The following is a 242,807-nucleotide window of genomic DNA, read 5'->3' as shown; positions in this document are numbered from 1 at the left end:
ATATTATGTCTGTGTTATCATTGTTAATATTATCATGCATACATGTACACAAATTATGTCTATAAATAACACCAGACTGGATGATAATACTTTTCAGTTTAGTTTCAGTTTTCAGTTCCCCTCCAATCCATCAATTGATGATTTCAAGTGGGTATGTTCCCTGAGGAGTAGTACATTTGAATTGTATAGCTGAAACTGCAGTTGAGTCATGCTGTGCTGCAATGATGAGCTATGCTGTGACAAGCTACAGTGCTACCTGCTCTCCTTCCAGCAAAGCAGTTGACAGTTGTTTGGAGTAAGGTGAAGGGACAGTGAGGTGGCTAGCAGCTAATTTATCGTTTGTGGTCTGATAAACAGAGAGAGAGAGAGAAAGCATGGCAAGGAAGGACTCAGCAAATGTGTTGCATGCAACTCTTAAATTTGTAATTTGCTCTTTTTGTTAAAATACTTTATTTAAACCCTTTGTGCTCTGATGCTGCTCAGCTTCATATCTTGGCTAGGCATGCCATATAGACCTATTGTTATTTATAGATAAGTTGGGCGTAAATGGAATGAATAGTCTTAGTCTCTCTGTATGTGTGCCTGATGTGCAAACATGGACAGATAGCTAAGTCTAGCAGGCTTGACTGATGACTCAGGAGAAAAAGTAAAGTTGATCTCTCTTTACTTGCATGTATTGAGACGTCACATTTCTCTTAGTACAGACTATTTTTGTAATCTTAAATGACAGTTATATATATATATATATATATATATATATATAAATAACATGATTTATACATCAGTAATGTCCCCTGGTGTAAATGATAAAGTTCACTTACAAACTAGGCTTCTCCAAGGCTTTACACAAACAGGTGGAGGTTGATTCTAAAGGCCACAGAACTTTGTCAGCACATATTAAAAAAAAATATGGCCAAAATGAACCATGACCTAGGTCACATGTTTGTTTTAACTAATTACAGTAAAACAAAGAAGAGACAGTTTCTAAAGTGCCTTTACTTGAAAGTCATACCAGAAATAGTCAGCAGGGGTGCTAAATTTAAAACCAGCGAATGGTACATGACAATTCTGGACAGTTTGTATGGAAAAAAAGAATGTTAGAACCATTTGAACTCTGCACCAGTTCCTACATTTGTATTTTTGCTTATTGTGATGTCAATCCCTGGGGTATCTTCAAATGCTTCATATCCCTCAAATCTGCACTAATCTAAAAAGTTCCGTTAGTCAATAAACTGTAATAATTGAAAAATGTGTTGAAACTGTATAATTAAAAAAATCATAAATATTTTTTCATCAGATTTTACAAAATAGAAACACAAAACATATTGATCCAAAAAAAATTCAAAAACTTAGAAACATAAACAAAATACTTCTGAGCACTTATTAGGTGATTTATACTATGTACAGCATTTAGTTGTTAAGATTTGCTTATTTGCATGTGCAGAGTGCAAAGGCAGTATGATGGATTCATCACTGATTCCTCACCACTGCGTGCTTTTATACCACACATAAAAAAAAGTATTATTATTTTTATTTATTTAACCCTTATTTAGCCAGGGAAACCCATTGAGACCAAGGTTATAATTTGAAGAAAAATGAAAAAACAGCAAGAAGAAGACAGTAAAACATCAGTACTTAAAACATTCACATACCTCAACATCAAGCTCATGAAACAGATTTCTGAATAAGCTCAAGGAGACAAGGGCATTTAGTTTAGCAGTCTCCTGGAACTTATTCCAGGCATTAGGCACACAATAGCTAAAGGCAGTTTTTCCCAGTTCAGATTTGACTTGTGGCACCTCAAGGACTAACCAATCCTGAGATCTTGTCTGATAGAGATTAGAACGCCATGCAGTGAGCGATGTCAAGTAATTGGGCAGCATTAAAATAATAGCTTTATACACTAACAAAGCAAATGCTTCCTTCTCCTAGCAGCCATGGCCAACCCACTGCCTGGTGAAGGTTACAGTGATGTGTTCTGAAGTGATCACCAGTAATAAAATGGAGTACTGAATGATATACAGTATCAAGTTGTATCAAGGTGGTAGAAGCGGTGTGTATATAAATAATATCACCATAATCAAGTACAGGCAGGAAGGTAGATTGTACTAACAGCTTTCCATTTTCAGACGAAAAACAGTCTGTTTTTATAAAGGAACCCAAGTTTCATCCTTAAGCTTTTTGCTAGCTCATTAACATGAGGTTTAAAGGAGAGCTTTTCATCAAAAAAAACTCCAAGATAGGCTACTTATAGGAGGATACCCTTTCTATTTCAGAGTCGTCCAAAGTGCTAATTTCGAAATGAACTTCCTCCATAAAGCAGGATCTAGAGAATGGAATAAATTTTGTTAAAACATAGCAATGACATCATAACGAGCTACAGTCTTATGACATTGAAAACAAAAGCCTTACACTTCTGCTTCAAAAAGAATGAATGCTATAGCTATCATAATTATTTTTTTCCAGTCTATCTAAACAGAATAATGCAACTTACAGCCTTTTAAACAATTTGAAATTGTATTTTGTTATTATAAATTATAAATAAGGAGAGTATTTTCAGTGCCTTAGTACTGTCAAATTACTGACAAAAAAATGAAAATATATGCTAGTAGTTCCTGTTCTGTTACCATGGACAGTTACCATAGTAACGGACACAACAGGTAAGTTTTCATTTTTTTGTTATAAAGATCACCTTTTATATGATATGTCGATGTATTTATGTAGCTACATTTATCCACAACAGACATTGTAGGAACATTATTGGTAAGAGTATGTCAATCTGAATCACCGGTAACCTACTTGTATAAACTGTGTCAGTTTAAAACTGGACAGAAGGGGTGCCATTGTTTACACTTCATTATTAATTAGGCAGGGCTGTGTGTGTGTGTGTGTGTGTGTGTGTGTGTGTGTGTGTGTGTGTGTGTGTTTCCGTGCTTGTCGCACATTATTTACAGAGCAAACATGAATAATAATCAGTAAAACAGTTAGGGCTGAGAGTGTGCGGTGGGGGTGGCCTGGAAGGTGCTGCTTGGGGCTTCCAAAAAGGCTCTGTCCGGCCCTGCAGAGAGCCACAGGCATGCACATCGAATGCTGCATGTAGCCTTATAAAGCATAACACCAGGGGCCGGATAACCGAGATAAAAGAAGGCTGGCGAGAGGTCAAAGGAAAATGTCGACTTCAGGATATTGCGATAAAATCCGCAGGAGCGTACGATCCTCACAGCGCTGCTCCGAACACTGAACCTGCACTGATCCTGTAACAGCTGGGAGCAGCGCGGGATGTTAGGATGGGTATGATGAACGTGTGTGGATGATGTGCACACATCAAGGATTAATCCATCTCTGCTAGGAGCGGAGAGATTTCGGGATAAAAATCACCATAACATCTCTTCAACGATCTGTTCTGAATATTCCGGAAAAAGAAGCGGACGGGAGGGAGGCAGAGGAGAGGAGAGGAGAGGAGAGGAGGAGGAGGTGGGGAGCTCCAGGAGTGAAGGACGCCACCATCGTATCTCTACATGGCTGCACTACTCTCCTGATTGACCGGCCCGCTGAAGGACCGACAAGCCAAACCCACCGGTGTGAGGACTGACAGTGCCTATATAAAGCCCTGCAGCAGCAGCCTTACAGCGGGTGTCTGTCATCAGATCATCATCATCCTCCTCCTCATCTTCCTCCTTCTCCTCTTTACGACCTGCAGACTGACTTGGATTAATCATTCTTTTGTGTTATCAGGATAGCATACAGCAGGAGCAGCCATGTCTCACGGATGGGGATACGGATCAACTAACGGTGAGGATCGGACAGCATGTAGCCTGCAGGATGTTCAGGTTAACAGGTTGAAAACATGCTGCCCCACTCTGAACTCACAGACAATGCCATTACTTCAGTAACTACTTCACCATGGTAGTCTGCTTTGTTACAACTTCAGGATAGGGTTGGTACTGACCTATTTAATACCAAACTTAATGCACTGTTTAAAAATTAAAACACTGTTATTTTATATTCATACATTTACAAAATCTGTTGGTCAGTCAGTAGGCCTAGCTATGGTGCAAGTTCTGAAAATCATATGACCAATTTTGAAAAGTGAGCTATTATTAGAGTTAAACTACTCCACCTGCACCTGAACTGGCCACAACATTCACGTTAATACATAAGTAATTTTGATCATTGATCATTTTAATGCTAAAAAAAACTATCACTGAATTATGGATCATAATTATTATATTGAGGTATCTAAAAAGGATCTGAAAATATCTTCCAATAAAGCATCAGAACTGATATACTGTACTTTGTCAGGTACTTTCATTTTACTTTCTATTTTTAATGCTGCTTTAACAGTAATGCAGTAGTAATAATGTAACAGTGTTATCATGCTGAAATAGGCAATTCTGCATATTCAATACTTTTGCTTTTGATATTTTGAGTACATTTTTCCGATAATACTTTTCTACTTTATATTACTTTTTGTGAGTGTTTTGCACTACTGTATTGTTACTTTAAGTAAATGATGAGAATGTGACAAAGCTGCAGAGTAAACCTGAGTGGATTTTTAAATGTGGAACTCTTTATTACTCCTTATTTTTGTTGTCATAAATCTGGAATTAGATTGAGAGGTTGGTTTTAAAGTGCTCCAGGCACAAAACAAATTAGAACAGGAAAAAATGCAGTGTGATATACTTGTTTAACGTTTATATTTTGCATTTATTTAATAAATGTATCTGTAGGACCTGACACGTGGGGAGTAGAATATCCTGTAGCTAATGGGCCCAGACAGTCTCCCATCAACATTGTCCCTAAGGAGGCCAAGTATGACCCCACTCTGAAGGCTCTGAAACTCAAGTATGATCCCTCCAACGCCAGTGGAATTCTCAACAACGGACACTCCTTCCAAGTGGACTTTGTGGACGACACAGACAGTTCCAGTAAGTGTGTGTGTGTGTGTGTGTGTGTGTGTGTGTGTGTGTGTGTGTGTACAGTATATATTCACCATTTAAAAGTTTGGAAATAGTTTTTTTGCCCCAGAGTAAGAGATCTGAAATAATCCAAATTTCCATTTGGTCTATTACTCCACACTGTTGCTGTTGCATGACAGGGAAGAAATCATTATCCAATCAGTCTCTAAATATGGAGTTTTTTCGAGTTTGTCTGTTTGTCTTTACCTATCCAGTTTCAGCAGAGCTAACCCTAGTCTAGCCTACTGCCACTTTGAATGTTGAAGAACAGCTTTGCTATAGCAACATATTGCCTGTTAATTCCAGCTTGTTACAGGCATTATTATGCGCTTGACACTGGAACAGGAACCTGTTCCTATTTTAGTCTGCACACATTTTCAGGCAAACCCCAAAACGTACCAAGCAGCAACAAAGTGCAGACTGCTGTGAGACTTCTTCTGTTCTTATTTAACTGTTGCTCAGGTATCTTTGTCTCTTTGAGTTGTCAGTCTGGTTTAACTATTATACAGCGTTTCTTTCTCCATGCACAAAACAAACCCTTCATTCAAAATAACATGTAATGAAGACTTTCAAAAACCTAAGAGCATCAGATAACTCTAATCTGACAAGACTCAGTGAAGCTTTTGTTGCAGGAGATTCCAAACTTGTGAACAATTAGTAACAGTAGTAGTAACCAATAAGTTTTAGTATTAGTAAACATTATCTGTCCGTCTTGTTTATGTCTCCACCCCTGCTGTACTGTGGCAGATAAGAGTGTTTGATGATACTTGTTCAGTATCTGGAGGTCAGCAGGACATCAGCACCACCTCCCCCTGCTGCACTCACACTGTTTAACATTGGCAACATTCATCCAACAGTGCAAATCATGACAAGCATATCAGTATGAATTAAATACATTGCATTATGATAAAATCATTATCATTTATGAAACCTGAAGAAACAATATAGTATTTCCCCTTCTTAGTTTTTATGGTCTTTTTCACATTTTGACTTAGTTTTTTTTTTTTTTTTTTTTTTTTACAGTTTTAGAAAAAGTAGCATATTTAATAAGCATACGTATAATAATATAACACTATGAAAGACTAAGGCCAAATGTCAGAAAGAATATATAGCTTTTTATTTTGGGATCGGTTTGCATTAGTGGAAACATAAAGAAGTATGTCACTGTGGAAAGATAGTCTTTTTTTATAAAACTATGCTGTCTATATGGTGTAAAGATGCAAATACTTCGAAAATTGGTGCTATATAACCAGAGCAAATGATGGAAAAAGGGCTGTGGCATTTGCTTTTGCTCAAAAAGTAGAAAATATACTGCAACCAGATTGCACTGTGCCGCACCAGATTAATAAATGCTCCCACTGGTGAGTGACGCAATGCAAGTTCATTTTGACTGGCTCGTCCACGGCAAATGATCCTATATTAAAGTCAAGAAGTGCATTAAAATATGTTTCTGAAAACATTTTAGACGCAAAAAAAGACAATGCCCAATGGCATCACGTGATGGACCTAGATGATGTAATTCCACTTTTGGGCAGTATGTAAAACAGGCTTCAGAGCCTGTCACTGTCCCAGGGGGCTTAGTGGCGACGGGCACACAAAAATAAGAAAGTACAATCTGCACTTTGAGCAGCGGCCCTAGAGCCAGTAAAAAGATGATGCCAGATGACACAAAACAAATAAGCATGTAAACTGGGCGCTAGAGAGATGGAGGGAAGTTTAGCACAGTGCATTTACATATACTACCTACATTGTTATGCAACAGAGCTGGTTGAAAATCAGCAAAGTATCCTTTTAATACGGCATTTTATTTTCTGCGAATGAGGCCCTCATTTGACAATAGATAGTGACTTAACAGACATTTATTGAAATGAAAATCTTCTTTATTACTTTAAACCTTGTTTTCCTGAGAATGTCTCTAATGATTCTGTTGTTTTGTTCTAACCAGCCCTGACAGGAGGTCCTATTTCTGGAACGTACCGTTTGAAGCAGTTTCATTTCCACTGGGGAGCCAGTGATGACAGAGGCTCCGAACACACTGTCAACGGCATCAAGTTCCCCTGTGAGGTACTGAAGCTACTGGAGCTTCTGCTTACAACTACCACATACAGTAACAGAGCCTCAGTTCATGTTATGAAATGCATAGCTTGGTTGTGTGGTGGTAATTGTGGTTTTATCCTGTCTTTGTCAATTGTGACAGGAACAGATCTGTTCATAAAGGAATTTCTGGGGTTTACATTTTACAGTAAAAAAAAATACTGGTTGATTTCAGTATCTAGCCCCAATATATTCAAATGTAACTATTTAGTGCTATACCCAACTTAGAGTTATGTCAGTCCAATCAGATTTGGCTGATTAATACAAATATTCAACGATTCTTTTATATATACATATATATATATATATATATATATATATATATATATATATGTATATATAAATTAAAGTTTGTTAAAGTTAGAAAGGACTCAGAGGGACATTCAGTGTGACAGTGGCATTAATGTAACATAGTAAACAAGCTAAATGCGCTAATGACAGATCGGTAATTTTTTGCCAATACTAGATATCAAACAAAAGCCAGAGACTGTGTCGTGTTAGACCTCAATCACACAGAAGGGATTTTAGAAGCTCGAGGTAGCTTTTGGATTGTGTTTAATGAGAATGAAGCATTGTGTTTAATGAGAATGAAGCTTTTTGCGTGCTGTTTTTGCGTTGTTACGCACCTCGCGTTTCTGTGCTCTAGGCGCCTGGCGTTTTTGCCGGACTGATCTGAACTCCTCGAGTTGAAAAAACTTCAACTCAGAGTGGAAAAGAACCCCATGTCATCTCCACTTTTTTTCCCATCATAAGAAGTGGGCCTTCTGTGGTGGTCACAACCTCAGTTGCAACAGTAAAAAGGCGCAGCAAGCGTTCTTTTTTTTCTCTTTTCTTTTTAACTAGTGACATTCCATTTAAAAAAAAAAAGCCAGCGCAGTGCGTCTCATGTTTTGCAACCTGCAAAATGATTTCTGTGTGATCGGGGCCTTAAGCTATTGTGAGCTGCAAATTCACCACTTCTAAGCAGAAGAGAGAAGATAATGTTATTGCGACGCCTTACAATGCAGAGTCTCTCCTCCTCTGCGCCGCTGCATCACGTCAGCAGCTGTCTGTACCTAAGCGTGGCATTAAAGTCAAGAGCACATACTCTGCATTAATATCTGGGGACCAGAACATCCCCAGTGTGTCCACAGCACACTGAAAAAAAATACGAATGAAAATCAGTCCACTGAAGGGTCTTTGACTGATAATTTGAATATCTGACTTTCAAGGGGCAGCCCTACAATTGTTAGGGCAATAGATAAAAAAATGAATAATTGATTCAGTATTCCTCCATCAGAATTTAAGTCCTTGCAGTTCGAAGAGGCCTTTACCAGCATTAAGATCATCATGAAGAGACATAGTATTTACATATAAACACGAACTTGGACTCATGACATCAGTATGTCTAAAATTCTGACTGACCATGAGGTGAGTAAGAAAGAGTGAATCAGTCATATAAAGTCCTACATTATCAGGCCTTTCATAATTGTGCTTGAAAGACTTGAAAACACTTGCAACTGGTCTCCTCGGCCCACTGTCTCATTCTTTGTTAAATATCCACATTATCGTTTATGTTAGGTTTTGAATAAAATTACATATTGTCTGTTGCTCATGTCTTAGACTTCTAACTTTGCCTCTTTTTCTTGTTAGCTTCACCTGGTGCACTGGAACACAAAGTACCCAAGCTTTAAAGATGCAGCCGGCGAGCCTGATGGACTCGCAGTGGTTGGGGTCTTTCTCAAGGTGAGTCATCGATGAGTCACTGACAAGCCATCAGACTGTGACAGCACTACAGACTGGGGGTGGGAAGCTGCCCTGCAAGGGGCTATGTAAGCTTACGAGAAGAGCAAAATAATGAACACTGTATTTGAGTATTGTAAAATTGACTGTGTATGTATCTGTTTTGTGTTCCAGATTGGTTCTGCCAATCCCAGGCTTCAGAAAGTTCTGGATGGCTTGGATGCTATCCAGACCAAGGTAAATGCAATGATTGTAGAACTCCTAAAACTGTTGGGAAACAAATAACTCTGCAGTCATGGTTAACAATGAGTAACAATTTCTTCTCTTCTCTCCTTCCTCATTCCTTCTTTTCCATCCCTCCTTCCTTGACTCCTGCAGGGAAAGCAGACCGTCTTTGCTAACTTTGACGCAAAGACTCTTCTTCCTGGTTCTCTGGATTATTGGACCTATGATGGCTCTCTGACGACGCCTCCCCTGTTGGAGAGTGTTACCTGGATTGTCCTCAAGGAGCCAATCAGTGTCAGCCCGGCACAGGTACCTAACTCGCTTTACCGACATAAAATCAGAATGAGTACTCCACCTGTACAATGCCACATTTTGAGTACTGATATACTTGTGATTTTGCTAGACACGTGTCCTGTGTCTCTCTCTGATGTTTTAAAATCTGAAAGGACGCAGTAAACTCACTATCAACCTGCAGACCTAGTTGACATTATAGAGTGATGTGTTGTTCACTGTAGCTAACATCAACCCAGTTGCTGAAAACACCTGCACAGCTGGATGGATGTCCTGCGGGCGAACAACACTGTCACTCTGACTTTATCTGTCCATTTACTGCCAAGTGATTTTGTTAAAAGCATGTGTAATTAGAGTTCTGCTGTCTGACACTCAGCTCTCAGCCTGTATTAACCGAACACTTACTTCAACATGTTAGTTTAGCATTAGCATGAGCCTCAGCCTCCAACTCCATGAAATTTGATCACAACTTGATGCTCCAGAGTTGTGACTATCCTATCATGACCATATCACATCAAACACGAGTTTAGCATTACAGTTTGCCAAAAACACAAATTTTATTGGGGACCCACTCAAATGACCACCTGTGAGTCTTGGGGACTCCCTAAATTGAAAACCCAATCAACATCATTGTACTTGCTTTTGACTGATTGTACATTTTGGCTGTCCTGTGTACCCTATGATCCTTTTGAGCATTATCAGTATATGTTCTCCAAATCAATGCTAATCATCTGCAGGATACAGCTAAGCCTAGCGGTGTTACAGTTCAGAAAATTCACGGTTAGGTACGTTTGCGGTACAGCAAAAAGGCAAAAATACTAGAGAATTTTCCTTGATTTTTAAAATTTGAATGTATGAAAAATAACATAATTTGGGCTTTTGTTTTTTGTACAAAGAGGAATTACAGTCTGGCTGAAATGGGACTGTTAAATTCTGGGTAAAGCAAAATCTGTAATTTCTCTCTGAACACCATCCAGCCATCTTCTAACCGCTTCATCTAACTGCTGACACATAGAGACAGACAACCATTCACGCTCACATTCACACCTACGGACAATTTAGAGTTATCAATTATCCTAATCCCCAATCTGCATGTCTTTGGACTGTGGGAGGAAGCCGGAGTGCCCGGAGAGAACCCACGCTGACACGGGGAGAACATGCAAACTCCGCACAGAAGGGCTCCCACACCCGGGATCGAACCGGGAACCCTCTTGCTGTGAGGCGACAGTGCTAACTACCACATCACCGTGCCGCCCCTCTCTGAACACATTATACATATTGGAAAATATTTGTTGAAAACATGTGAGAAGACTGGGAACTGTGTACAGTAGTACTGAACTGTGGAGTTAAAACATTCAGTTGTTTGCCAACATTTCTTTATCCAGGATTTTACAAACTCAAATTTTCCACACTTCACCTCTAACATAACCCCTTGTCTTCTTTATAAAACTATTTTACTATTGATATCAGAGTCCACAGTATCAGTGTTGTTTCTTTCACCTACTGTGTCAGTGGCGAGTTTGCTCTCTGAGCTCTCTGAGTCTAATAAATGAATAAACACCTCTGTTAAATGTCAGTCATATACACACAAGTTAAACAGCCATCACTAACGCACCTTTCAGTCTTTCAGCCCTAATAACCTACCCGGCCACCAGCAGTTACTGCTCACTGCTGTGGGTGTATGCTTAGCTAACAGTAGTAACATGCAGTAGCTAACATTAGCTACTGAACGAGAGACTAGCCCCGCAGCAGCTCTCATTCCCTTGTTTGGGGGTGCTAACCATGTGTGTTCTACTGGGATAGCTGCAAGGAGAATCTGTAGCTGTGTGGTGGCTCGTTCTTTGGCTTGCTGTGTTTTTATCCACTGCTCTCTCTCACTATCGCCCTCATAATTTACAGCAAAACCAAAGTGGCCCCAAACACCAGAGCTGCAGGTTATCGGAAGATCTTCTATTTCTGATCTCGTAATGGCATTACTGACCCTCTTGCAACAAGCTACCTCAGTGTAGCTGCCTCCAAATGTGTCTCAGTGGTTTGGGGGTGGACAATGATCTTTGCTCTGATCTGCCAACTAGTGGATATATTCTTTAATCCTCATGAATATCACAAACTGTGAAAATGATGTTAATATAACATCGGGATATAAACGTGCTCTTTAAAGGTGTTGGAAAAAAAACTGTGTACTTAAAGTTGCATAGTTGCAAATCTGTTGCTGAGCAATTTCTGTTCTTGACTTGCAGATGAATTATAGCTTGTTGTTATAGTTTTGTTGTTAATTAACTTTCATATGAAACAGGACAACCTCTTGTATAAGCTAATAAGTCAAAGGCTACAATAGTATATTTTAAACATGGTCAAAGAAAGAAGCCCTTGGACTAGTTGGGGTCACAGTGTCATTTGTTTGAGCTGTTTTTGAGATTGGATGTTTGTTCTGCACTGTATAACTGTATAAAGTAACAAATACATGCAGGATTGAACTTAAAACAACTAAACTGAAGCCACAGCTGGATTATACACTAGATATAATGTAAATATAGCATGGAAGGTTGTGTGGTTTTGAGTGTTACAGTGCAAGTACATGTGTCTATGTGTGTGAACGTGCACTCAGTAGCCGGTGTGTATTTGTAGCAGTCCTAAATACAGACATATTTCTTGGCAGCCCACCTGCTGGTATGTGGGCTGGACATGCCACTTCAGCACAGCGTTTCAATCATGTAGTCTGGAGAGACTGCTGCTGAATTCTCCAATGAAAGCTGAGTGTTCAACTTAATTTCGAGAAAATAAGAGGCGTGAAGTGCTCAGCCTTAGGCAGTCTCAGGAATCAAAAGAAGCAGCCAGTCAGTTACTGCAGAGTTAAGATAACTGCTTATTTCCTCATGTCTCCTTTTTAAGTCTTTTCAAAAAGCCTAATACACATTTTATACTTTGATTTGGTAATCACCTCATCGAGTGTGTGTGCATGGTTTAAGGAGCTTGAGAGTTGGTCAGAAAATTGTCAAGGTCAAGAGCATCAGAAGCCTTATCATTCTGTGGAGCAGGGTGGGTCTGTGCCTTGAGTGCCTCGTGTTTCACTTAGATTACACTAACTGCCTGTATCTCCACTGGACAGTTTGCACTCTATCTCTTTACATAATTAACACCGCCGCCCTGTACCATCACGTGACACAAACCCACATTCCTGTTAAAGGTTGAATGCTCAGTATTACCTCTCTCTAAATAAACAATAGATGTATAACTAGCAGCTGTGCTAGTACAGAGAATTATATCCTTTCTTCAATGTAGAAATGAATACACACACTATAATAGCAGTTCAACACACACTGTGTTGTGACAAAGAAGTGCAGGCATTGCTGAGTGAGCCTGCTGAGGCAAATTAAATCCAAGCTCACCTGGTAGCTAAAGGCTAAACGGCTCCCAGAGGAGCTGCTGTTTATGCCACACGGCTGCCTTTGTCATTTCACACAAACAGGCACACGAACACACAGCCAGGTCTTTTACACTCACTCTCCCTCCTAACGTGCTCACTTGGTTCTAGTAGTTCAGTGTTCAGAGATTGTGCTTGTATTGTAGGGACATAAAGGCTGTTTCAACTGTTGGACAATTTCCTGATACATCTTAATGCTAGTATGTGCAGTATAGGACTAGTGTCAGTGTCTGCATGGCTGTGTTTTGCACTGCCATGTGCAAATGGGAGATAACCACCACAGCAGGAGGGTGTGAGGTGGCTGCCCTGGTACACACTGGGTTGGAGACATATTGGAAGATGTGAGGCAGCTGCAAGAACTTCTACATTTCCTTGATTTACCATGATCCAGGTGATGCTTCCTTCGGTCCCAGGAACTGTGCAGTAGTAGAGCTGTAGTGCTGTCCCGTTTGGTCCTGCATAAATTAAAGTGCGCTTTGATTTGGCCAACTGAAGATAGAACAGCTCATGGGAATGTTTCATCATTCTGGTCTGGACCCATTTGCATTTGAGAAATGACTGTATTGCCACAGACAATATTTGCTCCTAATTAGATGACAGGTGTTGGATACCAAACAGATTGCTGGGGAGTTGCCATAGCCTATTATACATATAAAGTTATATAAAATATATAAGTATAAAAAGCAGAACACTGGCTTATGGTAGGAACAATGCTCTGTGATGCCTTTTTTCTTCAAGTGAGGAATAAAATATATGCAGTTCACATATTCCTGTCAAAATTGATATATATTTTTAAACGATTCAGATCCACACATTAATAAAAGTGTATGTCATCCAAGAGAGACAATAAAAACTGAATGGTCAAAGTTGTCATATTGAAATTTAAGGTGTGTTAATGGATTCACAATATCAGCTCATTAGAGATGCAAATCTTGCAGATATATCCGCGACATCCGCAGATATATCTGCAATCTGTGGGTGGGTAGGCCACTAAAAATTAACACTGTAATTAATTTCGGGTGGATTGCCGGTGGATTTGTCAGTTACCCGTATGAAAACGGGAGGGGACCGCACACTCTGTAAAAACAGGGCACAAGAGGACTTGACTTACTTCAAAGACTTATATTATTGCAACAAAGCAAACAATATTAGGCTAGAGTAATTTTTACATTAGAAATGTGACCACATTCAAAAGTAGCCTTTAATCTTTTAATTGTTTAAGTCAAGAAAATGTGCCTATATGAAAAGCGAATGAGCACGAACGGCTGGACATAATTTAAATGTGAATACAATAACTTAATGTTTGGAGCGGGTTGGGTGCGGGTGCAGGTCTCTAAATTTTAGAAGATAATTACGTGGGGTGGGTGGCGGGTGGATGATTGATGAGTGCACGAGGATTGGATGCCTCGAGTTACATTGTAAGTTAACGTTCCCCCTCCAACCCAGTGGATTAAATTAATTTTTTTTCTCAGTCTACACCTGCTGCTAGAGGCAGCAAAATATCTTTCATTTGATATGTTAAATGCTATATCACAGGCAACTGGACTTGCTTGTGTTTTTTGAAGATGTTTCACCTCTTATCCAAGAGGCTTCTTCAGTTATGACTCATTTCCTTTCATAGTCATAGTTTACAAATATATGTAAGACTTGTCACGGTATGAACATTGGTTACATAAGCTTTAAAACCAGCCACAACTTAACCCTGAGCAAGAGTGACTGTCTGCTATTGGCCAGTCAACAGACCGCAGTGTTTCTAGCTCCACCTTTTAGTACCAGATCTGTGTTAGGTATCCCAACAGAGGAGTGACCAAAACTGGGGACAGTTGGGAATGGTTCCAATGGTACCATCCACAACTTTTCACAGTGGATATGGAAAAAATACACAACAAACTGAACTGAGCCATACTGGACTTCTTGGTGGAAACAGGGCTTATCTGTAAACAGCCTGTAAGGGCATAACTTGAGACAAGGCATCAAAGCAGCAAGGCTGCCAGATGCAACTGATGTAGACAGATCCACTGTGCTGTCAAATAGATTGTTGCAAGAGCTGGATCTTAGTGGAATACGAATCACATTCCACTGTGCTCCCAGTGATGATGAGTTATACATGGTGGAACATGATATTTCAGTTAACACAAATGCATTACACATCAGCTACTGTAATGTACTGCCTAATTATCTTTTTCTCTCTCTCCTTGTCTCTCCTTCCTCATTAGATGTGTAAGTTCCGCAGCCTCCTCTTTACAGGAGAAGGAGAACCTCCATGCTGCATGGTCGACAACTACCGGCCTCCTCAACCTCTGAAGGGCCGTCAAGTCCGTGCTTCCTTCAGATAAACCCTGCTTCGTCTTTATTGCTCCCTTGCCCTCGTTTATCCTTCCTTCCTTACCCAAACCCTTTCACTCCTATTTTTCTCCACATGCAGTCTTTAGATTGCTTATATTAGCCCTATTAACATCAACTTGAAAAGTAGAATGCTATGATGTAGACTACCTGGATATATCTTGAATAATAGAACTTAGAACTTTGACACGCTTAAGACATAGGCTCCATTTACACTTGTCATTTTAAGGGTCTCATAATCAGACAAAATCCAGATGAAAGACACTCTCATTTACATATAGTCACATACTGTAAATGCATCTGTTATTCAAATCCCAAATCTTATTATAATCCTTCTTTGTTTTCTCGGCTACATGCAACTCAGGGTCAGCCCTCTTCCGGTCCAAAAGCAGGTGGTGCACCTGAAGCTGTTTGGTAACTGCCAATTACACCAGAAGAATAACTTCTAGACTTTTTTAGTGCACTGTTTAGTTCATGGATGTTTAAAGAGAACTGGATACAGTGTTACATGCCCTGTGAATTTGTGAATCCTAGGGTAGCGAATGAACGACCTGCCTTACTCTGCCTCTGATTGGCTTACCCTGACATTTTTACACTAACCCTTACCAATCCCACTCCTCTTGTCTAAACCCAACCAATCCGCCCAACGATGGCAACGAGTACTAGCCAATCAAAGGTAGCATAGGACAGGTCATTCCTTCAAAATCCTAGGATTCACAAAATTGCACCTTGTTCATTCCTATTAATGTTGCTCAGTGGCGCATTAAGGCAAAAAAGTAAAAAATTACCCAGATCTTCCATATTGTTGGGCCCACAAAGCAGGTCCTCTGGAGACTTTTGCTAGCCAAGCAGCTAACTTCTAGCCCTCTGCTAACTTAATAGCGATAAAATTAATTTAACGTGTGACTCTTCCAGACCTTAGAAATGTAAGCAGACTGAATAGATCAAATCCCGAGTACCATCACAGGAGTAGTGACGCTCAAAAAAATGTATCCTCTGATTTAGAGATGTTTCTTTCACGATGTAATTTTGGGAACTGCCCATTGGTTCGACAGCCCATTGGTTCGACATCCCATTGTTCCGACCATATTAAACTCATTGTTCCTAAGTCCGTTCCGAAATCATCATGATGCCCTGTGGTTAAGGTCTGGTTAGGTTTAGGCACAAAAACCACTTGGTTAGGGTCAGGAAAAGATCATGGTGTGGGTTAAAATGAAAAAGAAAGTGACAAACACAAGCTGTGAGCCTGCTCCGCCTCAAGCCGGTCGCGGCCCACCATACGCCCGCCACGAGCCGTTCAGCACCACGGACAGTCAGACTAATGGGATGTCGAACCAATGGGGTGTCGAACCAATGACATGGACCCTTAATTTTATGAGAAAAGGTCTTTTTGGGTCCAGTGGCATCACTCATAAGTTGTAGTCACACGGTTTGCCCACAATGTCAAATAGGCTTCAAAGTCCGGTGCTGGTTCTGGGGGCTTGGTTTAGTTACAACACTTAATCTGCTTAGCTAGTGTTAGCTAATAGCTATCCATAAGCCAAACAAGAACATGAATGAATTGTATTTACGAAGAGCAAGCGAGACAAAAATTTTATAGTTATTTTTCACTGCTCTAAGTCACACTACTCCCTCACTCATACAGCTCAATGCTCTCTCATCTCTACAGGTCAATGCTCTGGCTGGAGCTATTTTTTTCCCTGATTGCTTTAATGAGACGGAGAACAACGGCTAATTTCAGTGTTATTTTAGTATAACTTTAGGTGCTGTTATCAAAAGGACAGAGGAGACAGAACATGGATATAATAAGAAAATCAAACAGTGTGTGGCTATTTCAGCAGACTGCTTACTGCTTATCTAGCTAGAATGCATCTCAAACTTGGAGAGGGTGGACGCATGAAATGATTGAATGTAAATGTGGTCATAGATTGTGCATGCATGTGCTCAAAGAATATTACATTGCCTCCACGTTTTTCACTTGGTTAGAGACTGCGCTATTACTGACAAAGGTAGCTTAAGAATTTTAGTCTATCAGTGTACACAGGCCAGGGGACTAGTGATCTACTTACAGTGTCATATATACTAACAATGGGACAAGAATTCTAGCCCCTAATCTACTCATTTTGTTTGTGACATGTTATGCAACCCATTTTCTCTGGCAACTCTATAACTAATAATCTATATTATTGGTGTGTGCCAGTTTTTTCAATAAATATAATAATTAAAATCAACAGTAATATACTTGGCGGCACGGTGGTGTGGTGGCCCTTCTGTGCGGAGTTTGCATGTTCTCCCCGTGTTAGCGTGGGTTCTCTCCGGGCACTCCGGCTTCCTCCCACAGTCCAAAGACATGCAGATTGGGGACCAGGTTAATTGGTAACTCTAAATTGTCCATAGGTGTGAATGTGAGCGTGAATGGTTGTCTGTCTCTATGTGTCAGCCCTGCGATAGTCTGGCGACCTGTCCAGGGTGTACCCTGCCTCTCGCCCGATGTCAGCTGGGATAGGCTCCAGCCCCCCCGCGACTGGAGGATGAAGCGGTTAGAAGATGAATGAATGAATGAATGAATGAGTAATATACTTTTTCTGAGCATTAATGCATTTAAGTAACAAATGAAGACATAGTTCTTAGGCAGCTTTGTTATGTGAGCTATATCCAACAATTATGGGCAAAAGCACACCTAGCTTATTATTAGAAACAATAATCCCTCCATGATTTTTGATATGAATTTGCCTTGTTTGAAAATGAAAGCCTTTATCAACTTCTGGAAGCTTCTTTCTATGCATTTCAGTGTGTTGTGAATTGTGCTGCAGACAGCTACCCAGATTGTTAAAGCTAATGTTTTCATTGATGCCTCATCTAAGTCAGTTTGTGACAAAGTGATCACATGGAGTTTGGGACTATAATTTTCCAGCAGTGACTGTACAGTTGTGCACTGTGGCTGCCACCCATCAATTGACACTTGTATACACGAAGGTCTTTAGACTGGTAAAACTATGGAATACTCCGGTATATTGTGAAAGACATACCAGAGTATTGGCTGATGGTACAGCCTGAGGCCATGTCCACAAAAATGCAAGTAAAAAGATATTTTTTTTGTCTGTGTTGGGCTTCCATCCATTCTCGGTAAACATAGCCCTTTTTTCTTTCTTTCTTTCTTTTTTTTTTGTTTTTCCAACATGTGCATTACTGTGGTTATGGCTCAACGCATTCTATCAGTGGCAGTACAAGTGTAACTCCATGTTGTGTTAAAAAAAGAAAAGAAAACTATTACAACTTAACTACCTATCACCACAGTGCATTAAACATTGCCTTTAAGGCTAAAGTTAGACAGCTGTTAAGTTGAAAATACTTGAAAGAATCAGTTTATGACTATACGTAAATACGTAAATAAAAGCTACAGTATCAACAAAGGTCACAGAATCTTTAATTAAATTGTTTTAGATTGTCAGCAGTGTCTACAGTCACTACTGTTATAGTCATTTAACTAATCTGAGATAGATGGCAGATATTCATAATAGACCAGAGCAATGTTACTTTTTCATTTCAATATTAATATAATAAAACAATCAGTTTTCAGAGTGTGGCTACAGTGAAACAGTAATAACCCTTTAAAGTGTGTCACTTAAAATTGCTGTTACACATTGCAGATGAAAAAATGTTTTTGTGTGTGAATCTGCCATGTCATAATGGAACGGAATTTTATCAATAAAAATGTATAACTTGCCAGATGTCTCACATTGACCTTCTTTCTCACAACTCCTAATGACTTATTAGTATTAATTTGGTATTCAAGTACAGGATATAATACATGATTACTCAAAAGAGCTTGGTATCCACAAATATTGTACTGTGCTATATAGAAATGTTGGCCTGTGTGTTGGTCCAACATTTTGGTCCAAACTGAAATATGTCACCAGTGAATGGATTGCTGTGGAATTTTGTACAGACATTTATGGCCTCCAGAGGAGGAATCCTAATGACTTCAGTTATCTTTTGACTTCCTCTAGCGCCACAATGAGGTTGATACTTGAGGTTTTGCATCCAGGTCTCACTCAGAACTGACGCTTGGTCAGTGACTTCCAGCATCAGACACCAGCAATAAAAGCTGTTCTTTCACAATGGCATGGCTGCGCAAGGGGGAAATACAATGGGACAACAACAAAAGTTAAGGTGGCGGAAGTCCAAGTAAGGTGGGCGGGAGGGGTGGTGGATGGTTCCATCAACCACTGACATTCACCCAGGACACTGGTGTTCACCTTCCGTAAGATTGTACAGCCAAACCCTGTTCTTTTTCCTTAAATCCAACCATGTGGTTTGTTGGCTAAACCCACTTACGTGCATTTCTTGCTTAAGGAAAAAAAAAAGTGGCGTTGTACTGATGTTGTGTCTTTATTTTTGAAAGACACTTTATGCAAACTGTACATTTCCTGTGTATTTTCTGTTTTGAAAACAGAAAATGCATGCAATAGGCTGAAGTTGACATGTTGTCCCAGAATGTCAACAAGCAAAGCTCCCAGGGTACCCCTCACATCTCGACGTGGAATGTCTATGACTAAATGTTGATATGTGACGAGGTTGGAATGAGAATGTATTGGTGTTTTGAGTTACACGTCTCAATAACTGTTTAATGGATTGCCATGTAATTTGGTACAAGTATGGTTCCCACTGGTGATCTTCTAAATTTTCATCTCATGCCATCAGCCAAATGTTAAAACTAAGGTGGCGACCATGTTAAACATTATCTGCTAAATATCAGCACGTTAAGATTGTCATTGTGAATATGTCAGCATGTGATGCTCACATTTTGCTCAGAGCATGGTACAAAAGTAAAACTTTATGCTGGTGGAGTTTCATCACTTTCTGTGAGAGAAATATTCTATTATAAATAAATTGTGCCATGGCCCTTGGAAGGGGGATGAATTGTAGGCCTACTGGCTAGTGATGGCCTTATGTAACAATGTTTGGCTGTTTGCTGGTGTCGCTTCCAACACTCCTTTGTTTGTGTCCTCATCATTACAAACCATTAGCCGGATGCTCTTCGTTGAACGTCGGGCCATTTACCAGTCTCTGACAGTCTTTTTCAGTGTCTCAGCTGCGGTGATGGACGAGAGGGGAGATGATGACTGAGACTGAGAAAAGAGACAAAATCACAAACATAAAAATGTGTGATAAAAAATGACAAAATTTAGTTTTACTTATGTACAGTAATTTTGTATAATATGGCAATACATCAAAAGATGTTTTGTAACAAAGCTCAATGATTCAGAACTGTCTAAGATGGTCATAGAATGTTACATATGTAAGGCTGTATACAACAGCTCTGAAATACAAACAAATTACTTGATTATGATGAGCAACATAGATGCTGAGAAAATAGTGAAACTAACTTAACATTTCAACAACACTTTGGTTAATGTGTGGTTATATTCAGGCACAAAAACCACTTGGCTTTAATTAGGAAAAGATCATGTTTTGGCTTAAAATACCCAAATGAGGAGCGCAATATGAATGAAAAGCAACAATGTCACGGTAAAAAATAACCACTTAAGCCCCAAAACAAATGTTTGGGGGTTGAAAACCAAGTGGAAACACAATGATTTCCCAAAAAACAGCCGGTTTTGCTGTTTGTTGGTCTTGGACAGTGATCTGCATCTTGGCATATGTCTTGCCTATGTGTCACATCATCACCTCCATCTCCTGATGTCGTAATCAGCTCACATATTATACCACTTAAAAAAGGTTGATATGATTAGTATGACACAAGCAATTGTAACATATTTGTGATTTTCAGAATACCAACATGTTCTTCTGGTGGCTGAGCTGGATAAAACTGATGGGCACAGTTACAAAAATTATTAAACTGGAATTATCCTTTAACTGTTGTATTTGGTCCTGTTAATGGTTCATTGTCTCTACAGTGTCTTCTTGTCCTTGTCAGGTCCTGTCTGATAAATCTGGATAGGATATTAATGACAAGACAGATGACCCAGAATTGGCAGCAGTACCAAAAATGGCCATGTCCACTTCAAAGGCAAACTGAAGAGGTTTACTGTGTGTGTGTGACTGTGTGCATGCATGTGTGTGTAGTGTGGCTGTCAGGATATGAAAGGGGCTTTGATGAATTTGAATGGGCTCTATGCTTCACAGACTGGTCCACTGTTTTAGAGTGAGACAATGGCAGACAGAGAGACAAGAGAGATACTGAACTGTCACTGAAGATGGTTTGGAATTTATGAATATGCGGATTGTGTTGTGATTGTAAACATGATTTTTGTTAATCCGCTGTTCCAAAGATTCTGTGCTGCTTTGACAGAGAGATGCATGACTAATCCTCTGTGTTAACTCCAAATATTATGTAATGAAAGGATTCCCTCACCAACTTCCTCTCTCTGGCACTTCATCCACCCCTCCCCCGTCCCATAGTAACATACAATAACACTTTCTCCACGGCTGAGTGACAACAGTAACCATGGAAACTGCATGATCATATCATAAAATATAGAAAAGCAGGGGAGTGGGAACAGCTTTTCATTGCAGCAGTTTGCAGGCTGACCTGTGTGATGTGTTCATCTGTAAACAGAGCTTGTCCTCATGGGGCTGCACCTTGATCATTGTGCTGGGGTTCATGACCCTAGATGTATTTCTCTGTGTAAATTATACTATAAAATATTGGGTGAGCACAGATACACACTAAAGTTAGCTATAGTTAAGCAATATCACACAAGAGGGAGTGATGTTGTACTGTGATATCGTCACGGCTGTGATTCGGTCATAGGCACAAGGCCGCAGGCCTAATCAACAAGGCTGATTAAGAAATGTTGAAAAATGAGGAGAAAATAGATCATTTAAGCATTTTATTTGTCTTCCGCCAACAAAAATAGTTCCCTCAGAACTCCGCTGTCACCGTTGCTATGTAACGCAGACATGGTGCATGAGGCACTTACTCTTTATACATATTTATCTGCACGTTTCCATTAATTGTGCAGCCAGTGAAATAAGTCTCTGGTGACTGCATGGTGGACTGTCGCTTCACAGGCACAGCCGACTCTGCCTTCTGATCTGACAGTATGTTGCTTTTCTCCAAGTCATTGAGCTCCGCTGATGAAACACTGACAAACCTGGATGTGTGCTCAGATGGATTCAGCTTCTCCTCTCCCTCATCTTCCTCTGATGACCATTCATAGTTCAATTCAAAACTTATTTTAGAAAATAAATCCATATTTTTGGCTGTTTGACAGTGGATGAATTAATTAGCCTACAACACAACTGCTGACCTAACTAACACTAAGGGTCAGTTTTGATTTGATTGTTGATTGCAATCAGCTGTGAGGCGGAGTGACACATACACAGTGAAATAACCGTGATGTTGTACTCCAATATCATCACGGTTTTACTGTCTCTCGACCAATCAGATTGCAGGGCCGGAACTAACTGTTGTATAATGGGAAATATGGAATGAGGATCATCCAAAGCTCGGTGGAAGATATGTATAACTCAGTTACTTGTTATATAAAAAAGCAGGCTGACAAGAAAGCTATTATTTGGGAAGAACAAATTATTGGCTGTTGGTCAAAAATTGTGTTCACATTGTTCTACAATTGTGGGTTTGGTGATGTGTTTTTTAAAATGAAAAGCTCAGCATTCATCTGTTGTTTACAACTGTGTTTAGTCAGAGTAAATAGCAGTGTACCGATGAGGATAAACCAAACTGTGTAGATTTAGGATGATATGAATATGGTACTGAGAACTGTGTTTTGTAAAACTGTAAGCAAAGATTGTTATGTGCCCAGCTGTGATCTGGTATTTCACGACTTACTGTTGAAACTTGACTTTGCGTCAGTCTGGAAGAGCAAATAGTTCTTCCAGACTGACACAATGTGCAATGTGCTGTCTGAATGAGAAAATGAGTTCCATTTTGTTTTCTAATGTACTTTGTACTTTGTGTAGTAAATTTAATTGCACTCAAAACTTATGTCAGACTCAAAAGAGGGTCCATAAATATAAAAGAATATATAACATACAAGATAGAAACCACCACAATTCATCATTCAATTAAAAAAACAAAAACAAAACAAAAAAAAGTCATATGCAAGCTATCAAATAATACTATCTGGCTGGCCTATTATGCTCTCTTCTTATCATACTAAAAGGAACACATGCATCCCCCCAGAGCACTTACAGGTTCACATTCAAGACCATTCACACCTGTCCCTGAACAATGCAGTGGGCATTGGATCGTTAAATTCATGGTCTAAAGAGATACTGTTGGTCCACTGATCCCAATTAAGGTGATAAAAACCTTTGGATGATGGCAAATACATTCAGTTTCTTATTTTCATTTTCAAGACCATATCACATTACATACAATAACAGAAGGATGGCACACGGCATGGCCAAAGTACAGCCAATGTTACTCAAACAGAGGAAGAACGTCCTTTAGACAAAACACCCAGTTAACAGATGACTTTAGATGGACGGTTCAAATAATACTTTGGCTAATACCCTTCTCTGGAAGTCATTAAGCTTCATTCTGACATTCAAACTGAATATGAAACTCATGTCCCACACCATCACCATCATCATCATTGTCATCACCATCACAGAGGTTACAGATCCTCTGGTTTCTGTCCAGCCCGTCACATCTTCACTGACTTCAGGACTTCTGGTGTTATTTACTCCAAAGTTACAAACAGCCTTTTTTGTTTTCATGCCACAGATCCTTCTCCAGTTTAAACTCTTGTTTAAATATATATTATATACCACATGATGTCACACTGCTGAGCTCACTTTACCACTTTTGTATTAGCCTCTGTTCATCAGTTAGTTTGAACCAGCTGATGTTGTTACACTTTGGTGAAGCGATTGGCAAAGCAGTTCTTTAGATGTTACTGAATCACTAAAGGAACACATGCATCCCCCCCAGAGCACTTACAGGTTCACATTCAAGACCATTCGCACCTGTCCCTGAACAATGCAACAGGCATCCCCCCCAACAAATCCAGAACATTCAGAACCTGTTTTTCTATCTCCTAATGCTACAAACTGCTGCAAACAAAAAACTACAAAGATACAGGGAGTTTCAAATACCCCATACAATTCATTCATGTGTTTAATTATGGTCTAAGCTAAACCAAGTAAAAAATTAACATAAAAGCTCATTTAGAGCTTCGTTACAATGAATCATCTAATACTTTAAATTTCTACATTTTTTTTTCAGTTTGTGACCATGTGAGAAGTGCAGTGACCTTATGTAATGTGTAAGGAAGCACAGGCTGTTTTGACTACCACACTGACCCAACGTTGTGGAATTACAACATAGACATAACAAGCTATAAATCAAATTTGATGAATGTTTTCCAAAATAACTAAATATGTACATGTTCTAGTCATTGTAATAAACACAAAAAAAAAATATTTAAGGAATTTTACTTACTTTAATCCTGACAAATCAAGTCATGAAAAAAAAAGGCTGTTAGCCGCTGTTAGCGCTGTCAGTGCTGTTTGCGGCGTTGGTCGCTAACAGCTGTTACCTAGTACAAATTAAACTTAGGGGCATTACCAGTCGGTCCCCTATTATAGGGGACCGACTGGTAATGCACAGGTTGTGCTCCATGCAGAATCTCCTGACGCTCACTATGGAACACTGCGTGGCCCCTTCACGCTGCAAAATGTCACTGATTTCTGCAAAATGTCACTGATTTCTGCATGTGTCTTGCCACTCTCAAAAAGTTCACAGATCAGGTCTGCATAAGGCTGTAGTGCAACCATTTCTAGGCTACAACTAGTTGAGAATAGAGCGCTCCTCTGCAGAGTTCAAAAGTTCCTCCTCAGATCTCCAAGCATTCCCTGATTTTATCCAAATATCACAATAACAAAACAATGAAATTAAAAACTTCATTTTCACGTTCTTCTGTTTTGATTTTAAAACAAAAAAACAACAACTACAAAACGTGTGATTTCTGTTGTTCTGTTTTCCCGTTTTTCAGATCTATTTTGACCTCACTCAGACAGTCACCACAGTCTTCACCTTGAATGATGTCAGTCACGTGACTGACCTTAGGAGGCTTGACTCGTAGTCTGTAAGAGTATCCGAGTGACACTGCCTCCTCCTCTTTGCCTTACTCACCTCATCCGAGACCGTGAGTATTCTCGCATTCAGGACCACACTATTCTCAATCCATCACTATGGCGCAGGTGCCTGGTGTCCCTGTGGATTGTGTGTGGGTCGGTAAGTTTAATGCATGTTCATTGTTGATTTCTGCTCATCCTCATAGGTGCCTTTCCAGGTGAGGATTGCTCCTGAGTGAGCTTGGTAGCGGCTAGCAACAGCGCTGGTAAGTTAAGTTTGTTTGTGCCCTGACAACTCGCTGTTTGCAGGGGGAGGGGCGTTTGTTTGGCCTACCTTCGTGCGTTCACGCACAGTGAGTGGAAGCCATATAGCCTCATTTTCTTCAACTGAGGTCTCTTTTTGTTGGTATTTGGTTATTGGAGTGAACACTATTGTTCAGATTATTACAAGTAAGTGAATAAGTGAACTAATTTGAGTTATATTATTCTCATACACCGGTCGGTGTTATTTTGCTTTGTTTGTTCACAATACTATTAAATGCATTGATGAACTGATTTGAGTTGTATTATTCTCATACACCCGACGGTGGTATTTTGATTTGTTTGTTTGTTTGTTTGTTTAATTGGTCCCCTGCTCGCAGTGGGTACACAAGTGTGACACAAGCCTCCGCTGTTTGCAGCGGCTGTGTTTGGGAATGGCCTCCCAGTGGTGTAGATATTGCCGGGTGGCCATGGATCCCCGTGATGGCCATAGAGAGCGCCTCCACTGTTTGGGAGTGGCACATCTGGTGGAGGACAGTGAGATTCCATGCCCTGCAGCTGCAGAGCTCTCTCTGGAGGAGCGTAGGCGCAAGGCAAGGCTGGTGGAGGAGACAACGCAAAATAAGATGGCGGCTCACCCTCCTCCAAGTAAACCAAAAGAAGGCAGACATGCCTCTAAGTGGAGCAAGAGTCTCAAGCGGGACCACAGTCCCGATCACGATCACTCGGGGAAGTCTGCACATAAGAGGCAGCTTAGCCCTGAAAAGCGGGGACAGCAGGAGGACACACAAATTCAAATCCTGGCTGCAATTCAGAGCCTATCGGATCAGCTGACTAGGATCGCAGCTCAACGTCCAGTCGCTGGCTCATCCTCAGGGGTTCAGGAGCCCCTGAGGAGCCACCACATCAGTCAGAGAGGCAAGGTTCACCTGATGTCCTCTCACTGTATGCTCACAGTTCCTTTGGGGGGAGCGCCGGACTGTCTGGAAATGCTGAGGAGGATCTGGGAAGTATGCCGGACAATGAGACCCCAGCTCAGGATGAGCAGAGGCTCCGAGTTCAGTAGAGGGAGTGTGGGCAGGTATTTCTCAGCCCCAGCCCTCAGTGACTGTTCCAGCGGCGGCAGACTATCTACAGATTCTTAGAAAAGCATGGAACAACCCGGCAGCTGCGCCACAATTTAACGCAGGGTCTTGCAGGCTGACAAGACCCCAGTACGCCTCTGAGACCGGCCTGGTGGACATGCCGCCTGTGGAAAGGGAGATGGCGGCCCTGACGTCGCTCAGCCCAGAGCGAGTAACTGCCAACCCTCATTGCCCAGTTAAGGAGTGTCACAAGACAGTCTTGTGTGCCATACATATAATGCAGCCACAAGAGCAGCACGCTCAGGTAATGCATTGGCTATTCTGCTGTCTGTCAGCCAAGTGGATCAGGACACTATGAGCCTGATTGAGGGGGCTCTGGTTACTCATGCCCAACTCACGAGAGATATAGGGGTAGCCATGTCATCTGTTCAAGGTCCTCCCCTTCGGCCTGTCACTTTCCCCCAGAGTGTTTACCAGGGTGGTGGCAGCCGCGTTGTCTCCGTTGCAGATAGCTGGTCTGAAAATCTTGCCCTATCTGGACGACTGGCTAGTCTGTGCTCCAAGTCGCAGTCAGGTGCTCCAGGACACAAGGAGGGTCATGGACCATGTGCAAGACTTGGGCCTCAAGGTAAATTTGGGGAAAAGCAATCTCGAACCAACACAGCATGCAGTGTTTGTGGGGTTATGTTTCAACTCTCTCACTGTGTCGGCCTCCCTCACTCCTCTGAGGGTTGCAAAGCTGGTAGCCCTGGCAGAGCAGTTTCAGCTTGGCAGGCAGATGGAGGTAGCTCAGATTCAGAGACTGCTAGGGATGATCTCAGCAGCAGTGTCAGTGGTTCCCTTGGGCCTGCTCAGAGCTCGGCCTTTGCAGAGGTGGCTAAATGCTTTCCGTCTTCATCCAAAACGGGACAGACGGGTAAAGCTCAGGATAACACGGCGGTTTATACAAGCCCTCCGCCCTTGGAGGGACAAATCCCTCTTGACTGGTGGGGGTTCCAATGGGGGATGTTCCGTCGCGGCGAGCGGTGGTGTCCACAGATGATCTCCCTGACAGGCTGGGGTGCAGTCTGGGAAGGCAGGACAGTGAGGGGTGTGTGGAGTCCCCAACAGAGGGGCCAATACATCAACCTGTTGGAATTGAGGGCAGTCCACCTGGCGTTGATGGGACTTCTCCCCTTTATCAGGGGCAAGCATGTCTTGGTGAAGTCAGACAACTCTTCCACTGTCTACCACATCAATCATCAAGGGGGCACCAGGTCTCTCTGTCTACAGGCGACCAGGGAACTTTTGCTGTGAGCATTTCCCCGTCTAGCATCCCTCAGGGCCATTTTCATCCCAGGGGTTCACAATCAGGCAGCCAATCTCGGGACCCCGAGATTGGCTGGGCAACTGGAGGTTGCACCCAGAGGTAATGGCATGGCTCTGGTCCCGATTCAGCAGGGCGCAGATCGATCTCTGTGTCGGTGAGGACGACACACTGCGAGGAGTGGTTCTCTCTGGAGCCTCAAGGAGCTTCCCTGGGAATAGATGCGCTGCCGCAAGAGTAGCAGACAGGCTTGTTGTACGCTTTTCCCCTGTTACCTCTGATTCCCCATGTTGTCCACAGGGTGGCGACAGGACATTACAGGGTTCTACTGACTGCTGTCGCAAGTGGACGGTCAGATCTGGCACCCCAGACCAGCAACTCTGCAGTTGTGGGCGTGGCCGATCTGCAGCCCCAGCCTGAGGAGTTAGATGAGGCAGTTATACAGACAATACGTAGTGCTAGAGCTTTTTCCACTTGGGCTAGCTACAGTCAGAAATGGACGGTGTTCTCTGACTGGTGTTACAGGCAGCAGGTAGACCCGGCCACTTGTTCTGTTCACCTGGTGTTGCACTTCCTGCAGTCTCTTTTGGATTCAGGAAAGGCGTCTAGTACGACGTGTGTTTATGTGTGTGTATTCAGTTGCAATTTCTTGCTTTCATGAGCCAGTGGGAGGAGTCTAAGTGGGGAGACACCCCTTGGTCTCTGAGTTTGTTAAGGGCACGTATCTGACCTGTCATGTCCCATGTATGGCACTGTATGTTCATCAACTTTTCATCAACACACCATGGCTGCTGACACCTGTTCTGAGACAGGATCATCAGATGAGAAGAGAAGGGCACCACACTGTAAGAAAGTTGTATGAAATTATCTTCTGTGATGAATACTGCTTCTTTTATGCCACTCATTCCTGTAGGCTTCAGTATTTACTGACATACCCCCAGTCAACTGCTTGAAACCAGGGTGCAATGGATATGTAACTACAGATGATCTTAGCAACAATATGGCTCATACCAAAAAATTAACCCCTCCACCTCCTTATAACAAAGTCAGCTCACATAGTACGTCACTTTGAAAATGTTGACATGATATGTATGAATACAAATGTAAAGTACCTGTGGTTTGCAGAAATGTACAATGCCAATATTTTCTTCTGGTGATTGGACTGATCAAGGATTACGCTAAGCGGAAAAAACGGATCCTTTGGGGAAGATTGATATGTTCTGCAAGCAGCAATCTGCCCTATAGGTACACTGTTCATAGACACTATAGCCCATTTCCCACTGCACAAAACATCCACTAACATCTGTTAACATCTGGCTTTTTAATGCAGTGGGAAAGGTTTTAATTGGCACTCACACCTGGGTCCATTGACTCAGTAATCACGGGTATTTATCACCTCTAACTTCGATTGGCATTGATGGAAACACAACACCCAGGTGAACACGCTAATTTTAGCTCCTATGACACATCATCTCAAAACACCGTCCATCTTCACCCAAGCAGCGCTTAAAAATTGATCTAAATTAGTCTGCACTGAGTTTGAAAGAGAGACTGAGTCAGTAAGAGATAAAAATAAGTAACCACTGTAAATTTTCTTTCCTCCGTGCTGCTGTCTTATAGTGCTTTCTACTGTTTACCTGTTCTCCAGCCTATATGTGACATTGAATACGAAAGGAGTCGACAGCCTATTTTTAGCGGATTTATCTATATTTTGAAAACCAACGTACGTAAGCTAATTTTGGTGGAAGCAGAGTATATTTTTGTGTACAAAAGGAAAGGTTTCCTTTCTTTAGAATCATTTGGATTTATCCTCAGGAGATAATAAATATTCACAACAAAGTCCATGGAAATCTTGCCATTACATTTTTATGGTAGCCTACCTTGTCATAGAGAAGTATCATGTTGCCCAAATGGAAATTTTGTCTTGATGGATACATTAAAGGAAATGGGGCTAGTAGTTATATATTTATTTTTTGATCAAAGGGTTGTGCCTGTGTCTATTGCCTGTGTGGCTACAGAAAACATTATCTTCTAACATCAGAAAAGCAGCAGGAACATTTATATGTGAACACATATGTGAAATATACTGATATTCTGTCTGTGTTTGCTGTTTTATGGCATTTTGTATTCATATCTCATGAAGACACAATCAGAAAAGCTGTCCTAAAATGAACAGGATCAGGTAGGGAGCAGTGCAATATAGTCACACTATAGTGTTAGTCCTTAAAGTGATAAATCAAAAAAAAAAAAAAAAAAAGAATAAAAAATAAATAAATAATCCAAATAATGACCTATTGTCTTACTCCCAGTTCCACAGAGATATAAACCTGACAGCTCAGCTGAGTTGGTAAAGGTGTCATGCTGTTTGCTGTGTTTACTGCATGTTTATCATCACAGCTTAGGTCCTGTTAACTCTCAAAGCCATACAGAATTCCTGTGGGAACCACATAAAGAGGTCTGGAACTATATTACACTTATCAATGCCTCACCAATTAAGATCAAATTCATTTTATCACCAGAGACTTTTAGAAACTATTACAAGAAAGAATACATCACTGATGTTGATCACTGAAACTATTCTTTAACATAGTGGACAGCTATTTGGTTTGGTTTCTGTCTTGGCTCACACACATAACCAAAGGTCAGACTGAAGGTATAATGTTTTTCCTTCTGAATATGTTTACAGTGCCAACATTGACACTTAGATAATACAACAAACACAAGCACAAACAGACATAACAAGACCTCTAGACTGTACTGTAAATCTTGCACATTAGATACAGAGGCCCTGAAAAGGAAGGTGGAAATATTGTTAAGTAGTTTTGATATCTATTATCTTGCCTGGACAACATTACTAATGGAAAAAAAATTCTGGGGCAAACCAAAGTTTGTGGTTAACATGTGGTTAGGTTTAGGCACAAAATGTGGTTACAGTTAGGAAAAAATCATGTTTTAGCTTAAAATGACTGCTTTTTGTGCCACAATCCCCCGTGTGAAAACAGTGACAGGTCAATGCACCCATATTTGTTGGCTAAAAAGCAGCAGTGATTCATTAAAACACAATTACTTTCATTATTTGTTGGCCCTCTATCCCCCAATGACAAAGTCAGCTCATCAGCTTTAGAAGAGTTGGTATGAAATGTATGAAATATGGAAATGTAAAATTTCCATGGTTTGCAGAAACCTACAATGCCTATATTTTCCTCTGGCGACGGGGCTCTCCAAAATTAAGGATGTAGAATAGGAGCCAGAGCCTTCAGCTATCAGGCTACTCTTCTGTGGGAACATCTTCCTAAGAGTAGATTGTGGACTTTTCTCTTTGATAAAGCTTATAGTTAGGGCTGGCTCAGGCTTGCCTTGGATCAGCCCTGAGTTATATACCTAGTCTGCCGAGGGGCCTCCTATGATACACTGAGCCCTTTCTCTCCTCTCTCTCTCTCCCTCTCTCTCTTGCTTTCAGATTCTGAAAAGTTGGTTTTTCATCTGCTAACATTCATGTCCTATTGCAGCAGGTCACTATCTCGGCTTCTTCTCTAAAGTCTTTGTGCTCCAGTGTCTCACAGGTTCCCTCAAATCACAACTGCCCCTGGATTGTGTGGTTGTGCTGCTGCCGTGGTCCTGCCTGATGCCTCCTACTACTTCTGTTATTATTCATCATGCTTCTACTATTATTATACACCTATGATTATTACTGTCACATACATATACAAACATATATTAAAATATACTCATAATATATATCAAAATACTATTATTACAATATTATTTCTTAAATAAATGTTATTGTAGCTATTGTCAGTACTGTTTCCCATGAATCTCTGTCTCATATCCTCTCTCTGTCTCTCCCTCTCTTGTCATATGGATTATTGCTCTTCCTGAGGTTTCTACCGTTTTTTCCCTGTTAAAGAGTTTTTGGGGAGTTTTTCCTTATCAGCTGTGAGGGTCCTAAGGACAGAGGGATGTCGTGCACTGTAAAGTCCTCTGAGGCAAATTGTGGTTCTTTTTTTTTCTTTTTTTTTTAAAGAATATGTTAATTGCATTTTTTACATAAAACAGAACAGAACAGCTAGGGTAGTAGTTGAAAATAAGAGAGTAAAATAAGAGCAATGAAAAAGAAATTAGTTGGAAAAAAAAAATTAAATAAAAAATGCGCCCCACCCCCCCAACGGCCCAGCCTGTGTTGTGTTCAGATGTTGTCCCGTAAATAACAAATTCCAGCACTTGAATAGGCCATAGCAGAGATGTTAACTGAGCACAACCCTCTATTGTACAAATGGATCTCCAGGCCTTCACGGTACATAAGGTTATAGAATTAGTAAAGAGGTCCTTGGAGCGACGGTAGCATAGTGGATAGTGCTGGCGCCCCATATATAAAGGCGATTCTTTGATACCACAGCGGTCGCAGGTTCGACTCTGGCTTGCTACCCTATCTGCATGTCATTCCCCATATACCCTGTCTCTGTTCATTAAAAGCAAAAAGCCCTGAAAAATTAAATTAATAAAAAAAAGTAAAGAGGTCCTTGACAGACTTAAAGTTGTTGAGAAACAACAGATTCCACAAAGGGCATCTGGACTGAGAGGACTCAAAATCAAGCCAGATTGAGGCTGGGTCATATTTGAGCCAATCTGCTAACACACAAAGATGTACTGCCAACTGATAAAGTGTCACATTAGGTAAATCTAAGCCCCCATCAGAGCTGACTATTTGGAGTTTCGACATTTTAAGTCGGGGCTTGCTTTTTGGTCTAGGCAGGATGTTCATTTTGATAAGAGCAATCCTGCCCAGCCAGGATAAGGGGGGAGAGGGGGGAAATTGTTCTTATACATCTGATCATAAGTAGGTGTTATGTACACACCCAAGTAGTTTTGTGCTCTCTCTCATAAAAGCATTCTGCCTTATTGCTTGAGCCAGTGGTTCAATAGCAATATCAAAGAGTAATGGGCTGAGAGGGTCACCCTGTCTGTTCCTGCAGTGAAGGGGAAAATTATGAGACTTCAGACCACTTGTCAGAACTGCCGCTGTTGGATTGTGGTAAACCCTGACCCAGCTGACAAATTTGTCTCTCAGGCCAAATTCTTTCAACACATAAAACAATTAAGACCACTGAACCCAGTCAAATGCCTTCTCAGCATCCAGAGAAACCACAAGGGCAGGGTCTGTGAAGTCCTGGCAAAACTGAATAATATTAAGAAGCCCTCTCACATTATCGCAGGAGTTCTGGCCCTAATAAAGCCAGTCTGGTCCTCCTCAATGATGTGAGGTTGTACTTTTTTCAAGACGCATGGCTGGTATTCTGGAGAGCAGTTTTTGGTCAGCATTGAGAAGGGCTATTGGCCTGTGAGAGATGCACTTGTCCGGCCATTTTTCCCTTCTTGAGGATAAGAGAGATATTATCCCATTATCCCATTAGGATCCCATTTTCAAATGAATGGTTGAACATATCCAGCATGGGGTCGAAGAGAATATTGCAGAACTCTTTATAAAACTCACATCCAAATCCATCTGGCCCTGGAGCCTTTCCAGATGGCATAGATTTCAAAGCCATTAATGCTTCATCATGCTTCTTCAGAAAAATAAATGCATTAGTGCTGAAGCATTGTCAGGCTGTTCTGACTTATACAAATTAGAATAAAACAATGCAAACCCTTTAGTAATAGAATTGGTATCAAATAATCTAACACCATTAGAGTCTGCAATTGAGACAATGAGTTGAAAGTCTATACCCTCTTTTAACAAGTTTGGCAAGATATCTACCAGGTTTATCCTCATGCTCATACAGCCTCTGTCTGGCAACTTTAAGGGAGTACTCAGAATTCTGAATTAGTAGAGTATTTAGTACAGCACATGTGGCCATCAATTTCTTGAGTGAATCTGAGCTTGGACTTGATATATAGTGTTTATCCAAGTCAGCTAATCTAGATTCGAGAAGCTTATGTTGTTCATTCTTCTGACATCTTTTAGATGTTACAAAGGTCATTATCAAACCCCTGGAGAAAGCTTTACATGTCTCCCAAAGGAGAAAGGGATTGCCACTAGATAGCAAATGAATTGAATAAAATATCTTGAATTCTGGGGCAAAATAAGAAATAAAATGATTGTCTTTGAGAAGAGATGGCTGAAGTCTCCAGCACCTTGATTTATTTGTATACAAAGCCCTGAATGGAGTGGCCCCCTCCTACATGACAAAACTTTTAACCCCTTACTCCACCTCCAGACCCCTCAGGTTGGCTGACCTAGGGCTTTTAACTGTTTCATGCACTAATTTTAAACTCAGGGGTGACCGTGCCTTTGCAGTCGCAGCCCCCAGACTCTGGAACAGTATTCCCCCCTCTGTCAGACTTGCCCCCTTCATTGACTCTCTTGTTCCTTTTTACAAAAGCTTTTGATTCCTCCTGATGTTGCCTTTGTGTTTATTTGTGCCTTGATCTATGTTGATTGCTGTTTTTGTTCTGTTTATTATTTTACTTCTCTTGTATCTCTTTTATTCATTTTTTAACTGTACAGCACTTTGGTCAGCTTGGGTTGTTTTTAAATGTGCTTTATAAATAAATTTGACTTGACTTGACTTCTTCTCTCCTCAGAGAGAGAATAGACCATGTATAGGGGGGCATGGTCAGATAAAATAATGCTGCCTATGGTACATGGTAAAACCAAAAATATTTTAGATGAGGGAATAAAAAAGTAATCAATTCTAGAGCAACTTTTATAAGGGGCAGAAAAAGGTAAACAGTAATCAGTGGGATGAATACCCAGTGTCAGGTTGAGCAAATAATTAGAGCCGAGTGGCACGGAGCTCTAAACAAAACGGTGCAGACACCTCGTCCCCATCAATTGACCCCTGCACATTGTGATTTGTGATATTGGGCTTTACAAATAAAACTGAAATTAAAATTGAACTGACATGAAAAGAGTGAAAATATGGATCTATATTTTCCATTTATATATACAATATCTGATGGCTGATGAAATGAGTGCTTAAAATATTACTAATAGATTGATTATGAACTCCAAAATCAAACAGATGTTTGCAAAACAAGAACAGTATGCATTAACTGCTATTTTTTTTTACAGTAATTATCATTATTTGATTATATATTGAAGTTGAATGAGGCTTGGGAGTCTTGGGAACATGTTGGTTTATTGTATGAGGTAATCCAGGCAAATGTCTTAAATCTACAGCAGCTCTAAATGCAGCTTATTGTCTGGGTTTGGCTCCATCTAGTGTTCTGATGGCACACTGACATGACATGACAGGAGGCCTCAGTCCTGCTGAGTGGCTTCAATAATCCAAATGAGCTGATGGCGCACATGCTTGACTGATCAGCAGCTACTTAAGCTCAGCTGTGTCTGCTGCTCGCATTTAATCACTTTGTGTGTTGCTCTGTTTTTCCTATATCCAAGTTCTCAACAAGGTAAAGTGACTCTACTTTGTTTTCATCACAACATACAACACAGAAAATTCATATGAAAGATTTAGAAGCATGAGTTTTGGGTGGCAGCAAATGCCTTATGAGCTTTTTAAAGGCAATTGTTAAAATATTTTCCCTCTTTAATAATTCAGATCAGAATTTTTTTGTTGAATTTTGTCTCACGCTTTGTTCCTCGTATTGGGTTTTAATTTTATTTGGTTTACTGTTATAATACACCACAAATCACCACCACATATACGTGATTTTAAACTGTGTCATGGGTAGAGTGTGAACATTTCACCTGCTTCCTACAGCAAAATCAGTTGACTTGTTACTTGTAATGAACAAAACTGAAATGTAATATTTAACAATCTAAATCAGTTTCATGTATAGATAGGTCACAAGCCACTACAACATAATAAGAAACACAACTTTCATAGTGAGGACTTTTTGACTTGTCATAGCAGGTAAATCACAGGGATAGGGCTCTTTTTGTTGAAGTTTGCTTCTGGGAAAATTATCTCAATACTAGAACCCTTGAAGTGAAAATGTCAAATGCAGATATAATCGATTTTCCTGCCACCACCTGTCTGCAGTGAGAAGGTCTGCATGAGTGGTTGTTAGCTGCAAATGTCTCATCTTCACTACAGTGGGTTTTTTCCCTCTCAAGTTACAAGTAACTGATAACATACTCAAAAATACATATTTTTCCTCTTACCTGTAGTGCTATTTATCAGTCTAGATACTTTTGGTGTGAGCTGGCGAGTGTTAGAGATATTGGTAGTAGAAATGGCTGCCTTCTCTCCAGTATAATAACAGTTCAAACCAGGGATATTTTGTGGCTTCTGGGGTAGCGTGTAGGGTGCACCTATGCTTTATGTTCTTAAACCAGACACTGGCGATTTGATTTGTTGAGTTGCAGCTGGGTTGAGTTGAACTCAGACCAGCCAGTTCACACCATTGCAACTTTTCTCTGCAATGTTCTAAAATGGTTTTGTCTCTTTCTGAATTGTTGGTCTGAACTGGGCTTAATGGAATTAGATACTCGGCTTGTGGTGCTCTAAGCAACAAAAAAATACATCTGAAAAACTCAGCAGCAATGTCTCTTTCAGGACTATTGTCTTTCTACCAAACTACACCTGCAAACAGAATCACTGCGCAGAAGGAAGCGTGCATCTGCTCATGAATGAGAAGCTTGTGCTTATGACAGCGTGACATGTAAACGTTACTGGTGTTTCCTCAGCTGAGCTGTAGCATTAGCTAGCTCAGTGGTGCTAGGTGAGCTAGCAGTAGATGCACCACAATGATACGTTTGGAGAGTGTAGTTTGGTAATAAAGAAAATGGTATCTACATGAAGCCGCTCACAATAAGGTCTGTGGATTATCTAACCAAGTCATGATTTCTGGAAAGAGACGTTGTTGAGTTTTTCAAATGTATTTGCCAATGTATTTTGGCACTTGAGCCCTACAAGCTGAGTGCCGTCTAGTTCCATTATATTGGAGAGAAGGCAGACATCTCTATGGCTGGTATCTCCAACACTCAGCAACTCAGACTAAAAACTATCTGGATTGATAAATAACGCTACAGGTAAGAGGGAATCCAGATACTCACTATCACCAAATGTGACTAAATGATTGCTAAAAATAGTTCCAAAAACTCTATTTTACTAAAATCAGATGTCTAACAGTCCTTCTTCTTAACGCTGCTGTAGGTTGATTATGGCAGCTGTTAACAGACCTCCACCAGCTCATCCAGGACCAACTGGAGGAAACCTACACACTCACATTCACAGTGGTGTACCAGCCTCTGAGCAGCAAGATCCAGGAGTGCACAGTGCCAGCCACGACCCAGCACCTTCATCCCACACTCATCCACACATCTCTGCCCGGCCTGTCGTCTATGTCCATGCTCCACCTCCACCCCCTTTCCTCCATTACCAGTGGTCCATGCCCTTCCCCTATAACCCCTTTGCTGGATTTCCAGGCATGGGTGAGTCCAACACGTTATCATCCCAAGTTGTCACATATCGCCGGTTTGGAAGTGGACTTTGATGTCTACATATTATGCGCTAGGTATTCTCCTGCATTTGCTGTTGATGTTCTGGGACACTGCAACCAATGCTGAGAATCAACCAAAGCATGTGATTCAGTTTAGGCAAAAAAGCATGTGGTTAGGTTTAAAAAAACAAACAATCATGGCTCGTCATTCATACATGAAGTGAACACCAGGGCTCCAGGTGAAAGTCTGGGATTTTTGCACCCATCCGCTGCCCATCCAACCCACTCTGTAGGGACTCTCCAGCTACTCATATTACATTGTTACCGTTAGCGTTTCAAACTGACGCCATCCTGTGGCGTATCATACCATTGCAACAGGTGCCATCTGCCTGCGTTATGAACTGATGCCACATGTCCTGGTATCATACTGCCACAACAGGTGCCGTCTAGCCGACTAGCAACTTATCATACCATCGTGAAAGGTGGCTTTCGGTGTATATGTCTAACACTGAAATCACTGACAAAGCAGCATTACCTGATGACTTCATAATGACAATGGGCTGGTGGGTCTTATGGGGTTTTTGTTGTTTGTTTTAAATTATGGTGAAAAAAAATTCAAATTCAGGTATTATACATTCCATTGATTCCCCTTTTTCTTTTACCGTATTTGAGGTGAAAGATAAAAGGACTCTTACTACTGGGTACAGTTTGTTTTTTAATACAAGAGTTGGCCACAATAACACGAACACCTGTACTAACCTTTTGTCCTCCAAAACAATAGTCCTGAAACATGCAAAGTATGAAACTTTTCTAAACTTGGTCTACAAAAGACATAAACTCAGGTACTGTTATTGTGAGATAGTACTTAACTGTACTTGAAGCATCATTGACCAATACTTTTTTTCTACCTCTCAGGCTATGGTATGGTCATGCCCCCATTCCCTCCTCCATACATGGATGCTCCAGCCTACATTCTGCCCCACCCTCACATTCAACCAGTCGACTACAGACGTTTGCTCCATCCCCCGGTCCATGGTCCCAGTGCACTCTACCAGAATCCAAATCAGACCCGCAGAACTCGCCTGCCTCACACTGTCCCTGTTAGAGAAACTGTGAACTCTGAGGTCCAAACTGAACCCACACAGAGAGGCAGAGGTGGTTACAGTGAGGGAAGCCCACTTGTCAGCTCAGAATCTGGGCATGGAACCGCTTCAAGCTCTCCAACCTCCTCAAGCTCCAGCTCCCAAAAACAATGCCCTGCCCAGGCAGAGAATAACACATCACCCAGCAGTAAAACAAAAGACATCCAGGTTAAAAGGAGTAGCACAAGTAGCACAGTCAAACATGTCCTACATCCTTCAGGAACAAATACTGTCCAGTCATGTATCAGAGAAACTCTGGAGAGAGAATACAGGAGAACACAGAGGAGCTGTAAAGACAGTGTTGGTCGGGAGAATGCCGCTCCTTGCAGAACCAGTCACTGCAATGTGTGGTCAGTGAGTTCTCAAGATAGTATGGTTCCTGTATGTAGCTCTTCCCAAAAAGAGGATGAGGTTATGAAAGAGAGACGCATCTCTGTTCCTGACATTCTAATGAGTTGGAGAGGTAGCACGCCACAGGAGACGATGCTGAAGGTGGCAGACAAGCTGCCTCAGAGTGACCACCAGCTGCAGTCTTATGAAACTGAAGTAGAATGTGAGAAGTCTGTTTGCCGGAGTCCAACCAAAAATGGTCCAGTGGTGGCTGGAGGTGTTAATGCTAATGATGATACTGAGGTTAATTTAAGCCCTAAAGAGAGTCTGTCCCTATTCAAGGTCCTCAAACTGAGAGAAGCTCATGAAGAGCCAGAGGCAGAATCCAGGAGAGAAAAAGAGCCTGTGGCATTGGTTGGCTCTGTGAGGCGCTGTCTGCCCTACAGAGATGAACCCCAAGATTCACCAAACAAATCCCAGAAGCTTCCTGATAATGAGCAAGAAGATGACAGTGAGACAAATCCACATCAAGACACATCAGAGATCATTCCCTATCAAATGTATGTAAATAACTTTCAGCTGAAGAGAAAAATGAATGAGTCTGTTTGGTCTGTGGAATCTCTGGCTCCCTTTATCCCCACTAAGGAGTGGCTGCTGCAGAACAGCATTTTTGAGCCTAAGGTCATTGTTGAGATGACGGAGGAGGATGAAAATGGTAGACCGTCAGCCAAAAATGACAACCTAATTGTCAAATCTGGTAAAGACAGGAGGCAGACTCGCAGATGTTCCTCCTCTGACTCTGTCCCGATGTCAGACAGCTGGCTTCTTTTCAGTACCCCTGCTGAGAAGCTCGGTCCATCAGAGAAGCCAGAAATGGAGAGTGAAATTGACGCCTCTGAAATGAGGACACCAAAGCAAGGCCAGAGTATGGCTCCTTCAGAAAAGGATCCCTCGATATCCCTGACTCACCTGCAGAGTAAATTAATTTTGTCTACCCCCACTGAAAAAGATGTGGACAAAGATAGGTCTTCTGAACCTGAGGCTAATCAAAGCCCAAACCAGAAATCTTTCATTGTAAATGAGCAGCAGGAGAAAAGCAGCTCTCCCCAGCAGGAAGAAACTCTCCTCTTGAACTCTGCGGCAGGGGAGAACATGTCACCTACTGGCCAAAACAGAGTGGATGTGGAGGTAGAGGAGGAAGCATGTAGGAATGAAGTAGTCAGTCAGATGACGGAGCAACTGTGTGTCCTGATGGCTGACCAGAAGATGGATGAAGTGTCTCCATCGAAGGGAAAATTAGTGGATTGTGGTGTCCAGTGTAGTGAATTACAAGAGAAGTGTTCATGTGAGGAGATGAAGAGCAGCATGGGACCAAATAGAGGGCATCATTTGAAGTATTCAGGTGATCTTTTTCTTCATTTAACAGCGAACATGTGTCCCTTTGACTCTTGTTAAAATGTGTGTCGTACTTTACTGGTTATTTTTCACAGATATGAAGAAAGCAAACAACGGCCAGGCTGAAGGATTCTGTATGAAGGGAAATGGGCAGAGAAACCAGAAGAGGAATGGTCACTGGAGGAACAGGGGTCAAGGTAGAGCATGTAGTTGAATGGATGTAGCCAATAGAGTGCCCAAGAAATGAGTCATAAAACCCGGAAATGAGTTTGCACTTTTGCACTTGAGCTCGGTGATTTAAGGACATAATAGCCTGAGCTATTAATTGAAGTTCTATGGTAAAATACGTTAATAACTACCTCACCCATTAACTTATAGTTTCTACATATCTTTAAAAAAGCAGTTGCTAACAAGTGGCTAAATGAGACTACAGAGTGTCATCACGCCAAACAACTTTACAGTCTTGTTATGGTGCTTGCATTGCTAACATTAGCTTTTTACTTCTAGTGATTGCATTTAGTCTTCAGAAATCATAAAACTTGTGTTCATTTGTGAGGAAAATTCTACTGAACACCTCCATAAATGTTTGTTTGCCACTGAGCTTATTTTCTGCAATAATCCAAAATCCAATAGAAAAATTCCATAGGCTTTTGAAAAGGAAACCAGGGGGACGCTTAGCTCTGCCTCAGCCGATAGAAAAACATCCTCCCCAGGGCACTTTATACAGCACAGTATCATCAGGTCAGAATTTCGAGAGGAAAAAAAAAATCAGTGTAATTCTAAATGCTCGCCATTTTAGGAAATCCCCCTTTCCATCCTAGAATGTGGTGTGACATAAATCACCTTAGAAAACAGAATAACATTGAAAATGAAGCTAAAATACATTAGATATATCATGGTTTAATAATCCTTCCCATGAAAAAGTAAGAAGGCTTAAAAAATTGATGAGTGTGCTTATAAAGTATTCTTAAAAATTGGACATTCTGTTACAAAGCCAGAAAATCTGCCACCTAAAACATAATTTTCATATTTCATAATGAACTTCAGGACTCTGTGGTTTGATGGTGACTAAACATCTGATTTTGATTCAAATGTTACTGAATTCTGATTATGTCTTTTGTGGCACTATTTGGTGCAACGATGACTCATTAAATCACAACCAGCTTTGAAGATTGTTGGTCTTGAACAGTGGTCTACACATGGGCGATACACCTGCTAAGCTGCAGTCCACTGTTTGAGACCAACAAACGACAAAAGCGGTTGTGATTTAATCAGTCCTCGCTGTGTCTCCAGCAGAGATAGTGCCACGAAAAAACTGAAATTTTAAGTCAAAACTTGATTACTAACCATAACCAAGTGTTTTTTATTGCCTAAACCTAACCACACCTACATCACAGCATTATTAAAATACGAAGTGTCAGCGTATTTATTAAATGATATGCAAGTGCAACTTATCTGTGTTTTGCAGAAATATACGCTGACAACAATTTTTCTAGGAATAAACCAGTAAGAAGAGCATAGACACATTTAGTCTTTGATAAAAACAATGTAATCACGCAGGACACCATGCTAAATGAGAACTAACTTTCAGGGACTTAATAGGATATTCTCTCTGTTTACAGAAAAGCACAGCAACCAGCAGGATATCTACAATGGATACTGTGGCAAACCTGGGAAATCACAAGGTATGAGCTGCAGCTTCATCCCTGCTTGTGTCAGGGTGAGTGACGGTAATCATGGATTGAATGGATGAACAAATTTGACAACAGGACACATCAGGACTGGTTTAATTCTACAAGTAGCTGCACATTGCACATTTGCAGTCTGGACTTTCGGCCGTATCCCAATATTTCCCAACAGAAAGCACAAATTTAGCCTCTATGAGCAGTTTACTTGACTTGGTGTGAGTCACCTGTATAATTTTTTTTAACAGAGGCTCATGTTACTGTCTTTTAAAACAAACAAAAAAAAATCTTAATCAGATGACTTCATACACTACTATGCATTTCATTGCATTGGATAAAGGTTTCTACTGTCCACTCTCTGACCTTCATAATGCATAACTGACTGAAGCCAAGATTGTTGTGTCTTCCAGGTGGAAATGGAAGGAACCCACGGTACTGAGCATTGACTACACTCTACAAGACGACTCTTGGTTTTAAAGTATCAGTTTAATATTAACATGAATTTCAAATTAAGAATGTAATAAACTTATTTTTCAATAAATGTTTTGTCTATGTCTTCAATATTCAGATTTTTAAACATGGTTTAAGATCTTAAGAGAAAAGGCCACTGTTATGCTGCAGGATATGATTTAAAATGATCCAAAAACTACTGTTAAGCAGAGGCTGCGGAGCACAGCTTGAAGTAACAGTCAAATGCCTGCACACTAACGTTTGACTGTGTACCTTGGGTGGATACAATTTAGGTTAATGCCACAGTAAATAATGGTGTCCTAGTTGGATACACTCATTTCCTTTTAAAAATGTCATGAAGTGGGGTGAGACCGAACAATCCTTTCAGATTTCATAGGTCATCACCCAGCCGGGTGATCTCGTCCAGCAGGAAGTCAATGTCCTCTGGCTGTGTGGCAGGATTGGAGAACACACACCGGAAGAAATTCACTTTGTCTCCTAAAGGCTGATAGCCAATCAGAACAGAGCCCTTCTCCATCATCCTGCCTTTGATCCTAGGAGCCACCTGCAGAGACAGAGTGAAGATCACCATCAGTATCAGCCACTTCTTTGCCAGTCTCCTTGAAACTCCCCACATATTTTCAATATAAAATGAAGCAGTGGCCCTGAGCATCAATGAATGAGTCCAGGGGAGACACTGATGTTCTGTACTGACCTGATGGAGTCTTGTATCTCTGTCAGGTCCAGGTGGTAGGCCTCTTAGACTGGGAGGGATGTACCAGAAACATACGTTACTATGCTCCGGCTGTGTGAGAGGTACAGGACAAATAAGGACTGGATTTAGAAGGACAGTGAAACAACTAAAATTAAATTAAAAATAAATACTTTTTTTTGCATCTGTCTTGGTTTTTGTTTGGACATCCAGTTTACAGCAAACTAAACTATACAACAGCCCTGGTGCTTGGTGCACTGCAAGTTAAGGAAAGTTATGCAAATAGACCCAGACAAGCAAATGAAACATCCAACTTGACAACACATACAGAGCACTTAGTAAAAGCACTGCAAGAAGCTCACAACACTACAGTGTAAGTTCAATCAGGAAGACATCCTTCATGCTTCACTGATTCACAACTCTCCATCCTACTCTACTAGTTATCCACTCAAACTTCACCATGATCTATATCAGCAAATCAAGATGCTACTGTCAACTTTTCGATCTGCTCTCTCCTCTGCTGTTGTCAGCTGTCATTTTAGGGAGAACCATCACGCTTCCCTCACCCCATGCACCTACAGATATCATATCTAGAGTTCAGGACTCTCCCAAAAGCTCGCCAAAAGCCCATTCCTCTTCTCCTCCAGATCATCAAGCACTCTCTTCATCTCATCTCATCTTCACCATCTCTACCACCATCAGCGTCAATACCCTGGGGGGGTTCCCTATTCTACTACGGCTCAAGTAAATAAATATTCTTTTCATTTAGAATGAGATTCAAATTGTTTGAAGGGTATAATAAAAAGTGACGCACATGGCTGGCACGCTGACATGTTTGTTAACACTAACACTAGATTAATAGCAGGTAACTGCAATAATATATGAATCATGTGACTACCATATTAAAACAAGCAAAAAAAAAAAGATACATTTCAAGCCATTTTCCAACATCACTGACACAGAGACAACTTCGAGTTCATAATCCACAAAACAAGCACTTGTGTGTCCCAGCTGTGTGCACCACTTCCATGTCCCCTGGAGAAAACTTCTGTTGTGTTGTGAGCTTCTTGCAGTGCTTTTTCTAAATGCTGTGCATTTGCTGACAACGCAGTCTTTTTGTGTGTTGTCAAGTTGGTGAAGATGTTTTTAAATGCTGCAGATTGCCAAGTTCATCAGGGTGTTTTCTAAATGCTGCAGATGTGTGGCAAAGCTGATGAAGAGGTTTTTCATTGACATGCTGTTTCTTACTTTGCAGTGCGTTGAGCTCTCAGAATTGGGTTCAAAAGTGAAAGCTTTGTAGATGACTACATGAAAGAGTTGTTTTAAGAGAATTACAGTGATGAAATGTAGTCATTGAAAACGGGGGCATAGCACCAAATTCTAGGCCTGATGCGTAAGCACTTTCTGTGGGCCCCCAACCTTTCCTGTCTTGATCTATGTCTCTCTCATACACCTTTAATTTTGTTGTTGTTTTTAAGTCAGTTTGGTGTCTTTTCATTTTCTTTCTTTCTTTTTTTAAATTTGAAACCCTGATTTCCCTGTCTTGGGTCACACCCACTCAAACACAGTTGCAGACAGGGTACCCCCCCTCATGGCAACAGTGCTCCCCAATGTCAGTAGGCCCCCAGCAGGATAATGCACCATGCCAAACTGCAAACATTGCTCAGGAATGGCCCAAGGAATGTGATAAAGACCTCAAAATGTCAACCTGGCCTCCAAATTCCTGCAACGGTATTTGAGTGGGTGGAACATGTCAGGTGGTATCCACGTGAATGCCAGAACCAAAGGTTTCCCAGCAGAACAATGTATTGGAACAAAATAATCAGAGTTATTCACTTCACCTGTCAGTGGTTTTAATGTTTTGGCTGATCTGTATAATTGGGACACTGTGTCAAGATAAAACTAGAATTACCACCCCGCGGTTGTGTGCTTCCGCGCACCAGTTAATTTCTCTTACAGGTCACATCCGTGTCAGTGAAAACATGGATACTTCAAACACATTTACCCCCCGGCAACACAGAAGATCTATACAGTTAGCACAGTTTCAAGATGGGCACCCAAGATAAGTATCTGACCAAATATTTAAATGACACTGAAAAATGGCCAGAAAAGTGTTTGATGCAGAATATTATGATGTCACAGCAAAGCTGGCCTTTGACCTTTTGGATGTAAAATGTTATCACTTCATTATTTTATCCTATTAGACATTTGTGTGAAGTTATGTCATAATTTGCATATGAATTCTTGAGTTATGGCCAAAAACATGTTTTGTGATGTCACACTGACCTTGACCTTGGACCACAAAGTTCCAATCAGTTTATTCTTCAGTCCAAGTGGATGTTTGGTTGGATGTAAAGAAATTCCTTTGAGGTGTTATTGAGATATCGTGTTCATGAGAATGAGATAGATGCAAAGTCACACTGACCTGGACCTTTGACCACAGAAATTCAATCAGTTGATTGTTGAGTCCAAGTGGACATTTGTGCCAAAATCCCTTGAGGTATTTCTGAGATATTGTGTTCACAATGATGGGACATATGTAGGGACAGATGGACAACCCGAAAACATAATGTCTCCAGCCATGGCTGTCACCAGTGCGGAGGCATTAGAAATGATTTCAACATGGCACACAAGACAAATAAAATGTATTTATCTCATTTATAAACAGCCTTACTTTGTGTTTAAAGACCAGTTCAAAGTCTGTTCTCCTCTGCAGTTGATCGTGCAGATACTCTGCGTTCTCTAAGCATTTGTTGACCTGAAATCCAAAGCCCTCTAAACCCTGAGACAGTGAGTGACAGAGACAAAGACAGACAGAGACACACACAGTTAAACAGGCAAACAGACATCTCATCACACATCACAAATACAAAGGGGTTGAACTGAGACTTACTAAGGAAAAAAAAGAAGAAACTGTAACCAATCAGCACCCAGTAAGGTACCTTCCCCCAGTAGACACACTTTCACACCAAACTGTATTTCTCAGTATCACACATGCTCACAGGTGGATAATCTTCATTTAAAAACTTTTTTGAGCAGTTAGTTTTGTGTCAACAACTACAGAGTCATCCACTCAAAATATATAAAATGGTCAGTGGTCTGGCGGATTCCTTTTAATTGATACTATAATATAATAGTTTAATAAACAGTCAGCTGTAGTTCTCCATGAGTTAATATTTTGCAGCCCAGTCGTCAGAGGGAAATGTTGGCATTGTGTGTTTCTGCAAACCATGAATATGTTACATTTGTAATGTATGAGTGTTTCTACAGTGTCATGGTATATGAGGTGACATTGTCACCTCATATACTATATCACTGTAGAAACACAGTATATGAGGTGACATTGTCATTTGGAGGTGGAGGGCATGGTGGATGGTATGTCACCGAGGCGAGATGCCTGCCAAGCTGAAGACCACTGCAGACTACCAAACAATGAAATGGCTGTAGTGAGTCATTTCTGTGTTTCCACCGCATTTCAGGCACCAAACATGGGTGTTTTGTAGTGATCTGTTGATGCTTTTCCAGTGGGGGTGGTGCACCCAACTGGGTAACTTCAGCCAACACATGATCTTTTTTCCTTACAATAACCTAGTGTTTTTATAAGATATTTTCTAGGGCTTTTTGCCTTAATTTGATAGGACATATATGGCATGAAGGGGGCAGGGAGAGGGTGGATGACATGCAGCAAAGGGCTGTGGGTTGGAATAAAAACCCATGGCTACTGCGGCAAAGACACACCACATATACATGAGGCACCTGTGCGACCAGGTGAGCTAGTGTGCGCCCCACCAAGCACATGTTAACCACTGTGTTGTTGAGATGTTAAGTTTCAACGTATCTGCTACATGATAACTTGCTAATGTAACACATCTGTGGTTTGCAGAAACGTTCTTTTAGCTTTTTGCAAACTAAAAACACAGACAATCAACACACTGAATTCTGTGCTCTCTATTCATGTTTGTCTGTGTGTGTGGACTGTGCACCTGCCAGAAGATGTCAGTCATGAACAGAGGTGTTAAACTCAAAAACAGTAAGAACAGCCGAGTCATTTGACCACCACTGAAACCAACCTCAACTTCACCCAATAACTGATTTTCCTGGTGAAAATGTATTCAGCCTGCTTCAGCCTTTTCCAGATTGCATGTAACTATGCTGGGATGGGGCTTATGCAACTGGTCATCCAAATCCAAAATAAGTTGGTTACATCCTGTTATTAGTTTTGATCTTACATTAATGCATGATTCATGTTAACTGAAAATGAAACCTTCAACTCAGTCTGTAAATGAGTTGATGTGAAGGTGGATAAAGAGTGACAATGAATAAATTTAGTGAACGTGAAGGAAAGTTCCCAACATTAAAATACAATCAAATTCAGTTTGGCACTTTGACACAGCACCTGCTGTGTCAGAATGAGAGGGAAGATACTGTACACACATACCTTCGCCTTCCACATCAGCCACAGTTTAAAGACGTCGACATGTCGGCCACACTGGATGCTCTTATCTCCGTTATCATAGCTCACATCATAGGGTTTGTCTGTCTGGAAAAGGTACTCAGCCCCCAACTCATTACACTCCTGTAAGAGACCCTGTAGAGAAAAGAGACACGCGACGTTCATACAAGATCCAGCTGGAGATCATATGCCAGCAAACCTTAGGAGATCTATGGAAGGATGGAGTGATGACTGAAAGAACGACTAGAAACGCAGAGAGGTTTAGATTGTGAGATGGGAATCCCTCTCCTCTGCTGCCTGACCTGCTGCTGTCTTACAATTTCAGCTCATTTACACCGAAAAGAGAGTGTCACACTTTTGGCTCCCAGGACTAGCTGCTGGCTAAATGTATAGGTGGCTCAGCAGAGTGAAAGACAGACCTGATGCATTATTTAGATAAATACTTCATGGTTATGTTTGTTTACACCTCTAAATACCTGCTTTTTAGCTAGCAATAGGCTGTCCGAGTGGAGTCACTCAAGACCATGTGATGATTTGAGCAAGAGTGCCAAAAAGAAAATTGTTCTTTATGTCATTCTTAAAGCCACTGGTTCCCAGCCTGGGGGTCCTGACCCCCAATAGGGGCAAATTTTTCATGGCCGCAACCCACATACTCAGCTCTGCTGCTCATCCCACAAATGCATGTTCCTTACAAATGTGACACCATTTAAAAGGGAAATAAACAGGCTCCAACCGTATAAGATTTATTGCCAAGAAGCACTGTATATACATAAATATATATTAATATATTATTTTTTATTATACAAACAAACAAGACCCCCACACCCCCCACCCCCAAATGACCATATTCTGTTTAGCATAGATAAACTCATATTAAATAATGTCGCAATTAAGAAAAACATTCACAGGGGTAATTAAAACAACATCAGTACAGTCTTTTAAAGTGTTCAAATGAAATAAGAGAAAGTAACTTCAGATTTTTTGAAGCTCATTCCATTTGTGTGCAGCATAGTACTTGAACCTGTATCTGCCAAGTTCAGAGTGAACAGGAGGTACAACTAACATTACAATATCCTGCGACCTGACATTATAACTACTGTGTTTAAATTCAACCAGAGAGCAGATGTAACTCGGTGGTTTTTGTAAAAGAGCCTTAAGGATAAACAATATGCAATGCTGCTCCCTTCTGTTTGTTAAGGAGGGTCACCCCCGTTTTCATATAAAGTGCAGTGGTGAGTGAGGAATGTATCAATTGTGATGAAGCGCAATACACTGTGATACACAGCGTCAAGAAGCTTTAAAGTAGAGGGAGAAGCATGCATATACAACTAGTCCATACCCACTGGTAGCTTTGTCACCTTCTACCTATGCCAATCCTCAATGCCTATGTGCAGTTTCACACAGATTGACCACATCAGTGAGTAGAAAAACGTGGGACAAACAGAATGACTGACTGACCGTTTCCATGATTATGTACAGCATACCATACCATGACTTTAAGCATTTTTCTGTTTTTATAGTGCTACCCAGTTGCCATTTCCAGTTAAATTTATCCATTCACCTGGAGGCGTCCTGTTCTACATACCAAGTGTAGTAAAAATTCATATGGTGGTTAGGCCTAGATAAGAAATTAGCTCTCTAGCGCCCCCATTTTGTTTGATTGGGTCTATAATGGAGGAGTCCCCTCAGATTATGTGTGGTCATATGCCTACAAAGTTGCATAGTAATCAGTGAAACCCTTGAGATGTTATACACCTTTATGTGATGAGCCACACCCTCAGCAATATTCATTGCCTCATAGAAGCTCAGTTTTAGTAAGTTTTCCAACTTTTGCCAAGAGGGAACTTTAGATATTGGTCCCTAGATTATGTTCACCGAGTTTCATACAAATCGGTCAAACTTTCGAGGAAGAGATCAATTTTAAGTGTTTTTAAAAAAATTCAAAATGGCGGAAAATCTGTATAACCTGAACTTAATTTGTTCCTCATGAGGAAAGGCATCTCTGTGCAAAATTTCATGTCTCTACGACATACAGGGCATGAGATATGCCCATTCAAAGTTTGCAATTTCAATCGGTTGCTATAGCGCCCCCTTCTGGCCAATTGATGTAATATTGCTTCATTTGCATCCTCCCATGACCCTCAACCACTGTGCCAAATATCACATGGGTTGTCCAAATTCAGTGAAGAGAAAAACGTGGAACAGACACACAGACAGACACACCCACAGACAGAGTTTTCGTCATTATATAGTAAGATATCACCATAATCAAGGGTAGACAGAATTATCAATTGCACAATGGTCTTTCGATAAGCTGAAAAAAAACAGGATTTGTTTTTATACAAAAAGCTAATTTTGACCTTCAGTTTGCTCGGTAGGTGTTCCACATCAGTTTTAAAAGTGAGTCTGGTATCCAGCCACAGTCCCAAGTATTTATAACGTTCAACAGTTTCAATTTAAAAACCTTGAAATGTTCGGATATGGGTAGTATGTTGAATACTGTTTAGTGATCTAGAGAATAGTATACATTTGGTTTTGGCTGAATTTAGAACAAGCTTATGTTTGATGAGAGATATCTGAAATTTATCAAAAGCAGACTGTAGATTTTCAGTGGCCAGAGTAAGAGAAGAGCCAGTGGCATATAAAATAGTGTTGCATAAAAATGTACATTACAGTTTGGGGTGGCACGGATTATATTATTTATGTATATTAGTAAAAGAGGACCAAGAATGGATCCTTGTGGTACACCTAATGAGACATTAAGGGAGCTTGACTACATACAGTATATTGTATTGTATGCATATTTGTTTTGCCTCAGCCAACATGTGCGTGTGTGTGTGTGTGTGTGTGTGTGTGTGTGTGTGTGTGTGTGTGTGTGTGTGTGTGAACGTGCGTGTGTGGGCTGGGTGGCCTGGTTAAATGTGTGACTCCCGGCCAACATTCAGTGAATAGCCTCCAAGAAAAGTTATGTTTTTTGTAATGGACACATTAGTTTGAGGAGTAGAAGACTGTGTCTTACTCTCTTCTTGACTAGTATGACAGAGCACTGCAGAGGGACGCCCATCATCTTGTGAGGATTCCATGTCACAGACCAGGCTCTGGAAATAAAATATGATAAAATAGGATAAAATTTAACAGTTCCACACTACCTGAGTCAAACTGGCAACCTTTGATGTGCTGCAAAAACAGCAACTGGCCAGGGTCATAGATAAGGCAGCTTTTTGTCTCATAATAAAACACAATAAGATGGATTTGGTGGGGAAAAACAGGCCAAGATTTGTGGAAAGGAGATCAGGTCAGGTGGCTGCTGTGTTATATCACAGGGGCATTTGTATTTAGTCGGACCAACCAGTTGATTGTTTGCTAATAGCGTCGGTTGTCAGCATGCTTTGCTTCATAATTCAAGCTGACTTCGCCGTGAGTTGTAAGCTCACAGAACCTTTGTAGTGGTGTCCCACAGAAAAAAACAAAGACATGCTGCTGTGAGAAGTGGTTGGGTTGTGTGTTGATGCAGTTACCGTTCAATGGCCTGTAGTTTCATCCTGTGCCTGTCCGACATCAGCAGGCCTCCACCCCACGCTGCCTGGACAGACAGAGGAGATTCCAAAATCAAACACAAAACATATTGTGTCATTTAAGTTCTACACATTTTGCCTGTGTCAGATTATGCATCTTATGTGTGTGTGTTACATGATCTTATCATGTGTTTCTCTGATGTCCATACAGTGTAGTGCATAATGTGTCTGCAATAAATACTAATTATGATGCTGTATTTGTGTGACTGAGTGAGCTGATTATTACCAACAAAAGTGTTTGAAGTTTGAGGCCTTTGCAGAATGTAGACAAGAGGACACGCTATAGACACGATCCAACACTGGGTTCCCATCCAATTCTGTTTATTTGGACCAAGCCAAAAGCACACATGCCATGACTGAACATGGGTATGAGCAGCAGTGGCTGCTGCACCATCTGGACTCTTTAGCCAGTGCTACTAACTTCAGTGACTGTACCTGAAGTGTGTTCAGCTGGATGAACCAATCTTTGTAGGGCCTTGCTGTCCTGTTGGGTGTTGTTTTCGTATTAGGCAGTGATGTTCCCCGTTGGGATGCTCTCAGTGGTGCAGGAGGACCTACCTATTTTCTACTGTGTATTAATTCTAATAATTTATTTAAAAATAAAGGATTTTGACTCTTACTATTATTTAACATTTTTCTCTTTTAATATAAATTTATCCTTTATTCCTCTGTTATTGTGTATTAGTTTGGCCTTAATGGATTGCCCTCCTTTGCATATTGCAGAGATTTGTACAACTTAAGGTGGTAATTGCATAATGATAAAAAAAAGGGCCCAGTGTGTGTATGCGTGTGTGTGTGTGTGTGTGTGTGTGTGTGTGTGTGTGTGTGTGAGACCCATTTCAAATTTCAGACTAAAGACCCATTAATTAGGGACAGCTTGTCCCAGTGGGGACAAAAGCTGTGTCCCCAAGTGGGATAAAGCAGATTGTTAGGTTTGGGTTAGGGGTTGGGTTAGGGTTGGGGTTAAGGGGATGATTATCACTTTTTAAAACTGATAAAAATCTTGGAATGCAAGTGGTGTGTTCTTTTGAAACTTGGGAGGCATGTATGAAGTTTGGTCCCCCTCGTGGCATTTCTTGAAAATTGAGTTTGAAAATGTAATAACTTGGAAACTGAGTCATGCGTTTTCTTGGGTGTTGCTGTGCATGTCAGGCAAGTAGTGGTTAGGATTAGGATTAGTTGCTCGGAAATGAATGTAAGTCTATGTAATTACCCCAAAAGTAAATGTATGTGTGTGTGTGTGTGTGTGTGTGTGTGTGTGTGTGTGTGTGAGAGAGAGAGAGAGAGAGAGAGACAGAGAGAGAGAGAGAGACCTTACATCAACATGCATCCACAGCGTGTGTCTCTGGCAGATGTCAGCGATGGCATTGAGAGGATCAAAGGCTCCGTACACTGTGGTGCCTGCTGTCACATTAACATAGAATGGAACCAAACCCTGGAGAGAGAGGTGAAGTTGGTCTCATCATACATACTGTCTGCTCCAGCTGTCAACACTCCAACAACTGTAATTGTATCCTACATCACAAATCTCTCAACCAGAAATTTAAAGTATGTCTTCATAGTGTCAGATAGGGGACATTTTGAATATATTTAGTATTTTCTCATACAAAATGCTCATTCTAGAATTATTATTTTCTGACACTGTTTTCCCTCTCATTCATACCTTTTTTACAGCTGTAACAATGGCGGACTCGAGTTCAGCAGGAATCATTTTCCCTCTAAAAGGACCAGAAGTAAGCAAATGTTCAGTAAACAGCTGCTGACTGTGGGCCCATAGTGTACACAGTATAAGACTCTGACACCACCATGCATTATATTTTAAAGACAGAAGAATTTACTATGCTGTAAGCATGTAATATACAGTATATGATCTCGCCCAGTGCATGGACTAATTTCACCAAAACACACACGCACATACACTCACACACACACACACACACACACACACACACACACACACACACACACACACACAAAGAAAGAAAGCTGCAACAGGTGAGCAAACATTTCTTTTGTTGTGCATTACAGTGACTATTAACAAAGACATGTGTACTTTGTGAGTGTCTAACTTACCCACCTTTCATCACATTTCACCATGACCACATTCTCAGTGCCCATCCCCAGCACGGCTGCAGATTTCTTTACTGAATAGTGACTCTGAATGGATGAAAACACAGCTATTCGTCTGTTTTCAGAGACACTACAAATCACTACCAAATGCATTTAGCTGAAGGCAGTAGCTGCATTGTTTAGTTCCAGGAATAAATTCCCAGGTGCACATGTCAAGCGTGAGAGTGCTGCTTCTCTCTTCAGAGACTGAGCTGTGAGTGTGTACCAAAGTCATGCCCTGCTCAGTACTGTGAGCTCTCTGAAGGCCAACTCAATGAAATCCTTTTGTAACTACTTTGCTGAAACCATTCATATACATTCTTTGCATAAGTATTCAAGATTTCACAGATGTGTCTTGCTCTGAGAAACTGACTATAGGGCAGGCTTTTTTCAGTGAAGAGGCCTGTTTTTTTACTGCTCTGTAGCACTTTGAGATTGCTAAAATGTAAAGTGCAATACAAATAAAATGTATTATTATTATTATTATTATTATTATCATTATAGCAGCTAAAATGTAGGAGTTTCTATCAGTTGATTTCCTGTAGATTTTAGTGACCCTTCATTCAAGGAAGGAAATACCCTTGTTGCCAAGGGCATAGGTTTGCATATGAACAGTAGGGACAAGTCTCCACCAATACTACCATTATTTGAGCTTGTTTGCATTATCTTCATTCAAACAATCCTGTGCATGAAAATACAGGACAAGTCTTGTATTGATTCAGAAAGGGACAGTGCATTTTATTTATTCAGCATAGAATGATCCTGCATTGTGCCTGATCAAAAGTGTTGCCAGTTAGTTTGGGTAATTGATCTCCATTGAAGAGCAGCCCACAGTCGCTTAAACAATTAATTTGTGTCCCCACCAGAGATAAAGTAATGGTTGGTAGACAGGAATGGAATTCATTTAATTCCTCCGTGCTCCCACTATAAATGAAAAACTGGTATCACTGTATTAAAAATATGATTGGATCAACTTATGATAAGGGTCATTGTTGTTAACTAACTTGAACTCGTGCCATAAACAGATTTACATGACAAAAACACCCATGGCAGTGGCAAAATTCTGTAATTTTTGTTTTTAGTTTTTTCAAATTTTGGTTAATGTTTGCTCAAATAGTGCTCAAACTCATCACAAGATCAGTGTGAGGTTGCATTTGATCACAGCTATTTAATCCACATACTCCTACAGTCTCAGAGGGTGTAATAGTTACAGTGTGCGGTGTAATTACATGTTCTGAGGTGAAGAGGGCCAGCCGAGGCAAAGCTCCCATTCCTCTGGTCTTCACCTCAGGGTAGAAGTGATATCTGGCCACCAGGATGCTGTACAGGTTTGATATTGTGCCTCCTTTAGAACACAGAAAGCACAGTTTAAGGACAAGTAGCAGCCACAATCTATATGTGTGCTGTACCTCTTTTCATTAGTTTGTTGTTGTGTATCAGCTCCATACTACTAGTATACACTATAAACTGTATGTTGATACTGTATAATTTTGGAAATTACAATTTAAAAATTTATTTTTGTGTTGCACAGCGAGAATTTGAGAGTGCATTATTAGGGCAGCACATATTCTAACACATGCAATGCAGCTCCATGAAATACCTCCACAGGTGTACTAACTAAGAGTTCACACGCTGACAACAATGGTTAATGTGTGGTTGACATATAGTAGTTGAACTTTCCCTGGATTTTTGAGGCAAAACAAAGGTGGCATTGAAACTGAAATTTTCACTGTCATGATTAACTGTTGTTATTAAAATAACAGTTCATCCCTCCACCCATTTCTGTCATTTCTGCCATACCTTTCTTGCATGTATTACCTGGACAGAAGATTCCATCTCCCTCATCATCAGACCACCCCACAATGCTTTGCATCTTCCTCAGCAGAACCTCCTCCATGAGGACAAAAACAGGAGACACTTCATATGTAAACCTGGTAAAGAAATGTATATTACATATTGTATATTATCATATAGTAAAGACAAAGAAATCACATTAAAGCTGACCTCTTGTAAACATCTCATATTTAGTTTTCTGAAATTAAGTTGTATTAGAAAAACCCCTTTTTTCAAAATGTTCAGCAGTCAGTGGTCATTTTTTGTCAACTCTGGACTATTGCAAATATATCTTAAGAGCATCCCTTAAGCCCAGCATACACTGTGGAATTTTGAGCTGTTCCAGATGAAAGATGACTAACGTGAAAGGAACGTAGTGATATCTTTGGTCGTGGCTCTAAAATGGTGGTCCAATGTCACACATTGAGAGAGGTTCAAGGATGGCCTCTATCACAGTCTTCAAAGACATCAAAGACAGTCTAGGATAAAATTCTGACAGTGTCAGAAATTTGGGATGAACATCTCACTGTATGTGTGGCTTAGGACCTATGTCTACTAACTAACCAATAGAAATGCAGCATGGAATGACACACTGGCGCTAAACCCAAACAAACAGATGAATAGCAGCTTGCCATGGAGGCAAAACATATTAAAATAAATGTGTGTGATTCCAGCAAAGAGGAAAACTTTGTGGAGTTGTGGCAGCAGACGCCTTGCCTGTATGATGTGTCCTCCAGCTCGTATCATGATCACAAAAAGAAGGACAAAGCATGGAAGGAAATAGCAGCGGAGTTGCAGCAGCCAGGTGAGCAGCCTAGCAGCTCCCAAACACACATTGAGACACACCGCAGTATATAGTGCCCACAAAACTTTAGATTATTTAATAATGTGATCCTCTATGTTGTGCTTCACATTTGGAGAAGTAATAACCCGTGCAACATCCTTGTGCACTCAGTATGGGAAACTATTGCATTGTACATCGTAGCCTGTGATTCAGTAGGCTCTGTCATTGTATAGTCTGCATACATCAAACTTGATGTTGTACCCAAGGTTATTAGATCCATGTTTCACTGTCTAGCTTGCATTAAACTTATAAGATTGCTAAAAGCTCAGAGTCTAGGAGGTTTATGATAAGTAAGGTAGTGTAAAGAATACACCACTAAAGAGCTGAGTCCAGTGGCACATTTAAACCTGCACTTCTAGGAGGTTAATATGTAAAGAGCTGAAGTGACAGAGCACACAGAGCATGTGCAACAACTCAAGGAAGGAATCTGTGAACAATTCCCCTTCACTGTAGGAGGTAAGGTGTGGGTAAAAGTGTGGAATAAATGATGTAAAGTCACCCATTGTGACAGCATATGCATCAAGCAGAACACCTTGCACACAATGTGGTACACTGAGGACTTAAAGGTGGAGACAGCCATTCTGGAAAAAGACTCTTGATGTTTGAACTCAACACCCACTCAACACCCCTCCCATCAGTGCTCCTTCGGTAGCTTCAGTAATATTTCTTACGATCATGACATAGGTCCATTCCTCATGGGCAAAGACAAGGACATGAAAGAGAGAGACAGTAGCTGGCATAGTGTTGTATAACTCAGTCCAAGCCACTTGTTTCTCATTTACAGAGTCAGAGCTATGTATTAATGCCAGATTATTTTTTCAGTGCATGCACAGAAAAGACAGCTACAAACAGTACAAAAATACTTTTGTAAAAAGTACAATATCCCAAATGTAAACTACTTCATTACTTTCCACCACTGATGTTGAGACCTTACATGTTAGTGTTGGCTGTAGAGGTTAACCACTCTCCTGCTACACCGATCACATCCAGACCTGAAGATAGCTGGTTGAAGAAACGTGGATGGCCTGGAAAAACAAAAGTCAGAGGTCATAGGTCAGGAGATAGAGGGGGTGTACGATTGATGGGCTGCACAGGGGCTCATGCCTCATAAAGGCCCACAATGCAGGGTTGTTATTTTGTTTGCTTTTTGTAACTTAACTTGCTTCAAAGTGAATTTCCTGTCTGTCCTGTAACAATAATGATTACATTAAGAAAACTATATGTTTCTTCCCTACTGGTTTAAGATCCCAGATGTGGAGCTGAACCAACCTGATGGTTGAGCTGAACAGACTCTCCAGGCTCTCTACATTCATTTAACAGACATTGAAGTTTGATAACATGTTTGGATTCAATTTTGATTTGATTAAACTGTAAAATGGAAGATATTGATCTGCAAAGGTACTGCAAGACTGAAGCAGTGAAGGTAAAAACATATACAGGACATAATTCCAGAAGCTGGAGACAATCACAGATATATGTCCAAAGGGAACAATTATAGCACTTCGAGCCCTTTTTCTCAAAAGCACTGGACAAATAATTGTGAGATTGTGGCATCTGTAGAGTTTAACTGTCAAAAGTTGAAACAAATCAAGAGCTAAGTGCATACATCACTGTGACGGGACATGTTGTGTGAGCCCACTGTTGTATCCACTGAGGAAAATGTTGATGAATTACACAGATCTGACAGCTCAATTTGAGGACAAGAAAGCAAGAAAAGTGACTTCCACATAATTAATTTAATGTATGGTGAGTCCGTCTCATTTGGATTACACAGCATGACAAGATTTCTGAGCTGCCATATTATATGACATGACAGTCAGAAAAAGAGATGAGTGAAACATATGTATTGCTGTATGGTGTTCTTGATGCTGTTTAAAAGTTTTGCAAATGTTTGCAGGTTGAATTTGATGTAGTTTGTGTTTGTGTACATAATGCTATTGGAGAGGCTTAATGCTGCTTAAGCTAAGCATACTGCTGAGTGGAATGCTGTTGTAGCGTCTTATCGTGTGAACATTGTTAAGAAGTTGAAAACACATCATTTGTTGTAATGTCAATCTCCATATAAAGCACTTAAATGCAATGCAAACTTAAAGCATTTTACTTCTTTGTACCCCTGCCTCATTGATTCTGGATAGAGTAATAATTCTAAAGCTGTGAATAATTATATTTGGGGCAGTAGTAGTAGATCATTTTTTTATATTCATTATTTCCTTAATTAATTATTTTGTTGTAAATTGAACTGTATCAGTTTCACTTTACAGAACTAACTTTTCTGACAGATCATTAGTTTAGCTTCTGATTTTTGCGTGGCGTTTACCAAAGCTGGAAAGTATATATTGCAGTGCCTGAAAAGGTTCAATACCCACTGGTGCTGAGTACCAGCACTTCTGATTTTTGTCAACATGAGTACTCTTACTTCTCATTGTGAGCTGCCAGCTCCAAGTTATGTATGCACCCCTAAGCACCTGTGTGACTGGCTGCATCTCTGTGTAAACACATAACTTAACACTGAGAAAACAGCACTGAGAGTCTCCCTGTTAAAATGGATGAGAAACACCAAAAGAAAAAAAACAGGACCATACAGACACTTTACTTCCTGAGACCTGAACTTTTGTGTGGTGTGCATTTACAATTCTCCTACCTATAGGACTTGAGACATGTTAAAAAAAAAAAAAAAAAACTAAGCAACTAAGCAGTCTTTGAAAAGTTAGTAGTTTTGGTGTGTAAAAAAGTCTACAACTATTTATTTCAACAGCTGAACATTTTGTTCAAAAACAAAGACAAAAGAGCTGGTGGTGAATCTGAGGAGAACAAGGACACCAGTGACCCCAGTTTCCATCCTGGGGCATAACGTGGACATCGTAGAACACTACAAGTATCTGGGTGTGTTCATCGACAATAAACTGGACTGGACTAGGAACACTGAAGTCCTTTACAAGAAGGGACAGAGCCGCTTCTATTTTCTGAGGAGGCTCCGCTCCTTTAACATCTGCCGGACTATGCTGAGGATGTTTTATGAGTCTGTGGTGGCCAGTGCTATTCTGTTTGCTGTGGTGTGCTGGGGCAGCAGACTGAGAGTAGCCGATGCCAACAGACTCAACAAGCTGATCAGAAAGGCCAGTGACGTTGTGGGGGTGGAGCTGGACTCTTTGACAGCAGTGTCGGACAGGAGGATGCTGTCGAAGGTGCGGGCGATACTTCAGCATGGCTCTCACCTTCTCCACAACGCTCTGGTCGAACAGAGGAGCACCTTCAGCCAGAGACTGATTGTTCCTAAATGCACCACTGAGCGCCACAGGAAGTCATTCTTACCTGTGGCCATTAAACTGTACAACTCCTCCCTCTGATGATCGGACTCATTTGGCTATTTATAAAACAAAACAAACAATATAACTACTCATTATCATTTCATTTATTACGCTACAACCATTTCATTGTATATTGTATATATTTCAGATTGTCTACTTTACTATTTTATTATTTATTTTTATTTTATTGTTTACTTTAATATTTTATTTTATTTTATTTTATTTTAATGTCTACTTTAATATTTTATTTTATTTTATTTATTTCATTGTCTATTTTAGTATTTTATTTATATCTTCATCTTAATCTCTTGTTTCCATTCATGCTGTATTTCTATTTCTACTTTGCACAGAGCATTGGAACAAAAACAATTTCCCCCCGGAGATTAAGTATTAAGTATTCTGAATCTAAATCTGAAGACTACATTCAGTGCAACATTTGTTTTTGTAACTCTGTGGGTTAGGGGTCACTGTTCAAGTCTCAAATCAAGTCTGTTCAAAACTGATAATTACACTGCCTGTAAATGGCTGTGCAAAATTGCAAAAAAAAAAAAAAAAAAAAGCATCATACCTGAAAGCTTTGTGATTTGTTCAGTTTGTAACTCTAGAATTCCTTCCTCTACATCAATCAATGACTGTTCTTTTTGTCTCTGGGAACTGTCTCTCACACCCACTGGCCTGTGTGAAATGCTGTGATAATCCAAAATAGAGTCCCAGTGTCTTAAAATGAGTACTTCCTAATTAACAGCTTCTTAGCTTGTTACTGTTGTTAACATTGGTCAAATTTGTATGCCATGTTAAACTGCAAACATCATTTTGAATTAATTAACATGTTTCAACAATAAAATTTGTTAAGGTTTTGTACCTTGTCCACTTTTGTGTCTGGATCGGCTGTAGACTGACTTGGCAGAGATGGCTGCCGCCTTGTTTTTACATGGATAAGTGTACTGTGCTTTTGCTACCAGTAGATGGCACAAAAAAAGTGTCCACGAATGAGGACAAGCGGTGTATGCTAGGCAAAATAAAGTTTAAGGTGCGGCAAAGCTAAAATGTAATCTCTTCATATGAGGATACAGGGATGCAGGGGGTTCAGCAACTTACAAGGCCTCCATTCTGAATGCTACTGCGGCTGTAACTGTGTAGTTACAAGCTAGCTGCAGTAAAAAATACTCAGAGGCTTTCAGTACTGGTTGCGGCACCAACAGTAAGCCTCTCCCTTCAGCTGCCTGCTACTGTGGTCAAAATTTGGGCACTGGTTGATTGAAAAGAAAAGCATACATTTTGTTGCTTTTGTACAGTAATTGTGTTTATAATGTCATTTTTGATCACTTTTCTGTATTCTTACACACACACACACACACACACACACACACACACACACACACACACCTGTACTGACACCATACTTGAGTGTGTCTCTACAGTCCACTAGTATCTGCTCCAGAGTTTCTGGATGGTCGGGCAGGTCCAGACTGAAGCCCTCCAGTCCCTCCTTTAGCTGATGAGGGTGGTGGAAGTCTAGGACCTAAAAAAAGAAAGGAGTTGCTGCTGTTATTTGCCATTATTTTACAATTTAAGCTCAGTTGAAGATAGAATAGTGCTCAGTTCGGCAGCCCACTGTGTGTGGATAGCTTTAGTTCCTTTTCATGTCTACCAGCAGTGCTCACTGACCCTGAATAACTGCTTCTGGAAGTGCACTGTCTTCTAATTAGCTGTCTCTTTTTAAGTACTATGCTTTATTTTCATGCTTATATTTCCCTGTCAAGCAGATGCACTGGACAGGCCTGAATGTCACTGAGCAGTGTTGAGATACTGTACAGGATATATTGTTGAGAGAAACAGTTTAGTACCTTGGAGCTCCTCTGAGTTGATTTGCTGATATAACTCAACAGGATGTTAAGCAGCTCCTGTAGAAATCCTCTGGTCATCTCCTCACCACCTGAAGCTGGGAGCAGGTCTGTGCGCGCGCACACACACACACACACACACATTTCTTTCAAATGACAGTTGTCTGAAAATGGAATGCGTTTGCATGACCATATTTAGTTTACAGAAGCTTTACAAAGCTGGCAGGAAAGAAGACATATTACTCATACCGTTGAAACAGAATTAAAGTGTCATTTTACCATCTGGGTTTCACTGAAATCACTGTCTCCTAGAAATCATGTTCATATAATTCTTATCACCTGCAGCAAATATGTTTTAACAGCAATATAATGCCGCTTGCATTACATTGCTTTTCAAGAATGAGGAAACATTTTTAAGGTAACCAAGTTGCAAAATGTTGGCTGGATGCAGGTTATTGAAACAGAATGGATTAAAAATTTGTGTAGAGAATTGCATAATATTTTCAACCTAATACTATGAGGAGACTACAGGTTGATCATCTAATTCTTTATTTAAATTTTGATTTTGTCTGTCACCTGTGCCAGTTGGCCTAATTTACTTTAAAGGAACAGTGTGTAAGATTTAGTGACATCTAGTGGTGAGGATTGAAGATTGCAAGCAGATAAAACTTCTTCCACGTGAACTCCCAGTTAGGATTTTTTTAGTGATCAGGAGGTTTTAACCAGCAGCCAACCTATTCACAGTGGCCTCTACCTCTCACAATCAAATGGACCAGTTGATTCAAACTAGTAAAAACACTGAAAAGCTCTTTCACATTACAAATGATTGATGGCAAGCTTGGCTTGTCGCAGACGCGTCGTTAGCCCAGCGCCTCGTTGCTGTCCGATGAAAAAGCACATATCTCCACTTTTGACAATTTTGACTTTCTACATGCTTTGATGGACACTTCTGACACCCAATGGAGATATGTGTTGAATAGATGATGTAATAAAATGTCTTTCCATTGGTCATTTGGATACTCAACGCTAATGGTTGCCAGGGAATATTATGGACACTCCATGCACTATAGAAAGTCAAAATCGTCAAAAGTGGAGATACGTGTTTTTCATCAGACAGCGACGACTACTGCTAATGTGTCCTCACCTTTTTTCTCTGATAAGTTAAGATCCAGACATTCAGGAGGTTTTTACTGTGAGCCAACTTACCCACAGAGGGCTCCTCATCTCCTAACAAACATACCGGTAATTTAAGGTGATTTAAATTTTTAGAGTGGCCAAACAGTGGTACTACAGTTTTTGGGTTCTGTCACATGATGCCATTGGGCCCAAATATACTTTTTCCCATTGACTTATATTAGGAAAGAGACATCTGTAAATCAGTGGATACATCTTTTTGAGCTTCACAACTCACGCAAAATGACTTTCATTATCAAGATTTAATTCATTTGGTGTGATAACATTTGGAAAACCTAAAAGAGCCACAAGGTGAAATTATTTCATCCCCATTCAAGTTAGCAGGGAGCTTAACCAGAAGTCAGCTGCTCGGCTGGTGGAAGTTCAGGCTCCGTAAGTGCGCCTGCTGTATGGGCCCAGATATGCAGAGGCAGCACCAATCAACCAGGTAATTTTATACCACAGATATGGACCATTTTTCACTTAGTCACTTACTCTGGTGTAGCCCTCCACTAATTTGGATGTGGATAAAATCATTAAATCATGTGGCTCTTCTAGACTCTCCAAATATTATCAGACTGAATGGATTAAATTCTGATAGTAAGACCTATAATTTTACAGGGGTTGTGACGCTCGGAAAAATGTATCCACTGATTTACAGTCGTCTCTGTATGCATTAAGTTAGTTTACAGTCATCCTCTGGTTTGAGCCTCAATAACAGAACTGCTTAAAGACAGGAATGTCCACAACACCTTAACATGCTTAATATGATCAGTTTACAACTTGATTGGGTTTGTACACCAGTCAAGGAGCATGTGACAAATAGAAGCCTCTAGTCCTGACTGCCCCTCAGACCGTCAGGAGGACCAAATCTGGCACAACTCTGGACAACCTTAGCTCTCACCTTTGCTGTAGATGTTGCTGAAGTCAGCAGGTGTCTGCTGTCTGTGTCTGACTGCTGCTGAATCGGCCTGCTGTTTGTCCCCCCCAGATGATTTATTGATGATTCTGTCTGAAAGCACAAATCATACGTTTGTCAGCAAATATGTCTTAGCTAAGTCTATGGGAACAATCATACTGTATCTGATCTGAATAAAATGATGTGTATTGTTGTGTATGGTGTGTGTTGTATTATTTGCCAGTGTCAAAGACAGATTTACATTTTATGCAAATCTAATGGACAATAAAGTCATCTGAATCTGAACTGGTTGACAGCTTGTCTGCCAGACCTCAGTTTTAGGGCATATTATGTCAAAACTTTCTGGAACCAACAGAAATGTGCCCGTAGCACCAAGTATGGGAATTTGTCAAGTACAGAGAGTTGACATTAAGCGTCATACGTTGACTGCTTGTGTTCACATTTGTCTTCATTTTTTAATGAATAAAAGTTTTGTAGAGAAGTAACTTCTATATTCCTTCGAGAAAGGCATAAAAAAGGGAACAGTAAGGTGTGAAACAATAAAAAATTTTCTCCTCTAGCACACTGTTTGGCTAGGACTGCACACACTCAGTGGTACAACTCTACCAGTAATCACCTATTCACCATCGAGGGGGACCATTTTCAGTCGATATCATCTGTGTTTCAACCCTCCAGGGGCATTGTGGGGGAAGAAACTTGGAAATTTGAACAGCTAAACTGACCATTGTAGAGATGGCATATGATTGAGATACGCACAAGAAATGTCTGTCTTCTTTATGATATAATATGAGACTGTTTTTATGACATATTTTACCATGATGTGATTTGTTAGATACCACTGTACTTTCACTTTTTTATGACTTTTTAATGACTTACTATCAACATAGTTTAACAGTGCTAAATGGCTGAAGTGGCAGAGCATCATTCCTGTGCACTCTGGCAGCACTACACCCTTGCTCTGCTCTAAACACTCCAGCCTGTTCTTTTTTTGTTCCGGAAATGTTGCTTAAGCAGTGCTCAAACATTGACATAGTTTTTCCGGCTTGAACATGACACACCTAAAAAAAAAACAAAAAAAAAAACAGTCTACACAAAGGCATACTAGTCTGCTGCAGAGCCATGTACACAGCTCTGGCAATGAGAAAGGACTCTGTTGCCTATTTTTTAGCAGTTTACCCGTGTTTCAAAAACTGTGTACAGGGGCTAGATTTGGTGGAAAATGGGTATAAGATCACTGCCTGCAGTGGAAACGCAAAACAGATTTACGATTTAGGTTCCTCTGGGTACTGGAAATGCAGCTAATATGCAGCCATCGTACAGCAAACTTTGAAGACCTTTATTTCAAAATCACAGCTCGGTTATTGTGTTATGTGAATAGTCATTATGTAATGTGACTGATTTTGCTTAATATTTGGAGTAAAAAACACAATACTGATATCATTAAAAAGCCAAAATTTCTCTCTTTCTAATACTTTATAAAACTAGATGTTTATTGATAGATTGGAGGGGACATTTTGAGACACCTGCCAAGCTGCAATCCACTGTGCGAGAAAGACAAACAACAACACCAAAGCTTGACATTATTGTGTTCTCAGCAGTTCTCATTGCTTTTTTTCCACCGGGAATAGTGCCATGATACGTGGTTATTTTTTTTACTGAGACATTGCTGCTATTCCAGCAGGGATTGTGCCCCAAAAACGAAGTATTTTAAACTAAAACATCATCTTTTCTGAACTATGACTGAGTGTTGTTTGTGCTTAAACCTAACCATACATTAACCACAGCAGTGTTGAAACATCTGCTATATGATAATGTGCTAATGAAACATATCTGTGGTTTGTAGGCTGTACAGTGTCAACATTTTTTTGGAGAGTGGGTTGAGCTAACAGTTCTTTTCATCATCAATGAAACTCCTAACTATTTTCTCAATTATTTTTATTGGTTGTTATGTCCATAGCAAAAACATGGACTCTAGGTGATTTTTTCCAAATGTCTGTTTTGTTCGATTGACAGTTTAAAACCCAAAGATGTTCAGCATACAGTGAGTGTGTTTAAATGGACATGAATACACCATTTGTGATCAGGTTTTTGGAGTATCCTGTTTATGCGTCTGAGCATGTAAACACCATATTCTGTTCATGAAAATCCTGAAGCTTGCTGGAGTACTCTGAAAGAAACCAGAATGTATACGAAAAATATGAATAACCTAGTTCTTCAGAGCTCATGTGAACACTATATCCTAGTTATGATCATAACCAGGATAAGCCCCATAAATGGGTTATCCATGTCCATGTAATCACTCTCAGATTATAAAACAGAGGAAAACAGAAAATATGCATATTTGGAGAAGCCAGAACGAGCAAATGTTGGACATTTTTGCTTGAAAGATTACTCAAACAGATAAATCAATTGTGAGAATAGTTGTTAACTCAAGATGTCAGGGTAGTCTACTCTGACTTTCTGATGACCTTCACCTGTCTCACTGATCATCTGAGTCTTCCAAGGTTATTTCAAATCAAATATGCTTCTGTCTGTCTGTCTGTCTGTTCTCTCTATCACTCTATCTTTCTATCAAGGGCACATCAAGGGCATTAGTGGTCAGGATATTTATCTCTTAAACCCTTTGCATATTATTCAAATGAAGTAGAAGTACAATATTTTAATGATCAGCCACCAATGCTGCTTACTATAGTATGGACTGAAGTTAAAGTACATTGAAATTTAAATTTCTTTTTTTTTTTTTACTTTAAATTAATTTTCTCATAAAGTAATTTTCTTTTTCTCTCTTTTTTTTTTTATTTTTACAAATGTGTGTGGGGTGGGTGGATACTGCAGAACATTTCTGAATTCCATGACAGTGTTGATATTTTATAATATTTTAGAAAGTTTAAAGTCACTGTCAAACTGTTGGGAAATGAGCTGCTGTTCATAATGTCTGCAGTGATTACATTACTTCACTGTTTTCACTGAGGTGTAATTTCTGTCTGATAAAATAATTGTAAGCATCAAACACTTCCACTTTAGCTGGAATTCTAACTACTGTCATTGCTTACACTGGAACTGACAATCAACTACTTTTCATTTTGTAGTTTAATGAGAGATTAACTGCCTTCAGAGCTAATTTTTGACACTTCATCTCTCCATATATTTCAACTTCAATTCTCAAACTTAATTCTAATTCTTTTTTTTTTTTTTTAACTTTTTTTTTAACTTTATTTTGTATTGTATTTTTACTGCTTCATTATTCCAGGTTGTTGAAGACATGCTTTCAAACAGCAGAGCTGTTATGCATTATACAGTTCATCTAAAGGCTTAAATCACTGCACAGTTCTGGTTCATTCACATTTACACCTTACTGTGTATTATACAGAGTCATCACTCTTACCTGGCAGCTGTAAGAAATCCATATCAATACAAATCAGTTCTTCAAAGATGGTTCACAGCAATTTAGTTGATTTCCACTATCACTACTCTTTTGATTTCATTGAATCCTCTTTGCTAGAAATACTCTCTGTAGGTAAACCTGGCAGCCTGATAGTTGCTTAGAAGCCTCCGACAGTAATTCATCCAGTCTGAGAAAACAGACAGTGCAGTGTCAGGCTTCTGCATTTAAAGGACAGCAGGTAAAGGGAGGTGTGGTCTGCGGCCAGCTTTTGTCCCTGAATAGCAGAAAGCAAAGAACACCTGATGCTTTAGTTATGTATTATGGTGCCACGCCAAGCTATGAGTGTTTCTCCAGCTCAGTGTACAGTGTTATGTGGAGGTCCAGCGAAATAATACAAGAAAAATAACACCAAAAACAAAAACATATTTTCTCACTTGCCCTTCGTTCTATCCAGCAGTGCATGAAGTTAGTTGGACCAGACTTTGAGGTATTCCAGTTTTCTGCCTCCATTCCCATACAATGGAAGAGAAAGGCATTTTGCTGGTGTGGCCAGGAGAATTTTAGTGTTCCATTTGGGGACCTCAGAATTGCATCTCTGCTTTTTGCAGATGATGTGGTTCTGTTGGCCTCATGACCGTCACCTTCAGCATGCACTGGGGCAGTTTGCAGCCCAGTGTGAAGCGGCCAGGATGAAAGTAGCTACCTCCAAGTCTGACACCATGGTTCTCTGCCAGAATGCGATGGATTGCCCACTCTGTTTTGGGACAGAGTTGCTGGATTATTATTAAGCCTGAGGGAGGCAGTAATACAATTTAAAGATGTCAACTGCCAAAAACCCCAAAGAAATTCATTATGCCATCCACAGACACATTTAAAGGACATTAAAGGAGAAACCTTAAAGAAGTAACACAGTGGACAATAGTGTAAAGATACACTGATCATCACCAGTGCAAGATATTCATATTTACAGGTGGTTCAAAAGAACCAGAGACTGGGCATGTCGGTGCTGCATTCTTTGTGCCTCATTGTGAAGTAACTGTTAAAAAGAGAATATAAGACCATCTGCCAGTGATTACAGCTGAATTCATTAGAATATTATTAGCATTACAATGGGTAGAGAGAATAACAGTGTTGCAATTGCCTTTGATAGCTTGTCAGTGCTTTTGAGCATTGGGTCTTGAAAGTCATCATGCAGACAGGATATCACGTATGAACTTTATCATATGCTGCTCAAGCTACATTGCAGGGGATTGATATCTCCTTCCTTTGGGTTCCTGCTCAAGTTAAGGGTGGAATGAAATGAGAAAGTATACTGGCTGGACAATCACTATAATGACAATTATTGGATATGCAAGAACCACTGAGTAAAGCAGAGGTTGAAACTATCATGAAGGACTGCATGCAGGGAAAAAAAGGAATAGCCTATTGGGACTTAAGTGACACAAGAAGACATCTGTACAGTGTTCAAAAACATGCAGGCGTTGGTAGATTTCTGTCTGAGTATAGGACACAGACACACAGGATAAAATGAAAGCCTCCATAGAATAGGGAGGCATCCTACTGGAAAGTGTACACACTAATAAACTGGAAACAATCAAACATGCACTTGTAGACTGCATCAGATATGATGAAGAAAGATGGGAGTGAATAACAGGATTAACTGAGTAATGGCACAGTATTACATTAGCGAATCTACGAGGAAAGACATCAAGGAAGGAAGCTTCTATTTAATTATTTAAGAATAATTGAGAGAATTTAGTTTTTTTTCTTGCCAATCTACTGCTTCGCACCCCAATCCAGTAGGTGGCGGTAATGTAATGCACCTGAAAGCTGGTGTGCCAACTGCCATTACAATCAAAGAAGAAGAAAAAGAAGAAGCAGCTGGCCTGGGCGGAGCTCCAATGAGGAACCACAACAACATAACGTCGTCAGAAATATCAATGTTAGATTTGTAGAAATGCATTTTATCCTCCCCACGTTCAGTCCCTAAGTGAAGTGCCTGAGGTAACGTTCATATTTTATCTTGGGCTTGTACAATGAGCTCGTTTCACAGGCGTCGAGATAGTGTTAGCCTTTTCCGTTCGTTGTTAGCTTAGCTTATGCTGTTAAATTTAACGAGCCGGGAAGTTTAAGTTGACGTTTATTAGTAGTGTTAAGCAGTGTTTTAATTTTACAGTATATGTCACAATAGTTTATCTAGCTGCTGTGCACAAGTTGTCAAAATAATAACCAGCGTTACGCTAGCGTTAGCAAGTTAACTGCTGGCTTGCTAGCTGTCACTAACTTAGATTACCACACAGAACGAATGTTATTTGACACTGCCCTACTCCAAATCTAAAGAAGCGAGCTAACAATGTAACAAAAAGCTGAGTAGCTCTAAGATTTTTTTTGACAAAGACTGTTGCAACTGTCCTATGCTCTCCGGTCACATTTTGTCCAGTGACCCGTGTTAACTGTGGAGAAAAGAAAAAGTTACAATGTAAATCTGCTATGACAGGAGTAGACTCAGCATGAACTAAATACTGAAGGTTATAATGTTAATAGCTACAGTGTTCAAACACTAACGAGGTGTGTTCAACCTGAGGAATATCGCTGTTTCTGTATATTTTCTTACAATTGCTGTGATGCTTAACAGTGAAATTGCTGTTGGCTGTGCATGGGAAAATGGAGCTTTCAGTCACCACATCGAATTGATTGCTGTGCAACAGTATCTCCATGGGGACACTGGAATTGTTGCTGAACATTTTGTATTAGTTTTGAGACACATTTTGCCAGACCATTTTTAATCTATTGATGTGACAGTCATAAAAGTAAAAGAAATCTTGAACAAAGCGTTATAATCTCTCACTGACACCAACAGTATGTCATTGATGGTGTCTTTTAATGTACCTTAATTATTCCTTTTCAGCTCAAGAGTGTTTGCATGAAGCCTTTGGATACGACTGGTACTTAATACTACTGACCAACACTATGGAGGAGACGAGCCGGGAAGCGGTTGCCACGGCAGTGCAGCGTGTGGCAGGAATGCTGCAGCGATCTGACCAGCTGGACAAGGTGGAGCAGTACAGAAGAAGAGAGGCACGCAAAAAGGCCTCTGTGGAGGCCAGACTGAAGGTGATGTGTTAACAGACAGTGCAGTATAGTTCTGTACACACTCCTCCATTTTACACATCTATTCACTCACTGCAAAAACATTTGCTTTCAGTGAAATGTCAGCAAATAGTCAGTCATCTCAAGATGTCAACAGTTAAATATGCAGAGGTAATCCATTTAAAAAATAGAAAAATAAATGAATAAAACAAGCAGAACAAGAACTGCAGCAATTAGTCAACAGTCCTCAGAAGCTGGAACCAGGGAATGGTTGGTGTTTTTTCTTGATAAATTATTGTTAATTTTTTAAAAAAAATCTGTTTATCAAAATTGTTGTTGATTCAGTTTCAGTTGAATCAGTAGTTAGGTTTTCTTCATCTTGAGCAAAAGCGCCTAGTTTTATGAAAAGACCACCTTTCCAGCAGTGAAATACTTCTTTAACTTTAGCTTAATTTTAGTTCTGGTTGTTAAAAACACTTTTATGCACTCAATAAATATATTTCTCTCATATTTTGGTTGCAATTTTTTAAATTCTGGCTTACCGTATGTTCACACCAAAAGCTGCCAGAGCGTCAAAGGTGACAGGTCTAATTTATTTTCAATGGATAGTGGTGACCAGAGGCGTTTTGAGCTGCAAAAGCGATGAGCGGTGGCGTTTGGCGAATTGAGCTGGAAAGGAAAGTTGAAGACTGGTTAACTTTATGCAAATTAGCTATGACGCGTTTGAGCTGCAAACGACCAGCAACCAATCGAAATGTAGATGTCCATCGCTTGTGTGGAACACCGCTTGTGTGGAACCCAGAGAACATCCTTGGAAACTTTTAGTTCCTACCACACATTCGTTCCTACTTCAAAACAAGCAGCAAGCTGTCAAACTGATCTGTGTTCAGCCTGAAGTAGCGCTGGAACCTCTCCCCATCCAGCCGCAGCTCCCGCACCAGCCGATGATATTCCCCGTGCTGTTCACGGCCCGGGAGGATATCGTGAACCCAGACCTGACGGTGGCGCAGGTACCACACGGCAGCACAAATTGCAAGAGTGTCTTCTTCCATGTTGAATCGATACACAAGTGTGGACAAGCGCGTACTTATTCAATTTCTTTGTGTTCTGCAACGCTTGTTATTAGCGGGAATGCAATTAATTTGCTCTTCTTATCACCAGTTTAACTAATCGCACTGTAGGCACTCGAACCCAAACCATTGACAGTGTTTCCCCTAGGTTTACAGCTTTGGGGGGGAATAACAAATAAAAAAATGTTGCTCATAATTGGTTCGGGTTTGGCCCACTTGACATGCTTCTGTGTTGTGCTACGTTGTATTCAAATGCTGGAATTTGTGTGGAATTTATGTGACAACGCCTGAACGCAGCACAGGCTGTGTGTGTTTAATGTTTAATGTCAGACCTATTTAGACTTTTTGTTCTGTTTTCATTGTCCAAACGTGACAGTTTCTGTACTCAGGCAAATGCACGAAGTCACATTTCTGTGCTCCAGCCAGTAACCTGCTTTGCGGCTCCTTTAAATTAAAGCATAATCGAATGTTCAGAATTTGACGTTATGAGCGACTTGAACTGCTTTCACTGCCACAAATATTTTACCAGTGGTGCTGCTAGAGTGAATTCAGCTATTTTGCAGCTCTGGCAGCGTTTGGTGTGAACGTACAGTTAATAAGCACTTCTTTTCCAAGATAACTAAACACTAACAGATTTGAACAAATTTAGTGACAAAGAGAGAAAAATATTTATTGATTATATAAAAACTCGGCAGTCTTTAACTAAAACCTGTGAAAAATGGGAGCAAAAAGAAAAGTGTTGCATATAATGCTTTAATGTATTCAACGGTGACCAAGCATACATGGTAATTTGACACATACTCTGTAAGAAAGCAAGCATTCATCATATCCCATACCACAATTTTATTATCGACACAAAGAGTAATAATTCTAACTTTTATTGATGGCCCCTGATGTCTTTCAGGCAGCCATCCAGTCCCAGCTGGATGGTGTTCGCACTGGACTGACCCAGCTGCACAGTGCCCTGCTGGATGTCAAAGACATCCAGGGGTCACTGGCTGATGTGAGTAAAGACTGGAGGCAGAGCATCAACACCATAGAGAACCTGAAAGATGTCAAGGATGCTGTAGTCCAACACAGTCAGCTGGCCTCAGCTGTGGAAAACCTTAAAAACATTTTCTCTGGTAAGTTTAGTTCAGCCCCACCTAAAAGATGTCAACCATTGTGCATGCCATCACAGGCAATTTAGTGTCACTGTAGAAACATCTCAGGCTTTAAGCAGGTTTGACCCAACAAGCAGTCTTTAAAGTTTAACTGGACTCACAGAAACCTTCTCCCCTGTATACTTTGCTGTGTGTACAGTTCCAGAGATTGTGACAGAGACGCAGCAGCTGATAGAGCAGGCCGAGCTGCTGCAGGCCCACAGGAAGCTGATGGAACTGGAGTGTTCACGTGATGACCTCATGTATGAACAGTACCGTATGGACAGCAAGAACACCAGTGACATGAACCTCATCTCCATTTACTTTGAAGATGTAAGTTTAAGTGATAGAGTGTCATAGCATATTTGTGAAAGAGATGAACCTCATACACATCATCAACACCATTAGTGACACACCAGTGGACTCTTTTCTCTAACCAGTCACTCACCCTGATACAAACTCTGTTCATTGTCCAAGAGAGAAAACTGATCTGATACCAGTGCTGTTTTCATGCTATCTGTCCTTTTTACATTTCACTGTAAAGTTACTGTGAAGTTGTCTTTGTTGCAGAAGGATCTTGTATTGTAAACTGCAGTGAACAGTGTCGTTTTGCTGCAGGAAACATACTAAATCAGTTTAAACTAAATTTGCAAACAATGAGCCTTATTGTTTCACAGTTATAAGCATACATGTGTATATGTTTTTGAGCTGAGTTTGTGGTTAGCTAAAGGTGGTTTACCTTTCTGATTGTATTCTATCTAAGACATTTTTAGTTCTTATGTAACCACAAAGGCCAAAGCTTTTAGGCAGCCGTTTTTCATTCTCTGTTCCCTTCCAGGTTCAAGGGTTGTCAGATGAGCTGGCCAAGCAGTTATGGATGGTACTGCAGAGGTCCATGGTTACAGTCCGTCGTGACCCTACCATGCTGGTGTCAGTGGTTCGCATCATTGAGAGGGAGGAGAAGATTGATCGACGTATGGTCGACCGTAAGAAGCAGACTGGGTTTATCCCACCTGGGCGGCCCAAACGGTGGAAGGACAAGATGTTCGAGGTGAGAGGAGGGATGAAGGATCAGAGTAATGCTCTTTAATACTCAGTTATAAAAGATATTACTTGAGCAAGTAGAATAAAGTTTATTATCTCTTTGTACTCTTTAAGGGTTGCCCCAAGGTTGAGCATGATTGAGCACCTAGTTTGAGGACCGTTGTTTTTCGTCATCTGACTCTTCTTCATCTTCTTTGTTTCTTCTTCTTTATCCAACGTTTTTTCTCTCTTTTTATTTTCCAAACCCTTTTTAGGGTCCGGGCAGCTTAGCTGCCAGGACACTATTGTAATCCTAGGTATTCTTCTTCTTCTTTCTTCTTCCGAGGAAATCATACTTTCCATGGGTGAAAACTCACCAAACTTTGCACAAAGGTCCAGTCTCATGCCAGATATCCTCAGCTGTAAACTCAAGCCAGTAGTCCTGATGGTGGCGCTACAGCAAGCATCTAAAGTTAAAACTTTGAAAATTCATAACAAATCAAGTTCATCACTCTGTTTTTGCTCAATTGACACCAAACTTGCTACAGAGCATCTTCAGACTGTCCTACAAAAACTATGTTTCTCCGATTTTTGATTTATCAAAAATTGAGCCTACAGTGTATCAAAATGTTTGACTGTAAACGGTACTGTAAACAAATACATGCAAATTCTTGCTAAATAAATCTTCAATGTTCATGAAAAAAATGACAAAATTCTAGAGTCAAGGTAGATGATGTGTGGCAAATTTCAGAATTTTATCTCAAAAACGGAATTTTTGACAGCATTTTGAATTTTGCTCTAATGTGAACAATTGGAGTCAGTGTAAAAATGGCGATTTTAAACATCAGTTTTTCACTTATAGAGCAAATCAATCATTGTTACAAACAAATTACCAACATTTCCATGCTGTCTAGATGCAATATGTGTATTTTCAGATTTTTGTTTCAATAACTGAATTTTTTTTTACAGTGGTTTGAAATCTGCTTTTCCATGCATGGACGGCTGCTCAACCTGCACGTCTGGCTTAGTCAATTTGTGAAGCTACACATGAATTGTCACTGACTAATTAGCTCAGTGAGATAGAAATTGATTCTTAGTCTCAGAGGTTGTGAGTTGAAGCCTCAGCTGATGCAAAAGGCAGATTGGGTTGCTAAATTCCTAAATGTCTTCCAATTCTTCTGCTTGTTGCTCAGAATTGCCTAAAAATGCCCGGACCCGACCCATCGCTGCACAGCAGCTATACTTCTTCCTTTTTCTTCTCTCCAGACAACTCTTCTTCCACTTTGCCTTCTAACTCTTCATGTTCTTCATCTTTTCATCCAACTCTTCTTCCAGTTTTCCTGAGACTATATGGAGGTTGCTTTAAGGCTGATTCAAAGTAATGTTTACCATCATGAATGACAGGCCTTGGTCTAACTATCACATTCTCAGTGTTGAACATGACTGTGTTTGTGGAACATGTTAACACCACTTAAGTCCAGCATACACTGTACAATTTTTGACCGGATTTGACCTGATTTTTGAGACGCACAACCTGCCGACGCTCTGGCCTGATTTCCGCCTCGTTGTGCGTCTTTTGCCGTGCAGTGTACGGGGGGGGGGCGGGCCGATCATCTGTTCCAGAATCGCAGTCGGACGGTCGGATAAATTTCTGACATGTCAGAAATTTTGGTCGGCTGGCTCAGACATTCGCACGGTTGAAGCAGAGCCATGAGCCGATTCACCAACGTCTGTGCCTTTATCTCTCACTGCGCCTGTGCGAAGACATAGATTACCATGGCGACGCGTTGGTGGACTGTAAATATGGAGGTCAGGTTGGTTGAGCTGTGGCAACAGTATGAGTGCCTGTTCGACTTTTCTTCTTCCACCTACCACGACTGCTATCAACGAGAGAAACGCTGGCAGGAGATAGCCAATATTCTTCAGCTGCCTGGTAAGTTTTTTCTGCTCTCATTTTCAAGCAAGCGCAACAAGCATACAAGCTAGCGCGCTAGAGACACACACACACACACACAGAGGGTGCACCTGGCTGTAGCCGGCTTACCTCCAACTCTCGTTGTAAAATGGACAAACCATACTGTCCACGTCTCTCAAGCCACCTGCGAGTCCATATGCGTCGACGCCTCTTCTTTTTTGACGTTTTGGCACACAGTATAGCGCAAATCATCAAAGCAAACCGCTTGTCCTGCACTTCCGGAACAAATCGGAGCTTTCAAATGTATTTTTATTGACAGCTGTCAACGGGCAGGACAGTCAGCAGGGGCCGACGAGCTGTTTTCACCCGTACAGTGTGAGCTCTCTGATCGTGCTTGATGATTGGAACGTACAGTGTGAGCACATAAATCGTAAGCTTTGGCCGCACATTGCAGATGATTCACTCATACAGTGTGAGCTTGTATTCAGAATAAGATTTTAAAAATCGCACAGTGTATGCTGGGCTTTAGTTTCCTTGAAGACTGCATTTAAATGTCAATACTTAGATGCTGACAGTTTGGAACATTATAGAATTCATGGTGAAATATGATTGATTAGCTGCGGAATAGACAGGACATTGAAGTTTAGTTGCCTTTACCTCTGTAAGAGGTGGTTTTCTGGCCAGGGTTGAAATAGTGCATATATATGCACAGTTGTGCACAAAAAATTGAGCTGTGCACAGAATTGTAACATTCACCATTGCTTATGTTTTGGTATGGAAATCATGTTGTGTAGGGCTGCCAGCTCTCACAAATTGACTGTAAGACTCATGTAATTGATGCTGTTCACACATTGTCACAACATGTCCTTTTTCCTAAAACCAAACTGGGACACTGACACTGCAAAGACAGAGCATTACAGCGTAACGCGGAAAACCTGCTCAAGCCACCCATCGCCATTTTGTATGGAGCTAGAACCGTCTCTAAAGGAATAAATGCACACAGAAATTAATAAATGCACAAAAAAGGATTCACAAATGCATTTTTTTTAAGAGGGGATTGTCTGCAGCCAATGTCTCACTCCTTTTATGTACAGCCAATCACATGAGTGCCTCCCCACGAGGTGTGTCGTATGATGTCATTAAAGCGCATGCAGGTGGCCAGAGGCTGGAGGAGGTTTGTAGCCCGCCAGTATTAAAAAAAAAAGGGGGGCTGGACTGCAGCAACATGCCGTCTGGTAACGGGAACCATGGCAATTTAAGCGTAAGCAGTGTTTCCCCCATATTTTTGTGCTGTTACGGACTGATGCTTGGAGGGGCCTAAAAGGACGAACAAAGACTTGTGTCATAGCAATAATTTATTAGACATCATATACTGAATAAGTCGTGTTGAATATATGGCGTCACCATAGAAGTCCTAAAATGTTAAAAAACGTTTCCATATAAGGTTTGCTGAGAAGCACAATATTTCTACTCAGACTGTTCCTATAATCACATACAATTTGAAGCAGTTTCACTGCATATTACTGAACAGGGCAAGTCAGCTCAAATAACGTTGGAGCACATTAAAAATATCCTCATTTTTAAAGTCTAATACATGAAATAAATAGATGTGTTCTTTCAGAGGTTTGCTGGAACCTTCAGTGTTATCCTGGTCAGGATGACTATTACAATGACCATGTAAATTTTGAAGTTATTTTGAACATTTTTGGAGAAAATCTAAGGGGAAATCAGCTCAAATGACATTCTAACACATTTTGGCCTTTTTCGCTGTCACTTTTGGCTGCATTGAATCAAGCTATGCCGTGCCGATTTGCATTTCCATTAAAGGCCCATTTATGCTCCCTTTGCGTACGAAAATGTATACGTCCGTTTCAAACGATGTTACCGTCACTGCCCACATACTTCCATGCGCCCTTTACATTGGCATGGATTTTAACCAATATATCCACCAGGAGGCAGCCCAGAGTCAAAAGTTTATGACAACAACAAACTCAAAAACAAACATAGCGGCTGTGGAGGAGATACTGATAATGTACCTCTTGCATTGAAAGACAAAAACAGAGGCAGCATTGTAGGAGGCGGTGGTCAGTGAGGCCGTTAAATACATCGCAACTGGAGGATGGAGAATTCTTTTCTCTAGTGCTGCCGACGAGAGAAATTGAATTGTTATTTCTTCTTCCTGTCTCAGTAGAGCTACGTATTGGGTAGTGCCAGCAACACTGCCCCCACGGTTCCCGGTGGTATTGCTCTGTTTAGCCCGTATCCGTAAGCTTTATGGTGCAGAAATACGGACGAAATGAAAGTTGAGCATGGACAGAAGGCTCCGTCCGTATCCGTATTTAACGTTGAGCATAAATGGGCCTTAAAAGTTAAGACACGCTGTCCCATGCCATGCTGTGGCACAAACGGCGGTCCAAATGCTGGGCCACCCGCCCTCAAGCAGGTAGCGGCGACGTCTCGCTGACCGCAGCCAACTCCCGACGACCCTGCTTCTCCCCCTCAAACAAGACCTGTGTGTTGCAAGACTCAACTCATCTCTGTCTGCAGGAGACCAGAGAAAGGTGTTTTGAAAGTGTTCAGCTCTTAGTACTTCTGTAGCTTCTAACTGAATCTCTGGTTTGGAGTTTACTTTCTCTCCTGCGTCCTGTTTTTACTTTACATATCTGCTTTATTTTACTGTTTCATGTTCAATATCAGCCGTATTAGAAGTTGTGTAAAGTTGCTGCTCAAAAACTCAACATTTCCTTATTTTGCTGCTTCACAATAGAAGTTTTTACATAACAAAATAATGGGGGACTTTTATTGTAAAGAATCTATAGGAAATGAAATGTCAATTTCAATCAATCAATCAATTTTATTTATAAAGCCCAATATCACAAATCACAATTTGCCTCACAGGGCTTTACAGCATACGACATCCCTCTGTCCTTAAGACCCTCACAGCGGATAAGGAAAAACTCCCCAAAAAAACCCCTTTAACGGGGGAAAAAAAACGGTAGAAACCTCAGGAAGAGCAACTGAGGAGGGATCCCTCTTCCAGGACGGACAGACGTGCAATAGATGTCGTACAGAACAGATCAGCATGATAAATTAACAGTAATCCATATGACACAGAGAGAGAGAGAGAGAGAGAGAGAGAGAGAGAGAGAGAGAGAGAGAGAGAGATGCAGGTAATGACAGTATCTTACAACAACATTAATGGAAGTAATAATATTATAGTTATAGTTCTGGTTACTGCGGTACAATATGTTGAAAGTATGTATTAATACCTGGCAGTATACATGTGTGACAATAATCATATGTGTATAATAACAGAAGAAGTATGACTAATGACTAATGATGGCAGCAGCAGCAGGAGGCATCTGGCGGGACCACGGCAGCAGCACAACCACACACGTCACGCTGTCCAGGCACCGCTGTGATATGAGTTAATCTGAGAGACAGTGGAGCACAAAGGCTCCGGAGAAGAAGCCGAGTTAGTGACATCCAGAATGGCCGGGTTAGCTAGATGCAGTAATAGGATACGAGAGAGAGAGAGAGAGAGAGAGAAGGAGAGAAGGGGCCCGGTGTATTATAGAGGGGTCCTCCGGCAGACTAGGCCTAAGTCAGCCTAACTAAGGGCTGGTACAGGACAAGCCTGAGCCAGCCCTAACTATAAGCTTTATCAAAGAGGAAAGTCTTAAGTCTAGTCTTAAATGTGGAGACGGTGTCTGCCTCCCGGACCGTAACAGGAAGATGATTCCACAGGAGAGGAGCCTGATAGCTAAAGGCTCTGGCTCCTGATCTACTTTTGGAGACTTTAGGGACCACGAGTAACCCTGCGTTCTCAGAGCGCAGTGTTCTGGTGGGATAATAACCCTAACCAGTTAAATGTGTATATCACTGAATTAGCAGAACTTTGTTAGTGGATTTTTTTCAATAAAGACAAGTATAATAATACGGCAGGGAAGAAAGTGAAAGCAGAAACAGCCACAGTGAGATGTTAGATGAAGAGATGCAGGCAACAGACTTTTACTTCACAAACAGCACACCTCCAGTGGGTAAAGTTCTTTTACCTGCCCTGCTGTGGAAAAACACATGCATCAAAAATTACAGAGGACTGTAGCTGTGGATCAGGCCGTTGCTTTTATGCATCATCACTCAAGACAAACCGTCATCAGTGACAGACACACTGTCAAGTGGATAGCCCTGTTGTAGTGGAAATGCAAATCCCTGCTGGGCTGACGGCCCGACCCAAACCAAACCAAACCAAGCCAAGCCAAGCTAAGTCAAGCCAGCCCATGACTGTCAAAAAGGAGTAATTGATGATTTACTCATATTTGAACCATTGTAAAAACAAATACATCAAATTGTTCACTTAAAAAAAAGGTGCATGTTAATAAAAACAGTGTATATAATTACAAAGTTGCGTGTACTATTAAATGTACACAGAAAAACATCGTTTGAGCCCTGCTGGCTAACTGTGCAGACTCATCCTCTAAACTAGCTGTTTTTTAACTTTCTGATCTGTTTCTGTTGCAGGTGTTGGAGGGTACAGTCAGCACCCGCATTGAGGGCACCCAGGCAGTGACAAGAGAGGTTGATAAAATGTGGCTGGTTCGTCTTCTAGAAATAACCAGGAAATATGTTCTGGATGACCTCATTGTTGTCAAGAACCTCATGGTGCAGTGCTTCCCCCCACACTACAACACTTTCAACAGGTAACACATACAAAATGAATCAGTCTGCTTTTCTCAGGATTAAAGAACACATCACATTCAGACAAGATACACTTTTTTTGCCTGGTCACCTTAGTGTCCTTCCATCCCTGGGCACCTCTGAGGTACATTTGTACAGTTGACATTGGAAAAGGAAGCCACATTCTCTTGCACCCCTGACAAAGGATCAAATAGTGTCACAGGAACAATGAAATAGGTTGAATACATTTTGTGACTTGCTTCACTATCAACTGATTAAAAGCTGCAAAAAGTCAAAGTATACAGGTTTCCGTTAATTCCACTCTCATTGAATACATCCAGGTAAGTGTTTGCTGACATGTATGTCTGTATGTTTTAGGTTTTTCAGTCTCTACCACAATGCTGTGTCCACTCGTGTCAAAGAACTGGCCTCTGAGGACTTGGAGGCTAATGAGATCGTTTCCCTGCTAACCTGGGTCCTCAACACATACAAGAGGTGAACACACAGAAATGCACACTTCCACCAGCTCTGTCTGTGAACGAGGTGTTCACTGTGGGACATTCATCAGTTCAAAGACAGACTTTTATTTGTCAGTAGCACACAGGCTGAACATGTTAGGCTCAGTTGTGCTACTAGTGATCATTTTGGCTTGCCTTGACCAGTAGGATTTGCATTCCTAGTTTGTTTTGGGGCAGCCACAACAGGCTTGTAGAAGCAGACAGCCACACAGCTTGGTTCTGCTAGAGGTTTCTTCCTGTTAAAGGGGAGCTGTCTTTCGTCACCATCACCCTGCACGTTTGACTTGTCCTATATGAAAAAGTTTCATCGTTCTGTTGTTAATTGGGGCTATATAAACAAACTAAATTGACTTGGCTTAATGGTTAAAGTTCATTTGGTTAATTTTGATTCAACAACTATATCTCCTCCTCAATCATCATTTTTAAGGATGAGACTGTAGAGACCTGGATACAACAATGGAGGCGGGCCCCTGTTCATTGCCATAAAAGTTACTCAGTGGCACATAAGCACAAGCCAAAAAAGTTTTGTTCTGTATGAAATTACATATACACATATACAAAATGTGTAATACTGTAATGGTCTCACTTTCCACATATGCAATATATTATGTGCAATAAGTGATCAGTTTTAGGAATGTCATTACTCGTTACGTTTTTTTTATATTTATTTTATACAGGGTTCTCTCCACATCCACTGTACTGTATTACCACTTATGAGTGGATTTGCATATTTGTGTGTTTGCACTATTTGAGCTGCACTTTTATTTATTTTGGGTCTTAATTAAACGTGTCTATTTTATATTTTTATATGGTTTTTTTTTAACTAAGCTGACAAAGAGAGACGCACAAGAATTCCAATGTGCCTGTACTGTAACGTACCTGTACCCTGGAAATCCAGAGTTCTCGCGAGAGCACAGTTTGAATTTGCTCAGCGAGTCACTCTGGCAATCAGTAATGATGCTCATTACCTATGCCCATGAAACCAAGCTATACCAATCACATCGGTGTATCTGATATAGGCGGGCCAGAGGCGAGGTAAACAGATGACGACAGCGCTGTGATGACAAAGTCCGGAATCAGTCAGTAAACATTGCAAGATGGCTACGGATGAACACCAGTTGTTTGAAACGGCTTTGGCCGCTACAATGAACGAGTTAGACTTGGCTTTTTCTCTGAAAGGCGCTCGAGTCTTTCCTTTGCAGGAAGGACGTTTTTGCAGTTTTGCCGACCGGATACGGCAAGAGTCTAATCTACCAGTTAGCTTAAACCGACAGCCGACAATGTATTTGCCATGTTCACCAACAGTCCACCTGGCTTTACCACAGAAATAGTAGTACTAATAGTTTGATTTACCTCATGCAACCAGTGTCTAAGCTGTTGTTTATGCTCTTGCAAACCTTATTCAGATGCAACACTTGTCCACTTGCACAAATGTGTGTTATCACAAGCTCATAGAATTCATGTGACTCCTGAAGATGGAACAGAGTTTTATTCAGAGAATCTGTGTATGTGTATGTTAAAGTGCAGAGATGATGGGCCATCCAGAGCTCTATTCAGAGTGTGACATCAACCAGCTGGAGCCTCTGCTGCCTCAAGATGTGGTGGACGACCTGCTCAGCAAATATGTCAAGACTTTCACAGTGAGCACCACACACAGCAACCGAAATACTATAGACGTCCCATTCAAGTTATTTTGCCTGTAGTCGTTATTAGGGGGTGTGGGGAAAAATCTATTTGTAGATGCATGCAAGTTCTCTCCAGAAGATTATAGGCTCTAGTTTCTTGGCGCAGCGCAGGGTGGCGAACCCCACCCAGAGCTAGTTTCGAGCAGCGCAACCCGAGGCACGCTCAGTTTGGTAGTTTGGCAGACTGAGGTGCGCTGAGATGGGTGTGGCGGCGCAGCAGGGGGAGGTGTCGACAGATCCAGCTTGGCGCAGTGACAGTTTCGTGTCAAAAGGCTTTGCCGAAGGTGCGCTAAAAGCTCGCCAGCTGAAACCAGGTCTACTGTCAGCGCAGGCGGAGCACAGCCGGTGTAAGCCGAAGTTTGGCTGACCGGCGGACAGTGCGCACATGTCACCAAAACCTCACAGGCAGGTTTCCAGAATATCAGGCACATTAACAATGCAATAAATACCCAAAAAACCACTATTCAATGCAACTATCTGCAATCAGCACATAAATGTATCTCTATATCGACTGTCCCGTCACATCTGATGTCTGATCAAAGGGGACTGGCACCGTTTGGCACGTTTGGCACGTTTGGCACGCATAATGGAAACCCAACCTGATTGACTTGATTAACACAGCTGCAAATTAATGAGTTCACATCCCTCTCAGCCAACCACAAACAGCCACAGCATCAGATAGGGAGTATATATTCAGCATCTGTCATCTTAGAAAAGTCAAAAGAAAAGAAACAGAGTGAGACTGCGAGAGAGAAAGAGAGAGCGTGTGCACGAGAGAAATGCAACATTGATTTACAGTTGTGGTGACCTCCTCCCAGGCTACCTTTGCATCATCAGCCCGTGGAGGTCTGCTTGCAGTTCCATATATTCGGACACTGCGAGCTTGGACCTCCCGGACCAAAAGATCACTTTCCTCCTGGGAGAAGTTTGGCCGTCTGACGCTGCTGCTCTCTTCTGCCATGGCAAATTGAGTAAACTCTCATTACGCCTTCGCGCGGCGCATTTAAGGGTGAGGAGAGGGGCTCATTTGATTGGTGTGATGTGTGTAAAACCCACTCCACGCCTTCTCTCCTCCCTCTTTCTGACTTGCGCAGGTAGGAGGGACAGATGTGGGAAAGAGGAGTAGCTGCGCCAGGTGCACTGTGTGCCAAACCTGCAAAATCCGCCTGGCCACACCCAGCCCGCCTCGCCCGGTCTGCGAAACTAGAGCCCTATATCTCAATGCAGAATAGTCGGTAATTGAAAAATTTAAAACTTAGTTCTTGACATCATAATCACCTGTAATAATTTTGTCAGACTGGGCTGAACATTCCTTACAGCTGAACCAATTGGATGTTGGAATGTGATGGACGTAAACATGTTCATATTTTAAGCTAAGCTACTTCTTAAGTTTTTTTGAGGGTTACTGAGAGAAGATTCAGGACATGCTGAAATTATGTTAATTTAGTGCCAGCATACTACTACAGGTACACTTTTTTTCTGGTTGGTTCTTTGCAGTCCTGTGAAATATTTTGGAAAGTGTAACCTTCCACTTGATACATCTCTTCCATTTGTTGCTACTGTTGTATTAGTAAAGATAGTGGAAGTAAATTTATCTGTTTATTTAATCAAGGATCATTACAAATGTGCTGTTTTAAAAGTAGCACATAGTAACATAATGAGAAATAGTAAAGAATGCAATGAAACAATTTGATTGCATCAAAATGCATGGATAATTGTTTTATAATGGTATCATACCCCTTTGAATCGAATGGAATCAAAAGGTGCCTATAGATTCCCACCAGTAGTCTTTATACATATTATGCCCATCTTTATTTCATTTGAACCCACCTCTGGAATCTCCACGTAACCAAATTGTGAGTGTTGCACTGATAATTGACCTGCTCTTGGACATCCTGGTGCAGTAAATTAATTACAATCAATTACAAACACCCTGTCTTATGCTGCCTCCCTGTGTGTCATCCTTGAACCTTGCCTTGCGCAGACTGTTAAGCGTCAAATATACACTCACTTTATAAAACTGCCAGCATCATAATTATTAAAAGTTAACATGTCACAGTGGCGCAGAAACAATGTTGAAAACCATCTCTTTGTTAAGTGTGGATCCAGACTCTCAGTTTAACTGTCATATTCATATCTTCAGTCTAATATAACAGGCTGGCTGCGGAAGGCCCTGGAAACAGACAAGAAGGACTGGCAGAAAGAGACAGAGCCTGAGGCTGACCAAGATGGATACTACCAGACCACACTGCCGGCCATTGTCTTTCAGGTAACATGCACATGCAGCATTAATACACACACACACACACACACACACACACACACACAGCCACCTAAGACCTTTGATAGTTTGAATCAAAGGACGTAGACTCTGGCTATAAACCTGCCATTGGGGCACTGATTTTGGCCAGCATTCTCCTTTCCTTTCACTATCTGCATGTTACTGTTCTCAAAATACAGTTTTATACTCATACTGCTTTGTTCTTTCGGTGAATTGTTATAAAGATCTACAACGAATAAAGCAACTTGTTAATGCTCCTTGGAAAACCCTAGCCTAAATCTCGCAGATGTTGATCTGTTTTCTGAAATGATCAGTTTGAGTTGATTTTCCACATCTTTAAACTCTGGCAGCAACATGGATCAGAGACAGTGACTTCACCAATATATCGGTCTGTGCCACTTCAAATGAGCTACTGTTGTAATAATGTTCTGCTGGAGCTTCATACAGCCAGCAAATCATCAGGGGTTTTAATAGTCCAGTGAGCTAAAGTATAGTCAGGCTTCACCACTAGGTCACCTCTTTGTCTTTTTTTAATCACTTAAAGGTGAATCACACAGTGACATATGATGTCTTTGTGGTGTTTTCATGTGCAGGGTCATTTTGATGACAGTGCTCACCTCCCGATGTGCAAATGTTCCACCAAAACAACTTCAGCCCCGACACTATTTTTTTAAGAGCACCGTCACTACATCTCGGACGTAGTGCTGTCCAAGATGATTGTGATTGGTTTAAGGCCTATTCAGTGGCCCAAAAGCAACCTCCGAATGGCATGGCTAGGGAGTGGTACCAAGACCTGGCATTAAACAGCCCGGGGCAAAATTAATCGAGACCGTAGTATTAATAAGCTCCACTGTTATCGGCTCTTTCACAGCTCTCTTTTAAGTTCTGGTTTTATGTATCATCATGCTGCAGATTCTCTCCTGCATTCTGCAAGCTGACCTCTTCCACACACACACACGCAGACACACACAAACACAACAGAGTGATGTCAGCCAACAGCAAAGAGGCGGTGCACATAAAGGGAGTATAATTTCAAGATTACTCTAGTTGATGACAAGTACATTAAAAACTTTGCCAGTAAAAAGCCAGTGCTTTTTCAGTACAAATGTTCAGTAAGTAGAAAGCAATATTTCAGTCTGCTCTGTCCACAGTCTCTTACTCACCGCCGTTATGGTTTACAGTTGCAGTTTACACAAGCACATCATGCTAGCAGGACCAATAGCAAATTGCTAAAAACAAACTAAAATGAAAGCTGTCTGTTTAACTTAGTTTGCCACTTATCTTAAAACATACCTGAGACAGCCTACCTGCAGACAGTGAGTGTCCTCAGTAAAGGTGGTACAGAGAGCAGTATGAGTGACTGATACTGATGTCTGGTCTTCATGCTTATATAATGTAACTCGTAGGGCTGTACCCAAATATTCGGATATTTGAATATTCGTTTCTATGGGTAGGTATTTGTTATGAAAATTTGGTAGTCGATATTCATTTTTTTATTTACTTATTTTTTTTTTTTTTAATTTTTTATTTATTTATTTTTTTAACATTTTTTTTGGGTGCTAAATGTAGTCTTTTTGTTGTTGGTAAATGTAGGTTATCAATAAAAATCAAAACTTTTAAATTGCATTGTTAAAAATGTGAAAATATAGTATCGCCTACCAACTGAGCTTGTGCGCACGGCAAGCTTGAGCGCATCCGTCTGAGGCTGTGGATCATTGCCAAGTTTTACCACTATATCACTATTCCCTCTAACTTGTATCTGTTTTTCGTTATCTTTTGAACTTAATATGAATTATGGAACCGTTTTTGTCAACGTTTGTTTCCCCCGTTTTGTACAATAAATTATTGTTTAAAGTTTCAACAAGTTTCTTTTGGAGTGCGTGACACAAGTGTGTTTTGAAAACGACCGCGGACTGTCACCTGCTCAACGCACCAGTACCTTCGGATGCCATGACAGTAATACCCAATAATGTCAAAATATTATTTACAGACCGATTTAACAGACGATCACTGCTGCCCGACCCGCAGGTCCATTTGCGGGTCCCGCGGGTTACGGGTCGACCTGCGCATCACTACTCAGCTCAGTCTATAAGGCTGTACACAACAGTAGACATTATATTCTATTCAGGCTGGCAGAACCAGCAGCGCATCGGCTCTACAGTGCACGGCACTGCTGATTAACCATTTTATTGCAGCACAGAGTGTCTGCCAGCAACCAGTTACTTGCAGAGGCTTCCTACAACTTGTTTCAACGGTTCCGATTTAATCAGAATACAAATTAAACAGGATGACGAGCCAATGTGAAAATAAAAACAAGCATAGAATAATGTACTGAAGGAGACTGTTGTGCCATCACATTTTTTTTGTGGTTTGAGAGCAAAGATCCGCTGTGCAAAACTCCGCAATACAATTAGGTCCGAAAAAACCCCAGAGGAGTGCTTTGCAAGGAGTCTTTGAAAGGAGCCGAGCCTGGCGTAAAACCGGAGAGAGCAGGCAGCACGGCCGCAGCATTTTATTGACACGTTAGCATTGTTTCCAGTGAGATATTATTGAGTTAAAATAGTGACTTTGCTGTGGTAAACAAGGCTGTTGCTGCCATAGACTGTATAAAAGTATGCCCTGTGTATTTTCCGAAACACTTGACCCAAAAGGAAGATGTCAGGAAGTGAGGTGTGTGTGCATGTGTGTGTGTTTGTGTGTGTGTGGGAGAGAGAAGGGAGAGCGGGAGATGTTGGTAGAGTGTGTGTTATTAGATACTGTTAATGCCAATTGTTATGCTTCTGTGTGTTGATAGCACTTTTTTATTGTTTCTGCATTATGTGATGTTCCTTGGTCAGATATGACTAAAAAAAAATTTTCATACATTACACGATAAACATTGCTGCTTTTACTACAATAATTTGCTCTAGAAATTTGTCATTACCAATAGCTGAGAAAAGTTTTCAATAGGTTGCCTGCTGCTAAAAATGTCTGGCCCTTCAAGATTTTCTGGTTTTAAAATCTTGCCCAGTTGAATTTGTAATTAAATAGCCCTAGTTTAAGGAAAGGAGAACAAACCAGAGTGTTTATTGCCCCTATAGCAGAAAAATAATGGGTGATTCCAGACCTTTTACTAGTTCTGACACAGCTCTGTGGAGATGTCCATGTGCTCCTGCAACATCATAGGGCCTGAGTCCACTTCGCATTTTTTTTCCTCAGCGCCAGCATCTTTTTTCAGTTGTTCTCTATGAGGAGCGGGTGTATACGGCCACAGGGCTCAACAATAACGATTGCCCGAGTAAAACTCAAGGGCGGGCATGTAAACTAACAACTCACTTGCCCGATTGGGCAAGTTGCTAAAAATAGTAAGTTAATAACTAATTGATAAAATAAACGCGCTCCTTCCGCTCTGATGCAGAGGTGTCTTTGCCTGAAGTCACACAAGACTGTCACAGGCACAGGCTGTGTAACAATGTCCTGCCCACAGCATGGCACAAGTGAAGCCAATCAACACTGAAGCCTCTCTACATGCTGCACTGTGTGTGCAGCATATACGAGGAGAGGAGAGAGCTCTAACTCTCTAGCTCTAGCTCTATTGTTAGAGCTCTAGCTCTAACAATATACTATTTATGGTGTTATGTTATCGTGTCATTTCCGTCTCTTGCGTTAACAATTCTCCTCTGCTCTCTGTATCGCGCACAGCGGAGTTCCGCCACACACACACACAGGTGAGGACGCTAGAGCGGCTCGGGCCGCATTTTCCTGACCAAACCTGACCCCGAGCCCAGCGCAGTTTGTCAGCTGACAAAGTTATTGTTATGGACACTGTGTAAATTACCATCAACAGACTGTTATGCACACACAAACACGCTGCTCGCACAGCAGCGCAGCACGGCACTCTTGGTGCAGAGCTTGTGTTGCGTTCAGGCGTTGTCACGTAAATAACAACTCCCAGCACTTAAATAGGTCATAGCACAAAACAGCAGCATGTCAAGTGACTTTTTACTGTTATTATATTCAATAAAATTGTATTTTCCTAAATCTTGAGACATCTCATATGTAAGCTAGACAGACATTTCACCTGCTCATACTGTGCACAAATGTACTGTATGTACTTAGTCCTAAAGAGCCCTTCTGGTGCCAGTAGATACATAGAAACATCCCAGCAGGCTGTGCTTTGCAAGCATACAAAAAAGTTTCACGCATGTGAAAATTATTTTTCATGCGTGTGCTTCACCTCTGCTGCTACAGCTCCATCCTAGGGGAAACACTGCTGTGTGCGTTTTGTGCAACAGGTGGATGTGGTAGTCTACTGGTAGAGTAGAGAGAGAACTAAGTAGCGTTGAAGTAGAGTAGAGCAGGGCAGAGGGATTAAAGCAAATATATTAAACCCGGTGTTAATACAGCAGAACTGGAGAGATAAATAGAGGTGGGAATGGCTCAACAGAGAACGATTGACTTTCACTTTAAGCCCTGACACTGTCATATTTGTGTAGGAATTAAGCTACAATACATGACATATGTTGTTTTAATTAATAAATACAGTGTGAATAAAGATTACATAACATAAAAATAACTGCAGTCTTTGTTATTTGATAGCCGCTGAAATTAAACAATTTTTCTAGGGCAAGTAAAAACTGACTTCGGGCAAGTAGATCTCTGACCAACTTGCCCAACCGGGCAAGTGAAAAAAAACCTTAGCTTTGAACCCTGGGCCACCAACAGAAAAAGCACCGCACCCAGCATCTTTTTTCAGAGCGCTCCGCCTTTTTGTGCGGAAGCTCTGACACTTGAAGTTGAAAATCTTTGAACAGTTTAGAAAGGCACCAGTGACGTCACTTTCTTTAGAAAGGCTACTGTCTAATGTCATAATAAAGACAGAAAAGCAAATTTTTTGGGGAGCAGGGGCCTGTATCACGATGCAGGATTAATGTCCTTAGCGAGGTAACTTCAGGGTTAACCCTGGGTTTTCGGTCTCACGAAGCCGGTTCAGTTCTTATTGGGACAGATCACCATGGTAACTTACTCTGAACGGCTATCCTGCTCCGGAGCAGGGTAAGTTCAGGGTTGAATCTGATCCTATAAAAAGCACTACCCACTGGCCAATCAGCTGTTCAGAAAAAGTGACTCCACTGACAGAAATGCAGCCCAGTCATGACGGGAAGTTTAATTCATTTGATTGATTTTGATTTGAAAGTTTATTTTGAAGATTAAAAAAGAAAAGAAAGCAACAACAACAGACAATGAAAAGATAGTTCAAAAAGGAGTGGAAAAAAGTCGTAATTTCATCCCACCCCTTCATAAGAAAGAAACTGATCATTTGTGGACACTTAATAGCACCATTAATTAGTGCCAACATTTTTGTTTCATTGGAGGAAATGATCCCTGTTAAAGATAATGGGCCTAACTGACAGCTTTGTTGCTGGAAAGTAGCCTATCATGTCTACACTTCATGGTGTTTGAGGGATTTTCCTTTTTGTTTTTTAAAGAGGGAGACTAGGTACATTTTTGCACAGCTGTTAATTTCTAACACAGCTCAATATCAGGATGATTTTATTCAGACTATCAGTTTGGTGTTGATATGATTTAATTGTGGCCTCAGCTTTAAGCTTTATTGTAGCATATATAACGTTATGACAAAGAAGACCAATTTATCAGATGCAATGATGTTAGATGATAATACACGCAATTCATCTGCGCAGCATTGATTTCATGGGATTCAAGGGTGTGATCAGTGTCAGATGTACAGGTACAGGTACTGTAGCTACTTGAACCAGTGATGAGTAATTTAACCTACACATCATTTTATTTGCTACCTTGTTTTGTCTTGATTTTTCCCTCTCTCCTCCTCTATTTCTTCTTTCCTGACACGTTTTTTTTTTTCTTCTCTATTATGTGATTTCATTGATGTTTTGACAGGGGAATTTCTTTGATAAGCCTTTAGTGGCTTCTAACCTCTCCGGCACTTTTCTTTTTTTATACTGTCTGTTTTTAACATTATGTGCAAATAAACTAATCTAAACTAAAATTAAACATTATTCATCCCGTTAGGCGTTGCCATGTATGTTTCCTCCTCCTGCAGCTGCCACGGTGTTGGCCTTTTCTCTAATGTTGCTTTTCTCCTCCTCATATTTTAGTAGAATTAATCTCTGATCCTGACATGAGAAATATTTTTTTTCCCTCACATACGGCGCTCTGTAAGGACGCTCAGTGACGCTGCGCTTCTCTCATGATTGTGATTGGTCCGCTGCGTGCGCGTTCACGGCTCTTGATAAAGCAACCCCGGGTCGAGTTACCGAGTTGATACCCAGCATCGTGATACTGATTATCCTGATTGCCATTGTTAGGGTTAGTCAGCCCAGGATAGGTCTGGGTAACCCAGGAAAGGTTGATCTCGCTTCGTGATACAGGCCCCAGATCGGACAGTGGACACTGGATTTTGCTCGTGAATGTTGTGCTTTTATCACCATTAGCTTTGTAAGCTTGAAGTCAACTGTGTCAGCCCTCTGTTAATGTTGTGATATATTAGCTCTCTGGCTAATGTTAGTGTCAAGATAAGTCGTCATAGGAACAACATGTGCAGCACTTCATTTAAACCAGACCAAATCACAGCTAAAAGGAAAGTAAATATACTAACACTGCTCCAATTAATGCTAATGTCTGCTGGATGTGTAATAGGCAGATGTTGTGCTAGCATATTAACCACATCAACTTAAAAGGTGATAAAATACATCAGTGTTGTGTTTACAGCTAGTTTCTACTGCCCACCAGCGGCCTTAAATTATTAGACAAGGACTTCTGACTGAATGGAGTCAGATAGAACTGATATGCCAAGGACGATGAAAGAAAACTCAATCTGAGTTTTAGTTTGAATCTCACAGCATATATTCCAGACTGTAAATAAGGTATAGTATTCGTGTATCTCAGCTGAATACATTTGTGATATTCCAGCCATTGATTGATTGATTGATTGATTGATTGATTGTGATTTTCTAAATATTGAAAAAAGGAAGGGTCATGAATACTTCCTGAAGCCACTGCATTTGTGAAAACATCTCATCTCACCCTTTCTCTCTCATCCTGATTTTAATGTATCTTCACTCTTCTTTAGATGTTTGAGCAGAACTTGCAAGTTGCTGCACAGATTGATGGGGATTTTAAAGAGCAAGTTCTGAAGCTCTGTCTGAAACAGATGAACACTTTCCTTATCAGGTAACTTTTTTCATACTTTTTGACTTTGTTTTTGATGTGATAAACCTCACCTTTAGATTGATGGGATTCATTTCACCACATACACCACAAGCTCAATGAAGAAAGATGTCAGAATCTTTCTGAATTTAAGGATAAATAAATTATATCTCAAAGTATTAGAACCTAGGTAATTTTTCCACTGCCCATGGTTGTGTGCTCTTTGAAATTTGGATTATGTCTAGGGGTCCAAATGTAATAAGTCACCCTTTAAATATTGCTTCCATGCAAACAGTGATCAAGAAAACAAACTACTGCAATAATTCTTAGGATCACTGTGTAAAGCTAACAGATGTGTGTGTTGTTGTGTGCAGGTACAGAGAGGAGGCGGTGAATTACAAAGAAGAGCACCTGAGAGACAGACAGCTGCCTCAGTGTTATGTACAGTACATGATTGCCATCATCAACAACTGCCAGACATTCAAGTAAGATCTAATTTTATACATGAATAGAGTAAATTAATTCAGTAAATGATAACTTTGGTCATAATGTGATAATGTCAAGTTGGTTGGCAGACAGGAGGGACAGCTAGTGTATCATATAGAATGCAGTGGTGAGTGTTGTGCAGTAATTTTCACCTGTTGAGGACAGAATGATAAGTGGAGTCAAGCAGCCTCAAAGTGGTGTAGCTGTATGACCATCAGAATTAACACTTTGTAGGTTAGTAGGAGGTTGGATGCCAGTTGCAGTTGCTCACTGATATCTGTAAATAATATGTTAGAAGAGACTGAGAAGGAAATTTTAAAACAGTCCAGCTAGCTTTTTTATGCCATGTACTGTATACCTAGTTTTCTTTAGATTTCAAGAGAGGGGTTAAGAGAATTAAGAGAGGATTGAAGGTAAACATGGATTTTAATGCCTGTGAATGGTAATTAATGTGTTTTATTTATTTTTGCAACTCCAAAATATAGTCAAAAAAAGAAGCATCATCTCTATTGACCAAAATATGAGAGCTAAAAGTCAGAGCTGGAGTAATCTGTCTGCAGCAGTAATCAATTAATGTATTTTGCATTTGATTCTCAGAGTTTTTGCTAAAAATGCATTAAGACAGCCCATGATTAACTGGGGCCATGGTTAAAAATGATTTTTCCCCACCATTCTCTTCTCCATTCAGTTTCAGTAGGGGGCTAGAATGAGTCTCATGTAAACAAAGTAGATTGAATATATTTTTTATCTTAAATCCAGTTAAAAACCTAATTTCTTTTGGCATCGCTGGTGAGCCTATTGCACCTAAAACAGTAGGTTGAGATCTCACACAAACAAAATTATGTGCATTATGGGTTAGGGTTATGGTTATGGTTATGTGCATGAACCAAGCAGTTCCAAGTTATAACTTAGAAATTTCTTGAACCCAGTGAAGAACAGGCTTAATATGTATCACACAGAGGTAGAAAACCTTAAAGTCAACATAGTACAAATATCTACCTATGAAATAAAACCAATGAATGTTATATTACAGCCATAAACAATTATGAAAATTAGCTATTTTCAAAAAGAAAAATGAAATGATTGAGTAATAAAACATCCTTAAATTTTTATTTATCTGCAATGAATATTGATATTTTGCCATAAAGTAGTAAGGAAACTATAATAATCCTGAAGAACATAGACAGTCAGAATATCCTAAAAAGTCACAAAAAATTTTATGCAAGTCGAAATAAATTCTTGATGTAATGGAACAATTTTAGCACTACGCAGACTCAAAATGTGGAAGCAAGATAGTGACAACTAATATAGAAAATCTTTTTTTTTTTTTTAATACATACTTTATTAATCCCCGAGAGGAATTTCAATTTTTCACTCTGTTTGTCAATTACACACAGGTCCGAACGCACACATGCACAAACTGGACCTATACATGCACTAAGTGGAGAGATGTCAGAGTGGGCTGCCCATGACAGGCGCTCTGAGCGGTTGGGGGGTTCAGTGCCTTGCTTAGGGGCAACTCGGCAGTGCCCAGGAGGTGAACTGGCACCTCTCCAGCCACCAGTCCACGCTCCATATTTTGGTCCGGACGGGGACTTGAACAGGCGACCCTCCGATTCCCAGTCCCTATGGACTGAGCTACTGCCGCCCCATATTATATAATATATTATATTAAAAATATAAATTTTTAATATTTGATAACTGTAAAACATTCAGCAAAAATTCTCCACACAAAACAAGTTGCAAATTATCCTTTGGGTTTCTTGGATGTTCAGTACAAATTTAAATCCAATCCAGTGAAAAATAAGCATTTTTTAAGGCTTACAGTACGTATTGGAAACTCGTGTTGTGGCCAGTTTCTTAAACAAATTAGACAAAAGAAAAAACAGAACACCTTAATTTGGAGAAACAACTGCAGAAAAAAGAAAAATAGTATTTAAACAAGCAAGAGAAATAAATCAAAGGAAATTCCATTATACAGGTCCCCTCAAAGTGTCCTGACCAGCAGCAGGTAGAGGAGCAGATGGAGGAGAGCTTAAACTGTCACTGATGATTTCACCAGCAGATATGCCACTGTCCACATGCAAGTAGTGAGTTAAACTAGCTAACGGCATGCCATGGACACATTTGACTATTTTCACTAGCTATATGCCAATGAGCAGCTGTCAACTTTTATTTACTTTTATCAACTTTACTGTGACATCATGTTCTGCAAAACCACTTTTCTGGCCATTACTCAACATCAGGAACTCAGGAATAGATGGGGAAATATTACACTAATCTTGGGTGTCCACATTGAAACTATGCTGATTGTTTAGATCTTGATCTGCTGGGGGGAAGATATGTGTGAAGCATCCATGTTTCCACAGACATGGATGTAAACTGAGAAGAAGTTGACTAGTGTGTGCATACATGCAACCACAAAGCGCTAATTCTAGTTTCTTTGGTACTGAACACTGGGGTTCCATATTGTAATGCATGGCCATTGTCTCATGTGTTCTTCAGAGAGTCTATTAATAGTCTGAAGAGGAAGTACTCCCAGTCCTCAGAGCCCACTGACAGTGATGCTGCCATAGAGCGGACACTCAATGAGGTGGCCAAGGAGGGATGTCAGTTCCTATTGGATGAAGTCTTCCTAGACCTTGAAGTAAGAAAGGGTTGTATTTGTTGCAAAGAATTTGTTCTTTTATGCAAAGTCATTTGTATTTTGTATAAAATATTTGCATGTGTATTTATTGATGTGAAATCTAGTTTGTTACAAATGGGTTCAATATTCTCCTCATATTCTGTTTGCTTACACAGTGTGCATGAAATTAGGCTATGAACTGATGTTAAAGAGGCAGTTTACCCATATAACAAAGAGAAACATATTCCCACAGGTTAGTGTGATCTGTTCAGTATTGCTGTGACTTTTGTCAGCACCCTAATACACCCTAATTAATTTCACCTAAAACAGTTTAGATGAAATTAATTTGATTTGTGCTGCACATTGCTATCAAAAATTGAATTTTAAAACGTAACGGTAACATCCCTGAATAATGCTCTGTTACTTGCTGTGAAGAATTTCATTGACACCTACAGAATGTTCAATAGAAAATCATTTTGGTGTTTACTAGGGCCGTAACGGTACATGTATTTGTGTCGAACCGTTTGGTACGCGACTTTCGGTTCGGCACGACCCTGTACCGAATTATTGGGCGCAGGATATTATCTTATTTTATTTTGTTTTATTTTAATTCCGTTTTTGCGAGCCGAACCATTTAAAATATCTAGTTCTCCGACGGACATAATTGAGTGACGGACCGAGTCCCGTAAATCTCCGCTTTCACTTTGTGCAGCGCATTCTCACATTTTGACAACATGGAAGTGAGCCTGACGAATCTGAAGACCCACCCGCAAACCTTTAGTCCTCCATTTGGGAACACTTTGGTTTCAGGGTAAAATACGAAGATGGAAATAAACAAGTGGTCAAGACAAAAGCAGTGTGCCGACACTGCAGAACAGCGGTCGGGTATGTACTTGGAAACACGTCTAACATGCTAACGCATCTAAAGCGACACCACCCGAGTTTGAACATTAACCGGCACAACTAGAAAAAGCAGTCTGGTGCAAACTACGATATCGTCGTCGTTTAAAAAGAAAGAGCATTTCCCTGACCATCGCGCTAAAGAAATAATCAACACCATTGGAGTTGAGTAAAATTGTTAAAGCTGCACTTTAGATATAAGCATGTTTTGTTTACTGCACTTTAACAAAGTGGGAAAGCTAAGTAAGTTCCTAGTAAAACTGAATCTGAGCAGGCTTTAAAGCTGACCAGCTGCACTATACTTTTTATTTTAGTTGAGTAAAACTGTTCAAGCAGAAATGTATGTTTATATTTTTCATTCAAAAAATGTGTTAAAAAAACAGCAGGATTTTATTTTTCACTTTTATATTTCTATTTTCATTCAAACAATGTGAAAAAGCAGGATTTTATATATATTTGTTTCATTCAAAAATTGTGTAAAAAGAGTTAACTGCTGTGGTGGTATGTTTTAATAAGGTTACCAATAAGTAAAAGATATTTAATAGTTGTCTGTTTTTTTCATTACTGTACCGAAAAAACAAACAAACCGTGACTTGTGTACCGAGGTACGTACCGAACCGTGATTTTTGTGTACCGTTACACCCCTAGTGTTTACACCAAATACATTATCTTCCAAGTTTCTTTTTTATTTTGCTTATTGCAAACATTTGTTACAAAGTAAAAACACACAAAAACTAAGAATACTATCTCACAGCTTCTCACTGCTCTGTAGCTCATCTGTTTACGAAGACAGTATGTTATTGTGTAAGTACTTGGTAACTGATGCATAAATGGACTTTGTTTTTATGCCTCTGCACAATAGCCGTGGCCATAGTCATTATGTTTTTGGGTTGTCCATCCATCCGCCCATTTTCGTGAACGCAATAGCTCAAGAACACCTTGAGGGAATTTCTTTAAATTTGGCACCAGTGTCCCCTGGGACTCAACGATGAACTAGTTGGATTTTGGTGGTCAAAGATTAAGGTCACTGTGACCTTGAATCCGTCTCTTTCTCATGAACACGATATCTCAGAACACCTTGAGGGAATTTCTTCAAATTGGACAGAAACATCCACTTTAACTGAAGAATAAACTGATTAGAAATTGGTGGTCCAAGGTCAACATCAGTGTGACCTCACAAAACAAGTTTTTGACCATAACTCAAGAACTCATTACGCTCATAACAAAACCTCACACAAATGTCTGGCAGAATGTAATGATGAAGTGATGAGTGAAGTTCTGCAAAAACACTATTCTGGCCATTACTCAGCGTCATATCTTAGGAACAGAAGCGGAGACATTTTGTCAGATACTGAACTGGTGACACTAATCTTGGGTGGTGTAATCTTGGTGCCCACCTTAAAACTGTGCTGATTGTATAGCTCTTACGTGTGTGAAGCATCCATATTTTCACAGACATGGATGTTAACTTTAGGAGAAACTTGACTGGTTCACGGAAGCATACAACCACGGGGCAGTAATTGTAGTTTATTTTAACTGACAGTAAAAAGGACAAAAACAAATTAAGGAAATTCTACCAATTTAACAAAATGTTACATTCCATGTAATTGCTTTGATTTTGACATGTCACTGACCAGCATCACCTGAATGAGCTGCTGACCAGGAAGTGGCTGACAGGCTCTCATGCTGTGGACACCATCTGTGTGACAGTGGAGGACTACTTTAATGACTTCAACAAAATCAAGAAACCCTTCAATCAGGTAGGACTTTTTGCATGGTATATCCAAAAATTGTGAATCAGTTTCACTGAATCTTCATGGAAATGTGTGTTATATTCTCAGAGCCATAGCTATGAGCCTTGTGTGGCCATTTGTATTTATAATACAGAGATTATTAACATGATGTTATGACACGTGCAGGAGATGACGAGCGAGGCTCTGCGCAGGGTGGTGGTGGAGTACATTAAAGCAGTGATGCAGAAGAGGATCACCTTTAAAAACGCTGATGAGAGGAGGGAGGGAGCTGAGAGGATGATCAAAGAGGCTGATCAGTTTAAGTTTCTCTTCAGGAAACTGGCTGCTGTGAGTTCACACTCAGGGTCCCTACAGGTCCCTAAAAGTTTTTAAAATTTTAATAATTTGGTTTTTGATGTTCATGGTCTAAATGTCGTAAGATTCTGGAATTTTTCAGTTTTAATGTTTTATTTCACTGGTATTTTATATGCCAAAACAATGACCATTATGCTATGTCCAATACATATTTATTTGTATGCTAAATAGGTAGTGTATACTTTGCTTCAAAGGTGGCAGTATACCTTGTATTGCTGTGATCCGCCTTTTAACCTAGAAGACGAATGTTTTGGGGTAGAACAAGTATGACCCAAAGTGTAACCAGATGTTAAAACTCGGACTTGTTGACTTATCTGAAAGTAAGAAAACACATAGAAAACAGTTAAAATTCAGAACAATTCAATCTATAAGGTTCAACATTGTCCATAAAAATACTGCGTACATTATAAGAGCCATTTGAAATCATTAATCACATTTTTCAGCAATCAAATCATATAATGAATGATGTTGAAATGTGCGGCACTTTGCACCATGTATTAGAAACATTGCACATTATCCTAGTAAAACATGACGGCAACTCACTAAATATAAGATAAGAAATAACAATTATTTACTGTGTACTGTCTAAAATGTCCCGCTTCATATCCATTCAAACACACACACACTCAAACTGGCACACACTTGTCCAGGCTTCTTTAGGTCTCCCATGTGCCCAAAAGCACCTCTCTTGCTAAGCCCAGTGAGAAGACATCCATGCAGCGCCAGTGTGTGTGGGGCTTGGATGTACTACGCTCACAGACAGCTGCAGACTTGTACTGGTTGCATGAACACAGTTCCGTCCACTGAGTCTGAGAGCCACAAATGTGTCTGTGCGTGTGTGTAAAGAAATTTTGGTAATAAGTAGGGCTGCGCGATAAATCGATTTTATCGATTAATTCGAATTTGCAGTTTAGGCCGATTTGTTTTTAAAAAAATCGAGTTTCTATTTAAAATCCGCCACCGCTGCTCCACGCTGGTCTCCGGTAGTTCAGAGTGGGCTCACCCCTCCCCCCCGCGCGCTTGATACACAAACAACATGGCAGCAAGCGGGGAAGAGCACGTTCTCAAGAAAGGGAACGAGTTCTTCAGCACTCTTGTGTGCACACCTGTGTCTGCATCTGTGCTCCGCCATGCGCAACACAGAGAGCAGAGGAGGATTTTAGACGCGCACCGTGTCGGGACATAAATGGCATGCCATTGTGTAAATAAGATGAAGTGTTACCAACGCCAAGCTGGCAGACCCCCGAACCGTAGTAAAGGGACCTCCAAAGACCATTAGGTCCTTTAGCTTGTGTTAGCTCGTTGTGGCAACAACACATAAACAACGGGACTTTATTTTCAGCACTGCAGGGATGATGCACAGCCTCTCTCATCAGTGTCTGATGTTTACATAGAGGGAAATAACTCAAAAACAGCATGCAAAACTGCGTAGGCTTCTTCACTGTGGCTGCTCGATGTAAATAACATAGCACATGCCTCACTTTCTTTCTAGGGTGCATCCGTCTGACGTCACACACCACACCCGGCGCACTAACGTCTCATACCTCCTACATCAACTACACACATACACAGCTCCACACACACACACACATACAAGCCACACACATCAGGCTCAGCCTGTAACATAAGGCTATTTAGTTTGTTTAATAAAAGGACAAGGTATCCACCTTATTTTCAAACACGGAAGTAAATAGTGTGCAACGGTGCAAGCTAATTTTTTTTCCAATTTTCAGTTGTTTATGTCAGTCAATCAGTTAGTTCGTTAGTTAGTTAGTCTGTGTATTTTGTATAACGATAGATAACTGTGCCCACGTTTCCGTTATAACGGAAATTTATCCCCTCTAAACGCGAATAAATCGCACGTCAATCATAAACTATGAACCAAAAAAGCACAATCTATCCCGAGTGAGACAAACTGCTTGATCCCCGTCTCCAGTGTACCAGCAGAGAACCTGCAGAACCGAATCAGCGAAAAAACACACCTGGCTAAGCCTCTCTACCTGAGCAGCTGAAGCTGCGGCTCGCACCCTCGACACACAGACAGTGCTTCTGCATGCCAGCCATACGTCTGCGCAACTGTGAGAAATAAGTATGTGAGGTGTATACTGCTTTTCTATCTTTTTTCCCCTTTCTTTCTTTCTTTCTTTCTGTCGGCGACATACACTCCTAACACAGGACGGGTTGTTTTAATTGACTGAGTTGATCATTAAGCCATAGTGATGCGCGGATCGGCTCTGATAGCACCTGAATCAGCATGTACGCATCAACCATCCAGCTGTTACAACATGATTGAGCTAGCAAAGCAGTTTTGTGTTGCTATGTGTGGTATTTATTCAGTTTTGGGAAATCACGATGTCTAGAAAGCATCAGTGGCTGCAGCTGACAGGGACAGCTAACGTTAACACTAGCAGCAAAGCTAACATCAGGATCACCATCCGTTAAAAGCCTCCCGTTGTCGGATACGACATGAAACTACTCCAGTTAGCTCAATCATGTCGTAACTAAGACATCCGCTGGAGAAAATATTTTTTTCACGGGCCACTTTGTGAGTTTAGTGAGTTATTACAGACACGGCTAACGGCTAACAGCTAACAGCTAACGGTTAGCCCAGCTAATCTACGATAACCATGTTATTAATTACACACAGAGAAAATACTAATGTTTGTTCAGTCGTGTTTATAAGTTAGACTTTACAAACATCAGATTAGTCTAAATGGTGATATAGTGACGTGAAAATGTGATATATACATATATATATAGCTAAACTCAGCAAGGTAAACAACAAGGCGATTCCCATTTACACAGTGATAAGAGTGCTGGACCGGAAGTGTCGCACAAAAAAACGGAAGCTGGCTGCGTTCTGTTTTGCCTCCGTGTTTCCTTGAAAAATAAGGTGGATAGACCTGTTCTATAGGAAAGGTAACCTTAAATGACTTCTGTTGTGATCCACTATAATGGTAGGGGAAACACTGCCGTATGATAAGAAAGGGGTCCGGTGGAAAACGATCACAGATGCAGTCGCCATGTATATTGCAAGAGATATGGTGCCCATATATAGGCTACCGTGGAAAAGCTGGGGTTTATTCACATGCTGAAAGCTTTGGACCCCGGGTATGTGCTACCAGGCCGCAAATATATATATTTTTTTAACTAGGAGGGGAAAAAATCGATTTAAATCGTGAATCGGATTTTTTGTGAAAAAATCTGAGATTTTTTTTTTTAGGCCATATCGCCCAGCCCTAGTAATAAGCTGAATAGCGAAGTGACACTAGGATGAGCAGGGTCTACAATCCACTGATAGAAGTTTTTCAAAGTCAGGTATCAGGCTTTACTTTGGAAAATCACAAACGAGGGTGAGCTGAAAAAGTGAAAATGGGTCAGTTGGTTCCATAGCTGGGTTACTGTGGCAGTTAGTATATTTAAGGTCTAGTGCGTTGGATTTAGTGGCATCTATCAGTGAGGTCGCAGATTGCAAACAACTGAAACTTCCAACATGCACCACTTAGCACTTAGACATAAACAGCTCGTTTCAGGTGATTATACAGTATTGAAAACATAGGTATGAATTAGGGTTGTCACAATACTAAAATTTCAAACTCCATATCGATACCCAGGAAAATATTCAATACTCGATACCATTTTCGATACAGCAGCAAAAAATTAAGAGGCATGTCATTTTTTAAATAAAGATCAGAACAGTAACATCAATGATAACAACAAAAAATCCCCCCAAAATAAATAACAACCAGAAACAAGATCTGTCCATACAAATGTATTTATCTACAGCCCTGTTTATTTTCTGTGCTTCTGGTGAATTGGCACCATATTTTCGTTGCTGATCAAATAGAGTTGGTAGTTTAGGCTCAGGATGCTCCTGTTTCTACCTCACTATGTGATCAGAGAACCAGGGGTTAGGGGAGAAACCACACGTTTTTTCAGCTCCAATCTGTGACTTTACAGTTAACATAACTTTTCAGACACACATCATTGTGTTGTCCTGTTAAACTAACATTGTCTATTAATGTTACAGACGGGCATGACTGAGTTTTCTGCTTAGCTCCCACATTAACGTTAGAAGTTATATTTTAGTTTGATGCTGGCGACACCAGCTGCTAAGCTGCTAGTGAGGGGAGGGGCTGTACCTGCCGTCTGCAGCGTGCTGTGTTCACTTCACTAAATATTTCCAAAGAGCGCTTTTTCCTTTATCATTTTTGACCAAAACTGGCTGCTCTGATCCTCCTGCAGCTGCACTGGCCATATTACAGCAACAAAAACGTCTGTATGCATGCACAGCGACGACAACAAGCCGGGTTGCAGCGAGGGCTCTGTGCCTGCCAGACGCTGCCTGCACAGCACATGTCCGTCGGACCCGTCATGCGCACCTGACAGGCGTTGAGGTGGCGTGCACTGTTAGTATCGATACTTTTGTAAATTAGTATTGTATCCGGATACAGCGTTTGGGTATCGATACTTTTCAGAGTATCAATACTTTTGACAACCCTAGTATGAATACTAGATTCCATTTCTGCCAATAGATGACCCTAAATCCTACACACTGGACCTTTTTAAGGTAGGTGATTTATTTTTTTAAAGTGTCATGCACCAAAAAGTGCCCAGCCTGCATGGGCTTACAAAACTCTACAAACATAACAAACAGGAGAAGTAACATGATAAGAGCAAAAGAACATATAATACACCTCCATGCATGTCAAAGTCAAACAGTATCAAAGCCTGTATGAACATCCCACAATCAGACACCACACAGCACAAATACATTTGTTGACATTTTAATGACTTACTACAAAGTTGGAGGGGCATGCCTAACTTTGGTTGACTATTGGAGGTAGGGTGAAGACACAGACCCGCTTTGTGGTGCCATCGCTGCCATTGCTGAAGTCTTCAAGCTGACTGACCCCACACTGCTGTTCCTGGAGGTCACCACTCTAGTGTCCAAATATCCTGACATCAGGTACACATGGTCACACTCAACTTAACAAACCTACAATGCATGCACTACCTTTTTTATTGTTTTACATTTAGCATTACAATTTTACTGTGATTAGGTGATCATCAAAAAGCAGGTTGAATGCCACATTGCCTAAACATTAACACTAAGGTTTTTTGGCCCTCCCTCTCTCCGTAGGGAGGAACACATCCAGGCGTTGCTGGCAGTGCGTGGTGATGCCAGCAGGGAAATGCGCCAGATGATCATTGGGACTCTCAGCGAAAACAAAGTATCCTACGCTGGTGTCACACAGCCCATCTTCAAAGACATCAGTGTGCCCACTATAACCATGACCACCATGACTACCATGACCTCCATGGCCACTGCAAAGCTTCTCAAATAAAGCCAATAATCACAACACTGTTTCCACCTTCAGCACCTTCAGACATGATAACTTAGAAAACTTGTTTTTCCAGACATTTAATTACTTAGATTTTTTTAATGCAGTGTGCTGTGTTTCTGTCCTCAACCTTTGTGTGCTCTTCTGTTGTCATCCTGATCACTTCTGCTTCAAGAAAATAATAAAATTATAGTTGTAATATTGTGTGGTAAAACTACTAATTGGAGGTTAAAGCATCACTGGATGCTTTTTTCTTGTCCTTCTCCACTTTCTTTCTTCTCCAGCTTTTCCACCACCACTACTGTAGTTTTAATTTGTGCATAGATTAGTGTTGTGTCGTTCGCGAACGAATTGTTCAAAAGAGCAAATCTGTTGCATGAACGTACTGAAATGAATCACTTCCAGAACTGATTTGTTCATTTCTCAGTTCAGTTGAGCTCAGCAGCGACCGTGCAGGCCGATGGTGGAACTGCCGATTTGGTCCGTGTGAATGATGAATCCACTCGCAAGTCACGAGGCAGCCAGGGTCCAGGGAGGGACTGCCTACTGCGTGACTAATCACCTGTTGAACGAATCACTCTGTGAACAACATAACCACGATCCCTGAGTGATTCAAATCATTTACCTCACAGCCATTTTCTCCAAGCCAGCAGCTAATGTAGCCAGGAGTCATGCCACATGAATACAATCACACACCTCCCCAATGTTTTAACAGACTTAGTTTCCATATAAACAAACTTAAAGGAGCTATATGTAAGAAATCTAAAGCAAATAGTCGTAAAATCCTCCTAATATGTCACAGAGACTAAGGAATAATGTTCATATAACATATTGATCTCACTGACAACAATAGTACAGCCAAAATATTCGCATTTAAAAAAATATTTTACGTTCAGCAAATCATGTTTATGTTTTGAATTTGTGTTTTGGCCTGTTGCGCCACACACCGCCATCTACCAGTCACGCAGTCAGTAGAGTCTCAGCATCAGTTACAGTTACGACTGAGCTACAGCAGCACAGCAAGCAGCATTAGCAGTGTCCCAGTACATAGCATTAGCAGCCGGCTCCTCAGCTGTATCCCAGCAGCAGCATTAGCAGTGTCCCAGTACGTAGCATTAGCAGCCGGCTCCTCAGCTGTATCCCAGCAGCAGCATTAGCAGTGTCCCAGTACGTAGCATTAGCAGCCGGCTCCTCAGCTGTATCCCGGCAGCAGCGTTAGCAGCAGAGAAGCCGGACTTGCTCGAACAGTCCGCTGGAAAAACGAAGATCAAGGACGCGGTGACGCGGCCCTGCCACGGCAGCCACCCGTGGGCAAACAAATCAGTCTCCAGCGTGCTGCTGTCCAGCAACCTCGAATCTGTAGGGGAGGGGGGGGCGGACACGACTCACGGCAGTATTGTGAGTTTGAGTGCAGTAACCGTTTTGGCCACATTCTTACATACAGCGCCTTTAAAAGGTTAGGCTGGCCAGTAATGAGATATACCAGTGCAGGGCAGATGCAGCAGCATCTGTAATTACACATCATCATGTATTAGTTGATTATATTTTGTATTAATAATGTTAATCCTCAAAAATAACTAAAGCAGACAAGTAAATGTGGTGGAGTACAATACTACCCTCTGAGATGAACAGGAGTATCAGTAGCGTTAAATTGAAATTGAAACATCATAAATCATAGTTAATGTGGGGGAGAGAAAACTTTTGGGGGGTAAATAATACGCCAGAGAGCATAAAGAGCATAAAAAGCATCAAAATAGAGCTTGTTCCATGAAAAAAAAATCTTAGGGTCCGGGCTAAGCCCCCAATGTCCTCAAATCCGAGAAACGCCCCTGGTGAGGAAATATGTGACGGTGATTAAAATAGCCTATGTCACGGTTGCTGTCCAAGGTGCTGATCCTGGGACAGCCCCGGAGGTGGGAGCGACTTCCAGAAGATGGCAGCAATGCGAGCAGGCAGCTGTTAAACATTTGAGGAGGAGAAGAAGAAGAAGATGGTGGAGTCAGAAACAGGACGTTGCGTCTAATCTGAAAACCTGCAGATTGCTGAACATGAATAAACCTGTTTAGGTTCTGACACAACCTAAATAACAGGCAGTCTGTCTGACCTCCATATCTGCTGAGAGCACGGACAGCTGGACTTGAATTGGGTAAGAGCGTTTGACAACACAGCTACTGTGGCTACTGATGTTGACTGCTGAGCAGAGCTAAGCTAACGCTGTAACGTTAACCATCTTACGGTAGGTTCGTTAAGATCAGCAGCTAACAGCAGCTACAGCCAAAAACAAAACCAGCTCAGTGAGATAATGATCTTCATTTAAAACTGTTAGACATCTTCTGTCTTTAAGCTGTGCTGTAAGTAGTTCCCGTTAACGCTACCGTTCAAGGCGCTTTGTGTTTATTAATGTTTGCTAGCTAGCAGGGTCACAGAGTCAGTCATAAAGCTGAACCGGGATGTGTCGCCGTTAGGTTTACACGGTTGGTGTTAAGTCATTCAGTTAGCTAAGTCTTAGTTACATTTTTTCAAATTAACGATGTAATTGACCTTAAAGTTTTATCTTGTCGTAATGAATCAGTAAACAGACACAGTTCAGTTGTTATTACATGCCCAGCATCTCTACTGCGGTTATTGTCAGTTGTTGGTACAACAGTCAATATGGAGCATCCATACTACAGAGAGCTCTAGGGCTGAGAGGAGCTGTTGTACTTAGTTGTAAACAAGACGAGGATTATTAACGTTACAGAAAAGTTCTTAAGAAAGTGCATGTGATTGATGTAAGCATTGTGGCATGACTTTGCTGCAACATTTGACATGATTCGCATTGTGTAAAAGCATTTAAAAATGATCTCCCTGTAGTTAAGAGCTGCAGAAATCTTTAACCTGTATTGCACACACACACACACACACACACACGTGTGTATATACATGTGTAATATGTGTATGTATAATAAATTCCAGTTTCAATGTACAGTAGGGTTGCAAGGTATAAGGTGATAGAAAAGTTGACAGTTATCATACCACGTACATTTACTTATCTATTGTATTGTCAAACAATGCAACTGGACGGAGAATCTCCGCTTTATTTTAGTTATTTTCAAAGTGGAGACTTTTTTGTACACATACTTCCATTAAAGAAATGTTCACAAGTTTCATTTATAATAATTAAACATTTGCTCAACCAAAAATAAGCCTTCCATTTTCACTCCTCAAAGGGTCATTCTGACTGATACTATACATTTTGTAATACCATGATATGATAAAGCTGTGATATTTTCTGAGACAGTTATCATGCCGTGAAAATCTCATACTGTTGCACCCCTAATGTACAGTCATGGCAACATTGTAAGTATTGGCTCTAAAATACTTAAAATCTCAACTCATTAGTGCACCAAACTTCCCACACATCACAGTGAGCCTTATGTTAAGTTGATCAGTGTACAGTACTGAGCATTTTGATAAGAATAGTGTTGATGCTGCATACAGGGATAACATAACACTGTGCATTAGTACATTACATTGTAATAACATTATAAACTGTATATGTCATCACAGAATTATGCAAACTTGAACAAGTGTGCAGTTGTGAGCTTTCTGAAATTTAAATAGCGTTTGCACTGTATACAATGATTGACACATAAATACAATATGGTAACCAACAAGACAAATCATCATCTACAAAGAATCCTGTTGAGTTTAAGGACAGTGACAAAGTCATCAAAATTTGGTTCTTGAGAGTCCTCATTGTCCTCTTTGAATGAGTTCCACCTTTTTCGTTTTAGCTGCTGCTTTAGACCAGTTCAGACTGACTCTGTGTACCAGAGGCTCCATTATATCCCAGTAGCTACAAAGGAGCCTTTGTTAAACACATGCACATTAAAATGAAACAATGTAAGAAGAGAACATCTCTCTCTTTGGTGGAGCTGCACATGGCGCAGCTGGGAGAAGTTTACCTAGGAGGCCTTCTACCAGAAATTGAGCTCTTGGCTAAGGTTAGGAGAAAAAAAATGGTGGTTTTGGTTAAAATGAATACATAGATTTCTGTTAGAAAGGGCTCTCTGGGAGGAAGCCTGTAAGAAAAAAACTCCTCCCATGTGCACTAACAGCACAGAGACATAGGCAACCTGTGATAAGGGGGCACAAGTAGACTTAGTTATAACAGATCACAAGCCAAAATGTTGCTTTACTTCACACATTTTATCATGTCCTATCCTACATTGTCAAATTTGTTAATTAAAACATAGGGCTGGATATGAAAAAAAAAAAAAAAACACAATATTTTTGAACAAATACCTGGATATTGATGCTGTGATGATATTGTAGAATTGACTGGTGCTTTCACAAAATACTTGAACATGATGAGATTATTGATAAATAATCATCAGTAATGTGGATATAATACATAAGTGAGTAAAACGAAATAATAGAACAGTGTGGTTCACACAATTAGGCTACATCATTTTAATGTAATGCAACTTTTAAAACAGGACAACACTTAGCATATTACCATATCCAAAATCTAAGACAATATCTAGTCTCATTTCACATTATCAATATAATCTATTGCCCTATTATGTTCTATTATGTTTGAAACCACTATCACAATATTAACAAAATAGTTTTCCAAAATATAATGTATTACACAAGGGTAAATGTATGCACAAAGTCATATGTACAGTAATACAAATGATGTTCAGCCAAATGAACTTTGTTGCACTGTTACCAAACACTTGTAATGTGTAAAACACAAATTGCAGTAACTCCCTATATTAGTTTTTAATCACATTATATTGTCAATTCTAATATTCTTTTGGATCTAACTTTAGCTCTTCTTAGTAAAATCAATACACTGATATTGTTGAATATATAGATTATGTAAAATTAATGTAATACTCCACTAACATAGTTGTGCCCAGTATTAATTTTTACAACTATTTTAGATTTAGTCTTGAGACAAAAATGCTTGTTAGTTTTGGTCACATTTTAGACACTTTTATCTTTCGTAGTTTAAGTCGATGAAAATTCAAAACATTTTTGTCAACTTTTAGTCATTATGTCACAAATAATTCTGAGACAACTAGGATTTGTACCCAGGTTCATTGTAAACTTATCTGACTTATCCATCTCACTGTTTAGAAGCAAAAACTTACTTAATTAAAGTTCTCTCTTAATCTGCAGCATGTTAGTCTGGAGATTTAAACTCATGTCCTCTCACAGAGTTGGTGATTACAACTAAACCCTCATCTCTGTCAGAGAAATCTGATGTGAGTTCAGACTGTTTACTTATAGCACAGCTACACTGACAGATAACTGAGCCTCCTACCTGCCTGTCAAACAGCATCAAACCATAAACCTTCAGTCCAGACTGAGTGGAGTCCTGCGGGGATCAGCTGTGAAGTCCGGCAGCTGGTGGCTGCTTGCTCCACTGCCATTAAGCGGCTAACAATCAGAGCTGCTAACAGCCACCACTGCAACTAACAAACTCCACAAGTCTATTCAGCAGCTCCACCATCCATGGTCAGACACACATGGCTGATTTTTTACAGCTACAGCTCACACCACACACCAATGGCTGATGTTGCTGCAATGTGACTGTGTTTTTGCTGGCTAGTGAAATATGATGCAGACTATTTACTGGAGTTTACAACCCTGTGGCATTTTAAGATAATTGTAAGCACAGCCATTCTTGGCTTTCAATGTCTGATAGTCCACTAGTAACATTTTCGTCATGTATCATCAACAAAAATGAAACATAGATTTCGTCTTAGTTTTTATTATCAAGATCTATTTGTAGCTCATCATCATCTCATTTTTATCATGGAAAAAAAGTCTAAAAAATTAACACTGGTTGTGCCATCACAGAGATGCTGTAAAATAGTTGAGGACAACAGTCCAGTCTGATTTGACACAGGTGATGTTATGCAGCTCATATAGTTCATGGTACTGACAGTCACGAGTGCTGTGTTGGCATTTGGCTGGCAGGTATATTAGTTTAAAGCTACTGTCTGTGTAATACTAGCACTGTGCATGTATATATACTGTACAGAAGTGAAGCTTCTGTCTGTTCATGTCATCCATCTTTATAAACAGTCTATGCACTGGCAGGGTTCGAAATTAGCAACAGATTTGCTTTACTCTCCAGCCAATAAAAACAATGGTAATCTATTGAATTGCTGGGGTAGTTTGGAATCTACCAGCCACAGGTGGACAAAAAAGTTAATTTCCAACCCAGAACACTAGTTAGCAGCTCTTTTTGTTCTTTCAGGTTCATCAGGCTCACTGAAGTTCTTCCCTGCATCCACTCATCATGGTGGACTACTACCAGGTTTTAGGAGTTCGGAGAGATTCGTCTGCAGAGGACATAAAGAAAGCGTGAGTTGCTAAATGTTTTTAAATTTTATATCTTAGCTGTGATGTTCTAAAACACTTCAGCAGATATCTACACAGCAGTTCTATCATCTTGTTGTCCTCCAAAGGCCCTGGCTGGCAGCTATACCACTAATGAATGAATATCTGTAGGCTGGTCCTTTGGAGCTTCAACAACAAAACTACTGTGTTAGTTCAAACTAACAGAGTAATCAATCTGCAGCTCACAATTAAAGAGTCTCAAGGGACACATTTGTAAAGCAGTGAGTGGATCTGAGATTTACGGATTCCTGTGCTCAGCGTCTTCAAGCTGCTCATTTTCAGCTCCAGCTGATTGTTTTCTTCTGATGTAGACTCCAACTAAGAGTGGGACGAAATGCACTGTGTTTGAGTTGGGACTAAGTAGAGTAAATCTTTAATGTCACCTGGGGGCAATGTGGCTGGAGAGGTGACATCTGTTATTACTCCAAGTAACATCAGGCTACCTCCCAGTGTGCGTCATTAACTTTTAGCTGCCATAAAGAGCTGAGTCTAACAGACATATATGGGCACATCCTGCTGAAAAGTGTTAGCCAAAAACTTCAGGTAAAGTTTTAATTCTCTTCCGGAGGGCTCACAGATCATGATTTGCAGAGGGATTAAAGTTTATTTTGTGCTAATTCATAAATATGATCATCTAACTTCCCAACTTATTATGTATAATACACAGGACCTCCTTCAACTCTTTTCATGTTCAGCTTTCTTGTTTTATTCAGTGTTGTTCCTCATCAATTACTGACAACTTTATTACTGAGCATTTTTTTCACACATTTTTTTCTCTTTCATCAAACAAAATAAAATCAAGGTGTGACAAACGTAAGATGAATTAACTAACATTGTTCATTTTTATTTAAATGAACTTTCCAATAGCAGTGGAGTTGCTAAAAATACTGAAATAAAAGGACCAGATTTAATGAATTTTTCATGTATAACATTTTTAACATCTAAAGGTTTTTATATAAATGCTTTACCAGGGAAAAGTCTCATGGAGATTAAACGTCTCCTTTTCTCGAATTACCCAGGCAAGAGGGCAGCAACAAGTACAACTGTTACACACTACAAAAACAAAACAAAACAAACAAACAAAAAAAAACATGTTATAATGTTATAATGCATAAACAGGTAAAATTTCAGGTAAATCAGGCTCAAGGTTCAAGATTTCTTTATTTGTACCTGAGTGTAAATATGTTGGTGCAGATGTTAAATTCAGTATTCCAAAACAGGATATGACAGCAATACAGATTTAAAGGACAATTATTACGAAATACATTAAAACAAGTATCGTTAACTATCAAAATAGTATAAAAGTATTAGAACTCTCATGAATGTCATGACAAAGTGCTTCTACATACATACACACACACTCACCCACTCTCTGAAGCTTAAAATGAACATTTTGGAGCAGTCACATTGACCAAGCATGCTACTTTCATGATGCCTTAAAATTGGCTTAAAAGCCTCCATAGTGAATCAGCTCAGACAATTTCAGATCCTTGTGTACACTATTGCAAGGAGTAGGGGCAGCATGTGTAAAAGTTTTTTTTTTTTTTTTTGGTTCTGTTCCAACCTTGGGAACCATCATCTGTACAACATTCTAAGAACACAGGCCATGTTGATTATGGTTTTTACAAATGTAAAAAAGAAACCAACCCAGAGAGAGTTTTCTGTAATGTCCAAATCCTTCTGCTATTCCTGGTTAATTTTGGTGATTTAAGTGGTTACGAGTTAAGAGTTTTTTACTCCAAACCCTAACCCTATTTAGTAGCACCCTGTGATTGATCATTTGTAATATTTAAAACTTTTTTCTATTGTGTTTCCTCTGGCAGCTTTACATTTAAAGGCATCCTGTGGTTTACCAGTTGAACTGTGCTAAAAGGAAACTTTGGTATTCCTGAACCTGGACCCTGTTTTTGCATGTTTTTGTGCCAAAGTGACTAATGGAGACAACATTTTTTGACATTGGTCTAGAGAGAGCGCTGCAGCTGCAGCTGCAGCTGCAGCGGTGAAACAGTAACAGAAACAATGTAATCCCTGTGATATCCCTACTCCCTATCCCTAATTGTGCACCTTTTTATTTAGTCAACTAAAAGTTTGTGTTTGTCACTGACAGGCCCAGATTGTTATCTATAGTGTCTGACAACAATACGGAAAAGACCATACAGAGAAATGAAACTTTTTTCCTTACCTATCTCTGCTCTGGTTTGTTAGTGTGACCAAGTCTTGCTCAAGGAGAAGTCACATTCTGAAATCTTGCGGACTTTGATACATTGTTGCTAAATATTGAAACAGGTAAATATACGGTCATGACATTATAAATCTTTTAGATAACACTAAGGCTGGCTGTATACTTGCTTTTTAACTGTAGGTTTGCGTAGACAATTGGCTGCGTCGTGAATGGAATTTTTCACATACTTGCACCACACATGTTATTGCAGGATTCCACTAGAGGGCACACCAGAGAATTTAAACCGTATAGAACTTCAAGATTTGCACAATGTAAACAATAAACACAGCAACACTCAAGGAGATGTATTGTTAATTCTGACATCAGCGCAGATCACGGCAGAAAAAGTGACAGCAGCACCATTGTGTGTATAAAGCACATCTAAACAATGGTGAGTTTTTTTCTATCATTCCGCCAACACTGCCCAGACTGTTAATGGGTGCATTACAGCACACATGGCTTAATAGCGACAGTATCAAACACAAGTACACAAATTAGCTTTATTCCATGTTCATTAAAACACCTGGAAAAGTCATGGAATTAGAAAAATAAAAATAAATTGTTACAGTAATCATCCGAGGATAACCTTCCGCGTGACGTAACATAAGGGCATTTTAGAACAAGACTTCTCATTGAGCAACATGTGGTTACATACAGTAACAGGCCGGATCAGCACAAAGTAATAAAAAAACATTACATTTCTTTGTAGGATCCTTTCCATATTGTTACCAGACACAATCTGAGTCTCTCAGTGGCAAAAACAAACACTTTTAGTGGACATAGGTCGACAGCAAACATCTGCCTTTGGGGATTACTTTGCATCTTTTGCGTCGCTGCTGGGCCAATTTCAAAACTTGTACAAAAACATGGTAAATTGGATCCAGGTTGAAAAACAGCTAAGCTTCCTTTAATGTGAAGCATTAAGCATAAGCAGTTCATGAGCACAGTTTGTTGTCTTACTCTTCTTCCTTCTGTCCTCATGCAGCTACAGAAAGCTGGCATTGAGGTGGCACCCTGATAAAAACCCAGAGAACAAGGAGGAGGCTGAGAAGAAGTTTAAGGAGCTGTCAGAGGCATATGAAGTTCTGTCTGATGGTTTGTACCACAACTCTCTGTACAAGTCTGCAAATAAACACTGTACAGCAGTTGATGGAGTAAAGCTGATACCAACAAAGTTTCTCTTCCTTCTCTGGCTCCTCCTGTTACTGACTTTCTGTTGTGGTTCTACTTTGAGATTTTTCTCTTTCCTCTTCCAGCCAACAAGAGGAGCATATATGATCGCTATGGCAAAGAGGGACTGACAGGGAACAATGGAGGAAGAGGTAACTGCTCCTTTTCAGGAAAGCTTAAAACTGAAATAATTTATTTTTGTAGTCTGTGTGGACAAATGGTTTTAGTTTGAAAGAAACTGTTTTTATCAAACATGACAAGATTTCCAGGTCACTTTTACAGGATGTTTCACTGCTTCTATGTGCATTTTCACTTTTGCATAAAAAAACTTTTAGTGGAAAAATTATAAATAGAAATTTCGAAATATTGCAAATAAGTTTTTATGCTTGGAGGAGGTGGAAAAGTTGGTGTATTGATAAAAGGTAGATGCGACTAAGTGCAATGGTTTCGAGAGGCATCGGTCTGCAGAGCTGGAGAGACACAGTTTTAGACCTGTACACGTACACACTTTTATGTTGTGTGGACAGAGATTCTTAAATATATTTTAAAGGTTGTTACTGTAAATATAACATCAGCCTTGTGTTTGCAATTGCCTGTTAAAAGTGGAAGTGGAAAACTTTTCCACTAGCTAGTACACTAGCTAATATAACATCAGCCTTGTGTTTGCAATTGCCTGTTAAAAGTGGAAGTGGAAAACTTTTCCACTAGCTAGTACACTAGCTCGCTAGCTATGAAGCTACTGCTGTCTGCTTATCAACTCTTTGATAATGGATTTTTACAGAATACAGCAACTTTTGCCACTGCTCATTTTAGAAGGATCACCGCAAGGAAATTGATTCTTTGTTTAGATGATCAAACAGAAAATGGATCATAGATATATGTTGGCTTTGGCTGCCGGCTTATGCTAGTGTAGCTTGTTACTTTAAAAGTTGCCTTTTTCCACTTCAAAATGTTCATTTAAAACATTGCTGTCTGTTGATACTTTGACTGTTGATTGGTTAATGCTAGACTGTCTTCTGGTCTGGAGGAACAAGTCCGCTTGACCCGAAGGCAGAGGCATGAAACCCTTGGGGACAAAAATGACAAGTGGCCTGGCTTTAAGCCCCTAAGTAGCCTGGCAGTGTTAGCTTGTGTAAAAAATTACTGACAGTTCCTCCACCCTCTTGAACTTGCGCATGGGCATGTCTGAAACTAGGCCTGGGCCTCACGCATACGTATGTCTAAAACTGTGGGTCTGTTGGGGCTCTACAGCTCTGCAGGTTGATGATTTAAATGATGTAAAATCATGACGCACCATCGTTGTATAGGCCAATAGCTCTCTGTGTTCTCTCTGGAGTAGGGTTGCAAATTGTAAGCACTTTCCTTAATCGAGCACTGGTAATATTAATGATCAGTTCCTCGATTTATCCTGTTTTAAAAACAACATAAAAACTTAATTCATACACAACAATGTCAGATATGTTTTTTTTCCTCAATCAAAGCTTTATTTCTACAAAAACATAATGCATATTTTCTGACAGTATTGCATAGCCTATTAAACATGAAGATGTGCAGGCCTAAACTTAATATGAAGCATACTGAATAACAGATTACATGCAAAGCACGCTCATAAAAATTGCTCAGGCTAATAAAGCCTTACAAAAAAAAAAAACGCTCAAACATGTAATGCTGCAACATTAGAAAAGAACGTTAAAAAAATGATCTCAGACTCACAGCGTCGTGATTTCTGTCTACTTGTTCTTGTTGAGGAAAATTAGCATGTCATTAAAACTTTTAAAAACTCATCTTGCAAACAGTTGTGCTACTTCCTCAAAAATCACAGTATTTATTTAATGTCAGTGTTTGTAGCAGTTACAGTTCAAAAAGAGTTCTGTGCCTTATACCAGAAAGAAGAGCTGCACACTTGCGGTTATAGTCTGAACCTTCTGCAAAACATTCTATCAAACAGACTTCTGTCTGACTGCTCTGATAAGATTAGACATTTTTTTTATATTCCAACAGAATTGTAGTGCAGCCTCTGCAGCACTAAGTATTATAATGGTGGGAAATAAAAGCTGACCCAGCAGTTTTGAATAGATTTTGTTATTATTTGTTTCTGCTCTGTGTTTATCACTTTTAAATGACATGCTGTTTCAGGGGGCCATTTCCACAACGGAGATCATTTCCATGAACCATTCACATTCCGCAACCCAGACGACGTCTTCAGGGAATTCTTTGGAGGCAGTGACCCATTTGCAGACTTTTTTGGTAATCAGTCAGTTTATTTGTCACATGAAATCATGTCAGGTACAATTCCAGTGAAATGTAATCCTGCCAGTTTCTTCATTTTGTGAATTAAAATGGTGTAATAATAAATCAAAGTCTATGGTTTGTGAGGTAAGGGGGTTGCAGTCTCAGGCATCTGCACCAGTGTTGATTTACTTTACTCCTCACACTCCTTTTGTTTCCTGTCCTGCTCTCTTAGGTGCAGATCCATTTAGTGATGATCCATTTTTTGGCAGTGGCCGGCGGCACCAAAGTCGGGCAAACCGCAGCCACCGGACAGGTGGCTCATTTTTCGGGGGCTTTGTTGGTTTTCCTCCCTTTGGTGCTGGCTTCACACCTTTTGACCCAGGTGAGATGTGCACCAGTGAATATATAAAAAAGTTATGGAACACACAAGCAGAAAAATCACACAGTGTTTGCAAACCACCTGTCTAAATGAGACTGTCTTTCTCTGTCCTGTTTATCTCAGGCTTTGGTTCTTTTGGCTCTATGAGCACCATGGGTCATATGGGTCACATGGGTCACATGACAACCATGGGCAGTCTGGGAGGTGGAGGCTTCACTTCTTTTTCCTCCACTTCCTTTGGAGGAGGAGGAGGTGGAGGAGGAATGGGCAACTTCCGCTCTGTGTCCACCTCCACCAAGATCATCAATGGCAGGAAGATCACTACTAAAAGGTAGATACTAGCCAGCTGGGGTACCACAGTGATTAGAAACTGTGTTTGTAAACTTTTATACTTTCTCTACACAGCAGCACAGTATGCATGGTATGACTTTATTTATTCTTTGCTGTCTAGTAAAGATTAAGCGATGTACAATAGTAGACAGACATTAGACATGTAGAAAACCTAAAATTCATCCAGTATTACTGAAATATTAACCAAACCCCAAAGAAGCAAAAAAAATTGCTTGACGGGATAGTTCAGATATTTTAAAATAGGGTTGTCTGAGGTAATTTTCCATAGTCACGTTATCACATACAATACATGTCAGTCAGCACACCCCCAGTTTGGAGACGTAGGCTGGTGTACTGACCCAGAAGGTAAGCAGTGTACTGTTGTGGAGGGGCAGCAGCAAAATGTATTTTAGCCACCTAAAAACAAAAAAAAGACATTAGTTTAAGTGTTTGCTATATTTAGAATAATCTCCCCGTGGTACTTTACCATCAGATAGCAATTTCAGATGAGAAACTGAAGCCGTTATATATCTCTCTAAAGCCAGACTCCTTTTGAGAAAAACAGTGATTTAACATCACTGAACACGGGAGCTGCCGGTGTCTCAACTGATTGGTTAGTTTGTGTTATTGTGTGACTTTGGTGTTTTAAAAGATGACTTCAGATTCATCGAAGTCACACAGTGACTGTTTAGCATGCTTAGATTATTGTTTTTCTCAATGGAGTCTGGTGGCTTTGACAAGAGTATAGATGGGGAACTGAAACTGTTACTGGCTACCCCGTCAGAATGGGCTGTTTGACAGAAGGGTAAAGTAGGTGAAAGTATTCAAAACATAGTGCATACTTAAACACTCAGTTTTTTTTTAGGTTTCTACACTTCTCTACACTGGGGACACGCTGACTAACATTGTATGTATGCAATACACTTACTACAGATAAGTACTCCATCCAGCCCTACTTCAAAAAATCCAAATGATCCCTTTAAAATCAGTTTAATTAACTAGGGAACACTTTGCATTGAACCAACTGAAAGTAGTTGAGGACATTCTTTTCTGTGCTGCAAAAGCGTGGTGGTCATGAGAGCTGAGCACACAGCAATTTTATAACACACAAGCAAAAACAAAATACATCTTCCCCACTTGGACAGCACATACATGGCATGTAGGAAAGAAATGCAAATAGATAAAGCACAACAAACTAGGAAACACATTTACCAATTTCGCAATACATAAGTGGCACAAAGAAACTTGCTGCAAATACAGAAAACAAGCACAGACAGAAACATTGTAAGTCATACACAACACAATGCAAACTTTCAGGAGACACTAAGAACTTATTAGACACACGTAACTGGTAAAAGGCTAACACTGTGTGGCTAATATCTTTAGTAATATCAGAATTATGCAATCCTTTAAACAAATATCTGTAGCTAATGTTGACTTCAGCAAATCACACCTCTGTAAGGAGCTGTACACATGCCACGTTTTTTGCACCCTCAAATCCATTGTTTTCAATGTAGATGCAAAAGCAATCACATGCCAGAGCGATGCTGTTCGGCACACACCTGATCCTAAGCGGCTGTTCTTCAGGGCGCAACGGCTGTGCCCTGAGATAACCTGGGTTCAACTTATTGAACACAGCAGTGCACACCGCATGTCATGGGACGGGGACCAAACAATCACAGCCGACAATAGGCCTACACACAAACAGTGCCTAGAAGAAGATCAATCCTGCACTCAGGATTTCAGGTAAATGGGCTATGATACGGTGCTTGTTAGGGTTGCTTAGCAACCTCAGACGCAACCTGCCATCATACTCTTGAAAGCTGTCACAGAAGAGGCACTAGAGTAGCACCCAGTGCCTGACCTCGCATTTTCCAGGTGGTTAAAGATGCGGCATGTGTACAGCACTTAACACCGTCTGTCTTTAAAGTCTGATGGAAACTTGTTCTTTATTTGTTTTTTGAAAGTGCAGTGTGTTGTTGTTAGCTGTTATGGCCACTATAGATATTTTATCTTTCCTCAATGCCAGCTGCTTACAGTCTGAATATCCAACATAATGGTTAAAGGTTAGTAGGTGGTCATATTTGTTAGGAAATGTATTTGGGGATCTGGGTTGCTTAGACTAGTGAGAATTGGAGGCATGTGTCCAGCTGCTCTCCAGCAGTGACTGCTCCCCCCCTGTGGACCAGATGACAAATATCACATAAGCATTGTAGCTCTTTCTGTAACTGTGCTGACATGTTTGAATAAAGCCATTACACAACATTTGCTCAATAGAGACCTTTGTCTGAATGACAAATAAACATCTGTTTAACGGATGAATGAAGCCAGCGATGTTCAAGTTTCCATGTCCTAATCATCAGCTGACAACATGCTTTTTTTCTTCTGATTAGGAGGATTTGTGCCAGTAAAGACTGGTTTAAACTCACATGTACATTCTCTCCTCTTCCTCACCCTCTCTTCTTCCAGAATTGTGGAGAATGGTCAGGAGCGGGTGGAGGTGGAGGAGGATGGGCAACTTCGGTCATTAACCATTAACGGTAAGGAGCAGCTGCTGCGACTGGAACACAAGTAAAGACAGAAGCATCATCTGCTGGAGAAGTGTTACCTCAGCACAAACATACCAACAAACTTGAGCTCCAAACAGAAGGAGAAAAAAAGCAACAAAACAATGTAATAATAGTGCTCTACTGTTGTTTGGATGTACATACTTAGGTTGTGTTTATTTCCCCTCATGTCCTCTCCCTGCTGACTCTCATTTGTTAACCAATGATTCAAATCAGACGATTTGGATGCAGACTTTTCTATGCATTTTGTTAATGTATTTCTGAATTGGAGCTGTCCTTATATTTTGGCTCAGGGTGGTGTTATTGTTTCAGTGTTTGGGACCACAGTATTGTTCTAATGTATATGACCAGAACCCTCCCTTCCTCCCCTCCTTATTCTTTCTGTATGCGCTCCACTGTGTGTCGGTCTTTGTGCAGACAGCACACACACTGTGTTCAGAAAACAAAGCATGACTTTGCTTTTTCATCTGAATAGTGAAAAAAACAAAAAGTGTTGAATTTGATTTTAAAAAGTGGGTAGGAATAACTGAAGCATCTTCCCCCTCTCTATTTACTGCTTGTCTAACCTCTTCTTAGTAATAATTCTTTTTTATTAAAAAAAATGCTGGTAGGATGAGTTATGCAATTTTATATGTTCTAATACCAATGTGTTTTTTGTTTATTTAATTATGCATGTACACCTTATGATGTTGAGTCTTAATGTTACAGCTGCATTATGATGCACAATTAATGGAAGGCATTCTATAAATGATATATGGATATAGAAGGAATTTTGTGTACTTTGTAAACCAATAAATCTGAGCTTCATCCTGTTTTCAGGATGCTAAAATCTGGCTGGTCTCTGCTCTGTGAGTCTGCAGTGAGTCACTTTAACAATCTGTTATCCAACTCTCAGGTGTCAAGAGTATCATCATAGGTAATAACTAGGGGTGGGGAAAAGATTGATACAGAATGGTATCACGATATTTTTGTGTGGCAATATAGTATCATCACATGGACGCCAAGTATTGATTTTGTATTCTATAAATTATTGTTTTCCAAATACAACTTAACTTTTGGTAGCCCAGTAGCATCATAAAATCAGTTACTGCAAATAAAAATGACTTAAGTGAGAAACAGTGTCTTAAGAGCAGTGATAATATTTTACCGTGGGGCCTCTGATGATTCCCACTCAGAGTAGTGGCCAAAGTGTCAGTACTCACAGATACATTAGATCTCATCATCAGGGCCCAGTTGTACAAAAAGTTTAATCTGGATCAGAATGATCTGGATTTTGAAATCCCATGTTTTGCTATTGCAGATCAGATGATCCATTTTACTTTTGTATCAGTTTTTCAACCCTCTGGGGACTGAGGGGGTCTCAGGGTGCTTTTTGTAGTCAGCACAAGTTAAGCTACAATAATATCTATGTAGTATTTATTTCATGATTATACTTTTTTAGAAGGAAACCGTGTAAATTAAACTTTTGTAAAAAGAAGTTTAAGAACTGTGCTATAATGTGTAAAAAAAAAAAAAAAAAAACATGACCTTACCCACTATGATGAATTTTTTAGGTCCCTTGAGGTGATTCTGACAAGTCTTAGGAATGTATGAAACAAAAACACTTTGATCTGCTCCACTGATTTGGGCAATTAAAGGGCTATCTAAAGATGTATCCTGTTGTTTTGGGATAAAGAGTTGCCAGCTGGAGGGGTAGTCCATCTTTTCACTGAAAATGCAAAAGGTGCTGTCCAGAGGTGAGGCCAGGTAAAGTGTCCCCGCCCCCCTCCCCCCAACACTCAGGGACACATTCACCCCCTTATCCCTTTCAAGAGTGAAGAAAAGAAAAAAGCTGAGAAAAGTCCTTTTGTGGCACTGATTTGAAGCAACAGTGAATTAGATCACCCTGATCCAGATACAAACTTTTCAAGATCACCAAATCTGGATAACCAGTAAATGGGATTATATGTCACAGTCTAGGCTACCAGCTTTGTAAAGACCAACAGGCAGAATAGCTGGTGTGGGGTCACTGTAAGTAGTAAGTTATTTGGAAGTCAGATAAAATGAGGAGCGCAATTGTTAGAAACGACTTTTGACTGTTGTTGTACGTGATATAGAGTTATAAATGAAAGTTAAAATTTAAAGTAATAATCTTGAAGATTTTAATTTACATAAATGTTATACCACTTTCTAATTGAATGAGGTAAGAATGGTGATTGACCCTGTGGCACTCTGATGAAAGCCTCTGCATATTGGGTGTCTGTGGCAACATTCCCAGGAAAAATCAAAAGCAACGCACAGTTATTAATAATCCACTCTAACACTCACCAAAACACACACACACACACACACACACACACACACACACCATCTATGCTGTGGTAACCCTTTCATCTGGCCAGCTGCAGGACTCATAAAACTAGATGACATGAATAAGTTCACCAGCCTGATTTCAAGCCTGTCTGACGACAAACACACTGCAATTACAGCTTGTCACCATAGGAGCCACCAAAGAGAACAAAACGGAGATCTTTAAGCTTGTCCTACTTCATCACGATAACAGTTAAACAAATCAAGTGCCAAATATGAATAAATGTATTGACTATTTTAAAGGTTTTACTGTAGTTTGTTCCTTGTTGAATCCTCTCTCCTACTGGGATCAGGAAAATCCTGATTTTTTTTTGGATAAAACGTATCCTGATCCTACTGAAGAGTTTTGACCAACACATACTGAAGGTTTGATCCAGATCAAAACCAAGAGGGGATTATGTGATTTAATCTGAAATCAGAATCCTTTTTTTCTTTGGAACAATCCATTTTCAAGATTTGATCCAATCTAATCCAAAATCTGATCAGACTGCATCTTAACAACTGGGCTCAGATTTCTTTGAAATATGTATTGAATCTCTGTTTCACAAACATAACAAAACAATATCACAAACATTTGTATTGCAATGAAATACCATAAAGGTGTAGCTGCAGTGTAGGCAGTACAAGTGCTTTCGTCCACATTTAGTGCTTCATCTGCACAGGTACACATGGCCTGTATTCCATTACACCCTCTGTGGATCATTAGCCCAGGCCTACAGAGAGCTCAGACTCTGATCTGACAGACTGAGAAACAATAATGGTCTATAAACTCCAGTCTTACCTGAGGGAGCTGATATTTGCCAAGTGGAATTTGGAAGGTCTGTTGTAGTGCTGCCAGCGAGACACAACATTAGTCCATGCAGTTTGAAAACTAGGTCCAAGTATTTAAGCATAATCCTGGCAGATGCCATCACACTGTATATATACTATTGTAAAGATAATGACAGAATCTGTGTGTTTGCGCCAACTGACCTCAATTTCCCAATTAAATAAGTGTTGTACCTTACTGCAGATACCATCTGTATGCACACTCCAAGATAAGGCAGCATCAACAGATCTTTAAATATTTACAGGTTAAACCTTGTTCAACCTCTGTGTTATGAATAATAAGGAGGTTCAAACTCTACTGGAGGACTAACAAATCTTTCTTTTGTTTTCTTAGGATAAGTTAGATAATTCCTCTCCTACAAATCTATCTGATGAATATCTGATCATCTTAAGCATCAAGGACAAAAGTTTAGTATTTTCCTAAAACTTCAGTATAAATATTTGAAAGATCAGTTCAACAAATGTTATTATAAAGTGCAATTAGAGGTGAGCTCACACAACCCTTAGGTGTTCCTTTAATGGTGAATATGTCTGAATAAGCATGTTCCCCCATGGGTGTCTGGAGCTCTGAGTCAAACTGCCACTCTTACATCACAAGGAAAGAGGTCGATGTCTACGGTGCAGCAATAACCTTACACACATCCAAGCAAACAGCAACCCTGCCTACAGCAATCAAACTGTACAATACAAAACTGATAAAGCAAAAGATAGATAGCTGAATTTCTGGGGGGTTCTTCTGCTGTATAACTTCTGCAGTGTTGTATATTGTTGTTATACATAAAAACAGTGGCATGCAAAAGTTTGGGCACCCCTGGTCAAAATTTCATTGACAGTGAATAGTTTAGTAAACAGAAGATCTACTGATCTCCAAAAGTCATCAAGTTAAAGATGACATATTTCTTTAATATTTTAAGCAACATAACCTTTTTAATTTCAATCTTTTACAACTTCAAAATAACAAAAGAAGAAAAAAGGCCTGAAGCAAAAGTTTGGGCACCCTGCATGGTCAGTGCTCAGTAGCACCCCCGTTGGCAAGTATCACAGCTTCTAAACATTGTATGTAACCAGCTAAGTGTCTTTCAGTTCTTGTTTGGGGGATTTTTTTTATCCATTCTTCCTGCAAAAGGCTTCTAGCTCCGTGAGATTCTTGGGCTGTCTTGCATGCACTGCTCTTTTTTGAGGTCCATCCACAGATTTGATGTTAAGATGTTAAGGTCGTGGGACTGTGAGGGCCATGGCAAAACTTTCAGCTTCAGCCTCTTGAGATAGTTCACTGTGACTTTCAAGGTGTGTTTAGGATCATTGTCCTGTTGTAGAAGTCATCCTCTCTTCATCTTCAGTTGTTTTACAGATGGTGTGATATTTGCTTCCAGAATTTGCTGGAATTTAACTGAATCCATTCTTCCTTCTACCTGTGAAATGTTCCCTGTGCCACTGGCTGCAACACAAGCCCAAAGCATAATCGAACCACCTCCATGTTTAACAGTTGGACAGGTGTTCTTTTTGAGCAATTCTGCACTCTTTGTTCTCCAAACATACCTTTGCTCATTGCATCAAAAAAGTTCTGTTTTAATTGAATCAGTCCACGGGACTTGTTTCCATTTTTTAAACTATGGAAATCATATATAGATATTATTTTAGTTTTTAAAAAAGTTCTGCATTCTTTCAGTTGTTTACTGTGAGCACGAATTTTTATAAACATTTGTTTATAAACATTTATAAACTCAACTCAATTCAGTTCAACACAACGCAACTCAACTCAACTCAACTCAACTCAGAGAAGACAGTTGATGTGGGTGACAATCTGATCAGGATGCCTCATCTACCCCTGAATGTGAAAGTAATCCAGACTGAGAGGAAACACAGGGACAGACATACAATACTGTTCCATCTGACCTGGGGACAGTTTGAGATCCTCTGGGAGGAGTCAGTGGACTTGATGAGGGAATAGGTCCTCTTCCTGTAAGCCAGACCCTGCTTATTGTTGAAAAGTAGTTGGATGAATTGGTAGGAGGCAGCTTGTTGAGTTTCCACATTGCCTTCAATGAGGATACAATATGTATCAAGTATTACTTTTCTCAGTTGTTGGCAGGCCCAAATGGAATCTGCAGATTTTAATTCTTTCCAGCCGCGATCCAAAATGAAAGTCTGCGAGATTTTTTTTTCCTCATAATGTGATAGACAATTTTATTTCATGATGACAATTGCTTTTAAACAAAAATAGCCTCACACGAAACATTAAAACCTAAAATGACCTCAGGCAGGGTAAAATAACTACTTAACAGATATTAGTAGAAACTTTGAATCGGAAATTTGATTTAATCATGAATACTTAAGAAAGCATGTAAACATTTGTTGGAAAAGTCAATCAACAAAATGTGGGACACATGGCCATTAAAATGGATGGTTCAACATGGAGCAGAGAGAACAACAATAAATTTGTTCTATTAACAGTAAATCATATTTTTGACATTTCTTCTCACTACACCACTAACTCTGATTTTAATGCTAACTGAATACAACACACGCTTGTCACACACATCCACAAGGAGGTGGAGGAGACAGTAACAACATTCTGCGTTTTACAAGCAGCAGTTCTCCTAAAAATCTGCAGAAAATCTGGTTATCAGGGAAAAGTTGAGTTCATGGAGCATCATTATGCTGCTTGACCCAAAAAACCCCCAAAGAACTCTTCTCTCACATTCTCACATTTACCTCATCATTAGTTCTTCCACTGAACAACCATCAAAGAACCCCAAAGACTCATGGGAGCAGGAATTGGGAACCATATCAGTGGGTGACCAGTGGCAGCATATTTTATGACTAATCCACTCTCTCTCCATCTGTGCTTGGCAGGACCCACTACAGTGTTGTAGTGATTGTGCACAAATCTTCAACACACTTAATACAGCGTATAATACTGCTATTATCTGTGGCACTCTGCTGGCCTTGTTCGGAGTCCCTATACAGCCCAATATGTCTAAAGGCATGCAACCTGTTCTCACTTTTACTACCTTATTGGCAAGGCAACTTGTTCTTCTTAAATAAAAGTATGTTGAACCTCCAACTCACAAAAGGTGGATGAGGGACATTTTATTGTCCATTAGACTGGAGAAACTTAGATTTTTACCTTGAGGGTTCTTCTGAAAGGACTTGGAGACCTCTCCTAAGCCAGATTTCTCCTTAGTCATCAGTTCAAGGTCCACACAGTTTAACTTATTTAGCGTCCTACATGTGTTTGTCCATGTCATTGAGCTAGTTTGCTGTCTCTGTTGTGTAGCTCTCTGTTGGTTATTTTTTATTTTCTATGTTTTGACAAACTTGCCACGTTTGCAAGTCACTTGCAGTCCATTCAGAATGGACCCGCGACCCACTTTTGGACCGCAACCCACCAGTTGGAAACTACTGTCCTAAAACATATTGCATCTATGACCCCGTTGCCTGGTTGTGGAAACTAAACCTCCTCTTTTGTTTATTTGTTTTGTTGTTTGTGTTTTTTATTTTTTAATGATTTAATTTATTCATTATTTCCTTTCTTTATGATGGTAGTGTATTGCTAAATTCGCTGATCGCTGAACATAACATTCCTACACATGTTCAGGTTCCAGTGCACGTGTCGCCAGCACCAGCGCAAACGGGCCTGACTGTGAAGGGCATATATACAAGCAGATGTGTATAAAGGGGTGTGTCCTTTATTTTGTATTGAGTTGATCCTCGATTCAATAAATATAACTTTAAAAAAAAGATTATCTGGGGGGCTTTTTGTCTTCAATGACAGGGCAGTTTGAAGTGTAAAGGGGGGAGAAAGAAAGAGGGGAAGACATGCAGCAAAGGGCCAGGGGCTGGAATCAAACCTATGGCTGGTACATGGGTCGCCTGCTCCGCTCAGTGAGCAACTGGGAACCTCTCCTACAATCCTCTCTTGATCAATGTCTCTCCATGCTCCTTTTGAAAATTTCTTTTACAAAGTCAGTTTGCTTTCTTTCCCTTTCCTTTCTTTTATTCTTTTCAGCGTTGATTTCCCTTTCTTGGTGAATGACATTACAGTGTACGTTAGTGCTCCAGCAGCATCATCAGTCACACTCTCCAGCAGCCTCTAGCTGCATTTACTGTATAGGCAAATCCTAGTGCAGGGATGGACTGACCCATTTTGCACCTTTCAGGGGGGTGAGAGACGTTCCACTATTTTTTATGCAAACTTAAGTCTTTCAACTGATTTATGCAGCCATGTTGAAATTCTGGTACTGTAATGATGAACATCAGAACTATATCCAATTTGATTAGCAAGATCTATAGGGTACTGGCTGTAGATAATATTTCAAATAAATAACAATAAACTGCTAGAAAACCTATTGATAACATTAGGCCATCTGAGGTGAGAATGCATGTGGTCAAATCATTAATGTTATTGAATACATCTGTGCTTTTCCTACTATGACATGTCAGAATGTCTGCCTTAAAAGAGGTCTATCCCCCCACCTGGACTCTAGTTTCTGACGGCAGCAGGCATACAAAACCAAAGCATTTCAGGGTAAATTAAGGGAATGTCAATTCGTTAAATGGTGGGCATTTTTTTACAGTGGCATTTTATGTTATCACCAGATTTATTTGTATTATATTTAGTTATAATTTCACATGTACATAGTCAATTTGATCAGTTTCTTACAAAGTAGTTTGAACTTCTTCCAGATAGCTTTAGTTAACCAAACTAACCTTGATAGCTGGAGGCTTGTAGAGTTATGCTTTTAAAAGTAACTTCCCCAGCACTGTCTCTTTGTGGAAAGCCACGAATGTACCATCGTAGTCATCCCTCAGTTTTAAAGGCACTTTTAGAGTCTGGAATTTAGAGGAGAGGGGACAGAGCCTGAGAGGAAGTTGTAACTGCTCTGGAATTGGAAAGCTGTAGGGCTGTGGCTTTTTTTCAGTATCTTCTAATAATGATACTGTGAGCATCTTGCTTCTTGTAACTTTCTTTGATACATGCTCTAATCAAGTTCAAACAAACAAAACATTATTTAGGCCTTAAGGGTAACTTCTGACTTTTTCAACATGGACCCTGTTTTCGCACGTTTGTGTCCAAGTGACTACTGGGAGCAACAATTTTTGAAACTGGTTCAGTACTGAGTGAGACAGCAGCAGATAAACAGGCTGCAATGTAATCACTTGGGGCAATTGCGCATCCTCAGTGTATGTCCAGTTGTTTTTGCCACTGACAGGCTCAGATTGTTATTTGAAGTGTCTCACAACATTATGAAAAGGATCCTTACAGAAAAAGACATTTGTGTTAGGCAGTTAGATCCTTTTGTTTGACCTGAAACACCCCCAAAATCACCACTGCCAAACCCACTAGACTCCATTTAAATAAACTGTAATTTTAGTGTGTATAAAGCCAGCATATTTTCACATCTACGTATCTGGGTGAATTAAGATTTTATTTCAGCCAAACCAGAGTTGGTGGTTGATGGAATGGTGGAAAATGAACCAAGATGGCTGTTATGAGTTATATTTTGTTTTTGTGGACTTTGAATGATATCAGTTTTATAATGATAAAATTATTGTTTATTTAAATGGAGTCTGGTGGGTTTGATGACGGCCATTTCTGGGCTGTTTCTGGTTAAACAAAAAGGATCTCACTTTTTAAAAAAATGGTCTATCTCAGCAGGGATCCTTTCCATAATGTTGTCAGATGCTTTGAATAACAATCTGACTCTGTCAGGGGCAAAACCAATCACTTTTAGTGGATATAAATTGATGAAGCACAATTGCCCCAAGTGGTTACACTGCAGTCCGATTTGCTGCTGCCAGTTGCAGCAGTCTCACTCAATACTGGACTAATTTGCCATTAGCCACTTCTAGACACAAAAACATGAGAAAAGGTTTAGGGTTAGGGTTAAATGGGTCCAGGTTGAAAAATACCAAAGTTACCCTTTAACATATATTTCCTGGTTATAGAGACATACAAAACAAACAAACAAACAAAAAAAAGTTAGAAAACACTTGAAAACAGTTGAAAACTATGGTTGGGAACTATATAAAATGGCATAGATACAGCCAGTAGATGGCACTAGAGGGCGAAGTCAAAAGTTTCACACAACAACAAACAAAGCAACAGTGGAGGAGGTCATAATATTGTACCTTTCAGTGGAGGCAGCATTGTAGACAATGGTAGTCTGTGCAGCAATTATACACATACACAAACATGCGGATGGACAATTCTTTTCACTATGTTACCGATTCATTACATTCCGCCATCATTTAAATTTCTTCACCATCTCCATCTTCCATAATCCTATCTGTTTTGAACTACACTACACTGCCTCAGTTTCGTTTCTTATCCATAAACTATCAGAGAACATGCAGAAATATGGATAATATGAATGCAGAGTACAGACGACATCGTCTGTCTCGGTCTTCATGTCTAACATCGAGCATAAATGACATAACATTATCATGTTTGTTTGGAAAACATGTTTTTAGTATAAGACAGTTGATTTGTTGGTGATCCTTGTGAGTTGTAATGGAGCCAATTTTGTAATGTTACTTTTGTTAAATGTTGCTGTTGTTCCTGGTTTCATAACCTATGAGAAGAGGAAAAGTTCCCTAGCTAGTAGGCTAATTTATACAATGTAAAATAGCATAGGCTTGTGCTAATAACGTTAGCATGTTGTATTTGTGGGGAAAATGTGTTCGGATAAAGACAGGTGTTTGTCTATGAATGTTGCGAGTTGTAGTGAAGCCACTTTGTGTAGCTACTTGTGTTTGAAATTGTCTCTTTAAAGCCTATGTGTGTTTTGGGTGTGTTTTGAATCAACTAAACTTAACAGCACTAGTGTAGTGACTAGTGTTTTGGAAAAAGACACACCACAGCACAAGTATAAATGCTCACAACAGCATAGGCGATGTGTGTAGGCTACGGCATAGAGTTTGCTGCAAGAGTATAACTCCTGTTAAACAGTTAAACTGTTTTTGTGTCCTGGATTTTTTGGGCGGGGCTAAAAGACTGCTTGATGGTGCAATGGAGCAAACTTGGGATAAGCCCCGCCCATACACATTATAAGACCTAGAACCACCGAGTTTTTCTGTCGTTTGAAATAATAATAATAATAAGACTGAGAAGAATAATGCTGATTTTCAGGCAGGTCACTGTCCCCTGTCTCTGAATCTGATTCTGGCTCTGGAAGTTAATGTCTAGCTGTACAAGCCCATCTGCTAGATGGAGCATCCATTGTAGTGTTACAATTAAAAGAGGCTGCAGCTTTCCTGAAAGTGGGCGTGGCTACAGCGCATTCAGTGGACACGCCCCAGCATCTCAGAGCAGAGAATACTGCTTATTTTAAATTATTTTGAACTTGGCGAGTTTTTAATCATTAAAATTTGGCTTGGTGCATAGTAACATATTTTTCTGTGGTGTGACAAACTTATTACACATATTTATTTTTGCTTTACACGGACTTAAAAACAGATGTATTATTAATGTGTTGAAATGAATAGAGCTTGGCTGTAAGCAGGAGTTCAGGTGGAAAGAAGCTGTTGATATAGAGCTGTCCTTGGTGCTGAATGCCTCAATCCAATTAGCGCTCTCTCTCGCTCTCTCTCTCTCTCTCTCTCTCTCTCTCTCTCTCTTGCCCAGCTGCTTCACACTCCTCTTTCTCTATCTGCTGTGTGTTTCCCCATGGCTCTCCGCGCTGCGTTTCCCGGGACATTTCCTCTCCTGCGCTGATAGATTTATTAATTCATTTCTTTTCTTTTTTTTTTTTTCTTTTTGCCAAAATGTGGATCTCCAGCGGTCTCTATGCTCTTGCAGGCTTCAGGAATCAGCGGCCGGAGGGGAGACGGAGCAGCTGGGATAACTAACTGGGTGCTATGGTGGGACCTCCTGGAAGGGGCAAGAGTTCGGCTTTTCCGAAATATCAGCAATTTCCACAAAGGTGGGTCACATGGACATTCTTTTACTTTACACCTTTAATGTATTATTATTATTATTATTATTTTAATATATATATGTATATATATATATATATATATATATATATATATATATGAATAACAGTGGCAGGCTGCTATTGGTGACGTTAATTGGATGAAATGGAATAGAACCGAGGCGACTTGGATTTGTGCTGGTTCACATATACTTTGTATCCACTTTTTGTGGAGCTGTACTTTTTAAACTTGCTGTGGGCTCAGATGCATAATCACGGGTTATTAAGCCTGAGTCTCCTTAATCTCTTGACAACGAATGGGACGCTCTCACTTTGGACTTTTATTCTATGTTGTGCAGGAATCAACTGTCTCTGCATTTGGTCTGCTTTAAAAAAGAAAGTGGTGGGGGGGCAAAAACCAGACAGCCATGCAATCTACAATACACATAATAGTTTTTTAAAACAGCTAAGTGAATCGTGGTTTAAGGAAGCAGAGACATAAACTGTAGAGTCAGTTTATTAATGTAGATGTTTGTGTTGCAGAAATGAACTGTCTTTTATTCTGGAGGGGGAGGACTGGATAAGACCCATTTTTAGTGGTGATGTAGCAGCTTGGTTCCTGACGTAGCCGTGTGTCCTATGAGTGTCCCAGGAGAAGATAGACAGTCTATAATTAACTAAGGCAGACTTGAGCCAGGGGAGACGAAGCCTAATGCCACTACTGGGATTTGTGGAACTCCATTACACAATCAGATAAAGGTCCCGCAGTCAGAGGACTTCTAATGGCAACATAAGCCTTTATAGTCCAACAGCAGAAAGGCTTCCGAGTATAAAAAAAAAAATGCAGTTTGGATTCCATCCATTATCTGAGAGTGGATTCCCATTGGTATTCATTGCATAAGAAAACCTGTTTGAGGATATACAATTTCAGTATTCAGCGATTTAATTAGATGATTCTTTGTAATTAAAAATGTCAAAGTTTCCTGTTTTTTTATGAGTCTCCAGGGTTTAATATCAGGGCTAACACATCACAATGTAATATTTCCCAGTGGAGATACTCAGATTTGCCATTTTGATTTGGTGTTGTGTGTCTGCAACTCACTGAACCAAAAATAATTTACTGTCTGACAGCCTGTAAGTTACAGTTAATTCCAACAGCAGTCCCTATCTAATAAGGAAAACAAACCATAGATAGATAGATAGATAGATAGATAGATAGATAGATAGATAGATAGATAGATATTGACCTGTAATTTACAGTATGTGCCAGCCAAGTACAGTTTGGCAGGAAAGTTCTTGCATATGCAGACAAACAGTGTATGATATGACTCTAAAGTGCAATATAAAGATGTGGCATCCATAGCTGCTGCAGTTCCAATCTCTGAACATGCAGTCTGTGCTCTCACATTTGACCGATCCAGTCCACCCACTCCCTAGCTCTGCCCTTTGTAAGCATTCAGTGGGCATGGCCTGATTAACCCGTAAGGGGGCCCAAGGGCAAAAATGAGCTGCTTGGTCCCCATGACCCCTTCTTCCTCCATCTTCTTCTCTACATTGTCTAGTGAGAGGCAGTATAGCAGCTGAGATGATTAAAGCCTTAAAGGTACAGTTGGGAATTTTTATGAAAATAACTTCTTGTTATATTTCCTCAAACTGTCATGATTATTCACACAGAGGTACATGAGACAGATAGTCAGTAAAAAAATCATGTTGCTCCTCCTACTCTGTGTGCTTTTAATGACATTTGCAGCATTTAGCAAACCTTAATCAAGATTTTGTTAATGCATTGCCTATTTCTCAGTTTTTTTCAGAGACATATTTTAGTGTACACTTTAGCTGTAAAATTAGAAATTTGGTCCGGCTGGTGAGCATTGCTTAGTTTTAGGGTTGCAGTGATATACTGGTTTTACAGTATGCTGTGATAACAAAGTTGATCTACGATGCAACCGGATAAATAATCTCAGTTTCAGTTATAGTAATAAAATGTTTGTTTTAGCAACAATAACCCCTCTGTTATTCTGACTGATAATAATATAAATTGTGTAATATCATGATACCGTTAAACTGCTGCAACTGCATGAGATTTTCTGAGACCATTATCGTACCATGAAACTCATACAGTTGCAGCCCTCCTTAGTTTTCAGCTTGACTGTATTCAACATGGTGGCTGAGTCAGAAACTTTCTCATTTTACAGCTAAACAGTAAACTAAAATGTGTTTCTGAAAACATTTCAGGTGAGAAGTAGGCAATGCAATAACAGACTCTGGATTCACATTTGATCAGCACTTCCTACACTGTAAAATATTTGTATATTTAGAGTAAATTACTGGCTACTAGCCGTATCACTTTCCTGGGAAATTACTGTATTATTTTTACAGCAAATTATTGTGAAAGGAGAGCTGTATACTGTCATTCACAGTAGTTATGCCTGCATATTACTGTGATGTAGCAGTATGCTTCTGTAAAAATATTACATTTAGTAGTAACCTCACAGTTAAAGCCTATTACATTACTGTGATAAAACACTATGTTCCTGTAAAATTACTGTATTTAACTATAAATTCACAGTTTATGTCACAGTTATGTACACTGGATTACTTGGATTACTGTGATACTGTGATTACTGTGTAAATTAGTAGCCTATATTTACCTGCATGAATTTCACAATAAAATTCTGAATACAGTTAAACATCACAGTTCTAGCCTTTAAGGTAATAATAATGTTATTACCATGGCTCTGATTGGTTGTTTTCGTTCACATGTGGTAATGGCATTATAAGCAATACCAGGAAGCAGAGGACTATCTGTCTCATTTTATACTGTGTGGAAGTAGTGACTGTTTCAGCAAATATGACAATGAGTTATTTTGTTATAAAAGCAGCTTTAAGGTGGGCCCTGCTTTATTATGTGATGCTGACACCCTGTCCTGTAGAGATGCACTGTGTTGCAATCAAGACATTCTGTTAATTCAGTTTTGTGGTTATATTTCATGTTCCTAGTAAATGTGCATCAGCACATTGCATTGAAAAGATTTATTGTAGGGTTGGTATTGTGATTTCCAGCTTCTCATGTCCAAGTGTCCCTGAACAAGACATAGAACCATAAATTGCTCAGATTTAGTTGTTTTTCACTTTAGGCAAGATGAGTCTATGGCTGAGGATTAGCAAGGGCCAGGATCTCATTTGGTCCTCGGGGCCCCTGAAGGTAATCCTGCAACAGTGACACTGTGATTGTATAACTCATTATCTTGACAGCTGTTTGATAGCTGCACATCTTATGGTCATCGAAGAGGCTCCAGAGGTAATTTAAAAGAATGGTATGATATGATTTACTTCCACTCAGACTTGAATAATATATGATGTCTTGTTTTTGCAGCCATGGATCTAACCAGGAGTCTAGTGGTGTGAACACAGCCAGGTGAGCGTGGTGGGTCTGGGCAACTTTCCCCCAACTGACCACCATCATCATCTCTTTGAGCCTCACAGGCTCCAGACACTCACACACACCACTGCAACCTGTTTGAGGAAACCCACTCCGACAGTAAGACAGCAGCACACGCAGCGCAACCATGACAGACAGAGTAACCTTCAGCACACCCAAAGTCACCCCGCGGCCCGCCGCAGGTCCAGTGCTCCCCCCTGAGCCCATTGACATCATCCGCATTAAGGCCCGCTCTCGGCGGGTCAGGCTTAATGTTGGAGGTCTCACACATGAAGTCCTGTGGAGAACGCTGGACCGGCTGCCCAGAACCCGTCTGGGACGGCTAAGAGACTGCAACACCCACGAGTCACTGTTGGAGATCTGTGATGACTACAGCCTCAGTGAGAATGAGTACTTCTTTGACCGGCACCCAGTGGCCTTCTCCTCCATCCTCAACTTCTACAGAACTGGGAAGCTGCACATGATGGAGGAGATGTGCGCCCTCTCTTTTGGCCAGGAGCTGGACTACTGGGGAATCGATGAGATCTACCTGGAGTCGTGCTGCCAGGCACGGTACCACCAGAAGAAGGAACAGATGAATGAGGAGCTGAGGAGGGAGGCAGAGACGCTGAGGGAGAAGGACGGGGACGAGGCCGAGCACGGCTGCTGTCCTGACAAGAGACAGAAGCTGTGGGATCTGCTGGAGAAACCCAGCTCATCTGTGGCTGCAAAGGTAACAACAGCTGCACACACACTACACTGACATATTGGTAAAGGAAAATTACACTCTAAAAATGAACCCTAGTTTATCATCCTTTGGCATTAAAGTGTCCAGGCTAAAATAAAAGCATTTTCTAGTTCATAGTTCCTCACCATGGAATGATAAACAGACAAAGTCAGTTTGTTGTTTATTGAGAGGAGCTCCTTACATAGTGACAGTCTAAAGATGAGGTGGTCATGGTTCAGTATGTGAAAAAAGTTGTATAATGTCTTCTGTGTCTCGGGAGGAGCTTGGGTCAAGCCTGAGAAAATAAAATGTGTTGTCATCAGGGTTGTCTGACCTCAGGCTTGGAGACAAATGTATTATGTTAGTTGCATTATGGGAATTTAGAATCCATGTTGATTTTTTTGAAGCTTGATCTATACCAGAAACTAAAAGTCAGAATATCTCTTCCTTTGCTGCACAGATTCCCCCTCTTTTTTAAAGAGAAGAAAACTTTTTTCTTCCTTTATTCTGATGAAGGAAGGAGACACAAAAAGACAAGACACAGAACAAAGTGCGACTCCTTATCTTGACTCGAACCAGCTACTGTAAAATTGCTGTTACATCTTGTTACCAAGACATGACTATTCTTCGTTTTTACTCTGTCTCTTGTGAGTGCCTTAGGTTTATGAATATATATATATATATATATATATATATGTATATGAATTCAGTGGTGTTTAAATTTCAATAATTTAGTATTCAGTGGCTGTTAAGTTTGAAATAATTTTGGCTCTCATTTGCTTCCATACACCACTTTTTCCCACTGTCATTTTTAAAACAAATAACAGCAGGAGCAGTAATCAGGGCCCCCCTTTAACTTGGATGGAATTAATTGCATAAATAAGTTCCAACACAACACAGACTCAGTCATTCCCCACTAATAAGCAGGATTTAGTTGTTTTTGCATGTTGGACCCACAGTGTAGATCTGTAAACTGTAAAAAGTAGTAGTGTTAAGTCCCAGTCACTCCTGGATTGTGACCTCAGTTCTGTTTCCTGGTGCTCTGCTCTGCCTGCCTTTATACTTCGCCTCGTGCAGCTCCATGAAGAGGCATCAGAGGCCATTAGGGAGCTATCAGGACCATAATCCTCCTTCACCTGCAAAGTACAGACACTGAGGGGAGGAGGATGAGGGATTACCGTGGCATTTTCTCCTGTGCTCTGTCCTGGTGCTCACTAGTGGATAGGTGGTGGGGATTTTATATTTAAAGGGTCAAGTCACCCAAATTGCAACACAAATGAATACAACATTTAAAAAAAAAAAAAAGAAAGAAAGAAATCCTACTAACTATGTGTTGAAGTCCCTAATATCTTTCTCTTGGGAGATCAAAACCCAAAGCTGGGTTCCACGGAGGAAGTACCAATGGCTGTCTTGCCTTTATCAGTTATACTCAGTTATAATAAGAGAGTCTGATGCATCAGTAACAAGCTCTTACACAAATCTATTCTTTATTACACCACAGTTTATACATAGAGTTTAACAGAAGATAAGAGGTTGAGTGTTGCTGATAATCCCACCCACACTTAAAGGAGCTATATGTAAGAAATATAAAGCAAATAGTCATAAAATCCTCCTAATATGTCACAGAGACTAAGGAATAATTTTCATATAACATAACAACAATAGTACAGCCAGAATATTCACCTTTAAAAAAAATTTTTACGGTCCGCAAATCATGTTTATATTTTGAATTTGTGTTTTGGCCTGTTGTGCCACCCACCGCCATCTACCAGTCACGCAGTCAGTAGAGTCTCAGCATCAGTTACAGTTACGACTGAGCTACAGCAGCACAGCAAGCAGCATTAGCAGTGTCCCAGTACATAGCATTAGCGGCAGTAACCGTTTTGGCCACATTCTTACATACAGCGCATTTAAGGCTTTATGACATGCCAGCTTTCAATTGTGCGTTTAGACATAGGTGTGTGTGCTCATACAAAATGCACAACTTTTGTATCAAATCCTGCAGAAAAGAAGGAACTGGATTTTGTTACTTATAAATTTTTCTTTTCAAAATTACTGTGAAATCTTTAGTTTCCATTGTTTGGGGTAGGTTAATGTGTTTTATGAGGGTAAAGACTTGCTCAGGTTTCTGCTGGTCATGGCAGAGTCTGTGTGGTCCAATTCTTCTTCTTTTTTTCATCTAATGAAAAACTAACATAATACATTTCTGTACAGATGAGCATGTTTACTACAAGCTGCTGCACTTAGTCTGTCAAATGAAGAAGCTTTGTATAGCAGTACACATTAAGCTTAAACACAATCATTTGACAGTTTGTTTCCCACAGTGAGCTTACTGAGCTGGTTTTATTGTCTGCAGCAGAGCAGACAGACAGCAGATAGACAGTTCCTAAACACACAATCCAAGCAGAGCATTAGTCCAGTACTAATGATGTGACAGCAGTGGGCATTTGTAATAATAATTTTCATACACTACTGATGGTAAATCTTTATCAGAACCAGCTTTAATGGCCATGTCAGTGTGTACACACACACATGGAATTTGACTCTGGTGTTTTGGTAGTTGGATGTGCAGCCTACTTATATCTATATTGAGAGTGGTGATATTTACATGTTAAAAATAGTGTGTATAAACTGTAAAAGATATGGCATTTACAGGCACACTGAAGTCCAGTTAATATTTGGTGTTACAGGGATTTTTACAGCAAACGAAGGGTGTTAACCGTTTGTTAGACTGATGCCACGTGGAAAGAAATTGCTCTTGTGCCTGGTAATTTGGGCCTACCAGAGGGTAGGAGTTGAAACAGGTTGTGTCTGGTGGAGAAGGGTCTGCAGCAAGATTACCTTCCTGTTTCCTTACTCTGGAAATGCACAAGTCTTGGATGGAGGGCAGGCTGGCACCAATTATTTTTTCTAGAGTTCTGACTGTCCGCTGTAGTCTGCTTCTCCTCTGTTTGGTAGCAGATCCAAACCACACTGTGATGTATGTGCAGAAAACAGACAGGATTATTGCTAGGGATACCCCATTCAGAATACCCTAAAGCACAGCTAGTGCGATGGAAACTGACACTTATTCTACCCAAAATTGCTCATTATTATTATTCAAGGAAAACAGCCATGATAGAAATGTCTTTGCATCAAACTTTATGTTTCCCATTTTCAAAATTCACGTTATTCCTATGCTCTAACACAGTCCAGAAATATTTGTAATAATGAATAACTCTCTCCTAAATCCAAAAACTAGAGCGCTAAAACTCAAATCTGTGATGTCATAGAGAATAAATTCTGGAGCTGCTCCATAGAATATGAATGGTGAATGGCAGTGAAGTTCTAGATGACACTGAGAGCACCCACACTGTAAAAAGAAGGTATTTGTTTTAACTTAAAATCATTAGTGTCTTGGTTGCCTTAAAATTTTCAAGTTGACTGAACAAATTGAGATAGTTTTGTAATGATTCAATTTTCCTTCTCAAATTCAGATCAAAAATTAAGGCAGCCCGCATACTTACTTTTTAAGTTAAAACAAATAGTTTCTTTTTACAGTGTGAGGGAATGTTCTGAGTATATGGGAATGTTTCTGTTTCAGACCTGAGAACACTACAATAGATTTAAGCTCATTTGTATTAAAAGTGTTGGGGGAGGGTTTCCTGCAGCTGGGGATGTCCTGCAGGTTCCTTCACAATGATGGTCGTTGGCTGAAACCAGTGTTTGGGCTTTTCAGGGTAACTCCTCTTCATTACTTTGATCTCTTTTGTCAATGTGTTTTTGGCCTGGTTGTAAAGTAGTCTGTCCCCAGTTCTGCAGGCCTCCTCCTTAGCTTGACAGAGCTGTCTGAAGGTTTTTGCCGGCACACATCCTCACAAAAACTGATGTAAGATGTCACAGTGTCAGAGAGTTCATCCTGTCCTGTAGCTGCACTGTAACACTTGAGTCAGTGCAGTGAAAGCAGGCCTATAAGTCCAGCTTTGCCTTGTTGGTCCATCTCCTCACAGTCTTTACCACAGGCTTAACAGATTTTAGTTTCTGCCTGTAAGTCAGAAGAAGATGAACCAGACAGTGATCAGAGAGTCCCAAGGCTGCACAGAGAACAGAACAATGGGCATCCTTTATTATGGTGCAGCAGTGGTACAGTGTGTTATGGTCCCAATTGGGACGTTTGATACGTTGTCTGTATTTTTTATTATTTTTGTCTGGATTTTTTTAGAGGAGAGGAGAGAAGAGTTACCTGTAGTAAGATGACACTCGTCAGTGTCAAAGTGTGTTCCTTATGAGGGGCAAACAATGAGTGGAGGTCAGCAAGGTTGACATGTCTCTGAGCGTGATGTCATAGACCAACAATTTGTTATTTTGTTGGCAGAACCTCATGTAAAGAAAAGTGTTCAGCAGTGTAAATTAGCTGGGGCAAAGGGACACATACACAGAAGCAAGTGGAGGGCGGCTGATATTGTTAATTGATTCCCTGTTTCCAGCTGACTGACTGGAGAACAGTCCAGGCCAACTGCACTGTCAGCAGCAGGAGGAGAGACTGTTCAGAGCTTTGGGTTTAATCAGCTAGATTCACACAGGACCTGATTATCTTTAGAGCTCAGAGTCAGCCCTTTAACGGCTGATTCAACATAAGAAAAACCAGCATGGAAGTTTGAAATCTGTGTGACACTGATGTAAGCTTCCGGGCTGTCAGAGATCTGATTTCTTTGTGGCTACTTTTAAATCATTTAAGTCCAAACGAAAGAATCGATACTTTGTATCTGATAGTTATACAGTTACATTAGTTAAATCAATGATATTAATTATTGCACATAAGAAGGCTGCAGATTTACCCATTTACTAAAGCTGACTTAATTTTACAGTGAATATGAACTTGCAGAGAAACCTGTGTGGTAATACCATAGACTGTATACAATAATGTATGCAGCTGCCATGATGTCACTCATTGGTTGATGGACCCCTGTTTTGAAGCGTCAAGATGGCATTTTGGGTGTTCCAATCTTGCATTTTTGGAGCCGAGATGGGGAGATAACCATAACGCTAACTGTTTTCTTGGTTAGTATGGTGCATTGACAGCTATAGTTAACTATGATAATGCTAATGCTTATTTCTACTAGCCAAAAGAGTTTCTGAAAACCATCTAAACAAAATGTGCTCACTGAAAGAAAATGACTATGTGCCTCCTTAAGCCCTGATCACACAGAAATTAGTAGCTAGTTCCTAAAATGGACAGACAGAGGGTACTTGCTGTAGCTCTGGTTGGGAGTGAGAGGCTGTCAGCAAATAATTTGTTGGGCACAGGAAAATGGAGATCTGTGTGGGTACATGTGACCCTAAAAAAAGAGGGTGGATCCCGGGGAGTACCACTATTTGGTCCAGGATCTTCATCTCCATGATGGCCCTTTTAAGTACTGCACTTACATGCTTCCAAGCCTGCTGTTGTCTGTTGAGATGGTGGTAACTGTAAAGTCATATAGCTCTGGGTATCCAGCTACCACTACCACCAGTTTCTCTTCCATTGTTAACCAACTGTAAACTTGTTGTCGTGACCACCAGAGAACATCCGATCGGACAATGGGAAAACAGTGCAGATGACGTGGGGAGCTTTTCAGCTCTGAGTTGAAGTTTTCTCAACTCGAGGAGTTCAGAGCGCTCTGGAAAACATGCCAGGCACCTAGAGTGCAGAAGTGTGAGGCACGAAGCAATGCAAAAACAGTGAGCAAATGCTTCATTCTTATTAAAAACAATTACAAAAAAAAACATCACAGCTGATAAAACACTTTCTGTTTGACTGGGGCCTTATATGGTCTTTAGTAAAACCAAATGCTGAACAAGACTTTTTAGACAACTAAAACTTTACAGGAGCCCTTCTGTGCGGAGTTTGCATGTTCTCCCCGTGTCAGCGTGGGTTCTCTCCGGGCACTCCGGCTTCCTCCCACAGTCCAAAGACATGCAGATTGGGGACTAGGTTAATTGATAACTCTAAATTGTCCGTAGGTGTGAATGTGAGCATGAATGGTTGTCTGTCTCTATGTGTCAGCCCTGCGATAGTCTGGCGACCTGTCCAGGGTATACCCTGCCTCTCGCCCGATGTAGCTGGGATAGGCTCCAGCCCCCCCGCGACCCTCAAGAGGATGAAGCGGTTAGAAGATGAATGAATGAATGAATGAATAAAACTTTACAGTTAACTTTAATAAACACTGATATGACAACAGCTCCTGCTACGTCTATACTTTGTCAATCTGGTGTTAAGCCATGGTTACAGTACGTAACCAATGTTTAGTAGTAATAGTTTAGTAGCTGTGGTGGTGACTTCTCAGTGGCCAGCCCCCACCTGTCACTAAACAGGTGAGTTATAGAAAAATTCACCCCCTGTACGGTTGTCATGAAGGGAGAAATTTGCTATTGAAACCAAAGTTACCAAGCTGCAAACATGTTCATTTCTGCTGTAGAGTTGGGCATCACAGTGGCTACATCCACTATATACAGTCTGTGGGACTGACTCATTCTTGGAGCCAGCTTCAAGTGACCATTGGAAGAACTGCAGTTTTTGGCACTTCTGTGTTTAATTTATTTTTCAGCCATGCAGGCTGAGTGAAACAATTGCCAGACAGGCACATTTTCAAAAGTCATCAGTGGTGCTAAATTGTGTAATTCAAAAATTTATTGTTAAACTTTTTAAAGAAATTTTTAGAGCTTGTGTGTTTCTGCTGTTCATAGGAGTCTTGTGAATCTTGTTGTCTTGTGAATCATAGAAAACCCCCGTATCTGACAATATGGATAACAATAGCAGCAAACAGAGAGTCATGTAAATTGTAACAAGACATATGGCATGCATATGGAGTATATCTTTGACAATAAAAGTTCAGTTTCCAGGTAGTTGATCGCTCTATAAATACAACAGTGCTGGCCTTCATAGGTCCATGTGACCGTGTTGGAACTGTAGCGTCAGCAGTAGGGAAGCTGCTTAGGCCTCTGTGCACTGACACCAGCCGTGTGTCACTCTGTCGCAGCAGTGATGCAGCTCAGCTCTCAGCCAATAGGAGGGCCTCTTCCTGGTGACATATACAGCTCAGTGCTACCTCTGATTAGAATAGAAGCATGACCTGGCCATTTAGAAAACATGGTGCAGCATTTGTTATGGAGCAAACACATACACACACACACACACACACACACACACACACACACACACAGTTCAGAGTCCAGATGGATAACTATCTATGATAGTTTTGAGTGTTATTGGATAATATGAATATTAAATGTTCCAATAATAGAGATGAGTTTCCTACACTTTACATAATCCGTGTAATCTTCTTATTTTTGACTCTGATTATATTTTTTGACATGTTCGCTATCCTTTGTAGTGAGTCTCACACAGACAAACAGGATTGTTTCATTTCCGTTTCATTTCTCCTCTCAAACAGTCGGTCAAATGTGTTGAATGCTGCTGGCTAGACATGTTAGTAATTTTACAACTGCTCCAAAAATATTATAGAGCATAACAAGATCAGACATGTATATTATCTCATCCTGTACACAGTTTGAAATTTACACACACAAACACACGCACACACACACAGAGTTTGACTTAGGAGTATAGCTTAATCTCCTTTGGGGCTTTTACCAGTACTGCTGCTTCTGCAAATAGACTAACTGTTGGCAGGTTGGATAGTCTGTCCTGTCCACTGTCTGACCTGCAGAAGGGAGGAAGGGGAGAATTAAGAACACAGTGCAATAAAATCTTTTATCCAATGACAATATCACCTTTTTTTCATCCAGTGTGAAAAAGAGTCCAAACTATGCAATTACTGTAAGTCACAGACTGCACCTGCCCACAGAGAGGGTAGTCTTACAGTCATCAGCTGAACATTTTTAACCCTATAATTCAAAAATTGAACAAAGTAGAAAAAAGTGAACTATCCGAACATAAAAAAACCCAAAACTGTACAGAATAACAAGTCATCTAGAATTTCCCCATCTGATAAGATGGGGCAGTCTAAAAACATGGCATTATTGTGTCTGTTCTCCACATGAGATAAGCTTGATATCCTTAGTTTTTAGCATTTCTTAGCATTGGGCCTCATGCAGCAACATTCTCCTCAATTTCTTACATTTCACCTCTAAGTTTGTGTTAAGAGAAAAATAAGAGGAGTCAACTCTAGATGCACCAAACATTCTGAACAGTCCAAATCTGCTCTGACCCTGGTGTGCTGAATGATGAGCCCCACTAGACAAAAAGTCACCTATTAGCATTAGTAACACCCCCTAAACACTATTTAAGGGCAGGTGTTGTGCCGTGCGCAAAGACTTTGGCAAATGCCCAAGACTGGATAGATGCCACCAAAAAAGGCTGTAAGAAGAAGCACTACAGCAGTAGTGAAACTGATGTACTGTTAAATAAACTTAAAGTAAGTAAGTACTGGTGTTACAGGAAAACCAAAAACCATTGTGTGTCAGCTGCAGTGGTGGAGGAAGCATTCAGATTTTTTACTAAAGTAAAAGTACTAATACCACACTGTAAAATACTTTGTTACTAGTAAAAGCTCTGCATTGAAAATGTTACTGAAGTACAATCTGGGAAAATATGTTGAAGTATTCAAAGTACAGAAAAGTTTAATAAATGTCAGAAATCAAAATAATTTAAATGATTTAAAGGAAAAGTAACAAGTCTTCATACATTTATATGAAAAGCTGGAACCATGAAATGTTTTTTGCAAAATGACTTTACTGGCAACTATTTTGATATTGATAATTGGAAAAATTGCCAATACATTTCCTAATTAATCGTCTGATTGTTTCAGCAGCACTTGTGTATTTTCATATGGTTCGTTTGCAAAAATCTTAATGTGTAAGGTAACTAGTAGCTAAAGTTAACAATTAATAGTAGTGGAGCACAAGGTACAATATTTCCCTTCAAAGTGTAGTACAGTAGTTAAAAGTGGATGAGATCAAATGATGAGATAAAAACAATCAACTAAAGTAAAAAGTTTCCCAAATCTGTACTTAAGTTAGGGTTGTCAAAAGTATTGATATTCTAAAAAGTATCGATACTCAAACGCTGTATCCGGATACAATACTAATTTACAAAAGTATCGATACTAACAGTGCACGCCACCTCAGCATCTGTCGGGTGCGCGTGACGGGTCCGACGGACACGTGCTGTGCAGGCAGCGTCTGGCAGGCACAGAGCCCTCGCTGCAACCCGGCTTGTTGTCGTCGCTGTGCATGCACACACACATTTCTGTTGCTGTAATATGGCCAGTGCAGCTGCAGGAGGATCAGAGCAGCCAGTTTTGGTCAAAAATGATAAAGGAAAAAGCGCTCTTTGGAAATATTTAATGAAGTGAACACAGCACGCTGCAGACGGCAGGTACAGCCCCTCCCCTCACTAGCAGCTGAGCAGCTGGTGTCGCCAGCATCAAACTAAAATATAACTTCTAACGTTAATGTGGGAGCTAAGCAGAAAACTCAGTCATGCCCGTCTGTAACATTAATAGACAATGTTAGTTTAACAGGACAACACAATGATGTGTGTCTGAAAAGTTATGTTAACTGTAAAGTCACAGATTGGAGCTGAAAAAACGTGTGGTTTCTCCCCTAACCCCTGGTTCTCTGATCACATAGTGAGGTAGAAACAGGAGCATCCTGAGCCTAAACTACCAACTCTATTTGATCAGCAACAAAAATATGGTGCCAATTCACCAGAAGCACAGAAAATAAACAGGGCTGTAGATAAATACATTTGTATGGACAGATCTTGTTTCTGGTTGTTATTTATTTTGGGGGGATTTTTTGTTGTTATCATTGATGTTACTGTTCTGATCTTTATTTAAAAAATGACATGCCTCTTAATTTTTTGCTGCTGTATCGAAAATGGTATCGAGTATTGAATATTTTCCTGGGTATCGATATGGAGTTTGAAATTTTAGTATCGTGACAATCCTAACTTAAGTACAGTACTTGGGTAAATGTACTTAATTACATTCAACCTCTGCTCAGCAGAGGGATACCCAGTAACTGAAATTTCAGTAACTGGGATCAATGGACCAAGTATAGTAGGATTTCTTTAGCCCTGAATTTCTTTAAAACATAATTTCAATTTGATTATATGATATTTTTGCATTTTTGAAATGTTTCTCTAACATAAAACTTATTTTTCTGTACACTGGACAACAATATGTGGACCATGAAAATGAGATGTGTGTCTCTTATCTTGGCAAGAATGCACTCGACTGCTCATAAAATGTTCTCTTACCAAAGAGAAGAGCAAAAGTAAGAAAACACTGGTGAATCCCAGAAATCATTGGGTCCTAACAAAATAACAAATCGTAGACACAAACAAAAAGTAAGAGAAAATGTATTTGTATATGTTTCTCACATGAGGCCAGAGGCACAAGGTAGTTGTGAGGGGCCCCAGTGCACACTATTATGATGGGCCCTAGTGCATGCAATTGTGCACATGTCGTCTTGTCACATGATTAGAGACTTGACATCAACATACATATTACCCAACAATCATCATGGCATATCTGTATATGTCAAAAAATACCAAAGGAAATAAGAATTTATGAATTTAATTTGACAATTTTAATAGTTTGTAAGAGTTTATTTGGAATAAGCATATCATTTTGTTTTAGATGCTATTGATTGTTTTACAAAAAAAAGAAAAGAAAAAAGATGGGTTTGCTTTTTTTAAGGGCACAGATAGCAAATGGCAGTGTAATTAATTTAATGAGAGTTCTTCTTTGAACACAGGCATATTTCCAAGTTGGCAGTCACTCTTAAGGGCCCATTCTCCACCCAACACATTGTTGGAGGGCCCATGGATGGAAATAATTAATTACATACTTTTATAGTGACTTAAGCTACCACGAGGTAACCACTGCTAGGTTTTATGAGGTTGACTGAATTTAACAAACAAAGACATTTAATCATTGATCAATGACTGACAGCTACCAGAATGACAGACATCACCTGGGCTTTAGGGGGAGGATCTTGTGTCTGGTGCAGCACTGCAGGAAGTACTTATTCACCCAGAGCACACACTGTGATGTCTGTCTGTGTGATGAACCACTGGCCCATAGCTGACAGAGAGGTCTCACGCTGCTCTCCACTTATCGCTCCAGTCTTTCTAAATGATTTCCATTTGGTGAAAAAGATTTCCTGCAGCTCATAAAGGGGATGTTTGTGACCAAAAGTGGTTGTTGGGGTTTTTTCTTAATGTTCAAACTAGTTCTTAACTACACAATTTTGAGAAGCAGTTTTGCTTTCTTGTGGAAAGAAAATGTCCAAAATACATACTTAGATGTTTATCTTAGCTCAAATTTCTGAATGAGGTCATTTTTTGATTAGGCAATGCTTCATCTGCATATATAAACATACATTTCAGAAAACCTGTAATACAAAAAGGGGAGGTTTCATGCACACACTCTGAGCCAAAAAACTCCCACCTCATAGCACACATACACTATACCTTGAATTTTATCCCCATCTATATTCTGAAGGTTTTTACAGAGGGATTTTGTTCATATATCATTCACAGTTTGATTTATAGAACATTTTATTCCTAAAGACATGGTGAAAATGATTTTTTTGAATGGCTGTTTTCTGATTAATGGTGTCATAAAAAGAGATATTCAAAATTCTCTCTGTAAAACTTAAGACTCTATTATGTCAACAAAGTGAAGCAAGAATTTTGTACCTGGCTCTATTCAGTGTTCACATTTCTGTTCTAATTTGGATATTTAAGCAAATTAGTGCAGATGTAACTAGATAATATGTCATTTGCATATTTTAACATGATTCAAAAAGTTGTCTTGTGGGGGAAGTTTTATGGTGATAGGGCCATCTATGAGTTAGACGTTTTACAGTATTCACCTGTACTGCCTCCTTAACTGCAATAGATTAAACACTTAGAGCTATAGATGTTACACTGTTTATGAATGTCATAACTATGTTTGAGGTACATTCATGTGGATTCTGCTTTGATTCAAATTTTCCACGACCAGTGTAGTCACACAAAAGTGTTTAACTTTGTCAGAGGCTTGAGGAGATGAATCCTGATAAAGCTCAAGTTTCAGTGGAGCAACAGCATTTAGTATACTTTTTGAACTGATTTTTCAAAGAGCCTGGGCCTTATAGTTTCAGCCATTGTTTCTATTGATTCAGTATAGCCAAGGGTGTAGCACTAAATTCTGGGCCCTATGCCTAAGCAATCTCTGTGGGCCCCCAGCCCAGTCAGCTTTCCTTCTTTCCCTTCCTTCTTTAGTATGATTTGGAACTCCAAATTCCCTTTTGAGGGGAAAAACATGACAGTGTTCGTTGGTGCTCCAGCAGTATAAAAAGTCATTCACTATAGCAGCCTCTAGCTCAAAACATTCCCACTCTGACCTCGTCACACATCAACATTTAGTCATGGACTTTCCAGATATGATGTACAAGGTACCCTGGGTGCATTGGTTGCTGACGTTCTAGGAGGCCGTGTCAACTTCAGTCTGTTACGTGCATTGTCTATTTTCAAAATACACTGTCGTTTTCACAGGAAATGTACAGTTTGTATAGTCTCTTTCAAAATAAACACATTACGTCAGTACAATGCCATGAACTGACGTAGTTATGTTTAGCCAGCACACGCACGAGGTTCAGTTTAGGCAACAAAACCACGTGCTTAGGTGCAGGAAAAAATAACAGTGTTTGGCTTTACAGTCATACAGTAAGCAAAGGCAGTGGTTGTTGAACCCATCCACCCCTCCTCCCGCCCACCCTACTTGGACTTTTGCTGCCTTAACTTTCGTTGTTGTCCCGCTGTGTTTCCTGCTGACGCTGGCAGGCGTCGTTAAACAATGGTGTATCATGCCGACGTGAAAGGACAATTTTTTTCTGTCGGTGTTTGATGCCAGAAGTCACTAATCAAGCCTTTTTGACAACTTCAGAGTTAGACTGGGTTCTCTAGCTGCATTTAGAGACAAATCCTAGAGCGGGGGTGGACTAAACCATTTTGCGCCTTTGAAGGGTGAATGGGGCTTCAGAGAGCGTCCATTATTTTTTAAAATAGAAATTTAAGTCATTATACCATTTTCAGCCAATTTTAATTTAGTAATGACAATAAATGATAAAAAATGCAAACAAAACCAAACTTTTAATGCCAGGCTTTTCAAGGGCCCCCTCCGATTGGTGCCCTGGGTAATCAGTGCCACATTTCCTCCCCACTACGAATCCCTTGAGTACAGCCATCAGCTTCATTACTGAGCAAAGAGAGACTCTGCTGAACATAGCTTCACCTCTGGCTTTATACTGTAAATTTGCACTAATATTTTTGTATGCACAATGAGCGGTGATTACTGGTGTGTTTGCTTACATTTTCCTCTCCACATAAGCAGTTTATGTAATATGGTTAAATTAGGGGATCAGTGTGACTGTCTTACTTGCTTGCCCTATTAAACTGTGACAGTGTTGCAATGAGGCTGTAAATCTGCCATTAGATTAAGTGGAACAAAGTTGCTGTTCAAATTTACTACTGTAGTTTTCTGCAGACAGGTTATCAAATAAATGTTGGCTAGTGTTGCTGCTGTGCAGTTGTTAGCACTGTATTGTTGCACTGTACTACATGCAAGGAATGATCCTCAACAAGCTGTGCCTTTAAAGAAAAAGAGCACATAATGAAAGGCAAGCCCCCTCACGTGGGCACATGCCAGCAGTCCAAATATAAGCACTGCTGTTGACATTGAATTCTGTCTTTCTTGATTTTGTAATCAACAATCATTTCTACACTTGAATGAGTTTTAAAATTCATTGTGAATACCAAGTGAAATTTGGGGACATCATAAAAGCCAACAATTTCTCAGTGGTTGTGTGTGTCAAGTGTCTCTTTCAGCATGGTGCAGGACGCATGTTTTCACAGACAGCAGAGAGTAGCTATCAGAGTTCTATCTGGCCCTGTGCTTTAGGAGGAGCAGCAGCACTAATGTACTGTAGCTTTCCAGAACTGAATGCTCTCATTCAAATGAAAATGATGTATCACTCCAGCAGGAGAGAGGCTGATCCAAAGTGGTTTGCCGTCTACGGCAAAGTTCATCCTGTTGACTGTAAATCTTTTGTTGGCAAATGTCTCCATGTCAGACTGCTCAGTGGGTATGAGTGTACCTCAGCTCACAAGCTGCCAGGCTGTCTTTTGTTTGTTCACTGCTTTATTAGTCTTCAGTTCAGGAGAGACATCAGAAATGTTTTCTGCTGCTGATTAATGTTAATACTGCATTATTACTGAGTGGCTGTGCAGAAACATAATGGTGCATTATAAGTACTTATACATACTTATACGTCCAGTCATCGTCCAGATTAGGAGCTGACATGGAGTTGGGAGGTTATTATTCTGCAGTGGAAGAGGTCTTCCTGCCCTGAGCCCAAATATAATACTGCACAAGTAATACAACATTAATAAACATAACTCTTCAACTCCAGAAATGTTTCTATAACTGTCTCTCTTAGCAATCTCTCTGCTTATTCTACACATCTTTTCAACAGTATCCCATCCCTCCACCTGGAGCAGCTTCACCCCATATATTCTATACCCTACATGTTATTCTGTTAACATATATCCTGATTTGGAACTTGTCTTGCAAAATCTTTCAGCCATGTCATCTAGCCTTCATTAGAGGATGGATGTGCTCAATACTACTGATAATAATAATAATTATCATAATAATAATGATAATGATGATAATAATACATACCAAACTCTGTCTGCTGATGAAGGCTTCGAGATATAGCTGAAAGGTCCACAAAAAACAAGTAAGGGCTCATTTATGTTCAACAATAGATTCGGAAATAGACAGAGATGGATGGAGCCTTCTGTTTGTACTCATAGAACAAATTGGTAATCTAGTGAGAACAATTCCCTGTTCTTATGTTTGGATGTATAATGGCCGCACAGAACATCGCCATCTACAACACTACCTCTGTTTAAAGGTACAATATTATGACCTCCTCCACCGTTGCCTCATTTGTTATTGTGGAAAACTTTTGACTCAACCTTCTAGTGCCAGATTCTTTTTTTATTTGCAGTATTTCTTTTCAAGGCCAACTGGTGTAGCAGCCTGGAAAACATACAGTGTTTTTAGTTTTGGGGCCAAAAATGTAAATTGATCAGAACCATTGGTTGGTCCCTCACTCTTGGTTATTCAAACTACTTTGGTGTGTTTAGACGTGAGGAGCAGCACAGCCTTCATTAGTCTTACTGTTAGTCGGTACGGCCTTATGAACTTTTTCAATTTAGTGTGAGTTTAGGATGCAGTCACCATAGAATCATCAGGGTCAGCTTCTGTGGTGCCAACAGATGTAGAGATGTCTTAACCCAAGCAACCTTTTCTGCTCAGTGATTCCTACTGTTTTCACTGTGTGACTCACAAACAGACAATATTTAGTTTTGAGATTGGTCTGAAATGCACCACTGTAAAAAAAAAAAAAAAAAAAAAAAAAAAAATGGTGGCTCATTTTAGACAATTCCAGTAGTGAACGGCACCTTTGCACCTCTGTGTTACAGTTTGAAAATGTGACTGTAACATTGTTGGTAATTTTTAAAAAGATTTTGTTCATGTCACTGATGTATTGTGTATTATTATCTGGTGCAAAAAGTGGATGGCATGTCAAATAATTTTTTCAAGTACAGGGGAGGGCCTTGTGTAATTTTTTTTTTAGCTTAGGGGAGGGGCACACACACATGCGGAAGGCATGTTTTCTTTAAAAATCACAGAAATTACACAATTGCACAACAAAGTCACAGCCCACCCACCCCCTCCTCTGATAAAGAACAGTCCATAATACTACTTTTTTCGTGGTTGGCTGGAGAATGAATTGACACCATGCTCGAGCCCTCCATGGTCAAGCACCTGCATACTTGACGGATCTGGTGTCCTTTCACTGTCCTGTCAGGTCACTGCGGTCCGCTGAAGGCCACCTACTTACTGTCCCTCACACAAGATTAAAGATGAAAGGTGATAGAGCCTTTAAGGCTGCTGCACCCAAATGGTGGAATGCACTACCTCATGAACTGAGAGCAGCCTCTTCCGTAGACATTTTTAAAAAGCGGTTAAAAACACATTTGTTTAGGCATGCGTTCCATTAATTGTCCATTGTATCATCTCTGTATTTTGCTGCACTTTACTTTTTATTTGTTTTTGTGTATTTTACATTGTTTCTGTTATTGTATTTTTTGTATTTTATCTTGTGAAGCACTTTGTGAGTCCTCTCTGTGAGGAGTGCTATATAAATAAAATTTACTTACTTACTTACTCAATTTTTCAGAACATAGAAATCTCAGGAAGTGTAGGGGGTTGGGGAATTGTCTTAAAAGTCTGTGTGAACATTTTTAGATACATACATATTTTGGTACAGTAAAAATATTGACCATTGCTCTGTAAAACATTTTGATCTACCTTTGGAATTAAACATTATAACAAGGATCACAAAAACACTGTCTCTGTGACACAGCAACAAAGAGTTATCAAATGACCCGTATAGAACAGCTTCTATTGTAGTTCAGTGTAGGTGTGGTCGTGATCATCACCCTGCCTGGATGGCTAATAACATACCATGTTTGGCTAATTACAGCCCAGAATGTCACGCACACCAGCCAGAAGCTTCTCTTTAGACTAATTACTGCAATTCTGACTTTGTCTCTGTCTTTATTCTGCCCCTCTTCCTTCTCTGTCTCTATTGTGTGTATGTCTGTGTGTGTCCTAATAATACACAGAGTTTGTTTTGTTAAACACTGACTCAGGTTTCTTTTTTTCATGTAGTCTCCATTTCTCTCTGTAGTAGTTAAACCAGTAATATCAAGTCCACTGAGGACAGCTCACATTTGCTGTCTATAGTTTCTTGAGTTTGGGACTGTGTGTACCTGCAGACAAGTCACCACACAGTGAATATACTGCAAGGCCTACAGTGACTCAGAGCTTAGAATAAAACTTAAACGTTACAATAGAGCTGAAGGTTATGTGAAAATAGTGTATTTAAGAGAATACAAGGGTAGCTCATGGTTTTGCCACATTTAGGTCAGATTTTCCATATTTTGTTTGCTCTCCATCATCACCAGCCCAGAACACAGTTTATATCTGAATGAAGACTAGCTGATTTTTTTTCTACCTTTTGAAACACATCCATATAAATTTTTTGGATGGTAAATGGTAAATGGACCTGCATTTGTGTAGCGCCTTTCTAGTCATCTAGTGACCACTCAAAGCGCTTTTTAAGCTACGAGTCACGTTCACCCATTCACACACACATTCATACACTGGTGGCCGAGGCTACCATACAAGGTGCCACCTGCTACTCAGTTTTTTAACACACTCACACACCGATGGAACAGTCATCGGGAGCAATTTGGGGTTCAGTATCTTGCTCAAGGATACTTCGACATGCAGCCTGGAGGAGCCTGGGATCGAACCGCTGATCTTTCGATTGGTGGACGACCCGCTCTAACTCTGAGCCACAGCCACAGGAAAAAAGTAAAATTCAACGCAAGGTCGTCAAATTACATAATCTCTATCAGAAGATGGAATTTGCTTAGTTTCCATGGATCTTCTCTAAACAGCAGGCGGCTGTGGCTCAGAGGGAGAGCAGGTCGTCCAGCTGTTTGATCCCCAGCTCCTTCAGTCCATATGTCCAACTATCCTTGGGCAAGTTACTAAGGAGCCAGTTGCACCCTGTATGAAAGCTGTGGCCACCAGTGTGGGGCGGTGTGTGTGAATGAGTGAATGTGACCTGTAGTGTAAGAAGCGCTTTGAGTGGTCAGCAGACTATAAAAAAGCACAACACAAGTACAGTCCATTTACCATTCAACTCCTCTTTTCAAGGTCAACAACGAAGCCAAGAGAAGTGTGTGAGAAGAAGTCCATACTTTTTTTAGACCTGCCTGTAATGGACACATTTTTGACAGTAGTATTTTGGGTGATAGTATCCCTGAACATGAAATGAAGGAGGTGATTCTAAAACTAAAAACAGGATAACCAGCAGAAATAGACCAAGTCTTGAACGAGTATATTAAAGGCACTGTGTGCATGTTTATGCCCCTATATGTCTCTTTGTTTTACAAGACTCTGTTGTTATCCCTGAAGACTGAGGGCCTGGTTTAACTGTGCCAACTGATAAAAGGAGAGGTGACACTGGAGATGTAACAATCACAGAGGCATCACACTTTTAAGTTGTCTTGGTCAACTCCTCACAGATGTATTAAATGCAAGGTTCTGAGAGAATAATTCTATCCTGAGGGAGACTCAGGCAGAATTGAGAGGGCCATATCTTTTAACTTGAGCTCACAGTTGGTTTGTATTGTTCTACAAAGAAAAGGCTGCTCTGTTCTTTAATTGATTATAGCAAGGCATTTGATACAGTATGGATGGAGGGATGCACTCTGATACAAATTTGCATTTGATATTAAATGCAGGTATTAATGGTACTTGGATGTAGTAATGAACATGTACAGAAGCATCAAATAATGTGTTTTTCTGACTGGTATTAAATATTTTTTTTGCCAGCCTTGCAGGAGTTGGACAGGGTAAAGTTGTATCTTCATTGCTTCTTGCATTATTTTTTAATGACCAAAGGGCTATATACTACAGAATGGTTGTGAGCCTATTAACCGTGTTGACAATGTAATAGATATTTATATCCAGCCTATGGTACTGATGTAAGCAGATGAAACAATTATTATGTCTACAACAAAAGAAGGTTTACAGAAAGCAGTAGACGATATGTGTGATTTCTGTGAGAAATAGAATTTAAAGGCTAACAGTGATTAAACTGAAGTCACAGTTTTAGGTAGTAGAAAAGCTGATATTAGCAAACTAAAGTTTGTATGCAGTGGAGAATCTAGAGATTATTAATTGCTTTAAATATCCCTAGGTGATTATGAATAATAACAATGATCCATTCAAGATCCCACTGAGGAGCTGCATGAGCCAGCTTCCTGTGCAATGTTTGCCACTGTCTGTAAATGTAGAAAATTTGATATAAGAAACAGAACGCAGTCAAATATCATACAACTATTTGCTTAGCCTGCATAAAACAGGTGTATATGTGTATAAGGGTCTTGCAGGTTAAGCTGATAAGAAAATCAGTTCATGCAAAAGTGTCAAAGTGAGGCCAGAAGTACGATATCATGTCATATTTATTTAGAAATTAAACAAGAGCTTAAACTGAAAAAGTATTATATGAAAATCAAAAGTACAGATGGGCTATTTGTAATTTTAGAGTAAACCAAACCAGAATTCCTGAAGTCACTGGAAGATATAAAGGGCTAGATAGAGATCAGAGGACCTGCAGCCTCTGTGATGACAAGTGTGTGGGAGACGTGTGTCATATTTTGTTTAAATGTAAAAATGTCAAGTTTAATGACTTACAGAGAACGGTAAAACCACTCATTTATATTTGAAGTATTTTAGATATTACAATCAAATAAGCCAAAAGGTATTTGTAAACTTGATGCTTGTCCTTCCTTTGTTAAAATAGCATTTGCTGTACTTCAGCCATGCTGTGTGCCATCACTTTGTTCTTATTGTATGCTCTAATTGTGCTCCATACCATCTGATTGTGGTCTTAAGTCTCATCAAATAAAGGAATCGACATATCATGAAGGCCTCATCAAAAGTGAAATCTAAAATTTCATGACTGGGCATGCTCTATCTGCTGACCAGCATCATGTGATATAATCAAGAGCTCCACAACAGCTACTAAACAAACTACACTGTTTCCTCAACCACCACAGTCAGGAATGAACATTGACGCTCATTCATACAAAGTGTACAACTCATAATCACATTTCAAATCTGTTAGTCAGGATTGATAATGGCTGTACAAAAATAAATGTTAATGTGTTCTTTCAACTCAATTGCCAGAAAAAAAGGTTGTCATATGTTTCTGCAAACCACGGGTATGTTACATTTGCATGTTTTTATGTAGCAGATATGTTGAAACCTAACATTTTAACAACACAGCAGTTAATGTGTGGTTTGATTAAGGCACAAAAAACACTTGGTTATGCTTAGGTAAGAGATAATATTTTAGTTTAAAAACCCAACTGCTTTTTGTGGCACTATCCCTGCTGGATAATCAGCAACAGGTCACTGAAAAACACGTTTGGTGGCTGAAAACCCACCAGAAACACAGCAATTACTCACTTAAAGGGCCAGTGTGTAATATTTGGCATGGTTTATTGTCAAATCTGAATCTGAATCTGAATCTGAATATTCTACCCATTAATATGTATATATAAGTGTATAATCACTATAAAATAAAATTCGTTTGGTTTTCGTAGCCTTATAATTATGCTTTTACATATATATATATATATATATATATATATATATATATATATATATATATATATATAGCAAGGGCCTTGCTTTAGAGAGGTCGCCATCTTGCACCGCCATGTATGTACAGCAGACCGAGCGGACAATCCAGCCAGCCAGAGAACACGTTTCGCGTGTATAAATAAACCAATGAAGACAGCGGAAGGAAGGAAGAAGAGGAGGAAACAGCAGAGAGTGTTAGTAGTTCGTTGATAGAGAGTAGTGAAAAGTTGTTTTAGTTATAAAGTTTGCGAATGGACCACACTTACCACGCAACAGGAGAGAATGAACCCGAACCGTCATCTGCAAGGAAAAGAAGACGCAACTTCACTCCTTGTGATGCACTCTCTGCGGCGCTTTTCCTCCTGATGATATATCTCTCCAACGATGGTAGCAGTAGCACCGAATCCCATTCTGTGCAACAAAATGGGAGCGGAGGATTCAGCCTCTCTTCTCCTCATCTGTATGCTCCGGTTCAAACAGGTATGGCTCTGGGTCTGTGTCCGCTACAAGAAACTCTTCAAAATCGCGTTCAAAGTCGTCCGTTGCAGCTACTATAGTCCGGAGATATTGCTAGGCTAAATAAACAGCTGAGCTCTGTTTACAGGCTACGCTGTCAGTCAGTGTGCGGGCTGGAGATTGGCGGAGCAGAGAGGGAGGGGGTCCCCACTCAATATGGTAAACGAGTATGTGTGTATGAAGTGTGTGTGTTACGCTAGAAGAGTCAGAGTTTGGGATGGAGTCTTTTACATACTACCCCCTGGAGTGTTACTGGAGTTTCTGGAGTGCTCAAATAAACTGGCCTTTTTCCCGAACGCTCCTCTGGTCTCCTGCTCGTGAGGTATTCATTACAATATCGTAACATGGTTTAGATTTCTAAATAAATATTCACCTCGTTGCTAGATAGACCTACTCCTGAAAAACTTGTGCGCAAGGCTTTTTGCTCCTACGAGGCCGCTGTCATTTACCCGACGGGAGGGGTGAGCGAGTGAGCCCTGCAATCTAGAATTTGACCACAGATGTCACTGTTTTCAACCCATTTTACACACTGGCCCTTTAAAAAACAACCAGTGGTATTGTTTGTTGGTCTAGTACAGTGGTCTGCAGCTTGGCAGGTGTCTTACCTACTGTGGACAGTGACGCTATCCATGGTGCTGAAACAACCTGTGCCTCAACATGTGCTGTGGTGCACACAGCATCATCAGTGAGCTGGGTGGAGACTTGGGGGAAATGGTGATGATGTTAGGTGCTGAAAAGTCAGTGATATACACAGTTACTTTATCATTACTGAAAAGGGGTCATTAACAATCTGCACCTAGTGGTAATTACAGTTAATGGATCAAAAAAGGATGAATGAGTGAAAATCAGCACCACCTCAGTGTAACAATGGATAAAAACAATGTGGCTGGTGAAAGCAGTAGTTGTATAGTATGTTGCAGAAACAGCAGCTGTCCAACAGATCCTGTCTCTGTTGTTCCAGAAATACCTCCACATATTGATCAGGGCTTGGGTTTCTCTGCCCAGTCACTCACTTCCTCCATTCTTTCATCCCATCTTGTGTTTTCTGTGAAACAGCTTTTATAGCTTGCAGTTAAGTCATTTGATTAACAGCAGTCTGTGATTCAGATTTAAAGACTGTATGATAACAACGTGATGTTCATATTTATAATCCCCAGAGGATGAACTGTATTTTTTTTTGTTGTTGTTCACCCTGTCAAATTTCCTGTGCACAGACATCCTCCCAAGACTATTTCCATTTTTAACACACCATGACCTTGAATTCGGGGTATGATTACATGTTCTTTAGTCTATGTATTGACAATGACACACAGTCATAGCCATGATAGGAAGTTATGAACATCTACATATATATAAAGAGACTGGATATTAGATTGATGGTTCATTTGAAGTTTCCATGCAATTAGTTCAGGTAGCTTTATTGTACTGAAGGTATAATTCATATGGAAGGTGTGTGTTTGTGCCTGTATGTAAACTGTAGCAATGGGGACAGGAGCTCTGTAATGATTAGGTGCATACAGCATGCAGGTGAGCAATCTATGTGTCTGTTAGCCCTTTATGACAGTAGTAACAAGAGAAGCAATATACAGAGAGTGAGGACGGCACACTGTGTCATTAACACTGACTTTCCTCAGTTACTATTTCTATTTAATGCTTTGCTACAACTAAAATTGTTTCAGCTGAGTCAAGTTTATCTCTTGGTAAGTGACTCACTGTTATACAAACCCAAATAGTTATTGAGCAGTAGAATCTTAAATGTGGAGCCTCTATTAATTCTTCCTCCACTGTACAGCTTCTAAAGCAGCTTGTGTGTTCCTGGTACTGCTTTAAATCTGCCCTGGGTGCCAAGGTCACAGCATTTGGTAGCCATTAAGCCATTAAGACGCTGCAGGGTGGAGACACTTTGATACACCTGGCCTGCACTTCCCTGCGTCCTGTCTCTCTGTGCCTTTCTATCTATCTATCTTCCCTCTTGTTTTTCTCTGTCTGTTTTCTTTTTCTTGCTTGTGTTGCAGCTTTTCAGGAGTGTTTAGTCTGAAATAAAAAAAATAGAGTCATTCAGGCTGAATGAGGATTATGAAGCAGCAGAAATGCTGTACACTGTGTAATGCTGTAATGCGCAGTGTCCTTTGACATGACTCTGATAGGCCAGACAGTCCATCATCCGGAAACAGCTGAGACAATCCTTCCATCACATGATTTCAAAGGAAACTCCCTCTTGAGCGTCACGGACAGTTGTCATGGCAGAATTAAAAAGGTGTAGATATAAAGAATGATTTAAAAAAGGATTTTTTTTTTTTGCCTTTTTTTAACTCATGGTTCACTGCAACACACAGTATTTGCCATCACTGCTGCTCAATCTTATCTTACTCCAAATTGATAGGAGGACATATTAGTGGAATAGCAAAAATATAATCTACAGTTCTTTTAATGTTAAAGTAAAATAATAAAGTTTTGCAATTCCATTTTAAATTTCAATTATCTATTTTCTATTAAATTGATATGTTATATCCTAATAATTATTACAATGTATCATCTAAAGACAGGCTGACAAAGCACAATAATCAACCACTACATATAATTACCTTTTTTCTCTAACTTGATGTCATACTGAGAAAGTCCTTAATTACACATAATATGATATAATATAATGTAATATAATATAATATAATATAATATAATATAATATAATATAATATAATATGTAGTCAAGTTTTTACAGCCCCAGGTACTGAATTGTGAACTAAAGAATATCAATTATATATATATAATATATATTTGTACCCTCAGAGTTAACAGAGCAGTGATGTCACATAACTTCACTTTGTTACTAAGATTTCTGTTGTTACAGCTAAAATATGAAAACATAATATTTGTTCCTGACTTGAAAACACAGGCATTTGCCTTCCTTCCACTCTAAATACACACACAACACACACAAAAAAGGTCTATTTTGTCAGTTTTACATATTTTCATTACAAATAATATCTTAATTCAATTGAGTCAAGTAATTCTAACATAAACCAAAAAATAAATATTTCTTACTTAAAAAACTACTAACTATACATACTGCTTACTATACATAAACTTTAAGTAAATTTAACATATTTGAAATACATAGAATTTATGAACAGAAATTACCTAAACATAATTAAAGTAGGTAAATTCTATAAGATATAGTTAGATAAATTCTCACAGTCTATTCATCTGAGGGTTTTTTTTTTTTTTTTAAATTAAGTAAATGGTACTTTTTTGGTTTGTGTCAGAATTACTAGACTCAGATGGATTTTTAAAATGTAATTATAATACATAAATCTAACGATTGATTAAATAATTTCTTTGTGTAAAGTGGCTGCTGTGTGCTGCATACATACATGGAAAAAGTGAATTTTGATTACCACAGGTACAAAAAAGTTTTTTGTTTTTTTAGAAATAGTTGTATATTATTATTATTTTTACTCAACTATGCGTATATTACTTGTTACTTCACTGTAATAGAGAAACTATTTGTTTTAACTTCAAAATGTTAGTGTCTGGGTTGCCTTTAAATTTTATGTCGACTAAATTTGAGAATACAAGTTGATATAGTTTTCTTTTGACACTTACATTTTTTATGACCCTTTTTTTTGGTATTATTTTATTTGGTATAAGCTTTTCTTGGGGGTGTCCAACTATTGCTTGATTCTTCCTGTTGGGGGAGGAAAGAATGAGTAAACACTTCTAACCTCTCTCTATCCTTTCTATAGATAGCAACACAATCCTATTACAATTATCTTGAAATGTCCTAGCAAGGGCTGCAGAGAGAAGACTCAGACCGCACATGCTTCAACTGCCTCACTCAGCTAGTACATTCAAGTTTTTTTGAAAAGAAGCACCGGGGAGTGGTGTTGAATCACCTTTCTAGGTGAGACATGCTGTGAGAAGGAAGGCTACTGTAGCATTAAATCAGTCAGGAGCAGGAATGAACCGGGACTGAGGGCAGAAACTGTCTCAAAGGTTCAGAAATCACTGGTGAAGTTAAACATATAGGGGCAAAAAACATAACTCACCCTTTTCATACTTTACTCAGTGATTTGTAAAATATTTATGCTTGAATGTCTGCTGGCCCTGTTGACCAATTCTTCTATTGCACTGTAGGAAAGAATGGACCAATCATTAAGAGAGGCTGTTTAAGCTGCTGACACGCAAGAGGCAGCAAGAGAAGGAAATACTGAAGTCTGTGGTAGACTTGAATGACCACCTGTGGTAGATTTTATTTTACTAAGATATTCATGTAGTGATGAGGCCAACAGAACAGGTTCTTTTGGCTTCATCACATTGTGACCTCTAGCATGCACTGGAGCAGTTTGCAGCTGAGTGTGAAGTGGTCAGGATGAGAGACAGCACCTCCAAATCTGAGGCAATGGTTCTCTGCCGGGAGCTGGTGGATTGACTCCTGTGGGTTAGGGGAGAGTTACTGCCTTAAGCCAGGGAGTTCAAGTATCTTGTCTTGTTCACGAGTGAGGTTAGAATGGAGTGTGAGATGGATCGGCGGTTTGGTGCAGCTTCTGCAGTGATGCTTGTTCACACTTCCCATAATGCAACTTGACAGAGTCTTTCAATAGATCTTCACTGCCTGGTGACTGCTTTCAAACTCCACACCTCCAGTTTGTAACAGAGGCTTGTACATTTGTAGTCTCCAAGCCCAAGGTGAGATATCCCTGATGACACTACCATGACCTCATCAGAGTTATTTTCTCAGCCTTGACAGAGTTCCACTACAGACACAGAAAATATTACTGTTATCATTATGTTTTATTCAGTCGACGACTTTTTATAAGAAGCATTTCTAACAGTTTTTAACAGGATTGAATGAAATAAATAAATTAGAATTCATTCATCTTCTAATCACTTCATCCTCTTGAGGGTCGCGGGGGGGCTGGAGCCTATCCCAGCTGACATTGGGCGAGAGGCAGGGTACACCCTGGACAGGTCGCCAGACTATTGCAGGGCTGACACATAGAGACAAACAACCATTCACACTCACATTCACACCTACGGACAATTTAGAGTTATCAATTAACCTAGTCCCCAATAAATGGTGGTGTGGTGGTTAGCACTGTCGCCTCACAGCAAGAGGGTTGCCGGTTCGATCCTGGGTGTGGGAGCCTCTCTGTGCGGAGTTTGCATGTTCTCCCCGTGTCAGCGTGGGTTCTCTCCGGGCACTCCGGCTTCCTCCCACAGTCCAAAGACATGCAGATTGGGGACTAGGTTAATAAGTTAGAATATCTTAAATAAAATAATTTGACCACACCACAATTTTTGGATAAATTATGTTAGCTCAACTTAATTAAACTTTTTGAGATCAAAGCAAATTATGGCAGTTGTACAAAAGTAATTGGGTTTGTCAGATTTTAAAATACTAGTAGGATTTACTCAATAAGGCCAGAGTTGGAATTTCTTGAAAAGATGCATGCAAATCTTACACAAACAACAAACAATGCACCAATGCCTCCTCGAACTTCTTGTATTGACAAATTTGCCCAAACTGACTAAAACTAAAGACATTCTCTGTTTATTTTCATTTCAGTTTTGTAAGTACACAAAATCATTTCAGTGAGTTTTTTTTCTAAAGTCTAGCATTTTATTTTCATTTTAGTTCACTTAAATGTTTTTTTTCACACCTATTTTTAGCTTTCAGTTAGTTTTAGACAATTATTTCAGATAATAACCTCTGGCCATATTCATAAAGGATCCTCTCTTATTACTAGGAGTCCTCTGAAATGTCCCTAAAACCTGTATTTATGTATCTATTGCAGTTGGCAGTTATTCGATGTGTACTTAATAAACTGTCAAACAAATTGGGGACTTTTGGTTTGATGAATTCTGTCAGATGGCTCCAGCTGAGGCAATGGGAATTACTCTTAGACCAAAAACTTTAGAGTCTTAAAGGTAGGGCAAACACTGTCTCTATTCCCATGGTTCTGTTCAGATCACTTCCACATGCAGTGGAACCAGGTGCAGTTCACACCAGAGAGAAAGTCATTTTAACACTCATTAAGTATACAAAGATGTGCAACACCAACTGTGACCTTTTTAGTCTTGTTTTCATATCACACTCTAAATGAAACACTTGCTCCTAAGAACACATGTTAGAGCTTGTACAGCTTTAACAAATAAAAATAGTTTTCATGAAAATCTTGCTGATGGAGTGTGAGGTTTGGAGCCAGCAGGCTCTTCATTAGACTCCGTTTATTCTGTTTTGCAATCAGAGGTCATGAGTAGAAGATGGTTAGGGGGCGACTGTCACTATGCATAACGTGACACAGCTTTCAGAGCTAAATCTTCTTAAGAGCACTGGACAAAAAGTGACCTTTGCTTACCTTTCCTCTAGTGCTACCCTCTGGACAAACTGTTTTTTGACACACTATTAAGACTCTAAGAACGGCTAAATCATTGGTATGTTGTTGAATATATTTGTACAGCAGAGTTTAATTACCATTGCAGCTACTCAGAGCCACTCGCGGGGCCTTGGAGTTTTTGTGTTATTTATGTGGGCAAGTTTGTCATGGCAGTTCTGAAGAATGTCTTGAGCTGATCAATGTGACCTGAAAGTAGCCACAGTGGTTGGGGGTGGGGTACAGCTTCAATTAATCCCTGTCTGAACGATGCACATCACAGGCCCAGGAGACGATGTGACAGAATTAGCATCATATTGTAGCACCTCACCTCTTGTGGCTTTGCAGGCTTGCAGAACAAAACTGTCTTATTTAAAATGTATGTCATTATTGTAACATACTATATGATGCAGCTGAGGGTCACTTGTATGACTGTCTTTGAGCAGTGGTTCAACATGTATTAATGATGGAATAATAATATATATAATCAATAAATCCCCCGTCAACTTGAACAAAAGGGTGTTGAACTAACTTTTCTGAAATTAAAATGTTTATAAAACAAATGCAATGTAAGACTAAATATTTTTTAGGGTGTTTGTCATTGTGTTAGAAAGTTTCTGATAACACAAATATATAGTGTGCACTGCACTCTAATGTAGCAAAAGTTTTATTAAAAAATGTAAAGGTCTATATTGTAAAAAGTCTGATTTTCATGTCTTTTATTACTCATAAAGCAGGTATAGAGGTACTACATACATACTGTGGAAGCATCAAAAAGCTTAACCCACGAATGCATGCATGCAGTCGTTATTTAAACACTGTGGCTGCAGACCAGCTGCCAGGACCTCTGAAGTTGTGATGTCACAACTATACTTTATGTAAGTAGAAACTGCTACATTGTCATCACAGTCATTGCTCGGCTGCAGTGATGGTGCAGAGATGTTGAAGACTCAGAAACACTGATCAGTCAGAGCAGGCTCAGATTTTTGGGGAGGGGAGTTTTAAGAGACAGGCACTAAAATGGAGTGTTCCAGACAGAGGGTGAGTACAGGTATATTCCTGACAATCGACTGTCTGCTTGGTGTGTCAGGGCTATTAGATGTCACTTCAAATCTGGCAACACTTGTTGAGAGGCTAGTGGGTTTGGGATAAATGCAAGTGTCAGCAAGCTAACATGCTCACAATGACCACGTGCAACAACTCCTCATAGAGCGCTTTGCATGGTATCTGATGCAAATGCACATTCAACCCTTCATGTGATATCCTACGAATTAGCACCCCACAAATGACGTTAAATATACAGTTATGTAATTAATTAATTAGTCACAGAGGTTGGGTTGAGGCAAGCAAAGTTACTGATGTTAGGTTTAGGAAAATAAACATGGTTAGGACGTACCTTAAAATCTTTTTTTCATGTACACCTAGCATGTTAGCATGTCAATAATCTCTAATTAGCACTGTACACAAAGCAGCCTGCAGCTGAGGCCAACAAAGCATTTGACAAATTGATATTTTGACTCAATTATGGCACTAGATGACAAGTTATGGGATTTCACTGACATGATCTGTTATTTCTCCTGTGGAGAACAGGAATGTCTGTACCAAATTTCATAACAACGCAATCAGTAATGATGAAAAATGCTCAGCTAATACAATAACCCCAATCTTGTCTTTGTCTTGCAGATCCTGGCTATGATCTCCATCCTCTTTATTATCATTTCCACCATCTCGTTGTCGCTAAACACCCTCCCGGAGCTCCAGGTGGTGGATGAATTTGGTCAGTTCAATGACAACCCAAGCCTAGCCCATGTGGAAGCTGTCTGCATCGCCTGGTTCACCATGGAGTATATACTGCGCCTGCTCTCAGCACCCAACAAGTGGAGTTTCATCAAAGCCCCGTTGAACATCATTGATTTGCTGGCTATCCTGCCTTACTATGTGACCCTCTGCCTAACTGAGTCTAACAAGAATGTGATGCAGTTCCAGAATGTGCGTCGTGTGGTCCAGATCTTCAGAATTATGAGGATCCTGAGGATCCTGAAGCTGGCCAGGCACTCAACAGGACTCCAGTCTTTGGGCTTCACTTTGCGAAGGAGCTATAATGAGTTGGGTCTACTGATCCTCTTCTTAGCTATGGGCATTATGATCTTCTCTAGCTTAGTGTTCTTTGCAGAGAAGGATGAGGATGCCACCAAATTCACCAGTATCCCTGCCTCCTTCTGGTGGGCTACGATTACTATGACCACTGTTGGTTACGGAGACATCTACCCACAAACCCTGTTGGGCAAGATTGTCGGAGGGCTCTGCTGCATAGCAGGTGTGTTGGTCATTGCCCTTCCCATCCCAATCATTGTGAACAACTTCTCTGAGTTCTACCGAGAGCAGAAAAGGCAGGAGAAGGCCATCAAGAGGAGGGAAGCTCTTGAAAGAGCAAAACGCAGTGGAAGCATTATTTCTATTAACTTAAAGGATGCTTTTGCACGCAGTATGGAACTTACAGATGTGTTGGTGGAAAAGAGAGAGGACAGCAAGTGTCCTGTGGACAATCACCTGTCACCCAGTCGCTGGAGCTACCACAAACACTACTCCAATACAGATGTGGGTAGCCCAAGCAAGTCCCAACATTCTCATTACCAGGAAGTGGCTCAGCAGGGCTCCCCTGAACGAGGCAAGCCTTTGTCTAATAAAACTACGCTTCAGAACCTCAACCCAAAGCGGCTGGAGGATGCTTACAACAAGACTGCAGCCATTCAGGAGAAGCAGGAGGAAATTATAGAAGAACAGATGGAGATGAAAGCATTGACTTCCCCTCAAGCCCGACAAACTTCTCCTGAAGTCAGCATTGCTAGAAAATTCTCCAATGTTCCTGATGATTTTTCAGTGGAAAGAGGAGAAAGAAGCTCTCTGCTCCCCAATACTGAAGTGATTCAAACTGGTGCTAGACACCAGCGCATCCCTCCTCCCTTGGATCTAAGTCAGATCAGCACCATGGAGGCTAACAGGGGCCCTGACAGCATCCAGCCAATGACCATCATTAAAGAGGGTTTGTATGAGTTTGTGTCCAGCCCCAGAGGAAGTGGGACTGGAGATTCAGGTTTGGTGCCACAAAGTGTGGAGAGCTTTGGGGTTACCTATGACAGCATCTCCAGCTCCTTGCAAGATTATGGTACCCCTCAAAAGAAAAGAGCCCTCAAGGTTGACCTCATTGGATCCCAAGATGAGGTGCTTATGGCAGTGATGACACCTGTAGCAACCCCAGCCTCTGCTGGCTCAGCCAAGCTTGCTCAACTACTCTCTGACGACATTGTTTCCAGGTTCTCTCCCTCTCCTAGCTCTATAACCCAGGAAGCTAAGTCTCCGCTGGCGATCCTGCAATCTCCGATGCTGGCCCAGCAATCTGTCAGTCCAAGCATCTCCCAGGGGGGAGGTGAGGGCTCAGCAGCCAGGAGCTTAGAAGGTGAAGGGCAGCTCACAGGCTTAAGCCACCAGGGGAGGAATCACATGGAAAGGTCTGCTGTCAGCTCAGGCAGCAGTGCTAGCCCACTGTCGTCTAAAGCCAGCCCTCTCAACTGCACCCAGGAGCTGGTAACTACGGAAGGAGGGGAGGAAGGAGAAGAGAGGGAGGGAGCAGACCAGAGTGGAGAGAAACGAGAAAATCACATTGCTCTGGACAGAAGTGCAACACCACCCTGTGAAACGAGCATGTGAGCCCTAAAAGAACGGAAACGTTCATGGATAGAGATGCCAAATAGACGGGTTGAGGATAAGGTCGACGGGATGGATGACAGCAACTACCCAGAGCTAACCGGAACCATTGCCAGACCTGGTGTGGGCTCTGCACCTGCACGGAAACACACCAAAGTGTTAGCAAACCTATCATAACACTTTTTGCAATTTTTCTGGATCAATGCACTTGTCACATCCCACAAGACTTTTGGACTCTTGTCTTTTTATTTGACAAGCACTGCTATTAAGGCACAGACATCTCTGTAGTGTTGTCACATGGCTTTATTACATGAGGGAAGTCAGAAGCACATGCCTACTCTCTGGGTACTATCTGAAAGACACTGTCTCATGTCAGTGTTATTGACTTATTCTTTGTAGACCAGACTGATATGCTGCAGAGCAAAACAGTGACAACTAATAAGTCTTTTAGGGCTCAAATGTGAGCATAAACAAAGCCTTGTGTGAATGAGAATATTTATGACTATCCTGGAAGAGTTTTTGTGTACAGCTCAACGGGTGTAACTTTCAGTTTCCTATTGCTTGCTATTTAGGCCTATTTCTTATGATGGACTAATATCACTAAGGAAACACAGAAGGCAGAAACAAGTAATATTTTTTTTTACAGCTGTCTAAACAACATTTATCTTTTACAAGACTCAAAAAAACCCGAATGATGAGTCTTGCTTACTCATCATTCTCTAGGTCTAGGTATTATGTTGTTGTAATGGTATCCAGATCAAACACAAGCACATGACACGGGACAATAAAGTCCCATTCTCACCACTTCATTGGACACAAATGGCATTGTGTAGTCCAAGAGGACATATGCATTTGCTTTATACTAGACACTGATATGTGTCTCAGTGCTTCAACAATGTATTTTCCATCTATGTTTCTGTTTTGTTTTGTTTTTTGGTTTAAATTTTGTCTCTCCTTTTTCTATAATACCTGAAACAGGTTCTTGAAGATGAAAAGGGAATAGAATAGGGATGCAAGGCTATTGTATTCACAGGTAGACCACTGTTCGCACACACTTCTCAAATAAAAAAACCTTAAAAAAAAAATGAAACAGCTTAGGAAACAGCACTATATCCTCATAAGAAGACAGGTGAAATGAGTACATATATAAAGACAGAAAGGAAAGCGCACAAGAACAGTGGACAAGTTTACTGATTGCTCATGTGTGGGTCATCTCATGCTGCCTGCATCCCAGCTCAGGGGCTTCTCCTTCATTTCTATAGTGAATGTGTCATAACAGGCCAATGTGGCGTGACCCATTCCAATGGAACATCAACATTAGGGTGAGAAATGTGACCTTATTTTCCCATCCTTTACAAAAAGACTGGCCAGCTGCTTGTTTAATAGTGTTTAGGCATCCCTCCTGAATTCAGGAAGCTGACGACAAGCACCCAAACACACAATCTCTTTTAGTCTCTGTGAGACTAGTGTCTTATTAAAGGATTATTCTGGTTTATTACAACTTGGGGCTTGTTTTGTAGTTTTTACTTTCATTTCTATCCATAATAATAAAACTACGCTCACCAAGTTAATGGGTGAGATCTGGGAACATGGTGACATCAGTTAACAGAAGACCGATGGGGTAAAGAAAAATGACCAGTCAAACTATCAGGCAGGTTAGAAACAAACCAACATGTGAGTCTGACTTATTTGTAAACAAAAACAAAGACAAACTGTAAAAATGTACACAAAAATTGATTGTAGACTCACCATACTTTGGCTACACATCCTATGAAAATGCAGACACAGCAGTTTATATGATATCTTATAATTTAGCGGCTTAAAAATGACGTTATGTGCTTAACATAAAGTTAGGTTATTAACGTAAAGTTATGGAGGTTAGGGTTTGGGCAACTAAAGTTACTGTGTTTAGGTTTAGCAAAAGAAACATGGTGAGGACGTACCTTAAAATGACTCAAAGTTCACACAGTTCTCCTGGGGAAAATCCCAAAAGTGAATGTTAGCATTTTTGTGATCCATTCACTACCCCAACCTGCCTCCTTACGAGACCACTCGGGAGTGCTTCCTTGTTCGCTCCCATCAGCACACTGGTCATGTGATTGCAGCCTTCCAAAATACATGGGTTATGCAAGAATTACTGGCTAATGATTACATGGGATATGTATGAATTTGGGTGCATTACTCTTCATAGAAAGATGTATTAACAGTTTATGCAAACAGCCTGAGTCAGGCCCTCAGTGTGCTTCAAGCACAGTACCTGTTCGATTTAAATGGGGCTGGAGGCTGCATCCACCACTCTTTGTAATGTTTCCAAACTGCCAACCCAGGTGTGTGGAGATGTGAGACCAGACCAGGTTTAAACTTATCTCTCAAGCTCTCCTTTTTCATTCTTCATACTTCTTTCCCCATGACCAACTGATCTTAACACCATGAATGCTTTTGAGAAGAGTTTGTCTAAAAGTGTGTGTTTGCACAAGTGATTTCATCAAGACTATAAAAACTTGAAAATTACACATTCTTGAAGAGAGATCACAGAGGCAGGCAGGCTCTACCCCCTGCCTTCTAGCATAAAAACACTTAGTTGTAAAAAATGAGTTCCTTCATAGCATACCGAAGCCTTTACTGCAGCTGTGTGCATACAGCTCTCCTGTTAGGGGTGGGTGGATTGATACCAAAATATTGATACACTAGATACTATGTTTTCATTTTGAATATCGATCCTAGCAACAGTGGAATCGATACCAAAAAATGGATTATTTTCTCTGTTCTATGTTGTACCTATTTGTATTTTACAAGTCAAACGGTCTGTGCAAACAATGTTCGGTTGTTGTGAAAAAATCTAATGCGTGTACTGTTTGCTTCTCCACTGTTTTTGTGTTGTCTGCACTTAAACAACATATGCGTCGCAAACACACTGTGCACCCGCATGCACCCTGGCTAGTTTATTCTGACACATGATAGCAGTGATGACTTAATCAAAGATGCTGCATTGTGTCAACCATTGTCTATACCAAAGAGAGAAAAGTCAAGAGTGCTCAATCGGCAGCAAAATCTGGGGACCAAAACGTCCTCAGAAGTACACTGCACAGCACACTGCCTAGCAAAATAAAAAAATAAACAACCAAAAAAAAAAAAAAAACCCTGCTCAACTCTACATTTAAGTACACAAGCTAATTTTGATGATAAAAAGTATCATATGGGCTTCAGTATTGGTGATTCTGGCACTGTATTACTTGGTGTCATATCGAAACAACATTTTGTGGAATCACCCACCCCTATCTTCTGTACCATAAAGAATTATTAGCAAAATTTCAGGTACATTTGCTTTTAGTTTTACCTCCAAATAAATGAGTTTTGATAATCTGGATTAACTGTCAGTCTGCATCTAACCTGTCTGATCATCTGACTGCATTTTTCATGACTTGTTAGACTTTGTTATAGCCATCACCATGTTCCCAGACCTCAGCAGTTCACTTGGTGAGTGTGCCGTCACGAAGGAGGTAGTCCCTGAATTCATGTGACTCCATACACAGCTTGTACTGCTCTTACTAGAGCATTTTCAAATATGATGACTTGGGGGAGATAAAAAAGAGTGTGTCTGTGAGGCTTGTTTTGCATGGCTGCTGACTGCATTGTAAACTTAGTATAAGTGCGCCCTCTACAGGCATTTGTAAGGCACTTGAATGAAAGGATCTGATGCCTCTTTAGTACACTGTATATTTGTATTTGATGGATATGTTTTTATTAGATCAGCTGTGCATTAATTTCAATGCATGCTGACACATTCAAATGCACATTTAATTGTGTGCACAATGGATTTACTCTCACACAGTGCAGAGTGAGTGTGTAGTGATGGGACCAGTCACAATGTGAAACATGAATATTAACTGTGTTCCCGAGTATACTTACTCTTTCTAGATGACAATATCATGTTTTTGTTTGCAGTTAAAACTAATTCATTGCATTTTTATAAGAGGAACTTGGAGCTGTGTGTTGTTAACATCTGAATATATTTAAAAAATGGGTGCCTTTTCATAAATAGACAATTTATGAGAAGGTGAAAAAAAAACCTGTATAATATATGGCCAGATTTTTTTGTTGTTATTTTCTTTCATTTATCTCTGTTTAGTGGAAATGTTGATATGCAAATCCTCAGGTTCTCTTTACAGCTGTGTGTTCTTTAATCAACTCCAGTCAGTCGCCTAGATTTCATGCAACATAGCATACAGTTTGAACCTCACTGTGCCACAATGTCGGGTTTTTTTTTTCAAGAAATGAAACTTTTTGTGGAAAGCAGTGGCTTCAGTTATGTTGAGTAGGGAGTTCAGCTTGGATCAGTTTGGTGCTGCAGCAATACTGCATACTATATATTTCAACTGCAGGACTCCACTAAATGAACAGTGACATTTAATAGATATTGGTTAACTACAACACAGAAAAGTTGCCACCCCAGCATGTGGGAAATGATCACAATATGGACACGTGACAACCAGTTAACATAACCTTCTGTACAGTAGTTATAGAGATGCAGTGTGTTAGAAAAACATCAATCCTCTTCAGAGATGTTGTAAGTGTAAGTGATGGGGAGCACTAATTTCTAATTATATTTACACTGTTTCTGGGAGCCGATACCTAAAGTCAAAGCTGCTGAAATATCCCCACTTTGTCAGTGGACTTTAAAATCTCCATGTGATGCGCTAGGTGGGTCTGTTGAGGACGTTCTGGGATGCCATGTCAATAGAGTGCCCCAGGAATGAGTCCTAAAACCCACAGATGAGTTAGCATTAAACCACTCAAGGTCCCCTCAATTCAAAGTCAACTGGTTTGAATGGGTTTTTGGTTAGATGCCTGACAAAGGGTCTGTAGTTAACACAAACTGAAGAGACAAGTTTTGTTCTCCAACATAAATTACGTCAGTAAATACCCCACTCATGAACTTAAAAGCTTCTCTGTGTCTTAAAAAAGGCGGTTGCAAACAAGTGGCTAAATGAGACTACAGAACATCATTATGCCGAACACGGCTTTACAAAATGGTTGTGGTGGTGTTGTGTAGTTTGTTTATGGCTGTTTATGTTTTGATGAACAAAACATGTATGTAGTATCATAAACATTTATTTGTTACTGAGCTTATTTTTTGCAATAATCCAAAATGATCCAATGGAAAAATCCCACAGGCTTTTTGACAAGGGAACCAGGACAAAGCTTAGTTTTGCGTCAGCCTACATAAAAACTTCATCCCTGGAGCACTCTATACTTGTTACATGCATGGTGTCTTTTCAATACGCACCTCTGTTTTCTGTCTTTTTCAAATTAAACACCTAATACTTATATTTATTTCCTGGTGCAAGCATGCAGCATGCATGCAGTTAGACTTAGGGAATAAAAGCACATGCTTATGTTTAGATAAAAAAATATGGTTTGGCTCAACATTCACATGGGAAGCAAACACTGGACTCAAAGGTGAAAGTCTGGGGTTTGTTGGACCCATCAACCACCCTTCCTGCCTACCCTATAGAGACTTTAGAGCCATTATATTATGTTGTTACTGGTGGTCTTTCAATGTGACGCTCTCTGGCTGTGTTATAAACTGATGCACCTTTTGCGGTAGTATGAGACACCATCCAGTGGAATTATAAACTTATGCCACCAGGCGTCATATCATACTGCCACGAAAGGTGCCTTTTTGCTGACAAAGTGGTGGTATTTGATGAGTTGGGAACGAGAACAGGCTGAGTGCTTTTCTGATCACAATGTGGTGAATATATATAAATATGCTTCTAAAATTATTCCATCATGACATACTTCATACTACAGAGTCACCCAGGTGTGCTCTGCTCAGATGATTTAGAAGTGGAGTACATACTGTACATCCATGGTTCACCTCTGTCCCCTGTAAAAGGAATGCTCTCCCCCCACAGTTCTGCCTGCTTTGCTTGGATCAGAGGTGGCTTGGTGGTACAGAAAGTGTTGGTTTGTCACTGCTGCAGATCAGGGACCATATGAACACTGCATTGTTTCTCCTATGCACAGCCTCATATCATCATGATCATCTGAAAAATGTCACACAATCTCCACTTGTATTTGTGGTTTTTATCACTTCGTTTTTGTACAGTTAGATTAACTTACAACCACCCAAACCAGACTGTTAAAACCTGCTTCTTCATCTCTCCTGCCTGCTCTCCTTCTTTATTGTTTCTCTAATGTTTCACTCGTCCATCCTCATCTACTTTGTTTGTTTAACAGTAGCCTGTGTGATTATTAGTCACTTTCATTATTTGTAAGTCAGCATAATGATAGAGAATGATAGGGACTTTTGATTCAGTTACCAATATTCGAAACAAATAAATGTGTTCATGTGACCTACGTTTTTGTGAGTGTTTTGTATTTGGTTTTATGCATGAGTGGATGTGTGTGGATGCAGGCAACTGGCAAGGCAAGCCCCAAAAAGTGCAGTGTCACTGCATGTCAGATGATATTTCTAATATGACTATTGCTAATCTGTTAAATTTGCACCACTCAACTAAATGCACAAACATGGCTAAATTCTATTTTATACTTCATACTCCACTGCATTTATTTAACAGCTATATTTACTTTTGCTGCAGTGTTACACTGACAGGGGGCATTTTGCTACCTAATGAGAATGTTTACCTTTGATACTTTTAGAGGTACTGTATGTGACATTCAAAGTTTTAAAACAGATGCAAACCACTTAGCTATCTAAAGATATATTGGAGTAATGGCGACCTGAGCAGAGAATGAAGTTACGGTGCCTCTATGTGTGTTGTAATCCAAGCATTTCTGTGCTTTTTTTGCAGTAAGATCGTCCAGCTGCGCGTGCATGTTAGTGCATTTGTGTATCTCACTAGATTTCAGTTACAGCTGATACTGGTATGGTGGCATCTCAGAAGCGTAGCGCCCACCCTCCAGTTCCTTTTGTTTAACACTATTAGTTATGTCAGCACTGTTGCTGTTGTTTAGTGCTGTTTATGGAGTTAGCACCATTAGCTGCTAGCAGTGTTGGGGGTAATGCGTTACAAAACTAAGTGTGTTACAGTAATATAATACATTTTATCAGTAACAAAATGATATAACTAGGGCTGTCAAACGATCAAAAAAATTTATCTAATTAATTACAGGATCTGTGATTAATTAATCTAATTAATCGCAAATTAATCTTATACCCATTTTTTTGCTGGGAAAAGCCCCAGATGAAGATATTTCAATTCAAACACTTTACATTATTATGGCTTATTGAGTAAATCATTGAGTACATAAGAAAAGGTGGCTTTAGAAGTCAATATTATATTAATTCAACATTTTAGGCTATCAGACTATCATGTCCAACGTAAAATAAATAACATGCCTCTCTACTAGGCTACAAAATAAATAAGCCCATCGCTTAGGCTAAAAAAATAAATAGGCTAAATAAGCCTATACCTGAGGCTACGAAATAAATAAGCCTACCACTAAGGCTAAAAAAATGAGCCTCTCACGTGGGCCCTAAACTGTACATCTGACACAGCAAAAGTCTCAGTGAACCATGACATGGTAACAAGTAGCCAAATGGAAGACAGAACAGACTACCATGTTGCAAATGCTCCTAACAGACAATTTACAGTAAACAAGAATATCCCTGAGAGTGTGCACAACAATGGAGATATAGCACTCACCTCCTTGTAAAGTCAGAGAACTCAACGTGTCAACTGTCAGCATAAACAGGTCCCCACTCACCATTAGGCCCTTGTCTTCTACGGTAGAAATCGGCCTGCAGTCGACAGCAATCCATTTTACAATGGCGTTTGTCAGCTTTTCAGAGGTATTCTTGCTCAGACGCTTTCCCTCAGTGAGCGTGGTTTGGCGAAGCACACAAGTACTAACAGCAACACCACTGGGGCCGACAGCTGTGGAGCTCTTAACATGTTTTGCATTGAGATGATACGTTAGACTAGAAGTGCTCCGATGGTATGAAAATTCTTTCTTGCAGGCATTGCATATGACCACGGCCTTATTAACTGTCCCATCTCTGAGTTTTTTAAATGTAAACTGTCCGTTTAGACGGCCCAGCAAAGTTTGGTAATCGGCCTTAGCGAGTTCCATCTTGCACCATAGGTCAAAGACAAGAACGTTCCTGCCGCTTAAGTTAAATCAGGCAGTGGCGAGGCATTTGTGCCTCCAAGTGGGTGAAATCCATCAGTGCGATTAATTTGCATTAATTTTTTTAACGCGTTATTTTTTTTTGCATAATTAAATAATCTAATTAACGCGTTAGATATAACGCATTACCAACAGGATTTTGGGTAATATCTAAAATGTATCCTGTTCTGCTTTTGCATCCTAAGGCTGCCTGACAGCAAGGATAAGCAGCTGGCCTCCAGTTAGTTTTTTCCTCGTCCCGGTGATCGGCACATCTGGGTGATGTTAGTCTATGTTGGATGTGTTTCCATTCACATCACCTACAACTGCAGAGCAATGCCGGCACAGAGTGCCGTTCTTATGCATAACTCTTTGTCCAGTGCTGTTGTAGCTGACCAGCACACTGTGAACCTGCAGGTGGGTCTTCCAGCTCCAGTGTATTAATTTGCGCTCACACGCCATTCTGTTTGTTGTGCTAACCTAGACATTTGTTAATTGTGTTTCAGAGCATAGGCCCATAAATATTTATCCATATGTCATAATTATCAGACTTTGATCTGCTTGACCCTCCCTGTGTCTAGGGCTATTCATTTACTATTTTAAAAGGTCTAGGCTATTTAAGTGTTCTACATCATCACTATTATGTGAATGCATAAATGGGTCAGACCTGCACAGCACTGGATTTGAAATGAACTGTAATAAACTGGAGCTTCTATGCTTCAATTACCTGCTGTGAAACAACAAGACCCTCATCCATTTAAAACGCCCATTAGTTCTTCTGAGGTCATTTTGGTGAAAGTAATGCAAAAATAGTTCCCATGTCTCTTTTTACTGTACACCACCTTTTATAGAGTCAAAGGTAACTAGTAATATGTGATATATTACATTTTGAGAGTAACTTGCCCAACACTGGCTGCTAGCCACCGACTCAGCCACCTCCACGTTAGAGCCGTGTTCACACAATTCATTTTGTTGTTAGAATTCTGCATTTCTACTTTTGAATGCATCACTTCTCAGCTTCACCCTTGAAATGCTCAGCTTTCACGTTAGCATCAATGTGACACTGGGTGTGAATTAAATCAGTGTGCCTAAAGAGGAACGTGAAGAGCAGCACTGGGATTTCAGTGTGGTGCTCCTGTAGGCCAGAGGCAATCATCGATACTACTCAGACGGCACTGGTCCTTCAAAGAAAAGAAACATAACAGCTGCATGACATCACTGTTTGTTTTTCTGAATCTGCTTTGAGAACAGCAATTAAATCTGTGTGTGTGGTGGTTGTGGGTGAATAGGAGTTTAAAACATGACACTCAGTGTCTTTGAGTCAGCTGGTGGAAACTGAGGGGGTAAAAGGGGCCCACCAACAAATATTTGTCCCAAGGCCCCAAAAATGGATAATCTGGCCATGCATGCAGGTGTAATGCAAAAATGTAATTTTTCATGTTGTTTTTTTAATCGATCAGCTATATGTCCTGTGAGCCATCAAAAGGACAGTGCACGATTAATATTATTGGCTATCATTATCTAACCTGTAATACAATCACATGCGGAGTAGACAAACTGTCCACATCCCTCAAAAAGTTACTATTACACTGCTTTGATAAAACTGAGGCTGAAAGGGTTGTTGCAGTGACTGGGAGTCAAACTCACACATGGCAGAAAAGAACCGGGGCAGCTGCGACTCAGGAGTTACAGCGGGTCATCCTCTACTCAGAAGGTCGGTGGTTTGATCCCCAGCTCCTCCAGTCCGCATGAGGATGTGACTGTGAATCAGTGAATATGACAAAAGCACTTTGAGTGGTCAGAGGATAAGAAAGGTGCTGTAAAAGTGCAAGTCCGTTTAACATTCAATTTTACATCATGTTAACTAATTACTAGGGAGAGTTTGGATTATCTGTATTTATTCTAAATATTCATCAGATTATCAAGCCTGGATCATTATAACCACCTCTAGGTGTATAACATCTCAAGGGTTTCACCGATCACCATGCAACTTTGTAGGCATATGACCACACATAATCTGAGGGGCCCCTCCATTACTGACCCGATCTTAAAAGCCATATCAATTTTTACTAAACTTGTAGAACAGGACGCCTCAAGGTGACTGGAGAAATTTAACTCTAATTGGCAACTGGGTGGCGCTATAACAACAGAAAAATGCTTAAAAATGGCTAAAATGCGACTGATCGCTATGGCTCCCCCTGTGGCCCAATGTTGGTTTTTTTTCCCCTAATTTTTGGTATGACTAAGTCATGGTATGGTATGCTGTACATAGTCACGGAAACTGTCAGTGTGTCATTCTGTCAGTCAGTCAGTCATTCTACCAGTGCGCCCCACTTTTAAGTCAATACAACATATAAACACTTTAACTATCTGCCTTTCAGTGTGCTACCTCAACTACTAATGAACAGTTTTAGCCCACTAACTATCCCACTATTGGCAATGGTACTACTGTACTTTCAATAAAGCAATCGTACTATTAAATTCGCAAAAACTATATCTGAATACGTTGCACTTCTTAATGGGTTCAGTTGACTATTTAATCTGTAATATTCTATGACCTGTATCCCGAACACACACCATGTGAAACTCTACGTGGGTACTGTACTGTGCACTCAATGGGTATGGACTAGTATATATATATATATATATATATATATATATATATATATATATACATATATATATTCAAAACTGGCTATGGTTTATTAAGGTAAATATCCGAATACAGGCTACACATTTCTATGTATAGGTCGATAATAGATATACCTTTTTAAATGGCCAACTATAAGATAACTATATCATAAAATTGAGTTATAACTACTGATATATGGGTGACATAAAAAGTCATTAAACGTGCTGAGGGACTTCTCTTTATTTTATAGTGGAAGGGGATGGCTAGGGTGTTTTTTAGGGGGTTTTTTTGGCCCTCCAAAAACGACAAATATTTTCCCTTGAGCCTCCCTAAGTGACCTTCCTCCACCATAAATTAGTTGTTAGATTTTTAAAACTTACCCACTGATGTTTGAAAGATAAAACTTAAAAACTGAAGATGAAATCCTGGAGTTGAAAAAAGCCTAGGTTTTCCACTCTTGTCATACATGCTGGTTAGTGTGTGCAAACTGTTTTGGTAGGCTATAGAAATTAATAGAATATCAGAATATCACTACTTTAAACTCAGATTTGTTTTTTGTGACAGAAGTGTTTGTTGCAGATGATGTGTCCAAGGACGGTCAGAAATCCAACAATAATTTCTGTTTTTACAGTTTCTGACTATGATAAATGGTGTAAATTTGGCACTTGTGGTTTGGAAGGCATGTTTTCTTTTAAAAATCGGTAAAAATAAATACAAACTGCAGTCAAAAATAAAATATACAAGTCTCTCCTCATTGCTCAAAAAATATTTAACATGCCTCCCCCTTTTTGCGCGGCACCCTTCCCCCTCATAAATAAGGAACAGTCCCTAAAACTCATAAATGCCATTATCATGAAACTGCCGCTCTACAGCAATGAATGACGTCAGCTACGCTGCGTCCATGTTTTGCTCCAGCTTGAGGGGAGAGCCCGGTGTGTTTTCAGAGGGATTATACAGTGAACATCATTCATCACCACGGTCATATTTAGCTTTACACCAGTGGCAGACATATCCGTTACTGCTGTGACCGTGTCCATCCTACTTTATCGTTACGCTATTTGGAGATCGCGCGCTGCTGTGAATAAAATCAGCGAGCGAAGAGAGGAACGTGAAGAGCTGCACCGGGATTTCATCGCTGTGTTCCTACAGGGAGGTAAGCAACAACACCAGTATCTACCGACCACTGTCACCACCGCAGACACTACCGCTATCCAGCGAGCATGGCTGTGTGACTCTGGCTGACCGATGTGTTGGTGTGTAGGCTTTGCATTTGGCAAACATGTTTAACTCACGGCTATACAAAGAGAACAGGTAACATCTTCACCTTGTTTTAGAAGCGCTGCACTTTTGATTATAGTTTCAGCGTGTCACTGGTCATTTCACCTGCTGCTGCACAGTGACAATGACATTCAGGTAGCGATGTAGGCAGTGACTTCTTTAAGAAGTCCAGCATTACACATTTGACTCAGGTAAAATTCAGTTGAAATAGGGTGAAGTCTAGTAATGTGGGACACTTACTGGTAGATTACCAAGAAAAACACCTAAAATTCTAAAGACCGTCCTAAGTGTTAGGCTACTTTTGTAATTTCTAATTATTCTCAGCTATATTCCTATAAAGAAAATATGTTGCCAGGTACAATATTTTAGATACTTTGGACTCTAGATGCCCTATGATATTGGCACGTCATCATTATGGGTCTATATTGGCTTTAAAATTAACGATCAGAACCGGCCAACGTGCTTTTTCTTAATTTGCACAATGAATATTAAATACATTGAAAAGCATTCTATTGTATTTCTCCATCTGCTAGTGGGCCATTATGATAAGAACATACATGGGCATTATGATGTTAAAGGAATAGTGCACCCAAAAATGAAAATTCAGCCATTATCTACTCACCCATATGCCGATGAAGGCTCAGGTGAAATTTTAGAGTCCTCAAACACTTGCAGAGATCCCAGGGGAGAGGGGGTAGCAACACAACACAACCTGATGGAGGCTAACGGTGCCCCAGATTCAGACGTCCAAAAACACATAATTGAAACCACAAAATATCTCCATACTGCTCGTCCGTAGTGATCCAAGTGTCCTGAAGCCCCGACATAAAAGTTGTGTGGAAAAACGTCATTTGAACTCTGTTTTTAGCCAGACTAATCCTCCGCCAAGCAGGGGCCGTGGCCAGTCCTGAATCTGTTAACCTGATAAAGTGAGGGTCGGCTTTGAGTGTGGAGTTTTTGTGCAGCTGAGACTCTAAGATTTCCTGTCAGAGTGGGTGAAATTTAGTGCTGCTAAAATATCCTTCCATCTTTTACACCAAGCTACACTTAACAATTCAATGGCATGGTTTGCAATCTCAAGGTCCCCTGATATTCTGTAGGCTCGTAGGAGGGCAGCACTTTCTCCATTAAGGCATGGGACATAGAGGTGGCAGTAGCCATGTGGGACTGCTGTAAGATATTTTTTAAGCACACAATAAATGCCATTAGTGTCACCATAAAAAATGCACCCTGGAGTTGGTGCCATTGGCGATAGAAGATGGCATTGACCATCAGCCAAAGCCTCGCCAAATCTCAACTCGTTGGTTTATGACCAAATACTTGCAAATACGGCATTCCCATTAGCCTACAACATCAACTGTAATATGTGTTTAGTGCTTATTTAGGAATATTGGCATGTTAACACACTAAACTGAGACTTTTCAATTTTATACTTGCTAAACATCAGCATTCTGGCAACATTACTGTGAGCGCATTACTATGCTGATGTTACAGTTCAGCTGCTGTCTATAGGCATTTTTTGGACCAAACAGTTCTGGAGACTTTCTGAAAGAAACTGCCTATACCTTCAGGGGCTTTTTTTCTGTCTCCTCACACCAGCAATATGAACACTGAAATGATGTAAGATAATGGATTTTTAAAGATTTTGGTTGCCCTTGCCGCATTGGCTCATGTGTTCAACCAATCATTATACACCTACGTCACTTATGGTTCCTCTTGTGCTGGGAGATTACCTACTCTGGAACAGCATTCTCAGAACTACAGTCGTTCGTAGTTCTTGCGGTGTGGACACAATAAAAAGAGGGGTAAAGAACTATGGGCCTAATTCACCAACTGTTGTAAAGATGAAAGTTCTTAAAACACACATACACAGTTTTCACAAAGACTCTGACTTTCACCATAGTTTTGTTGTTTAAGATTTCGTCTTAAGTAAAAACAGAATCTACACACACTCAAGAGCACACTTGTGCACATTATGTGCTGACATCTTAATACAGAATAATTGGTAATTGCATTTTCTTCAATTCTGCTGTTGTATAATAATATACGATTTAAATATCAGAAATATTTGTAGAACTGATAATATTTTTAATCATTATTTTGATTTTGTTTTACAAAAAGTATTATGGTCTTTTACATCAAACACTAACACTTCAGTTCACATCAGTTATGTTAAAGGGACCCATGCTAGTTTGTGACTGATCACGCTAGAAAATATTTTGGGCAGTTCGGTCAGGCGGGACATGAAGTGACAAAACAGATTTTTGGGTAAGTTATTAATAACTTAGATACATATTGCATGAAATAGTTGACCTTCTCTCCCCTTTACTCTTCAAACACACACAGCTTGGAGAGCACCTAAATGCTTATCTCTGTTCTCATTCCTAGCAATTGAGCTACTATAATACATAAAGTTTGCGGGTTAGGTGGTTGAATAACACATATTTTTGCATCTTATGCTTTTTGTGTTACTTTATTTCCACTCCTGATGCTACTAAATATGACAATTTGTTAGGCATTCACTCTCTGCAGAAATACTTGCAATTCAGAGCTATTGACATGTTGTTGTTTTTTTTAAATGTCTGGAGTACAGTGCTCCACCCTCTTCAAAATTTTAGTTGTATTTTCTTCCTCTTCTTATTATTAAATTTCTGTTTTCACAATACCCTGCTATCTCAATCCCTTTTATGGACATTTGTAGGGCGTTTACCCACTAGCACAAGCTTTCAGCTTTCACAGTGGGATTCATCTTAATAAGACCACAGATGCAGACAATTTGGGAAGTTACTGGTGAATGAGGCCCAAAGTTGTTATAACTATAAAAAAAAATTCCTTCGAAAACACTTTATCCATAATATCAAATGACAAGAAAGAAGACCAGCCTCTGAAAGAATTCTGATTTCTCTGATATGTATATGAATCTTTTATAAACGTACTGTGTAACTTACTGTAAATGCGGCCCTGTTGTTTTTAATCTCAAGTAACTGCATGTCAATGTCAATCACTGACTGTGTGTATGTGTGTGTGTGTGTGTGTGTATGTATAGAATGCCATCTCTGTCAGAGCAGCTGCAGGAGGTGCGGAGTCGAGCCGAAGTGTGTCTGTACTCTGGTGGCAGGGTGGTGGAGGTGCGGGTTGGGGTGATGGCTATGGCTAATCTGCCCTTACCACCATGCTCCAAATACTGCCACATCGCTGCAGAGACCATGGTCATAGAAAACAGCTTCGGCAGCAACAGGAAGGAGGTGAGACAGAACAAGTGCAACACACATTATATGTATGAATTATATACTTTGGGGTTCTTATCGTTATATTTATTATTTAATAAGAATAGACACAATAACAGCAACAATGAGAGTAACAAGAATACTTAGTATTATTATTTGAGGCAACATAACTGTACTGAGCTACATTCAGAGACCCAAAAAAGCCGCTTGAAATACAGTGATGACTCACTAAATCTATCTACCTATGGGTTTTGTTCTTTGTTGGTGTCAGTTGTCTGCTGCTTGTCAGGAGTCTCGCCTAAGTGACACGCCAGCCACCGTCCCTCTACCTCCTAGTGACAAAGTTAGCTCATACATCACTTTAGAAACATTAATATGATACGTATGAAATGTACAAATGTAACAAATTGGTGGTTTGCAGGAATGTACAATGACAACATTTTCCTCTGGCAGCAGGGCTGTCTTTTTCATGATTTAAGGACTGGTTCTGATAAAAGATAAGAAACACATACACCATATTTAACATATTATCACATTTAAAGGAATAGTTTGCTAATGTTTCTCAGCTAATGCTTAGCAAGAAAATAAACACATTCACAGAATGTCAGAGGATGAATACATCGAAGAAAACAGAAGTTTTCAAATGTTCAATTTCAGTGTAGACAATGTTGTGATGCATCTGCTTTCTATTAAGACATATACAAAATTCAAATTTAGATGGAGTAAATGACTCTACAGAGCCAGAACAACTGTGGGTGCAGGTGGATTTGAGATTAATTGCATGTTTCTATTTCAGATTGAACTTTCTCTGCTCTGTGATTCTGCTTCAGACCCTTGCATCTCTCCAGCGCCTGTCTACAGCATTGAACATTCTAGAAAAGTATGGCTGTAATTTGACAAATCCCAACAGGCCAAAGTACTGGAGGACTGTGAAACACAACAACCCAGTGTTTAGGGCCACCGTGGATGCTATTCAGGTAACAAAAAAACTATTATACAGTGTAGTGGAGTATTACAAGTGCTCTATAAAAACATGCTAGGGATCAGAAAAACTTCCAACAAAAAGTAATGCAAAGACCTGAAGACTAAGTTACAAATTATGACATATTGATGGCATGTTTAGTCAGTCTACTTATTGCCTGCACTTGCAATTCCATATTGGCTTACTGATGGTGATGTAAATAAAAAAAAGTTAGCAGAGATATGAGCATCTTTATTGTTCTCACACAGCAGTCATTGTTCAGCAGCCATGAATATTTTAAATTGTACCCACACTGGGGTGTCATTTATAACTGTTGCATAAGCACAAGATGAGGCCTGAATGACACTATTTTCCATGCAAAATTTGTAATCTGTGAAAACAAATTTGATGGGACGATGTGCACACCTGTAGGGAAACTCTAAACTAAGCTTGTAAACATGATCGCTTATAGCGCTACTTTATCATAAACATTCATACCAGTAGTGTTATTTATGCTGGTGCTACTGAGCCATCCCTTTTTCATTTGCACCTTTCATAAAAGGAAATTGCGTACAATTTTATAAATCAGAATATGCGCGTATGTGCACGCCACACATACACTTTTAGTAGGGATCCTACACACTGTTTTATAGATGAGACCCCTGGTCCTTCCCTGAAACTGCCCTGAACCAGTCCTATGCCGAATCTTCCCCAGACCTGTTCCAGCTTGTGTCCTGACTCCTGATCTTGTCCCAAATGTGTCTTAATGTGTCTTGTGGTAGCTCAACACTACTACAATATTCTCTCAGTCCTGTCCTTTTTATTCGTGATCCCAGGAAATGATTTCTGATGCTGACTGACAGAACTTTTACATAAAGAGCTCGGGCAAGTCTAACTTCATAGTCAGACTGTTTGGGAAAGTTAAGAAAAAAGCTGACTTCACATTACATTCTGTTTTTTCTTTCTGCTCCCAGGGAGGACGAGCAGTGCTCTGTCTCTATGGTTACTCCAATCAGCAGCCAGATGGGCTCAGCTTCCCTGATGATGTCACAGATCCTGATGTTGGCCGAGTTGCTGCAGTAACACTAGAAGTGATGAGTCTTAGGATGGAACTAGAGATGCTTATTAAGGTTTGTGTGTGTGTGTGTGTGTGTGTGTGTGTGTGTGTGTGTGTGTGTGTACAATTCCTGCATGTCTGTTTGCTACTTAAACTTCAAAAATAGAGTTTGTATATGAGGGCTGGGTAATAATGAGGTATCAGTATTTATTTCAGCAGGATTGCTGCTGTATAATAGTTGTAGGTATTAAATCAACTGACAAGAAATGACAGTATCAATCCTTAAAAAAGCTGTCGATGACATTATTAAAGATTGACTGATTATGAGCAAAGACTGAATGAGCCGGAACAGACTGAACTCAACATACATAAAAGAACTTAAGTGATCTGAGAGAAGTGTGTTTGTGTGCACCTGCAAGCTAAAATCTTGTAAATTGCTCAGTTTAAAGTTTTTATTTGATTGCTTAGGCACAATCTTTGACACTTTAGGCTATTTTTGCAAAACTTCACACACTAATCACTAACTTTACACCATATGCGCAAACATTATATGTCTGTTGCAAAAGCAAAATGTTCTTGCAAAACTCATCAAACTCTTAAAAAATTGTGTATTTGTGTCAATGCAGTGCACACATACCATCATTTGAGTAAGCTCACAATGCATTAACTACACATTGATAGTAGGAATTATTGTGGCTTTTGCTTTTTCTGTGTGCGGGCAGAGCAGCTTACAATTAACTTGTCAAACAGGGAGTAAACACACAGACACGAAGGTATCCAAATGTGTGGATGTGTATTCTGAACATAACACACTATCAGTACAAATAAGTGTGCAAAGTTTTTTTTATCAAATATTCTGACACTCCTCAAACAACAAAAGCACAGTAGAAAAATGGTTATTTCAGGAATAAAAAACAAAAGAAAAAAATGATACTAAATCCCCTGGTTATTGTGAGTCTGGCTATAAGACCTCATCCACATCACATGCGATGTTGTCATGAGCTGGGTGGCACATGTGCCAATTTCGGGGCAACTGGCAAAATAATGTAGAACTGCAGAGATCAACGTTAAGAGTTTTGCAGGGAGAGTGTTACAAACTAATTGTAAGCAGTGAGTTGTGTTTACAGTTTTGATATTACCAAATATGATATAAAAGCACAAATTGAGTGTAAAGCAGAGAATGTGCATTCAGTTTGACACACTTGGTAAATACACTGGCTACAAGTTCTGGTATACCTGCATAAGAAGCACTGTGAACCCCAATTCATCCATGACACAAAACTTTAATGTAAAGTCTACACAAATGCCCTGGATTGTGAAAATGACATAAAAACTTTATGTTCACCTGACACAAAAACTCACATAATATTTTTTTTATGTTAATGCACTTCCTGTTTCAGAATTCACCTCTTCATCTATTCATCGCCTTAATCTTAGCAATAAATACACTTAAACTTGCCACAATATATTTTCATAATTCAGTGAATTTTAAAAAAAAGTTGTTGTAAAATGTATACTCTGTTTTTAAGTTCATATGACATAGAATTAAATGCTCAAACAGCAATGAAAAAAGTTATGTTAAACTGACATAAAATTCCTGTTAGACAAGCATTATGTGACAACTAACAACAACGTTTATGTTACTGTATACTGTACTAAAAGTTTTGAGTGCAGGCTATTTCCAGGGGAAAAAAAGTTGAATGAGTGAACTGGGGTTTACAGTAATTGCTTTGCACCTTTTGTTTTACTTTAAATAAAAAAGCATTAATAATATTTTTGGTCTGATTTCAGGAGGCTCATCTCCACCCTGAGTTCTATGAGAGAATCATTCCTACACTAAGACACAAGGTAGAGTCCATCATACCACCTTCATATCTGTCATCTCTTCACTTACATGTTTAATACACTGGCAAAGACTGTATTATGGGGTAAATCAATATTGAATCCCATGCTGCACAGAAATGAGGAATGGTTTATTTACAGGGGACATCTTAACTAAGTTTATTTTCACATTTTCTAATAAAAGTTGCTGACAAGCTACATATGCCAAAAGGGTTTTTCAGGCTTGCCCATTACAGTCAGCCTATCAGTCCCCCCTCTGCAGCCACATGTCTGATTTCCCAAACCAAACCTTTCCTCTTCTCTTTTCCATCCACCAGATGCCCTCAGACTTTTCCTCTTCCCCCCCATTACCTGACTGCTCCACACATCCACTCACCTGTTCCCACTTTTCTCATCAGCCCTGTATTTCTCTGACATTCCCTACCCACACATTCACCTGTTCCCACGTTCATCAGTCCTCCTGATATTCAGTGAGTCAGCCCATTTTTGTTCAATCCTTCCATTCCTCCTAGTTTTCTTGTTTTGTGCTGATGTTTTGAGCGTTTGATATTTGATTGTTACTTGTACCTTTACCCATCTACCTACCTGCCTGTTACCAATGTACCATCATATTGTGAGGTGTGGAGAATCGGTGAAGGGATGGGACTGCTATTTCAAGCACCCCCTGGAAATAATACATTCAGCACTTACGTCATGAAAATCAGTCTCTGCTCCTCTCCAATGACTGAGAGTGGCAGGTAACTGAGTTCAATATGCTCAACAGGCAGTGACTTGAAACCAATGGCCGACAAAACTGCATGTCATTTCAGTTTATTGCAACTAGGCTGAAAACTTTGCCCTGTTTAAATGCTATTGGGTTGCAAAGTCAGCTCTGTGATTAAATAAATAAAATGAAATAAGATTAAATAAAAGTTGTAGAAGTTCATAAACGTCGCTGTTGGTGATGACTTTTTATGGTAAATATAATGTTACCCGTAGGACTTGGTGGAGATAATTTTTTAGTGTTGTAAGTATTGTTCTATTTCATTCTTTCTGACCACCAGATCGAGTATTTGATATCAAGAAACAGCTTTGTTGATATTAAATACTCGATCTGTGTACGCATGTGATGGATAACCAGTGTCCCTCTTTTGCTTAATTACACAATGAAAAGCTGCATCTTTGAACCATATGCTTTATTTAGTTTGAGTAAGAAATTAGCGGGAATGAATGATCTGAACTTCTTTTATGGGGCAGAAAGGTTCAGAACTAAAGAACCAAGAGAGAAGGAAACAAACCCTTCCCAAGTAAGATAAGATAAGATAAACTTTATTGTCCCAAATGGGAAATTCGTTATGAGCACATAGTGCGACATAGCTGCATAGCAGAGGATCAAAGTCTGGTAATTATGAGATATGAATAAATATTTGTAGGCCTGTGATATGAAACACAATAAATAAATGTTAAGGTCATTGTTTGCTGTGTCCAGTGTTGAAGGATAGCTGTACAATTTTTCAAGTCTGTCTGAAAATAATTGACAAATGTCCATGTGGAGATTACAATAGGTTTTGCTTGTTGTTTTCTGTTTTGATCATACTGGCGATTAAGATATCCATTCATTATGTGAATGCAATGTAAGTGACCAGGGACAAAATTCTCATTTTGTGCAAAAGTAAGCTGTAAAGTTTATCTAAAGTTAATATATCTGAGACAAATCAAATGTACCAAAATAACATTCATGTTAGCATAAACATACCTCTTTGTGTTTTCCTGGACAAAGTAAAAAGGCTGTCACACAGTACGTCCATAGTGAGTAAGTCCATAGTAGGGTGGTGAGGAGAGCTCGGTCTGATGAAGCCATTGTGTCTGGTGAAATGTTGGTATTACATCATACTGAGTGGAACCTCCTCTTTTTTGGAGTTTATGATGGCCTATAGTTCCAGTTCTTCAAGTCAGTTCTTACCCACTCTTCTCTCCTCTTAGGATGTGGGTCTCAACACTGATGCTGTGGTCTGCCACTTCTCCTCCTCTTCATGCCGCTCAGGCGGTCAGACAAAGTCTCTAGCCTTCCCCCTCCACCATCATTCCTCCAGGGACAGCAGTCATGGCCAGTCTCTGTCCTCTAACCACCATAGTCTCAGGTCCATTCAGGTCTTTTCCATCTCCTCAAACAAACACCCAGGTAAGGAGAGTGTGAACTACTGCATTGACTACTTGGTTAGTGGCTTACACCAGTGTACAGTGGTATATCCTGATGGGTCAAGGCACATAGTACTCTGGGCTGAAAAATAATATACCTGGGTGTTTTGACATAGTTTTTTTGCTTCCAGTGTGTTGCTTTTTGGAATGCCAGTAACAGAGTATCCTCCTGACAGACTATCCAGCAGTTACTTTTCACCACCCAGGAGCACTACAGATTTAAACACGGTCCTGCTTGCATGTTTTTGAGCATCATTTTATTCCACTATTTCCACCCCAGCAAATAATCTGATTATAGTTACTCAACCACATTGTCTTCAGAAAATTGACTTTTTAAGGGACTGTTCATTATTTATCAGAGAAGGATGATGATTGGGTCGTGACTTTGTTTTTTTGTTTTGTTCTGTTTTTGACTACCCATAAAGCTACAAATATTTTTCCTTGAGCCTCCCTGAGTAACTAGCAAAGGATGCATGACCCTCCCTCCACCATAAATTACTTACTTGATTTTTAGAGAGAAACTTAGTCTTTGATGATTGAAATTCAAAAGTTAAAGACAAAAACCTGGAGTTGAAAAAAGCCTTGGTTTTTCACTCTTGTCGTGCATGCTGGTTAGTTCATGCAGACGGTTTATTTTTGACCAAAGTTTAAATGAGATCAGAATAAAGTGACTTTGATTGAATTTCACTGTTTAAAGCTTAGATTGGGTTATGTGTTTTTTCTTTCTCTGGGGGAAGAGTTGCACATGAGTGGTATCTTTCATTAAACGTGAGTAGAACGAATTTGTGTGTAATCTGTTCGCAGAAGGAAATTATTTTGGCATTCATCAGTATCAGTGCTCGTAGTGCTTGTGTAAATAATGATTTCACATTAGTATTGCTTGTTATTATTTGAAATACACAATACACAATACAAAATACATCAGTCTTTCCCTTGTAGGAGCAATACCTTTAGAAAATGTTTGCACGTGTAATAAATTTAGGGGCAGCACCCTCAACTAAGCGACTAATCAAATTAATAACTCCGAAAACCAATTATTAATTCGTCAGTACACTTATCAATAATGAATCAATCTCAATACCTGGGTTATGAATTCTCTATACAGTGATCTTAGTTCCTGCTCAAAAGAAATGAGTGACTTGGCGATAAATGAAGATTTATTTAGGGCTAAATGTTTTAACAACTGAGTAAATGAATAGTAAATGAGGATGATATGAAATAACACAAAATCAACAGTATGTATAAATGGATTAAGGCAACAGGTAACTCTTTTGTCATATTATTATTATTCAGTTTGGCGATAGTGAGAGAGAGTATGTGACTATAGATAAACTGGGGACGCAGGGATGCGCAAAACCATTTACCTAACAAAACCTAAATTAAGATCAGAATAGTGAGCGTGAATGGTTGTCTGTCTCTATGTGTCAGCCCTGCAATAGTCTGGCGATCTGTCCAGGGTGTACCCTGCCTCTCGCCCGATGTCAGCTGGGATAGGCTCCAGCCCCCCCACGACCCTCAAGAGGATGAAGTGGTTAGAAGATGAATGAATGAATGAATGGCTCCCAGGCTTCCCAGCAGAACGAAGCCGGCTGTACCACAGTGGTGGAGGGGTGGTTGAGCCTGACTGCAACGTCCTTCAGGTGGCCCTCAAACATCGGTTCTCTTAGGCTGCAGAAAGTCTCTTGATTTGGCAAAGAAACCACTGCTTTGCGGACACTTTAATAGGTGTCTGGCAGCACTGGATCCGATGAATCTTTGATGGAGTTGCAGGTCAGATAGTAGCTCATCTGTTTAGCTGTGGCTACTCGCTTATAATGAGGTTGAAAACAATCTCAGGACAGACAAGACAATCATGGACATGCCGAGCAAAACTTAAAAGTTTTAAATAATTTCGATCGTAAGAAAAGAAAGGGTTACGCAGGAACCAAGTTTAAGAGTGTAACGGGTTAGACATAAAGACATAAAGAGTATAACTAGAAGGAGGGACGGCAAAAGAAAGAAAAAAAATAAAAGTGAAATAAAGTAAAGGAACAAAATAAAGAGGGAAGAAAGAAGTAACAGGAAAGGAAAGAAAAGAAAAGGAGATGCGCCGAGCTCAATAGTTTTATCCGACCAGGTTGAGTGGGCTTGTTTGAGGCAAGGCGGGTCTCTTAGTTTAGACATTACTTTATTTCGGAGGAAACTTAATGAACTTTATTTTGTGAGATTATATACTTTACATGTTACACGCGATAGACACATACTCTTCCCATTATGGTCAAAATTGGCTCTTAATATCAAATTAGGTTTAATATGATTATTAAACTGCATATATCAGCAGAACACAAGTATAAATGCGTCATGCACAAACAAACCTTGTCTGCAGTTACTTGAACATTCTAAATGAGAAAGCACATATTGATAAAGACAAGTTGATTAATCAATCCAACTATATTTTAACTCAAAATATAATATTGATTCCTTACGGGAACCCTTCTTAACTACCATCACAAGATGGCAGTATGACTTCATGTTAAATGAGGGATTAAACACATGAAATTATAACTCACTCATACTATGATCTACAAGAGTGGGAAAAAAATCATTCAACTAACAAACAAGGATTCTGCACAGTTACAGTGTTAGAACATGGATAAAATGTATAGTTTTACTTTCAAGAGAAATTTCAAGTTGGTTACAAGAGGAACTTAGTCTCTGCTGCTCAGGAATACTGAATTTACGACTCACACATCTGTTTTTTTTATCTCATCTTCACCCGGGTGTGAACAAGATGGGGTAGCACCCATAGATGTGACAAAAAGGGGAGAGGATGTGGTGAACTTAAAAGCATAGTTAATGACCCTGGTCTGGCAGTTAATCTGGCTGAGTTGTCAAACGCTGGATTTTCCCAGGATGTTAATTAGAAACTTGGGATCTCGAGGGTTTCCAATTGACACCTTTACCACCCTTGGTGTCAGGATGAAGGTGAAAGAGTTCATCAACTTTGGGGTAAAATGGCCAAAGCAATAAACGTTTGACCTTCAGAGTGGCCCATCTCATTCTGTCAATTTTCTTTTTGACATGCCTCCCCCTTTTTGCCCCACCTCCTCATAGGTAAAGACCAGTCCCTAAGTTAGTGATACACCTAGACATACTGTAGACAGACTGTTTTGGGACACTGAATTGGTACATTGTATTTATACACAGTATTCCATAGGTTTATTTGCAGTGTTCTAGTAAAGTAACTTGTTTTGTGATAATGTGATGTGTGATGTGACAGATTATAGCAGAAAACAATGTGACAGTGTCTAGGACAGTAAACTGTTTTCTCTGTTTCAGAGAACTGCGCTATCTGTGGAATATTCCGCATCTCTGCCCACTGCCTCACTTGCCTCCAGGGACTCTGCTCAGAATGTGACAAACTGTACCACTCCTACCCTGAGAGGGCCAACCACCGTCGAACAGCTGTATCATCATCATCATCATCATATTCATCATCATCATCCCAAAACAGGAACAGTCACAGGTCAGGCAATATAAAACGGGAATACTCTGATCCACACGCAGTGCTGGATCATACTACTTGTCAGTCAACATCAATAACAGTTCACTCCAGGATGCGTTGAGCAATGTAACTTGTAAATGTGGAGTCAGCCATTCTGGAGAAAGATTTTTGATGTATGAACACCTCTCTCTCACTCCCACTGCCTTTCTCTTTATAAGTCCATGGTCTTTTCCCTGTTCTGTGCATGAGCACAATGTGATAGTGTTATGTGGCTCAGTCCGAGCCACGTTGTTGGTGTCTCATTTACAGAGCCAGGGCTGTGTATGAACAATAGCAGACTATGAGGAGATGTCCAATGAATTTCACAAAAATTGTATTGTATTAGAATCTCCGACTGCTCCTTTCACTAACAGGTGTCAGCAGGTATCAGCAGGTGTATATGTCAGCACTGCTCACATTTTTTTCTGAATAATGATTGGCTGATGGAGCTGCCAAGACTGTGCTTCCATTTAGGGTTTTCATTGCCCTAAACAAGCTCAACCAATCAGATTCTGCAGGTTACAGACAGTCAGGGCTATGTTCAAAGTTAAAGCAAAGTGAATCTCTTAACAGGTGTGAATGTAGAATCTGTAGGCAATAGGAGAAGATTTTGGTATCTGAAGTGTTTTGGTGTCTGCTAGTAGTCCTAGTAGAATTGAGCAATCACATTTGAGCGGGCCTTGATTGCCTGCAGGTAAACAGTCTGTGGGGAGCAAAATAGGTGGAACACAATTGCCAAAATGCAATCTCGTAGTCCATCTGCTGTTGTCTCATGACGATGCAGCTTTCCATTAGTTTTGTTTTTATTTATCCGTATTTATATGCAGATTGCTGTTTAGAGATTAGTTATCTTTCAGCTCCACTTCCAGTCTTGTGTCTCAAGTTGCTTATTGGAGTGTAAACAATGACCAGTGCACAAAAGAGGCAGTTGTGGCTCAGATATCTGCTGGCTATCTGCTGTTGCTCTCAGTGGCTAAATTGTGGTTATACTGCTAGCTGATGGGTTCCAAGATTGCAGCAATGTCTAATGACAGTTTGGACATAGTGGACGTAAGTGTGTTGGAACTGAGTGCTAGTATGACTACAATAGGTGTATGGACAAAATCACCATATATAGATTTATATTCAGTCTACAAACTGATCTAACAGAATAACAGTCCCTCTCCACCTGTTTCAGCTCTTCCACGTGGTGTTGCCTCCACTGCACTAAAGTCAACTCAGTCCATAATGTGCTGTGTGAGGAGTGTGAGCGCCCTCGCTTGGAACTGATCAGCTCGAAAGCAGATGAATCTCAGCCTGCCACCATCACTGGTTTGTATTGTCTCTTGGTACATCTCACAGCTCCATATCCTCATCAGTCCACTACCCAATCCCACTTCCTGTATTCTACTACTTTCTAGTTTCCTCTGTGATTAAGAAACTGACTTAAAAGCAAATAAGTCCAAGACATATGCCTTTCACTTACTATTTCTGCTGTCACATTGGAGAAAGTTGTTAGGCTTGTTGAGTAGAAATAATTCATTATGTATTAATTAAATTATGAATTAAATTCAGTATATCATGACAGTTTCAGTGTTGTTTGTAATATAAATTTTGGCAGTAATTCCTGATTAGAACATTTAATGTGTATTGGTACTACTTTTATTTTAGGCCTAATTGCAGTCTCAACCATCAGTATATGTGTGAAAATGGGCCCCTTGGAGCGCTTTTTTGTTCAGACTCTAGAGGCTTCCTCCTATCACTCTCATGAAAGGCTATATCCACACTAATACATTTTCTTTTAAAAACACGTACACCCAGTGTCCACACTACTCTGACATACTACTGGAACCCAGTCTTACTGGTCTTACTTATGTCATTTGTGCAGTATTTTCTGTAACTAAGCAACCAACCGTAGCGAAGACAATCTGCTTCTTGTTTATATTGGTATGTGCATGCCCAGTGTATGTGAATGGTCATGGGATATACGTTTTCAGGCATGTTAGTATGGAAGGAGATCGTGTTTGTTTTATAATGAAAATGTATCATTGTGGATGTAGCGGCAGGCTTTTACTGTGAAACACCTGCAGGAAATGTTGAGTTTTATTAACAGCAAATTGAAATCAAGAACTTTTAAATAAAGTTGAGGACATGATTGTTGCTGATAATAATGCGAGTGGCATGAGGTGACATTTGTGTGTATTTGTGTGTGTGTGTGTGTGTGTGTGTGTGTGTGTGTGTGTGTGTGTGTGTTCCTCTTAGAGTGGCAGTGTAAGAGCTGCACCATGGTAAATGTAGCCAGCAGCATTTTGTGTGAAGTGTGTGAAAGACCTCGTTTGGCTACACGACCTCCGGTGACCCTGTCACACCCACCCATCACCCCCCCCAGACCACCAGCACCAGTACTGGGCATGCCTGGTGATCCTGACAGCCAGGTCAGTTAACTGTGTGTATGTGTGTGTGTGTGTGTGTGTGTGTGTGTGTGCGCGTGTGTGTGTGCGCGCGCGTGCGAGCTTGTTTGTTGCCATGCTAAAGGTATGGCTTTTTCTGTAGCACAAGATTTACAGTCATGGTTTAAACTGTTTTATCAGATATTGGATAGCTTGTTTTGCAATTTGGTAAAACATCCATGTCAACCAGAGCATGTGAGCGGAGCGGACCGGGTGAAAATTTCTACTCCTTGCCCGCAGACCTGTCACTTTGCACCGCTTGTCCACTCCGCTTGGTTCTGCGCATTCTTTGCTCCGCTCCGGTCCACTCCGTCATAAATTTTATCCCGCTCCACTCGCTCACCTCTCTGCTCAAAAAAAACTGCGTCATACTACCCTAACCTGTAGTGTGGGTGTGCGCAGGTGCAATGATGCATTCTGGGTGGGGCATGAGCGACTGGAGCAAAATTGGAGCGAGAGATAAGGCTCTGCTCCACCTTTTAAAAAAAATAGCCGCTCGTCGCTCAACACAAAATCCTTCCGCTTAGTTCCGCTCCAGCTCCGCTCCGCTCACATGCTCTGATGTCAGCACATTCTCACTCCGACTTTCTCACATATCAACATTTGGTCATGGACTTTCCACGCTGACATATGACATGCATGGTACCCAGGGTCAGTTTGCATACGGTCTCTTTCAAAATAAATGTATAACGTTGGTACAACACCACGAATTGCCGTTTTTTTATCTCAAAAACGATCACACGTGGTTATGTTTAGCCAATACACATGAGGTTGGGTTTAGGCAACAAAAGCACATAGTTGGGTTTAGGAAAAAAGAACTGGGTTTGGCTTTACAATCTCCCGGGAAGCAAACACTGGCCTCCCGGGTAAAAGTCAGTGACTGTTGGATCCATCCACCACCACTTCTGCCTGCCCTACTCAGACTTTTCACCCCTTAACTTATGATGTTGTCCAGCCACATTTCCCCCCTGACGTAACACAAGCTGCGTATCATGCGGATGTGAAAGGATGACTTTTCGTCAGTGTCTGATGCTGGAAGGAGGAGGTTGGCATCGGCAGAGCCGAGTGTGATGATAGAGGAGCTCAGACAGGAAATCAAATCGTTTCGCCTGTCTCCCGCTGAGGCCGTGCTCTTGGGGCCTGGTGGGGGGGCCTCTCGCTCGCCTCTCTGATGCCCCGGTCTGGCCTCACCCCTCAGTGCAATAGCCTATATATTATCAATTATTATTCTTATGAAGGTCATTATCATGATATATTGGTTTATATTATGTTATGTTATGCATTGTCTTATATCATAGTGTATTATTATATTGTATCATATCATATGATGTTACATTTTATTATATTCTGTTGTATTATCGTGTTATATTACAGCATAATGTGTTATATTAGGTCGTAATATATTATTTTAGCTTACATTATTATGTTACATTATATTAGGTTAAATTATATTACATTATATTATATGAAGATATGCCGTATTGTATTGCATGTATGTGTGTATATATACAGTACAGGCCAAAAGTTTGGACACACCTTCTCATTCAATGCATTTTCTTTATTTTCATGACTATTTACATTGTAGATTCTCACTGAAGGCATCAAAACTATGAATGAACACATGTGGAGTTATGTACTTAACAAAAAAAGGTGAAATAACTGAAAACATGTTTTATGTTCTAGTTTCTTCAAAATAGCCACCCTTTGCTCTGATTACTGCTTTGCACACTCTTGGCATTCTCTCGATGAGCTTCAAGAGGTAGTCACCTGAAATGGTTTCCACTTCACAGGTGTGCCTTATCAGGGTTAATTAGTGGAATTTCTTGCTTTATCAATGGGGTTGGGACCATCAGTTGTGTTGTGCAGAAGTCAGGTTAATACACAGCCGACAGCCCTATTGGACAACTGTTAAAATTCATATTATGGCAAGAACCAATCAGCTAACTAAAGAAAAACGAGTGGCCATCATTACTTTAAGAAATGAAGGTCAGTCAGTCCGGAAAATTGCAAAAACTTCAAATGTGTCCCCAAGTGGAGTCGCAAAAACCATCAAGCGCTACAACGAAACTGGCACACATGAGGACCGACCCAGGAAAGGAAGACCAAGAGTCACCTCTGCTTCTGAGGATAAGTTCATCCGAGTCACCAGCCTCAGAAATCGCAAGTTAACAGCAGCTCAGATCAGAGACCAGATGAATGCCACACAGAGTTCTAGCAGCAGACCCATCTCTAGAACAACTGTTAAGAGGAGACTGCGCAAATCAGGCCTTCATGGTCAAATAGCTGCTAGGAAACCACTGCTAAGGAGAGGCAACAAGCAGAAGAGATTTATTTGGGCCAAGAAACACAAGGAATGGACATTAGACCAGTGGAAATCTGTGCTTTGGTCTGATGAGTCCAAATTTGAGATCTTTGGTTCCAACCGCCGTGTCTTTGTGAGACGCAGAAAAGGTGAACGGATGGATTCCACATGCCAGGAGGAGGTGTGATGGTGTGGGGGTGTTTTGCTGGTGACACTGTTGGGGATTTATTCAAAATTGAAGGCACACTGAACCAGCATGGCTACCACAGCATCCTGCAGCGACATGCCATCCCATCCGGTTTGCGTTTAGTTGGACGATCATTTATTTTTCAACAGGACAATGACCCCAAACACACCTCCAGGCTGTGTAAGGGCTATTTGACCAAGAAGGAGAGTGATGGAGTGCTGCAGCAGATGACCTGGCCTCCACAGTCACCGGACCTGAACCCAATCGAGATGGTTTGGGGTGAGCTGGACCGCAGAGTGAAGGCAAAGGGGCCAACAAGTGCTAAAGACCTCTGGGAACTCCTTCAAGACTGTTGGAAAACCATTTCAGGTGACTACCTCTTGAAGCTCATGGAGAGAATGCCAAGAGTGTGCAAAGCAGTAATCAGAGCAAAGGGTGACTATTTTGAAGAAACTAGAACATAAAACATGTTTTCAGTTATTTCACCTTTTTTTGTTAAGTACATAACTCCACATGTGTTCATTCATAGTTTTGATGCCTTCAGTGAGAATCTACAATGTAAATAGTCATGAAAATAAAGAAAACGCATTGAATGAGAAGGTGTGTCCAAACTTTTGGCCTGTACTGTATATATATATATATATATATGTGTGTGTGTGTGTGTGTGTGTGTGTGTGTGTGTATATATATATTTACCCAGCTGACCAATCACAATGGAGGGGTGGGATAAATACCACAAAGACCAATCCTTGGCCACATCCTAAATGTAAAAGTGTTCAACAACAACAATGGAGGAAAATTTAGGACTGCTGGCCACCCGACAGGGGCGTCCTCTTTGCTACAGCCTTCCCTTCATCCAGAGCAAGAACTGTGCCTCGTACCCACATTTTTACATTTACAGCTGGAAAAAAACTCTTTGGTGAACGCATGGCCAGTGGTGTTGTGGTAGTTGATGAGACAGGTGTACTACTGGGTAGATGGGTATGAGGAGGAAGGATATACTCTCCTATATATTACAATGCTTTTCTGGCTGATAGGCGGGTATACTGTTAATGGAAAGAAAAAGAGGTGAGTAAACTTTGTATACCTGTTTATACCCTCCACTACACCACTGTGATCAGCCTTATGAAAATAATAACAATGTTCAATCAACCAATCGATCAGAAAGTGTCAGCTTTTATGCACACACAAGACTGAACGCATGATCCCTTTTAGGCGTAGATAATAATGTTATGAATTTTTATACTTAGTGACTCTCTCTCTCTCTCCTCTCTCTCTCTCTCTCTCTCTCTCGCTCTCTCTCTCTGTGTTTACTCTCTTTGTCTCTGCCCAGTGGGTTTGCCAGTTCTGTACCTATCTGAACTACTCTCCTGCCACAGTGTGTGAGATGTGTGACCTAGCTCGTCCAGAACCCGCACCTCTGCCTGTGAAGCTCCGCCCCCCCTCCCCTGTCAGACGGGTCCCTGCCCTGCCAATCAAACCCAAAGAGCCTGCTCCCGAAGACCTGGACTCCTGGAGGCAGAGGCTGATGAAGGAGGAGGGACTGAAGCTGATTCAGCTGATCAGAGCAAGTTGCCTTCATCACCTACCACTGATCTTGGATCTAGACAATATTTTATCCCTGTATTCTAGTGTATCTGTCCTTTGTGTCTGTGACAGGATGGGGAGAAGAAAGGAGTGAGTCCAGAGGAGGTGTACACGAGTATGAGGGTAGCAGGAGACAGCAGCATCCTGCCATGCAAGTGGTTAAAGACTGAGCTTCCTCTGCTGTTAGACCAGATCAGGATGCTGGTGGGAACATCTTCCCTTAAGTCTGTTTCTGACAGCACCACAACAGAGCGCAGAGTCAGTATGCTTCTCTCAGTACAGTTAAAGTCCTGTAAATCCTGACAAAACACACCTTTATGTTTCTCTGACTGTAACTGTCAGGAGTGTTTTCTGTTAATTAAAAGGTTATTGACTTTCCTCTAACACAGAGCAGGTCATGTGAAGCTCCTGCTGAGGATGCTGGGAAAGAGATCAACCCTGAAGAAACTGAAAGTGTTGTCCAGTTGTCCAGAGCAGAGGCCAAGCAGGCCTGGCTGACAGCAGGGGGTGACACTGAGAGAGCTGCCAGACAAGCGCTGAGAGACAGACTCGCCAAGGTGACATATACAGCATTTCTCCATAATGTTCAGAGATGCACAATAATATTCTGTTAGCCTTCCTTTTGTCTACACTCTCAGAAATCAAGGTACTAAGTAAAACCACTAAATGTAAATGGTAAATGGACTTGCACTTGTATACTTCCTGTCTAGTCTTCTAACTACTCAAAGCGCTTTTTACACTACAAGTCACATTTTTTAACCGGTTCAGTAACCAGAGCTAGTCTGATGGAGAAGGGGTGAGAGAGGTTCTGCAAAGAACTATTCTATGGTGTTGTGGTTCCATCCATCAAGACCATCTCTGGGGATTCTCTCCAGAATCTTTCCACCTTCTAAGGATTCTAACAAAAACCCACCCAGGGGAGAACCTGAAAATAGTAATTGACTACACTACCTGTAGTTCATTCTCACTTTTTGTGGTTATAGTGGGATTTTTCATGAAATCACTGCTACTACAGACTTTATCATTTAAATGGTGCAGTAGGGTTGGGAGCTGAAACTTGGTTCCCAAATGGAGTCATCAAAATCAAAGTACCAGGTACCCTAAAAATGTAGCATTGTATAGCACCAAATGATGGCAAATATGAGTTAAATGAATTGATTAAGAGGATTCCAGATACATTGATATTTGGTATTTTAGGGTGAGGCTCCTAAAATTCATGCTTTCAACAGAAGGGGTTCTTGATGAAGTCTTTAAGCTGAAAACACACTGTCACGCGGCGTGTTTAGTGGCAGGCATCAAGTGCCGCCTCAAGCACATACTGGACGTGTCGTGCTACAACTGATCAACAGACGATGTGAAGATTTTACTACTTTTACTGAGAGATCTATACCTCTTCCACCTCTGCATTAGCTTAAAAACATGTGTGGACACACTAATTAAACTTGATTTCTCACCTGAAGAGTCGATCTCCAGAGCTATGACTCACCCAGCAATATCTTTTTGGCCATTATCTTTGTAATGATGGGAGTGTGGTTCGTGTAGCTCGAGATATTACTCAACCTTAACAATGAGTTTTTCCTTATCAATTCTTCATCACATGCGAGACAGCAAGAGCAACAGGGTTCTTTTTATTCATCAGTGGTAAGGAGAGGAGTCAAGCTGCCATAGGAGCAGAGAAAAAGAGCTGCTGCTCGAGCTGGTATGCACAAGCAAAGTGTGAGTCAGGGAAAAATGTTTAAGAAATGTGAAATTGTTTTTAATTCTGGGCAACAAGGCTGGAAATAGGGGAGGGCATGAGATGCCATGCCGATGCGTCTTCAAAAAGAGGTTCTTGAGAAGCAAATGGGTCTCGGTAGAACCTCAGTCCTTCATGATGAACCCATTTGGAAATTAGACTTCTATGAGTGTGCAGAGATGATAGATGATATCATTCTTTCTTCACCCCACCCTCTCAGATAAAGGAGCTGTATTCACTGGGCTTCAGTGATGAGACTCGCTGTCATGAGGTTTTGAAGCAGAGTGGTGGTGAGGTGAGAGGGGCCCTAGCCCTACTGCAGCGGCCCCTCCTGGAGCCCTTCCACAAGCGCATTTGGAGTGACAAGCCTGAGCCTCCTGTAGACATCCATCACCCTGACAAACAGGTGAGAGCAAGCAGATACATCAGGCCTGGATCTACTCACAGCTCACAATACTCAAATAACTGCATTCTGTTATGAGTCTGCTGGTTTTTTGATATTTATGAACTCTCTTTACTGGCTCATCTTGCCCCTTCATCATGTCATGGTAATGCAAAAGAGTTCTCCACATAGAAAAGAATATAATACTTTACTGCTGTCAACACAGTCGATAGGAATTTGCCTTAGTGAAGCTCTTAAAAAAGACAGAAAGACACTCATAAGTTTATTAAATATGTAAAATAAGACAAGCAAAGACAGTTATCACAGTTTAGATTTGAAACATACCTAATGTGATTAAGATCAAGTCAAGTCCTGAAGTGCTTTGTGCTACTACATTCATTTTAGAGTGCTTGTTGCTTTGTGCAGCTACCTACCTATTTTGAGAGGAGTCAACCATCACTGCCGCCGTGTCTTACACCTGATACATGTAGCATACATGGAGGAGATGGAGTGAGGTCACAGCCAATGGGTCTCATTCATGAAACATGAACAGAACAAATTTGTGTGTAAACTGTTTGCAGAAGGAAATTTACGTGTATTTAGACATTAATCAATATGTTAGTAGCTCCGATCTTTTTGTAGGTACTAACAAAATCTACACCTGCTTCTGACTGCTCGTAGTGCTTGTGTAAATAAGGAATGCACATAAATATTCCTTGTACTTATTAGAAATAACAATTTTAATTTGTATTGTGTTCTGTTATTTTCACAATACACAGATGCCTTTGAAACATGTAAGTTAAACATGACAAAACATTAGAAATATAACACATTTAGCTAAATCGGCAATTATCAGATTTAAGCTTCAGATTAGGTTTCTTAGGTTTCTTCTATGGGTTATTTAAATTGACTTAATACATGTGTTTTCTACATTTCTGGCATCCCATTCCCACTTGATTCAATCAAGGGAGAGAACTCCACAAATATATCATCTGTTTGAGTGGTGAAACTGTGAGAGGCACACTTCTGAGCAAACACTAAGCTATCAGTGATGGCTGTCAGAATGTGTGATGATTTAACACTTAATATAACACAAACATCACCTAACCTTTGTTTTGTTTTTTGTCTTCATCAGGTTTCATATCAAACCATTTTCATTTAACTTTTTGGATGGTTCTTACAACAGAGGACACGTTATCTGTCCCTGTCACACCACTACTAACAGAAGAAAACATTTTATTTTTTGTTTCTCAACTCCACTTCACCTAAACTCACTTCCATCTCAGCGTTGGAAAAGATTTTTTTTTCATCTCTGTCTTTCGTTCTCGGGTTGACAGGATGCACCTGTCCATAGTAATTATCACCCCCATAAATGGTGGTCACTGGCTATTCATGTGTGCAATGTATGCTAATTACTTTCTAACAGGAGGTTACCATCAATTTACAACTGATTGACATTCGTGAACATTCACACATTGTCCACCTCGTCGCAGTCCTCTCTGCTCTTCTCACCCACACTTGAGCACCCATTCTGGGATACACAGTGTCAGCCTGCCCGGCCTGGTGTTTAGGTGTGGGTGAGAGGAGCGGAGAGGACTGGCAGTGGTAATGTATAGTTACCTGGGCTTCATCAATCAAATTACGCATTACTGCCCAACACTGATTATAACTATTTAATAAGAAAGTAGTATTTGGTTATAGCAAAAAAATAAAAATCAACTTCAGGTTGCACCCTCCGCTCGGAAAATTAAACAGTCTTAAAACTGCGGTCCTGAAACTGCAGCCTCCGGTACTGCAGCTTTACCTTACTCGATTTTGTGGCTCCGTGTGAACGGAGATCGTTTCAATAACGTCATCATATAAACGTGGAAGTTTTCTAAAACACAAATTCCAAATGATATAGTGAATTCAGCTGAGTTGGCCAAAAACACAAAGAAGTCTGAGGAACCATAAACAGGAAAACACAAAAATATGCTCAGGTGTGATACAAAAAACATTTTCTGTTTTAAGAATGTGTGTCAGTCTGAAACTTCTATGATTACAGAAACATGTTGTTGAACTCAAAAAGGAGTGTTAAAGCTGTTTCCTAGAAAACCTAAAGTAGAAGTCTGATTCAGAGGACGATGACTTCTCTATGTTTTACTGTTATAGGTGCACTAAGTAGTCCAAATTCCATCACCCACTGCAGGCAGTATTCCTGTTGGGCACAGACAAAATAAGACAGAGGCTGTCACTGAGTGTACACAGAGGGTTATAGTGAAAAGGCCTCCCCATGTCCCAAAAGCTCACCCATTTTATCAAGCCTCTGAAAATTAAGAAAACTTTGGCTCAAAACACATACAGTAACTACTTGAAAACGGAAGGAGATGGACTGCCTGCCATCTAGCTCCTGCTCATACAACTGTTTGTGCTTCTCAAAGTCACGGATCCTTCCTTGGTATAGGACTGGTCCTTCCGAGGAAGGATCATAGAGAGGCTAGGCAAGACTACTTTGTAGCATTTGGTGAACACACATTTGAGCAAGATAGTGAGTGCCCAGGTGTGCGTCATTAACCCTCTGGGGTCTGAGGCGGTTTCATATTGCAGTGAAAATTTTGGTACTCTCTAATGTTGCACAATTTGAACAAATGAAAGCAGTATTTTCAGAGTCATATTACTTTCAAGGAGAATGTATTTCTGGATTATACTTAAAAAAAATCAAAATATACCAGGTAGGCTAAATGAAACTTTAGTAAAAAGCAGTGACCTTACCCATCGTAACACATTTTTTGGGTCACTTGAGGTGACTGATCAGCTCCACTGATTTGGACAGTTTAAGGCTTATCTAAAAATGTACTTTAAAACTTCAGTTAAAAGCCTAGTTCCAATTTAATGCCCAGTTCCTTCCTAGCCCAGTGTGGCTACATATTTTGACAAATAAAGGCCTGTCTCAATTACACACCTGGTGTGGTTGCCAAGCAGTTCATTTTTGCAGAAGTTCTTTGGATGTATAAAACTAGGTTGTTGGCTACCCACTTGAGCTAATGTGAGTCAGTTGCTTTGATCACGCATACAAATATAAATGCTTAATCTTTTGTCAGTATGGAGATACTACACATTGTTAGCTCTCTATAATTCAGTCGTTCAGTTCATTTTACTGAGGCCATGAGCACTAAAGAAAAATGCACTCAGATTTACTGGCATGGTAAATAAGAGACACAAAAATAGGTGGTGACTCCCAACTTTTCAAATTATGTGTCCATTCCTCAATTACCCTGTGAGTTATTCATATTCCTTTAGTCTGTAAGGGTCCTCAGATCAAAAGAATCAAAAGGGTTTTTCATAAAAATATATACAAGTTGAGAGTATTGTTTTAATTGGTTAAAATGGTGTTGTGTCAGTATGCCGGGTGCCGTTATCATAGGGTGCTGTAAAATGAGTGTCATAACTCTCTCTCTCTCTCTCTGATGCGCTGTCTCTTGGAGCTAGATCAAATTAATGATTCATAATTGATATGTTATCTAAAGCCTCATTTTTATTTAGTAATATTCATACTGGTTTAAATAAACAATTTGACTGCATTTCCCCATGTGTACTGAGCAAAGGTTTTGTGTGAAAGGAATTAAAGGCCTGTCCTATATAGATCCCAAATATAGGCCTGTTGAGTTCAGTGATTTAAGCAAATAAATGGATAGCGTCCTTGAAATTCAGCCATTTAAGGATCCTTCCTTGACATTGAGAAACACCTTGTGAGTATTGCACAGGTTTGAAATATGTTAACTCTGTATCATAGTAAAACATAACAAGCTAATTTTCAAGTTTCAAACTAATTTTATATTAAAATGTTTCTAAAGGTATTTGTCACAAGTACAGAAATTTATGGTTGTACCAAATGATTAAGTATGCAAGATGATGTGGTGTGGTAGGCATAATGCTGTACACTAGGAGGCTTAGAAAAGACTTAAGTCTGACACCCTCTCACATCTAAAGACAGTGAGTTGTTAGTCACACGCTATGAGATTTGGAGAGGCTGGGGATCTTTCTAGATCACTGTTTACAAAAAAATAGTTTGCTAAAATTAGATTGCTTTTGAGATTATTTCCTGTCCTGCTCCTGATGGAAAATATTACACCAAACTCTCTACGAAACATGACATATTAACAATTCTTGTGTGTATGCAAAATCACATAACTCTAGTAACAGAAGATAAAAGGCGTCATATGTGGACAGTTTTCTTGTCAATTCAGCATCAGTGTAATCCATAAAGATAAACTGTATTTACGTACAAACTTTATATTCTGGACTCTGTTGCATCAAATTGCCACCAACCTCCAGTAGTTAACTGCGCTATTTTAGTGGGAGGAGACTGTGGGAATGAGAGGAGAACTGTTTCGAAAATGAAAATTCCTCACTAAAATAAGCGGTGGTTGGTGGATTAGCTACATACTGAATTAAACACTGACTCTTATTCCACAGCTCCACCAGTTTCTCCTCCTTTTCCACTGCCCCAAGTGGACAAAAAAAATCAATGGATGCAGTTCTGAAGAGCAGACTTGTGGATTCTCTTTCTAGTCTTCCGACGACCCAAAGCACTTTTACACTACATGTCACATTCAACCATTCATGCACACATTCACACACTGGTGGCCAAGGCTACCATACATGGTGCCACCTCCTACTCAGTAACCATTAACAGGCACTCACACAACGATGGAACAGCCATCGGGAGCAATTTAGGGTTCAGTATCTTGCCCAAAGTGGATTGGATTCGAACCGATGATCTTCCTATTAGTGTACGAACCACTCTACCTAAGCCCCACGGCCTCTATAGCCTGGGATAGCTGGTACAATGTGTCTGATCTGGTTATATTCTTATACACAATAGTTTTCTTCTCTTTCAGCGCATATGTCGGAGGTTACTAGCAGTGTACGATCTCCCCAGCTGGGGTCGCTGTGAGCTGGCACTCTCACTGCTTCAAGAACACAGTGCCCCTTACTCACTGGAGGATGTAGTGCAAGCTGTTCGAGAATCCCATGACAGAGAGTTTATCAAGAGAGTGCTGGCTAAAGAGTGTCCCATCTGCCTCTCTGTCTTCCCCCACAGCAAGGTACTGACACAGGTGGTTGTTGTGTCCACCCTATTTTATGCACAATTCAGTTTGTGCATTTAAACATGTTTGAAGTTTGACTGGCGCTCTTTTTATTATATTGTCTTGTAACCTTATCTTCTGCAGAATGGAACCTGACTGAAGAAATAGCGCCACCTATTCCTCAACCAAAATCCCAATATATGCATAGCACTGATGGATTGCTTTTTTGTTTTTGCCTATTTTCCTGAAAATGTTTTTAAAATTTGCACTACATTTGGACGGAAACCCGACCAGTCATTGTTTATGTAAGTTCTGCAGAGTTGAGGCTATCTTAATTCAATGTCGCCCTCTCTCTCTTCACAGATGCAGTCTCTGACGTCATGTCAGTGTTCTGTGTGCTGTGGCTGTTTCCAGCAGCACTTCACTATTGCTGTAAGGGACAAACATATTAGAGACATGGTGTGTCCAGTCTGCTGGGAGCCTGACATCAACGACCCTGAACACCTCAACAGCTACTTCTCCACCCTGGACATCCAGGTAGGAAAAGAGATGGACCAAGGGAGAAATGATGAAGGATAACATGTAGACTACTGCTGCCTGGTTACTTGAAGTAAATGTATTTGTACCTTCCACATAACTAACTGCAGGCTGTGTCTCTAATGTGGGCAGGTAATTCTCCAGCAGAGTGAGGTTATATCCACCTGTATGGTGTATCACAGCTAATATGATAACTCCCTTTATTGTGCCCTACCTGAGTCAGCACTGTCAAGACAGTTTGCTATTGGTTGGCATTCACTAAGTTTACCTAAGCTGAACTGTACAGGAAAAGTTAAGGCTTACTTTACTGCAAATCTGCTCTATTGGAATGAATTGATTTCAGTCTATAGTAAATGCTGTTATAAATGCTAGTGTGACCAGGGGTTTGGCCAGTGTGAAATTTTTCAAACCAGTTTGATATTTTGCCAAACATCAGACCAGACCAGTATACCAAATTTTACCAGGTGTCGCACTTGACTCAGCAGCCACTCCTGAGTGGAACATAATAGGCCCGTTTCCACTGAAGAATTTTCTGGTACTATTTGGGGGGCAGGAACTTTACAGGAATGTCCTCTTGCTCGGCCCTTTCAACTGCTGTGTCTCCACTGAGAGGGCGGAGTAGGAGGAAAGTTCCTGTAAAGTTATTGGGCTCTGGATGTGACGTAATCGTTGCGCGACCGTTTTGACCGGGGCGACGTGGCAAAGAAACAAACAAAGAAGAAGAACAACAAAGAAGAAGAAGCAGAAGTACGAAGCAGAAGTAAGAAGAAGAAAGCAGACATAAGAAAGACGATTAACAACATGGAAGGAGCTGAGGTGGTTGCTGGGTTTCTGGCGTGTCTCTTCGTTTATATGGCGGCGGAAGCTATATGAACAAGCTAACCCTCGTCTGCTGAGTTTTAAAAATGCCGGCTATTTAGTCACTTTCTGTTGACGTCACATCCTGCCTTGAGTATATCCAATCAGCACCAAGTAAACCCCAAGCCCCAGCCAGGAGTTTTTCGGGGCCGTTCTGAGTACCTACCCCGAGGCCGGGACTTGTTTAGCACCTGTAAAAGTTCTGGAACTCTGTCATTCGGGGGTGGTTGCTGCGGTGGAGACCTGCACCAATGGCCCCGGCCCTGTAAAATTACCCCGAAGTTCCTGTGGTGGAAACGGGCCTTATGACACCGTGTCCCAACAGCAAAAAAGTGTGATCGCCTGACATCAGAACTGTCTGTCCACACTAAACCCATTAAATATGCATTTCTCTCAAGTAATGTAAACAAACCATGTCGCTAACTGTGCGCTGGAGATCAGACGTAACCACTTAAAATATGGGTGATAGTTTTACAGATAACACACGTTTTATATTGTGATATTTACCAGAAATGACATACAATACGGTGGTGTGGTGGTTAGCACTCTCGCCTCACAGCAAGAGGGTTGTCGGTTCGATCCCGGGCGTGGGAGCCCTTCTGTGCAGAGTTTGCATGTTCTCCCCGTGTCAGCGTGGGTTCTCTCCGGGCACTCCGGCTTCCTCCCACAGTCCAAAGACATGCAGATTGGGGACTAGGTTAATTGATAACTCTAAATTGTCCGTAGGTGTGAATGTGAGCGTGAATGGTTGTTTGTCTCTATGTGTCAGCCCTGCGATAGTCTGGCGACCTGTCCAGGGTGTACCCTGCCTCTCGCCTGATGTCAGCTGGGATAGGCTCCAGCCCCCCCGTGACCCTCAAGAGGATGAAGCGGTTAGAAGATGAATGAATGAATGAATGAATGACATACAATACAGCCAGCAGCAAGTAGCCTAGGTTGTTAGTAGCAACGGTCATTTACCAGAAACTTTCAGCTCCCTGGTAACCCCCCCCCCCCCCCCAACCCCCCACCCCACACTGCTAGCCTCCACCTTATTTTTTTGTTGTGAAATAAGACAGTGTTGTGTAGATAATTCCTCATTTCAACTTCGTAATTCCGCCGTTCCTCCTCCATTGCAGCGCTTTTAAAGCAAGCGACAGAAAAACAAACATGGTGTCCAACATAAGTTTTGCTCAAAATGGTCAGTTAAGACATCTTGTTTGCCAATATCAAATCCCAAATGTTGTCATATTGGTGCAGTTTTAGTTTTCTTGAGAGACTAACTGTGCCATGTCACCTCTCGTCATCGCAAAGACACATGACATGACATGTTCAAGTAAACCAAAAGAGCATGACTGCTCTGCCCCTTCCACCTTGACTGAAATTTGATCTCCTTCATGTTGCCATGCTCGGCTCACAGACTGTCAGACACTAATGGCTCTGTTAGTTCATTTATAAACATATTAATCAAGTTGTAATATTGCTTATTATTAATGCAATATGAGTTGGATTTAGTGCCTTGACACCATCAGCACAGGTCGCTGATGTAGGCTACTTTTTAATTGGCCAGACAAATGCCAGCTCAGCCAGTTTTTGTGTTTAAGCTGGTTCACCAGACTAGTGTGATAAAACTCAAAATCAACCCCAATTCTAGTGTGACAAAGCTGTTTTCAGTACTATAAGTATTTCACTGCTTTAAAGATTGTGTTTTCATAAATCTGCATTGTCTGTGCTGTAGAGAGATTGACAAAGTCAATCAGTCTTTTGTATTCTTCAGTAAAAATAATTTGAGTGAAGATGAAATTTCTCACTGTAAATCAATAGCGTGATGACTTGCACTTTGCCAAAAATACACTTAATATCTTTTATTAAATTCCCTCACTGTCTTCACCACATGTATTGTGAGTTTAGTCAGACATGAATGGAAACTGCAATTTGACTTGATGGCGGAAGCATACAACTGGTGGTAATTCCAGTTGATCATGAAACTTCCACAATGTTTATTCCATGTGACAGAGACAAAAGGAGATTTGTGTGCAACACACCTCTCAATCAGAGCTAAAAACAAAACAAAACAAATGGTCAGGTCCTGCCTGTGGTGATTTTTTTCTTTTTTTAAAGCTCAGCAGTGGGTGACACATACATTTGTTGCATACACATGTTGTACAGTTACAGCAGGTGGAGCATATCAGTAATGTTTAACAGATTGTTGCATCAGTAATATCTCATCTCATCTACATACAGAGTATAATGCAGAGCTCGTTTGGATCTGTGTGTAGATATTTAAGTTATTGGTAAGTCTAATATATAGTTTATGGCTAAAGGACTCCTTTGTTTTCTTTATAATGTGTACCATGATTATGTATTATCATAGCAACCCACAATACACTGTAACCCCAATTCGCTTAATTTTTTTTTTTTTTTTGAAAACAGCTTGCACTCAAAACTTTTTGTTTAGTACAATACCATAACATTTATTCGGTGTCTGGTGTACATTGGTGTCACATTACCCTTGTCTGACAGGAATTTTATGTCAGTTTAACATTACTTTTTGTTTTTGTTTGAGCATTTAATTCTATATCATATGAACATGAAAACATTGAGTATGCATTTTTAACAATTTCTTATTTTAATTTTGTTTAACTGTAAAAAATATATTTTGCCAAGCTAGCTTAGGCTCCTTGATTGCTAAAATATGAGATGAGAGAGATGAAAGAGATGAAATCTGAACCATGAGGTGCTCTTTATTTCACCTCAGCACAACTTTTTAGCCCCTATTTAGCCCCATCAAGCCACAATATGTTAAGTGCACAATGATAGTGTTGTTTATTGGCCTTAAATTAATAAGGCGAAATCAGCTTTATAAATTTTGGTCAAATTAACTCAAAACTCAAAAATTCTTGACCTAACATAAAATCAGTACATCAAGCTCACAAGGGATGAGTTTTTGTGTCAAGTGAACATAAAGTTTTTGTCATTTGACAATCCGGGGCATTTACATTAAAACTTTGTGTCATTGATCCATTGGGGTTTACAGTGTACAGTCATCATAATTTTATTTGCACATAAATGAACAACCCATTCTATTATTACGTCTGGACTTCCAGAGAAAATTCCTAAAATAAGACTGGTGATTTTTAGTTGTTGTTTTGATGTTTTCGCTACTGAAAACATCAAATAAGGTCTTAAAGTCACCAGCAAATGCTTTGCACAGTACATCGTATTTATTCTGACATGGAGATATGGAAGCAACATGACATGACTCATGATTCATAGGTTACATTTAAAAACCCAGAAAAGTTCAAAATAGGGCAGCAGATGCTGAGATATTCTGACTTTCAGCCGCTTCAACGAGACAAACTGCAAAAACACCAGATCTTACACCACCCATAATACATCTTGATAGGTCTTTCATTGAATGCTTGGCGTCTGCTAAATACCCACAACCTTCAAACTCCACACCAGTGTTTTGTAACACAGGTTTTCAGATATAAATTTGAAATCTCAGAGCCTAGGCTGAGATAACCCTGATGACATTAATATGACATTATCAGGGTTATTTTCATCTGGCAAAGCTGCTCCAGAGACACAGAAAACAAACACTAAGTAGTGCTAACCTTGTCGAGTATCTGAGCATCATGTGTAAAATTGGTGTAGTGTCCCTTGTAAAGGATCACACCTGTGTTTATATGTCTCAAATACTACAAATTACTTCAACATTTATATGCTGCTTGGATTCTTGCTGCCTAGTGATATCTGAGTTGTCTTATTATATTTTGTGCTTCAGCTAAGAGAGTGTCTGGAGCCAGAAGTCTATGAGCTGTTCCATAAGAAGCTGACAGAGCAGGCTCTAATCAAGGACCCCAAGTTCCTCTGGTGCTGTCATGTGAGTACACTAGGAGGCAGTCTTGGTTTTGTCAACAAAAATGATGGTGAACAAATCTTGTAGAATACAGTTTGGAGATTCAGTACTATCAAAATTGTATTTGGTAACGTTTATAAAAAATAACTTTTTGTTATATTTGCTGAACATTCACATCCTACATCCAAACACACCCTTTTTCCACCAACGTGAAGCTGGTTTTAGTCCAGTTCCTACACCTAATTTCTAACCATTCAGAGCATTTCAACCAAAAATAAATTGGTTCAAAAGATCAACTGATTCTCAACTAGAACCAAAGAAATTGTAGGTTTTCCCTGACCTGAAGTATGAATCATGATGACCTCAGTGAGGGTGTCATTTTCTATAGGTCGGACAGTATGGATGGAGTCTTGCCCATAACAGTCTTCTACATCTTCTTATTGTTAATAGTTGGTCCACGCTTCTTTTTTTGGATTAAAAATATCCATAATAACAGAATAAAATATTACAGGAAATCAATACAATACACCATTTTGCTATTACTGTTTATTTCTGTTGTGCATTGTGCAATGCACTCCTTGAATTATACACCTTGATTACAATGGTTCCACTCAAAGCTGGTGAAAACACAGGCTGGTTCAGTAGATAGTACCAATGTTCCAAGTGTCCTGAAAGTTACCGGTTCTAGGACAGAGCCAAGTTGGTGGAAAAGGGGTAACAGTATTACATGAGATGATCTGTAAAAAAATCCACTGTGGCTGTTGGAAAACCAGTCAGAGCCAAGGAGTCTCTAATGCATGTTTAATTGGTAGCAAAAAGTATTGTTTAATGTAGTGAAAGCACCAACATTAGATCAGCCTATAGTAATCAATACATTAAAACAGGTCTTTTTTACAGTATCTGTTGTCCATAACTGATTTATACTGTATGAAAAGTTCTGAGCCATCTGAAGGCAGAAGGACACGTGGATAAATCTGCAGCCTCTGAGCCTCTGGAGTCACACCACAGTACTGTTACATTACACATGACCATCCATTGTGTTTACCTTCATTGAATCACATGCAAATGACACCAGGCAGCTAGTAAATAACCACACACACTTCTACACACATCATACTAGTGGGCTATGACTCAGTATTGTGACAGTTTAAGCGGGAGACGTTGGATTACCAGAGCTCACTAATCCTCTGTGTTACAGCCTCATTTCATGTTGTATTCTTCAGATGCACAACAGTGCAAACACTGCTGTCTCTTCACTTTATGATGTGACATCAAATAGGAACCTAAGTAATGACACTGTGCATATTTGTCACACTCAGTGTCATTTTACTTACTTTGCAATTAGTTCAGTAAAATCCATGTACTGATATTTTACATTCTAATCATTTGCTTTCAATGTAAGAAAAATTGTGTATCCAATACATCTCATCTTTAAATCAGCACTAAACTCAACTCTCTCCTCTTCTCTATATTCCTCCTCCTCGACTCTTCCTTCCTCTCCTCTCCTCTCGTTTCCCTTCCTCTCATCTCTTCTTTTTTCCTATCAAACTGTTTCCTAATCTGTCTTTTGATTCCTCTCATCCTGTTTCCTATCCTGTCTTTTTGAACTGTCCTGTTTCCTGTCTTCTCCTCTTTTTTCCTCTCCTCTCCACAGTGCTCATATGGGTTCATCTATGATGGAGATCAGCTTAAAGTCACCTGTTTCCAGTGTCGCAACAGTTTCTGTGCTCAGTGTAAAAAGCCTGTAAGTATTCAGAGTTTGTCTCTTTATTGTGTTGGTGTCTCTCTTCATGTTTTGTACCTGCTGTGTTTGGTCTGTCACAACTCATATTGATTTGGCCTTTTTTGTTGAATTTGGGAGGAAAATGTTTTTTTCTCCACAGAATGAAGAAACCAAAAATGGCAAACATTGTTGATAAATTGAAATAAACAGGGAATTTAACAACAGCAAAGCCAGATCAAAACATATGTTTATAATCTCTCACATAACCCGTGCAGTGTAATTCAAATCTCATTTATCCAGTCATATGCTCAGTACTTCACAGACACATGCATTCCCCTCAGCCCTTTCTGACCAGGACTGCAGTGAAACTTATCTATGATTTCAATTTTAATCATGTTGAAAATGACCTGCTCTCAATATAGCATACACTTCAACTGTTACAGATTTTTGGTAACACTTATTTGGATAGTCCACCTGCAGATAGTTCATTGAGTATTTGTAACATTTCAACAGTTTATCAGTTGAGATTAAACATTTCCCCTGTTTGGCTTTATTCTGTAGATATTTATCAGTAGAGTATATGTGACAATTTATGACATATTCTCAAAAATTCATGACATTTTAGTCATGTTTTCTATATGTTTTTAATCTTTAAACTTATTCAGTGAGTGAATTCATGTACCAGAAATTGGAATTAAATGTGACAGGTTGTATAAAAATTCAATTTAGACATTTTTTTTCTACAACTAAAAATCATTTCTGCACACTTACAATCTGTCATTTCTCCAGCAGTGTTTGACAGGTTTAAGGAGTGATTAACAAGCACACATTTACTGTCAATAATTTGATAAGCGACGTCACTCTATTTATGCTCTTAAAAACTTTGACACCACAAATAACTAATCTGAGACAACTAGGATTTGTACCCAGGTTCATTTTAAACTCTGACTTATCTATCTCACTGTTAAGAAGCAAAAACTTACTTAATTAAAGCCTGAATTCTTTCTTAGTCTGCAACATGTTAGTCTGGAGGTTTAAACTTGTGTCCTGTCACAGAGCTGGTGATTGAAACTAAACTTTCATCTCTGTCAGAGAAATCTGATCTGAGTTCAGACTGTTTATTTACAGCACAGCTACACTCACAGATAACTGAGCCTCCTACCTGCCTGACAAACAGCATCAACCCATAAACCTTTTCAAGACAGTCCGGATCTGGACGGAGTCCTGTATTAATCAGCTGTGAGGTCCGGCGGCTGGTGGCTGCTTGCTCCACTGCTATTCAGCAGCTAACAAGCAGAGCTAACTGCTAACAGCCACAGCTGCAACTGACAAACTCCACAAATCCATTCAGCAGCTCTCCCATCGGTAGTCAGACACACACAGCTGATTATTTACTGCTAATTACAACTCACAACTCGCACCAATTGCTAATGCTGTTCCACTGTGAGTGTTTTTGCTGGCTAGGGAAACATCCTGGCGCAGTGTATTTACTGGAGTTTGCCAGCCTGTTGCTCATGTTGCATTTGAAGATAATTACAAGCACAGGTGTTCTCAGCGTTCAATGTCTGATATCCCACCACTAACGTTTTTGTCACATCTCATTTCATCAATGAAAATGAAACATCGATTTCTCCTTAGTTTTTGTTATTAAGATCTATTTTTAGCTCGTCGTTGTCTTGTTTTTGACATGGACGAAAGGTTGTTGACAAAACATTTTCATCATAGTTTTCATCAACAAAATTAGCACTGACCTATAGAGCAATGAGCTGATAAGCCTTTCCATACTAACTAAGTAGCTGCAAATGATCCATAAACTATCTGTTGGTAAGTCAGTGCTCCCACTGTTCCTCCTAACTGGGGGCATGCTGACTGACATCCACTGTATGTAATACACTGACTGTGGACGAGTACCTCATACAATCCTTCTTCGAAAAATCGAAACTATCCCTTCAATGGACAAAGTGCCTTATACATTTGATTCTTATTCACACACACCAAACCAGCTTCTGAGTCACAGCTTCCCCCTGAAGCTAGGATTTATTGCTGGTCAGTTGTATTTTATTAGTTTTGGCTAGGTGTACCAAATACAGTGGCAACTGTGTGATTGTCACCCAGAGGGTTCTGTTGTTCTCTTCCATCTGTTGGAGAAATACATGTCCACTTAATTCACCTCCTCCATTTATCTTAAGAGTACCTGGGATGAGATGTAGGAGAGGAAGATTCAGTATGTAGCAGACATCAGCTGATGACTTATATCAATGTTTTGCTCTGTTAGATGCGTAGCAGCAGGATAGACAGTTAAGTTCAAACTTAGACACTTAATGATTCAAATACCTCAATCCTTGGCTCATCTTTCAACATCTTCTTCGTATCTTTGTACATGTGACGCAGGAATCACATGTCTTGAAAGCTGGAGACTTAATGAGTACTTGCAACTCCACTTTTACTCTGCTGTGAGACTCGACCTGAGTCTTTAAAGCAGAAAGCTGAGACTTGACTTCAATTTGCATAAATATTGAAAAATGTGCTGTGTGAAATTTTACCTTGTGAAGCCCTGCCAAACTGTTGTGAAAAAATAATAACATAACCACCTTTAGTTGCAGGTGCTGGCACCAGAATAAAATGAATTAGGTTTTCATTGTGCACTTGATTAGCCTATACACATAAAGGAATAGCTTCATAGTTTCCCCTCCTCTCTGATGCACAAATAATTTATTAATGTGCTGATACCTTCGTTTAGTTATTTAAACACCTCCTTTTTGTTTTTGTTAAATATTTAAGATTGTTATCAATACATTTTCATTCATCCATTGTGCTAAGTATTCAAAATGTCTAGTTTCCATGCCAGCCTTCTTGTGTTGAAAAAGACTACTGTGCAAGGAATTTGTGATAAAAAAAAAAAATCTCATACATTGTTTTTGTATAAATTCTCTGACAGCTTAATGAGAAATAATCTTAACTCCTGCAAAGACAGTTTTATATTTAAGTAGTCTGTCTGTTTCCAGTGCATAGCAGTTTATAATTCTTGTAAACACACAGCCAGGACAGTGAGTATCACATAATCCTCAGATTAGTTAAATTCACCACAACATGCCTGTGTGCACCTCACTAATTATTAATTCATTAGCTTTCAGAGCTTTGGACTTAGTCTTTCTTTACATCATGTCTGATATACACCTTTGTGCTCATTGCTGTCATCTAATCTTTGTTATGTCATTAACAGATTACCAGTGTCAGTCTTTTGTTACTTTTCATCCTTCTTTTTTTCTATCCTTCTAAAATGTAAAAATAGAGGGAATTGAGCTTATGTTCAAAATTCAAACATGTTTTTCCTGTGATCTAAAAGGTGATTTGTAGGTGTGCATAGGCTGTACACAGAGCCTATGCCATTTCATGCGCAAGTGTCCTTTGCTGTTGTGAGCATTTATACCTGTGCAGTGGTGTGTCTGTGTCGCTGTGAGATTACACCTCCAAAACACTAGTTGGTGATGACGGTTCTGTACCACTGTGTTGAGTTTCTTTGAAGTGCTGTAAAGTTTGACCATAGACCTGAATAATACCTAGACACCTGGCCAAAGATAACACCTATTGATTCCAATGGATTTGCTTGCCGGGCAGCACACCAAAAAATGTTTCTTGTTTTTGGGTTTACATCCGTGGTATGCAGCTCAGAATATGCATAGAAGTGTTTCTCCCGCTGGTTCTGCTAGCAAGTTCCCGCTCGGTTCATAGACTTTACATTGTGATGTCACAGATTTTCAAATCACTTTTCTTGGCTTGAGGAAAGTTTTACAAATATAAAACTGTGATGACTCAAAAATGCAGAATAGCAAGAGTCATAATTTACCTTGTTTACAGGTTAAGGTGTCCTGTCTACAGTTTTACAGACGTCTCTTTTACAGTGGCGGTCTATAGAGAAAATGCTTTCTAGGTGGCGGGGGATTTTTTTTAGCTGCAGTACTGCAAGTGGCCACTGAGCAGCTTTCTTGGGGGCCTGAGATTGACTGATTCAACTATGACAAACATTGCATAAACTAGCCTAGCTACTCATGACTTATACTCAGAGAAATAAAACCCTTAATTGATATCGGCCTATATTTTATCTACAAGTGCAAGTCACACACTGAGTGAGCCGCCTGTTCATTACGCTGTTGGCAAAGCAGTAATGATTGTGCTAAGTGGCTAATGGGCATGTAGCTATGTTTCCGATGATATGTCATGTTTAGTCGACAAATGTTCGCCTGCAGAGTTTACATATCACCTTTGGTTTGTCCTTCACCTTCTCATAATGGTCCCATACTTCAGATTTCCTGCCCGACATATTATTAACTAGCCTGCATTATAACCACAAATACCAGCCCTGTAAATTAACGTGACTCCTGGCTGACCACTGAGCATGGCCACTCCATGTGTTTTACCTGTGAAATTAAATTCTACATGGTCCAGTCATATAGGTTTTGATTTATTCTGACAAGGCACAGCTTCTAACAGTTTGTTTGTTTGTTTGTTTGTTTGTTTGTGTGTTTGTTTGTTTTTCTGCGACTAAGCTACCAGTGAAGTCTTGCCAGCTTATGACCTTTCTGGTCGACTAACGTTTGGTTGACTACCAGGGGGTAGCCCTACAAAATTTGGCTCCATTATAACTCACAAGGTTCACTGTCAAAACAATTGCCTTATACTGGACACATTTTACCCATGTATACAACATGCTAACTTCATTAGCATATGCCTATGACATTAGGCCTATGACTAGCCCAGCGGCTAGCGGAGTTTACTCACAAAAAGCCAGGATAAATCACACAAAAAACTGAAAAAGCTATTTTGTGGTGGCTTTCTTTTCGTCACAATTTATTGTTTCTTATCTATTAAATTGAACTAAATAAAAGATTTGTTTCCACTGAGGAAAATGGATTTCATTTCACAAAAATTAACAGGAGTTCTGCATTGCGGCTACGGCTTAGGGTACGGCATAGGGTACATGTCTGTGCAGAGCCTACTCTGTATGGTGCAATTCAGCGCAGCAGAATAAACCCTGCTTGAGACAGTCAAAAAAATAGTTGTAAAAATTAACAACTCTCCACTAAATCCAAAAGTTACTGTGCTAGTGCTCAAATTTGTGATGTCATACATAGGGTATAAAGTCTGGAGCTTCTCCATAAAAAAATTACTGAGAAAGATGTTTTAGATGACACTGAAAGAACCCAGGGGAATGTTCTGTATATGGATAAATTTTATGTTTCAAAGCTGAGAACACCACATTGGAATAAAGCTTATTTTTGTATAAAAAAAAAAGAAAATAATCATTCTGTGGGTCCAAAAAATCAGTCTCCCAGTCACTGTCTGTGGAGCAGCTATTGATGACATCGCAAGTTTGAGACTCCCTTCTCTGGTTTCTGGCTTTGAGAGAGATTAACTCAGGTTCACAGATATTGACTGAACTTTCCTAGGCCATGGAAATAACGTTGAAATTCTTAATTTAGGTGGTGTTCCCTTTAAAAGCCTTGTGTATGTGCACATTCATCACCACTGTCATCATGGATGGACAGCACTGCACATTACACTTTAAAAATTCAAAGTTGTTTCATCATAAGAATATCACCAAATTTCAAGTTAACTGAACTAGTACTGAATAGTTTTGGTATAGTTATAATGTTAACCATAATGGGTCAACTCAACTGAAAATGTAGTTCCCTTTGAACTGCATATGTGTGTGTTGTGTCTGCAGTGGGAGTCTCAGCACGCAGGCCTGTCCTGTGAACAGTACCAGTCATGGAAGAGAGAGAATGATCCAGAGTATCAGAGACAGGGCCTGGCTGGATACCTCAGAGACAACGGCATCAGTAAGCGCACACATGTACACACACAGGCACACACGTACGCACACACAGATTTCCACAGTATTATTTACCAACAGCAGTTGTTGAGGGGAATAAGATATTTCATTTTAGCAATGGCTGCACAAATAATAGATTTGTGATCTATGTAAAACGAAACAGCATGTAGCAGCTGGCTGGTAGACAATGCTATTTTCTCTAGCCCAAATCTTATAGAATTAAGCATAATTGCAATGGCTGGTAAACTCAAAAGGCAGCACACCACCACAAGTATATATTTTCCCACACCCGACTTCATTAGGGCCTGATGGCAGTGCTAAGGCCCGTTGTAATGCAAGGAGTTATTCTGATTTTTATTTGTTTTTATTTGTGATATGGATCTCTTTCATGGGTGGGGCAAATTGGCTTGATAGTGCCCCTTAATAGTTTCCAGACTAAAAGCCCCCCGCTTTTGAATTGAACGCAGATGTAAGAAATTTGGTAAGTATATGGAACATCTCCACATGTACAAAAAGCCTCTTGGAGGCCACCCCTCAGAAAGTCAGTCTTGAATTTACTTTTAGTTTAGCTTTTTTTTTTTTTTTTTTTTTTTAAATTTTAGTGTGTTTTTTGCCATTTCCAAATGCTTAACTTAAAGAACACCTCCTAGAGAATTGATCAGACTGACTTTAAATTTGTTCAGTACAATTGTAAAACCTTTACAAAGTAGATAAAATGAAAAGTTGCTCAAATTTTGAATTTTCATGAAACAAGCTTGCTGTGTCAGCCATTTTGTGCTTTTTGCCATAAAAAAGGAGATTGCTGTAACTTGAGTAAGGTCCAGTCTGCGCTACATTATGCTATATTATTATGCTTGATAAGACCCTGGCCTGAGGACATCTACATGTAAATATTGAGTCAAAGTTCTTATGCCACCAATTGGGAACAGGTAGTAGGCCCTGTGTGACAAACAATCCATTTGCATGACATGCTGCACATGACATACAGCAACATAATGCATGTTTAGCATAATGCACATTTAGCACGTGTTCCACATAGTGGGCACTTCCAGGGCCATGCACCCCATGCTGAAAGTAACATCTAACTCATGCATGCAGTGTCTGACAGTAGTGGAAATGCATCCACCCATTCATTGCTGCTTGCAGCTTTATTCTCAAGCCCAGTTCAGACCAAAGATTCATGACGAGACAAGCTAGAACTTGCAACTATGTTCTTGAACGTTCTAAAAACCTGCTGATTCACAGCAATGCAACTAGATGAGTCAGTGTATCATCTCTATGCAACAACTCTGTACTTCTGTTCTGAATATAATTTGTAGCTTCTTAGAATATAAATGAGGATAGGGATAGTGAGATACTGGCCACAGCTGCATTTGTAGTATTGATGAAATGGCAGAAAATAAACAAAACAAGTATCAGATGGACTGTATTCATAATAAATATGACAGAATTATAGAAATAACTAGCACCAATTAATCAGTCGGTAAGAATGTGTGTGTGTGTGTTGGGGGGTATAAGCACATACAGAGGAGCAGCAGCGACCCACCGTCCGACACCGGCAGACTGTAAGGACTGAAACAGAGGGCTTGGCGGTGATGGAGCACCTGCCACACCAAGCAAACATTAACTGTAGAAACAGGTGACATGCTTTACATTCTAAAACCAGTTGCCAGTGATTTTACCAGCTGAGTTGGGGGCACCATCAGCCTGCTTGAGTCAAGCTCAGACTTACCAATGCACATCCCTGAAATTTTTCTCTGCAACATTCAAAAATGGTTTTGTCTCACCGTAAATCTTTGGTCTGAACTGAGCTTTATTTTCAATTCTAAAATACTGTGAAATAAGCAGTACTTCTGCCACTTTTTTTTTACTGGTGTTCCTAAGCTGCAGATGTAGAGAACCACAATGTCAGCTGCTTCAGAATACTTCAAACAGAAGGTTGTTGTACTGGGAGAGAGATTAAACCAAACAAAAAGCCATGGAGTTTATTTCTAGATGGATTTTGGGCAGGTTCTGCATTCTATGTTCAGGGGAAACGTAATGATGATTCCTCCTGCACTTCAGTAATTGACCCATTGCTAAGTCCCGCCCCCCACAGTAACTGTTGTCAAGCCTGTCAAATTTTCACACCCAGTTTGTCAATGTGGCCTTTTCAGTATCAATAAGAGATATTCCAAAAAAAATAATGTGAAACTTGTGGAAAAGTAGTTCTGAAATATCAGAGAAAAATAGACAGAAAGGACTACAATATGCACTTAAGAGCCACATCCAGGATATAATTTTTCGGTTTCATCATGGACTGCTGGTGGGCACAGCTAACAATAATGGTTTTTAACCATGGATATTTTAAGAGACATGGATATAGCGTTGGAGTCAGGGGCCTCATTCCTGTGAAAGTTTCTCAGTGGCACATGAAGCCAAAAAAATTCTCTTACCGCAGTTTGAAATTACCCGGATCTTCCACATTATGGGGCCCATAGAGAGCTGCTGAAGGAGAAGCATAATGCAGTCACAGGCCAGCGCCGCTGTTAGCTGGGAAACGGCTAACAGCTAACAGTGACAAGTGGCTCAACCTCACACACCTTATTCCTCTCCTCGCATCACTGCGCCGCTGTTAGCTGTTACAGCGGCGCAGTGATGCAAGGAGAGGGATGAGGTGTGTGAGGTTGAGCTACTTATCTTTCTCCTTCAGCAGCTCTCTCCACCTGGGAAAAGCTACCCCGATGTTGACCTTGTTTTTTTAATTTTAAAATTCACGTTGCCTTTTTGATTCCCTTTTGCGCTTTCTTACTGACGAGGATTCCGTCTCCAGTAGTAGCAGCGCCGCTAACAGAGACTAACAGCTGTCAGCGGAGCAGTGATGCGAGGAGAGGGATGAGGTGTGTGAGGTTGAGCCAGTTATCAGTTGTCAAAAGACAAGACGTGATTGGTTTGTTTCGATTTACACCCGCCCCAACAGTCCTACATTGTAAACACAGCCAGCATGGTGAGGAGTGGGTTTGTCAACTCATGTTGCATGTGTCTGTGTAGGAGCCTGAATGAATACTCCATGAAGTATCGGATGACATGGTTTCATCAATGTTATCATAGCTTTTTGGTACACAGTGGCTACCGTAGTCACAATAGGCGTTTGAAAAAGTGAGGCGCTAGAGTGCGCTATCCGTTTGAATGCAATATTTGATTCCAACATTAGATGGGAGAAATTCCAACACACTGTGGCTTTAAAATTAATATTCAACCATCTTTGTTTGCTAGCATGCTAAGCTAGTTGATGTTAGTTAGAAACGTGCTCATTTTTAGCTCTGGAAAAGCAAAAAATACAACACCTCCTTTGGACTTGCCGGTTCTATAAGAGCACTGTCTTGGTATTTTCCCTTGAAAGCTTGAGAGCCCTAGCTAAGATAGTCAATGTAGGATTGCACAGTGTCTGTCTGTGGGAGGGGCCTAGCAAAGGGTCAATTTCCTGGCAAATTCCTAGCCCAAAACAACACCGAATCCTTGAAGTGAGGCAGTTTGCCTTCAATTTGACCTTCCCACAGGAGTCACAGGTGTGAAACCCATTAATTCAGTGAATAATTAATGTATGCATACTGTCTGCTTATTTGTTCACTGGATTTAAAAATGTTCCTCAGTATACTGACACTGCCTCTGTCCTCTCTATTTTCCCTCTTCCTCTTTCTTACCATTCACATCCTGCCTGTCCTCTTCTTCTCCATCTAGCCTGTCCTAACTGTCGCTTTCAGTATGCACTGTCTAAAGGAGGCTGCATGCATTTCTGCTGCTCACAGTGTCGTTACCAGTTCTGCAGTGGCTGTAACAACCCGTTCCACACTGTAAGTCTGACACACACTGTAGTCCTGTGTCACGTTTTATGTTGTAATTATCTAAATAGTCATGAAGACAATATTGTATTTTATTAGATGGATTGCTGGTCTGCATATCACTGTTCTTTACTACCAAGTTACTTTATAAAATGTACGTTTCAGGTAATCATTCATCAGCATAAGCAAATGCCCAAGTCTTCCCATATAGAGGCTGTAATCCCTGTTTCACTTTGTTTGACCACCACCTTGCAGATTACTATAAAATACCAAATAAAAGTCAGTCTTGCTCATAAATGCCTTGTACAAAAAAAAAAAAAAAAAAAAGCATTGTACTGCTGGATGATGTGCTGATGGAATTAGCACTACGGAAATGTACATAATACAGAACTGGCAACTTTTACAGATAAATAACAGCCGTTTCCAATTTGGCATCTGAAGCAACACTTCTCCGAAGGTTGTGCTCCATGCAGAATCTCCTGACGCTCACTATGGAACACTGCGTGGCCCCTTCACGCTGCAAAATGTGTCTTGCCACTCTCAAAAAGTTCACAGATCAGGTCTGCATAAGGCTGGAGTGTGACCATAACTAGGCTAAAAGTATTTGAGAATGGAGCACTCCTCTGCAAAGTTCAAAAGTTCCTCCGCAGATCTCCCAGCATTCCCCGAATGTATCCAAATATCACAATAACAAAAAAAAAAGAAATTAAAAACTTAATGTTCACGTTCTTCTGTTTTGATTTTAAAATAAAAAAAAACATCTACAACATGTGATTTCTGTTGTTCTGTTTTCCCGTTGTTCTGTTCTGGTTTTAAAACAGAAAAACGAGATTGTTTTTCTGTTTTGGTTTTGAAACGGAGAAAACAAAAGAACAAAGGGTACACGGATTCTCTATCTACTCTATTGCCTTGTAGCATTTCAAATGGCCTCACTACATGTAAAAAAAACCAAAAAAAAAACAATCAATCAGAGCTGAGGAGTATCTAACGCAGCTGTCAGTCATGTCAACCACTGCTCATGAACTGCAGTCAAACTGTTAAACAAGGTAGCGCTGATCCAACATGAATCGAGATTCTGTTACTGCATTCCCTATATTCACCTCAAATGTTTTTAGAAACATATTTTAGTGACTGTGTAGTTGTAAAATGACAACATTTGTGACCTGGCCGCCATATTGGTGAAGATGGTTAAACAGGATTCATGTTTGTTAAGTGCTGCCTTATTTGACGGCAGCACAGTGGTGCAGTGGTTCGAACCCTGGGGCTGGGGAGGCCCTTCATTGTGGAGTTTGCATGTCCCCTCTGTGTCAGCGTGGGTTTTCTCTGGGTACTCTGGCTTCCGCTCACAGTCCAAAGACATGTGGGTTAATTGGTGACTCTAAATTGGCCATAGATGTGAATGTGAGTGTGAGTGATTGTCCGTCTCTATGTGTCAGCCCTGTGATAGTCTGGCGACCTGTCCAGGGTGTACCCTGCCTCTCTCCCAGTGTTAGCTGGGATAGGCTCCAGCACCCCCTGTGACCCCTAACAGGATAAGTGGTCACTAAATATCAGTGAACGAATGAATGAATGAATGAATGAATGCCTAGTTTGACAGTTTGACTGCAGTTCAACTGCGTCGGAGAGTCCTTGGCTCTAATTGGTTGTTTCTGCCACATAGTGGTCTGATTCTAGCAAATGCCATTAGAGGCAGTAGGAGGAGGGGCATGAATTTTTTTACAGACTCAGTTTCATGTACTTCTTTCAGAATATAGTGACCGTTTTAGCAAATTTGACACAAAGTTTCTTAAAAGTTACCAAATGTCGCATTAAAGTTACCATAGCCATGATTAACCTTTGACATACCTGAACAAGTGACAGGTGTTTCCTCTCCTGTCTTCCTATCAGACTTGTGCAGTGGATGAGTGCAGTGTTTCTGGATTACATGCCCATCATCCTAGAGACTGCCTCTTCTATCTGAGAGACTGGGAACCTTCCAGACTGCAGGGTTTACTGCAGGTACACACACACACACACACACACACACACACACACATCATGTGCATGCAAAAACATGCCGTGAGGTTTCTGCTTCCCCCAGTATAATGGAGGGGATTGGAATTTAGTTTGTGGTGTTCAGAGCAAAACAATTTTCACACAGTGTCTCTGTTAGCTGAATAATTTGCAGACCTTACTGTATGAGTTTTATATAAAAAAAAAATGTAGTTGAAAATTATTCAGGTAAATTTATTTTTTAAGACAGATTTTGCTGTGAAGCACAATTGAGCTGTTGTTGCTTGGGAAAACTCGACCCTGGGGTGCAAAACACACATTCGACAAAACAACATTTGTTTTAAGTGCATTAACAAATATTTCATGAAACAGGAAACACAATATGTCACAAAACACTTCATTAAACAGAACACACAACATCACAAAACACAACAATGTAGAAAACACATTTTAGAAAATAGGACTAAGCAAAAAACAAAACATTTCAAAAATAAAACATATTAAAAAATATAAAACAAAAAACACAAGAAAACAGAAAAAGATGCACAACAATCAGAAAACAAAACATAGTAGAAAACACAACAAAATTAAAAAAAAAATTTCAAAAGAAATAAATTCTCTTTTTTTTTTGCTAGTCAGTGTGCTGTGCATTGTATTTCTAGGGAGGTTTTGGTCCCTAGATTTTGCTGCGGAGTGAGCGCTCTTGACTTTCACTCTACTCTTTGGTACAGACAGAAGTGTGCAGCGAAACAGAGGAGGAGAAACTCTGCACCATAAGGCTCTGAGATGACATTATCTTCTTTATTCTGCCCCATTTAGAAGTGGTGGATTTACAGCTCACAGCAACATAAAAGGACACAGTCTCTGGCTTTTGTTTGATATCTGGTGTTGGCAAAATTAGTTGCTGCACATTCCGATCCGTCATTAGCACCATTAGCTTGTTTACTATATTACATAAATACCACTGTCACACTGAGCATCTCGCTGAACTCAAATTTTATGTGGAAAAAAAGAATCATCGAAAAATTTGTATTAAATAGCTGGATCTGATCCAACTGAGTTGGGTACTGCAGAAGAAATTTTAAAAAACAATCAAAGCAGAAAACACATTTCTAAAATGTCGTTGTATTTCTTGTTTTGTTGTTATGCTTTCTAAAATGTTGTTCTGTTTTAGGTTTTGTTGTGTATTTTGAAATCAGTTGTGTATTCAGTGTATTCAGTTTGTTGTTGTGTTTTCTGTAGTGTAGTTATATTTTGTGAATTGTTGATTTCAATGTTGTTTTTGCATCTGAGGGCTACCATCGAAAACTGTGTAAAATAGTCTAATGTGAATAACCAGTGTTCTCCATTTCTTTGTGACTCCCAGAATAATGGAGTGGCCTTCAACACTGAACCTCCTCCTGGAACACAAACAGGTAGGCTAGAGCGCTAAACTACTAAGTGACATTAATGGGTTAACGAGGTATGTTGAGCCTAAAGTCAGAGTTTTCACTGTCATGACAATAGCACTCTTTTAGCCTGGCTGGATCATCTGTGGGCCTAAACTGATACTTTCAGAGTTTTGAAGTGAAATCAGACTGTCATTTAATAACTCCTTTGGAAATAGCATCACTGTTGTTGCAAAATCCCTTGAACCTAAGTGCCAGGACTGGAAGAGGTTTGTTCCTCTTTTTTGTCGTGGGAATTTACATGCATTCAGATCAGTGGCAGCTTTCAAACAGGGGAAGCTCACTTTAAGTTTACATCATACAGTTTGTCATAGTGTAGCGAGGCAGTACTTATAAAAGGAACATTTAATTGAAACCATTTTTCAACCACACTCATGCCATAGAACCACACTCCGGACCAGTGGCGGTTCTAGGTGAGCACACTAGAGCGCGGCTCGGGCTGCATTTTCCTGACTGAACCTGACCCGAGTCTGACGCAGTTTGTTACCTGACATAGTTATTGTTATGGACAGTGTGTAACACGCTGCTCGCACATCAGCACAGAAAGCACTGTACACATAGTCAATTGGAGCAGAGCCTGTGTTATGTTCAGGTGTTGTCACATAAATAACAAATTCCAGCACTTGAATAGGCCATAGCACAACACAGCAGCATGTCAAGTGTGCCAAACCCGAGCAAAATTTTGATACTACTGCACTGATCAGAAGAACACACTTGCAGCTAAAACCTCACCCTTCTGGCCTTCCTTTCCGCAAAGAGCTTGAAATGCAACAATGCCGGTGTGTATTTCCAAAGCACTGTCAATCACAAAGGGGTTCAGCCTTTTAGGTCCCAGGGAAGCTGAGCCTCCCTTGAAGTGATGATTTTGTCGCATTTATCCAATGACCGTCTCGCTTTGCTGCATGAAAAAAACCTGCTCAGCGCTGTCTCATAGGAATGCTTGGAAGCTCCGTGTCCACCGTGCTGACACAAGAATGTATGACAGGGAGGTCATGTTTGAAAACTAGTGATAAACAGCTGACGTTTGAACATCATAGTCATGATGTTAAACACATCCTGCTGCACGTTTAATGCAATGTAAATTCGTATTTTAATGTAAATTCAATAGTGCATATTTGACCATTTCTTCTATGAAATTTTAGGGGAAGTTCAGCCTCCCTTGTTGTCTCAGAGTAATCGCCCCTGATTCAGATGGTGATGCAGAAAATCTGAGCAAGTATATTGTTTAATTTTATTCACAAGGTTGTTGTTGTCCTTACTGAACTACTGAATGTGTTTGTAGTGTTCTCTGGACATTTGCCCAAGCTGACTCTAAAAGAAGCCTTTTATCAAATCGCATTATACATCAGTAGTTTACTATATTATAAATCAGTTTGACGTTTACTTGCATATGATATCCATGTCTGTTTTCACAGATGTAAACTGTAAGAGAAACTTCACTGTTACACAGAGGCATACAACCATGGAGTGATAATTCTAGTTTTAAATCTAAATCCCCTACCATGAAAGTTAGAGAACTTTTTGGTTTGGACCAGCACGTTCAGTAGCCTCCTGAGGTCATGGTGGTGTGTAGTGAACAGTACATACTAGCAATGTGGCTGTAAAGGTGCCATTATCGGTCTGTTTGTTAGTTAGTCCACCTCTTTGGTGCAGAGTGACCAGCAGCTTAATGACAGAATGCAGAGTAGCATTCAGTAAGTTTCAACCTGCCATTACTTGGAGGAGTTAAAAAACATATGGCCTGGGTAACAATAGACTTCCTCAGTCTGTCTGTTGAGCAGGGCAGCAGTCTGCCACTGAACCTACTCCTCTGCTCAGTGAATGTGCTGTGCAGAGGTTTGCAGGCATTGTCTATAATAGACAACAGTTTGTTTCAGGTTCTTCAATAGCTCCCGTTCCGTGCAAACTACAGACCCAGCTTTCCTCACCAGTGTTTGTCCTTCCATTAGATCCTGAGGATCTTTCATAAGTATCTCTGGTGGTATTGTTCCAGGGCTCTCAGGTGCCTGCTGTAGATGGTCCAGGACTCTGCTCTATACAGCAGGGTGGGGAGGACGACAGCTCTGTAGACCAGGAGTTTTGTATGGGCCTTCAGATCTCTGTCCTCAAACACTCTATTTCTGAGCCTGGCAAAGGCTCCACTGGCACAGCTCAGGCGATGGTTGACGTCAAGGTTGATGTCAGCCTTCAAGGATAGAACGCTGCCGAGGGAGGGGAAGTAGTCAACATTTTCAAGAGTGGTGTTTTCCACTCAAGGAGGGGTGGGTGGATGGCTGGTTGGTTGGAGGTCAGTGTAACACCTGGGTCTTCTTGATGTTCAGGGTTAGGTAGAGGGCTCTGTATGCCTTGGCAAAGGCATTCAGGGTGTCCTGGAGGTCTTCTGCGGAGGGCATTACAATGACGTTGTCATCCACATACTGAAGCTCTATGCTGACAGGGTTTTTTATTTTGCTCTTGGCCTTGAATCTGTTCAGGTTGAAGAGCTTGCCATCAGTTCTGTACTGGATTGGGATCCCCTGTGGCAGCTCTTCACTAATGATGTGGAGTATAGCAGCGATGAAGATGGCAAACAGGACAGGTGCGATCACAAATCCCTGTTTGACCCCCATTGCCACGGTGAAGGGCTCAGACTCTTAGTGCTATTGCTGAGCACTGTATCCACCCCTAACCATACTTTCAATTTAGAATTGTACTTGCAACATAGTCAACCTGACATACTGTGGTCTTCCAGTGAGGTAGTCAGTGATCAAGGTCACCAGGTGTGAGTCTGCCTTCCTTGCTGTCAGCTTGTCTCTCAGTAGGAGGGACTGGATAGGGTTAAAGGCGCTGGAAAAATTAAAAACATGGTCCTAGCAGCACCGCTCCACCTGTCCAGGTAAGAGTAAGCCCTGTGGAGCAGAAAGAAGACAGCATCTTCCACACCTACCTATTCCTGGTAAGCAAACTGCAGTGGGTTGTGTGCGTGTTGGACCTTAGATCTAAGGAGATCATGCACTTGATCCACTGCAGTTTGCGAGTTATTGTTTCTGTGGCCCAGTGTGGGACAGCTATCAAATTTGATTTATAATTGTACTCATTATCACTGTGATGAAAACTATTCATATATATACTATACAACAATAAAACAATTGTAGCCTTGACTGGCTGTCAAATCAGACTCCAGTCAGTTTTAATATTCACATCAGAGTAAAATGAAATAGCAACTAGGGGTGTAACGATCCATCGATCTGGATCGATATATCGATTTCATGATTTAACGATCCAATCACATCAATGCAAAGTGAAAACATCGATCCATATCGTCATCTTTAGGATACGCTTTCATTTTGAAAATCTGTGTCACTGTCAAGCAGCGGCAAGCAAATGGCAAGCAGCCAAGAGAGAGATGATGAGGATAACAAAATTTACTCAGAAAGAGTGGGAATATTTTGGATTTCGGAGAAAATAAGGACCAACAAACAGAGCACATGGCGTATGTAAACAGTGCTGTTACGAGATCAAACACGACGTAATGTTACTGGCCTGGACGAGCGTCTCACTCCGCTAAATTCTTGGTTTAGCAACATTAGCTGCTCTGTTTTAACAATGTGCAGCTGAAAAACTGTGCATGCAGGCTGAAATTCAACTGAGCTGTTCTGTAGGTAGATGCAGTGACTTAAACCACCTGCAAGTAAAAAAAATAATAACGCTGCATGTAATTTATATAAATGTCCACTAGCCGCGAGGCAAATTTATGCAGTGTAAACATGCTTAAAGCTGCTACAAGGAACTTTTAACTGGATATGCAAAAGTCTCTCATTTTTGCTGATGTCTGTGCCTGACCTACAACAGCAAATGAGACCATCGGTGTGAAGATAAGCTATTTCTATATACTGTATATCCATACTTTTAGGAAACTGTGTCCGGGTCCGCCCCAGGTCGCTTCCAGCACGAAACGATTTACGGCACTCAGACGGCACACTTCATCTTACCTAGCTGCTTACATTTAGTGACTCTTATAAATAGTTGCTATTCCTCCTCCTCGACCCGATGTCCGCGGGGAGTTAAAATAGCAGCAATCATCGGGTAAAAGTTCTGTGAAAGCACTGGACTCACCAACAGTCAGCCACGTCTCAGTCACACAGAGAAAATCCAATCCTCAGGAAGTCAGGAAATCCTTCAGGATAAACGTTTTGTTCGCTAGTGATCTAGCATTTACCAGCCCAATCCTGGCAGGAGCCGGTGGGTCCACGGCGTTAGCTGTCCGGGGAGCCACACACAGAGGCCGCAGGTTGCGCAGATTCACCCCTCGCCAGCGGGGACGAGGAGAGCAGGGGCCGCAGGGCTGGAACGCTTCATCTGGGCCAACGACAGGTACCAGCCAGGCGTCGACAGGGTCCAGCGAGTGCCGAGAAATAAAGAGGCGAGGCACCGCTCCATACTCAGTCCAAGAAGCCGTGGAAGTGCTCGTTTACCCCGGCAGCGGTGGCGCTTACGCCAGAGAGGTGGCGTTGGGGTGCGGCAGAGGTGAGCTGGGATCCCCAATAGGAGCGGGGGCAAAGTTTTCCCGTCTTGTTGTTACATTCATCCCCAAAACAAACACATGCGCAAGCCAGGTAAGCATCTTTACGACAATACGCGCTAGAGCTCATGGGAAATGTAGGCTTCATTCCGGCAAAACACTACCGCTTTTGTCCACAGGGTCGCCAAAATCAACTCAAAATGAAAGTTCCTTGTAGGGGCTTTAAGCTAATGATGGGTGACTAGAAAAAATCAGTTGTTTTGTCCATGAGCCTTGACAGTTATTACTGAGCTAAATGTTATGCTTTTGTTAAATTATCTTGTTGTTAATCTGTGTTTAAGCCAGGTATTCCTGACATTTTATGAAAAATATGATGGTTTGGGTTAAAATGGAAAGATTTCTTCCAGTAAGAACTTTATGGCAGAAAGCCCAGAGGGTTAACTTATCCCATTTGCTGTTTTATTTGTGTTTGTTGAGTCAGTTTAAAGTGAAGTTTACTGTACTTATTTTTTATGTGTTGTTTTTATCTTTTATGGCCATAAGTAAAAAAGATAGGGGTGGCAGCATCCTCTGTAACGGACTATGTTAAATTGGCATTTAGTTACAGCCTAATATCGATCGCAGACCCCTGAATAATATCGAATCGAAATGGTATTATGGCAGACTTTGTAATATCAGAAAATATCATATCGTTCTCCAAAGAATCAATATAATCTCATATCCTGATGAAACTGGTGATTTACACCCCTAATAGCAACTGTTACTCAGATATTTGACAGTAATTTTTTATCATGATAGGTCTAATGACATAAAGGTGATGAGTTATTTACAAAAACAAAAAATAAACACACTGAAATGTATCCTTTGCAATTTAAACAGTAATCCTGCACACTGACTACAACTTACCACTATAGGCATATCTTTGTCTAGGGAAAAATAATGTCCATATTTCCAGGAAGGCAAGCTTAAGTTGTCTGAACTTTCAGCCATTGTGTGCAGTGACAGTCTGATTGATTGATTGATTGATTGATTGATTGATTGATTGATTGATTGATTGATTGATTCACTGATTGATTGATTGATTGATTGATTGATTGATTGATTGATTGATTGATTGATTGATTGATTGATTGATTGATTGATTGATTGATTGATTGATTGATTGATTGATTGATTGAGTCACATTATTTATTGTGTTAATGTACCTTATGGTGGTGATGCATGGGTCAACCCTCTAGAAAATGTCATGAGTTCCAGGTAAATTAGTAAAAACTTGCAGAAACATTGTGTGCAACAGTCCACCTTCCACCTCCTTTTTCACATCACCCTTTATCTCAAACAGACACGCACAAGAAAGAGGGGCTCACAGCCGCTCACCTGAACAGGGCATCGCTATGAGTGACATTAGATCATACCTGGGAAAAACTATGGGGAACATGCTGCATGTGTCTGCTGTGATCAAGAATTAATGAGTAGCCTTGGACGGTATCTAATTTTACCTTCATACCTTCCTAAAATTTCACCAGGGTATACATTATATGACAGCATGAGTGTGCGGCACTACACCCCCTCATGCTGTGTGTTTACTACTTTCCGCAAGTTTTCTTTGTTTGTTCAAACTAATTAGTACCCAATAGACACTCACAGAATGTTGAGAAAAGTAGTATTCTCACATCTATTTTCTTTATTAAACTGAGAAGTACAACTGTACACCTTTTGAATTATCCTTTATCTTGGTCACATAACTGAGACTGGACTAATTGCCTCATTGACTCACACTTCATCCAAGCTCAAAAAAGTCACCCAAACTCTGCTTACTCTTGTTACTCATCCAGTTAGTCACCCCTCTGTTCCATCTCCAGTTTGGTCAAAATAAACCCTTAATATACTGAGTTAAATGTAGGTACACACAGTGCTCACACAGCCAGTGTTGACACCACTTGGTGTTTCGGTGTTGTCCATCAGTCCGACAGTCAGACTGTCCTCTGGTGGCACGTGTTGTGCACTGCATACAATGAGTTTAATAGAAAGAGTGCCTGCATTTTTGACAGTGTTGAAAATCATACTGTCGGGATTTCTAAATACCCTTGTACACCATAATACTGTGATACCGCCCAAGCCTAGTAACAAGCCCATTTGAATTTCAGTAATTTTAATTGCGTCATTTAATTTGAGATAAGTAATTTGTAACATTTCTAGTTACTGCCAAAAGTAGTGTAATTTCAGCACTAGCTGGAATTGGAAGCTCAAAGCCCCTGTGTGTCTCAACACATACTCAATGAGCAGCTAGCAGGTTGTTGAGTTGCTCTGTATGACATATTGTAAACATTAAGCCTGAACCTTCTACTGACTTTAAACCCAAATAACAACTCTCAATTACCATTCCCATTATTCTTCATTGGCAATACATTCTACTAGTATAAAGTCTGTTGTAAAAATGAATAGGGACACATTGTCCTTTCCAGGGCATTTGATCTTTGTAAAGGTGTGTTCACACCGGACCTGTTTTTTTTTTTTTTTTTTCCGCTAGCGACGAGTTTACATACAAAGTCAATGCAAACGGGCGATTGAGCGTATATTCGCCCAGGAGAAAAATCGCTCGGGCTCCGAGCAACAGCGACAGAGCGATTTTTCGCTTGTTGCTTGAGATGAGAAATCTCATCTGGAGCGGTATTTGGCTGGGTCCTGTCGCTTGCAGCTCAACGCTGATTGGCTGCCGTAATCCCAGAATCCCGGGGGGGTGCTTGACTGTCATGACATGTCAGCTTCATCAAAAGTATAGCTGCAAATTAAAAGCAACAATAGATGTAAAAACACAGAGACAATACATCTGTGATCAGTTCCCTAATTTAATTTTTACAATTTTTTCAATCTTCTCCAATTTCTCGTTTTATTTTATGGAAGTGATCAATGTAAGTGCACTTGTCCTAGAGCCGCCACGACGGTTTTTATAATGCAAATAACTCTGTTCAGATAAAACCTACAAGCTTCTCTTCCTATGACTTTTACTAAAAATGTGTCTTGTATGTTTTCTGAAGCCTTTAAGTTACAAAAATGAAACACACTACACTGAGCATTTATACCTCCGACCGCGGCAGAGCGCTACTTGAAAGTTATACATTTTGATACATACAGGTAGGCTATACACATTGCAAAACTCTGTAAAAGTACACCAAAGCATACATTTTCGTTTCCAAATATTTATTTGATAACAAAACCATTCATACAGTCAATAAAAAAACATTTTGTTAATAATAAAAAACGAATCTCAACAGTTACCGCGCCAGCCGGCGGGACTGCGGCTGAACCGCTTCCAATGTTCATTCATTCATTCATTCATTCATTCAGTCGCGTGTTCAGTGTGTGTGTGTGTGTGTGTGTGTGTGTGTGTGTGTGTCAGAGAGGAGGAGTATCAATAAAAAAAGGTTTCCACTAATTATTTCGGTGTTTATTTCTTTTATTCTTAATTTTTTTATTAAAATGCGTAATATAGCCAACAATATTATAAACCAAAAGTCTAATTTATTGTTGTAGAATGTATTTAGCAAATCACCATTTTCAGCTGGAGACATAGTGCAGCAGCAGCGCAGCAGCAGCGCAGCAGCAAAAAAAAAAAAAAAAAAAAAAAAAAGCCGATCTATCGTCTGTAATTTTTTTTTTATTTTATCATAACTTCTTGGAAATTACTCAAATGCATTTTTGGTGTGCTTCTGAGCACACGGGCAGAATAAACAATGAAGTTACATATGTTGCGGCACTTGGAGGGGCGCTGTAATCCTGGTGGTCCTTTGTTAAGCACCATGGACAGCGCCAATGCATCTATCGCTGTAGCGCAGAGGCTCTGACGCCTGAGTCAGAGCATGTGAGCGGAGTTGGAGTTGCCTGGAGCGAGGGGCGGGAGGATTTTGTATGTATGTGCCAAAATAGGTAAAAAAAAAAAAAAAAAAAAAATTTATAATTTCTTCGTCTTTTGTGCAATAAAATATTTGGAAACGAAAATGTATGCTTTGGTGTACTTTTACAGAGTTTTGCAATGTGTATAGCCTACCTGTGTGTATCAAAATGTATAACTTTCAGCAGCGCTCTGCCGCGGTCGGAGGTATAAATGCTCAGAAGTCTAGTGTGTTTCATTTTTGTAACTTAAAGGCTTCAGAAAACATACAAGACACATTTTTAGTAAAAGTCATAGGAAGAGAAGCTTGTAGGTTTTATCTGAACAGAGTTATTTGCATTATAAAAACCGTCGTGGCGGCTCTAGGACAAGTGCACTTACATTGATCACTTCCATAAAATGAAACGAGAAATTGGAGAAGATTGAAAAAATTGTTAAAATTAAATTAGGGAACTGATCACAGATGTATTGTCTCTGTGTTTTTACATCTATTGCTGCTTTTAATTTGCAGCTATACTTTTAATGAAGCTGACATGTCATGACAGTCAAGCACCCCCCCTCCCCTCCCTGAAATTCCCTGATCGCTTCAATGACGTCATCAAAGCGAAAACGCAAGTCTGTTGATTTCTGTCACATTGACGAGCGATTGCAACTGAGCGATGAAGCGATATCAAAGGGGCGAATCGAGCGACAGCGAAAAAAACCTAGGTCTGGTGTGAACACACCTTAACACCATTTTTTGGCAATTCCCTTTTTCTCTCTACTCTTTGTATCTCTTTCTTTATCTTCCTCATCCCTTTCTTTTTTCAGGTCTGTGTGGGGTGATAGAGCAGAAGGATGAGGGGGGGCAGCAGCCAGATTCAGCTTGTGGAGCTCAGACCCAACCTGGACATGCTGGACTCTGCGAGTATGATGGCTTTATTCAGTATTATCTGCAACCAAGGCAGCATGTGATGTGTGCCACATTACAAAGCTTAGGCTCCTGAGTCTCCCCATGTATAAAAAAAATGAGTGTGGATTTTTTTGTTCTGTAATGGCTCACATGATGAATCCAGTATGATGTACATTTCAATTACACTAATTCTATGAGTACAGAGTCACATCATGCTCACTACCAGTGTTGGGGAGTAACTAGCTACATGTAACAAAGGTTAGCAATTGAATTACATGATAAGTCTAACCGTAATCTGTGACTGTGAAAAAATGTAATTAAATTAAAGTTACTAATCAAAATGTTGGTGATTATGAGCGGTTATATTTGAATATATTCTTGCAACACATTCTCATTTCGACCTCATCACGATTGTACATGGACTTTCCTTGTTGAGACATGACATACAAGGTACCTGGGTGCATTGGTTGTTGGCATTCTAGAACACTGTATCAACTTCAGCCTGTTACATGCATTGTCTGTTTTCAGAGTACACTTCTGGTTTCACAGGAAATGTGCAGTTTGCAAACAGCCTCTTTGAAATTAATCACACTACGTCAGTACAACTGCAAATATATATATATATATATATATATATATATTTTTTTTTTCCTCCAACAACAAATGCATTTGGTTACAATTAGCCAACATACACATGTTGTTGGGTTTAGGCAACAAAAACATGTGGTTGGGTTCAGGAAAAAGAACCGGGTTTGCCTTTACAATCTTACGGGAAGCAAACACCAGCCACCCAGGTGAAAGTCAGTGGTTGTTGGATCCTCCCACCACTCGCCCTACTCGGACCTTCTCCCCCTTAACTTACATTGCTGTCCCGCTGCGTTTCTCCTTGACGCCGCCGGGCATATCATGCCAATATAAAAGGACAGCTTTTTTCATCTGTGTCTGATGCCGGTTGGAGTGAGACCGGATTGATTGTTTTATGTTAAAAGCTTCTATGTAGAATATAATGTTCATTCTGTTGCTTTGTGCGCTGTCTGTACAACAGCCTTCTTGTGGCATAGCCTATTATTGGATATTTTTCAGCTTTATTGCCCAGTTTAAAACATTTGTTAGAGTTAGGGTTATAATCAAAAAAATAATCAAAAAGTAATCAAATGTAATGAGTCACATTATTTTGATTAATTTATTAAATCAATTACATTACTTATTATACATGAAGAGGGTAACTAGTAATCTGTAACCTATAGAGTGCTGCAGGGATGACGTTTATTGGCCAACAGGGAAGTTAACATAATTCTGGTTCCCTCATCAAAAAGCCTATGGGATTTTTCCATTTGATTTTGGATTACTGCAGAAAATAAGGTCTTGGGTAAACAAAAGGTTATGAAACTTACACGTTTTGTTTATCAGGATAATCACAAATGAAAAACACTTTCGTGATTTCTTAGGCCTAAATGCAAAAGCCAGAAGTAAATAGCTTTCAGTTGGCTATAAAGCGCAGCACCCTTGTTTTTCTGCTGAAATGTGATAGGCATTAAGGAGTTAAAAAGGAAAGTAAAGACAGCAGCTTGTTGTAGTGATGGGATTACTTTATATTGCGTTACAACAGGTAAACATTTAGCCTTCTTACTAAACTCTGATGAAATCTACATAAAACAAGGTCAAATTAACAATGAAGGTCTTCAAAGAATAAAATTCTTTACCTTTACCAGGTAAAATCACAAAATCTCACAACTCAAGTACTTTTCATCTGTTATGCCACCAGCTCAGAGTTTTATCATCATGCTCTGCTGTGTGGTCATGCTAACCTGGTGTTGTACTGTTGTCCAGGAAGCATTACCGGGAGTACCTTGTCAGCCTGATCAACAGCCATTCCATCGACCCTGCCCCCCTTTACAGCTCCAACGAGCTGCTGCTGGCTTGCAGGAGGTACAAGGTGGACGACAGCCGCAGGGACGGAGAAGACGGCTTCACCTACTACAGCAGACTGCTTGAGGTGAGTGAGGTTTTCCACTGGGTATAATGGCATAGTGGCGGTTGAGTGTGTTTCTAACCGTGTTTTTCCAACCAAAACATTATCTTTTCCTCCGAGTGTTTTAAAGTATCTACCATGCATTCATTCATCTTCTAACCGCTTCATCCTCTTGAGGGTCACGGGGGGGCTGGAGCCTATCCCAGCTGACATTGGGCAAGAGGCAGGGTACACCCTGGACAGGTCGCCAGACTATTGCAGGGCTGACACATAGAGACACTCACATTCACACCTATGGACAATTTAGAGTTATCAATTAACCTAGTCCCCAATCTGCATGTCTTTGGACTGTGGGAGGAAGCCGGAGTACCTGGAGAGAACCCACACTGACACGGGGAGAACATGCAAACTCTGCACAGAAGGGCTTCCACACCCGGGATCGAACCGGCAGCCCTCTTGCTGTGAGGCGACAGTGCTAATCATCACACCACCGTGCCGCCCATTTACCATGCAATAGGTTACAAATTAACATATCAGTGGTTTACAGAAACAATACAGTGCCAACACTCTGGTGATTGTTTTGTGATAATAACTCATTTTGTGATGTCTTGTTTCTGTGGTAATATATTATTCTTACCAGATGAAACAATACCCTCTGTGTGGATTTCAGGAACTTTATACTATTGTAATCAAATTATTTAACCCCCATTGCAAATGAGGTTTATTTGCAAAATCAACAAACAAATAAACAAGAACAATTTAAATAGCTCAACTCAACTAATATTTACAAGTGGTTTCTCAAATTCAACACAAAATGCCACTTTAATGTCTACTGCTGTCTCAAAATGATTCAACCCCTACATGACAAGTTTTCTTAGTACTTAGTAAAGCACCCTTTTATGGTTAGGACTTGCAGACATACAGTACTGCATAGCCAGACACCAAGCTTCTGGAAGTGTTCCTTGAGGAATCTTAGCCAATTCCCCATGGGCATTGGCCTCCACATCACTAATATTCATGGGTTCGTGTGCTGTAACTGCCCTCTTCAAATCCCACCACAGAATTTGTACAGGGTTTAAGTCAGGGGACTGTGATGGCCACTCTAGTATCTTCCAGTACTTATTCTAAAACAAAGCCCTGGTGGACTTGGTGGGATCATTTTCCTGTTGGAAGGTCCAATGACGCCTAAGCTTCAGCTTCCTTATAGCTGGTAAAATGTTTTCTCCCAGGATTTCCTGATAACTTGATTGAGCCCCAGAGCATCACTGAGCCACCGCCATGCTTAACTGGAGGCAGGGTATTTTTTTTTTCAGCATATGCTTCATTCTTCCTCCTCCAGATACACCACTTATCCATAGGCCCAAAAAGTTCCAGTTTGTTTCATCACTCCACAGAACAGAAGCCCAAAACTTCTGTGGCTTATTTCTATGGTTTCAACCATATTGGAGCCGACTTTACTTGTCCTTTTGGGTCAGTAATGGTGTACGTCTTGGAGTTCGGGCATGGAGACCTTCAGCGTTAGTATGCGCCTTACCCTGAAAACTAAAACCTCAGTGCCACCAAGTCTTACAGCAGGTCTTTTGCAGTCACTCAAGACCACAGACCACCTGCCTCCTCATAAATCTGGTGGAAGCCATTGATAGCTTCCACTTTCTGCCATGTCCAAGTAGTGTAGCCAGTGTTCCTTTAACTTTGAACTTGTGAACTACAGTCAGGTCCATAATTATTTGGACAATGAGACAGTTGAGCTGAAGTGTTTGGGGCTACATTATCTGCTCAGATTCAACTAAATGCTTCAAAACTCATTGGACAATGCTTCACAGTGCAGATGGACAATGACCTGAAGCATACTGCAAAAGCAACCAAAGACATTTTTAAGGCAAAGAAGTGGAATGTTCTGCAATGGCCAAGTCATATCATCTGACCTGAATCCAACTGAGCATGCGTTTCTCTTGCTGAAGCCAAAACTGAGGGCAAAACACCCAAAACACAAGCAGGAAGTGCAGACGACTGCAGTAAAGGGCTGGCAGAGCATCACCAGGGAAGAAACCCAGCATCTGGTGATGCCTATGTGTCCAACACTTCAGGCAGTCATTGACTGTAAAGGATTTGCAACCAAGTATTAAAACTGACTGTTTAATTGATGATTATGTTAGTTTGTCCAAATACTTATGAGCCCTTAAAGTTGGGGGACTGTGTGAAGAAATGGTTGTCATTCCTACACGGTTCATACTACATTTTTGAAAAAAGCCTTAAATGAAAGCTGAGAGTCTGCACTTTAAGCAGGTATTCATTGTTTCATTTAAAACCCATTGTGGTGGTGTACAGAGCCAAAATGATGACAACTGTATCATTGTCCAAATAATTATGGACCTGACTGTATGTTTCCAACTACTGTATCTCTCAGAACATTCAGTGCCTTTGCTATTTTTTTGTATCCTTTTCCTTGTTAATGCAGGCAAGGCAAGGATCTCCTCTCTTAGCTTTTTGGACAATTCTCTTGACTTTGCCTTATTTCTAAACATGCAATCAAATGTCACTGTCAGCAAACCCCTAGCTAGTCCATAGGCCCATACAATGAAGCAGGATTTGGAGTTAGCGAGGTAAGCTCAAATTATTAAATCACAGCTTGTCAACACCGTGAACTCTTGACAAATCAGTTCTAGGGATGGGTACTGAGGCCCGGTATTGAACGAGCCCCGGGGCTACGTTCTTCAAGACCACAGTATTGATAAGCTCTGACCTTAACAGTTCTGCTATCGGTACTGGAGCAGTCACCTTTTTTTTTTTTTTTTTCACAAGATAAACGGTATCTTGCACATTTATCTCACCAACACCGTCAATTATCCGTCACTGTATCATAATTTTCGCTATTCTCCCTGAAGACGAGAGATCTCTCCTCACCCTGGCTGCTTGCTGTGTGTGAGTGGAGAGCAGGGGGGCAGGGCTGTTGTTCCAGTGACACACACACACACACACACACACACACACACACACACACACACACGCACACACAAGACAGCGCACACACCAACTCAAGCTCGTAGCCTTCCTTTAGATAGATAACAATGGCGGAGAGAGCCAAACGGTCAAAAGTGTGGCTTTACATTACAAGAGTTGATGCAGACACAGCGCGTTGTCACAAGTGTGACAAATGCATGTAAGGGTGGCAACAGTAGTAATTTGTCAAAACACCTTGCAAAAGTGCATCATATTCAGACAGAAAGATGTAGCCTACAGTGTTTGACTGCCCTAGCATAGCTAGTTCATCTACGTCCAGTCCAGGTTTGTAACATTATGCTAGCAGCAAACACGTGGAGTTAATAACCATTAGCTATTTTGCGACCCTATTTACTAAATAGGGTTTCAGATTTGGGATTTTATTTGTGTATTTTTCAGATACATCTTCGATAAGAGTAGTAGTACCATTAAAATCTTAACGATACGCATCCCTAGTCCCATCCCTAGTCACAGCTAAAGCTTCTAACATTAAAGTTACTTAGCAAGTCCTTAACTTTTTCTTAAACTTTAACTTACAGTGGGCTGCTTGGTCGTCGCTAAAATGATAATAAAAAAACTGTCATTCACTCAGCTTGTCTGTCAGCTAGCAGTATCGTCGTCTTCCTGTCAACTGAATTCAAGTTTTTCGCGTTCCGCCGATACAGATAACTTCCTGCGTGTCATAAATAATAAAAGCTGTCCAGTGTGTTAATATGTTTACCATGCTGTTTGGGGCTTCTTCTATTTTTTTCTCTTTGAATTTTTCACCGAGGTCCGCACCTCGGTGACCTCATAGCTGGCTACGGCCATGCATAGAAGCAGACTGCTTCATAACATATGATATGGTACCAAAACTGTTTGCGAGATAGTAAATGTCAATACCGTGGGATGTAAACTGCACTCTGAAGTAGAAGTATTGAAAATGCTATCCAAAAAGTCACCGTGGGCCAAGTCTTAATTATGTGTGGGTATCACTAGGCTACAAGTGACATTAGTTTTAAGTATTTATTGCTATTTAATTGGATAACGATGAATATGTCACCTAAAACACTTTAACATAATGCCAGACTGTTTCTGCTACTAAAGTAAAGGGAAGAAAAGTAGCCTAGTTAATGACTGTCTGACCCAAATGTTGCATTTCATTTTCTAATAAAATATTACCTTTTTTCCCCAGTTCTCACGATACAGGTGTCTCAATATTTTAAGCTGCAGTTATGGTGTCAGAGTGTTTCATCTCATACCATATGAAGCAGCCTACTTCATTTATGGTTCTGATGGTGACGCTCACAATTAACAACCCGGCCCCTTTTACATGAATGTGCTCATGGCTGGATAGGAAAACCCAGAGTTGACTGAACTGATTGATGACCAACTTCGTAGAGATAGTAAAAAGTCAGTAGCATGGGATGCAAACGACAATCTATACTCTTATAATGGAAAACACAGAAACATTGAAAACACTATCCTAAAATGTACCATCCGAGACTTAAATTACATGCAGGTATCACTGAGGTATGGGCCTACCTGACATTAGTAAAGAGTATTTTTTGCTGTGATGATGATTAAAAACTACTTTGAATATGTCACATAAAAACACTTTAGAGTGATGCCAGACTGTTTCTGCTGCTGAGGTAACAGGTGAAAAAGTAGTTAATGACTAATGAGGTCTATCTGACCGTAATGTGACATTTATAATAACTATAATAAACTTTGCATAAGTTAGAATCCTGTTAAAATCATGTGTTTAGTGTGTAAATGATCTCTCTGAGCTCTGTTTTAAAACTAGTGGAAATAGCGCCCTGTAACAATGAAATAATTCTACTGACTTAAAACAAAATATATAGTTACTCTTTTCTACCTGAGACTTCGGACTTTTGTCCATGGATACTTTTTCTTCAGTGATCTGACTGATCAGAGGTCGGGATGTTGACAGCCTGTGATCCGATACCCTGAAGTTAACCTGCTCCGTAGCTAACTTCAAATCCTGCTTCGTAGTACAGGCCTCAGACCTCTGATGCAACTAATGAAGCATTTGATTGGTTGCATCAAGTGTGCTTGAGCAACACCTGATTTGGAAAATGTGTGCTGTATGAGGGATACTATTCAGGGGGTTGAATAATTTTGAGACTTCAGTAGTCATTAAAAGTGGCATTATGTGTTGAATTTGGAGAAATCACTTGTAAATATTAGTTGTGTTGAGCTATTTAAATGTTCTTGTTTAATTTGGTTTATTGCAAACAGCTGTAAGTTTGTAAATTTTACAAATAAACCTAATTTGCAATGGAGGTTGAATCATTTTGATTGCAACTGTATATATTCTGTATATCACACTCTATGAACCTATACATTTGATTCAATCTATGATATGTAATCTTGGTGCAGTAACACTAAAATCCCTCTTTGTGGTCTCTGCAGAAACTGATGGAAGAAGTTCCGCTTGGTGACAAGGTGCCACGCAAGAAATAATGTTGACCTATCAACTCAGCTACAGGAGACAAAATTACAACAGTTTTCTTTAGGTTTTGGATCTGTAAATTTTTACTCATGCCAATAATGCTGTAAATACACAGGAGTGTCAACACTGAAGCTCTGCCTGAGTGCTTTTAATGAGTTTAATTTAATCACTGAGATATTTCATGTAGACAGAGTCTCTATTCTAAAAGAAATCGCTGCTGACTCTAACAGATGACAGCAGCTCTGACAAAATATGTAATGGCATAATAGATAAACTGATAAAGGAATATGAATTTGTTAAATATGTCACACTTTGCTACTCTCCCATAGGAAGAGATGGTATTTTGGAATGTAACCTTTGAATATGGTTTTGGTAATTGAAAAAGGCCAGCATGATGTCTTCTACAGGAAGTTTTTCAGTTTCTGTTATTCAATGTAAACCCACTCATAAAGCGTACAAAAATCCCTTTAATAGGTTAAGATTGCACTGAATTGAACAGAAAATAAGGCACTAAGTTAAAGTAACGACAGCCTTTTCCTCTGAATGGTATTCTTGTGTGCCATGTTCTGGAATACTGAGAGCAGAAATATCAGTATGGTTTAAATACTGTTGGTTTCAGCTGATAGGTTTAATCTAAATTTAAACAAAGGGAGAAAAGGTGAGGCCTCTCTCTTTGAGTTGCCTGTCCTCACTGACTATAACATCAGTAATCGTGATAACTGTTTTACTGATATAGCTCTCAGCACATTCACATTAATTAGGCAGCATACTTAATTGTAAGCAACAACTTACGTTGTCATCCTGCTGCATTTCCCTCTGTTGCTGCTGGATGCCATTGTTTAATGGCGACCAGCTGCATATCATGCCGACATGAAAAGACACCTTTTTTCGTTTCTGAAGCCGGAAGTCACTGACCAAGTGCCAGTATTCAACAACTTCGGAGTGAAAATGGGTTGGTTAAATCCAAAGTGCACAGGTTGTTGCATAAAGAACACCCCTCTATCTTTAATATCACTATCATGGGAAGCAAAGTCATTCCACTGATGTTTAAAATTTTTCCTTTATTACTTGTCACTAAACTCAGCACTTTTGTCCCTCTCAGGACCCTGTAGATATGGACAGTGATCTGAAGGGACATTAGTCGGGGTTTTGGCAGGTTTTGATCAGATTCTCTGAGTTGAATCCTCACTGGAGCAGTCAGCCATGCAGCTTAGGTTACTATGGTCATCTTAAAAAATGAACCAGCTGTGTGATACCAGAAAATCTTTGGTAGGCCCAAAGATAGCTAGTTAATCCACTAATCTCACTCCTTGATACAGGCTCCAGGTCTGGAATTACATTGTCGTACCATAAAATCCTGTGTTTACTGCACACTTTCTAATGGTGCGTTTTATTCATTGTGTGTAAATTAAATACTATATGTGCATGTTTAAACTTGACATGTGAGTATTGTAATCATTTTAAAGATATTAACAGTATTTACGAATGATTTCCTTGCACTGATTGTTGCTGATGGGGCGTTGCAGATAAATTCCCATTTTACAAGGCAGAGAAGCTAAAGGAACCTAATTTGATTGGATGCTGTGAATGTGATTAGTATGTAGCAGTATGCCTGACTTGGTGAATGTAAACTCGTGTTGAACAAGTTTACAACTTGATGATGTAAAAAAAAAAAAAACAGCTTTTACTGTGCTATTCTTTGGAATATTTTGTGTGGTAGAACTGACAGTGTCATAAGTAGATTTCAGCCAGAGTGCATGTTGTTGTCTGAACTTTGTCTAAATAAATAGTAATGATAGACAGTTGATGCTTCTTTGTGTCACATGTTTGACTTGAATCTGATATCATTGAGGTCATGATTTGTGGTGGTGTGCTGTATGACTGAATGTTTAACAAAGTGGAGGCTGAACAGATGGCTGGCAGCTGCAGTGCAGGTGTGTTTTTGGTGGTCAGTAGCTGTGGTGCAGGGCAGGCAGGCGACTGGGGGAAGAAGCCTGCAGTGGCGGCCAGCTAAAGATTGGACAACCAAAATATGTAATGATAATAAAAAAAATTGTACAAAGGTGGAGAGTGATTGCACTTAACTTCAGCTATCAGAATAACTAAGTTTTATATTAATAACAGAATTTAACCTGCTTTAAATCCACCACAGATCACAACCCTTCAAAAAGGGAGAATGATAGCCATTAGTCTCAATTTGGAAGGTTGCTACAGAGTGTTTGACTGTGTGTTGACCATAATGTTTCATACAGACACACACACACACACACACACACACACACACACACACACACACACACACACACACACACACCACATGATAAAGTTCTTTATAAATGAAGGTTTATTGAACTATTTACTGCACATATAACTAATAACTACTAAACAGACAAGTAAGTGAATAAATGCACTGAACATAATGACTCATGTAAGAATAAAGACAGGGAACTGTATAGAGCAGGTAAAATCAGTAAGAGATATCTTGGATGTTGACCAGCACAAGGAAGATTGTTAAAGCAATTCAATAATAATTTTTATGAGAGAGCCTTCCTACTGGCTAATGCGTAGCAGAGGGAAACCATCAGACTCAGGGCCCTCTAGGCCCTCAGAGAGGACCTCAGCTATCCCACATATGGGAGTAGTGAGGGAGCAGGATTAATTCAAATGGTAACCAGCCTAATACAGAATTTATCATGCTATTTCTATATAACAGCACTACTCAAAGTTTGGTTAGCGGCTTATGTTAGCAGCTAACAGTAATGTTACATCCGTAGCAACAGGGGGAGCTCTGTGTCCTGTATGGCAGGAAGGAAACTGCAGGGAGCCTGCTGCTCAGGTTACAGCTCCAATCTGAAATGGCACCAAAGATCAAATATTCTTTTGCTTAGCCAAGCTCTGTAAAAATCTCCATGCTTAGCATACAGTTGGATTGTGACTAATGATACAGGTTCCTCAAGCTGCATACTTCTCAGCAGTACAGTGGCTGGCACAGTTAAAAAATATAACCATTATCACCTTTGATGGCAGTAGTGGAGATCTAAACTGTCTGCTGACTGTCTCCAGGATTTTTAAAGCACAAGATTATAGCTGCCTTTGGTTTAAACAAGTTTAGTGTCAGTCCTAATGTTTAATACAAAGTTATGTGACGACCTCACAACACAATGCCCAACTGAAATAAACAATCACCTGACTATTAAGCCTATTACTGTTTGAATTCTGGCGGCCCATCCGCGGGCCCTCCAAAAGTGATTTTTGATGGTCACAATATTTAAAACTGCTGTATTTGTTGTTGTTTAAATGGTTTACTATCATTTGAAAGCTACACTCCTTGCTGTGCCATTAAAGCTTACCATTTCAAGATATAACCACCACAGCAGGCTCAATCAGACAAAAACAAACAAACAAACAGTTTTAACTCACCTATGAAGCATTATTATAATCCACAGATCCATATTTTCCAGACCAAATCACAGTTTGCGCAGCTCCCATTTCATTTTTTACACTGACAAAGGTCCAGATAATCTAATCCAGCAAAATGTTTATCCCAAACACATTATTACATCCATAGATATCCACAAACTGCCATATCATCATTTCAAATGTTCATAATTCTCTATATATTATAAATAATATATAGAGATATGTATTATAAATAATATA

General features: G+C 40.1%; 8 protein-coding genes across 11 annotated transcripts; 7 read left to right on the top strand and 1 right to left on the bottom strand.

The window, feature by feature from the left end:
• Positions 1 to 3,108: 3,108 nt before the first annotated feature.
• cahz (carbonic anhydrase) lies at positions 3,109 to 18,784 on the top strand. Its single transcript, XM_049599464.1, has 7 exons — positions 3,109 to 3,792; positions 4,731 to 4,928; positions 6,904 to 7,022; positions 8,685 to 8,777; positions 8,949 to 9,011; positions 9,153 to 9,308; positions 14,931 to 18,784. Exons 1-7 carry the CDS (start codon positions 3,759 to 3,761, stop codon positions 15,048 to 15,050), a joined length of 783 nt encoding a protein of 260 aa, XP_049455421.1. The 5' UTR covers positions 3,109 to 3,758; the 3' UTR covers positions 15,051 to 18,784.
• A 6,264-nt stretch (positions 18,785 to 25,048) lies between these two features.
• On the top strand, positions 25,049 to 32,226 carry LOC125902818 (uncharacterized). Its single transcript, XM_049599444.1, has 2 exons — positions 25,049 to 25,199; positions 25,335 to 32,226. The coding sequence occupies exon 2, from the start codon at positions 26,829 to 26,831 to the stop codon at positions 27,768 to 27,770; it is 942 nt and encodes a 313-aa protein (XP_049455401.1). The 5' UTR covers positions 25,049 to 25,199; positions 25,335 to 26,828; the 3' UTR covers positions 27,771 to 32,226.
• An 18-nt stretch (positions 32,227 to 32,244) lies between these two features.
• On the top strand, positions 32,245 to 42,281 carry LOC125902791 (uncharacterized). 2 transcript variants are annotated; one of them, XM_049599396.1, is made up of 6 exons: positions 32,245 to 35,193; positions 36,903 to 37,180; positions 38,104 to 40,062; positions 40,151 to 40,252; positions 41,678 to 41,740; positions 42,151 to 42,281. In XM_049599396.1, the coding sequence occupies exons 2-6, from the start codon at positions 36,910 to 36,912 to the stop codon at positions 42,177 to 42,179; spliced, it is 2,424 nt and encodes an 807-aa protein (XP_049455353.1). In that variant the 5' UTR covers positions 32,245 to 35,193; positions 36,903 to 36,909; the 3' UTR covers positions 42,180 to 42,281. The 2 variants fall into 2 exon arrangements, with proteins under 2 accessions (XP_049455353.1, XP_049455352.1); XM_049599395.1 differs by having other exon boundaries at positions 32,245 to 36,778.
• A 58-nt stretch (positions 42,282 to 42,339) lies between these two features.
• Positions 42,340 to 66,484, bottom strand: gad3 (glutamate decarboxylase 3). The gene is made up of 16 exons (XM_049599426.1): positions 66,346 to 66,484; positions 62,946 to 63,053; positions 60,872 to 60,978; positions 60,411 to 60,546; positions 56,651 to 56,741; positions 54,858 to 54,970; positions 54,269 to 54,384; positions 53,008 to 53,087; positions 52,594 to 52,648; positions 52,249 to 52,365; positions 50,874 to 50,938; positions 50,375 to 50,453; positions 47,341 to 47,490; positions 45,577 to 45,684; positions 42,906 to 42,995; positions 42,340 to 42,755 (listed from the first exon to the last, which is right to left on the bottom strand). Exons 1-16 carry the CDS (start codon positions 66,365 to 66,367, stop codon positions 42,582 to 42,584), a joined length of 1,611 nt encoding a protein of 536 aa, XP_049455383.1. The 5' UTR covers positions 66,368 to 66,484; the 3' UTR covers positions 42,340 to 42,581.
• A 1,728-nt stretch (positions 66,485 to 68,212) lies between these two features.
• exoc3 (exocyst complex component 3) lies at positions 68,213 to 102,577 on the top strand. The gene is made up of 16 exons (XM_049599408.1): positions 68,213 to 68,349; positions 69,254 to 69,459; positions 71,410 to 71,629; positions 71,808 to 71,980; positions 72,486 to 72,698; positions 79,107 to 79,285; positions 79,641 to 79,757; positions 81,303 to 81,420; positions 83,609 to 83,734; positions 90,837 to 90,937; positions 91,288 to 91,398; positions 93,905 to 94,046; positions 96,563 to 96,685; positions 96,845 to 97,006; positions 101,881 to 102,002; positions 102,177 to 102,577. The coding sequence occupies exons 2-16, from the start codon at positions 69,316 to 69,318 to the stop codon at positions 102,379 to 102,381; spliced, it is 2,256 nt and encodes a 751-aa protein (XP_049455365.1). The 5' UTR covers positions 68,213 to 68,349; positions 69,254 to 69,315; the 3' UTR covers positions 102,382 to 102,577.
• Positions 102,578 to 103,817: 1,240 nt separating this feature from the next.
• Positions 103,818 to 118,508, top strand: LOC125902831 (dnaJ homolog subfamily B member 6-like). The gene is made up of 8 exons (XM_049599461.1): positions 103,818 to 104,524; positions 108,638 to 108,744; positions 111,987 to 112,096; positions 112,258 to 112,323; positions 114,308 to 114,418; positions 114,636 to 114,785; positions 114,906 to 115,113; positions 117,582 to 118,508. Exons 2-8 carry the CDS (start codon positions 108,680 to 108,682, stop codon positions 117,685 to 117,687), a joined length of 816 nt encoding a protein of 271 aa, XP_049455418.1. The 5' UTR covers positions 103,818 to 104,524; positions 108,638 to 108,679; the 3' UTR covers positions 117,688 to 118,508.
• Positions 118,509 to 128,729: 10,221 nt separating this feature from the next.
• Positions 128,730 to 164,068, top strand: LOC125902788 (potassium voltage-gated channel subfamily B member 2-like). Its single transcript, XM_049599387.1, has 3 exons — positions 128,730 to 128,784; positions 132,152 to 132,929; positions 161,836 to 164,068. Exons 2-3 carry the CDS (start codon positions 132,345 to 132,347, stop codon positions 163,858 to 163,860), a joined length of 2,610 nt encoding a protein of 869 aa, XP_049455344.1. The 5' UTR covers positions 128,730 to 128,784; positions 132,152 to 132,344; the 3' UTR covers positions 163,861 to 164,068.
• Positions 164,069 to 175,552: 11,484 nt separating this feature from the next.
• LOC125902783 (E3 ubiquitin-protein ligase RNF31) lies at positions 175,553 to 240,827 on the top strand. Of its 3 annotated transcripts, XM_049599377.1 has the most exons (24): positions 175,553 to 175,778; positions 178,950 to 179,148; positions 179,961 to 180,107; positions 181,066 to 181,221; positions 182,940 to 182,996; positions 184,953 to 185,151; positions 188,487 to 188,673; positions 189,869 to 190,002; positions 190,933 to 191,105; positions 194,943 to 195,176; positions 195,269 to 195,454; positions 195,586 to 195,753; positions 197,152 to 197,337; positions 202,194 to 202,400; positions 202,746 to 202,919; positions 207,544 to 207,642; positions 209,273 to 209,362; positions 215,067 to 215,181; positions 218,895 to 219,007; positions 220,883 to 220,993; positions 222,354 to 222,402; positions 231,639 to 231,735; positions 233,551 to 233,716; positions 239,108 to 240,827. In XM_049599377.1, exons 2-24 carry the CDS (start codon positions 178,951 to 178,953, stop codon positions 239,156 to 239,158), a joined length of 3,297 nt encoding a protein of 1,098 aa, XP_049455334.1. In that variant the 5' UTR covers positions 175,553 to 175,778; position 178,950; the 3' UTR covers positions 239,159 to 240,827. The 3 variants fall into 3 exon arrangements, 2 of the variants coding, with proteins under 2 accessions (XP_049455334.1, XP_049455335.1); XM_049599378.1 differs by lacking the exon at positions 239,108 to 240,827 and having other exon boundaries at positions 233,555 to 233,654; XR_007451184.1 differs by lacking the exons at positions 218,895 to 219,007; positions 231,639 to 231,735; positions 233,551 to 233,716; positions 239,108 to 240,827 and having other exon boundaries at positions 222,354 to 222,399.
• Positions 240,828 to 242,807: the final 1,980 nt, after the last annotated feature.

This window comes from Epinephelus fuscoguttatus, linkage group LG15, assembly GCF_011397635.1.
Source record: "Epinephelus fuscoguttatus linkage group LG15, E.fuscoguttatus.final_Chr_v1".
NCBI classification, from domain to species: Eukaryota; Metazoa; Chordata; class Actinopteri; order Perciformes; family Serranidae; genus Epinephelus; species Epinephelus fuscoguttatus.
This window is presented reverse-complemented; position numbering and strand designations above follow the sequence as displayed.

Excerpts from the sequence above, each read along its gene's own strand:
- gad3 (XM_049599426.1), bottom strand. The coding sequence starts at position 66,367 with ATGGATTTCTTACAGCTGCCAG. Across the intron at positions 52,649-53,007 it reads ATGGTGAAATGTGATGAAAG|AGGGAAAATGATTCCTGCTG; the intron begins GTGGGTAAGTTA and ends TGGTCCTTTTAG. Across the intron at positions 42,996-45,576 it reads AACTGGTCTTTAAACACAAA|CCGGAGCATAGTAACGTATG; the intron begins GTAAGGCTGTTT and ends CCTCTCACACAG.
- LOC125902788 (XM_049599387.1), top strand. The coding sequence starts at position 132,345 with ATGACAGACAGAGTAACCTTCAGCACACCCAAAGTCACCCCGCGGCCC. Across the intron at positions 132,930-161,835 it reads GCTCATCTGTGGCTGCAAAG|ATCCTGGCTATGATCTCCAT; the intron begins GTAACAACAGCT and ends TTTGTCTTGCAG.
- LOC125902783 (XM_049599377.1), top strand. The coding sequence starts at position 178,951 with ATGCCATCTCTGTCAGAGCAGCTGCAGGAGGTGCGGAGTCGAGCCGAA. Across the intron at positions 181,222-182,939 it reads AACTAGAGATGCTTATTAAG|GAGGCTCATCTCCACCCTGA; the intron begins GTTTGTGTGTGT and ends GTCTGATTTCAG. Across the intron at positions 222,403-231,638 it reads TCCTCCTGGAACACAAACAG|GTCTGTGTGGGGTGATAGAG; the intron begins GTAGGCTAGAGC and ends TTCTTTTTTCAG.
- cahz (XM_049599464.1), top strand. The coding sequence starts at position 3,759 with ATGTCTCACGGATGGGGATACGGATCAACTAACG. Across the intron at positions 8,778-8,948 it reads TGGTTGGGGTCTTTCTCAAG|ATTGGTTCTGCCAATCCCAG; the intron begins GTGAGTCATCGA and ends TTTGTGTTCCAG. Across the intron at positions 9,012-9,152 it reads TGGATGCTATCCAGACCAAG|GGAAAGCAGACCGTCTTTGC; the intron begins GTAAATGCAATG and ends TGACTCCTGCAG.
- LOC125902791 (XM_049599396.1), top strand. The coding sequence starts at position 36,910 with ATGGCAGCTGTTAACAGACCTCCACCAGCTCATCCAGGACCAACTGGA. Across the intron at positions 40,253-41,677 it reads CTGGAGGAACAGGGGTCAAG|AAAAGCACAGCAACCAGCAG; the intron begins GTAGAGCATGTA and ends CTCTGTTTACAG. Across the intron at positions 41,741-42,150 it reads CAAACCTGGGAAATCACAAG|GTGGAAATGGAAGGAACCCA; the intron begins GTATGAGCTGCA and ends TGTGTCTTCCAG.
- LOC125902831 (XM_049599461.1), top strand. The coding sequence starts at position 108,680 with ATGGTGGACTACTACCAGGTTTTAGGAGTTCGGAGAGATTCGTCTGCA. Across the intron at positions 112,097-112,257 it reads ATATGAAGTTCTGTCTGATG|CCAACAAGAGGAGCATATAT; the intron begins GTTTGTACCACA and ends TTCCTCTTCCAG. Across the intron at positions 114,419-114,635 it reads CCCATTTGCAGACTTTTTTG|GTGCAGATCCATTTAGTGAT; the intron begins GTAATCAGTCAG and ends CTGCTCTCTTAG.
- exoc3 (XM_049599408.1), top strand. The coding sequence starts at position 69,316 with ATGGAGGAGACGAGCCGGGAAGCGGTTGCCACGGCAGTGCAGCGTGTG. Across the intron at positions 71,981-72,485 it reads TCTCCATTTACTTTGAAGAT|GTTCAAGGGTTGTCAGATGA; the intron begins GTAAGTTTAAGT and ends GTTCCCTTCCAG. Across the intron at positions 97,007-101,880 it reads TCTTCAGGAAACTGGCTGCT|GGTGAAGACACAGACCCGCT; the intron begins GTGAGTTCACAC and ends TATTGGAGGTAG.
- LOC125902818 (XM_049599444.1), top strand. The coding sequence starts at position 26,829 with ATGAGCCTGATTGAGGGGGCTCTGGTTACTCATGCCCAACTCACGAGA.